General features: G+C 47.9%; 5 protein-coding genes and 1 pseudogene across 7 annotated transcripts; 4 read left to right on the forward strand and 2 right to left on the reverse strand.

Moving 5' to 3' along the window:
* The first annotated feature begins 940 nt into the window (after positions 1-940).
* Positions 941-50,293, forward strand: SUSD5 (sushi domain containing 5). Its single transcript, XM_047098907.1, has 5 exons — positions 941-1,034; positions 10,850-11,027; positions 15,520-15,638; positions 29,341-29,529; positions 49,002-50,293. The coding sequence occupies exons 1-5, from the start codon at positions 941-943 to the stop codon at positions 50,291-50,293; spliced, it is 1,872 nt and encodes a 623-aa protein (XP_046954863.1).
* Positions 50,294-57,233: 6,940 nt separating this feature from the next.
* CRTAP (cartilage associated protein) lies at positions 57,234-81,152 on the reverse strand. Of its 2 annotated transcripts, XM_047099470.1 has the most exons (8): positions 80,563-81,152; positions 76,320-76,469; positions 73,206-73,377; positions 69,628-69,756; positions 68,063-68,260; positions 66,928-67,073; positions 65,727-65,810; positions 57,234-58,108 (listed from the first exon to the last, which is right to left on the reverse strand). In XM_047099470.1, the coding sequence occupies exons 1-8, from the start codon at positions 81,031-81,033 to the stop codon at positions 58,055-58,057; spliced, it is 1,404 nt and encodes a 467-aa protein (XP_046955426.1). In that variant the 5' UTR covers positions 81,034-81,152; the 3' UTR covers positions 57,234-58,054. The 2 variants fall into 2 exon arrangements, with proteins under 2 accessions (XP_046955426.1, XP_046955425.1); XM_047099469.1 differs by lacking the exon at positions 68,063-68,260 and having other exon boundaries at positions 80,563-81,145.
* Positions 81,153-94,284: 13,132 nt separating this feature from the next.
* Positions 94,285-180,072, forward strand: GLB1 (galactosidase beta 1). 2 transcript variants are annotated; one of them, XM_047100224.1, is made up of 17 exons: positions 94,285-94,416; positions 117,546-117,715; positions 120,566-120,716; positions 121,254-121,314; positions 122,375-122,469; positions 123,678-123,692; positions 126,107-126,287; positions 128,991-129,049; positions 130,329-130,450; positions 130,536-130,576; positions 135,911-136,023; positions 152,711-152,785; positions 154,955-155,044; positions 158,697-158,810; positions 160,275-160,406; positions 162,064-162,321; positions 179,502-180,072. In XM_047100224.1, the coding sequence occupies exons 1-17, from the start codon at positions 94,339-94,341 to the stop codon at positions 179,769-179,771; spliced, it is 2,025 nt and encodes a 674-aa protein (XP_046956180.1). In that variant the 5' UTR covers positions 94,285-94,338; the 3' UTR covers positions 179,772-180,072. The 2 variants fall into 2 exon arrangements, with proteins under 2 accessions (XP_046956180.1, XP_046956181.1); XM_047100225.1 differs by lacking the exon at positions 123,678-123,692.
* Positions 94,328-97,882, forward strand: TMPPE (transmembrane protein with metallophosphoesterase domain). The gene is made up of 2 exons (XM_047100226.1): positions 94,328-94,416; positions 96,429-97,882. Exon 2 carries the CDS (start codon positions 96,539-96,541, stop codon positions 97,880-97,882), a length of 1,344 nt encoding a protein of 447 aa, XP_046956182.1. The 5' UTR covers positions 94,328-94,416; positions 96,429-96,538.
* An 18,080-nt stretch (positions 180,073-198,152) lies between the features above and the next one.
* Positions 198,153-211,742, forward strand: LOC124526526 (E3 ubiquitin-protein ligase RNF138-like; annotated as a pseudogene).
* On the reverse strand, positions 210,510-215,400 carry CCR4 (C-C motif chemokine receptor 4). Its single transcript, XM_047099838.1, has 2 exons — positions 215,255-215,400; positions 210,510-213,023 (listed from the first exon to the last, which is right to left on the reverse strand). Exon 2 carries the CDS (start codon positions 212,947-212,949, stop codon positions 211,867-211,869), a length of 1,083 nt encoding a protein of 360 aa, XP_046955794.1. The 5' UTR covers positions 212,950-213,023; positions 215,255-215,400; the 3' UTR covers positions 210,510-211,866.
* Positions 215,401-262,796: the final 47,396 nt, after the last annotated feature.

Raw genomic sequence — 262,796 nt, forward strand, 5'->3', positions numbered from 1 at the left:
AAGGGACTGGTAAACCGTCCGGCGCCACGGGGCCCGAGTTACCACACGGATCTTTATCACTGCACGCGTGAAGAACGCAAACCCGCCTTCGCCCACCGCGGGAGGCCGATGCTAGGACACCGGACGGGGGGCGAACCGGGAAGAGGAAGCAACTGAGGGCAGGGACTCCTGCGGCAGAATTCGGCAGGACGCTTCAGCAGGTGAATCCCAGCCCCCGTCCAGGTGGAGGAGCCCTGGCTTGGGAGGCGCGACGAGGGCGACAACCGCCCCAGCGCCTTGGAGAAATGCTGGGCGCACCTGGGGACGTGAGGGAGGCGGCCGAAGATGCCCCCCCCCCGCAGGGCCTTTGCAGCCACGCCGTCGGAGGGGTCTCGCGGCTGCGTGCGCCTGGCTCCTTGGGGCGAGCTGGCTGGAGGCGCGGTTTCACCACCGTGTTCCTCCTCGGGGAGGCGGGGGGCAGAGCGCAGACGTGGGCGTTCGGGCTCGGACCGTCCTCCCGGGGTCAGGCCGCCAGACCGCGTCCCCCTTTGGACGACGCCCCCCCCCCAGGCAGGCGGGGGGGGGGAAGGGGGGGTCCCTGCGGCCGGCGCTCGGCTCTCCCCGCCTCCCCGCGCCCTCACCCTCCGCCCCGGCGGCGCCCCGCGAGCTCGGCGTGCGGCGCAGCCTCCGGCGGTGCCGAGACCTCCAGGTGCCCGGCGCGAAGGCGGAGCCGCGCGTCCAGCCGCCTCCCCGGCGCCTCGGACGACACCCCCCCCAACCCCCCGGGAGCAGGGGGCCCCCGCGCGGCGGCTCCGGGCGCCCGGCCTCCCCGGGGCTCGGCGCGCTCCTCCCCGGGACGCGCGGGGCGCGCACGGCCGAGCAGAGCGCAGCGCGCACGGCCGAGCGGCGCCCACGCGGGGCAGCCCGCGCCCCAGCCCGCGGCGCCCGGACGCCCGCGACCATGGCCGCCGAGGGACGCGGCCCCCGCGCCCCGCTCTGGGCCGCGGCGCTGCTGCTGCTGCTGGGGCTGCCGCGCGTGTGCGTGCGGGCGGACGGTGAGTGTGCGCGGGGCCCGGGGGCCAGGCGGCGCGCGGGGGTGCCCCCCGCGGCCCTCCTTCGACCTCCGGGTCCCCTCTCGCCCCCCCCACCCTGGCTCCCGACCCCTCCCCGAGCACCCGAGAAAGCCTGGCCTTCCGAAGGTCGTCATGAAAGGGCTTTGCGGTGAAGTCACGTCTAGGGCGCCCCGGAGCCGCCTCTGCGGAGACCTGCTTTTCCACGTCCGTTCAAGGGGCTCCCGGCGGCGGCGAGGCTGACAAGGCTACCGGCTAGTTTGTCTTGGTCCAAGAACATCGGAAAGATGAGTATAGGAATCAGCAGGCAAAGGGGAGAGGAGAGTGCCTTGCCCCGGGGGAAGTGGCATGTGCAAAGGCCCTGTGACGGGCAGGGGAGATGGGATTAAAGAGTGGCTGGAGCCGAGCGTGCGAGGTGAGGATGTCGTGCGACGCGAGGCCGCAGAAATAGGCAAGAAACAGGTTCTTGCAGGCTGTGAGAATCGGCCCGCTTTTTTGGTTTTGTTTGTTTCTTTGCTTTTTTTTTTTTTTTTTTAACCTGAATTCAGCTTTCAGCACCTCCCGTAAATTGGCGGGATCAGAGCCTTATCTCGGCTACATTTTGAAAAGCTAATTCAGCTGTATTTTCATTTTGGGACAAAACCCCATTGACTTGGTGCAGGAGGATCTGGGAGGAAAGAAGACAGCAGTTCTCACATCCATGAGCGGTTTCCAGAAAGTCCAAGCTTGGGACAGATTGGATTGATGAGGAAGAAAAACGCTTGGCTGATTCGGGATGCTTTGTGTATTTTTAAACGTCGTTGCTTTTTGAGTAAACAATTCCCGGTGAAAGGAGTGGGCTTGCCAGAAAGAGGCGTGGTCGTTAGGGAAAGGGGGAAAGTGAGAAAAAAAACCTCCGGATACTATCTTAGAGTCTTGGTGCTTTTGTCCGAAGTGCCAGCTTGCAGAACCCTTTGCTCCTAATTAAGGATGAATGTCTTATTCATAGCCTCAGAGTGTTAGAAAAGAAAACATTTTTAACTTTGAAGGTTCCTCCTGAAGACTGTTGGGTTTTTTTCCATTGAGATGTAGTCCGTGTAAAATTTACCATTTAAACATTTATAATCAGTGGAGCTCGTACGTTGATTGCATTGTCCCAGCATCACCACTGACTCCTGAACATTTCTATCCGCTGAACCGGAATCCCATACCTATTAGCAGCCAACCCACTGTTAGTTTTTTACTAGAGTATTTTTTGCCTGATGAATGCAAGTGGAATAAATAGGAGTTAGTATCGACTTTTGAAGAACGTATAGTATTGTACCAACTTTAATTCGTTTTAAAGAAGTACTTCTGAATCCACGACGCTTTAGAGGTTCACCCTATTATAACTGCTTAAGTGGAAGGCTAAGTGCATACGGATCAGCTTTTTTGTGCCTATCTGGCTTAGTGTGGGTCCTAGAAACTCGAAGGCAGAAATATCATTGGACAAGGAGAGAGAAACAGAAACACCACAGCTCTTTTTCTGGTTATCCCTTGCCAGAAATGCCTCTGTTTCTCCCTTCTCCTTTCTTTCCTCTCCCTGCTTCCCTAAGTACACTTACTTTCAAGAAACTCCATTTACTGAGTTCCAACTTTTATAACAGAGCCATTGAAGAATTATAATCTATATTATGAAAGGATTCTTTTCCCTACGAAATATATGTTTAACGACCTTCGCTTTCCACATTTCGTTATTTGTGTTCTACGGTGGTGGAAGGAAGAAGAAACATTCAGCTAGACTTGATGTGTCACAGACATCTGGAGAGAGACTTGGAGTTATTAAAACCTCCATGGACTCATTAAAAAATGTCAATGAGATAAATTCAAATGAAAAACATTTAGTTTGCATTTGGCTAATGAGATATGCATCTCCTATATTAGAGAGATCTGCCCCTGTATTTTTTCCCCCTTTTTTCTACTGTGCTTTTAAAATATTTTTGAAACTGAGAACTTTTCACATTGACTGAATGGAAATTAATTGTGTTTGGGTAATGATTATAGGAAAAGATTCATTAATGCAACAGATAATTGATTGAGCATCTATCATATGCTAGGTACAATCCTTGCTGTTGGGGATAGAATGGTGAGGGGAAATAGGTCCTTGCTATCAGGGAGTTTAACATCCAATGGGTTAGTCAGTAAGCAAATCATTATGTGAATAAAATGTGAACTTGTGATTTTGATAAGTGATTAAATTAAAGGACAGAGGTACTATGAGAGCCTGTACCAGGAGATTCTGGTTTGGTGCATTAGGATCTGAGAGAGGAATAAGAATTGACTAGGCAAAGAGGGGGAAGAACAGGTGTCTGGGTAAAGAATAGCACACACACACACACACACACACACACAAAATCTGTGAGCAGGGAAAATGGGCCGTGTGATAAGAGACAGAGTGGCTGGAGTCACGAGTCCGAGCTGGAAATGGTTTGAAATGATGCTAGGAAAATTGGAGTGGGTGTAATGAGGTGGGGCGTCATAGACAAAGTTTCTTTTTAATCCAAAAAAGGGAAGGAAGTCATTGGATGATTTCCAGTGGTGGAATGGCTAATAAGATTTGCATTTTGAAAAGATTGCCCTGATGGTGATGTAGGAAGAATGGATGGGACCAGGGCAAGACTGGATATAGAGAGAGAGCATATAGGATGCCATTTGAGTTGTGCAGGCGAGAGAGGGTGGAGGTGTGTAGAGGTGGCTGGGGTCAGTGGGAAGGGTCTGGACTAAAGAGAAAAATGTGAGTCATCTGTGTAAGGTATGAAGCCATGTGTGTGGATAGAATCCCAGAGAAACATTTCGTAGTGAAAAGAGATGACCTAGAACTGAGCCTGGAGTAAGAAACAGATTTACGGTTACTGACTCTACATTCATGAGATATATTGGCCTGTAATTTTCATTTCTTGTAATATTCTTGTCAAGTGTTGACGTCAGTATTATGGTGATTTCTAAAATAAGTGGGGAAGTTGTTCCCTCCACTGTTGTCTAAAAAGGTGGCTGCAAGGTGAGCTGTTTTGTTTTGTTTTGTTTAGTGTTTGGTAGTGAGGTCATATGTGTTTGAAGTTTTTCTCATGGGAAGATTTTTAAATGATGAATTTAATTTATTTTTTTTAAGTTTATTTATTTATACTCTCCACACCCAGTATGGGGCTCAAACTCAAGACCCTGAGATCGAGTCACATGCTCCACCATTGAGCCAGCCAGGTGCCCCTTAACTTCTTCAGTAGGTAAAGACATATTCAGATTTCTTATTCATTTTGGGTCAGTTTTGCTAAGTTTGTTTTATGAAATTTGTCCATTTCATCTAAATTGTCAGATGTACTGGCATATATAACATAATAATCGCTTACTATCTTTTCAGTGTCCATGGGATCTGTAGTAATGTCCCCTTTCATTCTTGATATTGGTAATTTGCATTTTCTCTTTTTGTCTTGATCAGTTTTGCTAAGGATTTATCAATTTTATCATTCTTTAGAAAGAAACAATTTTTGGCTTTATTTCCTCTATTGTACATCTGCTTTCCATTTCATTGATTTCTGTCCTATCTTTGTTATTTCCCTGCTTCTACTTCTTTAGAAGCTTTAATTTTATGTTCTATGTTTTTAAGATAAGAAACTAAATCATTGGTTATCAACAACTCTTCTTTTGTAATATGATCATTTGAGGCTACAAATGTCCCTTAAATACTACTTTAGTTTCCCCACAAGTTTTTGTCACTTCCATAAAAATGTTTTGTTTGAATTGTGGTTTTCTTTGAACCCATCGTTCATTTAGAAGTATATTTTGTAATTTCCATCCACAAGGGGATTTTCCTAGTTATTACTTTGCTATTGAGAGGCAATATATATAATACAGTGGTTAGGAACTTTGAGATACAGCCAAAATGCCTGGTTTTGTATCCCAGCTGTGTGATCTTGGACAAATAATTCATACCAAATCTTAACTGTAAATAAGGACAATAATAACACCTGCATCACAGAGTTGTTATAAGGATTAATTTAATATTTATAAAGCAATTTATAAAGGAATATTTATAAAGCAACATTTATAAAGCAATATTTATAAAGCAATTTATAAAGTGCTTACCCATAGTAAACACTGTATAAGTGTTTGATAAATAAAACAAGTCATTTTAGGTTGTTTGTATTGTCGTTTAAAAATATGCTTTGTATAGGGGCGCCTGGGTGGCTCAGTAGGTTGAACGTCCAGCTTCGGCTCAGGTCATGATCTCACAGTTTGTGGGTTCGAGCCCCACGTTGGGCTGTGTGCAGACAGCTCAGAGCCTGGAGCCTGCTTCGGATTCTGTGTCTCCCTCTCTCTCTGCTCCTCCCCTGCTCATGCTCTGCTCATGTCTCTCCTTCAAAAATAAATAAAAACATTTAAAAAAATTTTTTTAATATACTTTGTATGATTCAAGTCTTGAAATGTTTTTTGATTTGTCTTGAAGCTCAGTATTTGGTCAGTTTTATAAATGTCCTTTGTGTGTCTATACTGAATGTGCATTCTATACCTTGCCATATTGTGCATCAGTCCTTACATCAAGTGTGTTAATTTTGTTGCTTAAATCTTATATGTTCTTTCCAGTTTTTTTCCTGTTTCATCGATTCCTGAGGAGGCCAGTGGTTAAAATTTTCATAAGCACTGTGGATTTTTTCCAATTCTCCCTGTAGTTTTATTAATATTGCCTTTTTCTAGTCTAGAATTGTTATTTATTTGTTCAAAATTATTTTACATTACTCATGAAATAACTGTCATAACAGAACCTGTTCCTCTCTAGCAATGGCTTTTTTAATAACAGCTTTATTGAAATATGATTCATATACTGTACAATTTGCCCTTTTAAAGCGTGTGATTCACTGGTCTTTAGCATGCTCACCAAGTTATGAATCACTGTGCACAATTTTAGAACATTTTTTTTGCCCCCAGATAAACCCTATTCCCATTGGCATTTATTTACTTGTTTCTCCTCAGCCCCCCAACCCCTAGGCAACTACTTCCCGTGTCTGTGAATTTGCCTGTTTTGGACATTTCGTGTAAATGGACTCATACAATGTGTGAACTTCTGTGACTGGCTGCTTTCCCTTCGCATAATGTTTGTATCCATTTGTAGCATGTGTCAAGACTTCATTTCATTTCACTGCCAAATAACATTCTTTCGTGTGGCTATTCAGACCATACTTTGTTGATCCAGTTATCAGTTGATGGTCATTGGGTGGACTCTACCTTTTGGCTATTATACACACAGTTTTATAATTGTGGACTTAATTTATTATTTATTATAAATAATGCTGCTAGGAACATTCATACGGAAGTTTCTTTTTTTTTATTCACTTACTTAAATTCAGGTTAGTTAATGTACAGTGTAGTGTTGGTTTCTAGAGGAGAACCCAATGATTCGTCACTTACATATAACACCCAGTGCATATACAGAAGCTTTTATATAAACATGTGTTTTCAGTTCTCTTGGGTATTCACCTAAGAGTATGACTGCTGGGTCACGTGGTAACTCTAGGAGAAACTGCTGTCAACTTTTGAGATGCTAGACGGTTTTCCAAGCAGCTACATCCTTCTCTGTTCCCACCAGCAGCGTTTGAGGGTTCCACTCTACCCACTTCCTCACCATCACTTATGTCAAAAAATGTCTTTTTGATGATAGCCATCCCACTGGATAGGAAGTAACGTCTCCTTGTGGTTTTGATTTGCATTTTGCTGTCGGCCAATAACGTTGAGCATCTTTTCGTATGCTTATTGGCCGTTTCTTTAAAGATGCCTATTCAGGTCCTTTGCCCATTTTAGCCATTTTTAAGTGTGCAATTCTGTGGCATTTGAGTACATTCACATGGGTGTACACCTGTCACCACCATCCGTTTTCAGGGCTTTTTCATCTTTCCTACCCGAAACTCCATTCCCATTAAGCATTAATTCTCTACCGTCCCCACCCCAGCCCCTGGTAACCCCCATTCTATTTTTTCTCTCTATGAATTTGACTAACTTACTTCACTTAATATAATGTCTTCAAGACTTATCCATGTTGTAGCATCTGTCAAATTTTCCTTCTCTTTAAGGATAATTAATATTCCTTTGTATTTTATACCACATTTTGTTTACCCGTTCATCTGTTGATGGACGCTTTGGTTGCTTCCGCAAATGGTTGTTGTGAATCATACTTCACAATGCCACCAGCAATGCATAGACGTTCGATACTTTTTCCCTACCTATCTGCCAACCCTGTTATTTTCTGTCGTTTCTTTTTTATTAGTAGCCACCTTAGTGAGCATGACGTGGTATTTATTTTTTTTTTTAATTTTTTTAACGTTTATTCATTTTTGAGACAGAGAGAGACAGAGCATGAATGGGGGAGGGGCAGAGAGAGAGGGAGACACAGAATCGGAAGCAGGCTCCAGGCTCTCAGTTGTCAGCACAGAGCCCGACGCGGGGCTCGAACTCACGGACCGCGAGATCATGACCTGAGCCGAAGTCGGACGCCCAACCGACTGAGCCACCCAGGCGCCCCTGAAGTGGTATTTAATTGTAGTTTTGATTTCACTTCCCCGATGGTTAGCAACGTCGGCAATGTCCTGTTGGCCATTTGTATGGCTTCTTTGGAGAAAGATCTTTTCAAGTCCTTGGCCCATTTGTACTCAGGTTGCTTGGTCTCTTTAATTGTTGTTGGGTTGTGGGAGTTCCTTACCCACTGTATATACGAGTTTCTTACTAGATGTGTATTTGCAGAAATGTTCTTTCATTCTGTGGGTTGTCTTTTCGCTTTATTGATTTTGTTCTCTGAAGCAAAACGTTTTTAATTTGATGAAGTTCAGTTTGTATATTTTCTCCTCGGTTGTTTGTGCTCTTGGTGTTCTATGTAGGAAACCATGGCATCATCCAAGATCGCAAAGATTTCCTATGTTTTCTCTTCAGTGTTACGGTGTTAGCTCTTCCATTTAGGCCTTTGATTCACTTTGAGTGAATTATTGTGTAAAGGGTGAGGCGGGAGTCGAGCTTCACTCTTTTGCACGTGCCTGTTGAGTTGTTCCAGCACCGTTTCTTGAAAAGACTCTTCTTTTCCCATTGGGTGGTCTCGATCACCCTAGTTGAAAATCAGTTGACTGTCAACGTGGAGATTTATTTCTGGAATCTCATTCTTTCCTTTATGTCTTTTTATTAACTTATTATTTTCCATCTTTTTTGTCTCTCTACTACCTTTTGAATGATTTCTTCTGACTTCTGTTTCAAGGATAAGTTCTTTTTTAAAATTTTTTATTTAAAAAAATTTTTTTTTTCAACGTTTATTTATTTTTGGGACAGAGAGAGACAGAGCATGAACGGGGGAGGGGCAGAGAGAGAGGGAGACACAGAATCGGAAACAGGCTCCAGGCTCCGAGCCATCAGCCCAGAGCCCGACGCGGGGCTCGAACTCACGGACCGCGAGATCGTGACCTGGCTGAAGTCGGACGCTTAACCGACTGCGCCACCCAGGCGCCCCAAACTTTTTTAATGTTTTTATTTTATTTTTGAGAGAGAGAGACAGAGTGTGAGCGGGGGTGGGGCAGAGAGAGAGGGAGATACAGAATCCGAGCTGTCCGCAGAGAGCCCGACGTGGGGCTCGAACTCATGACCTGTGAGATCATGACCTGAGTCGAAGTCAAACACCGAGCCACCCGGGCACCCCAAGGATAAGTTCTTTGTTCGATAAAGCATCCACTGCATTTTTGATTTATCACTGTGACTTTATTTCTAGAAGTCCTGCCTGGTTCTTCTGCAGTTCAGCTAAGCCCCTTTTTGTCGTTTTCTCTTCTTTGCGGATATTTTCAGACTTGTCTTTTCTTCCTTTAGATGTGGTAATTATCATTGTTTTATGATCTGTGCCTATTAATAACACTATCAGATGTGCCTTTAGGTCAGTTTCTGCTGGACACTGTGTATGTTGTTTCTCACTCGTGGTGCCTCGTCTCCTGAACACTTAGCCGTGTTTTAGTGTTGTGGTCATTGCCTTTGAAAGAATATTTGCATGGGATTTCCCGAAGCCTACGATGAAGATATTTTTTGCCCTCCAGACAAGATTTCCCTGTGTTCCTACCGGGTGTCGATAAATGTCGGCCTCAAGCCACTTTAAGCTAAATTCACGGCTTAAAGTATCTTAGACGTCAGTTTTTGTCAGGGTGACATTTCCCACTGAGTATTAGCGCTTGGGTATCTGGCACTCAGACAACTCTTCCCACGGTCCCTTGAGAATGAGGGGAGGGAGTACTGTTTATCCTCGGTCACTCTTATCCTGAGAGCTAAACCCCTCAGGGTCCCAGCTTTGTGTATTTACGTGCGGGTGTGATGGTGGTGGAGAGGAGAGGAGAGGCCTGTCGCCTTCTCTGCCTCATGTGCGCCCTGGGCTTTCCCTTTTGTCCCCCCCGTTCAAGGGCTTGACTATCAGCGCATCAGTTAAATTTCCTAATATTTTTTCCCACTGAGGCAAATGCCATTGACACACAGGTGTCTTGGGGCACGTGCTTCTCCAGGCAGGGCCATCGAGTACAGTTGTTCAGACCGTGTACTGCACACTGGCACCAAGTCTAAGGGAGGACGAGTCACCTACAGATACGTTTCGTGTGAAACATTTTTTAATTTTCCTCACGGCTATGATCCCAAAGCTGAGGGCTTATCGTATTTATTATAATTATCTCAGAACCGATCACAGCTGAAGTGTCTCATTCCAATAAAATCAACACAGCGCGATAATTTTGCCGAAGGTGGGAAGCGAAGTGTCTCATTCCAACCGGGATTTTTCCTCCCCCCTACCTTAAACCTGACAGTCTTTTCCCAGGCACTGCTTCACCTCTGCAGGAGGCTCCCGGAGACCACAGTGCTCCCTCCGTCCTCCGCCATGAGTTTCTTGCCGAAAGCTCTCTTTTGCCTTCAGACTCAGCTCCCTCCTCTGCCTGCTTTCCTGTTCCCATGGCGCTCACCTGTCCCACGTTTTTGAGGCTCGCTGCAGGCCCGTTTACCGAGGTGCTACGGGAAGCCGCGGTGCCTCGGACGTGGCCTCCGCTGTCCCGTCCGGCCCGGGCCAAGTGGCAGCCCGCACAAGTGCGGGACGGGCCCGATGATGTTCTGAGACAAGGAGAGGGGAAGCGGCCTGCCGTGTACGGGGTCCCCCCGGGGCCAGGGCAGGCAGAAGAAGGCAGACCCGAGTCCGACGTCCGTCCCCTGGACACCGACTGCCCAGCTGCCCGGGACAACTAGGACGCTGGGCCTTATGACACGGTGTTTGTAAAATAGCTTTGAGAAAGGAAGGTTTGTAGGGTGTGTCCAGAGAAGCATGCAAAGCAGATGGTTACTTTTGTTTTAAAGGAGACAGGAGCAGGGCACCTGGGTGGCTCCGTCAGTGAAGCCTCCGGCTCCTGGTTTCAGCTCAGGTCATGATCTCGTGGTTCGGGAGTTTGAGCCCCGGATCAAGGCTCTGTTCTCGCAGCGCAGAACCTGCTTGGGATTCTCTCCCCCTCTCTCTCTCTCTGCCCCTCCCCTCCTTGCGCCGTCTCGGTCTCTCTCTAAGAAAATAAACGTAAAACCAAAAAGAAGTCATTAAAGGCGACAGGAGCGTAAGACAGGCAAAGGCACCAAAGTAAGCGTCGTCACCTCGTCCCGGGACGAGTACAGTGGGGGGGTCGCTCCTCGCTGGGGACTCGCGGCCAGCAGGAAACCACAGCTGCGACCCGCGTCTGCCAGAGGCTGAGTGTGCTGAGGTTCAACCCCGTGGATCCGGGGGTAAGCCCGTGTTCGTGCCTGTCCCCACACAGGGAAGCTGTTTGTGCTGGAATCTGAGAACGGCTCGCGCGGCCTGGAGCTGGAGGCGGCCCGGCTTTCCTGCAGGAGCAGGGGTGCGCACCTGGTGTCTGCGGACGAGCTGCGGAGGGTGGTCCAGGACTGTGCCTTTGCGGTGTGCACCACGGGCTGGTTGGCGGATGGCACCCTGGGGTGAGTCAGGCACGCTGGGGAGAGCTCTCCTTCCCTCGCACCCCCGCTCCCCCACCAGGTCTCCTGTGGGGGCTCGTCACCGTTTTGAGGTGCCAGGATGGGCCAAGGCCAGCGGGCAGTGGCTTCGGGCACATTCTTGTTTTCAGTTCTCAAATAAAAACACGTTTCTGGAGTTCTGTCACCGTATTCCCCCCGACTTTGTTGTGCCGAGTTTCTTTCTAAGTCACGAAACTAGTACGTGCTTGTGAAAAGTTCCAGTAACACAGACATGTGTAAAGTTCAAAGTGAGTTTCTCTCTTCTTCCCCACCTCAGAGGTAATGGCTGTTAACTGTTCCGTATATACCCTTGATCTCTTCTTTCCCTGTGGGGGTTCGTCTACATACCTGCGAATGGGAGGATGGGAACGAGTTCTTTCGTGTTACTCCCATGGAGAGCCGGGTCTGTGTCCTCTCCCTTTAAATCAGGCACAGCATAGAATGGCCTGGACCAATAGAATACAGCAAGAGTGCTACCATGTGACTCCTGAGGTTAGGTCGGAAAAATCCATGCCCAGATTCCTGGGACACTCACTTTTGACGTGTCATGTGAGACGTCTGCCTATCCTGAGAGGGCCATGCTGTGAGGAAGTCCAGGCCCCAGGGAGATGCCCCACAGAGGTGCCCTCCCCGATAGCCCCAACCGGGGTCCCGGTCCATAGCCAGCATCGACCGCCAGAGACGCCAGTGAAGGTGTCTCTCCGTGATTCTTGTCCCCCAGCTGTTGGGTTCTTGCCAGCTTCTGGGTCTTCCCAGCTCAGGCCCTAGACATCACAGATCGGAGGCAAGCCATTCCCCTCGGGCCCTCAGTTCCTGACCAAAGGAATCCTTGCGGAGAAATGATTCTTGTGGCCAGCCGGGAGAAAACTTCCCATTAGTTCTGGTCACTGCTTCTTTAGTCATACTCAGAAAAGGCAGGGGCCATTCCTGTCTCCTCCATGCCACAGGAATGTGAACGAGCGGAGCGGGCTCCAGCAACTACTTTGGTTGATAATAACCTTGAGGACGGGCTGGCAGATGGCCATAGACAACACACACAACCGGGCTGACTTACATTTGCAATTGGGCCACACGTGAAGCAGCAGTTGAACAAAGAAGACCGCTAAGGCTACCCCCAAAGCTTTTCAGTGAATCTGGAACCGTGGCTCTCTCTGCCTTATGTTTTACATCCGGGTTCTGGACAGACAAAGTAGGTCCTGTGCATGCATATTTCCACAGTGTAGTTAAGTGTGGATATTTTTCATAACGTTGTTGCTGTCATTACATCAGATAACCAGGATGTTTAGGAATTCCGAAGAGCCAGTTTGAAGCCAGGCTTGGGTCTCCCAGGCTTTACAGATCAGGAGTGGGTCTTTGGAAAGGTCTGTCCTCTCTGGGTTTGCGGTATGGTGTTAGGACATATTAGTAGATCTCTACATTGCTTAGATGATATTTCTTTGTAGCAAACATACTTCCTTGATAGATTTACAACACGACGTATTAAAAATAAAACTATTTTGATGTTCCTGGAACCAAGGAGTATCTGATCATCAATACATACATTTCAGCCACCCGCCCTCCACCCTGAAGGCCAGTTATTAAAGGTATGGCGCGTCTTACAATTGATGGCATAATAAACGTACAGTTCATGTGATCTGTGTCTCCATGGATTTCAGTTGACTATACACATAAACCCAGAGGGAGATGGAGCCCTAAAGTGGTGAATCCAAAATTGGGGGCCACTCGCCTCCTGGAAGCCTTTGCGCGTTGCATAAAGGCTGACTGAACAAAACCGAGCGGCAATTTACGTAGCTTCATAGGACTAGGACGGAGATTGGAGTTCCGGTTTTGTGTAGGCAGGTCCTGTGGAGTTGTTTGCTTTGGGCTGGGACATTCCAGGGCTGTACCCCAGGAGTAAGAGCAAACTGGAAGAAGTATGCAGGCCCTCACGGGAACTGCAGCGTGGCTTAAAATCTTCTGGAGCCATGAGTGTGGCTTGAGATGATACTGGAGCTCCAGTGTCCCATATAGCTAGTGGAACTGATTTTAAACATCCTCTCTAGAAGGATGACATTATCCCAGGCAATGTATTTCCACAAACAATTTTAGGAAAAATACGATTTGCCACACAATATAACATTAAAAAAAAAAATTTGAGACAGAGAGAGACACAGATGTGAGCGGAGGAGGGGCAGAGAGAGAGGGAGACACAGAATCCGAAGCGGGCTCCAGGCTCCGAGCTGTCAGCACAGAGCCCGACACGGGGCTCGAACTCGTAAACCGTGAGATGGTTATCTGAGCCGAAGTCAGACACTTAACTGACTAAGCCACCCGGGCACCGTGCCACATAATATAACCTAACCAGTTACATAAGGAGACAAGGCAACCAGAAAAAAGATAGCGAATAGAAGCTCTAGATATTAGCATTGGTAGATGCAGACTTTAAAATAACTTTTCAAATGTTCAAAGATACAGAAGACACGAGGAGAATTATGACAAAAGACTAAAACTATGACAGTAACCAAGTGGAAGCTCCAGAAGAGAAACATACAGTAACTAAAATTAAGAGCATAGTGGGTAGACCTAATAGCTGATTTAAAAAAAAAAAAAAAAAAACCCAAAGAGAAAATTAGTGAACCGGAAGATATTTCAGGAAGTATCCAGAATAAAAAAAAAAGAAAAAAAAAACAGAAGAAAAAAGGATGAAAAATACGGAAGAAAGGGTAAGAGGCAAAGAAATATGTAATTGGAATTTTGAAAGAAGGAACAAAAGCAATTATCTAAAACTTAAGAAAAGACTTCTCTACAACTGAGGAAAAACATCCAGGCACAGATTCAAGAAACCCTTCAAAACATGAGTGGGACAAATAAATTCACAACTTGACACATCATGGTGAAACTGATAAGAATCTAATAATATGAAGGAAAAATATTAAAAGTAGTAATAAGAAGGGGTACCTTCCAAGGAGCGACAATAAACGGACAATGAAAGCCCCAAAACAGTTGAATGATACTTTCAAAGTGCTGAAAGAAAATTGTTGCCAACCTAGAATTTTATACCCAGTGAACATATCTTCCAGGAATAAAAGTAAAATAAAGACATTTTCAGACAGACAAAAAGTGAAAAAATTCATTATGTCAGACCCGCACTAAAAGAAACCCTAGAGGCTAATATTCAGGCAAGAGGACAGTAGTTACGGGTGGAAGCCTGGAGATTCAAAAAAGGAATAGAAAGAGTAAACATAGGGGTAAATTGAAATTGTGTAATTATATAAAGCAAGAATAATAGTACTAAACACTAAGTGGCATATAAGTCAGGAAGTGTTTTAAGTATGTTAATATATAGTATTTTAATTTTCTATGTTTATTTTTAAGAGAGAGAGAGAGAAACAACATGAGCAGTGGAGGGGCAGAGAGAGAGGGAGGCACAGAATCCGAAGCAGGCTCCAGGCTCTGAGCTGTCAGCACAGAGGTGGACGTGGGGCTCAAATTCATGAACTGCGAGATCACGACCTGAGCCAACGTCAGACGTTTAACTAACTGAGCCACCCAGGTGCCCCAATACATAGTATTTTAAGTATTTTTAAGTTGTATTGTTGGAGAAGAGGGTGAAAGTAATATTAAAAAGTCAAGGAGGAATACATAATCTCCAGTGTAACCACTAAGAGGATAGTAAAAGGACATATAACTTACAGACCCATACAGAAAAAGGGAATGCCAAAAAAAAAAAAAAAAGAATTCAAACAACCAAAATAGGAGAAAGAAAAGAGAGGAAGAAAGAATGTGCAGAACGAATAGAAAGATGGCAGGTTTCAATTCACAAATCGCAGAGATCACAGTGATTAAATTAGATTAAAATAGATGGGGCGCTTCATTTAGAAAACAAAGATTAAAAAAAAATTCTACTACTTGCTGTTTACCAAAGATACCCCTAAATATATCATGGGGCAAAGATAAATTATGGTTTGTTAAGTTGCATGTATGTAGAACTGAATGATATTAAAATGATAACATACTCGAACTTGTAAGATGCTACTAAAGCTGTACCCAGAGGAACATGTAAAGCATTTAAATGCTTGTGTTAGAGAAGAGGAAAGGCTAAAGGTTTATAAACTAAGTTACGATCCGTCTTAAGAAATCTGAAAAGGAACAGAAAAACCCCCTCCCAAAGAAAGGAACTAATAAAAAAAAAAAAGCAGCATTTTGTGAAATAAACAAAACAAAACAAAACCATACACTAGAAAAGATCAATGAGGTCCTTCCTCTGAAACTTGAATTGGTAACTTCGGCCTCACTGAAGCATCACCTGTGTCTTCCTGACTGTAGACATGTGTTTGGGGAGAGTATTTCCCTACGGATGCTTTCAGCCAAAGATCCTAAATCAGAAAAATGTCTGCTGATTCCGAACCGACAGCAGAAAAGAATTGTTCTTTCCCGTTCTTAGTCCCCCTGACACAGTCTTCTTTGTGTGTTTCAGGACAACCGTGTGCAGCAAGGGGAGGGGTGAGCAGCAAATCATGAGAGCCGTGGACGTGAGAATTGAAAGCAGCCCGGTTCCTGGTGGCAGGTCCAATGCCCTCTGTATGAAGGATGAAGGTCAGTGCCAGAACCCTTGTAAAGGTTCTGGAGGGTGTGCATGGTGGTTGCCATCCGAGGCTGCATTCTCCGGAAGCAGACCTTGCGACGAGAAAGGCTTCCAAAGAAAAGCCGGTGGGGTAGTGGGCAGAGAAAGGAAGTGGACCAAGCAGGGGTGCCACACTCAGCAAAGTCCACAGTGGCGGTGAGGTGACGGGTAACTTTGGCTCGGTCCTACAGGAGGTCTCAGGAGACAGTGAAGGTCACCAGTTTCCCCGATCAGAGGTGCAGTGGTTGGATGTCAGTCATTGGATAAGGGCTGCTTCAGGGAGATGTCAATCCCCAGGCTCTTCTGGTTTACGATGTGTGCTGGCAAAGGGTTCCAGTAGCCTGAGTGCCACCCTCCGGCAAAGATGCAAAAGTGCCCACCAGGAACCACCGTGGAAATGATCAAGGCATCTAGGTGATGCGGGGCAGACCCCTGCAGCATCTGCTACAGTTGCTGATACAGCTCGTCCCTCGGTCTGTCTTCGCTGTGGACAGCACACTAAAGAGAAAAAAAAAATCATTTTTTTCCCCAAAAGGAAATTTACAGGATTTAAGAAACTGCTCCTAGGATGGATAATTCTGCTTCCCTCTGGTAAATCGGCTGAGCAGTGAGAAAACCACAGTGGAGTCTCCAGGATAGCATCTCATGTGCACTGAAATCAGTACACCTTCATTATCAGAAACACGTGCTGTTGAGAGGGGGGTGTACGTGCAAACGGGGCAAAAGACAGCTGCTTACTCGTCAGTGCTGGAAATCAGCATACGTGCTGCTTGGCTGCACATTGGCCTCATCTGGGAGGTTTTAAGAGGTACTGATTCCTGGGTACCAGCCCTAGACATTCAGATATAAATGTTCTGGGCATTCGGGTTCTTTAAAGCTCTTCAGTGATTTTAACACATCGTCCAGCTTGAGAGCTGCTTTCCTTTTTTTTTTTTTTTTTATTTTTTTATTTTTTTTTTAATCTTTATTTTTGAGAGAGAGAGAGAGAGAGAGAGAGTGAGAGCAGGGGAGGAACAGAGAGAGAGGGAGATGCAGAATCCAAAGCAGGCTCCGGGCTGAGCTGTCAGAACAGAGCCTGATGCGGGGCTCGGACCCACAAACCGTGAGAACCTGAGCCAAAGTCGGACACTTAACCAACTGAGCCACCCAGGCGCCCCGAGAGCTGCTTTCCTAATGCAGAGTGTCCCAAACCGCTCTGATGATGAGAAATACCAAATGGACCTGTTAGAAATACAAACCCTCAGGCTGCATTCTAGAGGCACCAATCCTAATCTCGGAGGAAGGGGTCAGAGGAGTTGGGAAGCCAGAGAGCCAGGGGAACCCCAAGGCCCTGGCTGGTGCCCGTTAGATGCTTATCAGTGACAGGTTTCTCTGCTCCTACGGGCTCTTCCTCCAGAAGGGTTTCTTCATTTGCTAATTGCTATGGAAGGGTGTGTTGGGAGAGTCTCCTAGTATCTGCCCAGTCGAGCTAGTGAATGATGTGGCCTTGCTCTGCAGGGCTTGGGGAGAACAATACGCATGGTTTTTCAAAATCACCTAAGTAAATTAGAATGATCCTTTGAATCCCAAATGCAGGCAACAGCTCAGATCCCTGAGAGAGACAGAACAGAGCCAGAAGAAAGAGAGCATGACTTTCTTCCTTCGGTGAATATGTGGGGCTTCTGAGTCTTTTCTTTCCCTGATAACAAGGGGTGTCAGTTAGCTTTCGCTACGTAACATAACACCCCACAATGTGGTGGCGTTAAACAACTATTTATTGAGTTCACCGCCTTTTTTGGACCAGCGGTTTGTGTTTTGCTGCTGGGCTCAGCTGGGCTCATTTAGGAGTCTACAGTCAGTGGCTGGTTAGGTGGCCTTGCTTCTGGGAGTTGGTGGCTGTTGGCTAGGGCACCAGGGGCCACTGAACCATTGTTCATTATCATCCAACAGGGTAGCCTGGGCTTCCCGCCTCACAGGCCTTCAGACAGGTTGCGCCTATGCAAGTGTAGTGCGTGAAGCCAGAGTTTGGAAACATCGATTCACATCCCGTAGGGCACCAAGCTCAAAGCCGTGATAGCAACTCCAGAATTACTGAGTTTTTGCCAAACCAACGCAATGTGCCTTCTGATATACCGCACTCAGAGGAGCACAACTTCAATTCAGGGGTATTCCTGCCAAAAAGGCATAGTTTGACTCTAATCATGAAGAAACATTAGCCAAACTCAAACTGAGAAACAGTCTACAAAATGCCTTTAAAAATGTCTCAGAGGAGCAAGGCAAAGCAACTGTTCTAGATTAAAATAGGCTAAAAAGACTTGACGACAAAATGCAAAATATAATTTGTGAGCCTGGGCCGTATCCTGGACCAGAAGGAAATAGCTATAATTGATAACATCTGAATATGGATTAGGAATTAGATAATCGTTTAGTAACTCTACTGCAGTTGTGTAAGAGAATATCCCTGTTCTTGAAATGTGTACCAAGGTTTGAGGGATGAAGAGACATCATATCTACAACATACTCTCAAGTGGTTCAGGAAAGAATTACAGATACAGATATACATACATATATAGATATATATACACAAACATACATATGTTTGTCTCTGTATAAATAGATATCTATATTTATCATGTATCTATTTATCTATCTAGAGAGGGGGAAATGATAAAGCAAATGGATGAAATGAAAACACCTTGGTAAATCCAGATAAATGGGTTTTTCGGGTTTTGTTTTTTTAAATGTTTATTTCGAGAGAGAGCAAGTGAGACCAGGGGAGGGACAGAGACAGAGAGAGGAAGAGAGAATCCCAAGCAGGCTCTGTGCTTTCAGCACCGAGCACAACATGGGTCTCGATCTCACCAGCCGTAAGATCATGACCTGAGCCCAAGTGAAGAGTCGCACGTGGATGCTTAACCGACTGAGCCATCTGTGCCGTGCCCCCGTGGATAAACAGCTTTGTGGAAATCCTGATTCTTAAAATTTTTCTGGAACGTTAAACTATGTAAAAATAAAAAATTTCCGACAACAAAAAAATGGTCTACGAAGTTCTCCAAAAAACAACAGCAATAACAACAACAGGAAAAACAAAAAACACTCTGAATCATGGGAACCAACATGGGAAGCCAGTTCGTGATGGCTGTCAGCCTATGTGAAGGGTGGTGTCATTTTAGTAGAGGGAGAACTGTGTGTGGCTCTTTAGTGCTCCAGAGTCCTGCCTCCCAGAACACTTTGCCTGAGCCTGGCCTGGCCTCCCCTCACCTCCAGGTCGAGAGGGATAGCCTCATGTGGGGGAGACTGGAGTCTTGGTCCTACAGGCCTGATTTATGAGGAGGCTTCGGGTGGGCCATGAAGGGGACTGAGGAACGCATGCTGAGGGGGTGTTAGGGATGGAGGGCTGCTCTCTCTTGAATATTCTAGAAAAGGAGGATGGATTCTGCCAGAGTCACTCAGAGAGAGCGCCGTCCCTGTTCAGAGCCTCCTTTCATCCTTTTGAGCCTTGAAACCGCTCCCATGCAGCCCTCGCCCTACTCAGTGGAGCCGTTACTTTTCCTCAGTGGAGCCTTTGTTGACGGCGCGGTCAACAAGGGAAACCTGTGTACTGAAGGTGTAACGCCTTAGCAGAAGCCGAGGGGAGCGGGCGTCCTTGCGGCTCCCGTGGCGGTGGAGGTGAGGTGTGGTTCAGCATAGGCACCAGGGCAGCATCCCCTCCTGAGGTTGCCTTTTCCCTGACGATGCTTCACGGCACTTAACTCTGTGCTCCCACTTCTCTTTGGCAAGATGGGAACAACGAAGCGTGTTCACTCCGAAAATGGCAGACGTGGGCCTCATAAAGAGCTCAGAAGGAAAACAGAGCCTGTGGAATATCCTGGCAGCTTCCTTCCTGGGTTTCTTTTTTGAAATAAAGCTCATCATGAATGTAGACTTTTCTTATTTTCCTTCCAGTATTTTTGTTTCACTGACAGTGAGTTTCCAGCCCTCTGCTGATCTCACTTAAACTAATAAGTGAAGTTATTTTTAACCGGCTGGATGCCGATGGCGTAAGCGGCCTCCGCGCGGGTTCTCTGGCTTTGCTTCTCTTGGCGGCTCGTCTGTGGGGTCGAGGGCCTGACGTCTGCAGGCGTCACGTCTCTTCTCGCCCCCTCCCTGGTGCACCCCCAAGGCTCCATGAAAGCTGTGCCTCTGTCTCCCCCCTGGCCGGGCTGCTCCTTCCTTCCAGCCGCCCTACCTGCTCAGCACCGCACACTGCTTCTTCTGCATCCTGGACAGTTGCCTGTGTTTGCCCTGAAAACAGAGAAGGGGTTCTTCCCTTCCTTCATGTCATCGAGGAGGGGGCTGGGTGCTCACCTCTGTAAGAGCAGTAAGGAATTAAGGGGCGCCTGGGTGGCGCAGTCGGTTAAGCATCCGACTTCAGCCAGGTCACGATCTCGCGGTGCGTGAGTTCGAGCCCCGCGTCGGGCTCTGGGCTGATGGCTCGGAGCCTGGAGCCTGTTTCCGATGCTGTGTCTCCCTCTCTCTCTGCCCCTCCCCCATTCATGCTCTGTCTCTCTCTGTCCCAAAAATAAATAAACGCTGAAAAAAAAAAAATTAAAAAAAAAAAAAGAGCAGTAAGGAATTTTTGAGAGTAGACGGTTCTCTCTTTCTGTTAACATGATTTATTGTCAAATTGGCTTCCATACAACACCCGGTGCTCATCCCAACGGGTGCCCTCCTCAGTGCCCATCACCCACTTTCCCCTCTCCCCCCACCCCCTGCAGCCATCAGATTGTTCCCCGTATTCAAGAGTCTCTTGTGGTTCGCCTCCCTCCCTGTCTGTAACTATTTTTTCCCCTTGCCCTCCCCCATGGTCTTCCGTTAAGTTTCTCAAGATCCACATATGAGTGCAGACATATGATATCTGTCCTTCTCTGACTGACTTCACTCAGCATAATACCCTCCAGTTCCACCCACGTTGCTGCAAATGGCCAGATTTCATTCTTTCTCTTTGCCAAGTAGTATTCTATTGTATATATAAACCACATCGTCTTTATCCATTCGTCAACTGATGGACATTTAGGCTCTTTCCATAATTTGGCTATTGTTGAAAGTGCTGCTATAAACATTGGCATGCAGTTGCCCCTATGCATCAGCACTCCTGTACCCCCTGGGTAAATTCCTAGCAGTGCTATTGCTGGGTCCTAGGGTAGTTTGTGGGTTCGAGCCCCACATCGGGCTCTGTGCTGACAGCTCAGAGCCTAGATCCTGCTTTGAGTTCTGTGTCTCCCTCTCTCTCTGCCCCTCTCCTGCTCACACTCTGTCTCTGTCTCAAAAATAAACTTTGAAAAAATTAAAAAAAGAAAATGAAAATCATTCACGACAAGTCTGCCTTGAGAGAAGTACTTCATCGTCAGACAGATCTTTTTACCCTGCATTTTTTATTTAGTTCACCAATTTGGGATTCTATGGACCGTATATAGGTTTGCATTCTGTCTTTTTCACTCCGTAATGTACATCTTCCCATGACAGTGAATATGCTCCAAAGGATGATTTTTTAACGGCTATTACAACAGCCTATTGTGAATGTACCCTAAATTAGACATTCTCCTGTTCTCAGACATTTTGGTAGTTGTGTGGTTTTCGTTGTAATAAATAATACCATGATTGAGCATCCTCATACGTATATCCCTCTGCCTATCTTTAATTATTCCAGGCTCCTTTTATAACCACGATTTCTCGGGAACTGTGTCAGAAATTGCACTAAGACCTTGTCTACTGCGTGCTGCAGTAGACAGGGTCAGCCTCCTGGCAGAGACAATCCCCACCCCCCCACCCCCAACCAGGAGCCTGTTGTTAGTATTTACCAGCACACCACTGGTCAGTTGGAATCAGCAAGCAAACAGAGAGGAATTATGATACAAGTGAAAGGTGTCAACATTTCAAAAGAGAGGGCATTACTTTAAGGAGTCAGAGCAAATGAAACTGTTTAGAAAATAATTCATACACTCATTGAACAGCTCTCTTTAGCTGCCATCCTCTCTCTCTCCTCCCCTTCATGGCCCTAAAATTCCTCTATATTCACCATCTCTATGATCTCACCTCCCATCGTTTCTTCATCCCTCTGTCCACTGCTTTCTGGCTTCTGTCCTATCACGTGAGTGCAAGTGCTCTCACCAAGGCTACTGGAGGCTTCCCTGTGGACGACTGTGGTGCATTTTGCTTGCTATCTGCAGCCTTAAGTACTGGGTCATGGCTTCGTCCTTGAAACACGTTTTCCTTTGACTTCCTTTGGGTTTCCTGTGTATCTGCCTGGCTGCAGCGGTGTGACCTGTATGAACTCTTCATTCTCTGCTCACCTCCTGGGACTCTCACCTGGGCCCTCATCTCCCCTCACTCCGCAGTGGCTTCAGTTTTCATCCAAATACTCATTTGGGGTCTCCCTAAGCCTAGGGGTCTCCACTAAGCCTCAGATTCCACACACGCAGCTACTTACAGATGCTTCTTTTAGCACCTCGAACGCCAGCAGTCCTGCACTGTGCTCACGTCCTTTAACCTCCTTGCCCTCTCCCTTGCCCCATCCTCTCCTTTACTCCCACAACTTTTCTGTTATGAGTTCTCCAAAACCTCCCTTCTCAGTATCTCCCGGATTCACCTGGCTCTTGCCATCTGCACGTCACATCGGCCCCTGTCCTGCTCCCCTGGACATCTCAAATGGCCTCCTCACTGCGCCTTTCAGTTTTCAGATTGTTTCCTCAATCCGTTCTCTACCCTGCAACTGTGCTCCTTCTAAAGTGCCACGGGGATTGTGTTCTTTCCTGCTCTAAACTCTTTAACTGTCCCCCTTTCCCCACTGGACAAATTCCAGACTTCCTACCCGGCTTACAACGGCCTGCCCTAAACTCACACCTGCCTCCGTTGTATTTTAGCCTTCCGTCTCACTCACGTATTTCCATTCCTCAAATAATGAGAAAGGCTCAGATATCAAAATACATTTTAAAGCTACAGTAAGCAAAATCATTTGGCACTGTAGAGAGGCACAGTAGATAAATCCTCGAAAGCAGAAGGCTGGAAGTACCCAGACAGACCCAATGTGCTTAAGTGTTAGTATATAGTGGGAGTATATTAGTACATAGTGGATGGTGAGACTTCAGATCAGTGGGAGAAGGATGGGTGGAGCATTTGATAGTTAGTGCTAAGTGACTGGTTAAGAATTTGGGAAGGTGAGACAATGCATTGTTGTACTGATGTAAGGAAATCTCTTATAGGTTGATAAGGTAAAGACCGAAATACAGAAATACTTTTAAGAAATACAGTTGGTCAATACATATTCAACTCTTTTTACCAATTTAAACATATGCATGTTTGTATAAGAAATCACTTTTTTGGTTCATGAAATTGTCCAAGTTTATGAAAATGATATTCCCCAGGGTGCTGAGGACAAACAGGCAAGATTATACACCACTGAGGGGTGTAGATTCTTAAAACACTCATATTCAACTTGACATAACCTGTCAGAAGCTTTAAACATATGTATGCCCTTTCAAAAAATTCATATACCATTTCATCCATCAATTCTGCTTTGAACATTTTATTCTAAGGAATGAGCTTGGATACGTACAAAAGTATGTTACAAAGATATTAATTACTTAGTAGGGAAAATTGGAAACAAAGTTAATGTTTAACAGTGGGGGAGTCCACTCTGATAAATCCATTACAAATGGATTAATATATAGTGATTTACAAGTAAAGTCCAATGATTCAATTATCTGTTGATAGGGAAAATACCACAATATAATGTTAAATTAATAAGCTACAGAACAAAACAGTTATATCATAGTGTGGCAAGATACTGTGTGTGTGCAAAACTCAAAACAAAACCCATGTTAACAATGGTTATCATTGGTGAAATTCGAAGAGAATTTTAATTTTTCCTGTGGCATTTTTTCCCTGTGATTTTTTTCAGGTTTTCTGGCTTGTATAAGAAATACCCATATGGATAATTTTTAAATTTTTTATCATGAAAACTTTCAAACAAGCAAAAACAGGAAGAATAGTATCACCAATCCCATGTGCCCATCACCCAGCTTCAGTAGGCAATATTTTGCCAACTTGATTTCATCTATTTTCTCCAGTGTTTTTCTCCCATTGAGATATTTTAAATTTTTTTTAAATTTTTTTTAATGTTTTTATTTATCTTTGAGACAGAGAGAGACAGAGCATGAGCAGGGGAAGGGCAGAGATAGAGGGAGACACAGAATCTGAAGCAGGCTCCAGGCTCCAAGCTGTCAGCACAGAGCCCGACGCAGGGCTCAAATTCATGGACTGTGACATCATGACCTGAGCCGAAGTCGGACGCTCAACCGACTGAGCCACCCAGGCACCCCCCATTGAGATATTTTAAAACAAATGCCAGACATGATACCATTTCATTCTAGAAACTTTGAAAATTATTTTTAGGAGGGGAAACTCTGGAACTGGTTTCTTGTAGATTCCATGTGACAGTAATTGATTTAAATTTATTGATTGACACAGGATTTAACTGTGTATGAGCTTTCCCACACCTTGCAAATACTGTAATACTTCTAGGGTAGAAAGTCTACAAATTGGAAACCACTCCCCTAAAAGGCACAGATCCTTGTCAAATGCGGTTTCCCTTGGGAGAGGTTGTGAGTAATTTTCACCCATTTATACCTCATGCTGAATAAATGACAGACTTTCTGGAGGGGAGGTATTCTTTAAATTGACTTATTTCATGGAGGTATGATTTATATCAGCAAAATGCACAGATCTTAAGTTTGATGAGTTTTGACAAATGTATACACCTGTGTAACCAACACCCAGTTGTGATACAGAACATTTCCTTTACCCCAGAAAGTTCCCTGGAGCCCTTTCCGAAAACTCCTCTGCCTGTCCTCATCCCAGCAGAGCCAAGAATCTCTGTTCTGATTCCCATCACCATATATTAGTTTAGCCCGTTTTGGGGGGTAGGTTTTTATCTAGAGCAGTAGTCCTCCAAGAACGGTCCCTGGACCAAATAACATCACCTGGGAACCTGTTACAAATGCAAATTCTTGGGCCCTAACCATGACCTTCTGCCGAGTTAGAAACTCAGAGTAGTGTGTGTATGTGTGTGTGTGTGTGCATGTGAGAGAGAGAGAGAGAGAGAGAGAGTGTGTGTGTGTGTGTGTGTGCATGTGAGAAAGAGAGAGAGAGAGTGTGTGTGTGTGTGTGTGTGCATGTGAGAAAGAGAGAGAGAGTGTGTGTGTGTGTGTGTGTGTGTGTGCACTACCAGCCTTCAGGTGATTCTGGTCATGTTCAAGTTTGAAGAGCTTGGGGACTAAGAACAAAATTGGACAGAATGGGGAGGGCAGCGCTGGTTGTGTATGGGGTGAGTAGGGTGGGACGGAACGGGGTAGGTTAGCCCAGAAGACAGCTGCCTCACGTAGCTTAGAAACACCAAAAGGAAGGAGGAAAGGCTGAGCATTTATATCAGAATTTCTACATTTTGGTTTTGCAAAGTAATAATGAGGGTCTGTAGGCTTCAAGTTTCGCAAAAGAGAAGCATCAAGTTTTATATGAGTTCTAAACCTGTGGAAACTGGTTTTCACAAGCTGTGATTGGCAAATGAGTCGTTTATTTTATAATACGATTTTATAGACAAGATCTTCTATAAAATCTCTTTTCTTGGAAGGGAAACTAATAGAAATTGCCCTTTATGTTGCAATTGCTGAAATCCAGCTTGAGGGTCTGAGACATCCACCAACCGCAGTCCCTACCTGCGGAATAATGGGGAAGTAGAAATAAAGGCTGCCCAAATGGAAGTTTCCCTGAAGAGAAGAGGACCCGGGTATATAGCCAGCTGCTTCCCCGAGCTCCCTCGGGAGGTTCAAGATGGGAAGGCTAATGAAAAGAAATGATTCGAGTTGTGCCTGGACGTGGGTGGTGCTTTTGACATGTGCTTGGTTGTGTTATCACACGGAACTGTTGTCTTGGAGTTTCTGAAATTACACCACCAAGAAGCCGTGTGTTTCCTTGTCTTGAGCATTTGCGGGAAATTCAGAAATACACGGTGTGTGTATGCAGACCCTCAGCAGCACAATTGCGGTTTTCCCGAGACAGATTCCAGCCTGTGCCATTCTGCAAATTAACTCTGAGGGAGAAGATCCCACGAATCTGGCAGGCTGCGAATTTGGCCTGAAGCGCCCCTTTGTCGACTCTCGGAACAGTGACTCTGCCCCTGGATTTTCCTTCCAAGGAGTTGGTGTCGTGTCCCACAGATAGCACCGTGTGAGACCGATGGGATTTACCGGTCCTTTGATAGTGAGTGTTGGACCAAGAGCCTCCGGTTTCCAGGACTAGATCCTGGGAAGAGGAGAGAAAGTTGGCACGTCCAGCACGAGTCCTGGCCGGCCGAGGATAGTGGAGAGAGCGAGGGAGGCTATAGCCCCTGAGGTGCTAGCTGGAATTCGGGCCCGCCTGCTTGACTGAGGCTTGGTCCGTTCTTCCCAGGATGCCCTGCTCAGACCCAGTGAACCCAGGGATGACGCTTCTCTGCTCGGCTGGGGGGACCCCTGGGTTTGTGGCAAGTTTCAGATGGCCTACTTGCCCCACCCATGAAGCAAACACTTGAGCTCCTGGGCTTCACAGTCAAGGCAATTTGGGTTAAAATGCAGTACTCTGCGCCAGCTTCCTGAAGTACAACCACCCCATTTTTCATTCAAAACCTCCTGTGTGAAAGAACATGCAGGGCAACGACTCTCTTTGAGAAAGTGCTACCAAAATTCCAAGCTGACAGGCTAATCAGGGTGGCTTCAGGCACAAGTCCTATTTTCTGTTTTCATCTTTTTTTTTTTTTTTTTTTTTTTTTTAGCATGTCTTCTTTTAAGCAATATGCTTCTTAGGTAGTTTGACTGAAAGGCTTTCCTTTCCAACATAAAACTAGAAGAGGAAATTCAAATTAAAAGTTATTTCCCTTCTTTGAACGCAAAAAACAAGCATCACCACATCCCTTTGACACAGCAATTCCGCTTCTAGAAGTTTATCCTAATAAAACATGTGCCGAAATGAGCTGGTCATTTTGTAGCATTGTTTTTGAAAACGTGAGGGGCGCCTGGGTGGCTCAGTAGGTGAAGTGTCCAACTCTTGGTTTCGGCTCAAGTCATGATCTCATGGTTTGTGGGTTTGAGCCCCAGGTTGGGCTCCACACTGACAGTGCAGAGCCTGCTTGGGATTCTCTCTCTTCCTCTCTCTCTTTCCCTGCCTTGCTTCTCTAAATAAACAAACAAACAAACAAACAAATAAATAAATAAACTTAAAATTTTTTTGAAAACACTGAAAAGTTGGAATCAAAATGTCTGCAATGATTAAATAATTTGCTATGGTATAGCCTTTCAAAAGATTGGGGTAATTTAAAATGCTAATGTGGAAGGAGCTCTAAAACGTTAGGGAAAAAATAGGCTTCTAGTTTACAGCCCTGCACGTAAGGAAAGAAGTTGAACCGATAATTAATAACCTCACCAAACAGAGAGCACCAGACCCAAATGAGTTCGCAGAAGATTCTACCAAACACTTAAGGAAGAAATAATACCAATTACTAAGACAACCTCTTCCAGAAGTTAGAAGCAGAGCGAATGCTTCCTAACAGATTCTATGAGATCAGCATTACCCTATTACCAAAATGAGACAGAGTCATGACAAGAAGGTAAATCCACAGACCAATAGCTAATGAACATAAATGCAAAAATCCTCCACAAAACGTAGGCAATTTGAATCTAACAACCTATAAGAAAGAATTATACACCATAACCAAGTGGGATTCATTCCAGGTACGCAAGACTGGTGCAACATTCAAAAATCAATTAATATAACCCATGACATCAACGAGCTAAAGAAGAAAACGCACGTGATCGTATTGATTGATGCAGAAAAGCATTTGACAAAATCAATACCCTTTCAAGATACGATTTAGCAAACTAGGAACAGAGGAGAACTTCTTCAACTGTATAAAGAACATCTATGAAAACCCTACAGATAACCTCATACTTAATGGTGGGAAATTTGAAGTGGAAAGCTTAGTGGGAACACGAAGTTATTTTGTATACTTTGAAGGGAATTTATTGTGTCTGTCCCTACGTGAGAGGACTGGGTAGGTGAGGGGCTTCGGATCACAGCAGGAGTGGCCCTGCCCACCTCGGGGGTGGAGTCTGACCCGTGTCTCAAGCCCCAGCTCTGTAACCATTAACCTCTTCCTTCAGCTACGAGTGTCATTCCACACAGTCAGACTCCGTGTTGGGATCTGTCCCACAGACCTCTGAACCCAAGGGTCTCACATGAGCCGGACCCCAGGGCTCCCACTGATGTGGAGGCAGGAAAGCTCAGATCCTCCTCTTCTCACCTTCAGGCCTCCGTTGCTGGCTGAAGTCTTGGGTTTTTCATAAGCAATTTGCAAGTTTTAATACAAACCAGCCTACATTCATGGCTAACAGGCTCATTTCCAGTAAAAAAAAAAAAAAAAAATATGCACCAGTAAAAACATTCTCAGAGGACATTTAGAACAAGAGTTTAAAAGGAAACCTGGGCCTCATTCCCCAAAAGTGACTCTCGGGACCAGCCTGAGAGCAAAGCCCTGGAAGAGGTTCCAGGGAATGGGGGAGGGGGGGCTTTTCTTCATCTTTAGAGCGAAGCGTGGGGCTCCCCCACAGAGGGACCCAAATGTAAACTGTGGACTTCCAGTGAAAGTGGCATGACAGTGTGGGTTCAGAGTTTGTAACAAGTGTGCCCCCCGTGGTGTCGGATGTGGATAATAGGGGACGCTGTGCCTGTACGGGCTCGGGGGACACATAGGAACCCTCTGTACTTTCCACTGTACTTTGCTGTAAACCTAAAACTGCTCCAAAAAAACAGCTATCGGTAATACATATGCTAGAAACAGGTTAAAACCACACACAAAACTATACCTATCTGTGTCTACAGACACGTGTACGTATGTTGGTATGTATCCATACCTATATCTGTGCTTCTTTGCATACACCAAGCTGGTGACGGGGTCGCCATCAGAGGCTGGGGGAAGGGAGGGGCACCTTCGGCTGTACCGTGTGGTCTGTAGCCTTTTAGCTTTTGGACCAAGAGTATCTATCTGTTCGCTTTCGTTAGCAAGGCGGAAAGGAGCTTTGCTGCTAGACCTTCGCTTCTGGGTCTTCCCTGCGAGGAGACATTAGTGGGTCATGTTGCCTGGCAATTTCAAGATACAAAGTTGTAGCACTTTGTAGCACATTTATTCACTCAACAAGTTTTTTTAAGTTTATTTAATTTTGAGAGAGAAAGCACACGCGCTCATGTGAGAGAGCGTGAGCGCACATGCGAACGCAAGAGTTGGGGGAGCCAGAGAGGGGCAGAGAGAGAGAGAGGGAGAGAGAGAACCCCAAGCTGGCTCCACACTGTCCGCACAGGGCCCCACGTGGGGCTCGAACCCCTGAACTGTGAGCTCGTGACCTGGGCTGAAGCCTAGAGCCAGCCGCTTACCCGACCGAGCCACCCAGGCGCCCCATTGGTGCCAGGCATCCGGCCAGGCTCTGGGGGCGCCAGGGTGAAGGCGAAGTGGGCCCTGTGACCCCGGTTCAGGGTGCAGGCAGCACCCGGGAGGGGGAGAGCTGTTTGTTCGTTCAGGTTTGTTTTCTCCCGGTAGTTGGGGAAGGCTGACTGCCGCCTCCTTTTCTTCAGACAAGCCGTGTGGAGACCCGCCCTCGTTCCCACACACCGTCCTGCAGGGCCGCACGGGCTTGGAGACCGGGGATGAGCTGCTGTACGTGTGCGCCCCGGGCCCCGCCACCGGCCGCCGCGGATCGGCCTTCACCTTGCTGTGTAACAGCTGCGGGGAGTGGTACGGCCTGGTGCAGGCCTGCGGGAAAGGTAAGCCCCCCCCTCCCCCCGGGCTGGGCCCCCTCCGGGCGCCCACACGCCGTGAGCAGGGCCTCGCCCCTTCTGCTGGCAGCTTGGGGTGGCCTCTTCTCCACAAAGGTACCTTTGAAAGAGGCTTTCAGACCTCCCCACCTCCCCGCCGAGTTCTGGACCTGCCCACGTCTGCACTTGACCTTAGGTTAACTTTCTAACTTATTTCCCTGGAAATCTGATCAAGATGCCGAACCAAGTAACGGTGCTTGTGGTAAAGAGGAGCCCTGATTGTAACCCGGGCCGGAGGGCGGTCATGAACGCAGGATGCAAGCTGGGCTTCCCCGAGTGTGGGGGGTCTCGCGACTGGGCTTAACCTTTGTGGGGACCTTGAGGGCTTGGCTAAGGGTTGTGACAGGAGCTCGTGACTCTTGTGGGGCCCGGGGCTCATCCACCGGGGCGGGTCCACAGCCTCACATGCAAGCCCTGCTTCTTTGCCCCTGAGCCGTCCTGGGGCTGTCGTGGGGGTGGAGGGTGACGCCGGGAGGATATTCCAAGACAGCTGTGTGGTCCGGCCCCACCGACGACAGCTGCCCGCCTCTGTCCTGCCACCTCGTTCTGTTGCCGGGGCTGCAGCCTGAGGCAGATATTTAGCTGAGACTAACGATTCCAGGTGGACATCAGACACCAGAAACCTGATCTGATTCCCCCAGGTGTCCCCACTCCATTATTGTTGTTTGTAAACCTGAGGGTCTCAGGCTTCTGCACCCACCCCCCACCACCCTGGGGGATTCTCCCTGTAGCAGAAATCACTGTCCCCAGCCACAGCCTGGCCTCCCTCCTCGTGACCTGGGCGTATGGCTTCTTGCCGGACTGTGAATTGTTCCCTGACCTCAGGAGGCTCCTCTCACCCCAAGGCTCCTTTGGGGGCCACTTCCTGACCACCCCTCCTCCCCCCCCCGTGACATGTGGGTACCAAGCGGAGGTTGGCTCCACAGAGGGGAATGAGTCCAGAAGCACAATGGTAACGCATTTACTGGGCAGTCTGTCCCTAGAACGTCCCACAACGTCCCACAGATCCCACGGGGGAACCACGAGGAGACTAGGGTGATGTCCTGTCTGTGAGATGCATCCGTGCTGTGGCCCGAGCTGTGGTCCGTTGTCGGTGCTGCTGTCTGCGAAGGGTGGACACAGCAGCACTGTCCCTGCGGTCTGCCGGCGGACCTCTGGCCTGTTGTCATTTGCAAGCTGTACCGCCACGATTGTTCTCATCCGGGTCGGCTGGGTCACACGCGAGCGTCTCCCTGCTGGTTCCTGGGAGTGGAGTTGCCTTCCGGGGGTTAGCGTGTGTTCGGTGTCAGTGGATGCTGCTGCAGAATTTTCTAGAGTATTCTGACCAGTTCACTCTCTGGACTAGCTATGTCTAGGAGTCCTCATTGTTCAGCCTCCTCACCAACCTTCAGGACTGTGACATTTTTACCTTTGCCAACCTAGGGACTGCTCTGCGGTCACTTGCTTGTAGTGGTTATTTCTCTGGTTGAGCACTTACCGCATGTTCAGCAGGCATTAGCATTTCCTCTGTAAAATGCCTATCCAAGCCTTTCTGCCCATTTTTCTAATTGATTCAAATTATTTACGTCATGTAGGATTTCTCTCTTACATAAACCTGTCTTGTAAGTTTTTTTTTTAATGTTTATTTATTCTTGAGAGAGAGAGTATGAGTGGGGAAGGGTCAGAGAGAGAGGGGGACACAGAATGGGAAGCAGGCTCCAGGCCCCGAGCTGTCATCACAGAGCCCGACGCGGGGCTCGAACCCACGAATGGCGAGATCGTGACCCGAGCTGAAGTCGGACGCTCAACTGACGGACTGAGCCACCCAGGTGCCCCACATAAAGCTTTCTTCAGTGTGTTGGAAACATTTTCTCTCATCCCGTGGCTTATCTTTTTCCTTTTGGAGTATCTTGTAACGAATGGGATCGTTTAAAATTCCCTATTTCACTGCTTCTCAAACTCTCTGTGCACCATTGAAAATTCTTTTCTAGTATTGGCAGACTGATGCTTTAGCACAAAGTATAGTGAAAGCCAATTAATATAAAGCTAACCTAAAGCCCCAAATACAATACTGGTTTGTTTTTTTATAAATAGACATAAAATCCCCCTGCCAAATTGTTATGAAAGCTTCTAAAAACGTGCTCTCCAGGTATCTACTCGCCTTGTTGCAGACTAGTAACAAAAAGCACTGTAGGGGCGATCTTTCAGCACCTGACTCATCGCGGCGACTTTGCTGTTGTTCGGTGGCAGGCGGGAGCCTCCCTGCCGGTTCTGATCATTCACCTGCTGGAGGAAACCAGGCCTGAGGCCCCGGCTTCCTGTCTGTCGACTGCGGCACCCCAGAGTAGAGCCCACCCCCCCCCCCCCCAGACTGTTCCCAGAGCCGAGCGGGCTTCATTTCTGGTGAGGCTCCGGCCTTGGAGCCTGCCCGGCTCGGCTCGGGAGCCATGCCCACCCGCCCCCGGGGCTGGGCTGTTTACCGGGCTCCAGGGGAGTGAGAACTAAATGCAGGTTTTGTGTGTCTGCTGCCGTGTTTATTTTCGCACAGCAAGGCAGACTTGTTAGAGCTTTCAGCTGTGGGGCGGGAATTCTGGTTTCTATCCCTGGCTGAGTAGACAGACTCTTACAGTTTTCGTTGCCCTGTAGATTTAACGTTCAAACTAGCCGTGTCATTATAAGGGGCGTGTGTGTGTGTGTGTGTGTGTGTGTGTGTGTGTGTGTTACGAGAATATCCTCACCAGGGATTCCACTCCCTTTGGCACATGGAGGTTTATAGTGAACGTCCATCTTTTGGCGAGAGAACTGCTTCAAGTTGGGGAAAAGTGGTCTTGGGAGAGGGGCCGCTCGGGGGCTGGACCCCGGCGGGTTTGGAAAACGGCTCTGCCTGCTCTGGGCTGAGGGGCCGCTTCACATCCCTTCGTCTGGCCCGGCCCAGGTGCTCTGTGTGTGCACTTGAGCAAGCCTGTCCCAGCACTGAAGGAAACTCTACGAACCTGGTGCCTCAAGGGAGTCCCAAGCAGCAGATGGAAGGGGAAGCTGGAAACCGGGTGAAATTTTGGAGGCCGTGTCTGTTTCCAGACGGCAGAAGCGCTCAGCAATGCGAGAGGCTGCAGAGAGCAAGCAAATGAAAGCTGAAGCGGGTGCCTTAGCGTCGCAGCACAAGGAGGCTCGGGTGCCCTCGTGTTCTCAGTGTGAACGTGGGCAGCGCGACGCTCCTGGGCCATGTTGCCGCGAGCACAGGAGTGAGGCGGGGTGAGGAAGAGGTGGGGGCAGACGAGTCATCCTAAAAGCTCTGCTGCTGCCACTGCTCACGACCAGAACGAGGCAGAGACACAGGGCAGGGCCGGGGGAGGATCGGGGGACCAGAGAGACTGTGAGAGTTTATTTTGTTTGCGTGCTCACTTTGTCATTTTAAGGCGGGAGAAACTTCAGTCTGTGTAAATGACGCTGGAAAAGCTCGGAAGAGGAGGGGAGACTGAACTGTTTTCTTGACTTCCCCGAGTCTTAATTCGCTCATAGGAAAACACGGACACCCGCATGGGGTTCCTGCCGCTGCACCACTTAGAGCAGGACCTGGGAGATGAATGGAATCTCACGGAATGTTCTTTCCCCCTTCACCTTCATGCTGATCCAAGAGAGCACTCAGGCCCCCTCACTTACGGGTTCTGAGGGGCTTTGCGCATGACTCTGGCTCCCTGCCTGCTTCCTTGTATGTTACTGACTCTAGCCCCTATTCCACCGAGTAACCAAAGGTATCCTGGGACTTACAACTGTCTGTTCCTTGTGAGAAGTTAGTCTTTGCCGGCAGGTGTCTCGGGTTCTGGAGAGCGGAGGTCGCACTTAAAACACTTTTGCTCTGTGGGGGGCACTGAGGCCGGTTCTCGTTCCACCGAGGGCAGTTGTCCAGAGAAGGGCCTGTCTGTGAACCATTAGCTGCCAGCGCTCACAGCAGCCGGGGGATGGGTGCACCGGCCTGGGAAAGGGGACGTGGTTGGGGACATCAACAGCCCCCACGACTGCAGTGGAGAACGTAGCTGTTTATTAAGCCATCAGTGGTTTTGGTTTTGCTTGAAATCCGTTAACAGGGTGGGGACTGACTGGAAAAGCTTGTGTCACGATGAGCAAGGATGAACCCACAGGGGCATGTACACCTGGGCGGGGGTGCAGGACGTGCCTCGCTCGCCTGCTGCCCGGGGTTGTGCGTTCACTGCAGGTAAGGTCGAGCCTCAGTGGCGACAGTGAGGTCTCTCGCTTAAGCACCGTGACTTTGTCCTTGACCGTGAACTTACGTGGGCGAGGGCTGACTTAACTGCCGCCTTGCCTTCTGTGAGCCGGTGTCTCTCCAGCTTCGGTTCCTAGAGGCCAGGTCTGGATCTGGCCATTCAGCTTCCCGTTCTCCTGTCCAAAGCCACACATCTTCTTGGTCCCCGTTCCCAGCTGGGCAGCAGGAAATACCTGTCATACCTCTCTGACGTCCTCAGTGTCTAACCGGTCGTGGCCCTAATTACCGAGAAATCCTGAGGCTTTGGCCCCTGAGTGTGTATGCAGCAGGCTTCCACGCTGGGGTTGCTTTTCGTTGGGCGTCTTCTGATGCCAAGTCCACAGTCACCTTCAAGGCTGTGTTTTGTCTCTGGTCGTCTGTATTCTGAAAACCATCGGGCCTCCCAGCCCCCCAAGAGGCCACCCCCGGCCACACGAGCCCAGTGATGGTGCCCACACAGTCTCACTTGTGTCTTTCCCTTGGCATGCTGCCCCTCCCCTACTCGCTGTCCTGGCCTCACATTGCCTTCCACACCTCCGTTCTCTCCTGACTTTAGCACTCAGGGGTCCTGTGGCCTCCGCCCTGGGCTCCAGGCCGGGCCGTTTATCCCGTCTTTGTGGTCGGGGTGGGAGAGGACAGCTACTGCAAAGTAGCATAGGGCAGATGACCCGGAAGTGAAAGACTCGGAGACTCTCCCTCTGTCAGTTGCCCCTTGTTGGCCCTTTCAAACTTGCCCGGACAAAAGGCATCACCAAGTGTTAAGACAGGCTCAGAAAATCCTTTAAGACTCCCCACTCTTAGGGGCGCCTGGGTGGCTCAGTCGGTTGAGCGTCCGACTTCAGTTCAGGTCATGATCTCACGGTCTGTGGGTTCAAGCCCCGCATCAGGCTCTGTGCTGACAGCTCAGAGCCTGGAGCCTGCTTCGGATTCTATGTCTCCCTCTCTCTCTGCTCCTTCCCTGTTCATGCTCTGTCTCTCCCTCTCTCTCAAAAATAAATAAACATTAAAAAAATTAAAAAAAAAAAAAAAAAAGACTTTCCACCCCAAGCTCCTTGGGATATGTTTACGCTTTGTGGTCTGGAATATCAGGAAAGTGAGTGACACCCATTTTGACCTCACCCCGCCCGCCCCACCTCCTCTGAGTCCAACAACAAATAGCTTCTCTCCTTCCCTTCCCTGGCCGGCCACAGCTGTGGAAACAAGACGTTCCCCACGTAGCACTCATAAAACCCAACGCTCGCTCTGGGCCGTCTCTGTCTGTTTTGTCTTTTTTGTTTTTGCTCCTTTTTTCCCAGCAACTCGGTTGAGGTCCAACTGGCATCCAATAAACTGTGCCCACCCGAGCTACGAAAGCCTCTGACTTGCCGCAGGTTTCCGCACCCGTGGCACCACGACCACCCACGACAGCGAACGTTTCCGTGAGGGGAGTCTTACACATCTTACGTCACTGAATCCGCAGAAATCTGAGGGTAGAAGCGGTTAGCGCCAATGAACAGATGGGAAAACTGAGGCACGCACAAGGTCAGCGACTCCTCTGTGTCACGCAGCCAGAAAGCAGCAGAGCCAGGATGTGAAGGCGGGCAGGTCTCCTTCCAACACCTGTCTGGTCTTTGGGCTTCCTCCACAGGCCTCTGAAGCTCAGGGGGCGAGAGAAACAGGGGGCGCCGGGCCCTGCGCGCTGGCTTTCTCCCGCCGTGTTCCTTGGCTCTTTTATCGCCTTTCGAAAGCCTTCCTTTTGTTTTCGTAAACTAACTCGTTTCTGTTTGTCTCCGTTTTTTGGATTTCACTTCCTTCCTAGAATGAAGCCGGAGTCTGCAACTGAATTTAGAATTTCCTTGTCAATATTGCCATATTTGTTCAGAAGTTCATTGAACCAGTGGTTATTTCTGGCTTGTCTGGTTGTCTTTTTCGGAATTACTATTTTTAAGGACCGTGTAGCCAAGACGAGAGAAAAAAAGAAGGAATGTGTGGGCTTCTGGAAATGCAACGACTTGAAAAGAGGTGGAGCGCAGCAGGCCCGGGGGGGAGCCTCCGGGTTCTGGGCTGTGACCCCGTGCACTTCAGGGTAGATGCAGGCAGGACGCAAGCAAGCCTTCTCCTTCCACTCCTGGTTCTCTGGATCTTCCAGTTTCCTAAAGCAACAGTGAAATGTAAACACCCGGGGAATGATCTGGCTTTTTCCGGTGAAGGTTACGTTTTCCGGACTTTCTGGTCCACTCAGGGGACCCCAGGTTGTATTAGCACAGGTTTGAGGGGGAGTGTGGGAGAGGGGAGAGGGCAAGGAGGATGGCTGCATCCTTGATGATTGAGGAGAGTGTAGACACAGGAAAGCAGAGGGGACGTGAGCGAACGAGCCGCTCAACAGGCACGGCACTGGACTTTCCCAGCTTAAAGGCAGAACCTAATTTTTGGTTGAAATGCAATGAGTAACAAACTTTACTCTTACTCATGAGGAGAAAAGCAGGCTTGGGATACTTTCCCAGGGGTAGCCTCTTGGTAAACGGTCAGTGCCCTTGTCTTCACTTGAGGTTCGGGAGAACTGTGACGTGGTGAAAACCTGTTTCTGAGCCGGGACCTTGACCTGAGAACCTAGGGAGACAGGGAGCACTTGGTTCAAGGCCCCAGGCTGCTGCCCAGGGATGCTCTAGGCTCAGGGGCTCTGGAAGTGGACCCTTCACACACACACACTGCTCACACTGACCATAAGGGCCCAGGCCAGGGGAGGCCCGCTCACGGCCACAGTGGACTGGCCTTTCCCAAACCCTCAGCTCTACCATTATACATTAGGCCACTGTTGCCTGCAGGACGAGGGGTGGGGGAAGAAACACGACTCATGTACTGCCCACACTCCGGGTGCCTTTTGGCTTCATGGCATATTTAAGCTCGTGGGGTGGGTTATACGGGAGAGGGAATTTAGCAGCCGTCGATCATGCCCAGTACTGGAACTAAGAGGTCCTTTACTATTCTTTGCTGCCATCACGAATCACATAATGCCATTCGATGGACTTCTGGGCTGAATCGAGCTTCATCAAAAGGGTTTCTACCACTCACGAATTCACCTCTTAACCCACTCATTTGTTTATTCAACAAATGTTTATGGAGTGCCATGCACCACGCTGTGTGCAGGGTACGCAAAGGCAAAGTTCCTTGTTCTCAGAGGCCCCAGGCCGGGAGGGGCCAGCCAGACCTACCGTGCAGTGAGACCAGGGAGGTGTGCCCAGCGCACAGATCGAGACTGCTCCCATAGTTTCCATGCGTAACCGTGATTCCCAAATGAGACCGTTTGGGGTTTAAGTCTCAAGCACCAGCAAGGTATGCATTGGAGCTACCCAGCGTCCATAAGGATGAGAAGGGTCTCCAAGATATCCTTAGCCAGTCCCCATTCATAAATACCTCTCACTTTGCCAACGAGAGCCCATTTCTAGTACGTATCGTGGTCGTTACCAGGCCACTAATTTTACCAGTGGTCATTTCAGATATTCAGGACACTAATTAGCATTGCCGTGGCTTTGAGCAAGGCACAGGTAATAGAAGTGCTTGTCGTAGGCACACATCTAGAGGGCGAGTGTCCCGATGAGAATGCTAATTGTCCGCCCCTGGACTGTGAATTCTTTTTCTTTTCTTTTTTTTTAATGTTCCTATTTATTTTTGAGACAGAGAGAGACAGAGCATGAGCAGGGGAGGGGCAGAGAGAGGGGGAGACACAGAATCCGAAGCGGGCTCCAGGCTCTGAGCCATCAGCCCAGAGCCCGACGCGGGGCTCGAACTCACGGACCGTGAGATCGTGACCTGAGCTGAAGTCGGACGCTCAACTGACTGAGCCCCCCAGGTGGCCCTGGACTGTGACTTCTTAATTGGAATGTCAGCAGCAGCTGGTTTACAGCTTAATGTAAGTGACACATGCATAAGGTCACACAGTATTTTCTTGAAATCTTTTCAAAGTATAAACATCCTAAGAAGAATGAATGCCTACTGTAGTTGTCCATTAACGATGTGTAACATTGTTGAGTTGCTCCCGACGTCACCTTCCAGTCATTGCCTTCCTAAGACTTCCATGACCAGGAACTATGTTTTCCCTGTTTAAACTTTATTTCTGTGGAAGCATAAAGGATGCCCTCTTGTGTATGGCTTCTTTTGTCCAACATGTGTCTGGGAGGCACATCTGTGTTGTTCGATGAAGCTACAGTTCGTTCTTTTTCTTTGTTGTGGAATATTCCATTCTACCGTCGATGAACATTTTTGTTGTCTCAGGTGTGAGAACTCCGGGAGCCCCAGATCCTCACCAATAGTTGGTATTGTCCGTCTTCTTAATTGTTAGCATTCCGATGTGTAGGTCGTACTGTCACTTAATTTTAATTCCCCCTATTATTAATGGTGTTGAGCGCCTTATCATATGTTTATTGGCCATTTGAATATCTCATTTCTGAAGTGCCTATCCATTTCTGTCACTCATTTTTCTACTGGGTTGTCCATTTGTTTCATATTGATGTGTAGGAGTTCTCTATAGGATTCTAGATACCTGAACTTCCGAAGTATATTATATATGTTGCAAAAGTCTTCTACTAGGTAAGTTGCCTTTTCACTTTCTTCATAGTATCTTTGATGAATAGAATTTTAATGTAGGGTATATTATTAATCCTTTCCTTTAAAAAAAAAACTGTGGTGGAGGGACGCCTGGGTGGCTCAGTTAGTTAAGTATCTGACTTTGGCTCAGGTTATGATCTCACAGTTTATGAGTTCGAGCCCCGTGTCAGGCTCCGTGTTGACACCTCAGAACCTGGAGGCTGCTTCGGATTCTGTGTCTCCCTCTCTCTCTGCCCCGGCCCTGCTTGTGCTCGCTCTCTCTCTCTCTCTCTCTCTCTCTCTCTCTCAAAAATAAATAAACATTTAAAAAAATAAAAAAAATAGAAAAATTAAGGTGGGAAACACAGAACACAAAATTCACCATCTCAGCCATAAATATGTTCACATTGTCGTCAAACAGATCTCCGGAACATTTTTCTCTTGCAAAACCATTAAATAACAACTACCATCTCCCACCTCCCCCCAGCCCCTGGCAATCACCATTCTACTTTCTATTTCTGTGAATTTGACTACTCTAGGTACCTCATATAAGTGGAATTGGATAGTATTTGTCTTTTTGTGACAGGCTTATTTCAATGTCCTCAAAGTTCATCTGTGTTTTAGCATGTGATAGTAATCTTTTCCTTTTTTCCTCAGTTTTTATATATTTTAAAAATCGGGTTAAGGAAGGTTCCTTACATTCCTAAATCCTAGGGGTTTTTATCCTGTTGACTTCCGTCAGTTGCTTTCCTGAAACTCCTTTTTTCAAATAAATCAATCATGAATTCCTGGGATTAAATGTAACGTGGTGTGATGTGCTATCCTTTTAATATAACGCCTACAGGTTTCCATTTGTCAAGATTGTGTTTATGATTTTTGCATCTATGTTTAGTGAGAATGGTCTGCAATACTACTTTCTCGTCATGTCCTTGCCAGGTTTTGTTCCCAAGGTTACACCAGATGTATAAAATAAGTCGGGAAGTATTTCCTCTTTTCCTGTCCTCTGGAAGAGTTTGTGTAAGATTGGAATTATCCTCCTTTATAAATATTTGATAGAATTCATTGACAAAGCCGGCTGTGCCAAGTTTTCTGTGTGTAGTGAGATTCAATTGCATTAATAGTTAATGGCATATAAAATCTTTCTCCCTCTTCTCGTGGCACTTTTGGTGAGCTTCTTCCAGGATTTTGTCTATTTCATCAGGATTTTTGTTTTGGGAGAGCCTGGCTGGCTCAGTTGGAGGAACATGCAACTCTTGATCTTGGAGTCATGAGTTAGAGCCCCATGTTAGGTGTAGAGATTACAAGAAAGAGGGACGCCTGGGTGGCTTGGTCGGTTAAGTGTCCGACTTCAGCTCAGGTCACGATCTCGCGGTCCATGAGTTCGAGCCCCGCGTCGGGCTCTGTGCTGACGGCTCAGAGCCTGGAGCCTGTTTCAGATTCTGTGTCTCCCTCTCTCTCTGCCCCTCCCCTGTTCATGCTCTGTCTCTCTCTGTCTCAAAAATAAATACATTAAAAAAAAGAGAGAGAGAGATTACAAGAAAGAAAGAGAGAAAGAAAGAAGGAAAGAAAAAAGGAGGGAGGAAGGAAGGAAAAAGTTTTTAAAAAGTTAAAATTTTTTTAAAAATATTTTTTTATTTTGGGGGGCATAAATTTATCATAATCTTGTTACTGTCTTTTCTAATATCTGAAAGATCTATGGTGATGCTTTTTTTATTCCTGATATTAAAAAAATTTTTTAATGTTTATGTATTTTTGAGAGAGAAAGAGAATGGGAGTGGGAGAGGGAGACACAGAATCCGAAGCAGGCTCCAGGCTCTGAGCTGTCAGCACAGAGCCTGACATGGGGCTCGAACCCATGAACCGAGAGATCATGACCTGAGCCGAAATCGGACGCTCAACTGACTGAGCCACTCAGGTGCCCCTATTCCTGATGCTTTAATTTGTGCTCTTTCTAAGAGTTTCTTAAGTACTCTTGCTAGGGACTTCAGTGTTTTGAGCTATCAGTAGTTTTTTTCCAAGAACTAACTTTTGGCTACATTGACGCTTTATTATATGTTTGGTTTTTATTTTATTAATTTCTGCTTTTTTAAAAATCTCCTTCCTTGGGGCGCCTGGGTGGCGCAGTCGGTTAAGCGTCCAACTTCAGCCAGGTCACGATCTCGCGGTCCGTGAGTTCGAGCCCCGCGTCGGGCTCTGGGCTGATGGCTCAGAGCCTGGAGCCTGTTTCCAATTCTGTGTCTCCCTCTCTCTCTGCCCCTCCCCCATTCATGCTCTGTCTCTCTCTGTCCCAAAAATAAAAAAATAAACGTTGAAAAAAAAATTAAAAAAAAAAATCTCCTTCCTTTATTTTCTTTGTGTTTAACTTCTCTTCCTTTCCTAGGCTTCTGAGATCAATGTGATTTTCAGCCTTTCTTCTTTTCTAAAATAGGTATTTAAAGCTATCACTTCTCCAGTTAGCCCAGTGTTTGCTGCTTCCTACAAGATTTGACATGTCATTTTTCATTATTCAGTTAGAATATTTTCTGATATCTATTGTAATTTATCCTTTGACCCATGATTTATTTGGAAATATTTTGCTTAATTTCCATACATATGGGAATTTCCTAGTAATCTTTTGTCTAATTTCACTATGGCTAGAGAACATATATATGACTTAATCCTTTCAAGTCAGTTGACATTTCATTTATGATCAATTTTGTAAAAGTATTCTGTGTGTATCTGAAAAGAATGTGTATTCTACAGTTTTTTTTAATTGTATCTTTTATTTTTTTTATTTTTTTTAATGTTTATTTATTTTTGAGACAGAGAGAGACAGAGCATGAATGGGGGAGGGTCAGAACGAGAGGGAGACACAGAATCTGAAGCAGGCTCCAGGCTCTGGGCTGTCAGCACAGAGCCCGACGCGGGGCTCGAACTCACGGACTGCGAGATCATGACCTGAGCCGAAGTCGGACACTTAACCGACTGAGCCACCCAGGCGCCCCTACAGTTTTTAGATATGATCTGTATATGTCAAATAGGCCAAATTTATTAGATAAGCATGCTTTTCAAATATGTATTCTTAGCTTTTTGTCTGATTACTCTAATTGTTACTGATAGAGATATTTAAAACCTCTCTCTATGATCATGGATTATGGATTTCTTTTTTTAGTTCACATATTTTTAAGTGCATTTATTTATTTTGAGAGAGAGAGAGAGAGTACTCGAGCAGGAGAGGGGCAGAGAGAGAGAGAGAGAGAATCCCAAGTGAGCTCTGCACTGTCAGTACGGAGCCTGGCACAGGGCTGGAACTTACGAACCGTGAGAACTGGCCCTGAGCCAAAATCAAGAGTCAGATGCTTAACCGACTAACCCGCCCAAGCTCACCTTGTTCACTTATTTCAGATTCATATACTTTGAGTTTCCGTTAAGTACACACAGATTTAAAAATTAATGTCTTCCTGGTAAATTGAAACATTTATCTTTACGAAATGAGCCTCCTTCTCTCTAGTATTGTTTTTTGGCTTAAAGTCTTCTTTGCCAGTTAGTCTTTCTATGTGTATTTTTTTTTCATTCTTTTTTTTACTTTCAACTTTCCTGCACAGTTATATTTATTTTTAAATTTTTTTCCCGTAAAGTTATAGTTAAAGTATGTCTCTTATAAGCATCAGACAACCAATTGGAGCATTAATCCGTTTACATTTAATCATCAATGATTTGGGTTTAAAATTACTGTCTCTGTTTTCTCTGTGTTCTAGCTGTTTTTTGTTCTTTATCCTCTGCTTTCCTGTGTTCTTTTGGAGGGATTAAGCATTTTAAAAATTATTATGTTCACTCTATCTATTACATTCTAACACATTCTCTCTTTTTTTTTTTTTTATTTAATTTTTTAAGTAATCTCTACCCCCAGCATGGGGCTTGAACTCACAACCCTGAGATCAGAGTTGCATGCTCTACAGAGTGAGCCAGCCAGGCGCTCCTCTAACACATTTACTCTTCTTTTGGTGGTTACTCACAAATCCTTGACTTATCAAAGGGTGATACCATTTCCTGAACAATTTAAATACCTTCAAATATTTTGACTCCAATTACCTCCTCCCAATTCCTATGCTGTTGCCACACGTTTCAAATAATAATAGTGTGTGTGTGTGTGTGTGTGTGTGTGTGTGTGTGTGTACTCGTTTTATGCAGTCAGTATTCACTTAGATTCGTCCCCCACCTCATATTCACCTGCTTCAGTGTTCTTTCCTGCCTACATCATGGGGCTTTCAGTGCAGAGGCTTTCCGCGAGGATATTTTCACAAAGAAGTCCTGGTTGGCAGTTCTAACTTTCTTCTGACACTTTAAAGGTATCGCAGGGTCGGGGCACCTGGGTGGCTCAGTCGGTTGAGCGTGCGACTCTTGGTTTCCGCTCAGGTCGTGATCTCACGGTCCATGAGTTTGAGCCCCGCGTTGGGCTCTGCACTGGCAGCAAGAGCCTGCTTGGATTCTCTCTCTCTCCCCCTCTCTCTCTGCCCCTCCCCTGCACACGCTTTCTCTCTCAAAATAAATAAATAAATAAAAATTTTTTGAGGTATCACAGTGTCTTCTGGCTTTCACTTTTTTTTTTTGGAAAAGTCGCTCTCAGTCATATGGTTGCTCTTTTGAAGGTTATGTGTCTCCTTTCACTTGTTGCTGTTAAATTATTTTCACCTCGGTTTTTAGCAGTTTTAATTGGTGTGCTTGCCCGTAATGGTCTATGCGTTTTTTCTGCCTGTGGTTTGCATTGACTCTTGAATACGTGTCTTCCTGTTATTTTTCTCAGCTTTGTAAGATTCTCAGGGTATTCTGTTCCTTGAAGTTTCTGTTTTTTCGTTCTGTGTTACATTGGTCCTCAATTTGATTCCTGAAGTTTAAAATCACTCTTTTCATATAACATCCTGTTATCACCTCCCCTTGGAACTTTCGTTTAATTGCACCCACTTTCTTCTTCCTTTTTTTTTTTTTTTTTGAGCTTATTTGTTTATTTTTGAGAGAGACAGAGACAGTGTGAGCAGGGGAGGGGCAGAGAGAGAGGGAGAGAGAAGGAATCCCAAGCAGGCTCTGTGCTGTCTGCACAGAGCCTGACTCGGGGCTCGAACTCACAAAACCGCTCTGATCATGACCAGAGCCAAAAAAACCAAGAGCTTAACCGACGGAGCCACCCAGGTGCTCCCGTGCCTGCTTTCTTCTTAAGTTCTGTAGTGTGAGGCTGTTGCTAGGAATTCGTTCTATTCTGTGAATTCTTTCTTCTAAGTTAGGTTTTTTGCCTTTTACGTGCATCTTCCTTTCATCTGAAGAGGGAATGGTAGCTAGAAGGGGGTGTAATTTTACTTTATCTGTTTGCTTTAAAGTATCTGGGCTCTGCTTTCTTTCCAGAAAGGTTACGTGTCCCATGTGAAGCTCTGCTTCACCTGCACAAGGCAGGTGCTGGCGTTTTGGATTCCAGAACCACCCGCCCTGCAGGTTACTGGTCTGTTTCCACCCACTTTGCTTCTGTCTGGGATTTGTTGACTCCTCGGTACGGTTGTGAAGGGTGAGGGTGGCTTGGGAGTGGAATCATGCTCCCTTCTTGACTCTTCTCCAGAATTTTCCGTTTCTCCTCTGGTAACTGGTTTTTGAAGTTTGCTGCAGAATATAATGTCCCTTTCCGTGCATGGTGGTTGTTTGTAAGAACTTTTTCCTGGTGTTTCGTGTTTTTTCCTCATTAAAAAAAATTCATATTCAGCAAGCCTAGTTTGTGTGTGTGTGTGTGTGTGTGTGTCCTCATGTTGAAGGTGTAGGGTAGAGAAAATGCGTGATGTGGGTTCAGTTGGACCACTTGGATGTTGTAAAGTGTGGCATGTAATCCACTCTAAGGATAAGGAAATGTTTGCTTATGCCCCGGCGACATATTTAGCCGTCTGGAGTGTGAGGGGTGAGGTAGAAGGAAGAGAAGGTTGAACAGAGGGAGAGCCGTCAGAAGGGGCGAGGACAAACAAGTACCCCAGACTGCAGCTGAGGGCAATGGAATCGGGGTTGGGAGAGAAGAGAAGGGAGGAAGCCAGAGCAGAGGTTACGGGGACTCGTCAAGGCCACAGATACTCTGAAGTTCTGGAAGGTTCTGAGTCTCCCTCACTCACACTTCTTTTTAGCTGTCGCCTATTTGGGCCGAGTTCAGTTTGCCCAAGGCCACATGAGTCTGGGCGTCCTCTGGGTTGTAGGGCGATGGCCGTCTGGACCACGAGAGAGACCCTGTGCTGCTGCCCGCCCTCACGCTGGCCCCCGGCCAGCTTCCACTGTGACACCGCTCTGCAAACGTGGGTCCCGTTGGCCAACTTGCACCCAACGGTCAGTGAGCTCTGGTTGATGAGCTGAGAGAAAACACAGGGTCAGAATTTAACCAGCAACGACAGGAGTTCCACGGAAGGAAACAGGACCACGTGTGGGCTCTCTGCGGGTTGGCATCTCGGGGCTGCAGTGAGGCAACAAAGAAATGCTCCTTGGTAAAATAACGTGTGGTGAGAGGCCTTCCACTTAAGATTGCGCGTGAGGTAATAGTCTGCGATTTCAAGTGGGGCAAAGCTTCTGGAGGAAAAATGGTCTTGGAGAGAACTGCTTCCTGCCTTTCCCCATCGTGAAAGGGGGCTGTGTTCTCAGAACACAGCCATATTTATCCTCAACGGCAGCACCTCTGGGAGACAACTGGCATATGGGTATTGTTTTGCAAACATGCTAATTTTGTCTGCAATGCCATAAAATACATCCTATTTTTTTTTAAATAAAAAACAAGTTGGATACAGCCGATTTGAGGCAGAAATGACCTGTCAGATGTGTGAAATGCCAAGTTTCTTTGCGCGAGGACTAAATTTTGTGGAGAGGGGTTACCTCCCTGTGTCAACGTGAGTCTACCGGCAGCGGGGAGGGAGTTCTGTTAGGGTGCCCTTTTACATTATAGGGCGGGGGCACCAAGGAAAAGCTGGGAAGAGAAGAGATGTTCTCATGGGCCTGGCTGTGGGCTGATTTGCTCACCTGCGTGTGAAAAGTGTGTGTGTGTGTGTGTGTGTGTGTGTGTGTGTTGCCCTCCCATGTGGATGTCAGTATATTCAAGTAGTACTCCAATGATGGCACCTTTCAGAGCTGGTAGAAGAAACCATGGTTATGTGTAATGCATTCCTCGTAAATTGGAAATGAGCCCACAGTCCCCTTGGGTTTCAGTACTGTGTTCTTGGAACTAGATCTCCGCTCTGAGCAGTTACGAGGCAAAGATCAGGAGAATCTTGGGATCCGAGTAGATTTTCCTTCCTGTTTCTCCCAGTGCCATGGGTCCCCTCGTTCAAGAATACCCATAAGAATACCTCTAATGGGTGGGGCGCTGTTCTGCTCTGCTGACACAGTGCCTGGGACCCTGCCCTCGAGCAGCTCACGGCCAGTGTGTCAGTTTTTTCTGCATAATGAACCACCCCCCAAAACGTAATGGCTTAGTCAACACTCATTTACCTGGTGGTGATTTCCTGTGTAAACAGTTTGGGCTGGGCTTAGCTGGCTCGTTCTTCTGGTCTTGGCTGGGCTCACTCGGGGGGATGTGGCCAGCCCCCGGGGTTGACTGCTGTAGGATGGCCTCAGCTGGTGCCGGTCGCCTCTCCCCCACATGGCCTCTCATCCCTCAGTAGGCTCCCTGGGCTCGTTCACATGGCAGCTGGCAGACTTCAGAGAAAGAGACAGAGAAGGGAAGAGAAAGAGAGTGAGCATGCAAGGCTTTCACTGTTTTCTGTGGGTCAAAGCAAGTGACAGGCCAGTCCCAGTTCGAGAGCTGGAAAGAGAGTCACCGCTTCTGGAAGGAGGAGCTCCACAATCACACTGCAAAAGGACTCGGGGCAGGAAAGAGTGGTGTGGCCATTTTCGTGATCTCCCTCCCTCAGCCAGTCGGTGCACACACGTTCACACGATATAACTGCATTATCTTAAGGTCAAAGATTTCAGTCATGGGCTTCTTAAATGTCCAGCTGGTTTGGGTAGATTTTAGAGAAACGTTTTGTCACAGTAGCTTTTTTTTCGTTTTGTTCTGTTTTTAAGGCAAAAATGGTACTTCAGTGCAAAACCTAGTGTTTATTTGGCAGGACGGATGAGAATTTGTGCGTACAAAAGGTTTGCAACTCAACTCGGCAGGTCTCAAGACCATGGAATTCTGACACCAGCTGGGTGTCATATGATTTAATTCAGTGCTGACGTTAGCTACTCAGTAGTGAAGGGCTCAGTCCCGCAAGGCTGCCTCCACTTGAGACGCCAAGCCTAAGTCCTGGGCCTCTTGTACTTCTGACCAGCCGGCTGTAAATTGGGGATTCTCACAACTGTCTCCTCAAGCTCAGTAATTTGCTAGAAAGGCTCACAGAACTCAGGGAAGCACTTTACTTGCATTTACCGATTTATTATAAGAGGATATTATAAAGAATACAGATGAACAACCAGATGTAGAGGTATACAGGGCAAGGTCTGGGAGGATCCCAGGCACAGGAGCTCCTGTCCCCGTGAAGTCAGGGGGAGCTACCCTCCCAGCACATTGGATGCAGTCAGCAACCTAGAAGCTCTTTGAACCCGGTAGTTCAGGGGTTTTATGGAGGGTTCATTACTTAGGCATCATTGATTCAATCATGGCCGTTAGTGATTAACTCCGTCTTTTAGTCCCCTTCCCCCTCCTCAGAGGTCAGAGGCCGGGGCCGAGAGTGCCAACCCTCTAATCACTTGGTTGGTTCCTCTGGCAACCAGCCGCGTCCGGAAGCCATCTAGGGGTCACCTCATTAGCATAAATTCAGGTATGGCCAAGAGGAGTGTGTTATGAATAACAAAAATGTTCCTCTCACTCCTATTGCTTGGAAATCCCAAGGCTTTTAGGAGCTCATGCTAGGAACTAAACATCTATGTCTTACTATATCCCAACGTCATAGGGAGCCGTGAAGTATGACTTCCAGTAGGACTTGACTTTCAAAAACCATTGTGAATGGGGAAAGCCCCATGGGCTGCTCTCTTCTGAGGACACGGCTTCTTGCGCCTTCTTGACCTGCTGTCCCTACATTCTGCTCTCCTAACTGTGGGGCCCTTTGTTCATTCTTACTCAGCTCATTTAGAATATTTCACAGCGTAATCTCAAGAAGTCTTACAAAGAGTAAGTCCGCGTTTTAAAAGATACATTTTTATGTAAACATAACATACATACAAATCCTAAGGGAACAGATCAATTAATTTTCAGAAAATAAAGAAACTAGCTATCACACAGGTCAAGAAGTGGGCTGCCCGTATCCGCAAAGCCCTGCTTGTCCCCAGACTCAGTAATCACTGCTTCTGTCTACCAACCTGACTTTTAACACCATAGATTAGCTTTGCTTATTTTTGACCTTTATGCAATTAGAATCACACAAAGTGTATTCTTTTGTGTCTGGCTTCTTTTGCGCAACATGCTGGCTGTGAGATTCATCTGTGTCCTTGTCAGAAGCAATGGCTTGTTCATTTCATTGATGTACAGATTTTCCTCGTACAGATACGCCGTGATTTACATCAGTTCTGCCGTGAATGGACATTTGGATTATTTCCAGGTTTTGGTTATTATGAGCATTCATGTGCATGTCTGTTGGGGCCCAAACACTGGATATCATCAGTTAACACTAGATACTGTCCATCTGCTTAATTTTAGCCATTCTGGTGCTATGTAATGGCATATTTTTATGGCTGTAATTAGCATTTCTCTGTTACTAATGAGGTTGACCATCTTTACACATGCTTAATGACTACTTAGATAGATGTCTTTTTTGTGCTATACCAACTCAAGTCTCTTGCCAACTTCTCTATGGTTTGTCTGCCTACCTAGTATTGATTTGTAGGCGTTCTTTATCAATTCTGGACGTGAATCTTTTGGAGATGATATGTGTTGCAAATATCTTCAAGTCTGTGGCTTTCTTTTTAACTGTCTTCATGGTAGCTTTTGATAAACAGAAGTCCCTAAAGTTAATATAACCCAATTATCTATCCTTGTGCCAATACCAGAGTCTTACAAAGTATTTCAGTCTGATAGTAAATCTTGAAATTTTGCACATTTCAAGGAATCTTCTTGGTTCTCTGCATTTCCAGAAATTTCAGCATCAGCTTGTCCGAGTCTGAGATTTTCATTAGGGTTGTATCAAATCTATGTCGCTCAATTTGGACAGAGTTGACAGCTTATCAGTTTTGAGCCTTCTGTTTCATGATCATGGTATATCCATTTATTCAGGTCTTCTTTAATGTTGCTCAGTGGTATTTTGTACCGTTCCTTGTACAAACCTCGCACATCTTTTGTTAGCCTTATTCCTAGGTGTTGGATTCTTTTTAATGCTATGGCAAAAGGTGTCTTTTAAAATGTTTGTTTCTGTACATTGCTGGTATATAGAAATACAGTTGATATTTTCCACTGACTATGGACCTTGTGTCCTTGATAACCCGTATATTAATTGTAACAGTTTGCATGTAGATTCTTTGGGTTTGTCATCTGGGAAGGCTTAGCATCTGTGGAGGACAGTGTTATTCCATCTGTCCCAGTCCTTATACTTTCTAGTCCTTGGGTTCTACACCACCGGCTCCAGGACCTGATGGAGTTTTTCCTTCTCCTTTCCAGATGATGCTGAGGCACATATTGACTATGAAGATAATTTCCCTGATGACAGATCTGTGTCACTCAGAGAGCTCATGGAGGACTCCCGGACGGAGGCAGAGGAGGACAGAGGTCCAGGAGAGGCCTCTGAGGGGGCTCCACGGCAGGACCGTCTGGTCTCCGTTTCTGTGGGGAGAGACAACATAGCCCAGGATACGGCCTTTGTGCCAACTACAGGCTTGTCCGTCGTTGGGAGCAGCGTCCCCACAGACCTGCCAGGATCCCGACTGAGCCGCAAGTACTTGTTCTGGCTTCCCGCGGAGCCCTTCCACAAGCCTGAGGGGGAAAAGGGGACGGATGATGACACCAAAAAGCAGTTTCTGGCTAGAGGGAAGCATGGTAGCATCACACCGGCTCCGGGCGAACCTGACGCCAAGATGGCCTATAGCAGCACAGATGGGCACTCAGGGACGTTTGTGGGCAGGACCGACGGCAAGACAGGGGACCCGATGGTGAGCAGCAGTGATGAGTCCTGGTTAGATGGCTACCCTGTGACCGACGGGGCTTGGAGGAAGACGGGGACAGAAGAGGAGGACGGGGACAAGGGAGGTGGGTCAGTAGGGCCGGAAGAGAGGGTTCTAGTTGCCCCCAACCAGCCCACTCCTGTCGAAGTTAAGAAGCCTGGAGGTACCACGCTCACACCACGTGAGGACGTGACCCGCGGTTCAGTTCTTCTGTCTCAAACGCTAGATGTGGAAGCTTTGGCTCTCGGACCGATAAATGTGTCTGAAACGGAGAGTCCCAGCGAGGGAGATGGTGACTTGCCCGGGTACCAGTCAACTGTTCCTCAGAAGTTTGCCACAGAGAAGTCTCCTGTGGCCACCCTCCCCTATGAACTCACCAGCTCTGCCCTGGAGACGGTAACAACTGCTGCCCGGCAGATGCCAGATCCCAGTCCCTCGACTGTCATGGCGGCCACCCAGACTCCAGGGGAAACCATCGCTCCTGAGGTCCGGGACAGCTTCCCCTACCTGCTGTCCGAGGACTTCTTGGGACAGGGAAGCCCCGGCCCACGTGCAAGTGACGAGCTTCTCCCAACCGTGGAACCGTGTGTAGGGGATGGGTGTCCCGGCCTCGGCAGGGGCCCTGTCATTGCCACCATCGTCACCGTCCTGTGTCTGCTGCTGCTCCTGGCAGGCGTGGGGGCGGTGTGGGGTCACCGTAAGTGCCAGCACAAGAGCTCTGTGTACAAGCTGAACGTGGGCCAGAGGCAGGCTCAGCACTACCACCAGCAGATTGAGATGGAGAAGGTCTAGCCTCCTTCAGTGCGGGCTCCCCCGAAGCCACTTGGGAGGAAAATGAACCGGGCCACGTCTCGCCGATAAACACGCATGATTCACTAGACCATGAAACAGGTGGGGCCGGGCCCATCCTTCTTGTGCTCAGGTCTTTGTTCTACAGGCCAAGAAGTGTCTCTGGGGGCACCTGGTAGGACAAGAAGGCCTTGGTGGCATCATCACACACATCAACATCTCCCTAACCAACTGCCCCGGAATGTGCTGCGCTAGTCCCAGACCTGTGCTCGGGCCCTGATTCCCATGTGAGGTCAAAAGTCATCTCCCACTCCATCATGCTATTGCCTTCTTTCCCTTTTTTAAGAGAAAAAAAAAAATGACTCCACAACATGAAATTTTTAGAAAAAGCGTGATAACCTGACATTTGAGAACAGTGTTATTTAGGAGATAGATATTTAATTGTTGGGAGTGGGATATAGAAAAATAATAGGCTACTTCCTTTTAACGTTGTGACGTTGTGGGGGCAAATGAGCCAGGAACTGGGGCGTAGTCTAGAAGCTTTGAGGTTTCTTTTTAGCTGTTTGTTGAATTTGGAGAGAATTCAGGACTGCTGTTTTGTTGGGGGTGAGGGGAGTTGAAAAGTAATGAGACACGCCATCCACTTCTGTCCCCTCTGTTCTGTAGGACAGACCATTGTTTTTTTGAAAAGAAGGTCATCTTTGTACCGGTAAGCACGATTTCCTCTCGGATGCAGTGGCCTAGTTGTTCTTGACCAGTCTGTGCCTAAGAATACCATAGAATTTTTTGTTGAACTAACAAAGCTCAGTTCTCGGTTTCCTCTCTTAGAATTCGCCATTTTTCCGAACTCCAGCAAGAGGGAATGACACGGGAGGAAAGTAATCTTTTAAGAGGGCCGAGGGCTTAGGATATCAAAGTAGAGGGATGCAGAGGAATTAAAAAGGATATGAAATTCCCCGTGCTGACGTCTTCTGTTCTCTGTCGTGGCAGTTGGGAGCTCCATGGAAACAGCATGAGTCCGGAATGGACTCCTCCTGGCTACGGAGCACCCCATCTCATGGTATCTAGATCCCCTTAGGACGGTTCGGCAGGTACCGTGTCCAACAGAGGCTCTCAGAGCGTGGTCCTCGGACAGGCAGTATCAGCTCCCAAGCAGAAACCCTGGGGGCGGGGCTCAGCTCGCTGTGTGTTAAGGAGCCCCCCAGCTGATCCTAAAGCACAGTCACGTTGGACAACCATTGCTTTAGACTATAAATTGCGAGCTTGAGCCAGCTGAAGGCCCAGAGGCCCAGAAGATGAGTAGTGCCCGTGGCTTGCCTTGCGCGGAAGCCGGGCATCGCCACGCGCACCTGTGGCAGCATTTGAAGCCGCTGCTACGCCGTCACCAATGGTCTCCGATATATTGGCCCAGAGACGAAACACATTATGCTTTTATAATATGAGTCACCTTCTTAGGAATAGTTTTCAGTGGTAAAAAAAAAAAAAAAGCGACGAAGGCCTTACGTTGATTTTAAGACACTAATTGAGGGGTTTTACGTGCAATGAAATCCTGATCTCCTTTACAATGGAAGAATTGGTGGTGGTGTTTTGCACACGCACGTGTGGAAAATTCGCACGCCATGTTTTCCACCCCGCCACCTGTTTGCTTTGGAAAAATGCACCTGGGTGCATGCTTTGGAAAAATAAGGATCTATAGAGGCAGTGTGGCAAAGTCAAAGACCCTAGTCACCATCACTGGGTAAAGTGAAGGCCTGAAGGTACCGAATGGAACACCTACACGTCAGGTAGAATCTAGAATAGGACCGAAATACTTTCTGCATGTGTAGCCAAAGCAAAACGCCACAGAATAAAAGCCAGAGACTGTATGTATTTATAAATTAGATTCTCTTCTGATCTATTACAAGATAACGTTTCTATTTTTAACTATATAAAATAACCTCCATCTCAACATTGGGATCGTGTTATTCAACTATCATTATGTCATAACCCAAGAACACTGACTGAATACCAACCCAGAAATGGGGAATGTTAATATGAATGTATTAATAAATTTATTACAGATACATTAATACATGTAAATGTATTATTCTGTAGACGTGAACTACATGAAAACAAACCCAACGCATGAGTTTTTACGTTTTTAGTGACTTACTGTCATCTAAATTAATGTCATAGGATCTAAAAATGCATGTAGAAAGGGAATGATTAAAACATTGTGTACCTAAATTTTATGTCATGATTCATGTTTGGGACTGGTAAACATTTAATGTTCATGAAAACTGAGGTTGGGTGGTTTATTAACACAAAGCTTCCGGGATCTTTAAAATAAATACTTTCCCCAAACAGTTGCTAAATGTATTTTATATCTGAGTTACATCATGATGGTTTAAAAAAAAAAAAACACAAAAGATTCTCTAGGGGCCTCTGGGTTCAGGAACCGACTCTTGATTTCAGCTCAGGTCATGATCTCACAGTTGGTGAGATTGAGCCCCATGTTGGGCTCTGTGTAGACAGTGAGGAACCTGCTTGGGATTCCAGAGGAATCCTAGAATTCTCTCTCTTTCTCTCTCTCTCTCTCTCGCTCTCTCTCCTCTCAAAAGAAATAAACTTTTTTTAAAGAAAAAGATTTAAAAAAAATTTTTAATAAAAAAAACTGGGGGGGGGGCGCCTGGGGGGCTCACTCAGTTAAGCATCTGACTCTTGATTTTGGTTCATGATCTCACAGTCTGTGGGTTCGAGCCCCGCATCAATCTAATAGCGCACAGCCTGCTTCGATCCACTGTCTCCTTCTCTCTGCCCCTCCCCTGCACTCGCTCTCTCACTCTCTAAAAAAACCCAAACATTAAAAAAAAAATCTTTGTTTTCAAAGACTTTCCAAGTTCTAATTTCCTGTAAGTGCAAGTGAGATGGCACACACCCCCCTGGCCGAGGGAGGGGAAGGGAGAAACAGTATTTCTCGTTTGGCCTGCTGAGTGTCCCCTTAAAGGAAGGTTGAAACTGATTGTATTTGTATTTGTTGGCCAAATTGCTTGCTTGCTTCCTTCTTATCCTTGTCTTATAAAATGGGCATCAGTATCTTACCCTGTCAGCTCAAGAGAGTCGCGAGCCAACTCATTCATTCAACAAGCCACCAAAGCCAGATATCTGGGGGGGGCGGGGGGGAGGCGTCTGGGGGCAGCCGGAGGGGCTGGGGGAGCCTGCCCCAGGGGAGAGGCGCCCTACTGTGGCACAAACCACAGCCAGTCCTGACTCTTTTCGGGGACAGGAGCCGGTCAGTGGTCAGTCGAGGCGATGCTGAACTCTCACGGTGTCGTCCCTCTCGGGGAGCCGCTATGAGGACAAGGACAGGGATGGGGTGGGGAACCGCCTTGCCCCTGACTGCGGGCACAGGAAGTCCTCTGCACAAAACCTTTGGCTGAGGCTTATTTGAGGCTCCTTTCCCTTTCTCCCCCGCCCTTGTATACAGCCTAAAGTCTCCACACTAGGTCATTCAAGCCTGGAGTCACCAGAAAAAAGAAGTCGCTGTTCGGGGCGATGGCAGATGATCAAGAGGGCAGACAGCTGTGATGAAGGATTAGTTGTGGGTTTTCCTCGGGGCCTCGCTACAAACTGCGTCGCAGTCCCATGTGCAAACACTATTAAATGAGAATGTTTTCTCTGGCACCAGCCCACCTTTCCCCCCCCCAGTTTCAGTATTGAATTAAAAAAAAAAAAAGAAAAAAGACCCAAAACACCCAAACTAAAGTAGCTTAGGTTTACAGCTCACATTTAAAACTTAAAAACATTATTTCCATAAATGTTGGCAGAAACCGGCCTCCGTTGACTCCACCGGCAGTCGTAATAAAAAAAAAACCCTTTCCCACTGACAACCTAACAGATCATTTTCTGTTTGCCACGGAGTTGGGCTCAATAAAATGCTTGTGCTCTTAAAACTCCCTTGGTGAGAACTCCGAACAGCAACATTTCCTGAGGCGGCCTTCGTGGCCAACGTACCTGATCCCAGGGGTGAGCCCAGCAGGCCTGTGGCAGCCGTTGGAAAGGCTCAAAACTCAGAGGCACCAACAACTTGGCATGTTGGTGCGTGAGAGGCTGCAATTAGGCGCCTTTAAACCCGGGTCCGCACAAGCCTCCCCTCGGCCCTCCGCTGCTCGTGTGGAGTCTGAACGTTCACGGGGGCCTGGGTGGGTGGCCTCCAGACCCTTCCCGGCGGGGGCCCCCTCCCTGGGGTGGACCGGCCAGAGGAGACTCCCCAGAACAACCGCTGGGCCCCGTGCAGGTGGGTCAGAGGACAAGCAAGGCCGGGCCTGGAAACTCCCACAAACTTCCAGATGTGTTTGTTCTTTCAAAAGACAGGCCCAACTCACGCTGAACCCCTCAAGTCTCAATCCAGGAGTCTTCTAGGCTCTTCCAAGAAACGCTGTCAGGGAGGTGCTGGGTTGAGGTCGCTGAGTAGAGCGTGCCTACTGGGTTTCCCGGTAGGTGTGGAGGAACAGCCCACCTCCTCCTGGTTTTTTGTCTGTTTGCTTTAAGGTTGGTTTGGTTTCCTTTGAAACGAAAACGTGAGTTGCTCAGCCCCACCGCCTGCATCCATCCATCCGTCCGATCCGTCGGTCGATGGAGCAACGTGCCTGCCGACAGTGTGGACCAGACCGCTCCCGGGGCTTCTTCCCCCGGGGGCTTGCGAGGATGGGGGAGCACGGGGGCTTTTCGGTCCCCCCTATAAGGAGGGGCGGAGTTCAGGGAGCGAGCGCGGACCCCTCCCACCGCCACCACTCAACCCTGTGCGCAACACCATCCTCCACCAAGAGCTCGCCCGGCTCAGAGGGGCAGGACCAGATGCAAGCTGTGCCGGGCGCGCAGAGGTGAGGGGGATCCCACCGCCGGGCCCCGGCCTGTCCTGCGCCGCTGTCCTTGGCTGCTCTCGCCCGGCTGGGAGGGACAGCTGCGGCCAGGCCCGCTGGGGAGTTCAGCGGCCACCAGGTGTGCCCCCACCGCCGGCCCAGGCCTCCCGGGGCGGGGCGTCCACTGCCTGGATCCCTCGCCGGAGTCCTGCCCCGGGACTGTCCTCTCCACCGGCTTCCACGGGAAGGAAGTCTGTCCGGTTGGGGTGGGGGGCGGCGAGGCGAGGCGAGGCGGACGACCCGCGGAGGACCGGACCCGTGGCTGGGGGCCCTGGTGGGGGCTGCTGGGGACCCGCGTGCCGCCAATCACCCTGACTCCTTGGCCCCACGGTCCCCGGGAGCGCAGGCTCTGCAGGCCAAGTCCGGCCAGAGAGAGCCGCCGCCCACGCTCTCGAGTGCCCTGGGAGGGGACCTCACGGGAGGACTCTGGTGCAGGCAAGAGCGCAAGTGCCCCCTTTTCCCCGCAGTTTCACTATTGAATTAAAGTAAAAAAACAAAAAACCTGAAGTAGCTTAGGTTTGCAGCTCACGTTTCAAACGTGAAAACACGATTTCCATAAGTGTGGTGCTCCCCAGGGAGGAAGCAGACTAGCTCAGGAGGAGGAACAGGAGGAACACCCGCGCCCATCTGTGTTCCCTGAGCTTCGGATAGTGAGACGGGGGAAGGGGGGGATAGAGAGATGGGGGGAGGGGGAGGGGACCGGAAAGCCAAAGATACCTGCGTTTTCCACCTCCCAATGTTCCCCACTACGTTAAAGACCCCCAACTCTCTCTCCCTCCTTCCCTTCCCATGCCACTGTGAGAAAATTCCCGTCTCCCCAAGGCCACACCAGTCTCATCCACCCTGCATCCCCAGAGGGTCCCGACTAGACTAAGCAGCTCATTGAAAGAGGGAATGAGACTGAGAACACCACTCTCCAGCCTCAAAGGTGGCTGCTTCTCGGTCTCTTCGGTGGGTTCTCACTTCGCAGAGAGCCCCGGGGCTCCTCCCTGGCCCTTTTCTCTGGCTTCTCAACACACACGTTCAGTCTAGGTGACCCCCTCCAGCCTCACACTCGCCCGTGATTCAGCGGGGGGCGTGGCGCTCCTCCCAGAGCCCCTTCACGAGAGTCAGGACCCGCACCCCTGCCCCCCGGCCCCCTCGCTGTGCCTCTCCACAGCGGTCCTGCCAGGGGTCCACAGGCCTTTTTCCAGAGAGCTGCCCTTGGCTGACCAGGCCACTTGCCTGCGAAGGTCCACTCCACCCCACTAAGGGGCAGTCAATGACTCAGTGATGGAGACCTTACAGGTGCCTGCTGAACGTACCCCCACAATTAACCACAGGCATTTGGGTCCCTGCTTCACGCTCTGTTGAAGACCGATCTGAGAAGCTTCTCAAGTTTTGGTCACAGCCGGAGGCTCCCATCCCAGCCTCAGCTGCTCTGCACCAGACTCCTTACGGAGCCCACGCCCCGAACTTCCCCATGTTCGGCCAACGGCAACGCCATCCTTGCCGGTGCTCTGGCCAAAGGCCTGGAGGCCACCGTTAGCCCCTCTTTCTCATGCTCCACATCCAACGGGTCACTTCTTACGTCCCCATCGCGACCGCCCGGGTCCGAGCCAGCACTCCCGTCCGCCCGGCCCATGCTCAGGTTTTTCACAACGCGGTAGCTGGAGGGATCCAGTCAGTCAGGGCGCTCTCCCAGCGGCTCCCACCTCAGCCGGAGTAGAAGCCTCATGCTGGCCTAGGCCGTCTGTGCTCGTCCCACCTCATGTACTAACACCTGTCAGACTTACCTCCTTCCGTTCTCCCCCTGCCCACTCCTCTCCTTGGCCTCCGTGGCCACAGGGAGCGTGTTCTCCCTGTAAAGCATTGCACATGCTGTTCCCTCTGCCTGGCATGCTCTTCCCTGAGACCCGCTTCCCCAAAGTCTGGCCGTGATGTCGCCTTCTCAGCGAGGCCTTCCCTGCCCATCCGATTTAAGACTCCAGGCCTCATCTCCAGGCCCCCTTGCCCGCGCTCCTGCTTAATTTTTTCCCCATAGCAATTAACACTCTCGATAGTTTATATACATGTGTTCTTATTTATTTGTTGTCTGTCTCCCTTAGAGGACGTAGGCTCCGGAGGGCAGGGATTTTTTCCCCCGTCATTCTGCACAGCGTTTCTACTGCCCCCGTCAACGTCTGGCATGTAGTAGGTGCTCAATAAATATTTATTGAAAAAATGAATGAGACCAGACCCCCTCTGCTTTCTTCCATTTCCAACTCTGAGACTTGCAACTGACTATGGTGCCCAGGGATCGACCAACCATTGTAAGACTTTGGAGATGCAGAAGTGTGGGGCAAAAGCCACATTTCTGGAGCCTGCACTATCTACGCAGCTTCTCTTTCAGTGGGTGCCAGAAATGGTGCGGGTCAGACCACTTGTACGCTGTCACGGGGCCGGCGGGGGGGGGGGGGGGGGGTGTGTGGAGAAGTTTGGCCCGTGTCTTCCACTGTCTTCCTGAACCAGGGCATGGGGATAATGGAGTCTAAAACCTGAAAGAGCGGAAAGCCCAAAATAGGTTTTCACAATTATCTAATTTGAGGAGTATTTTTCTTATTAAAAAAAAAAATTGTGATTTTCTGGGGGGAAAACATGGAGGACTGTGCTTCCAACCAAAATAGTGAGAAAGGCCCGTGTGAAGGTGGGAGGCGCGTGGGGAGGCAGGTGTGGTCACGGGGAAGGCAGGCTCGCCCCTTATCATACGTAGTGAGAGACGAGGCTTCCCTTTCACGTCGCAGAGTGAAGAGGAGGCTTTGAGGTATCAGCGACGTGGGCTACTGGGGGAAGGCAGACAGAATCTGTGTCCCCTGGACATCCAGGGGCTTCTCTTTGCTGGGGACTAGCCGGTCTCCTCCAGCTCCAAGAGGTCATCCACGTATTCCAGAACCTCTCCCTGTAAGAGACGACACGACACGTCTGTTAAGTGGGTTACCTGACTTTAGAAGTACTGCTGAGCCAAGACTGTTTCTAAGAGGCCCAGCCCCCAGACTGTGGGCTGGACGCTGCCAGCTGCCCGTGTGGGCTGGAGCAGCCCCTCCCCCTTGCCCTTGGGCCCAGACGACCTGCCTTCTACCTGGGAGGGGACCTGGCTTCCACTCCTTGGGAACTTGGAGTCAAGGGCTCTGCAACCCCCACAGATGGCCTGTGTGAGGGAGGGGGGCAGTCCAGCCACCCTCTGAAAGACCCGTTTAGAGCCCCCCTTTCTGGGCCTCCCCCTTCTTGGTAGTTACTCCACAGGAGCACTCTCCGTCTGCTCCCTTTCTACATTGACCAGCAGATCATGAGCTTTTCAAGGACCAGGACCAGGACCCGGGTGACTTTCCTTCCCTAGAGCCTGGAATGGACGTAGTCGGAAACCTGCTACAGGAAGAGGGTATGTGTGCGTATCCCTGGTGTGGCTGAAGCAGTCACTCCGTTCACAGGACGGTCTCTTGGGTGTCGTGGGACCCGCCTGCCCACGGTTAGTACCAGGAGCGCGCCCGCTCCCCCCTTCTGCAATCAGCCTGAAGCCTCAATCTGATAGCCCAGCACACTTTCTCGTTTCCTCCCTGCATTGAATCCTCTCCCACGACACACCTGGGCCACCAGCTGAGGACACCCATTTTCTTCAGCGCCAAGAATGAGCGAATCACCAAGCAGGCCGAGTCTTACTCCCACGAGAGCCAGCCCCCCTGTGAGGGCCAGCTTGGCCTCCCTCCCAGAGGTCACCATCCCAGGCCAAGAGCCTCTTTGCTCCGTTTGATACTTTACCACACTTCCTGGTATAACCTCTCAGCATCAGAGAATAGTTGGGAAACCTCCCGAGCACGCGAGACACAAAAGGGGGTCTTAGTATTTTCATCGAATATTTCTACCGTATCATGCCTGAGATTAGAAACTAAAGTGACAGAAGTGGAAGGCGACTGATTGAACAAACGATGTTTGCTTCCGTTGCTTTCTGGGCCCCAAAAGGAAAACACAGTAGAGGGATTATATGTATGGCCATGACAGCTGTTCCCAGAGTTCCCGTTTCTCGCGGTGTGGCTGCTGCGACATAGGGGTGTGGTATCATTTGCTCTTAGCTCACTAATAAGTACCCAAGGCAATACAGACGAAAGAAACACTACCCCCTCTGTGGCCTGTTATAGCGGAGGCCTTGCTCAGATCTTTCGGGTGCACCCGTCCCCCAGCTGCTGGGAGTGTTAGTTGCTGATGGCTTACAGCTGCCCCTTCTCTGGACAATTGACCTTGGCCAAAGGGAGCAGCCCTACCGGGGAGTTTGCACCCCAAGCCCTCCAGGCTGCCAACCACCAGGGAGAGGATGATAAGGTGCGCACAAAATGCAGGAAGAGCTCTGTGGTACAGTTCGTGCCCCGGGGCTCCCACGGGACCAGGCTGAGCTTGACTCTGGCGGAGACCTCATAGTTCCATGGCTCCTTCCCCTGCCCCTCACTTCTTCCCTCCTGAGAGCACTCCCTCTCAGTAAATCACCCCTGCAAACGGTAATCCGTTTCTTGTGGACCTTCCCGAAACAAATAACCATCAGATCCTGAAACTTGATGCATCCATTTCAGCCTGCTTTATAAGGTTTCTGAAACTATAATTAGCGTCTGCAAAATTCTTAACGAGTGTGCAAAACTTTCAGGAGCTCTTACAACACATTTCAGGATAATAAAGGAGAAATCCCCTAATATCAATAGCTGAATCGTACTGACGTTTTGTCTCAATGTAGTATTTTGGCCTTTGGAATCTTAAAGATTAAATTAATGATTTTATTGTATTGATTATACTTATTTCTTTGATACATAGAAATAACCCAATATGATTTGAAAATAAGCTGAAATATAATTTGATATATAGAAAGAAAGTCGCTTGCTCACGGTTCTAAAGCTTCGATTAAGAAGCTAAATGCTTCTAGGACCTTCGACAGACTTCTTTCTTTATCATGGCAGTGTCAGGTCCAAGAATCCTAGGAATTTTGAAGCCTAGAATAATTCTGGTGAGCAATGGATGATTACTAACCAGCTGTGTGACTTTGAGCAAGTTACTCAACCTTTCTGAATTTATTTCCTCATCTGTGAGGTGAGAGAGCTTGAGTGAATATCGTAAAAGTTCTCCTGTTGTTCTAACACCTATGATTTTTCTAAATATATTGTTTCTGTACATCAAAAGCCCTCATTCATAGCCTTAGACCCAGGAATCCCACCCATGGGAATTTATCCTAAGGAAATGACCAGGAAAAAGGTAACCAATGTAGTCACAGCTGTGTTATTTGTGAAAGCAAAAAGTTGGAAGCAACCTAAAATGCTTATAAAAACAAAAAGCTCAACTTTAAAAATCCATACCACGGACTGTTAGTCACTAAAAAGTCATGTTTAAAATAAACATTAACTAACAAGGTTAACGAAAACCACACGATCATCTCAACGGATACAGAAGAAAGCAACCGACAAAATTCAACACCACTTCATGATAAAAACATTTGACAAACTAGGAGTAGAAGGGGGAACTTTCTCAACCTGACAAAGGGCACCTACCAAAAGACCCACAGTTAACAGCATTCTTAATGCTAACACCAAACGTTTTCCTTCTAAAATTGGGAACAAAACAAGGATGTCCAATCTCTCTATTTCTATTTGACATTTTACTGGAGGTTTTAGTCAGGGCTATTAGCAAAGCAAAATAAATAAAAGTCATCCAGATTGGAAGAAAAGAAATAAAACCACTTCTATTCATAGATAACATGATCTTGTATATAGAACCTCCTAAGCAAAACCACACATACACACAACTATTACAATAAACAACTTCAACAAATTTGCAGAATTATAATATCAATATACAAAAATCAACTGTATCTCTATCTACTAACAATGAACAACTGAAAACAAAAATAAGAAAAAATTCCATTAGCAAAATTTCATTTCTTAATGAAATGTAAGAAAGCATTATTGAAGGAAATTAAAGGGGACCAAAGAAGTGGAAAGACATCCCATGTTAATGGATCAGAAAACTTAATACTGTCAAGACGTCAGTACTATCCACAATCCCTATCAAAATAACCAGCATTCTTTACAGAGCTAAAACAAACAATCCTAAAATTTGTACGGAACCAGAAAAGACCCTGAATAGCCAAAGAAACCTGAAGAAGAAAACCAAAGCTGGAGGCATCACGATTCTGGACTTCAAGCTGTATTACAAAGCTGTAATCATCAAGACAGGATGGTACTGGCACAAAGATCAATGGAACAGAAAAGAGAACCCAGAATTGGACCCACAAACGTATGGCCAACTAATCTTTGACAAAGCAGGAAAGAATATCCAATGGAATAAAGACAGTCTCTTCAAATGGTGCTGGGAAAACTGGGCAGTGACATGCAGAAGAATGAACCTGGACCACTTTGTTACAGCATACACAAAAATAAACTCAAAATGGATGAAAGACCTCAATGTAAGACAGGAAGCCATCAAAATCCTAGAGGAGAAAACAGGCAACAACCTCTTTGATCTCAGCCGCAGCAACTTCTTACTTGCCATATCTCAGGAGGCAAGGGAAACAAGCAAAAGTGAACTATTAGGACCTCATCAAGATAAAAAGCTTCTGCACAGTGAAGGAAACAATCAGCAAAAATAAAAGGCAACCGACAGAATGGGAGAAGATATTTGCAAACGACATATCAGATAAAGGGTTAGTATCCAAAATCCATAAAGAAGTTATCAAGCTCAACACCCAAAAAACAAATAATCCAGTGAAGAAATGGGCAAAAGACATGAATAGACACTTCTCCAAAGAAGACATCCAGATGGCAAACAGACACAGGAAAGAATGCTCAACATCACTCATCATCAGGGAAATACAAATCAAAACCACAATGAAATATCACCTCACACCTGTCAGAATGGCTAACATTCACAACTCAGGCAACAACAGATGTTGCTGAGGATGCGGAGAAAGAGTGTCTCCTTTGCACTGCTGGTGGGAATGCAAATTGGTGCAGCCACTCTGGAAAACAGTCTGGAGGTTCCTCAAAAAATTAAACATAGAGCTATCCTACGACCCAGCAATTGCACTACTAGGTATTTATCCAAGGGATACAGGCATGCTGTTTCGAAGGGGCACATGCACTCCCATGTTTATAGCAACGCTATCGACAGTAGCCAAAGTATGGAAAGAGCCCAAATGTCCATCGACGGATGAACAGATAAAGAAGATGTGGTATATACATTTTCAATGGAATATTACTTGGCAATCAAAAAGAATGAAATCTTGCCATTTGCAACAATGTGGATGGAACTAGAGTGTATTATGCTAAGCAAAATAAGTCAGAGAAAGACACCTATCATATGACTTCACTCATATGGGGAATTTAAGATATAAACAGATTAACTTAAGGGAGGGGAAGCAAAAATAATATAAAAACAGGGAGAGAGATAAACCATAAAAGATTCTTAAATACAGAGAACAAATTGAGGGTTGCTGGAGGGGTTTTGGGTGAGGGATGGGCTAAATGGGTGATGGGTATTAAAGAGGGCACTTGTTGGGATGGAGCACTGGGTGTTCTATGTAGAGGATGAATCACTAAATTCTACTCCTGAAATCAGTATTACACGATATGTAACCAACTTGGATTTAAATTTTAAAATAATAATAATTTTTTAAAAAAGATGTCAATACTAGCCAAAGGATCTTCAGATTTAGCCCAATTCCTATAAAAAATCCCAGCTGCCTTTTAGAGAAATTGGCAAGCTGATCCTATAATTCATATGGAAATGCAAGGGACCTAAGAATAGCCAAAACAATCTAGAAGAATGAGATCAGAAGACTCACATTTTCAGTTTCACGACGTACTACAAAGCTACAGTATTCAAGACAGTGTGGTACTGGCATAAGGACAGAAATCTGGATCAATGGATTAGAATTGAGAGCCCAGATATAAACCCTCAGATTTATGGTCAGTTGATTGCCAACAAGGGTACCAAGACAAATCAATGGGAAAGAAAGTCTTTTCAACAAATGGTGCTGGGACAACTGGTTATCCGTATGTAAAAGAATGGAATTGTACCCCTACCTCACACCATATGTAAAATTAACTCAAAATAGATTGTAGACCTAAAGTCTTAAAATTATAGAAATCTTAAAAAAAAATAGGAGTAAAATTTCATGATCTTGGATAAGTGATAGTTTCTTAGAGATTGATACCAAAAACACAAGCAAAAAAGAAAAAACAGATACATGGGATCCCATCAAAATTTAAAACTTTTATGCCTTAAGATACCATTAAGAACACGAAAAGAAAACCCACAGAGAATATTGCAAGAGAATATTTGCAATTCATGTGTCTGACAGAGGACTTATAACCAGAATAGATAAAGAACTCTTATAATGCAACAATAAAAAGAAAAGTAACCCAATTAAAAAAATGGGCAAAGAGTGTGAATAGACTGCACATCTCCCCAAAGAAGATACACAAATAGCCAGTAAGCATATGAAAGAATGCTCAACATCATTAGTCATTAGGGAAATGAACATCAAAACCTCAATGAGATGCTATTTCTTACCTGCTAGGATGGCTAATATAGAAAAGACAAACACGAGAAGGGCTGACAAATATGTAGCCAGTTGGAAATTTTATACATTGCTGCTGGGAATGTAAAACGGTGCAGCCCCTTTGGAAAACAGTCTGGGGGTTTCTCAACCAGGTAACCATAGAGTTACCATATTACCCAGCAATTCCCCTTCCACATACGTACTTTTGGTACAAGGGAATTAACAACCTTTGTCCAAACGAAAATATGCCCACAAATGCTCATGGTGTCATTATTCAAAATAGCCCCAAAGTGGAAACAACCCAGTATGAATGTCCATCAACAGAGGAACAGGTAACCAAACAGTGGTATATCCACACAGTGGAATACTAGTCAGCAATAAACATGGAAATTCACATGTAACGTAATACATATTACAACATGGTTGAACCTTGAAAACATTATGCTCAGTGAGAGAAGCTGGTCACAACAGACTACATACCCTATGATTCCATTTATATGAACGTCCAGAACAGGCACATCCATAGACACAGAAAGTAAATTAGTGGTTGCCAGAGGCCGGGGGCAGAGATGGGGGGGGGCAGCGGGCAGAGGAGAAAGAATGGGGAAGGAGGCCACTAACAGGTTTGGGATTTCTTTTGGGGGTGATGAAAATGCTCTAAAACTTGATAGCAGTGATGGATGCACAACTTTGTGAGTATACAAAAACACACTGTATTTGTACTTTGAAAAGGATAATTTATGGTGTGCGAATAATATTTCAACAAAGCTGTTCTAGAAAAGCATAACAAGGGAAGCTTCTCATATTACAGCGTTAAATGGAAAAGCCATGATATCTATTACAATTGGGTTTGTAATGAATATATATTGGGAAATGGATAGAAAAAAGTGGAGGTATACATCTCAAAATGTCAGTAGTGGCTTCCATTAGGAACTCAACTCTCCCTTTTTTTCAATATGGTTTTCTCCACGTTCCAAACAACAGCAGCCAACCCTGTTTGTATCAAGCCAGCACCCCTGCCTTTGCAGCGTCCTCGTGACCTTATCTCAGGCTCTGCTTCTCAGACACATGCCACAACGATCACCTCCTGGTCTATAAATCACTTCCACATGCAGCATGGTATTTCATTTCCCCAGCCCTGTGAGGTCCCCATTATTCGTCCCATTTTATAAATGAAACAATGAAGCTCTGGGAAATCCAATGAATACCAGTGACAGGTCCCCCCCCGTGCAAATTTGTGCACCGAAAACAAATCCCATGGTATCCTACTTAGAGGTGCTCCACCAAAAAGCAGGCAGTGGAAACAGAAGATCCGGAGGGCCCAGGCCCCTGGGTGCAGCCTAGCAGCTCAGAGGTGAGGGGTCAGGCCAGGATATGCTCCAACAGCCGGCAAGCCCCTAGGCTTAGGCCTTAGGAAGCATGTTCTGGTTTGTTTCAAATGCATCTCTCTAAATACCGCCCCTAAGGACTTTTCTGTGACTAGGCTGCCCCACCCCAAAATGCTCCGAGAGCAGGAGAGCGGAGTCTTTCTCAAAAAGGAGTCAGCTGAAATCGGGAATTTCAAGCTGTCCCCGAGAACGATAAAATGCCACTCAGCAAGGACCTAATTAACAAAAAGAGAAAGAAAAAAAAGAGATAATAATAATATCACAGAGAAATCGGGATGAGTGTTTCCAAGGTTGTTCGGAGCACTGAGTAATTGAGAATCCACTGTGTTTTTATAAAGTTAAAACATGATGTCTGGATGACGTCTAGGATGGGTCCCTCCACACTCACCGTCAGGAAATGTGGGGCTGCAGCCTGGGTTTCCTAGAAAGCCGTCTTCCCCCTCCCCAGAGCTCTGACTTCCACTAAAACGCCCAAAGAGACTGTATTCCTCCGGGTCCCCTTCTGTTTCAGGGACGTCTAGGGCTTCTAGTGACTTCAGCAAAGATGTGAGTAATATTTTCTCCGAGCCAGACGTGTGCTAACCGTGCAAACTTACCTCATCATCATCCATTATATTTTCCTTAGCAAAGTCATACAGCTCTTTCTGGAGCGTAGTTACATTGAAGAACTGAACTGCTTCCTGTTCAACACAAACACAGAACAGTTTTTACGACCAACCTTTGCATGTCAGAACCGGGAGGAGGGAGAAACAGGTATGGACTTCTTTCGGGGGCAATAAAAATGTTTAAAATTGGAGAGTGGTCATGGTCGTGCCACTCCGTGAATGTGCTAGAAACCACTCAACTGTACATTTTAAAAGCATGAATTTTATTGCATATGAATCATATCTCAATTAAGAAAGAGTGGCCAGCCCCAAGTGAGTAAGAGAGGGGGAGAGAGAAAGAGAGAGAAAGCGTGCGGGTGTGTTGGCTGGGGAGCGAGGTACGAAGGAAAACGTATGGATGGCAGACAGGAGAGCACAGAAAAATCCCAATGAAGATACAAGTTAAGGGCAGAGGCCAATTTAAAAAGCTTTTTTACAAGTAATATAGGAGCACCTGGGTGGCTCAGTCGGTTAGACGTCTGACTTCGGCTCAGGTTGTGATCTCACAGTTTGTGAGTTTGAGCCACCCAGTCAGTGCAGGGCCTGCTTTGGATGCTCTGTCCTCCTCTCTCTGCCCCTCCCCTGCTCGCACACACGCACTCTCGCTCCCTCTTTCTCTCTCTCAAAAAAAAAAGAAGAGTAGGATACAATCCTGGAGTTCCTGGCAACACACGCCAAGCTGGGCCTGTCCATCAGGGGAATTAAATGATGCCTTGGAGGTGCAAAAAAATAAGCAGGCGTAGGAATGTGACACGAAAAACGTTCACAAGAAAGACGAAGCAACGTGCACAACAGCAGGTAACGTGTGACCCTGTTTCCATAAAATCAAAGACACACGCGCTGTGTACATGAGACGTATGTAGCGGTAAGGCAGGGCGTAGGGAAAAGGCATGGGACTTTGAAAGAACTTCACTTTCCGAGTAAAACATTTCCATAATGTTTGAAACTGGTAGTTTTTACTGATTTAGGAATCAGAATAGAGCGGTAAAATGTTCAAGGACAAAACAACAACGACAACTAGAAAAACAACAGAAGAAAAGGAGTTCCCCTTCGTTTCTGCAATAACTCTTCGTCTTAAGATGCGGAACAGTATCCTGAAAGTGAGAATGAAGAGGAGGCCAGGAAACGTGACGCCTGGCGCCCTGATACCTACTGGTCTGGGCTGGAAATGCTCGTCCGAGAGGCCCCACTTGTCCCTGTGGTACTGGTAATACACCAGGTTCTGCTGCATGACCTTGTCACTGTGGTCAAAGAGCAGGTAGCTGACCGCACAGGGGGCCGCGTTCTTCAGGTCGTTCACTGAGGCCGGGGAGAAAAGAGGAACAGGAAATCAGCAAACCCTGCCCTGAAATTCCCCTCACCAGCACAGCCGCCTAAAGGAAACGGCCATGAGCCAGCCCCTTGTGCACATCCCCTCCTTGGGAAAGCCTGTGACGGACCAGAATCACCCCTGGGCGGGCAGGTCACAGACCGGGTCTCCAGAGCAGCCTGGGGAGTGGTTTTCAAACACGGAGGTTCCTCGTGAGGCAGACGCCTCTGCAGAAGTGTCTATTAGACTGCACTTCGGGATCCACTGACCTGGGCTGGGAAGGCTGGGTTCCCAAGGCCTGGACTGTCCTCCCGGGCTGAGGGAGGTAGGGAGCACGTGCCTGGGTCCCCTCCAGATGGCACCACCATCACCAGATCCAGGCAGCCCTCCTACAGCTAAACCAAAGCTAGGAAACCCAAAAGGCGGTGGGCCCTCTGGGCCGGAAAAGATGTGAAGTCACCTGGTATTGACATGTCCTGGAAACTGGGGTTCCCACCTCTAGCATCCCTCATTAGAGTTGCCCCACCTCCGATGGCACCTTCAGCATAGAGGATCTGCAGGGGCTGGGGTTTGTTTTGGGGGTGGGGGTGGGGGCAAAGGGAAAGAGGTGATAAGCCACAAGCCCGAGGGCATTTATCCTGACACACTGCACTCCAATTTACAACCCAGAACACTACCCTTGCTAAAAGCTCAGCTTGGCCAGAGTAACCAAAACTCGGGTATGAATAAATTGTGCCACCTAGTGGCTGGTTCCTGTGACAACAACCTTAAAACCTGCACTTAAGGGCACAGGCCATTCACCAGGTCTAGAAGGCTGGGAAAGGCACTTAGGTCAAGGCCTTTCAGGGCCGGGGTTCAAGTATAAATGACACCTGCCCTCAAAAATTTTAGTGTGGCAGATAGTGTAGAAAGAGTTCACAACAGGGCCGGCTTTCAAGAAGCCAATTTCAAGAAGCAAACGTTAACTCATACTCTTTACCTATAAACCCAGAAAGCAAAGATTTTCTTTCGAAGCAGCAAGCAGATGTAAAGGTTTTGGTCTGCCAGTGTTCATAAGTCATTGCCACAGTTTCCAAGATGCGGGGTGATTTCCTGAGCACGTGAGAATTTCGAGGACCCATGAGCCGCCAGAGCCTGGATGTATCTGGAACACTCCTAAACTCCCAGTGTTCTGGCCCTGTGCACACAGCACCAAGCCGGGCTCAGAGGGCTCGGAGACCTGATCGATTCTTCCCTGGGTTTCAAAGTCCAACAGGGAGGTACCAACAGAGATTTTTGTGAAAATGAAATAAATACTAGCTTATTAAAACGACAACAACATCAGGGCGCCTGGGTGGCTCAGTCGGTTAAGCGTCCGACTTCAGCTCAGGTCACGATCTCGCGGTCCGTGAGTTCGAGCCCCGCGTAGGGCTCTGGGCTGATGGCTCAGAGCCTGGAGCCTGCTTCTGATTCTGTGTCTCCCTCTGTCTCTGCCCCTCCCCAGCTTATACTCTGTCTTTCTCTCTGTCTCAAAAATAAATAAACATTAAAAATAAATAAATAAATGGGGTGCCTGGGTGGCTCAGTCGGTTGAGTGTCCGACTTCAGTTCAGGTCATGATCTCACAGCGTGTGGGTTCGAGCCCCACGTCCAGCTCTGTGCTGATAGCTCGGAGCCTGGAGCCTGCTTCAGATTCTGTGTCTCCCTCTCTCTGCCCCTCCCACTCTCATGCTCTGTCTCTCTCTCAAAAATAAATAAACATTAAAAAAATTTTTTAAACACAAAACTTCATCCCTGCCCTCTGTGCAAGGGGAAGGACACCTGATGAAGCCACACCTCACCCTCCTCTTGACCTGCGATGTCCCAAGCAAGGGACATTTCAGGACACTTCACTGCATCCTTAGGTGAGGTTCAGGCCGTCGTAATGGCAGGGTCGCTGCCGGAAGGGGCCATTTCCCTTCCTCACAGAGCTCTGGTGCAAATGACTGCTACACAGCCTTCCCAGGGACAATCCCGATTACCAAAATTAAAAATGTAAATATATATATGTATACACTCACATATGCACACATAGAAGAAAAATCTTTTTTTTTTTTTTTTTGGTCCCTTTTTTAACCTTCAGCAGGCAAATCTTTCAGAGTACCCTCAAGAGGACAGGAGGTGGGGTAAAACGGCAGGTGGCCGTGGCAGGACAGCCACTCAACAAAGCACGTTGATAGAGGTTTGTCACACGCCCGTGTACGAATACCCCAAGCATTCCACACCTGTCAACCCATTGGCCCCTCATGGCAACCTCAGGGGGTTAATACGATGATCTCTGATTTACAGATGAGGACCCGAGGCACAGAGAAATTAGTAAGTGGGGTAGCTGACATGCGCCCTGAATCACCAGGCCTTGCCACCTTTTTGCGCGAGGCCCAGCACTGGGGCTGTCGACGTGACCTTGACAACTCCTCTCAACAATCACAGGTAAGGGTTCTTAACCCTATTTTTTACAGATGGGGAAGCTGAGTCTTAGGAGGACTGAGCACCTTGCCGAAGCTCTCATGGAAGATAATTACTTACATTTATAATAAGCAAACTGCAAATAATGATACATGGTGGCCACAAACTTCTCCACGGGATAGCCTCCTACAACGGGGGTGAGGTTCTTTTCACACTGCATTTTGCATTCCAGGACTTCTACATAATGATCTGAAAGAATACACACAGATTTTCAGAGCAGTACGTTCATTCGTTCCTTTTTCTTTTCTTTTTTTTTTCACTTTTTTAGTTTTTAAGTAATCTCTATACCCAGCGTGGGACTCGAACTCGCCACCCTGAGATCAAGAGTCACAAGACCAACAGAGCCAACCAGGCATCCCTGCATTCATTAGTTTCTTAAAACTACTAGGGGCGCCTGGGTGGCACAGTCGGTTAAGCGTCCAACTTCAGCCAGGTCACGATCTCGCGGTCCGGGAGTTCGAGCCCCGCGTCAGGCTCTGGGCTGATGGCTCAGAGCCTGGAGCCTGTTTCCGATTCTGTGTCTCCCTCTCTCTCTGCCCCTCGCCCGTTCATGCTCTGTCTCTCTCTGTCCCAAAAATAAATAAACGTTGAAAAAAAAAAATTAAAAAAAAAAAACTACTTCTGCCCCCCTCTCCTCGTAATCCCGGTGAAAGGTAAAGATAATCAAGGTAAAATAATTCAACAACAGTTATGATAAATGGGCTGAAATCCTTAATATACAAAGTTCCTCAAAGTCAGTAAGAAAAAGACAAACACCCAATATAAAAATGGCCAAAGGAGGCTCACAGAAAAGAAATTGTAAAAATGGCTAATAAACATTGTGAAAATATGTTATACTTCATTTGTAATTAAGAAACACAATCCAGGGGCGCCTGGGTGGCTCAGCCGGTTAAGCGTCCGACTTCGGCTCAGGTCATGATCTCACGGTCGGTGAGTTCAAGCCCCGCATCGGGCTCTGGGCTGATGGCTCAGAGCCTGGAGCCTGTTTCCGATTCTGTGTCTGCCTCTCTCTCTGCCCCTCCCCCGTTCATGCTCTGTCTCTCTCTGTCTCAAAAATAAATAAACGTTAAAAAAAATTTTTTTTTAAAAAAGAAACACAATCCAGGGGCACCTGGGTGGCTCAGTCGGTTAAGCTTCTGACTCTTGATTTTTGGCTTGGGCCAAAAATCTCACGGTTTGGTAGGACTGAGCCCGGAGTCAGGCTCTGTGCTGAGCAGGGAGCCTGCTTGGGATTCTCTCTCCCTCCCTCTCTCTCTGCCCCTTCCCCACCCACACACAATCCCATCTAAAATATCTTAAAGCGTTAAACTGGCAAATAAAAATTTGCTTAACTGAAGTATGGTGGACACACATATTACATCAGTTTCACGTGTACCACACGGTCACTCCACACGTCTGCAAGTTAAATTGGCAACATTTTAAAAATTTGATAACACTCAGCATTAGAGGGAAAATGGTGAAACTTACAGTCTCATATTCCCTTGATAGAAGCAAAACAGAAACACACTTTTTGGAGACAAATTCGGCAAAACGTATCAAAGTTAAAATACACAAATTCTCGACCCAGCAGTCTACCTCTAGGAAATTTTCCTTAGACACAGGCACACCCAGGCACTGTTTGTAACAGCAAACAGACTTAGAAATAACCTAAATGCCAATCTACAGGCTAGTGACTACTCAACTCTGATACATACAAACAATGGAATCTACACAGCCTTTAAAAGAGAAGAGGTAGATCTAAATATAACAACAGAGCGAGATGTCAAAGACTACATTTCCCAGCCTCCCTTGCAGTTAGGGTGGGGCCCTGTGGGTAATTGGGCCAATGAAATGTGGATAGCAACAACTAATGCGTGCCACTTCTGGGACTTGTCCCTAAAGTCTCCCACATGATCCTTGGTCCTCTCCCTTTTCTCCCTTCACACAGTTAGAAGCAGAAGACTCCAGGATGACGGTACATGTTTTGTATTCCTTTGGTAGGAATACAAAAATGGTACCTTAACATACTAAATAATTTACAGAGACATTTACTCTTTGAACTGTCTATCCCACTTGTGTTGACTTTGAAAACATACCCCTACACTTAGCAAAAACAAACAAACAAACAAACAAACAAACCCTAAAGTTCCCCCTTTGCAATATTTCATGTAATAGCAAAAGATTGGGCCAAACCAAATGTCCATCAGGTAACTGAATAAACTGGGGCATATTATTCCCACCACCCCTCGATGGAGTACTCAGCAACAATAAAAAGAATGACTATCTCCACGTGCTAGGTAAGGTATATTGCTAAGTAGAAAAAATCAAGAGCAGAACAGTGTATAAAGTATGGTACCTATTCGGTATGAGAGAAGTAAACATAAAAATACAGAAAAAAAATATATATGTCTATTTTCCTTTATAGAGAAAAAAGAATCAGGCAAGAGTCTTCAATACATGCTAAATCAGTATACGTGTGGTAGTGGGGGGAGGGGTGGAGACAGAATTTAACGGACAACAAATTGTCCGAGTCTTGAAGTATCTCTTCGCAAATTACTTATTAGTATCAAAAGGAAAAACAGTATCGTAGAGAGACTGGAAACTGGAAAGTACCTTAACCAGTGCTTCAAAATTAACGTCACCAGTAAGGGGCAAAAAGATACCACGTACATTTGGATGTGATACCCTGAGAAGCATACTTCCGTAACATTCCAGCCCAAAGTGCGCAACCTGAATGTAATTGTGAGGACACACAACAGAAACTCAAACTGAGGAATAGTCTATAAAGTGAGTGGCTTATAGTCCTAAAAAATATCAATAGCATAGGGGTGCCCGGGTGGCTCAGTGGGTTAAGCTTCCGACTTCGGCTCAGGTCACGATCTTGTGGTTTGTGGGTTCAAGTCCCGCATCGGGCTCTGTGCTGAGAGCTCAGAGCCTGGAGCCTGTTTCAGATTCTGTGTCTCCCTCTCTCTCTGGCCCTCCCTATTCACGCTCTCTTTCTCCTTCTCTCTCTCTCAAAAATAAATAAATAAACGTTAAATAAATAAACCTAAAAGATGACCAATTTGTTGCAATATTTTTGGAACTTGAGTATGTTATGCTAAGTAAAATAAGCCAGTCCCAAAAGGACAAATACGAATTCTACTCATCCGAGGTACCTAGAGTAGCCAAATTCGTGGAGACAGAAAGTAGAACGGTGGTGCCAGGGGCCGTGGTGGGAAGAGGGCGGAGCTGGGTTCACTGGGCACAGAACTTCCGTTTGAGAAGATGAAACGGCGGGAGGTGGCGGTGGCTGTACGACAAGGGACTGCACGCTCAGAGACCGCGAACACGGCAATGTTTTATATCACGTGGGTCGTGAGTTGCTCTCGGGCCCGGTTTTATTTTTCCGAAAGCCTGTGGGGAATCTGTGACGGGGCAGGGCTGATCTGGCCGACCCCCTTTCCAGGCCTGTGCTTGGACACTGTACTCAGTTATTTTTCCAGAAGCCCCTGGAAAGGCAAAGGCTGGTCTGCGTGGGTTACATATTACCTCCCCGGCTACCCAGTCAGAGGGACGCTCAAACGTCCCCCAGAGGCCACTGCAGGCACCAGGAAGGCACACAGATGCCACACGAGGCTGTCCCGTTGATCCCTGGTCCAAACCAAAACGCCACCAACCTGCTATGGAAAGATAGAAGTCCTTGAAGTCCTTGATCTCCCTGGAGCCCTCGCAGGCCGCCAGACACTCGTAAAAGGCTTTGAAGAAATCGGGAAGGGCCAGCTCCATGTCTGTGACGGACGTCCTCCAGTTCTCGCCATTGTAGGCCCGCACGGCTCGGACGAACAGGCTCTGGAAGGCACGGTGGGGGGGCGGGGAGCTTGCAGGCCTGGAGGAGGCAGACGGGCACGGAGTTCTGCTCTCCTCAGTGCCCAGAAAACCACGCCGACCCTTAATCACACATAAGCCAACCGGGAACTGACTTCTATCTGGCTTTTTCTGTCCTGTGTACAATGGTACCTTCTCATCTAATTCAAAAAGTAGGAGGGGTCGGGGCGCCTGGGTGGCGCAGTCGGTTGAGCGTCCGACTTCAGCCAGGTCACGATCTCGCAGTCCGTGAGTTCGAGCCCCGCGTCGGGCTCTGAGCTGATGGCTCAGAGCCTGGAGCCTGTTTCCGATTCTGTGTCTCCCTCTCTCTCTGCCCCTCGCCCGTTCATGCTCTGTCTCTCTCTGTCCCAAAAATAAATAAACGTTGGAAAAAAAAAATAATAAAAAAAAAGTAGGAGGGGCTGGATAATACAACCAAATTCAGATCAAGAAGAAAGGAAAAACTTACAGTGACAGAAATCAGAGCAGTGCCCCACCCAGCTCCCCCCCCCCCCACGATCAGGGGTTGGGACAAAGGCTTGACTGGAAAGGGGCCTGAGGGAGCATTTTAGAGGAGATGAAACTATTCTATAGTGTGATTATGGTGGTGCTTACACAATTGCACACCTTCCCCCCAAATCATTGAATTATACACTTAAAATCGGTGAATACGTTTCAAGCAAGCTATCCCTCAGTAAAGCTGATTTTTAAAACTGAACCGAAGAAAACACATAAGCTCGGCAGCAGGTGGCAGGCCCCCTCCCCCAACGGCCACGTATAAAATAGGAAAACCACTACACTAGCTGCTGGGGACGGTGGCCACCTGCCTGGCAGCGGAAAAGTCAAGGGATTTCTGCTCATCGTCGGCTGGACCAGACAAAGAGAAATAACGGGGGCCGAGGAAGCTGCCTGGTCTCAGAAGAAATGAGCAGAGATCTGGGATGCATACACGACCCTGCCAGTGTGGATGGTGCAGGACGGGCCGGGACGTAAGCAGGGAATGCTCCCCTCGGGGTCCTCTTCCAGCTGCTCCAGAACGGGGGTATCCAAGGGCCACCCCTCAGACCTGAGCTCCTCGCCAAGCTTCAGGTGTCAGCTCGCGCGGCAAGACCTCCCTAAACCTCCCGGGCAGGCAGCATCCCCTGCAAACGAGGCCGGCAGAGAACTGAAGGCGCCTTGCCCGGGGACGCGAGCAGCAACCCCAGGCAGCCGGCTCTGCAGGGGCAGCAGGGCAGGGGCGACAAGAAGAAAGCCACATGTGGAGAGGGGCCCCTGGGCACACAGGAGGGCAGCCCCACCACAGCCGGCAGGACTCGGAAGAGGGAAAGAAGGGTCTAGCCAAGCTGCAGTTACGCGCGGTGCACCGACCACGTGCGCTCCGCTTTGCTCCCCGAGCCTCACGACAGCCACCGCGGCGAAGAGGATTAAAAGGCATAAACCCTTTGCACAGGAGAATGAAAAAGGAGCGAGCGGCAGATAAGACACTCCGGCGACTTTTGGAAGGACAGAAAGCCAAATTATCGCAGAGGAGGGTCTCGGGGGGAAGTGACCCCCACACACCACACACTCCACTACGCCGCACACCTGTCGGGTTTGCGGGCGCTGGCGAGCACGGAGACTGGCACCAGGCGCGGAGCAGAAAGCAGGACTGAAAGTCTGAACGGGGCTTTTGGAGCCCTAGGTTTCCTCTCACACCCACCTACGTGCCCAAGAGATCCCACCTCCCAAAGCTGCTCCTTACCAGAGACCAGTGATTCCTTTTGTAGAGACCCCATCCATAAAGGCTGGAGGGTCAGGGACCAGGCATAGGAGGGCGGGGGTGGACGCATGGGGTGGAGAGCCAGGAAGCGGGTGAGGTCTCCGACCCAGCCGCGGCCACCCCATCCCTCTCCCCAGACCGGCTCTCGGACACCAGCAGACGAGCATGAGCCGCCACCAGTCCTGCAAAAGGCTGGGGATTCTTCCCTGGAAAACTGAAGGGCCCCCAGAATAGCGACTTGGAGGGTCCCCACCAGTGAAAAAGTGAGCTTGCAGTCTGGTCACACTACAGGAAACCCTGGGCCTTGGTTGGAACCTACCAGCTGCCCGTGGACACCTTCAACACATCCCTCTGTTTTCAACCCGGCCCTGCCCTCCCTTAGGACCCATGCACCCTGCGCCCACATTCGACAGGTCCAGACAACAGCAAGTGCTCACAGGGGTTAGGTTCTTCCCCATTCCCTCTCATCAGACTCCCCCCTGCAGAGGCAGAGATTCCAGTAGTCTCTAATCTGTCAAGTCAGTCCCCCACGCTCCCCGATTCCCTCTCCACCTCAGTACACATGGTGTGTGTGTGTGTGTGTGTGTGTGTGTGTGTGTGTGAAAAGATATGTCTTCTAGTCTCATCAGAAACTGTGTGCTTATTCCTCTATCTTAAAAACCAAACGATCGGGGCGCCTGGGTGGCGCAGTCGGTTAAGCGTCCGGCTTCAGCCAGGTCACGATCTCGCGGTCCGTGAGTTCGAGCCCCGCGTCAGGCTCTGGGCTGACGGCTCAGAGCCTGGAGCCTGTTTCCGATTCTGTGTCTCCCTCTCTCTCTGCCCCTCCCCCGTTCATGCTCTGTCTCTCTCTGTCCCAAAAATAAATAAACGTTGAAAAAAAAAAAAATTAAAAAAAAAAAAAAAAAAAAACAAACCAAACGATCAAATGACCTTATTTCTAAAATACAGCATTTAAAGGAAAGATGGCTTCAGGTGCCTCACAGAATGTAAAACCTCACTCTTAAGTGGGTCACCGTTGTGCGAAACAGTCCATCGTTCTTGTTGCCCTAATATTCATCAGTGTCATCAAAAATCCTAGAGGCCCTTAGACGTCAACAGCTGTTCATCCAGACCTCCTCCTTCAGCCACTCACGCTGCCACTGTCGGCTGTGTGAAAACCCACTTATACCTCATATGACTTGGTTTCCAAGTCCTTAATGTAGTCCTCGGCATCAGGCAAGCTCTTGTAATACGCCATGTTTCTCTTCATCATTTCGTCATCGGGATGCTTCAGTAGAAAGGTGTGAGCGGCGGCAATGGCCTTTGGGAGATTATTTGCCTAAGTACAACGAAGAGACGTGACATCTACTCAATGGAAGATGAACAGTGATTTTTGCAAAACAAGAACGTTCAGTCCTGCAAGTAACTCTGTGTTTCAACACAGGGCTTCCAACCGGGGGTTCATTGACTTCCATGGCCCATGAAACCTGCACTCTCTTGCTCTCCTGCTTCCAATGGGGGTCACCAGTGAGGAGCCCCAGTGGGAGCCCGAAGGAAGGCAAAAGGGTGAGGTTGGATTATTTAGCCTCCTGGCTCCCTCCCTTCTGTCACCTTGGGCTGCTAGTGCCCCTTAACTGAAGGCCACAGCTCCTCTCAAGGCGGCCCTCTCCAGACAGTCTCCCTCCTTCCTGGGTCCTGGAACTGTCCTCACCCTCGCCCTTTTTGGCCAAGGGGTGCTCACACTTACCATCACTAGCCTTTGTAAATAACCACCCTCAAACGTTCCTCCAACTACCCAGTATGACTACGCCACGCCTTCTGGAAAAATACATTAGTATTTTCCAAGATACGTATATGTTCCTAAATATATTAATATTTTCCCACATGTCTTACAGAACCTCCTGCTCACCATTCTCGATGACCCCCATCACCGTTCCCTTATCCATTCACTGGGCAAACATTCGCTGAGAGCCTCCTGCCTGCCAGCCGCTGCTCTAGGAAGTGGGTCTGTAACAACGAGCAAAACAGGAAAAGAAAACCCCTGCCGCCATGTACCGCACCCTCAAGTATGCTTCCCGGTCTCCTGGCAACATCCATTAAGGTGTGTGGCCCGGGAGCTTCAGGCAGGGCACCCTCGTGGACACTGACCAGGAAGGCAGAAGTCCTCGGGGAGGAAGCGTGTGTTGGGGTGTGGGCTCCAGCAGGCGGGAGGGCAAGGATGCGGACGCCCCCCTGGGCGGACACGCGACCCGCAAGCAGAGGGTCCCCACGCTGACGTGTTGTCCCTGGCCGTCCCCGGGAATCATGGCGCAACCTCGCTGTGGGGAAGCAGAGGCACCCATACATGTGCACGGAGCCTCCTTCGGCCAATCCAGAGGGCCGCTCAGAGGTGGGAGTGAGGTTTGCAGACAGAAAACAAAGGGACACTTGGCACATCCTGGAATTCTGCGCATCAAAGGGTAGCGTATATCCGTACGAAAGTGCCCCAGGATTGGCACCAAGTCATTTGGAGACGAGGCGGCAGCTAGGCCGGAGAAGTAACGAGGGCAGACTCCCGGACGTCAGCGCTGGCATTTCGGAAATGCCCGTGAGTGGCCCGTGAGTGTGGGAATGCCCTTGCAAGAGCTCTACAGAAGGCCTTACGCTCCGGTCCGGAAACAGGCCGGCCCGCAGGAAGGGAGGAGGTATGAATGCAGCCCTTTACAGCATTTGCCAATGAAATGAGACTCTCGAATTCTCAGAAGGGCACTTAGAAAAAAGGGCACAGAATGGGATCTTCAAGGCCGCTCACTTAGGATCTGAGTTTTATGGAAGCCCTTCCTGGAGAGGAAAGGGTGGTGTATTCACTTCAGGTCGGGCTCTGCCCGCTGAAACGTGGAGCCGCATCTTGGCAGCTGAACCTCGCACAGAAACCCAGGCAGGTTCTGGAGAAGGGGGAAGGAGCACTACCCTCGCGTGAGCTCCTGAGAAACAGCCACCTGCACGGGAGGACCCCAGCTACCTCCCTACGAGCCACTCCTCAATGTGGTGACAGGGGGTGGGGGCGTGGGGAGAGAGTCCTGGTCCCGGCAAAGGGTGGGCTAGGAGTGCCTGGGACGGGGCCCGCTCTACCTGCTCAGACCTCAACAGTCATTCGGGATCCGATCAAGTGCGGGGGCCCACTTTTGCTCAGCCTGTGGGGACGGTGAGCATTTCGTGGAAATGCGGCCATGGAGAGAACCCACGGCTGGGGACGTGGACCTGAGATAGGCGATGACCTAAAACCTGAGTGGGCTTGCGGGCCATACCAGGAGCCCCTTCCTACAAAAGCACACATCCATACCTCTTTGCCTCACTCTGACAGGCCAGCCCCACCATCCCCATCTGTGTGTTCAACTCAGGCATTTGTCCTTAATCACTGAAACAGAGGCCTGCAAATCAGAGTGGCACGATAACACCAGCTCAAGTCCTCCCACAGCAGGCGGCACTCAGAACCAGCCTCGGGTTTCAGGTGCCAGGCCGGATGTATGGGCCTGGCACACCCTCATTTGGTCCCCACCCATTTGGTCTGAAAATAGAAACATCGCTAAGGAAAAAAATAAAGCATGCAGTAACACCACCTAAAATCACTTCTTCAGTGATTTTCAGTCGAAGCAACTAAGTGAAGATTCTGGCTTACTCACAAAACTCTGAACCTTTTCCTGTCCCATAAGAGATCTCAAAATACCAGCACAGATGCTATTTTACTGACTTTTAAGTAAAGGGTTTTGAAGAGTAGCTGTGACCATCCCGACCTTTGAAGATGCCATGCTGAAGGAGAAAACCTTTGCCTTCTGGTCACATTAAGGAAAATCCTCTTTCCCTCCTCCCTATGTATACCTTTTGTTTCAAATTCATCTGTATAGAAAAGAAATCAGCTTCTACTGTTCTCCAGTTTTAAAAATAAAACATTTCCCCCTTGATTATATGACTCAAATTCGGTTCAGACAGTAATCTGGCAAAAGCTATACAAAAAAGAGAAAATTAAATGAGTCACTTTTAGCTTAAAAATAGGGATGGTGTGAGCCAGCCATCATTTTTCTACGTCCTGGAACTTTATCCCCTGGTTTTATTTTAAAGCTTATTTTTTTTTATTGCCAGAACAAACATTCACAAAATCGAGACCTCGTACAAAAATGTAAGCATAGAAATAACTCAGGTGTTCACCTATTTAGGGTTTCACGCTATTTTGTTACTCTTATGAGCACAGCGTAACATGGATTTGTTTCAGAAATACAAAAAACAGACCCTGCAGTGCAAAGACTCAAAGCAAAGACAAAAGCAAACAACTTCTACCTCCAGAGTCTGGAAAATGCCATGAATCTAGTTTGGTAGTCGTTAAAACAAATGCATAAACGCAATATATTCCTTTGAAAAGCGTTTCCAATTAGGTAAAGCAGAAGCTGGGCTTTAGGAGGGCTTCCTTGGCAAAATCTGGTAAAGACCTGCCAAGTTAAAGTCACTTTGTCCAGTAACAGGCAATTGAGCCCATCCTTAGGACTTGTGGGTCCCCTGAGAAAGGCTTCAGAGGGTCAAGAATTGCAATTTGTGGCTATTTTTAGCCAACAATCACAGGATTTAAGCAGCCGCAAAGGAGGAAGTCAACCGCGTTAAATTCTAGACGAAAAAGAGCGGAGAGGACCAACCCGGATGAACCACAGTGCCCCGTTCTGCTACTCCAGGCAGGCGTGCGTGCTCCCAAGGAGACTCTGCCCCGGCCTGGCCTCAGTTTCCTTCTCTTTTAGAGAGAGACTAGGCGGCAGCTCAGGTCCTCTTCCCCTCAATTACTGAAAGCCGCCACTGGAGACAAAAAGGGGTTTTCATGGAACACACAGAAAAGGAGAGTCTGTCAAATACCCGGTAACATTCATCAGGCACTGGGGCGTGGCAGACACTGCGCTAGACGCTCTGTGTACGAATTCTCTGCCTCAGAACAACGCTTCCAGAAAAGCATCTGCACCTCTATTTAAGACGAAGAAGGGGAACAGAAGTTGGAGGTTTCCTTTCGCAGGGCTGGGTGGGAGCAGGCCGGGTCAAGGAAAGGCGGGGCCGCCCAGACGGAGGGTCTGGGCCTGGGGATGGGGCGGGGCCCGGGCCTGGGGGCGGGGCCCGGACCTGGAGATGGGGCGGGGCCCGGGCCCGGGGATGGGGCGGGACCTGGGCCCGGGGATGGGGCGGGGCCCGGGCCTGATGACGGGGCCCGGGCCTGGGGATGGGGCGGGGCCCGGGCCTGGGGATGGGGCGGGGCCCGGGCCTGGGGGCGGGGCCCAGACCCGGAGATGGGGCGGGGCCCGAGCCCGGGGATGGGGCGGGGGCGGGGCCCGAGCCCGGGGATGGGGCGGGGCCCGGGCCCGGGGATGGGGCGGGGCCCGGGCCTGGGGGCGGGGCTCGGGAGGCGGGGCGGGCCGACTTGCCTTGAAGTAGGCGAACTGCAGGAACTTGTAGGGCTCCCGGCGCTGGAAGTCGGCCAGCACTTCGCGGCTGGGCTGCGACTGGCGGAAGGCTGGCAGGCCCTGCTTGCAGCGCTTGAGGCAGTGCGCGCGGCGCAGCAGGCCCCCGAAGAGGCGCAGCTCGGGGTAGCGGGCGAGGCCGGCGGCCGGCTCGGGCTGGGGCACGGCGCTGCAGTTGCGGTGGCAGAAGGCCTCGCTGTCGCGCAGCAGGCGGTGCAGCCGCAGGCTGATCTCCAGGTAGCCCACGCTCTCCGCCCAGTGCTCGCCGCTGTACTGGTCCAGCGCGTGCCGGTAGGCCGACTCGAGCGGCATCAGCTCGTCCCGCGGGAAGCTGCGGAAGCTGTAGCGCTCGTACTGGGCGCGCCCGCAGCGCAGCGCACAGACTGCGCACAGCAGCGCCAGCAGCGCCGCGGCCGCCCCGCGTCCCGGCTGCATCGCGCCCGGCGGAAGGAAGGAAGGAAGGAAGGGGACGAGAAGGCAAGGAAGGCGGAGGACTGCGCAACGCGGCGAGCCCAAGGCTTGGGAGGCGGGGACACCAGCCTCCGGCCCGCCCCGTCCTGCGCCCTCCCCCACCCAGCCACCGGGCCGGGGGGTCCAGGAGAAGCTGCCCGCGCCGGGGAGGGTGCTCTGGGGATGGCGCGCTGCCCTCCGGTTCTGCACCGGGCTCTGGGGGCTCCTTTGTTCATTTGTTTGGAGCTGGCGGTCTGCAAGCCGGACGCGGCCCTAGCGGATCGCAGCGCCGCTTAAAACCTTTTGATCGCTTAGAGCGCTTGTGAAAACGCAGATTCCTAGGCGGTGCCCCAGAGTTTCCGACTCAGAAGGTCTGGGGTGAGGATCTGGGCATTTGCATTTCTAGCCAGCATCCTGGTGAGGCTGGTGCCGCGGGTCCAAGGCCTATACACCTTGGTGGCACTGCCAACGACCTTACCTCTCAGTGAGAGGAAGACGATGGATGAACAGAATTAATGCGGATGTCAGTGACCCTTTGTAAACTATTCAGCTGATCAAGTTGAAGATGCACACACCTTCAGTCTGCGATTCCACTCTTCAAGAATATGCTGGAGAAACTTGTATGTGTGCATCCAGAGATAGGGGTGGGATGTTAAAGGCAGACCTGTTATTTTTCTAATGCTTTAAACTTTTTATTTTTAAGTAATTTGCAGAACAGTTGCACGGATAGTACAAACAACTCCTATGTATCCATGATCCATATTCATAAATTGCTAATATTACACCACATTTCCTCTATTTTATTTATAGGGTTTTTTTTCCCTGAATCATTTGAGAGTAGGTCGCATACATCAAGCCCACTTGGCCCTTAATCTGTCAGTTTGTAGGTTCTAAAAGCAAATCTACAGACAAAGATCCAGTCCAGGAAATTTCACATTGATACATTATTCCAGTTTTGTCAACTGTTCTAATAATGTCTTTCGTGCACATTTTTTCCCCGGAGACAGGCTGCAGTCCAGAATCCGTTTTGTCTCCTCTATTTAGTGGTCTCTAATCTTTTAGCTTTTCTTTTCTTCAGCTTTTCTCATTATGCCGTTGACATTATTCAAGAATCTAGGCCAAAACGACAATGCGAGCCACTACACAACTATCAGAATGGCCAAAATCCAAAATACTGACAACACCAAGTGCTGATAAGGATGCAGAGCAGCAGGAACTCTTCATTCGTTGCTGGTGGGAACGCAAAACGGTCATGTGACTTTGGAAGACAGTCTGGAGGCTTCTTTCCAAACTAAATGCACTCTTGTCACACCATCCAGCAATTGATCACACTTGTTAGTATTTACCCAAATGAGGGGAAAATTAATGCCCACACAAAAACCTGCACACGAGGGCACCTGGGTGGCTCAGTGGGTTAAGCGTCTGGCTCTTGGTTTAGGCTCAGGTCATTATCGCAGGGTTCATGAGTTCGAGCCCCATGTCGGTCTCCACCCTGAGAACTCGGAACCTGCTTGGGATTCTGTCTCCCCTCTCCGCCCCTTCCCTACTCAAGCTCATGCTCGCTCGCTCTCAAAATAAATAAATAAGGTTAAAAATTGTTATATAAAAAAACCTGCACACAAATGTTTACAGGAGCTTTATTCATAACTGTCAAGACTGGGAAGCAGACAAGATGTCCTTCAATAGGTGAATTGGATAAAGAAGCTGTATAATTTATCCAGACAATGGAACATTATTCAGCATTAACAAGAAATGAGCTATCATGCCGCGAACAGACATGGAGGAAACATAAATTCACTTTACTAAGTGAAAGAAGCCAATCTGAAAAGGCTACATACTGTGTTTCCAACTCTATGACCTTCTGGAAAAGGCAAAACTATGAAGGCAGAAAAGGATGAGAGATTGCCAGGCACTTGGGGGGGGTGGGCAGGGATGAGTGGGCACAGCACAGATGATTTCTAGGGCAGTGAAACTATAATGGTGGATAGGTGTCATCATACTTTTGTCAAAACCCATGGAATGTACGAGACCAAGAGTGAACCCTAATGTAAGCTGCGGACTTTGGGTCACGATGTGTTAATGTAGCTTCACTGATTGTAACAGATGTACCACTCTGATGCAGATTTTGGATGGTGGGGAAGGCTGTGCACATGTGGTGGCAGGGGTGTTGGGGGAGGGCATCCAAAAGACGTGACTGCTATCAACCTGTGAGTTGGACCCAGGAGGCTCCTCATCCACTTCCCTGTCTTAGAACGTGGGTCCCACTTGCCTTTTCTGCTCCCAGAAGCCGCTCCAACGATACCCCCTCGAGATAGCAATGTGGTGTTGAGAACACCTGCACAGTGCACTTGACTAAACCCAGGTGAAGCCTCTTTGTATGTGGTGGGCATGGGCAGGGATCCACTCATCTTGCTGCCTTGTATTAATCCCTTTGCTGATTAAAATTGCCACCTACCAGCCTGGAGTGGCCTGCCTCTTTCCTTCTCTCTCCCTGCCTTCTGCAGTCAGAGGCTGGTTTCGTATTTCACCCGGGAAGCTCCCCAGAGGGTTGTGAACCGAGGAGGGGTGGGCAGTCCTGTATATGGAAAAATCTCTGTACCTTCCATTCAATCTTGCTGAGAATCTAAAATGGCTCTAAAAAATAAAGTCTGTTTTTAAAAAGAATACAGGCCAGTTATTTTATAAAAGGTCTTTCACTTCCCTGATGTTTTCCACGATTAGATACATATTAAGTGCTTGACTAGAACACCACAGAAGCAATACTGCATTCTTCTCAGGTGTCACATGGGCAGAACACAACGTCTGCCCTTAGCAGCAACATTAATTTGGATTACTTGGTTAAAGTCATGTCCATTTTATCCACTTCATTTTTTTTTTTTTTTTTTTTTTTTTTAGTAATAAGTGTTTTTGGTAAGATACAGCAACACTGTTATAAATAGCGGAAAGCGGAAATAACCTGCCCTATAAGCAGAAGAGTGGATTTTTTTTTAAGTATGTGTGCATAGAAGAATATTTTATAGCAGGGGAAAATGAAAGAATCCCGGCTACACATAACAACTTTTCAATCTAAACAACCTCAAACAAACATGGAGTGATTCCATTCGTCTAGAGTTTAAAAATATACTGAAGTACACAAAATATCCTTTAGGATTGCAAACAGTACAGTCTGGCTCATACGAAACACAGAGTGAAACCATAATGAAATAAAAAACCATAGGAGCGCCTGAGTGGCTCAGTCGGTTAAGTGCCCAACTTCGGCTCAGGTCATGACCTCACAGTTCGTGAGTTTGACCCCACGCCGGTCGGGCTCTGTGCTGACAGCTCAGAGCCTGGAGCCTGCTTCGGATTCTGTGTCTCCCTCTCTCCCTGCCCCTCCCCTGCTCGTGCTCTGTCTCTGTCTCTCTCTCTCTCTCTCTCTCAAAATTAAATAAACATTAAAAAAAAAAACCTGTAAATCAAAACCTTGGAAAGTGGTTTCCTGTAAGGTGGAAGGAAGGAGCAAGAATTGGGAGAGGGTGGCATGGGGGTGAGGGGATAGGAGTGAGTATGAGGATACCCACCACATCATTTTTTATGCCATAGATGTATAAACATAAAAATTATATATATATGTTATATATATATTTTTAAGAAATTATTTTATAGTTACTTGTTCTTTGAAAAAAAAATGTTTTTAACTGTCCCTTCCTAATGGAGGGAAGGAGGCTCTGGAGAGAGCAGAGCTAGGGAGGGCAGTTTGCCTGGTCCCCCGGGTCCTGCCACTCCCACTAAGTCCAACGGACACTGTGGCCTCTGCTGACACGTCGTGTGGTCCCGGTTGGTCACCACTGAGGAGTCACCCCCATCACCCTTGGCCCAGCCCCTCCGGGTCCATCAGCTCTAGGCCACTTCCAGGCCACTCTGCTTTGACAGTGAAATCTTTGGGAGCTGCTTGGATCCCAGCCTACCTTCACATATTGCAAGCCAACCCGCCAGCCCCACAGAAGATAACTGTAGGGAGGAGACGGGAAAGTGTGAGGGACTCAACCGAGGCCTCGAGGGCTTGAGTATGAAGAGTGGGGGAAGGGAGAGGGGAACAGCAACGGTTCTGTGCATTGCCTTTGAGGAGCAAGGAGGTGGGTGGGCAGGCGGAAGTCAGGGGAACAGTGCTTTCCATCGCAATTCAACACAATTTGTAGAAGGAAGTGAAACCAGCCCCCGCCTAGTGTGGCTGACCCCTCCTTCAGGGGCTCTTCGGCCTCAACAGAGCTATGTCTAACAGTGGCGCCCCCCCTTGAGGAGCCAGTGTTCTCCCATGTGACATTAATGACAAATTCTCTTTTCTATCATGAATTTATTCATGCGTTTGATACACTGCTCAGCATCTACCTTATAGCAAATCCTGCCTTGGAATGCTAAGGTGAATCAGACATACATCCTTGACCAAGAGGAACTTCAAGTTGAACAGAGGTAAGACATCTATTGCTTTTTACTTCTACATAAACCTATAGTGTATTGCTGGGTGCCAGGTACCTATCAGAGAAACAACAGCAAACTTTTCCTCAGGGAGCTCACAGCCTGGAGAAGACGGATAAGTAAATCATCAATGACCCTACCATTAGAGCTGGAATGGAGACACGGGCAGAGTACTCTGTGGGCCCCAAAGAGGGTTGGGTAACTGTCTTAGACTGTGCAGGCTGCTGTAACAAAAATGCCGCGGGACGGGTGGCTAAACACGGAAATTTATGTCTCACAGTTCTGGGGGCTGAGGAGTCCAAGATTAAGTTGTTAGCAGATTCAGTTGTGGTGAGAGCCCACTTCCTGGTTTCACGGATAGCTGTCTTCTCACTGTGTCCTCACATGGTACGAGGGGCCAGGGAGCTCTCTGGAGTCTCCCCTCCTCCTCCTCCTCTTCCTCCTCCTCCTCCCCCTTCCTCTTAAGTTATTTATTTATTTATTTATTTATTTAGAGACAGAGAGAGTGCAAGCAGGGGAGGGGCAGAGAGAGAAAGAGAATCTCAAGCAGGCTCTGCTGTTGGCACAGAGCCTGACTCAGGGCTTGAACCCACAAACTGTGAGATCATGACCTGAGCTCAAGTCAAGAGTTGGAAGCTTAACCAACTGAGCCACCCACGTGCCCGTCTGGAGTCTCTTCTATAAGGGCACTGATCCCATTCATGAGAGCTCTGTCCTCATGACCCAATCACGTAAAAGACCCCACAGACCCCACCTTCGAATACCATCACATGAGGAATTAGGCTCCAACACATGACTTTGGAGGGTGGGGACAGAAACCGTCAGTTTATAGCAGTCATCTAGTCTAGAGCAGCAGCCTAGGGCTCAGAAGACAGGTGACTAGTGAATCTGTCGCATAGATCTGTTTGATGTGGCAATTCCACAGATTGTGGTCACATTACTACTGATCCTCTCTGATCTAGGAGTTACAAAGTGAACTATCTCATAGAGCCTACAAGGTATGTCAACAGTGAAGTGGACCAGATGGACGGAGACTGTTGCCTACGAGAGGGGCCAGCCGTGCCTAAAATATGTCCCGATGCATATCTCCCGTCTACTGTTACCCCCCAAGGGCCCGAGGGCCTGGTGTCATGAGATCTTCGGGTCTTTGAAGAGAAACTGGAAACCCAGATTATGGAAATTCCTCTCATCAGATGGTGACAGCTCCAGAAATTGGATAAAATGTCGGACCCCGATGGACCAACGTGGTTGTCAGAATGAATAGCCCTTCTGGCCACAGCTAGTTGCAACCTTCTATCGAGCCGGCAAACAACCGTGATCTTTGAGGGAAGTGAGCCCCAGCTGCGGAGGTGGCTGTAAAGACAGAGAGGGTGGGCTACCTCTCAGGGCCCTGGTGAAGAAGAAACCACAGGCCGAGACCAAAGACATGACAGGGAAAGGAGCTGAGACCTCCTGGAGAAGGAAATGCTCTTAACAGTCAGGTGACAGAAAGAACAGAGGAGAAAAGGAGTGTTTAAAGCAAAGTCATCAATTCTTTTTCCCGAAGTCACGTCTCACTTGGGGCATTTTTACGTGTCTAGACATCTCAAACTCCTGAAAGGAAGTTCGAGGACACGGGGACAAGGACATCCTCACACTCATGACTGCCACATGGTGCGATCCAACTCCTGATGCACAGCGCTGACTTTTATTGGGACTTTGGATGAACTGCTGGCCAATTATTTCACAATTTGATCTTTTTATTGTTTCATAACCATACCCATCAGTTGCTTGCACAACTTAACCCCGGGACGCAAGCCTCAGGACTTTCTGGGTCAGAAAACGTAAAGACATGTGAGAAAGATAAGGAATTGCTACAGAGCAGAACTGTCTACCTCTGTAGGCTGGAGGATGTATTGCTTTATTTTTAAATAGCTTTTTATTTTGACAGAAGAATTCCTGGATGGCCTTATACCTAATTCATCAATAGTTAACATTTTGCCTTATTTGCGCCATAATTGCTGCCTCATCATATACATGTAATATAAATATAGATATTATACAGTTATTCTTACCATTTGAGGTAAGTTATACCCCGTTGCCCCTCAATATTTCAGTCTATTTCCAAAGAGCATAGCCACGGGGTCATTATCAAAATCAGGAATTTTAATATTGATAGAATATTATTTTTTTAATGCATAGTCTATATTCAACTTTCGTTAATTGCCCCAATAATGTTTTTTGTATCTATTGTCCCCCCTGGTTCAAGATCCAATCTGAGATCATGCATTGCACGTAGGTGTCATTCATACCTTTTTTTTTTCTTTTTTAAACATTGTTTTAATCAAGTAATGCAGTTGTTTAAAACAGGAAATTTTGGGGCGCCTGGGTGGCGCAGTCGGTTAAGCGTCCGACTTCAGCCAGGTCACGATCTCGCGGTCCGGGAGTTCGAGCCCCGCGTCAGGCTCTGGGCTGATGGCTCAGAGCCTGGAGCCTGTTTCCGATTCTGTGTCTCCCTCTCTCTCTGCCCCTCCCCCATTCATGCTCTGTCTCTCTCTGTCCCAAAAATAAATAAAAACGTTGAAAAAAAAATTAAAAAAAAAAAAACAGGAAATTTTAAGACCATTGAATAGATCAAAGTGAAGGATTAATTTATTAAGATAACCTCTATGGATAAAGTTTTAATATGTGGATTTGAATTCCACTGGAAGTTTGGCACCAGACTGAGACACTGGTCTAAGCCAAAATTATCTCTTTAGTGTTTAGAAGCCCCACACAGGTTTTGGGGGCCCCCCGGGTGGCTCAGTCAGTTGAGCATCTGACTTTGGCTCAGGTCACAATCTCACAGTGTGCGAGATGGAACCCTGGGTCGGGCTCTGCACTGACAGCACGGAGCCTGCTTGGGATTCTCTCTCTCTCAAAAATAAATAAACATTAAAAAAAAAGGGGGGGGGAAGAAGCCCCAAACAGGTTTTCCTTCAGGTTAAGAGAAGGTGGGGGGGGGAAGCTGTATAACAAGGTATCATGTCTTTTTAGTGGAGGCTTTGTTTTTTTCCTTGCTTTTAACATACATTGTTTAATACTTCTAAAACCTATTATAAATTACAATTAATAGAATTTTCTAAATATTAGAAAAGTAAAGTTAGTTCAATGTTTATGCTGAAATACAGATCCGAACTGCCATTAAGACTTGAAATTTGCTGAATAAGAAATCTTTGTTAGGACTGTAAGGGAAACCAGATTGGCCAAAGGGGTTGAGATTGAGTCTTGTGTGCAAAAAAGCCCCGTTGGGATAGAAAAACAGGGTTTTCATCTGTGTTACTGGGCCACGCCTCTCTCTCCCCTTCATTGTTCTTAGCACATGAGGCCCCTGTGCTTCTTAAAACTTCATCTTTGGTGAAGGATCAGTTTTGTTTCTGTGGTTATCAGTGCTTCTCCCCATGGTTCAAGGGCTGATCCTGCTGTAAAATAAAATATAAATAAAATAAAATAAATAAAAATAACTAGTAGAAGGAAATAAAAATAGACACAGAAAATTCACATCTTCTGTTTTCGTTATTTGATTCACCTGACAAACTTTCTCAACTTGCCACAGGTTTCTAAAGACCCATACTGAATTCCGGAACATATTTCATGCCTCTGGTACTCAGACCACACTCTGAGTAGCACTGGTCTACATGAGAGCATGCACTGTGTGTGTGCAGGTAAATGTCTCACCGGAGATGAGTCCCCACAGGGCAACCACCTGCTCCTGGTCATTTCATGTCCCCCACAACCTGGGGCAGCAAACTCTACACGCGCACTTGGGCAGGCACTAAAAAATAAAGTATCAATAGAAGCACAGCCTTGGAAGAATAACTCCTGCTAAATTCAGGCAATAGGACTTCAGAACTTCGTTACTACCGAGCCTGTGGTGAGTCAATTAACTCCTCTGTGCCTCAGGTTTCTCATCTGTGAAATGCGGGCAATAATAGCAATTTGGATTATGAGGCAGACGTGACACACTGCTGGTAAAGCATCGGCTCAAGTACAATACAAAGTCAAGTACTAAAATCTCGGAAACAAACTGCGATCTACACTCCCTGGGCAAGCTTTCACTGTAAAGCGCCAGATAAAAAATATTTTAGGCCTCGTGGGCCTCAAGGTCGCTGTTGCAATAGAGCAGTTACACATACAATGTCGAGGATGGGGAGTGGCTGTGTTCTAATACAACTTCATTTGTGGACACAGACATCGGAATCGCATATCGTTTTCAAATGTCACAAAATGTTATTCTTCTTTTGATTGTTTCCCAGCCACTTAAAAATATAGACATAATTCTTAACAGACGGGCCATACAAACACAGGCAGCAGGCCAGAGTTAGGCTGCTGGCCTTTGTCAATCCCTGTGCCTCGATTCAGTTACGAATGCCTGCTGTATGTTATCACCGTGGGTCTTTATTACAAACTGGGAAAGAAGGTGGGAAAAGTTGAAATCTGCCACGTGCTAAGGATTAAAAGATTTTTTTAAAGTTTCATTTTGCAATAACTCAGATTTGGAAAAAAGTTAAAAAGAAAAACGGTACATGGGGCACCTTGGCAGCTCAGTCGGTTAAGCATCTGACTCTTGATTTTGGCTCAGGTCATGATCTCATGATTTGTGAGTTCGAGCTCCGTGTTGGGCTCTGTGCTGACAGTGTGGAGCCTGCGTGGGATTCTGTCTCTCTCTCTCTCTCTCTCTCTCTCTGCTCCTCCCCAACTCATGCTCTCTAAATTAATTAATTAGTTAGTTAATTAATTAACAAACTTAAAAAAAGAAAAAGAAGAGGGGCACCTGGGTGGCTCAGACAGTTAAGCATCTGACCTCTGCTGAGGTCATGATCTCACAGCTTGTGAGTTCAAGCCCTGTGTCGGGCTCTGTGCTGACGTCTCAGAGCCTGGAGCCTGCTTCGCATTGTGTGTCTCCCTCTCTCTCTCTGCCCCTCCTGGCTTGTGTTCTCTCTCTTCCGAAAATAAATAAACTTTAAAAAGAAATAAAAAGAAAAAACAGTACAAAGAATTCTTGGTTGATTCCTAAAATGTCAACATTTTACCATATTTGCTTTATTGTTCTGCGTGTGTGTATATACACATTTTTTTCCTGAACTGTTTAAGACTTGCAAAGGTGATGCCCTTTTATTATCTAAAACCAAAGACATTCTTTTATATAACCATGGTGCGAGTATCAAAATCAATAAATACAAAACTATTGTTTAATCTTTAGACTTTGTACTATCAAACTCAGGAAATTAACCTACAGGCCTGATTCTGACATCATCAGCTGTCCTACTAACATTCTGTATGTGCTAATGTCTTCTATCCATCACCTCCGCTAACTTCCCCAACTACCCAGTGAGTTTGATATTATTATCCCTGTGTTACCAGTGAAGGAGCTGAAGCTCAGGGAAGTTAAGTAACTTGCCCACAGTCACCCAGAAGGCACAGCTGGGATTTTCACTCAAGTGTACCAACTTCCAAAGCCCTTGCTGTTCGGTATTGGACCAGGATCGCAGAGTTTGGAAAGGACTTCCCAGTACAAGGAGAAGGAGCTGGTGTTCCAGGGATGAGAAGGATCCGAGCAGGGAAAGCCATGACTGGTTCTCTGTTTCTCAAGGAAATGTCCGGTGGGGAAAGAGAAGGGAGGCAACAAACGGAATTTTAGTTATTGTTACATAATAAGAAAAGGTTTTTTTGAAACACTTTCTAAAAGTAAAATATAACTTTTTAACTTATTTTAAAAACAGATACAGAACCTGACACAAAACAAATAAGTTAATGAATTCTTTAATGGAGAAAACCCTTGTAACCACCACCCTCCAGTTCAAGAAACAAAACCCTCCCGAACCCCAGAAGCCACTGCATGGGTGGGGTCCCAATCTCAGCTCCCCCATCCCCATAAGTAACCACTATTCTTGACTTGTAGAGTTATTTCTCCCAGCGTTTAAAAACCAAATTAATGCCTGGGGGTGCCCGGGTGGCTCAGTCGGTTAAGCGTCCAACTTCTGATTTCGGCTCAGGTCGTGATCTCACGGTTCGTGAGAGCGTCGGTCTCTGTGCTGACAGTGCAGAGCCTACTTGGGATTCTCTCTCTCCCTCTCTCTCTCTGTCCCTTCTCTGCTCGCCTGTGTGTGCACTCTCTCTCTCTCTCTCCCTCAAAAACAAATAAACATTTTTAAAAAACTAAATTCAGATTTTTAAATGATCCACAAGTTGTACAAAATAATGCTAAAGAAAAAATTATTCTGATACTTGTTAAAAGGGTAAGGAAGACTTCCTTCAAGATGTTGCAGTAAGGGAGAGAGAGAAGTTTGAAGTCAAAGTAGAGCAAAGACAGCTGGGGATTTATAGCTGACCGGCAGAGTGAGGGGGCTGGGGGTGGAAAATTACAAGAGGGGATATCAAGACATTCTTGCTAAGGGCAAGTCAAGGACTTAGAAGTCAAAGGTAGGGGACGAGGAACTTGATCGAGTGTCAAGAGTGGGGGGATTTTTCCTAAACTGACTTGGTCAGATTCTTTGCTTAACCAGGCAATGCAGGCCAGGCAAAGACAGGAGGAGCCTAACTAAAGTCTAGTCCGGGAGAGAAACAGAATCTATTAACAGAAAGAGCTTAATTTAACCTTACCTTTTATTTTCCAAAATAAGGAGTTAGCAAAATAAAATATTTAAAACAAATGAATTTTGTGCTATGTCAACTATAATTAATAAAGCTGGAAATTTTAAAAATATGTATGTATTTAAAAGCAATATTTGTTTATTTATTTATTTTTCGAGAGAGAGAGCATGAGTGGTGGAGGCACAGAAAGAGAGGGAGAGAGATTCCAAGCAGGCTCCACTCTGTCAGAGCAGAGCCCAACGTGGGGCTCAAACCCATGAACCTTGAGATCAGGACCTGAGCTGAACTCCAGAGTCGGACACTCATCCACCCGAGCCACCCAGGTGCCCCCAAAGCAACATATATTTAAAAGCAAAATAGAACTACCTTATGATCCAGCAATTGCAATACCCTATGGGGTATTTCCCCAAGAACACAAGAACATTAATTCAAAGGGTTACTTGCACCCCTATGTTTATGGCAGCATTGTTTATAATAGCCAAGATATGGATATAGCCCAGGTGTCCACTGATTGTTGAATTGATAAAGAAGATGTGGTTGGGGCCTCTGGGTGGCTCAGTTGGCTAAGATTTCAGCTCAGGTCATGATCTCACGGTTCATGGGTTTGAGCCCCACATTGGGCTCTGCGCTGGCAGTGTGGAGCCTGCTTGGGATTCTCTCTCTCTCTCTCTCTGTCTCTCCCCTGATATATCTCTCAAAATAAATAAATAAATGTAAAACAATTTTAAAATCTCTTTAAAAAAAAACATGTGGCATATATATACAACGGAATATTATTCAGCCACAAAGAGAAAGGAAATCTCGCCATTTGCAATGACATGGATGGAGCTAGAGAATATAATGCTAACTAAGCAAAATCAGTCAGAGAAAGACAAATACCATATGATTTCACTCATATGTGGAATTTAAGAAGCAAAACAGACAAGCAAAGGGGAAAAAATAAGAGAGAAAGCGTGCTCTTAATTCTAGAGAACTAGTGTGGTTACCAGAGGGGAGGTGAACTAGGTGACGGCGAGTAAGGAGTGCACTTGTCTTAATGAGCATGGGGTGAGGTCTGGGAGTGCTGAATTACTAAACTCTACACCTGAAACTAATATAACATTCCGTTAACTGGAATTAAGATTAAAACGCTAAATAAACAAATACGCTGAGAAACAATAAAAGTGATTTCCCTCTGAAACTTAGTTTCCATTAAAGCTAAGACTTTCCAAGTGACAGTGAAGAGGACGTGGGATTTTCCGAGCTCAGGGGGAACGGGCCAGGACAGGATTTTAACTGAGGCTACAGGGACTGTTCTCCCCCAAGAGTCAAAGATACAGTATCATTTCACATCCAACTGTCAGATTCCCTGCGGTGCAAGGCTGTTGAGGGACTCAAGTGCCAAACTGAAAGGCGGGGGTGCTGCTGCTTCTCCTATCTCGCAAATCCCAACCGTGCAGAAGTAGAAATGCCGCAAAGCCGGGTGCTTTGGAGGGTTGGCATTTGGAATTGATTTTGTCGCAGTTGAACCATAATCTCTAAAACTATCAGCGACCTAGCACGGTGGTTCTCAAATTTCTGCATGCGCTGGAGTAACGTGGAACACTTGCAAAAATGCAGATTTCTGGACCCCACTCCTAGAGCTTCTGACTGAGAGCTTCTGGGACGATGGCCTGGAATTTGCCTTTATGACAAGTACCAGGTGGGTGCAGGCACCACCCGTCGCGAACCGCCGCGTACGTCGTCCCCTTAGGTGTGTCGGCTCTCAGCTTCCCCCTTCGGTCCTCTCCAGGCAGCCAGGGAGCAGGGAGACCCTGGTTGAAGTCCAACCCCGGGACGCCTTATCAAGCTGCTGACAGTCGGGCCTCCCGATTGCCCGTCCAAAGGGACCCTCCCACCCGCAGCCACTAGAAAAATCCAGATAGAGCCACCTGGGGTCACGCGCCCGCCCGCGCCTCCCGGGCTCCTCCGCGCCCCTCCCTGCCGCGGGCCACGGCTCCCTGGTCGCGGGGCGGAGCCGGCGCGGGGCTGGCTGCAGGGCCGACGAGGGGCGGAGCAGGGGCGGAGCGGGGGCGGAGCCGGCGCGCGGCTGGCTGCAGGGCCGGAGAGGGGCGGGGCGTGGGCGGGGCCGGCACGGGGCGGGGCCGCAGGGCCGACGAGGGGCGGCGCCAGGCCGCGGGTCCTCGGCAGAGCGACGCGGGGCGGCTGGCCGGCGCGCTGACTGCGGAGCGGAGAGGCCGGAGGATGGACTTGCCCGGGGCTGCTCGCCTTCTCTCTCTGCTGCTGGTGCCGCTGCTGCTGGGCCCTGCGCGCGGCCTGCGCGTAAGTCCGCAGGAGAGGGGGCAGGCTGGCGGGGTCCGGGCTGCGGCGGCGGCCAGCGGGGGTCCTGCGGGCCGTGGGCCCGGGGCTCCCGAGTGCGCCCCGGCAGGCAGGCAGGCAGGCAGGCAGGCCGGCAGGCAGCCGACGGGGCGCAGGCAGTGGGCCGGCCCTCCCGTCGGGGGCGGGCCGGGCGGGGCGCGCGTCCTTCCCGGTAGCCCTGCGGCTCGCGTGCTCTGCCCGCGTTTCCCCTTTCGTTTGGACCCACTTCCCCGTCGGTGCAAGGACGAGGCGAGACGAGGTGCGCCCAGACCCTTCCAGCCTTGCAGGTTTCCGGAGCGCGCAGTATTGGAGGCGCCGTGGGCTCTGGCGTGAGGCGCCCTCCCTTGCCCATTTCGGGAGCTGCTGAGCGCTCCGGAAGGAGAAAAATGGGGTCAGGAGAGGCCCGCGCGATGGAAGCGTTGGATTGATTTCCTTCGAAGTGTTGTCTTTTCGAACATCTCGTCCCCTTCTCGGCACTCCCTGCTGCCTGCTTTTGGCTTGGGTTTCCCGGATCTTCAGGGTCTGGCGGTGCAGGCCAAGGGTGGGCCAGAGGTAGGCTGCAGGTGGTGGCCCGCGTTGCTGGAGGGGGGTCTGGCGGAGCAAGTAGGTGAGTTGGTGGGGCGGGCGAGATTGGCGGGGGAGATGGACAGCCCCAGTTCACTTGTCAGAGCTAAAGCGGGGGCCTAGGGGCCTCCAGACCGCCGCCTGGGGAGGCCAGCATCACAGCCGCGGAAAGGTTGGCGGGTGGGGGGCGGGCAGGCAATCGAAATGGGCACCTGTCCCCCTGCACGTTCAGCGAACCGGCTGTGGTTCCTCCGAAAGTTTGGATGGGCCGAGGCTGGGGCGTGTTTTCAGTAGAAGGTGGTGGAATTTGGGCCCATTGACTTGTAAATTGCACCGCTGGCTAAAAGGCTTTCAGTAACTTGCCTAGGCAGAGAGAGGTCATACTTTAAAACCAAGGGTGAAAATTTTAAGTAGTTGAAAAACACCTGCTGAAAACAGTGGAACATGGGGTTCTTGGGGAAAGATCACTAAAATCGAGTTCTTGCTAACTTCCATCTCTGGTCTGTGGTTTCCACGCTCCGTTTTTGTTTTTGTTTTTGTTGTCTTAAAGGCCTGAAGGAGCCCTTGAGTGAGAGCTACGCAGCTTCGAGAACCACTGGCCAGGGGGCACTGGGGAGCAGTTCCCCGGAACATTGGCAGAGAGAGAGGAGGAGGGCGGATTTTAACCCGTACCTGGGAGGGTTGGGGGAAGGGAGAGATGGGCATTTATGGATGAGCTTGTGGACAGGGCAGCTCCCTGGGCTAACTTTACCTTAGAAATTAAAACAGAAAGTTTAAAACTATTTATTAACTTATTTCAGAAATAATCGTTATAGGTTCACAAACTATATTTATATATATAACTATATATTAACTGTATATATATACACACACATGTATTTTGAAAAATAACAATATTTCTCCCCAGAGCTTAGGAGGAAGAGTGGCACTGTTTTACATTTTTGCAAATCTCTTTCACGTCTGTCAAGTCCTTGCCAGGTCACATGTCACAGAGCCTCACGAGGGGTCCACTATGCACTCGTGAGAGAATGAGAATGGAAAAGGCGGGTACAGCCTAGGGTTATCGTGGAAATCGTTTTGACCACATGATCCTCCCGCGAGGCTCGCCCCGGACCACACTTTGCAAACTGCAAATTTAGGATAATGTTTTTCTTACTATAAAAACAAAAAAGTTCCTGTGCTTTGTGGAAACACTTTTACCTATTTTCAGAACACTGTAAGTAAGAAAATGAGAACTGCCTATCACGTTACAATCCGCCGTGTCTGTATTTTAATAATCAAGTGTAGCAACCGCCAGATTTGAGTGGCTTGGATTCCAGGTGGGTTGGGTAGATGTGAGTGGCCTTCAGGTTTTGAATGGGGACAAGGAAGCTCTAATATCCCACAAAGCTGACGCGGGTTCCTGGTTGCAGGCGGAGCTGACCTGGAATCCTCTCCTTGGCCACTGTCCTTTCTAAGGAGCTCACCTTCCAGAGCCCGCCCGCCCAGAACTGGCAGGGGACCCTCTTAGGAGCAGAGAAAAATGGCGATCTTCAGGCCGCTGTCCCTGCGTGCAAAGGCTGCCCTGGCCGCCGGCACTGTCTTCGTGTCCATGATGGTGTCCCGCTCCTGTCTGGCGGGGAGCCTTGAGCTCCGGGCCTGGCGTTGGCTGTTCCGCCTGCAGCTCGCCCTGTTTGCCAACTCGCTCATGCTCATTGGCTCCCTCTACATCTGGCGGAGCACAGTCAGCAACCTCAGCCACTGCCCGGGCGCCGAGTCCGCCTGTTTCCAGCTCTGGAAGATGGCGGTTGTGGCGTTTCTGGCCCTGGCCCATTCCAGCTTCTTCACCATGCTCTTTTTAGTGGCCGAGGAGCCCTATCTCTTCTCCTTGGCAGCCTACTCCTGCCTCGGGGCGTACATCATCATGGTCTTCTTCCTCTGCACCCTCAGTGGCATGGAGCAGGCCTACCAGCTCGTGGCCTGGCGCAGCGGCAGGGTCGTGGGCGGCCTCGACAAGACAAGGAAGGTGGCGGTCAGGCCGGCCCTGGCGGTGGCAGTGACCGCTGTGCTCAGTGTGGCCGGGCTTCTGAACGCCGCCCAGCCCCCGGCCGTGAAGACCGTGCAGGTGCCCGTCCGTCAGCTGCCTCCCTCGATGGACGGCCTCAAGATCGCGCTCCTCTCCGACATCCACTTGGGCCCCACCGTGGGCAGGACCAAGATGGAGATGTTCGTGAGGATGGTGAACGTGCTGCAGCCAGACGTCACGGTGATCGTGGGGGACCTCTGTGACGCGGAAGCCTCCAGCCTGCGGACGGCGGTCGCTCCTCTGGACCAGCTTCGCTCGCGCCTCGGCGCCTACTTCGTCACGGGGAATCACGAGTACTACACGTCGGACGTCAGCAACTGGTTCGCGCTGCTGGAATCCCTGAACGTCAGGCCCCTTCACAACGAGAACGTGAGGATTTCCGCCACGGGGGCCCAACCCGGGGGCGACGAGGACGACGACTGGATCTGCTTGGCTGGGGTGGATGACATCGAGGCGGACATCCTGCACTACTACGGCCACGGCATGGACCTGGTCAAGGCCCTGGGGGGCTGCCGCCCGGACCGCCCCACCATCTTGCTGGCTCACCAGCCCCTGGCTGCCAAGAGAGCCCTGCAGGCTCGGCCGGATATCAGCCTCATTCTTTCTGGGCACACGCATGCCGGGCAGATCTTCCCCTTGAACGTGGCAGCCTATCTCCTCAACCCCTTCTTCGCCGGCCTCTACCAGGTGGCCCAGACCACGTTTGTGTACGTCAGCCCGGGCACCGCCTACTATGGGATCCCCATGAGACTGGGCACCAGGGCAGAGATTACCGAGCTCATCCTGCGGCGGGCTCCTTGAACCTGGCCCTGCCCTGTGCGCCCCTTCGGAGTCCTCGCCCTTCACCCTCCGTCCCTCTTCAGAGCGGGTGGCCTGCTTTACCCCCTGCAGCCTCTGCTGCCCAGCCCTGCCCACGCACGCTCGGCCACAAGCCTGGCTTGAGCAGTAACTTGCGCCGGGGCCGCCTAGCGAGCATGGGCTGGTTTCCTCCGCAGATGGCCAGTTGCTTATTTATGTGCGTCTGCGAGGCCACTGACGTCCCATATGTCAGAACAAGCGTCCCTTTTCCAGGTGATGTGGAGTGAGCCCTCCTTGTCCGCAGAGCTCACAGGGCCGCACCGAAACGGGGTTGCCTGAAAGGGACGCCTCTAAAAGCAGAACAGAGAGGAACACTGGCGGTCTGAAACCCTCTTTAGGACCTGGGCAGTTTCCAGCATCACTGGAAGGAGCTTCTGGGGAAGGGGCGGGGTGGCCAGGTAAGCCAGAACAGGCAAGAGGGAGGCCCCTCTGGCCACTGGAGAAGAATGGTTTCTTTTCCCCGCTGGCTCTGGCAGAGTCACCTTTACTGAGGGCATCAGCCAAACCCGCGGGGACACAGGGCTCGTGCTGTCCCGGGCCTTGAGTGATACTTTTACTGCCTGTGCTCCTGGGCCTTTGGGATCGGGGGTGGGCTGGAAAGACACAGGAGCACGGTGGTAGGCGATGGGATGCTAAGGGTTCCGCTGCTGAGGAACTCAGAGGGGGCTTCCCTCCCTTGGCTCCCTTTATGCACCGCTTGGGGGAGGTGATGAAGGACAGGCTACTTTTCCCTGTTTGAAGGTGAGGAGACTGAGGCCGAGGGAAGTAGGGCATTGGCAGAATGACAGGGTATGTAGGAGATTCTTGGCTGGAAGCCGGGTCCCCTGCCTCCTTTTCCGCTGTCCCGTGGGTAAGTAGTTGTATCTGTTACGAGCGAGTGCAGGATTCAGACACCTCTGACTGTGCAAAGAGAACGCACAGGGCTTAGAGCCTGCTGGTCTTTCAGAGTGGTTTGCTTGAGGCTGGTTTCCATTTGTCCACGATTACTCGGGCCAGAGCCCGGAAGGAGGTTGGCCGGTTTCAGTGTAGGGTGTCTGTTACCCTGGAAGAAGAGTGGGGAGGCTGCGTGCCCCTCCCCGGCGCCCACCCCCACCCCTCATCCCGGGTTCGGGTCTGCGTCTTGTGAGGCACTGAGGTTTGCTCTCCACGGGGGAAGTTGGGAGCTGTGCGGGGAGCGGCAGGGCTTCGTGCTCTGTCGGGGCCTCCAGGCCTTCCCTTCCCCTGGGCCCCAGCTGTGGGTGGCTGGGACTGTCTTCCCTGCTGGGTGGCCTCTGCTCCCACACCCAGCCCTCCATCCCCCACCCCGTCAGCGTTATCCTGGGGCTCTGGCCATAGGACCGTGGTGCCATGCGGCCGGGCTCTGGACCCTCTGGAGTGACCCCACCCTGCCGGCCAAGCCTCTTGGGCCAGAGGCCAGATACCCTTTGACCCTGAGGCCGAGGTCAGTAAGCTCTCCTCTTAGAAAAGGTTGCACTGGGAAGCTTGGCGACCTCGGCTCAGCGGTGGCCCTTTTGTGATTGAGAGTCTTTCTCCACCGCCCTGCCTGGAGAGGCTCACCCACTGCTCCTGGGTCAGGTAGCGGCCCTCACGGGACTTGACCTCACTGAGCCGCGGGTCCCTCATCTGAAAATGAGGATAACTTAGCTACCTCAGGATGGTTTCGCGGGGAGAGTATTGAGGCGTGGCGTCAGGTACGCGGGGCACAGTCACTCAGGAGGCACTGGGTGGTGTCAGTATTTAAACATCACGTGGGCGTGCCAACCGCGTCAGGCACGGGCGCCCGGAGGCACCTGTTCTGGAGCAGTCAAGCGGGGAGTGTGAGTGGGTAACCCGCTGCCAGGGGCCAGCGATCAGGGTCAAGGCGGCAACTGCTAGGGCTTGCTTTCCTTGCCTGTGCTGCTGGGTCCGGTGCGCATTCTGCCTCGGGGTTTCTTCAGCCTCCTCCTTGCCTTCCCGTGTACGACACACAGAGTCCCCGGGGATCCTGGGGGCCACCTCTCCTGTCGCAGGCAGCGAAGATGCTGACGGCGACCCCGCCAGGCAAGTTTCCCATGTGTCTTCGAGTCGAGATTTCAGTGGGTTCCTCGTTTTGTATCCCCTTGTGTTTCGTCGTCCTTGTGGCCGGGAGCAATTTTGGAGAGCACGACCCTGGCCTTTCTTTTCATACAGTTGATAGACGGCGGGATCACAGGAGAGGTGGCCTTGCGCGGGGTGGCAGGCCGGCTCCCAGGTTCTGACCCCCTTCTCCACGGTGCCACGCCTAGCTCGCCACCCCGTCCTGGCCTCGGGATGACTGTACTTCCAAACCCTCCCTCTGCCTCGGGACCTGACCCTGTTTAGTGGGTCATTCTAGTTGCCTTTCCGGTTCTGTTTTGTGTGGGTTTCACCAGACCACGCTGCCTGATGCCGTTTTTCCGGCACCTTCCGGCACACCTGGTGGTGGTCGACTTGCCTACCTGCTTATTTTGCCGCTTTCTTCAGTGTGGCTCTTTCTCACCCCGTGTCCTGAGCTTTGCGATGTCAGCTTCCTTATGTTTTGTCTTGCACTTTGTGTCTTTTTTCTCTTGGATGCCATCAGGCAGGGCCATCCTGTGTGCCTTGGGAGTACTCCGCACTTTCTCACGCCTGCTTTGTATTCCACGACGTGGAATTGTTCCCGGCAGAAACTGGCGGGCCACTCCCCGCGGCACCCTTTGCACCTCTGTTCCCCGTTCCTCCTCGTTTTCTTGCCTTCTTTGTTTTGTTGGGTTTTGGCTGGGGGAGGCGGTGAGGAACATTTACTTGAAGCTTGAAAATTCTTTCAATTTTCTTTTAGTTTCCTTTTTTTTTTAATTTGTTAAACACAAGTTGAGATGTAATGCTTTATTTATTTTTTAACGTTTATTTATTTATTTTATTTAAAAAAAATTTTTTTTAACGTTTATTTATTTTTGAGACAGAGAGAGACAGAGCATGAATGGGGGAGGGGCAGAGAGAGAGGGAGACAGAATCAGAAGCAGGCTCCAGGCTCTGAGCCATCAGCCCAGAGCCCGACGCGGGGCTCGAACTCCCGGACCGCGAGATCGTGACCTGAGCTGAAGTTGGACGCTCAACCGACTGAGCCACCCAGGCGCCCCTAATGTTTATTTATTTTTGAGAGGGACAGAGACAGAATGCGAGTGGGTTAGGGGCAGAGGGAGAGGGAGACACAGAATCTGAAGCACTGAGCTGTCAGCCCAGAGCCCGACGCGGGGTTTGAACTCACGAGCTGTGAGATCATGACCTGAGCCGAAGTCAGATGTTCAACCAACTGAGCCGCCCAGGCGCCCCAAAATGTAATGCTTTTTTTTTTTTTAATTTTTTTTTTTGACTTTTTAAAAATTTTTTTTGAGACAGAGAGACACAGAGCATGAACGGGGGAGGGGCAGAGAGAGAGGGAGACACAGCATCGGAAACAGGCTCCAGGCTCTGAGCTATCAGCCCAGAGCCCGACGCGGGGCTCGAACTCACGGACCGCGAGATCGTGACCTGAGCCGAAGTCGGACGCTCAACCGACTGAGCCACCCAGGCGCCCCTGTAATGCTTTTTAAAAATGAACAATAGCGTGTGATAAATTCATGCTATTCCATCCTTTCCAAACATCCAAGCACCCTTTTCTCCCTTTATTTTGTTTTAAACTTTCTTATCGTGAAATATAAAAACATTCACAAAGTAGAGAGGATAGCATCGCGAATCCCCAGGTACTTACTCATCACGCAGCTTCAACAGTTAAGACGATCCTGCTGTTCTTTCCCAGGTACTGGTGCCTCATACTCTTTCTTTTTTGGCTGGAATATGTTGAAGCAAGTCTTAGCATAACTTCACCCAAAAATACTTTACAAAAAGCGTATCCATAATGCCATTGTATCCAATAAAAGTAATAGTAATTCTTGGTTTCTAAGTAATCTCTACACCCAACGTGGGGCTCGAATTCATAATCCCCCAATCAAGAGTCGCATGTTCTAGTGACTGAGACAGCCAGGTGCCCTGGTAATAGAGATTCTTTAAAATCATTTAATACCTAGGTAGGAGATCTGGGGCTGGAAGCCAGGCCTTCTACCTCTCAATGAAGGTGCTTTCGTCTCCCACCGTTTCAGGGTTAAGTAGTTGTATCTGTGACAGGTGAGCCCAGGAGTAAATGCAATTAACTGTGTAGAGAATTTGTGTTCAGTTTTTCCTGATTATCTCAGTTGTCTTTTTTTCATCGTGATTAAAAACACCTAGTGTCAAATTGATCATCTTAATGATTTTTAGGTGTGCCATTCAGTCGTGTTAAGCGTATTTCCGTTGTTGAAGACTCCATTCCTTTTTAAGGCTGCATAATATTCCCTTGTAGGTACATACTACGTTTTGTTTATCCGTTCACCCATCAGTGGACCTCTGGGTCGTTTCCACCTCTCGTCTGTTGTGAATGGCGCTGCGACGAACACGGGTGTGCAAACGTGTCTTCGAGGCCCCGCTTTCTGTTCTTTTGGATGCACACCCAGGAGTGGGACTGTCGGATCATATGTTAGTTCTGTTTTTCATTTTTTTGCGGAAGGTCACTACTGTTTTCTGTAGCAGTTCCACGATTTGACATTCCCACCACGATGTACAAGGGCTCCGGTTTGTCTACGTCTCTACGTCCCCGCTTGCTCCTTTTTTTGATAATGGAGTGAGGTGATACTGTGGTTTGGATTTGCATTTCTCTGATGATTAGTGATGTTGAGCATCTTTCTCTGTGCATTTTAGCTACTAGTCCATCATCTTTGGAGAAACGTCCACTCAAGCCGTTCGCCTCTTTTTCAAATCAGGTTATTCGATTTTTGTTTTTATTAAATTGTAGGAGGTCTTTATATATTCTCGATATTGACCCCTTATCAGATAAATGATTTGCAAATATTTTCTCTCATTCCAAAGACTGACTTTTCACTCTATTGGTTGTGCCCCTTGACAGGCAGAAGTTTTTAAGTTTGATGTCCTATTTGTCTGTCTTTGTTTTTGTGCCTGTGCTTTGGTGTCCTATTCCCAAAATAATTAACCGAATCCAGTGTTGAAGATTTTCCCCTTTGATTCCTTCTAGGAGTTTTATGGTTTTGGGTCTAATATTTAGGTCTTTGGGCCATTTTGAGTTAATTTTTGTATATGGTATAAGGTAAAGGTCCAATTTCATTTTTTTGTATGTGGATATCCAGTTTTCCCAACACCACGTCTTTTTTTTTTTTTTTTTTTTAGTTTACTTTTGAAAGAGAGAGAGAGAGAGAACAAGCAGGGGAGGGGCAGAGAGAGAGAGAGAGAGAGAATATCCAAAGCAGGCTCCAGGCTCAGCTGTCAGAAGTGCCCAATGTGGGGCTCAAACTCCTGGACCGTGAGATTATGACCTGAGCTGAAGTGGGATGCTTAATTGACTGAGCCACCCGGGTGCCTCTCCCAACACCGTTTTTTGAGGAGACTGTCCATTCCCTGTCAAGTGATCTGAGAGTCCTTGTGAAGACCGTCTGAGCATATATGTGAGGGTTTATTCCTGGCCTCTCTAGCCTATTGCATTGGTCTGTTTGTGTTTTTATGCTGGTATCATACTGTTGATTACTGTAGCTTTGTAATATCTTTTGGTATCCGGAAGTGTGAGTCTTCCTCCTTTTTCAAAATTGTTTTTGGCTACTTGGGGTTCCTTGAAATTCCATATGAAATTTAGGATGAATTTCTGCAGAAAATGGGGTGGGATTTTGATAGAGATTGTGTTGAATCTGTGTATCACATTGGGTAGAATGGACATCTTAATGTTTGTTCCTCTAATCCTTTCCTTCATTTCTTTAAGCAATGTTTTGTAGTTTTCAGTGTATGAGTCTCACTCACCTCCTTGTTTAAGTTTATTAAGTATTTTTTTAAATGCTGTTGTAAATGAAGTTGTTTTCTTAATTTCCTTTTCGGATTGTTCATTGTCAGTGTATAGCAATGCAACTGATTTTTATATGTTGATTTTGTATTCTGCTATTTTGCCGAAAATTTTTCATTAGTTGTAACAGTTTTTCTCTCTCTCTCTCTCTTTGGTATATGAAACTTTTCATTTGTTTTTCTTGCCTTGTTTCTCTGGCTAGGACTTCCAGTACTCTGTTGAATAGAAGTGGTGAGAGCAGGCATATTCTTGCCTTGTTCCTGATCATAGAGGAAAAGTTGCAGTTTTCGCCACTGAGTATGGTGTTGGCTGTGGGCTTTCATATGCGGCCTTTAATATGTTGAGGTGATTTTCTCCTATTCCACGTTTGTTGAGTGTTCTGTCATTAAAATGGTGTTGAAGCTTGTCAAAACTATTTCTGCCTCAAAATGATCATGTGGTTTTTGTACTTTATTCTGTTAACGTGGCGATTGATTTTCATATGTTGAATCATCTTTGCATTACAGGAATAAATCTTGGTCATAGTATATAATGCCAAGTTGTTGAATTCACTTTGCTGGTATTTTATTAAGGATATTTGTATCAATATTCATCAGAAATATTCATCTGTAGGGGCACCTGGGTGGCTCAGTCGGTTAAGCGTCCGACTTCGTCCCAGGTCATGATCTCATGGTTCATGAGTTCGAGCCCCACATCGGACTCTGTGCTGACCGCTCGGAGCCTGGAGCCTGTGTCTCCCTCTCTCTCTCTCTCTGCCCCTCCCCAGCTCACGCTCGCTCGCTCTCTCTCTCTCTCTCTGTCAAGAATAAATAAAAACTTAAAAAAAAATCATTAAAAAAAAGAAATATTCGTCTGTAGTTTTCTTGTTATGTCTTGTCTGGCTTAGGTATTAGAATAATGTTGGCCTTATAGAATCAGCTTTAGAAATATTTTCTCCACTTTGATTTTTTGCAAGAGTTTCAAGAAAATTGGTGTTGATTCTTCTTTAAATGTTTGGTAGAATTCTCTGGTGAAGCCATCTGGTCCTGGATTTTTCTTTGAGATTTTCAGTTAGCGACTCAATTTTCTTTCTAATTATTGGCCTCCTCAGATTTTCTATTTCTTTGTGATTCGGTCTTGGTAGGTTGTATATTTCTAGGAGTTTTTTCATTTGTTCCAGATTACCCAGTTTGTTGGCATATTATCACTCATAGTAGCATCTTACGATCTTTTTTTATTTCTGTGGCATCAGTTGTAACATCTCCTCTTTTATTTCTGATTTAGTTATTTGAGTCTTCTCTCTTTCTTAGTTAATCTAGCTAAAGGTTTGTAAATTTTGTTGATTTAAAAAAAAAACTCCGTTTCATTGATTTTTTTTTTTCCTGTTGTTTTTCTATTCTCTCATTTATCTCTGCTCTGATTTTTATTATTTCCTTTCTGTTAGCTTTTGGTTTAGTTTATTTGGCTTCTTCAGGAATTACGTCTTTTTACAGTTCTTTTGTTAGAATCATAATCTAGAAACAAGGTCCAGGGGCACCTGGGTGGCTCAGTTGGTTGGGCGTCCGACTCTTGATTTTGGCTCTGGTCGTGATCTCACAGTTTGTGGGATTGAGCTCCACAGAGCCCACTTGGGATTCTCCCCCTCTCCCCCACTCTCCGTCTCTCTCGAAAATAAATAAACCTAAAAAATAAAAAATAAAAACAAGGTCCATATACCGTATGTGATATATTTCTTAAATCTAAGTCTATAAAACATCCTCCCTTCTTTGTGTCGTTTCCTTGGTCAAGTTATCTGGATATTATTTCTTCGTATTTCCTACATTTTGGATTTGTGGTAATGTTTACTGTGTTGTACCATCCCTCATTTTCTGTGAACTGGTAGAGCTAGAGATCTATAAAAGTTACAGCTAGAGGCTGGATAGAATCACGTTCAACTTTTTTCTTTTTTGGCAGGAAGACTTCACTGCTTTCAGTGATGCTAAGACTGACCCAGGTGTTGCCAGCTTGACCCCTCCACTAGAAAGTTCCTCATCATCTTCTCCTCTATGACTGTTTCAGCAGTCATTGATGGTTATTACCTAAAGTCACTGTTCCACTAGGGATTTCAAAATGATGTTTTTTTTTAAGTTTGGTATATTTAATACAGAATTTAGTAGGCCAGAGTACTGAATAGGCTTCCCAGGACTAGTTGGTTACTTAGCTTTTCTATATTCAAGAGACAATGGAAACTTCTTTTACCTCTGCTCTGGATTCTGAAGGATTTTTTGGAGCACTCAGAAAATCTGATCATGCCATCAGCCCCCAAAGTGGTGATTTTTCATTTCATCATTTCTTCTGTATTTACTAACTGTGGTTCTTCTACAAAGAATTCTCTTCATCAACTGATTGCTCTGAAAAAGTCTATAACGAAGGCAAGATAGATGCTAGACTCTTTCCCTCTATTCGTTGGTTTCCAGAATGAAGAGTTGATTCCCCAGCAAACTGCAAAGATGAACCCATAAGCTTTTCTTTGCGCTGGGAGGGAGTATCACGAATTTGACTCTTTTCATATATCTGATGTGTTTCAGTCCGTTGAAGTGATAAATCTTTTGATGCTCACAATCTCCTGTCCTTGGCCAGTTGGAGCCAGATTATTTCTGTGGCATTTTGTTGTGACCCTAATAGTTGTTGACAGTTTTGGGCTTATTTTGTACGTGTTTTGCCCCGGATTTGGACTAAGTAATTTCTGGAAGGAGTTCCGGATTCCTTTTAGTGGGAAATATTTAGAGGCTGTGGTTTAAGTGTTATAGGAGTTAAGTGCTGCTCGCTAGTGTCATTTCTAAGCTGTTTCAGTGGCTATTGCTAGGAAATAAATATTTTTTTTAGGAAGAGAAAAAAATAAGTTATATTAGTATTTCCAATTCAAATGACAGATTATGGGCTTTTTTTTTTTTTAAATAGACTTTATTTTTTAGAGCAGTTTTATGTTCACAGCAAAATTGAGTGGAAGGTATAGAGATTTCCCACATAGCCCTGATTACAGGGTTTTTACCTCACTTTCTCTGATTTTATTTCTGAAAATGTTGGTTGCTGATGACCAGTGTCATTTCTTATTTACTATATCCCACTTCTGTATATTATGGATTCAAAATAGCAATAAAATATTACTAGGGTGAAATCTGCGGGATGCAGTTTTGTTTGTTCGTTTGTTTTACCTGAAATGCAGCGTAAGATGTGTTTTTGTCCTTAGGCTAAATGCCGTCAAAATATTATTTCAAATTCACTTGAAATTGTCCTTTCCTGTGTGGAAAGTTAGGTCTGTTTTCAACTTTTAAGAATTGTTTTATAATTTTAAGACTCGTTTTTTGGTCTTTTTAGACTGTGTGCTTCACCTCTTCTGTGAGATGAGGGGGCAAAATTAAATCTGTAACTGCCTGCGAGTCCTGGAGGATTAGGAACTGGCCCCACACTGTGTTTCTGCCATTTTCTCCTCCGTTCTGCCATTTTCCTGCCTCTTCCACTGTCATTCACGCTCTCCATCCGCCATCTTTAGGAATGCTGGATGGAAATCTTTCTGGAACAAGAGAGGCATAAATAAATGAACAAACTTGATGAAAATAGAATGCATAAGCCATAGCAGTTCATCCACAAATTCTTCCACATCCATATTGATTGTCCCCATTCCCTGTGGCTCTTTTGCTTCAGACGTGTGGCTGATGTCCTGGTGCTTCCATAACACTGGATGTTTGAAAGGCTCTTAGCTCTGGCCCAAAGTTTGTTGTGGAGTCATCTGAAATAGTCCTTCTCCGTCTCTTTGTTCTGTGAGCTGAGGGATCTGGGAAGCCCATGTGTACCAACTCTCTTCCATTCCGATCTTCTCCGCTGCCCTTAACTTGTCCCTCAACCCTAAGGCGCTAGTGGCCTTAGGAGGGTTGGGTCTCTGCCACTCTGGAGCTGAGCAGCTCACATCAGGAATTCTCCAGGCTTTTGGGCCTGGAGTGAAAGGGTATGTAGCGTGCTGGGGATGCAAATCCATTGAATGGGTGCTTTATCAGAGTTATACTGAAGGGCTTGAAGACATATTGTCTTCCCGTGGTCAACATACCTCCCAACCTGTGGGTCACCGAGCTTTTATTTCTTTAATCCTGTGGAGGTATGTGCACAAGTAATGCAAATATGATTATTTTTAGTCCTGAGCATTAGGAAACCTGGGGAATGTTCACATTACCTGGTCATGTAAATTTTGGTATTATGTTTAACATTTTTAAGAAACGCCTATTTACCACTGAAATAATCTGAATGGAGTCAATAACTTTTAAAAATGTTATATTGGACAGTATGAGTCCCTGATGTGTAATTGGTTCAAGGATATTTTGTTTGTACTGCTGTCTTTTTTCTCCAGTGTTACTATATGCATTATGTACACGGGGGTCTTGGGAAGGTGTGTGCTTTGCCTTGCTTGGAATTGCTTTTTCTAAGTGTTTTGTGACCTCATGCATTGGAAACACTGACGCTCCCAGCCCTGCACATGTGAAATAAAACCATGCTCTTCGGTATTCTGTTCCCGTGCCAGTTAATGTAGAAGGGGTGAAATCTGCACACAGGTCAAATTTTATGGTATTTGTATGTGGGGGGGTCAGCTCTGAAGGCAGATTCCCTCTTTCCTTCTCCCCCTACATTTCTCGGTGGCCTTACTTCTGTCAGAGGTACCACAGCTCCGAGATATTAAGGAGGCTGGCTCTTTTAGGCTGGATCCTCTCAGGTCCTTAGATGTTGAGGGGAGTCACTTTGGAGCCACGAAGCAGATTTTCCCTATTTACCTTGACCATGACCGTCACCATTTAGAAGCTGTCCCTCAGGGGTGACTCAGTCGGTTAAGTCTGACTTTGGCTCAGGTCATGATCTCACGGTTCGTGAGTTCAAGCCCCACGTCGGGCTCTGGGCTGATAGTGCGGAGCCTAGTTGGGATTCTCTCTCTCCTCTCTCTCTGTCCCCTCCTCCCCTCCACTCGTGCTTTCTCTCTCAAAATAGATAAATTTAAAAAAGAAGAAGAAGAAGAAGCTGTCCCTTAGGTGATGCTGCTTCTGTAGCTGTCCCTGTCACCCTGCTGCTTTTCCAAGCTTCAGAGACCTGTCACTGCTCCCTAGGTCCAAATAACATGATGTTGTTTATATATCAGACAGCGTGACAGCCCAGGGGATGTGCTGATGACCAGGGTCTCTCATGGGAGAGAGTGGGGCAGTTAAGGGGACCTGGGACCAGAGAGAATGTGTACTGCTATCCTGCCCACTTACAAATGGCTTTTGATCCTTTTTACTGATAGTTTTGAAAAGAACAGAACATTAGCCACAGACCCAATGCCAGAGGCTGCACTGACTGCTCCAGTGACAACACTACACCCACACAGCAGGTGCCACTCGGGCTGCTGCGTGGTTCAGTTAGCAGTCCGCTGTCATCCACCATGATCCGTCTGCTCTGCGGGGGCTCACATGTGATGTGAATGGGGATCTGAAGAGAACGTTCTGTGATCTCTGCGGAGGGGGCACTAGGACCTGCCATTCCAGGAGGAATTGTAGTCTTACTTCAGATTGGTCTTGGGTTGAGTTGGGGGAGTGGGCACTTGCACGATTTCCACCTGGCTCTTCCGTCCACGATGCCTCTGACTTACGGTAAGGGTTCTGGGGCTGTTAAGGAAAACCATCCCAATATGCACTCAGGACCGGGGAAATCGCCGGAGAACAGGCCCTCTGACTTGTTGGATCCACTGTAGAAGGACCCTGGCCATGGCACCCCTTTCTGCCTGATTTCCTAAAGAGTGATAAGGGGGAGTGATGGCATGTCAGATACCCTGGTATGTCAGCTCAAGTGTATCCAGCCATCCCCACAAGGTCTGGAGGACCATTTTCCTGAGGACACAGGTACCCGAGTCCTACTGGGGAAGGATTAGGAGAATATTCATTGGGCGTCCTGGAGTGGCATCACAGAGTTCTTCCTCAAGGGATCCATCCAACCCTCCGTTCGGTCAGTTGGCTGTTTGTTGGAGAGCTGGCCCAGAGCCAGGAACTGGAGGAAGGAATCACAATTGTCCATTGCGGTGGCTGACATCGGCCTTTTGCTCACGAGGTCTTGATTACCTTTTTCTTGTTAGACGGGTCAGGCAGCATCCTTGCTGGTTACCCAATCATCCCACCCTCTGGAAAGGCTGTGGTTGATGAGCCATTGCCTGAGATTGCCACTGGTCAGCACACCCTGGCCTCGCCGGTCGTTGTGGTAATTATGTTGTCCCTCGCTGGGGCATTCCGGAGAGTGTCGTCATCCTGAGTGCCACAGCAGCGTTTTCTGCTCCAGCCTCGAGGGCTCGACAGCCTCGCTGGGCTTCTCGAGGATGCCTGGGCCCTGCTCAGTGGAGCATTCCTTCCTGAAGGCAGTGTTCTCTGTCCTGTCTTGGGGGATGCAGTCCGATGGTGGCCTGTTTGGTCACCGTTTTTGCATTCCCATCTCCCTGAGACGTCTCCCACGTTCCTCAGGATGCCAAGCCCATCCTGGCGTCTCTGCCTCGTTTCCTATAGGCCAGTATCCTGTCCAGGTTCGGGGAGCTGGCTTCCAAAAGCATAGCAACTGGTTAAGGTACTTCCATCAAGATGGTAACTCAGAGGTCATGGGAGAGGGCACCGTGTCGGTAAACTCCCCTCTATCCAGCCTCACATTCTGCGCCTCGGGATCCCGTCCCATGTGCCCGCGTGGTTAAGTCCTGAGCCTTACATCTCCGGCCGGAGACGTCAGTCTTTAAATATTGCCGCGGAAGCTGTTGGCATCACAGAATGGCTGACTTGAGCCCCTCAAGCGGTCTTTCTTCAAAGCCTCCAAATCTGGTAACAAAAAATCAGCCAACTTCAATAATCCTTGCAATTACCGGCACCTACCATCCCCCTGCCCCATTCCAAGGGTAGGGCTACGGCAGATGCCGGCTGTCCTTCGGCCCATACCTCCTCCCAGTCCTGCACAGGCGAGGAGCTCAGAATTTGTATTTACACGCCCACTTAGCACCAGCTGTAGGGTTCCTGTTGCCGTTCGATAGATATGAGAAATCCAGGTACAGGCTCACATCCTGAGGATCTGCTGTTTAGGCTAACCCTGGCACCCGCTGTCTCAGAGTGGGTCCCTCTAGAAGTAACACACGAAATAAAGGCTTGAGTGCAGGTGACCTGAGAAGTGAGCCGAGAGTGCAGGGAGGAGGGGCAGGTGAAAAGAAGCAGAAGTCTGTTTAAGGACGCATCATGGTTCTCGCTCTGGGCAGTAGGGCCGGGATCCTGCCAGCCATAGAAGGTCTCCAGAATTGTCTGCCCGAAAGAGGAGAATGCAGTGATCCACCCCCATTGGTTGAGGGTTTTCCAGAGGGGCATGGGAACCCCCTGGATCCCTGGGAGAGCAGGTTCCCATGTGTGGCAGGAAGGCACAGAGTCCCAAGGTGTGGGTCTGGGCTGAGACACTGTCAGCATAGAGTGTACTGAGCTCACACAGGACCGTCCACGAGGGCTGCAGCTGACATGGGTATGCTTTAAAAACCACTCTCAACCTTCTCTTTTAACTCTTTACGTATCAAAGCTGTTCCTGCAAGGTCAAGAGCATGCCCTCCGTCTCAGGGGCTGCCTAATACTTAATTGTGGGGGGGGGGGATACATACACTCATGCACAATGCCCTTAGCCTAGAAGCCGTAACTCAGTTCATCAGTCCACTTTTTAATTTTATTTATTTATATTTATTTTTCCAGTTTTACTGACAAACGCCCATCACTGTACAAGTTTAAGGCATACAGCATGATGGTTTGATTTACGTATATCGTGAAATGATCACCACAGTATGCTCAGCTGACATCAGTCTTCCCATATAGATACAACGGAAAGGAAGGGAAGAAAGGAAGGGAAAACAGTTTTCTCCATGCCGTAAGAACTCGTAGGAGTTTCTCTCTTCCCAGCTTCCCCGTGTATCACACGGCAGTGTGAACTACAGCCATCATGCGGTGCATCACATCTTTAGTGTTTCTTTATCTTTTAACCGGAAGTTTGGACCTTTTGACCACCTTTCTCCAATTCCCGCCCCCCCCCCTCCCCCGGCTGGCTTTTTTATTTGTGTCAATGTTTTACCAGGACAAATTTTCACACACAGAGTTGAAAGGATTTTATGCCCACCATCCAGATCCTACCATCAACGTGTGGTGGCCATCCATGCACTCATCAGTCCGCCCCATCTTTTGCATGTAAGCTGCAGGCACTCATGTAGTCCCCACTCTGAGTACTTTAGCGGGTCCTGTATCATTGACTAGGGATCAGTATTTGTTTATCGCTCTTTCTTCCCCCTTTTAAGGTGAACTTTACATACAGTGACGTATACAAACCTTAAGGGTACCATTCGGTGAGCATGACAAATGCACAACCCCGTATAGTCCAGATCCCTCATTCAGCTAGATTACAGTTACCCCGGGACGTTCGCTCGTGTTCCTTCCCGCGCAATGCCTGCGTCCCTCTCCCAAAGGCAGCGACTCCTCTGATTTTTTTCCCACCATAGATTAGATTTGCCTGTTCTAGAGCTTCACATGAATGGGCTCCTCCGGTGGGAACCTTTTGCGTAGGGCTTCTTTCGCTCAGCATGACATTTTTGAGATGTATCCGTGTTCCCGGAAGCCCCAATAGCTCTGTTGATGGATATTCGCTTCCTTCCAGTGTTGGACAATGATGGATAAATCTGCTGTGAACATTTGTTACAAGTCTTTTCATGAACCATGCTTTTGTTTTTCTTATAACCGAGAAAAAGCCTTTATTTTGAAGTGCGTTTTTTTTAAAATTTGTTTATTTTGAGAGACAGATTGTAAGCAGGGAGGGGCAGAGAGGGAGAGAGACAGAATCCCAAGCAGGCTCTGCATTGTCAGCGCAGAGCCCGACGTGGGGCTCGAACCCATGAACCTTGAGATCATGACCTGAACCGAAACCAAGAGTCAGACGCTTAACCAGATGAGCCACCCCGGAGCCTCTAAGCTGCATTTGGTTTAAACAGTGTTGCAATTAAAAACAGACACACAAAGGGACAAAGAGAATACCCATGTATCCATACCTAGCTTCCGTGATGATCAGCTTTGCTCTATGTGCCCTCTCTTTTTTTGTTTGCTCTTTTTCTTTTCCATCTGTAGTGACCTCAGAGGTTGTCATTCCACCCAGAAATACTTCTGGATGTATCTAGGGGGTGCCTGGGTAGCTCAGGCGGTTAGGCGTCGACTTTGGCTCAGGTCATGATCTCACAGTCTGAGTTCCAGCCCCACATCAGGCTCTGTGCTGACAGCTTGGAGCCTGGAGCCTGCTTCGAATCCTGTGTCTCCCTGTCTCTCTCTGCACCTCCCCTGCTTGTGCTCTCTCTCAAAAAATAAATAAACATGCAAAAAGATTTTTTTTTAAATATTTCTGGATGTATCTCTGATGAGAACTTTTTTTTTTTTTTTTTGTGAGGTCACCATGCCATCATTATAGCCAACAGAATGAACAGTTTTAATTCCACCCAGTGCCTGATCTGTATTCAGTTTTCCCCGTCATAATATTGGGGTTTTTTTTTGGCAGTTCATTAGAATCAGGATCCCATGTTGCATTAGGTTATTGTGGCTCTTAAGTTCTCTTTTGTTTTCTAACAATATCTTGTTTGATTTTTTAAAAAAAATTTTTAAATGTTTATTTATCTTTGAGAGAGACACAGAGCATGAACGGGGGAGGGGCAGAGAGAGAGGGAGACACAGAATCGGTAGCAGGCTCCAGGCTCTGAGCCGTCAGCACAGAGCCCGACACGGGGCTCGAACTCACGAACCGCGAGATCATGACCTGAGCCGAAGTGGGACGCTTACTGACTGAGCCCCCCAGGTGCCCCTATCTTGTTTGATGTTAATACCATCAATCTGCTAGAGCAGCTCTATCATCGGGCTTCTAGAATGTCCCTCGTTTTGCCTTTGGCGCATTTTGCGTCCTTGTGTTATCATTAGATTACGGTTCATCTGAGATTCAAGTTCAGTAATGAGGACTGCTTTAGGTGGGGCTGTGTACCTCCTGTTGAGTGACAACATGAGGGACATAATGTCTGCTTGTTCCCTTTTTAAGAGGCTGAGGTTGGGGCGCCTGGGTGGCTCAGTCGGTTAAGCATCCGACTTCAGCTCAGGTCACGATCTCGCGGTCCGTGAGTTCGAGCCCCGCGTCGGGCTCTGGGCTGACGGCTCAGAGCCTGGAGCCTGTTTCTGATTCTGTGTCTCCTTCTCTCTCTGCCCCTCCCCTGTTCATGCTGTGTCTCTCTCTGTCCCAAAAATAAATAAACGTTAAAAAAAAATTAAAAAAAAAGAGGCTGAGGTTGAGCAATCATGTAGGTATAACCCACAGGTGTTAATATCTATGCAGTCTTTATTTCCCCCCGATGATATGTCTTTTAAGTCTCTCTTCTTTTAAATGCCCGCGGTGTTTCCACCTGAGGCCAGTGGGAGCCTCTTCAGGTTAACCCCTGTGTCCTGCCTCCAACCACCCACCCCGGTCCTGCCACTTACACCTCCTGTCCACTGCCACGCGCTGCCGTCACCGTGGTCCCTGACTCTGCTTCCTTTTTGCTGCCAGAGTGCCAAACATGTGAAAACCGTGTTTTCAGGCACTCTTCTGTGTAAGTCGCTGTCCGTGGCCCTTGGCCTGAAGCCCAGGCCCATGAGTGGATGTTGGGGCACATTTGGTCTGGTCCTGCCCATCTTCAGCTCCTGACTGCACCGTCCCGAGGTCCCAGGCCTCCCTCTCTGCGTCCCCCACACCGTGTCCTCTGCCCGTGTCCTTCCCCTTGCCTCATTCCACCTCATCCTGGGGCTCAGCTCAGGCCAGTAGTTCGCAGCCCTGGCCGTGCAGTAGTACATCGTCGTCTGGGCAGTTTTAGGAAACACCAGTGCCCGGGCACCACCCAAGATCAATTAAGCTCTGAATGTCTGGGGGTGAGGCCTGACTTGGCGGGTTTTAAAAGTTGGCGCAGGTGATTCTGATGTGTGGCCCAAGTTGAGAGCCAGGGCTCCTTCCTCTGGGAAGCTTGTCCTTGTGTCCCACACCTGCGTTACATGCCATTTATTACCTCCGCAGCATTCCGCTCTAATCCTGACCCCGGCTTTGTCGAGACACAGTCGACGGCTAACACTGTGGGTTAAGCTGTGCGACGTGAAGGTTTTATCCTTGCTCTACCCACCTGGGCCTCACCGCGTTGACCCCTGGGTCTGTCCCGGGCCATAGGGAAGCTCCGTGCAGGCTGTGGCCACATCTGTGTGGCTCCCTCTGTTACTCCTCAGCACATAGTAGGGGGCTGGCCATATTTATGAAATGGATGGGAGGGAGATATTGGGGCTGGATTCGGGGGTTATTTCAATGCAGGGACGTTGCTGCACCGAGTGGGACAGAGACCTGAGTCCCTTTCTGCTGGACATTTCTCACCCACCACATCTTCTGTTCCTCCGAGCCCCTTGCCCTAGACAAGAGGGCTTCAAACAGCCTGTCCTTCTCCCGGTCGCTTATCCTTTGCTACCCGTCCCCAGAATTTCCCCACCTCACGCGCCGCTTCTGAACTCACGGAATGTGTGGGAAACCCTTGTTTGCCACCTGGTCACATACATGCCGTGAAAATGTCTTCAAGTGTCATCCGTTGGGCACCTGGTAAAAGAAGTAGCTTTTATATTTTTTGTGAGTTTCTTTAGGAGTTTCTTGCCTTTGAAAGGCAGCTAAAGCCTTGTTTACTAGAGGAACAAAGTAATATTAAACTGACACTCCGGCCTTTAAAAAAAAAAAAAGATTCTTGGGGAGCCTCGGTCGCTAATCGTCCGACTCAGGATTTTGGCTCGGGTCGTGATCTCACGGTTTCATGAGTTCGGGCTCCGTGTCAGGCTCTACGCTGGGAGCTTAGAGCCTGTTTGGGATTCTCTCTCCCTTGTTCTCTGCCCTTCCCCCAATTGCGCTCTCTCTAAATAAACAAAAAAACCTTAAAAATAAAATTAAAATAAAAAATGATTCTTAAATAATTTATTTGTTTAAAAAAATTTTTTTTTAATGTTTATTTATTTTTGAGACAGAGACAGAGCATGAATGGGGGAGGGTCAGAGAGAGAGGGAGACGCAGAATCTGAAACAGGCTCCAGGCTCCGAGCGGTCAGCACAGAGCCCGACGCGGGGCTCGAACTCACGGACCGCGAGATCGTGACCTGGCTGAAGTCGGACGCTTAACCGACTGAGCCACCCAGGCGCCCCATGATTTATTTGTTTATTTTTGGTTACGTCTATTGAGGTGAACTCACCTACAGTAAAGCTGTCCATTCGCCCCTAAACGATCTACTCTGAGTTGTTTAACTTTTCATCACGGTGCTTTAACTCCCTAAGTTGGATTTCAGGCCAGGTGTGATCTAGGACTCATGCTGTCACAGTTACTTCAAGGGAGACCTCCAAAACTGTCATGGACTGTGGTGCTGCTATGGAAAAAAAAAAAAAGGTTTTTAAAAAAAGCCTAGGGGCACCTGGGTGTCCCAGTCGGTAAAGCGTCTGACTTTGGTTCAGGTCATGCTCTTGTGGCTCACGAGTTCAAGCCCCACATCGGGTTCTGTGCTGACAGCTCAGAGCCCAGAGCCTGCTTCGGATTCTGTGTCTCCCTGTCTCTCTGCCCCTCCCCCACTTGTACTCTCTCTCTCTCTCTCTCTCTCAAAATAAATAAAACATTAAAAAAAAAATTCCTAAAGCTGCGCAGGAAATCTTACCAAGAGTGGGGGACAGCACTTAATTGGTTTCTTATGGCTCTGGTCCTGTTGGCACCCATGACCCATCACTGCCTTCTTCCATCCACCAGAGGGCAGTGTTCTCTTCTGCCTCCCCTTTGACATCTTCCCCTTCAAATTCTAGCATTTCAGCTTCTGAAGTGATCTCCAGTGTTTCTCGAAATTTCATTTGCCTAGGTTTTTTGATTTTGCTAGAAACACGCCTTCCGTTGCAAACCCGTACAGACTTACATCTGATGCAACTCTGCATATGTATACATAACAACCGTTTCATAAACTAATACTTAACCATGTGTAGTATGCTGATATTTTATTACTAAAAAAGTGTCAATCAAAAAAAAAATTTTTTAAGTGCCAGTCATCGCCCAAACTGGGTTCATGATTCACCAGTGGGATTGCGGCCCCTAATTGGAAACAGATTGGCTTGAAGTTCATCTCGTCAGACATCCTGCATGTTTATGGAAGTGGAGATGTGGGGTTCGAGAGAGTTCACCTGGTCACTGCCAGACTTAGAGCACCAGCCAGGACTCTAGACCTCTCATGTCTTGCCTGCACCCGGGTGACATTACTGTCGAGGTGCATCCAGTGCTCCAGTGAGTGACCGCCACAGGGAGGGAGGGTGTGATTGTGTCTTCCATTCCCAGCACATTGGGCTTTGCTCGATCAAGGAAAGAGTCAGCTCCGGCAAGGTCTTTACCAGATCAGTGCTGGCCTCTGGAAAAGTAAGCCCCTGGGAATCCTGCACAGGGGTCCTTCCCGGTGATTTCTGTTGCCTGAGTGCATTAGCCACTGTCTGGGCAGCGGTTTGCTTTTGGGCCCAGAAGCCACGCACTGACTCGATCAGCAGATTCCACAAATGAAACAGGCAGGAGGCCGTCTGCCACTGAGAGTTTCTGCTTCCCAGATGGGGAAGGTGGAAGTTCTCACGTGGCCCCATCCCTGCCCCCTAGAATGCTTCCCAGAGGACGTTCAAGATCGACTACAGCCACAACCGCTTCCTCAAGGATGGCCAGCCGTTCCGCTACATCTCGGGGAGCATTCACTACTTTCGGGTGCCCCGCTTCTACTGGAAGGACCGGCTCCTGAAAATGAAGATGGCCGGGCTGAACGCCATCCAGACGTAAGTAGGAGGGCACTGGGCTCTCACCTGGGCCTAGACACCCGCGCCTGGAGACGGGCTGCCGCCAGCTGCGTTTCTCCGCGCGCCTAGCGGTTTCATTGCTCAGAACGGGAAATAGCATAACCTGGTGTTCTGGGAGGGGCTTGTCCTCAGCTCGACTGGCCCATCTTCAGATAATTAACCACTTCTTCCGATCTTGAACCTTGTCAATGGAAATCGTGAAGTGAATATCAGCTTTGAAAGGAAAGGGAAGTAACCGTGATTGAGTGCTTGCCGTGCGCAGGGCCCTTTACATAAAGGATTCCATCCCTTCACTCCCCTTTATGGCTGGTGAGACTGAAATTTGCCCAAGTGCCTATTTTTGGCCAGAGGTCTCCCTAGAACTTGAAGGTAGCAATGTTTATAGGCGGCCACAGCTTCTCTCAGTTCTTGGGGGAGTGTGCCAGGCTAGGTAGGTTCCTGAATCCCAGTTTTTCTTTGTGGTTCTGCTGGGGTACTTCTCTAACTCCAGATAGAGAATTACCCCAATAAGTATCTCTCCTCGTCTCTCCTGCTGTTGCAAGGTGACTAATTGGGAGAAAAGCTGGGTTGGCTGGCCACTCTGGTTTTTGTACCACTGATGAGGATTGCTGATAGCCTCTTCAAGATAAAGGGTGAGAAAATGCAGAGGCAGAGGCCTGGGGCATCCATTTCCTCCCTGTAGTTTAACACTTAGGCTCTGGGGGACGGGGCTGTCTGTCCCATGGAGCCCTAAAGCCATGGGATTGTGGAAAAAGGCCATAAGCCAGGGGTCATGCGAGAGACCTCTGCGATGGCAGTGGGTGGCTCCGTATTCCAGTTTGTGTCCCATGTTTTTGTCACTTGCTGTGTGCTGCTCCTGACAAAATCTCTTGTAGGAGGACACAAGGGTTGGAGGGGTTTTTTGTTATTGTAATAATTTATTTGTCTTTTAATTTACATCCAAGTTAGCATATGGTGCAACAATGATTTCCGGAGTAGATTCCTTAATGCCCTTGCCCATGTAGCCCATCCCCCCTCCCACCACCCTTCCAGCAACCATCTGTTCTCTATATTTAAGAGTCTCTTATGTTTTGTCCCCTCCCTGTTTTTATATTATTTTTGCTTTCCTTCCCTTCCATTCATCTGTTTGTATCTTTTTTTTGTTTTTTAATGTTTATTTTTGAGAGAGAGAGACAGAGCACGACCCAGAGGAGGGGCAGAGAGAGGGGGAGACACAGAATCCAAAGCAGGCTCCAGTCTCCGAGCTGTCAGCCGAGCCCAACACGGGACTCGAACTCACAAACCGTGAGATCCTGACCTGAGCCCAAGTCGGACGCTCAACCGACTGAGCCACTCAGGCGCCCCTTTCTGTTTTGTATCTTAAAGTATTCATATGAATGAAGTCATATGATATTTGTCTTTCTGTGACTAATTTCACTTAGCGTAATACCCTCTACTTCCATCCACGTAGTTGCAAATGGCAAGATTTCATTCTTTTTGGTTGCCGAGTAATACTCCATTGTGTATATATACCACATCTTCTTTATCCGTTCATCCATTGATAGACATTTGGGCTCTTTCCATACTTTGGCTATTGTGGATAGTGCTGCTATAAACATGGGGGTGCATGTGCCCCTTCGAAACAGCACACCTGTATCCTGTGGATAAAAGCCTACTAGTGCAATTGCTGGGTCATAGGGTAGTTCTGTTTTTAGTTTTTGAGGAACCTCCATACTGTTTTGCAGAGTGGCTGCACCAGCTTGCATTGCCAGCAGCAGTGCAAAAGACATCCTCTGTCTCCGCATCCTCGCCAACATCTGTTGTCTCCTGTGTCGTTAATGTTAGCCATTCTGACAGGTGTGAGGTGGTATCTCATTGTGGTTTTGCTTTGCATTTCCCTGATGATGAGTGATGCTGAGCATTTTTTCATGTGTCGGTTGGTCACCTGGATGTCTTCTTTGGAGAAGTGTCTATTCATGTCTTTTGCCCATTTCTTCACTGGATTATTTGTTTTTGGGATGTTGAGTTTGGTGAGCTCTTTATAGATTTTGGATACTAGCCCTTTGTCTGATAATGTCATTTACAAATATCTTTCCCATTCCGTTGGTTGCCTTTTAGTTTTGCTGATTGTTTCCTTTGCTGTGCAGAAGCTTTTTATCTTGATGAGGTCCCAATAGTTCATTTTTGCTTTGGTTTCCCTTGCCTTGGAGGGGTTTTCTTAATTTTTATTTTTATTAAAAAGCATTTTCAAAAAATAAATATCTCTTATTACCTTAGCATAGGTATTTTCATTTTCCCTAAGCCTTCCACAGGTATATATAATTTCTACATAGTAGTAATTAATGTTTATGTAATTCTGTGGTTTTTTTAAGTTGTTAAATAGGAATGGGCATTCTTTGTGGGTCATAAACTTAAATGTGTCCCCCCACCAAGTTTGGTTCACTTGGGTAACTGCTCTGAAAACTCAAGACAAGGCCTCTTTCCCAAGAGGCTGCCGAGGGGAGCTATGTGAGTGTCCTGAGGGTTTACAGTTCTGCTGACGGTTTAGAAATTCACATGAGGGGGGCGCCCGGGTGGCTTAGTCGGTTGAGGTCATGATTTCGTGCTTCTTGAGTTCAAGCCCCACATCGGGCTCTCTGCTGTAAGTGCGGAGCCTGCTTCAGATCCTCTGCCCCCTTCTCTCTGCCCTTCCCCAGCTCATGCTCTCTCTCAAAAATATATAAACATTTAAAAAAAGGAAGGAAGGAAGGAAGGAAGGAAGGAAGGAAGGAAGGAAGGAAGGAAGGAAGTCACATAGGACAACTGGATTTTTGAGCTATTTCCAAGAAGGGGCTGTGTGTTTCTTGGCAGGTACGTGCCCTGGAACTTTCACGAGCCCCAGCCAGGACAGTACCAGTTTTCTGGGGAACACGATGTGGAATATTTTCTCAAGCTGGCCCATGAGCTGGGACTGCTGGTTATCCTGAGGCCCGGACCCTACATCTGTGCAGAGTGGGACATGGTGAGTGTGCCCAGACCTGGCTCTGCCCGGCTGGTGCGTGTGACAGGGGCGGGCTGACTGGCAGGGATCTGGGGCAAAGTGAGTTAAAGCAGTTTAAACAGTTTCCCATTCCAGATGACAGTGAGTCTGTGACTACAGCCGGCATAGGGATCTTTTACCTCAGGAGGTGTCTAGGCAGAGAGGAACAGGGAAGGGTCCGAAGGCATGCGTCCTCCCCTTGGTGCTCACATAACTCAGTTTCCCCATCGGTTAACGGTACGGGCTCCGTCTACCTCACAGGGTTGTTGTACAATTAAGTGGGATGAGCCATATAAAAGCTTTGATTATTCTCCAAACACTCCATTCATGTGATGTCATCTTACTAGTAAAAGGAAGTTATGATTGCTACCGTCCCTGAAAGTTCTACACCACAAAGCCCGCCTCGACTACCCCTTCTTGCCTGAAAGTCTTCTTTTCCCTCACCGCTAAGAGTAATTTCTCTCTGCCTTGAGACCTCATAATGGCTTCTCCCTCCTTTTGCCCCACCCCCCATCCTAGGGAGGATTGCCGGCTTGGCTGTTATTAAAAGAGTCGATTATTCTCCGTTCTTCTGATCCAGGTAAGTTGTTACACGTGTCCTGAGAGAATGATGATGTCTTTCGCGACATTTTATACCAAAAGCAGCAGGTATTTTGAAGGCTGGGGTTCTTCTGCACAGACACTTTGGAAGGCTTAGTGGAAATGTGTTAGTCAGTGTCCACTGCAGACTTTGAATGTGTAGGAAATAAGGCTGTCTTGAACTGTTTGACCAGATCTTGCTGATAAACTGGTGACTCTGAACTGGCACTGGGCCCTGTTTGCGGTTGACCGACTGACTTTAATGCTTTCTCTTCCTACTTTCTCAATAATTACATGCCCAGTGATAGCATCTGGCTAATCAAAATGACAGTTCGTTTGTTGACCTTTACAGGGCGATCTGTAAAATGATAGTCTTTTTCTGGCCTTTTTCGACAACCAGAAATTATTTTCGCTGCAAACCCCGATGAGGCAGAAGGTCCCAGTAGCTGCATTTCTGCCTCTTGAAGATGCTGGTCTCGGGACGGTCAGAAGAGCAGCTAACATTGATTGAATTTGCTGTGCGAAAGGCTGGTGTCCTATGCTCTACGTGTACATCCTTCTTAGTGCATTACCCTCCCGGTTTGCAGTCCCAGCACATTATTCATGTTTTTACCCGTATTACCTCCTTTCGTCCTCACGGCCTCTTTACAAAGGGTGCGCTCTGTTATCTCCATTTGCCAGTGTCAGTATTTAATTTATTAAAGCTTCATTTTAAAAAATAAAAAAACACCCATCCTACTGTGACAGAGAGAAAGACACTCCCTTCAGGCACTCTTTTCTTCCTTCAACAAACATGGGCTGGACCAGCCTCCTGCGCTCCAGGCCTGGTGTCCCCGTGGTGGGGCAGAGACCATGCATGTGCTCCTTTCCACTGGGAACCCGCTGAGCAGATGGCTCCTTGTGGGACAGCTTTTATCACATCAGTGCGTGCAGCTACCCCATCTCAGTCTCGCTGAGTCCGGCACATCCCGATCTCGGCTGCGAGCCCCAGGGTGACAGGGCGTCAGTGTGTGTGTGCACCAAAAGCTGTGGAACGGTGCTAAACCTGTCCTCTTTTCCAGATTACCTTGCAGCCGTGGACAAGTGGCTGGGAGTCCTTCTGCCCAAGATGAAGCCTCTCCTCTATCAGAACGGAGGGCCCATTATAACCGTGCAGGTAACCTCAGAGATGAGCACGGGCAGGTGGGGGGCGGGGAAGGCTTTCATCCGGCCGCATCGTACCCGGGAGCGATGCAGAGGTGGGCCTCACAAGCCTGTTTCTCTGCAAGGCAGTGCCACAGCTGGTGATTTTATATAAGCCACACTTTGGGGAGGCATTGTCGTTCGTGGCTGCTGTATACCGGACCCTGAGCTGACTGCCCTCCAGACGCCATGCAATTATTCCGACCGATGTCTCTTTGAAAAGAACTCCAAAGGGGTGAAGTGACTTGGCCCAGGTCGCCCAGTGGGCAGGTGGCAGAGTCAGGATTGCATCCTAGGCCCACTGATCGCGTGGCCTGCCTCTTTCTCTGCTGCCACGTGGCCCGTGGCTGAGGGGGTGCAACGCGGATTAAAATGACTTGGTGTCTGCCCTGCTTAGGCAGTCAGTTCATGCTGGTTTGAAAGAGGATGTGGTGAACTGGGGCCATTCTTCTGCTTTCTCTCCTGCTTCCTGCCCCCACTCCCCTCCTTCCATGTGTTCTTTGCTCTGCAAGGACCGGTATATTGTGGCTACATCCTGTGCCAAGTATTTTCCACGTGAGAAATTGGGGCACTTGACCTGCAACCATTTGTGATGTTTGCAAAGTTACTTAGGTGAAACGCACAACCGGGGCGCCTGGGTGGCCCAGTCAGTTAAGCGTCCAACTTTTGCTTTCGGCTCCGGTCACTATCTCATAGTTTGTGAGTCTCGAGCCCCGCATCGGGCTCCGTGCTGTCAAATTCTCTCAGCCCTTTCTCTCTGCCCCTGCCCTGCTCATGTTCTCTCTCTCTCTCAATAAATAAACTTAAAAACAACAACAATAACACATAAAACCGTGTTCATTAGTCATTCGCCAAGGAACAAATGTAAAAGGGGCTGCATCCTGAAACGGCAAGGGGGTGCAGTGCAACTCCCTAGAGAAGTGTGGGCAGGATTTCCTTCTTAGGAACAATACTATGGGCCGTTGTAGGAACGGTCCCTGTGGGAAGGGAGCGTGGCCACCCTCTTGCCCTTCAGGTGTAGGTCGAATGAGGCGATGAGAAGGCCGACCTGGCCACAGTGGCCATTCTGACCCTGCATGGGGGAGAGAGGCCAGCTCGCTGCTCCCGGAGCGCTGAACGCCCCTCCACCCGTCTTGAGTCTGTACTGGTGAAGCTTATAGGAGCCCGTTTTCCCACGTGAAGATGTCAAGGCTGCAGGTGAGTGTGGCTTCGCACGAATGGGTCTTCTTCCTTTGTGTTCACCTCGGGTTTTCTCTAGTTTCCCTCGTTTTTAAATCTCTGCTTCTTCCCAAGTCACTTTCAAGCTTCGCTCACAACTTTTCTGTACCTTTTGGTCGTCGACATGCCGCGAGGAGTGTAATCGGATATGAATTCCGCAGAGGAGAGCAAAATTGGCTGCGTGAGGGGCATTTCTTGTGTGCATCCCTTGGACGACCTGAACTTGACTGTGGGTCCTGCCAGGGCCCTGCCAGCCGCCGCCTCCTCTGCCTCTGCCCTTCGCACCTCCCCCGGCTTGAATTCCATAATCCTTTTGCCCCTTGATTACTAAATAAGTAAGTGTGGGGAAGCATGGAAGAATGTAAGAAAACAGAGAAACCATAATTTGCTTCTGGAGTCAGAAGCAAAGCTCTTTACGTTCTGGGGAGATTTCCTTGATTTTTTTTCCATGCCTTTAAAACATTTCTTTTTACAGAGTCAGTGTAAACCGACCAGTTTCTTACCTGAGTCTTCTTGCTTGAGCCTACGGTCATAAGCATTTTTTCACATCATTAACAATTCTTCGCACTGGCCACCAAATTCATGGTGGCCTCTTGTCCACGTAGGCCCTCCTCTGCCTGGAGGCCTTCCCAGTTGGCTTGTTGGCGTCCATGTGACTCTCAGAACCCCTGTTAGTGCCTCCGTTTGCGAGGCCCTCCTGGCACTTTGTCCACTTTCCTCCCTGACCAGTTGTGTCTCCGTTCTCTTCTCCCCACGTGTCTGAGGTCACACCACACGTGGGTACACCTCACATGCTCTCCCCCCCGCCCCCAGTGGTTCTGGAATGGAACCGAAGCCCAGGGGTTAGAAAAGAAGGAAGTTGGCATTGGTTGACAGAACTTGGGCGCGCAAAAGTTTCTGTAACAGCTGTCTGTATTTCTCAGTGGGGTGTGCCTTTCACTCAGTGTCATACCTCTAAGATTCTTTGATATATTGGGTGGAGCTGAAGGTCATTCATTTTATGGCCTTAGAGCAATGTTTCTTAACTTCTTTTTTGTTATTGCCCCTAAAAAGCCTTTTTAGACATCTTTTTAATTAAAAATTTTTTAACATTTATTTATTTATTTATTTATTTTTGAGAGAGAGAGACAGCACGGGCAGGGGAAGGGCAGAGAGAGAGACACACACAGAATCCTGAGCAGGCTCCAGGCTCTGAGCTGTCGGCGCAGAGCCCGACGTGGGGCTCGAACCCACGAACCGTGAGATCATGACCCGAGCCTAAGTCAGACACTTAACCAACTGAGCCACCCCGGCGCCCCTGCAGACATTTTTTTCTAATTTCTTGCCCACGAAATTTTAATACCTCTGATCTACTGTAGACGTGTGTGTGTGTATATATCTGTACTTTACATATAAAAAAGAGTAAGGTGTTCTTTTCTCCCATAAGAATCCATTTTTACCTTCTGGGGCATGCCCTGTCAATGGGTGCGTCCCCGTGGGGAATGGGGGAACGCGTGCCCCAGGGCAGCATTTCCCACCCTGGCACAATTGCCACTCACGGCACCTGAAAATCCTTTGTTGTGGAGGCTCGCAAAGCAGCGGGCCTGGTAGCATCCCTTGGCCTCCACCCACCGGCTGCCAGCCGCACGCTCTCCCCCTCCAGATGTGACAACCCAAAGCATCTGCAGACCTTGTGAAATGTTCCCTGGGGGGCAAGATAACTCCTGGTTGAAAACCACTGATGCTGTTGAACGCAGACTGAGCCAATTGGTTACTAAGAACAAAGACAAGAAACGCCCTGAAAGTTTGGCGGTAGGTGGAGTAAACGGCGGTACCGGTACGTCCTTATCTGGCACTTGCCCTTGTCGCCTCCGTGGACATTTCGCATAGTGTGTTGAAGGTGGGAAGCCAGTGTTGTGACTGGTGCATGTATTATGATACCAGTTTTAAGAACAGAACAGTCTCTGTGCTTTATTCCGTGTATCTAGGGTGTGCGTGTGTGTGAATCTGGAAGGCTGAGCCAGAACGCCCATAGCAGTTATCTCTGAGTAATGGGATTAACACACGGTTTTTCTAGTTTCTTTGCATTTCCCCACATTGTCTAATATTTCTACCGTGGGAAGGTGTTGTTTATGTCAAGTTTAAAGGAGCTATTTACCCAGTATAGGGTAGAGCGTCACTACTATCCAAAATCTGACACGGTGGTTTTGTCTTTCTTATTTGGGTGGAGTGGGAGGTGGGGCGGTAAGTTTTCGTGCTGAGTTGCCCTTTGGAAGATGCGTTTTGAGGACTGAGCTAGGAGATATTTGGGGCAACGGTCGAGCTTTGGCAGTGGTTGGGCAGGGCCTCAAGCCTGCCTGCAAGGCCTCGGTCGGGATCTCCTGACCCCACCCCGCCCCTTTGTTAACTTGCAGGTTGAAAACGAATACGGCAGCTACTTCACCTGTGACTACGACTACCTGCGCTTCCTGCAGCGGCGCTTCCGCGACCACCTGGGCGGGGACGTGCTTCTGTTCACCACCGACGGGGCGCACGAGAAGTTCCTGCAGTGCGGGGCGCTGCAGGGGATCTACGCCACCGTGGACTTCGGCCCAGGTCGGTGTTCGCCGTCGCAGAGAACCGCGCCCAGGCCGCGCAGGCTCGGGGGTGGGCGGTGGGCGGTGGGCGGTGGGCGCCGGCCGGCACCCCGGGCCGCGCGTTTGCTGTGGGTACCTCGAGCGAGATTTCCCAAATGCTCCCCGACGGATCAAACGGAGTCGGTAGTGCAGCGCCCCCTGTGGCTCGCGTTAGTTATTTGAGTGAGGCCGCTGGGCCCTTAGGGCGGGAGCCGCGTGGTTAGAGCTCTGCTCGCCGAGGGCGGCTGCTAGGAGCTCCCCCTGGCGGCGGTGGCCGTGGGCTCCTCCTCCAGGTCGGCTGCCGGGTGGGTGGTGTGGCCCCGGCCTGGAATGCGTGGTCTTTCCGTGGAACTCAACATCGTGACCCTTGCGGGCCGCGGGCGGTCGGGGAGATGCTGCAAAAAGGCCTTGCCTCACCGGTTAGGGCCGTGTCAGCTGCAGGAGGCCCAGCGAGTGCAATTCCGGGGCGGCCGGCGCGGCCCGCAGGCTCCCGGCTGTGACGAGCGTTAAGGGAGCAGCTGTCATGAAGGACAGGACACCCACAGGCAGTGTATGCTCCTGAAGAGGACCCCGGACCGGATGTGCCCGCTTTCCGTCTATCTGTGCTAAGAAGGCCATTCCCGGACAATTGCATTTTTGGAATCAAATCTGTAGATTAGATAACAGGAGTGTTTGCATGTTAACCTCCCCCGTTTTTTAAATAATCGTGTTGTGTCTATTTGAAGAATGCTCATGCTCTTCGGGGAATGTACCCTGAAGTATTTAGGGGTAAAGGGCCATCATGCCTGCAACTTATTCACAAATGGTTCAGAAAAAAGTAACTGTACTGAGAGAGAGAGAGAGAGAGAGAGACAAACTGATAAAACAAATGTGGGAAAATGTTAACGACTGAGGAATCTCGGTCCTTTGGGAATTCGGGTTCTTTGTTCTCTTCTCACAACTCTTGTGTAAGGTTGAAATTATTTCAAAATAAATGTCAACCTCCCCCCTCCCCACAAAAGACCTGCCCTTCAAGCAGCATGAAGGCCCCGCTGCCTTCCTGACAGTGTAAGAGGCTCCACCCCCATGGCACGACCAGCACTGACTTTCTCTTGAGAAGGATGTGTGGAAGGCTGAAGTTGCCTTTTTTATGTATTATTTTTTAAATAATTTTTAAAGTTTATTTTACACATTTTGAGAGAGCGAGCGCGAGCCGGGGTAGGGGCAGAGAGAGAATCCCAAGCAGGTTCCGTGCTGTCAGCGCAGAGCCCGACGCAGGGCTCGATCCCACAAACCGTGAGACCGTGACCTGAGCCGAAATCGAGAGTCGAACGCCCGGCGACTGAGCCCCCCGGGCGCCCCTGAAGTTGCATTTTTAAAGAGCTTCTTCTACATTGGCAGAAAAGAAAAGAGCTGGTTTTAAGTGAATGAAGTGTTTCTAGAAACATGAGGCGTTGCTCAGAGTGTTTGGTGATGCAATAACTCGTCTACAAAGGGCTGCACAGGAAGCGGCGCTCTGGTTTCCTCCTGCTTTGGCACACTTCCCATCACAGTGATGAAAAGCACGGTATCCTTGTGTCGGGAGAAACAGTTTGAAGGTGATTCTGACTTTGCTGTAAGGCTGATGTGCATGTGGGGGGAGAGCACAGTGGCTCCGGCTGTGGGTCGAAGACAGACCAACGTGAGGCCAGTGTATGTGGGGCAGGTGGGGCTCGTGGCCGCTTCATTCACGTGTGTGGGACGGGGCAGCGCCAGGGTGAGGTCACAGGACGAGGCTCATGAGAACAGAACTGAAAGATCTGAATGCCACCCGGTGCTTAATGCTGAGACATTTACAGCCATACAGTAAATGAGATTCCACTCTTGACCAGCACGTCCTCTCCTGAAGCCTGGCCTTACAGGGGGCAAGGGGTTATTTCGAGGTCTTGGCCGGTGTCATTTCCACGCCGGGTACCTGCTGTGGGAAGTGGGTCGTGAAGTTCAGGGCCAGCGCACCCTCTGCTCTGGTTAGAGAAATACTATTCGTGCTTGTTCGTTCGCTGCAGGAAGGCAGCCCACGGCCTCCGTGGGGAGAGGTTAGTCCCGTTCAGAGGGGGAAAGGAGACAGAGGGAGCAAGCCCACACACAGGCGTCTTAATGGAGTATTTTGGAAGGAGAACTTAAGAGCAAGTGGCCTGGAATGGCTGACGATGTACAGATTCAAAATCAGAGTGTGCGCCGTGACTCGGGCATAAAAAGACAATGAGACCACATCTCTCCCTTTGATTTGTTAATGGCCTGGCACGTAGCTGTGGCATTAGGATGTGTGTGGGGGGTGCCGTGGAGGCTGAAAGGAAGTGTCTTCAAAGCAAGCCCCAGCCCGTAGGGAGCATCTCGGTCAACCAGATGGACCTCTCTGTGAAGAGAGAAGGACGCAAAACGTGCGGGGAAACCCAGGTGGAGAAGACAAGCTTGTGACGTGATCTCCTGAGACAAGGCGGTCAGGAAAGACCATAGGGACCCGCTCTGAGAAGAAGTAACGTTCCGTGATCCCCACACATCCTTCGGATGGATGGTGTGGGTCCAGCCTAAAGCTGACTGGGGGATGTTCCAGGCCCCCTGGGGGCCAAGGGCAGGGCCTCAGGCTAAAGGTCTGTGCAGGACTCTTTTTACTTGACTTGTCATTCCCACGACTGACCTTTCTTCTCCGTCTCGTAACTTCCAGATGCCAACATCACCGCTGCTTTCCAGATCCAGAGAAAGAGTGAGCCCAGAGGACCGTTGGTAAGAACTGGGGGTGAGCTGTGGGTCGAGGCGAGGTTGCTTGCAGTAACTAAGGGGGTAGGTCCTTGCCTTTTCCGGCTGTGGAGTCTGCAGCTGAGTGGGACCAGGGGCACGTGGCCCTCTGGGCGCAGTGACAGCACTGGCGTGGAACACAGTGGGGACAGATGTGCCTGCCCTGCCATGACTCGGGCTCCGCGCTCTTTCATGCTCCCTCCTGCTCGGCACTGATGGGGGTGTCGGCACTGCTCGGCACTGCTCTCACAGGGGGTGTCGTTTTCTCCATTGTCGCCAAGCCTCAGAAAACACGTCACTTAGCCGGGGCCGTACGGCTGGCGAGGGCCAGGGCCAGCGTCTGAGTTCAGGTCTGTGTTTCTTGAGAGCTCTTTGCGACAGAGCTTCTCCGTCTTAATGTGCGTGTGAATCGCGGAGGAATCTGGGTAAGACACGCGGCCCGCGTGGGGCCCGAGCGTTGGCATTTCCGACAGGCATCCTGGGGAGCACAGGCTGAGTTCGGGGGCTTTCTGGCATGCCGCAGAGGCAGCCAGGAGGAGGAGGCGACAGGAACGTCCGGGCAGGTCTGCACAGCCCTTCAGCTTCTCCCTTGTCCGTAGTCGTCACCCTTGTTTCTCGGCACAGTTTGAGGGCTGGGGTCCTGTGCCTTCTGTGCAGCCGGCCAGGCTGCCCCCGACCCGTGCACACAGCCTTTCCTGAACACGGTCTCTGAGCTGTGCAGAACCTGTGTTCACAGACTGGATGGAGCTGTTTCCCAAACCCTGACACAGGCAGCCCCAGAACACGTCCAGGTTTCTTCCTCCTTCTCCAGACGAAGGGCGTGGCAGGGGCGTGCTCTAGAGAGCCGTGAAGTGCCTGGGGTTTGCTTCGCAGAATACTCGGGCAGGTCCGCCTCAGCTTACGTCAACCCGTGATCTGAAAATCCGGATGGACACAACGGGTGAACTTAGATCTGACAGTTTGGTGAAAATATTTTGCCATCGGATTCTTTTGCCCACCAACATTTCCTGCCTTGTTCAAACTGGGGGCTGGCTAACAAAATTTTGTTGCGGGTACAACTTTCCAGGAATACCTGTATTGTTGGCACCTAAAAACTGAGTTTGGGCAGTGACCCTCATTGGTCCCCCGGCTCTGGGTTAAGCAGTACACGTACACGGCCCGCTCTACCCATCGCTCGGTGGGGTAGATAGGGTGATGGTTCTAGAGAAGTGCCAACGTCTGAAGGTCACGAGTCTGTCCTGAGCTCCCTGTCCTTTCCTCTTTTTAGGTGAACTCTGAATTCTATACTGGCTGGTTAGACCACTGGGGCCAACCTCACTCAAGAGTGAGGACTGAAGTGGTAGCTGCCTCCCTCCATGACGTACTTGCCCATGGGGCGAATGTGAACTTGTGAGTGGTAATTTCTGGAAGGGAGGGCACCCTCCATAGCTATGGGCTCGTAGTTAAGTATGTCTGTTCTCTTGTTTCCTTGCAGGTACATGTTTATAGGTGGGACCAATTTCGCTTATTGGAATGGTAAGAGCAGTTTAACGTGTTCATGGAAGCTTATGCTAGAATGTTTCTGGGGCTTGACCTGGGGGTAGGGAGTGCCTACAGACAACTTTTATTTTCTAATATGTAGAAATTTCCTAATACGTAAGAACTGCCTACATAATTTTTAAAATCACGATAATTTTTTCTTAAGGAACAGAACCTGTCCACTTAGAAAGCCTATTGTTTATTTATTTATTTTCAAGTTTACTTATTTTTTTTTTAGTAATGGGGCTCCAACTCACAACCCCAAGATCAAGAGACGCGTGCTCTTCCGACCAAGCCAGACAGATGCCCCAGAAATCTTGTTGTTTAAAAAAAAAAATTTTTTTTAATGTTTATTTATTTTTGAGAGAGACAGAGAACAAGCAGGGAAGGGGCAGAGACACAGAATCTGAAGTGGGCTCCAGGCTCCAAGCTGACAGCACAGAGCCTGATGCGGGGCTTGAACTCACAAACTGCGAGATCATGACCTAAGCCAAATCGGATGCCGAACCGACTGCGCCCCCAGGTGCCCCCCAGAAACCTTATTGTTTTAAACAAGGTAGCTGGGTAGGTCCCATAGTCTCTGGCTATAGCTTACTTGTTCATGTATTCTGCTGTGATCTCTTTTCTTTTCTTTTCTTTTCTTTTCTTTTCTTTTCTTTTCTTTTCTTAAACATTTTGTTTTGTCGAGATATAATTCACATACCATAAAACTCACAATTTTATGAGTCACAGTTTAGTGGTGCTTCGCATATCACAAAGTTGCATACCCATTACCACCACCTAGTTCCAAAACATTTTCACTACCCCGAAAAGAAACCCCTTACCAGAGAAACTCCCCACTCTCTCTCCTCCCGGCCCTTAGCAACCATGAGTCTGTACTCTCTGTCGTTGTGAATTTGCCTATTCTGGGCGTTGCTTATAAATAGAATCATACGATATGTGGTCGGCTTTGTGTTTCACTTCTGCCCCTTAGGCAGGTTGAAAAGATGGGTCTTTTCAAGGTCCGTCCATGTTGTGGGATCCGTACTTTAGTTTTTTTACTGATAAATAATATTCTGTTGCCCGGATATACAACATTTTGTTCATCCAGATGTCAAATTGATGGGTATTGGAGTTGTTACCACATTCTGGCCATTATAAATAATGTTGCTATGAACGTTAACATGTAAGTGTTCATTTGAATCCCCGTTTCAGTCTTTTGGGCGTGTACCTAAGAGGGCGTTTGCTGGATAATAGGGTAACTAACTTTTAAGATCAGAGTTTGAGGAGCTGCTATACTGTTTTCAAGGTGGCTGTACCGTTTCCCATTCCTGTATGGTCTCTCCCTTTTTATCAGGAAAAATTACGAAAAATTCTCTTCACTGCCATTGAGTTTTGCAGGCAAGTCATGCTATATTAGCCTTTTTCTCAGGCTCTTTCCTCACCCCTCTCCACAGCTGCCCTTTCTCTCTGAATCACTGAGGATGCCCCCCAGTGCTGAGTTTTGGAAGCTTAATTTGGCCTGAACCTCCCAGGATCTGACCCTAATGAACAGCTCTCTTCTGTGCGAGGTGGGATGGGCTGGAAGACCTTGCCTACAAGTGTTACTGTTATTAGTAACTAACATCATTAGTGTTACTAATATCATCACTGTTACTAGAGGCAAGAAGGGAGATACTGCAAAACTCAGATGTCACTTCTTAAAAGATCACAGTATGCCAACTGAAGTTTTAGATCATGTCTGGGTGCCCATCTTCTCATTAGAAACAGTTAAGATTTTGTGGCGCCTTTTTCATTCAGTAGATAAGGATTCCACCTGCTTTCCATTCGTGGAATGGTACCAAGCATCCATTCCAGGAATGAAGACTGATATTTGGGGGGAACTTTGTAGCTCACGATACAATTTTTTTTATCTTGTACTATTTTACGTAAAATGATGCATTCTTCTTTTTTGAAAATTTAGATCTATAAAAACGACCCCTCAGAAAATGGAAGTTGTCTTCAATCCTTTGCCTTGCTCCTGACCCTGTTATAAATAACAAGTCTCTCTTCTGCCTCTGTTTTCTCAGTTAGTTCTCATAGCAGTCTCATCTAGGCCAGAGATTATGGACCCATTTTACAGATCAGAAAAGCAGGGTGCAAAAAAAAGTCCACAGGTTTCCCATTCAGCTGGCAGGGGATAGGACTCGAACTTGGGCCTTGGAAAGCTGGTCACTGCCCTTTGGACCACCTCTTGCATCCCAAAGCCCTTGCACCAGCTCCCAAACCAGCCCCTCCCGTGTTTGTGGGCCTCTCTGACCTGCCCTAGTGCTTGGTCTTCCTGGCGGACGTGGGGGAGGGCCAGTGTGTGCTTCTCTGTGGCCGCTCCTCAGGCCAGATCCCAGAGGAGCGCCGTGAGAGGGAAGGCCCCTGGCAGGGAGCTCACTGCCCGTCCTGCCCAGGGGGGATGCACCTGTCCATGCACGTGTGTGCACCCCACTCTGCCTGCGTGCATCCCCATCTGGAGGCCTCCTGCGGGACCCAGGCCATCCTGGACTTCTCACACGACGTGCAGAGTTGCGGAGCGGTGAGCCTTGCCGTTTTGTGTGCCTTCCCACCTTGCACTCCCTACCACGGGCAGAGGACGCTTGAGTTAGCGCGCTTTCTCTCCGACACTGCCCTGGGGTGGCCTGAGGGCATCCAGAGAAAGATTCTGTGGGTGAAACCAGAGCAAAGACTTTGTTTTTCAGTCCATCCTTTGGCCACTGGCCAGCTTCCGTGCCTGGCTTCCCTTGGCCTGTGATTTTGTCTCTGGCAGTGACATTTGTTCAGTTCAACTTGGTGGCCACTGATTGAGCTCAGCTGTGGGAGTGAGCTCTGAAGCGTAAGCTCTAGGGGCAGGCACCTGGTGTGGTGCCACTCATATAAATAGGAAGGTGGGCAAGGTGACTGCCACATTAGAGCTAGGAGAGGGGCCACAAAGGAGATGAGCTCCTTGCAACAAGGGATGTGGTTTCATGTTTCTTTGCATCTCACAGCAAAGGATGTGCTTTAATGTACGTATCCGCACAGGCGCTGCCTCCAGTCAGGAAAAAGCGAGGCAAAGGAAGGCCTGGGTCAGTTCAGTTGCTCAAGTGGTCCCAGTCCCTCAGACATGTAGATTTTGTGCAGAGAGAACTAATGAAACGGGGTGTTGGGGGGCTGACCTGATCCTCGGCCGCGCTCATCTGTCAGCTCCACCACCAGTAGGATCCCCCCAGGTCCAGTAGGATCCCCCAAGGTCCAGTAGGATCCCCCCAGGTCCAGTAGGATCCCCCCAGGTCCAGTAGGATCCCCCAAGGTCCAGTAGGATCCCCCCAGGTCCAGTAGGATCCCCCCAGGTCCAGTAGGATCCCCCAAGGTCCAGTAGGATCCCCCCAGGTCCAGTAGGATCCCCCCAGGTCCAGTAGGATCCCCCAAGGTCCAGTAGGATCCCCCCAGGTCCAGTAGGATCCCCCAAGGTCCAGTAGGATCCCCCAAGGTGGCGCCATCATTCACGGGCTGTGGGATCAGACCAAGGAGTTCTTACTAAGTCACAGGTGAGATGTCAGACTTTGTGCCTCCTTTGCTTAACGGTTAGATATGGTATGAGATGATCCTAAAGCAGCTTTATTCTCACACCCTTGTGTTGCAAAATGCTCTTAGGAGTAGAAGAGAAAGGCCTGGCACAGAGCCTTACTAGTCCACAGGCGCCAGCATCAGCATCACCTGGGAGCCTGTTAGAGACCCCGGCTTAGTCGGTTGAGCGTCTGACTTCGTCTCACAGTTCGTGAGTTTGAGCCCTGCACTGGGCTCTGTGCTGATGGCTCGGAGCCTGGAGCCTGCTTCCGATTCTGTGTGTCCGCTCTCTCTGCCCCTCCCCCACTTGTGCTCTGTCTCTCTCTCTCTCTCTCTCTCTCTCAAAAATAAATAAACATTGGGGCGCCTGGGTGGCTCAGTTGGTTAAGCGTCCGACTTCAGCTCAGGTCACAATCTCACGGTCCGTGAGTTCGAGCCCTGCATCGGGCTCTGTGCTGACCGCTCAGAGCCTGGAGCCTGCTTCCGATTCTGTGTCTCCCTCTCTCTCTGCCCCTCCCCTGCTCATGCTCTGTCTCTCTCTGTCTCAAAAATCAATAAAAAAACGTTAAAAAAATTTTTTTTAAATAAAAAAATAAAAATAAATAAACATTAAAAAAAAAAACTTTTAAAGGAAGGCAGAGTCTCAGGTCCCACCCAAGACCTGCTGACTCAGAATCTCTGGTGCGGTGGGGCTTAGGAATCTGAACAGGCTCTCCATGTTGCACGGGTAAGTTTTCTATGTATAGCACAGGCTCGCTACCCACTAATGCACCCAGTCTCCTGCCTGTGAACATCATCTGTGACAAGGCTGGGGCCCACTGGTCCAGACCTTGCCCCTGGAACGATAATTGCAAGGCCCTTTACCTTTCTAGTCTTTGAGTACACAGTATGATCAGTGTTATTGGTCTCTGTGGCGGGTTTCATTCCCTGGGAAACGGACCGTGATTCCCCAGCGGGAGGTTCTTGGGGCACGTTCCAGGAGCAGCACCTTCAGAGAGTGTGGGTGGTGGCCCTGGGCACCGGGAGGGGGTTGAGGCCGGAGGGAGTTCTGGAGTGGCTCGGCTGGTTCTAGAGAGAGCTCTGGAGCTGGGACACCAGGGGCTGGGTTTCTGAGCCCTCGTGGTCACTTGTTGCACATGCGCTGTCCCCCGAGGGCCATAACCTTGGCAGGGTGGCCCAGCAGAGGCCCGAGAGCAGAGGGCGCATCTGAGAGCTGTCAGCAGCCAGCCGTCCCGGGAGCTGGGGGAGTGAGGGCGTGACTTGCTCCTGAATGGGCCGGGAGAAGACACCGCAGGTCCTCTGACCGCACAGGTGCTAGAGACCTCATGGTTACGCTTGACTCCGTGGGGTAACGTGTGTCTGCAGTCCTCTCCCGTGTTGTGTCCGAGGGCATGGGAACGATCGCAGACGTGGGTCATGCCAGAAGCCTGCCATGACTCCTTTGAGACACTGACCTCATTTTGTGGGAGCTTCAGCTCCCTGCTGGTTCAGTGGTGGTGACATCTGCTGGGGTCCCCGCTGAGGGCTCTTGCTGGGCGAATGGGCGGGGACGGCGCCTTATAGGCTCTAAGGTGCTTGTGAGGGGCCACCTGCTGGAAGAAACGTGTTTCTCTAAACCTTGCCTCCTCAGGGCCACCTCTGTGTCATTTGACAGTGGGTTCTAATGTGCCCTTTATGTTCTCCCCCGACAACAACCCTGAGCCCAGAAGTCCCAAAGAACTTGTCCCGGGGGGGAGGGCCCTCAGTAGTTACCCGTGGCATGTTTTTGTCTTCCAGGGGCCAACATCCCCTACCAACCACAGCCCACCAGCTACGACTATGACGCCCCACTGAGCGAGGCAGGGGACCTCACTGACAAGTATTTTGCTCTGCGGGACGTTATCCGGAAGGTGGGTGCCTGGTCCGGGCCGCAGGGAGTGGGGCTTGGATATAGCCTGCTTTGGATGTGTTGTGCTCTGTAGATGAGTCCCTGGAGCACTTGTGCTTAAAAGGGCGTATGGAGGGGAGGCCTCAGGTGGATTTGGTTGGCCTTGGGTCTTGACCCTCACCTGATTAAGAGCAAGCCTGTGAGCACGTTACTTCACTCGTCTATTCTTTGTGAAGCTGGGACAGTAGCACCTCATTGCATCATAAGGACCGAAAAGGACATCTGTGGGGCCCCTGGGCGGCTCAGTCTGTCTAGTGGCCGACTCCAGCTCAGGTCACGTTCTTGAGGTTCGTGAGTTCGAGCCTGCTGCTGTCAGCGCGGAGCCTGCTTGGAATCCTCTGTCCCCCCGCCTCTCTCTCTTCTCCTCCCCTGCTTGCGCTCTCTCTCAAAAATAAATAAACAGTAAAAAACAAAAAAGGCCATCCATAAGGCATCCGGTATAGGCCTGGCACATGTGTTGTCCGACGACTGGTGGCCGTTCCAACTGTTTGTACTGAAGGTAAGAAGATGTGTGTCCACGTGAGTAGCTGAAGCACGTAGGAGAGAAAATCCGCAGGCTTTGTGAAGCATGGTGCAAAGGTGAGCTATCAACAGCACCTCCGTTCTTCATCTGGGGCAAGTAAGTGCCGCTTCCGTTCGGCCTGCCAGCCGAACGCTCAGTCCTGCTAACAGTTGTGACCTTTTGAGGCATCTAAAGCACCCAGGTGGGGTTTCCTGTCTCTGCTGTGGGTGTGAAAAAAAAAAAAAACCAAACCACAATTTTTCTGCTCAGTCACCTGAGTTTTGAAGTTAAAAAACAAAAGGTTTTCTGCCTATAAATGGTATGGACCTTTTTTTGGTTTAAGGATGCCTTAGTCTCAATTTAAGCCTACGTGTACAAATTCATCTTATGAAATACTTTAAGCGTATTGAAAAATGTGATCAATACTTAACTCCTCTAAGAATTTGCCCACTTCGCCTGAATTTTCAGATTTATGGTTGAAATGTTGCGCTCGCTACTTTTTACTATGAGTTTCGTCTTCGCAGAGTTCATAGCGATGACTCCCCAGTTCTCTCTTGTATGTTCGTTCTGTTTCAAAGCTCCTTGTGCCTCTCTTTGGCATTTCCTTCCTTTATTTGAAACTTAGCTTGTAATTCAGCCTTTCTTCTTTCCTAATATAAATATCAAGGTTATGTATTTCCTTCAGGTTCCTCTATAGCTCCTTCTTCTAAGTGTTGATATGCAACATGCTTACTATAGTTTGCTTCTAATAATGCCTGTTTGGATTTCTCTTGGCCCTAGAAATGTTCAGAAGTCGTTCAGAAGTAGCAATTATTAACATGATTATTTTTATAATTTGTTGGTTTATAACATATTTGCATTCTGGGTAGAGAGCATGGTCTATTTGATGTGAATCCCTTGAAATATGTCAAACCGAGTCCTGGAGCCTGGCATGTGTCAATATGAGTCAATGTTCCATGTGTTCTTGAAAAGACTGTATGTTTAGGGGGCGCCTGGCTGGCTCAGTCGTTCGAGCAACTCTTGATTTCTGCTCAGGTCATGATCCCAGGGTCGTGGGATTGAGGGCCATGTTGGGCTCCACACTGAGCATGGAACCTGCTTAGGATTCTCTCTGTCTCTCCCTCTGTCCCTCTCCCCTGCTCGCATGCTCTCTTTCTAAAATAAAAGAATAGAATTTTTTTTTAAAAAAAGACTATGTTTTAAAAAATTTTTTAATGTTTATATTTAAGAGAGAGAGAGAGACAGAATGTGAGCAGGAGAGGGGCAGAGAGAGGGGGAGACACAGAATCTGAAGCGGGCTCCAGGCTCTGAGCTGTCAGCACAGGGCCTGACTCAGGGCTTGAACTCATGGACCGTGAGATCATGACCTGAGCCGAAGTCAGACGCTTAACCGACTGTGCCACCCAGGCGCCTCAAGACTATATGTTTTATGATTGTTGGATATCATCTATATACGTGTTCCTTAGCTTAAGCTTCTTAATGGTGCTGCTGATATCTTTGATATCCTTCCTGGCTTTTTATCCATGTATTCTATTATTTGTTAAAGGATTGTGTTTCTCTTTGTAATTGTGTATTAGAATTAGGAATGCAAATTGAGAATGAAATCTTTCAGTATCATTTATTTAGTATCATCATGTATGTAGCTCTGTATCTCTAATAATGCTTTTTACCTTCAAGGTTTTTTTTGTCTGATACTAATGCATTTTTTCGGTTAATGTTTACTGCTACATCTTTCACAATACTTTAATTTCAACCTTTGAATATCTTTTTTTTTCACATGTCCCTCGTTAACAAGATATAACTGGATTTTTGAAAAATCTAGTTTAAACATTTTTTCTAATTGGTACATTCATTTATGCTCATTCATTATGATTCTTGATATACATTGATTATTTTCAACTGTCTTACTTTACAAGAATCTATTTGTTCACCTTTTTTTTTTTTTTAAAGAATTTTTGACGTTTATTTTTGAGAATAGAGGGAGACAGAGCGCAAGCAAGAGAGGCGCAGAGAGTGAGGAAGACAGAATCCGAAGCAGGCTCCAGGCTCTGAGCTGTCGGCACAGAGCCTGACGTGGGGCTCAAATTCACACACCACGAGATCATGACCTGAGCCAAAGTCAGTCCTGAGCCACCCGGCACTGTATCTCATATTAAGCCCACTTAACATCCCTTGTGACTTATATGTTTTATTAAGGCCATGTATTTTAGTTCCCTTAGGTTTAGAGTTCATGTATTTTAACCCTTTCTTTTAAAAAATCCCATGAGGCATTATAGTTGTATTAGACACTATTTGACTTGACCCACATTGTTTGTTTATTCACAAGTAATTCCACAAATGTTTGGCAAGTTCCCTCTGTATGCCAGGTATGATTTTAGCTGTTTGGTATATATAAGGCTTCCTTGAGAAGGTAAAGCTGGAGTGAAGACTTCAAGGTGATAGGACAGCCATGTGGGACATCCGGGGTGAGAGCATGCAAACGGAATGTCAGCAGTGAAGAGGTGGCCATGTGCATGGCATTTCATGTACAAGTTGTCCACCTGTGTTTCTTCTGTGTACTACCTGTGCGGGTTCCTTCCCCGTTTCTCTGCCTATTTGTTTTCTGTGTAATTTGCAAGAGTTCTATTGTGGCATTTTTACCAGTTTGGGGGGTTTCTTCAGTGTTTTTTTCCTGCAAAAAACAGTCCTGAGTTATTATATAGTCAAATGTTTCACTTCTCTCTCTCTCTCTTTTTTTAAATTTTTCTTTAATGTTTATTTTTGAAGGAGAGAGAGTGTGTGAGTGCTGAGTGGGGGAGGGGCAAAGAGAGGGGAGGGGGAGGGAGAGGGAGACACAGAATCCAAAGCAGGCTCCAGGCTCTGAGCTGTCAGCACAGAGCCCGACGCGGGGCTCGAACCCACAAACTGAGATCATGACCTGAGCTGAAATTGGACACTCAACCGACTGAGCCACCCAGGCGCCCCTCATGGCTGCTTCCCTAGCCTAGTAGTAGAAATAAATTCCTGTGGGGTGCTTACAGGTTTTATGACTTCACGTTTTATGGTCAAATATCGATGTACGTGGAATTGCTAGTTTTGCTGTTGGGAGTGAGGTTGGGATTCAGCTTTATTCATCTCTTAAGTTACCAGCCGGTTAAAGTATTTGGGTCTGTTTTCAGATTCTTTTATGTTACTGAATTTTTTTCTCCTTTCCCAACACCAAACTGTTTTAATTGTTATTTTTACTATGTTTTATTATCACCTGGGAGGACTTGTCTTCCGTGTTTAGTCTTTCAGAATTTCCCTGGCTACTCTGTAAGTTCATCTTCCACATACGCTTTGGTATTATTTTATCAACTTCAAAAAACAAAACAAAAACCCAGGAAACCTATTGATGTTTTGACTCATTTTGTATTAAATTTGTGTATCAAATTAGGGGTGAAACGGGGCGCCTGGGTGGCGCAGTCGGTTAAGCGTCCGACTTCAGCCAGGTCACGTCTCGCGGTCCGGGAGTTCGAGCCCCGCGTCAGGCTCTGGGCTGATGGCTCGGAGCCTGGAACCTGTTTCCAATTCTGTGTCTCCCTCTCTCTCTGCCCCTCCTCCATTCATGCTCTGTCTCTCTCTGTCCCAAAAAAAAAAAAAAAAAAAAAAAAAAAAAAGTTGAAAAAAAAAAATTAGGGGTGAAATTTATGACATGGAGTCTTAGCCAAGAAAAGTTGCTTCTCCTTCTCTTCAAGTCTTTTCTGATGTCCGTCTTGTTTTAAATTTTCTTAAGATAATCCTTGTCCATTCCTTAATATGCTTATTCCCAAATATCCTGTTTTTTAAGATACTCGTAAAGTGAGTCTTTCATTTCTTAATACAGTTATTAGATATATTTGTCTTTAAAATATGAAATACTCCCAACAATTTTAAGTGTATAAAATAATGTTGCAAACACCCATGTGCCCAGTACCTAGATTTAACCCTGGTTATCTCTCTGCCCCTCCCCCGCATTCATTCATTCTCTCTCTCTCTCTCTCTCTTTCTCTGTCAAAATAAATACACTTAAAAAAGTAAATACATAAAGTCCCCAATTCAGTGGTTTTTTGGCATCTTACATTATTAACTTTTTAAAATTATGATAAAGTATATAGAACATAAAGTTTGCCATTTTAACCATTTTTAAGTGTATGATCGATCCAGTGGCTTTAATTACATTCATAATGTTGTGTAACCATCACCACTGTCTATTTCCAAAATCTTTTCATCACCCCAAACAGAAACTCTGTAACTATTAAGAAATAAGAGGGGCGCCTGGGTGGCTCGGTTGGGCATCCAGCCTCGGCTCCGGTCATGATCTCCCAGCTTGCGAGTTCAAGCCCCGCGTCGGGCTCTGTGCTCACAGTCTGGAGCCTGCCTCAGATGAGCTCTCTCTGCCCCTCCCCCACTCACGCTCTGTCTCTCAAAAATAAATAAACATTAAAAAATTAAAAAAAAAAAAAAGGAAGAATTGCCAGTGTCCTCTCCTCGCAGCTGCTGTAACCTCTACTTTCAGCCTCTGTAAGGTTGCCTGTCCTCGATATTTCATAGAAATGGAACCATACAATATTTTCCTTTTGTGTCTGACTTATCTCACTTACCATAATTTTTTCACGGTTCCTCCATGTTGTAACATGTATCAGAACTTCGCTCCTTTTTCCGGCTAAGTAATATTCCATGTATGGATAGACCACATGTTGTTTAACTGTTCATCTCTTGCTGGACACGTGGGTTGTTTTCCATCTTTTGGCTAGTTATTTATTTATTTATTTATTTATTTATTTATTTATTTATTTTTGAGAGAGAGAGACAGACAGACAGACAGAGACAGAGTGTGAGCAGGGGAGGGGCAGAGAGAGAGGGAGACACAGAATCCAAAGCAGCCTCCAGGCTCTGAGCTGATAGCACAGAGCCTGATGTGGACTCAAACTCACCGCAAGATCATGACCTGAGCCAAAGTCAGACGCCCAACTGACTGAGCCACCCAGGCGCCTCCCCCCCCCCCTTTTTTGGCTGTTTTTTTTGTTTGTTTGTTTTGTTTTTTTTAATTTTTTTTCCAACGTTTATTTATTTTTAAGACAGAGACAGAGCATGAACAGGGGAGGGGCAGAGAGAGAGGGAGACACAGAATCGGAAACAGGCTCCAGGCTCTGAGCCATCAGCCCAGAGCCCGACGCGGGGCTCGAACTCACGGACCGCGAGATCGTGACCTGGCTGAAGTCGGACGCTTAACCGACTGCGCCACCCAGGCGCCCCTGGCTGTTGTTTTTTTTTAAAGTTTATTTATTTTGAGAGAGAAGGCGAGAGAGTGCGCGTGCGCATGCGTGGGCACGAGTAGGGGAGGGGCGCTGAGGAGAGAGAGACTCCCAAGCAAGCTCCACTGTCAGTGCAGAGCCCGATGCAGGGCTCGAACTCAGGAACTGTGAGATATCATGACCTGAGCTGAAACCGAGAGTCGGATGCGTAATCGACTGAGCCACCCAGGCGCCCCGTCTTTTGGCTGTTTTGAATAATACTACCTGGGGCATCAGGGCACTGGTATCTGCTCAAGTCTGCTTCCCGTTCCTTCGGTTATTTACCCAGCAGTGGCGTTGCTGGCGGGTTTACTTTTAGAATAGTTTTCTCTCCGAAATAGTGAGCTCTTGATGCCTTATCATCGAATATTAAAACATATTTACTGTGCTTTTTTATGTAAAACATCACCTTATATTTGATCTCACATTTTTATTCTCCTATATTTCTAGCTCCCTCTTTCTGCCCCTCCCTCCACCCCGGCAACGCTCCGCCCACACTTTTCCTGACTCTCCCTGGCTCTTCTGACTGATGGTTGCTAGAGCCGTTCACCATCACCCGCCAGTCCCCTCTCTGCTGCAGTTCAAGGGCCCCTGCTCTACAGACCACCCGGCCAGGACGGCTAGGAGCATTCTGACTGTCATACTCTGGCACTTTGCAAACATGCACCGTGCATTTCAGTGGCCTGGTTGGAAGGGGGACCTGTATTCCAGTCAACTGGACTTGTAACAGTCTCCAGTTCCCTTTTGGCTCCCTGATCTCTCTCCATTGTAAGCTTTCACTACTACAGTCTCTCCTTAATGGACAGGTGATATTATCACCAAGAACATGAATGCTATTGCCTATGCCCTCTTAAGGAATGTGAAGAAAGCAATATAGTCAGATACGAATGTCACAGAGGGTATTGGATAAGGCAACAAAAATGAATGTGTATTTTTTTAAATGTATTATTTTTTAGTGATCTCTACACCTGACATGGGGCTCAAACTCGCAACCCCAAGATCAAGAGTCACATGCTCCCCCAACCGAGCCAGCCAGGTGCCCCAAAAGTGTATTTAAATGAGTAAAAAAAAAAAAAAAAGTCATGACAAATTTAAAAATTTTAAGGATTAAAATAATCGCAAACATCACAAAATTCCAAAGCATACTTTGAATTTATTAACTGAAACACATCTGCTATCCTTCTGGTTTTTGTCTCTGTTTTGTTTGTACTCTTTTTCTCTAGAGAGAGAATGGAAATCTTTCCCTTTAGCGTGGCTTATTGAAATTTGTTTTTTAGAACGTACTGAGCGTTTTTTTTTAATCTTATTTTTTTATTTTTTAAAATTTACATCCAAGTTAGTTAGCATATAGTACAACAATGATTTTAGGAGTAGATTCCTTAATGCCTCTTAACCCATTGAGCCCATCCCTCCTCCCACAACCTCTCCAGTAACCCTCAGTTTGTTCTCCATATTTGAGTCTCTTCTGTTTTGTCCCCCTCCCTGTGTTTATATTATTTTTTTCTCTTCCCTTATGTTTATCTGTTTTGTCTCTTAAAGTCCTCATATGAATGAAGTCATTTGATTTTTGTCTTTCTCTGACTAATTTCACTTAGGATAATACCCTCCAATTCCATCCACGTAGTTGCAAATGGCAAGATTTCATTCTTTCTGATTGCCGAGTAATACTCCACTGTATATATATACCACATCTTCTGTATCCATTCATCCATCGATGGACATCTGGGCTCTTGCCATACATTGGCTATTGTTGATAGTGCTGCTATCAACATGGGGGTGCATGTGTCCCTTCGAAACAGCACACCTGTATCCCTTGGATAAATGCCTAGTAGTGCAATTGCTGGGTCGTAGGGTAGTTCTATTTTTAGTTTTTTGAGGAACCTCCATACCGTTTTCCAGAGTGGCTGCACCAGTTTGCATTCCCACATACTGAGAGTTTAGAAAACAAAAAGTTTCACATTTTGTTTCTGATAATGTTATATACATATTTAAGATTATTATCAAAATTGAGGCAATCTCTCTCCAGTTCTTTCATATATGAGCTTGAGAATTTGGAGACATTTCTACAGACAGGTCCTGGCCCCAGACATTTGAAACCCTGTGTCTCTTGCACAACCCCGTACTTCTGAGGCTGGATGCCCCAGGGCACCGTCAAGTGATGTGCACGTGAGTCAGCCTGTTGGGTGTGGGGAATGATCTGTTGGTGATAGCGTATCCAGCCACCGAAGTGACAACGAACTATGTAGATGTAGCCAACACCCAAATTAAATAAACCCCACCTCAGCTCTCCCTGGGGTGCATCCCAGAGATGCCTGCGGCGAACTCCAAAGCCTCCTGACTTGGGACACAAGGCAGCTGGCGCAGAAAGAGACAAGGGTCTTAGCCTGTGGCGGTTAAATGAGATGACTTCTGCAAATTTTACAAAAACCCGTGACCATGTGAACGCACTGCTGGGACCCTCCCTGGGGACCTTTCCGGATGCAGGAGATGAGCCAGGAGGCTGCTGACGTAACCTAGAAATGAGACGGTGGTGGGGGCGGCGGGACATGGAGAGGAAGCAATAGATTTGGAAAATGTTTCGGGGGTAAAATCGGTCGGATTCGGTGACTGCCCGCGTGCAGGTGTGAGGAAGCGTGAGGAGGCACTGATTTGTCTCGGTTTACAGCTTTCGGTCGGATAACCGGATGGGTGTTGTGGTCAGCAACAACCATGGAGGACTGCAGGGAAGGCACGGGCCAGGAAGGGGAAGGGGGAAGAAAGCTCTGCGCTGGGTTTGTTCAGCTCCAGATGCCTTTGGGGACATCCGAGTGGAGGTGTCTATCCGGCAAGTGCCTCACTTAAGAGGGAGAAGCTCCAAGAAGCAGTCATTAGGACAGGTCATCGGTGGAAGGGGAGGCTAAAGTCCAGGGGAGGCTGAGATTGCCGATGGAGAGCTGAGCGAGAAGGGCAGTGGGCCAAGCGGGGACGAACCCAGGGGGTCCCAGCGTTTCACCAGAGGGCACAGTAAGATGAACCCGTGAAGGAGACAGTCTCCAGAAATTAGTATAATTCAATAGCTTATGATAGATCGTAGCTTACCACGTGGTCCTTTTTTCCGTCTTCTTCTTTTCGGTATTTCAGGTTTGGAAAAGAGAAAAGAACCGCTTTAAAAGTGGGATCTGTCTTACGAGACTTTGTAGACTTTCAGTCAGCTGGTCTGCTTGCACTGAGGAAAAGAATGGGATCATAAAAACCCCCACTAGAGCTGCCTCTTCCTTCACCAAAGACGTAAAAGGCGGAATGGGTCTCTTCTTTAATCCATTTCAAGAGTAAGCTGGGTGTCGACGGACAATATCTTTCACTGATGTGGATGCCCAGGGTGGATAATTTCCCGTCAGGCTGCAGAAGCCTGTGCTCGGTGATGAAGGCTCCAGGTGGCCTTTGGCATGTGACTCTTCAAGGTATGACAAAGCTCATGACATTTGCATTTTCTAAAATACTCTCTTTGCTGTGGGTAAAGCTCAACCAGACATGGTTAACACTTTGACCTCGAGTATGAACCATGAGACTGTAGGGCAGCGCCCTCCTCCTCCCTACCGATTCCCGAGAGGGGCAGTGGTGAGTTTATTTTTGTACGCTTTTGAATGAATTTAAGACCCGTTTTCTAGTCTTGTTACAGCTCTTCCTAAGGATTCTATCAAAGATAAAAGTCCAGCTGGCTTTTTGGTGATGGGCCATTATTACAGAAATTAATCAAGTTGTACATTGAAGACCTTGATAACTGGAGCAAATATTAGGATTCCCTGAGGTGGACGCTGGGGCTGGGTGGGGACCGGGGATGTGAAAATGGCCAAGGTGACTTTTACTATTTCAGAGCTTAATGAAGTCTGAAACTTGACCGAGGACCCGTCTACACCGGCTGATTGATTGTTCTTCTTGGTTTATGGATGGAATGACATTAGCTCAGTGGGTAGACACAAGCTGTCTCTTGTGGATCCACGGTGCTGGTGGAAACACAGTGTTTTATGTCTGATAATTAGGGCTAACGAAGTGACTATTTCATAACAAATGTGAGACTTCTAAAGCATTGCCTGCACTCTTGTGGTTCTAGTGTTTTCCTTTCCTGCAGAGTTGGCTTTTCTGGTTTGTCTTTCAGAGTGATTTCTCTAAAACGCCGATCTGGTCAAGATGCCTTCCATGACTTGGCCTCCTATTTTCCTCAAGCCTCATTTTGCAATTCTCCCCTTCTTGTACATGACTCTCCGGCCTGAAAATGAAGGTGCATAAGATTCCGTGAATAGGACAGTACTGTTGATACCTCCCAGCCTCTGCACATAATGTTCCCTCGCCTTCACCCATCTGGAAAATGAGAACACACTTCAGTTACCTTCTCTGGGACGTTGTCTTTGACCTGGCTCTGCAGTTAGTCGCGTTTTAACTTCTTCTACCGCCTTGCAGTGTGGACATCTTGAACGTGCTACTTCCCATAGTGCATTGGTGCCATTTGTTTACGCACATTTTTCACAGTCTGGATTAGGCTGTTTATATCCCCAGTGCCAAGCGTAGGACCTGACACAAAGTCCTTTCTTAATAAGAATTTGTTAGAAGAACGAATGAAAACGTTAGAGATCTTGGGGAAAGAGAGGTTGGTCGCCATTGAATCTATTGGATTTGACTGGGACAAGAGCAGCTTCTGATGTTAAATTTGTCCAGCTAAATAGGCAGGATAAGAAGCAACATTTATGACCAGTATGAAAACTCTGATTAAAGCACAGATTATGACAGAAAAATAAATTAAGGTTCTGAAATAGTGTTTTGGAATATTTATCCTTTTCTGAAACATTAAATTCGTTTGATACAAGATTAGGATTTTACTATAAGATAATCAGTGAAAAATCACTAAGCTTGTTGAAAAGAAAAGACGGAAGATTGGGGCAAATGGGATAGACAGATGGAGACTTAATATCAACATTATGATGAGCTCTTACCACTGATTTAAAAAAACCAACATCCAGGTCGACAATTGGGTGGAAGATGTAAACACGTATAGACATTTGGTGAAAACTTTGGCATACGCTCTATTAAGACTCATATAAAATGCTTATATCATTTGACCTAGTAACTCTTCACTTGGTGCTTTATTGAAAATATTTTTTTTTTAACCAAGATGATGCTATAGACATAAAGTTCATTGTAACACTATCTGTAATATCAAGAATTGGAAATTATCTAAATCCTAATACTGAAAGGATGGTCGTATCCATTTGGATGTAATATGCAGTAGGGGCATCCGGGTGGCTCCGTCGGTTAAGTGTCCGACTCGGGCTCAGGTCATGATCTCGTGGTTTGTGAGTTCGAGCCCCGCTTCGGGCTCAGTGCTGACAGCTCAGAGCCTGGAGCCTGCTTCCGATTCTGTGTCTCCCTCTCTCTCTGCCCCTCCCCCACTCACACTCTGTCTCTGTCTCTGTCTCTCTCTCTCTCTCTCTCTCTCTCTGTCTCTGAAAAATAAACATTGAATATATTATGCAATAAATAAAATTATTGTCAGTATTTAGACATGCCAAAAGTACTTTGGGTAAGTAGCAGTAGCAAATTACAAAACCGTCTCTAATCTTTCATGGCATATGTGCATAAGGAGAGGGTCCAAGAGGAAAACTGGAAGAGAAAAGGTATCGTGGGGTGTTTTTGTCTCTGGAATTATGTTTAATAGGAGACACTGTCTCTTGTACTGTTGTACAATAAAGGAGGTGAGGTGGAGCGATAGAAACAACACTCGACTTGGGGTCAAGATCCCAGCTCATTCCTTTGCCCTGTGATTCTCTTGAGCAAGTTCACCAGTCTCACCTCTAAAAAGGAAATACAATGACGGACTGTAAGGGCCTTTGTGCATAGCAAGGGAGACGACCAAACTAGTACAGAAGCATTCCATCCCTGTGAGCTCAGTGTAGGTTAAGGAAAGCTGCCTGTGCCGCGATTTTTTCTTCCAGTGTGTTAGAGGAGATTGCAGCCCTGCTCACACTGGACGCTGGACTCCACCTTGACTTTCGGAGTTAGATACGACATGGTTGCTACTATGTGCAGGTGAATAGGGGACCTCAGCAAACAAATTAGACGACTCTCAGTTCCCCTCTGTGGATTTGTGTTTGCTGCTTCTATTGGCCGGAGTGTGGGCTGGAGGACGAGGCAGGGAGACTGCCACAGGAGAATGAGTGTGGCTTAGGACTGTCAGGGAGGCTGGGAAGAGAGATTTCCCATCTTGTCTGTCTGAGATCCACAGATACAACTACTTGGCCTCACATTCATTTTAATGTGAATCATGAAGATCGTTTTAATGTGCCTATTTTATTTTATTTTATTTTATTTTATTTTATTTTATTTTATTTTATTTTATTTTATTTTATTTTATTTTATTTTATTTTATTTTATTTTAAGAGAGAGAGAGAGGGCGCAAGTGAGCGAGGGGCAGAGAGAAAAGGGAGTGAGGGAAGCGGAGCTCACCCGAAGCAGGTCTCAGGCTCACTGATGTGGGACTCAGATTCATTGAAGTCAGATACTTAACTGACTGAGCCACCCAGGTGCCCCTCATTGTATTTATTTGAGAGAGAGAGAGAGAGAGAACCAGCTGGGAAGAGGGGCAGGGGGAGGGAGAGAGAGAATCTTAAGCAGCCTCCGTGCTCAGCACAGAGCCTTGATGCGGGGCTTGATGCCGTGACCCTGGGATCATGTCCTGAGGTGAAATCAAGAGTCGGATGCTCAACCGACTGAGCCACCCAGGCACCCCTTTAATGTGCTCTTTTAAAAATGTCACAGAGGGGTGCCTGGGTGGCCCAGTCAGTCGAGCGTCTGACTTTGGCTCAGGCCATGATCTCACGGTTCGTGAGTTTGAGCCCCACGTCAGGCTCACTGCTGTCAGCACAGAGCCCGCTTCGCATCCTCTGTCCCCCTCTCTCTCTTCCCCTTCCCTGCTCACACTCTCTCTCTCTTTCAAAAATAAATAAACATTAAGAAAAATTGTTTAATCTTTAAAAATGTTACAGAACTATCAATTCATTGAATACTAGAAATACAGTTCAAGATGGATGGCTGACCACATACTTATCTCTTCTGCCTTTCAAAATGTTATTAAATGATTAAAAATGGTATTTTTTTTAAATGAAGCCATCAAGAGGGGCACTATCCATGCATAAGAGATTTCAAAAAATTTCTGGGTAACAAAAATAGATGTAGGTGACTAAGGAAGTAGCATGAGGAAGTCTAGGTCCCCAGTGAGTGTGAAAGGGGATTATTGAAACAGGTTAACAGGGGCGCCTGGGTGGCTCTGTCGGTTAAGCATCCGAGTCCGGCTCAGGTCACGATCTCGCGGTTCGTGAGTTCGAGCCCCGCGTCGGGCTCTGTGCTGATGGCTCGGAGCCTGGAGCCTGCTTCGCATTCTGTGTCTCCCTCTCTGTCTGCCCCTCCTCCACTCATGCTCTGTCTCTCTCTCAAAAATAAATAAACATTAAAAAAAAATTTTTTTTAAAGAAACAGGTTAACAGGGAGTAGATTACTCTTAAAGAACCCTAGAGAACCAGGGTCCTGGAAACGCAGATGTGACAAAAGACAGAATGAAACAGCTGAAAATGGGAAGGCTAATGGAACTGCATATTTCCCATCAGGTCCTCCACTTTGCCACCCCTCTTTCAAATGGACTGTCCGTCAGGGAAGCATCTTTTTAATAGTCAGAAAATTAGAATTAAAAAAAAAAAGTGTGCAGCCTGAGAGCAAAAACCTTACATATCATGTCTGACTCCCTCCCAAATCACCCTAAAACAGTTCCCCACTGAACAAACCTTGCCCTTGTACACAGAGCAGGATTGGCTTAGAGAAGATGGTTATGCGAATGCTGGTGCATTCATTTGCATTATCATTAAATAAGAATGGATGGCCAAGGGTGGCCGGATGTTTGAAGACATCCATAAAACCTGTACAGGAAAAGAGAAAGACCAAAATGAAGTAAACAGAAAAATAACCTCAAGGCAACAGATAATTCAGGACAGAAATGAGAGATCTTAAGCAAAGCCGAGCAGACCCTCTCAAATTTATATCTTTTAGAGACATTTGGAAAGATGTTGCTTTCACACTATAAGAATGGGATACTTTGAAAAAGGAGCAATTAAAGAACAAAGAAGGCTTCCCCAAAATAAAAAGATAATCTCCTAGAAATTAGAACCAGAAGACAGATTGAAGTAGAGAAAAGATGAGAGATACAGAGGAACAATCTAGGACGTCTAACTTACTTTTAAGGGGAAAAGATGAAGAAAAGAAAATATTAAAAAAATACAGAATTTTCTTCTAAAACCAAAAAGGATATTTGAGTTGCCCAGAATAATAAATGTAAAAAACACACAAACCCAAACACATCCTTGGAAAAAAATGAAAACATAGAGAATAAAGCACTTACAAGCTTCTAGAGAGAAAAAGCCAGTCACCTTTGAAAGAACAAGAATCATCCGGTGACTCACACCGGATGATATGGGGGGGGGGGGGGGCAAATCTTGCCTTCTAAGGGAAGATGATTTTCAGTATAGAATTCTATACTCATCCAAATTATCGATTTAATATGCCATTTTCAGACATTCAAAAATTCAAAAAATTTCCCTTCCTAACCTAAAGGCAGACAGGAAAAGAGAGAGTAATATTTATATAATTATAATCATGTGAACACTGTTGATTGATTTTGAATTTAGAGTCAATATACAGGTGGTGGGAAGGTGTATGGGTACAGGACAGACTTTTTAACCTTGACAGTATAAAAGTATAACTGATAATTTGGGGGTGGGAGTAGGGAAGAGAGCTCAGGAAAGGGTGCAAATAGACTTACCTTAAAAAGTATGGACACAGGGGCGCCTGGGTGGCTCAGTCGGTTAAGCGTCCGACTTCAGCTCAGGTCACGATCTCGCGGTCCGTGAGTTCGAGCCCCGCGTCGGGCTCTGGGCTGATGGCTCTGAGCCTGGAGCCTGTTTCCGATTCTGTGTCTCCCTCTCTCTCCGCCCCTACCCCGTTCATGCTCTGTCTCTCTCTGTCCCAAAAATAAATAAACGTTAAAAAAAAAAATTTAAAAAAAAAGTATGGGGGCGCCTGGGTGGCGCAGTCGGTTAAGCGTCCGACTTCAGCCAGGTCACGATCTCACGGTCCGTGAGTTTGAGCCCCGCGTCAGGCTCTGGGCTGATGGCTCGGAACCTGGAGCCTGTTTCCGATTCTGTGTCTCCCTCTCTCTCTGCCCCTCCCCCGTTCATGCTCTGTCTCTCTCTGTCCCAAAAATAAATAAACGTTGAAAAAAAATTAAAAAAAAAAAAGTATGGACACAAAAGATCATCTTAATTGATGGAACTAAGAAATAGAGGTATAGTATTTCAAGCTACAAAGGTAACCAGTAGAGAAATGCTGATATAACCATGTTGGCAAGAAAGAGAGATAGCCAGAACCGTACACGTGGGCTAAATTCTCATGTATTAAAGAAATCAATAATGTGTTCAAGGGATGAAATAAGAAATAGCAGATAAGTATAAACATAGAAACTAAAAGATGCAAAAATGGAAAAATTAAATGGATTTAAAATGGTTTCCTCTGAAGAATAGCACAAAGAGAATAGTCAGGAAACTATTGCTTTTCATTACAGCAGTCTGTCGTCTTCCTTTTTAAGTACTTTAAAAAATGGAAACCGAGGAGCGCCTGGGTGGCTCAGTTAAGCGTCTGACTTCGGCTCGGGTCATGATCTCGCGGTTCGTGGGTTCGAGCCCGACGTCGGGCTCTGTGCTGACAGGTCGGAGCCTGGAGCCCGCTTCGGATTCTGTGTCTCCCTCTCTCTCTCTGTGCCCCTCCCCCACTTGCACTCTGTCTCTCTCTCAAAAATAAACCTCAAAAATTAAAAAACATAATAATAAAAATAATTTTAAAAGATGGAAACCGAAGGAAAGGAAGGGAGGAAGAGAAGAATGGAGGAGGAAAGAAATGTGGGTAGCCTGCGAGATCATAATGCAATCTGCTTGGAGGTGGACACAGACTTCTAAGACTTGGCACTTATATCTTCTAACTCTAATTTAAGTGTGTGTGTGTGTGTGTGTGTGTGTTTAGTGTATAGTAAGGTTCTATTTTTATTTTAGTTTTTGGCTTTTATTTAAGAAAAATTTCAAACTTACAGAGAAGTCTCGAGAATAAAAGTAGTACATCGAGCGCTCGAGTATTCCACGCCCAGATTTACCCAGGTCAACATTTCACTCTCTATGCTTCATCATTTTCCCCTCACTGCCCCCTTGGGTTTTCTCAACCACTGGAGGGTTACATGCGGTAACCTTTAAATACTTTACCTTTACCCCTAAATACTTCAGTGTGTGTTTCATAAGAAGAGGTAGGAATATGCTCTTACATAACCACAGGAAATTTAACACTGATATCAAACTTTAATCTATCAGTAAGATTCAACCTGCGAGTAATACTTTTCCTTACTTACAGCTACCTCCCTTCAAGATTCTGTTTGGCCCTGGGCCTTTTTCCTTTTCTCCCCCCAACTCCAACCTTCTGCCATCACCTCATTCTCTCTCCTTGTTTTTGCTCTCTGCTTTGAAGTCTTTTCTTCTATAATTATTTGAATGATTCCTGGAGTTTACAGTGCAGACATACACAGACACGCACACACACACGGAAGTAAAAGCTTTACCAAACCCTGTCTGGCGGGGGAAACCTTTTGTTCCTTTGCCTTTCCAAAAATCACCCGCACTATTGTTCGAGTCTTTGAGCCTCCTTTTGAAAACTGAATTGTATAGCTACGTTTCTGAGGGTTTAACAGCTTTTCTTTTTTCTTTTTTTTTTTTTTCTTTCTCCACTCTGGTTTCTAGTTTGAAAAAGTACCAGAAGGTTTTATCCCTCCATCTACACCCAAGTTTGCATATGGAAAAGTTGCTCTGCAAAAGGTAAGAAAGAAAATAACAGAATGTTGGGAGTGAGGGGGTGGAATTTAGCAGTTGTGAGTGAAAGTGTCACGCTGGGGAATTGGTTCTATCTTTCTGTGAATTGGTTTTCTTTGAGACTGATGGGGTAGGTGATGTTTCTGGGAAAATGGGGACGTGCATGTGTCACATTGACGGGGTGAGCACATAGGGCATGAGCAGGAGTGGGTGGACGTTTGTACATCATTCAGGTCATTTTGGTTCAATTACCAGTCATCCAAAGCAGCTTCAGGACCTTTGTGGGAATAACATGCCACCTTGTTATGCTTGGTGAGGTTCTTTTTCCATAATTTGCGTTTTTTTAGGGAGTTCTCCAAAGCCACAGGCATTGTCACAGATCTTTGCACATGTAGTGTGCTTCCCTCCATCTCAAAATCATGTACTGATTTTTGGGCTCTGGTTTATTTGGTAAATGGGACAGCAAGGGGGAAATGGCTAGAAATTAATCACAAAAAGGAGTTGAAGACATTTTATTCTAGGAAAGAGAAAAAGAAGGGAGATTTCATTTCATTGTCGGGAGTGACGTAAGCCAAAATCAATTTGTTTTGACCATCTGTGTCTTCAGGATTTCCCCTTTTATAATCCCTAACTCCTACATCTGTTAACTCACAAGAGAAAAAAAAAAAACCACAAGCAGTTACACATTTCTTAAGAATCTTGACATTCTAAAATAGTGTAAGTTTTTATCTTTAACCAAAATGCCAAACACGATTGTATAATTTTTCCGTTCGTGAAGCCCTTTGATACTGTGATTGGTTGAGCTCCTGTGACATTTTCCACCTAGCGTCGGATATGTGTGTTACATTCTACAAAGAATGTGGTCTCTTTGCGTGATAGGAATCTTTCTTTAGTTTTGATCAGACTTGAATCACCCTTGTAAACGGAGTATCTTCTATTTTTCTCCTTGCTGCTGGCTACTTGAGGAGGTTGATTTGTTTTGGAGCTGCGAGAAATGTATTTTTCTGCAACAGAAAATAGGTACAAATATTTAATACAGCAACATTGCTAAAACAAAACAAAACAGAACTAGCATAGTACCAAAAATACATTCTATTTGCCATGAAGGAGAATTGTGTGAGTAGAAATAGCTTTTCCTTATGAACTAAATGTTTACAGTTTAAGACAGCAAATTAGCACGCAACTGAATTCAGTTGATGTGGGACATGGTTTATGGAATAAACTGTTTACCGTGAGTGGAATTTCTTTAGTTGTCCACATAGAAAAGCGTCCATGTGAGTAGCTGAACTGATGGAATTGTACTTAAGGTTTTGTTTTCCCTTATGTTACACATCAGCAAGGTATCCCTGCAAAAGTGTCCATAAAATTTCTAACCAGTGTCAGTCGCAGGAAGTCCTAGGTTCAGAGCCAAACCTAACTGCAGACCTTGGCTCTGCCGTTGCTCCTGTGAGGCTCTCTGAGAACCTGTTTCCTCATCCCTGACCTGGGGACGGTGATGGCTGCCCCACCCGGCGGTTGTAAGGATTCACTGGGGTGTGCATGCAAGGTGCGCTCACCTGGGCTTCGGCAGGCACTCAGCGATCGGTAGCTGCCATCATCCTGTTGCTACCTCGGAATAAGCCTCCTGGGTTGTGAGAGTACACGATCGTCTGGACCAAATGTAGTAAGCATTTATTGAGTGTCTACTATGTGCTGGGTATCGGGTGAGCACCACACAGACTCTGCCCTTAAGGAGCTGACACAACGGCGAGGACGGCAAAGGTAAGCGGCCGGTACGTGAAGCAGGCGTGGAAAATAGGCCACAGTCAAGTTCAGAGGAAGGTGCAGTCCTGGTTACTTCCCTCCGGGATGCTGGGGAAGGCTTTAGAGAGGAGGCAGCCTCCGAGCCTTGGTTTTCATTCATTTGAAGGGCCTTTTGTATAGAGGTTGTATTTGCGAATCGATGTGCTTGACACGCTTTACGACCACCGTGAGTTATTTTTCGTCGAGAGTCAGGGGATGGATAGCGGTGATTGAAGGCAACTGGGGGTCAGCACTGAGCGGAATTTTAACAGTTTAGGTCTGTTTAGGGATTTGGTCCAATCCAGTAATGTCTTTGATAATTTGCAAATGGCATTAGCCTCCACTCTGATGACCAGGTGACAGTGAGTGAATGCTGGTCTTGTTTCTTTTCAGTTAAAGACGGTGGAGGACGCTCTGAACGTTCTGTGTCCTGCTGGGCCCATAAAAAGCCTTTATCCGTTGACGTTTATCCAGGTGAAACAGGTAGGCCTTCAGAGGTAATGCTTCACCCTTCTTCTACTGACAAAAGGGTGCTTTCTGCACTGCCCTGCAGGGGCTAAAGTGGTAAGCAGATAAATCAGGTCCCGTGTAAATTCGCCACCAATTTCCAGGCTCTCTGTAACTTCCTAGATTCCCCCCACCCCTTTCTTCTCATGCCTTGAATAGGCATAGCTCAACCTGATTCAACATAACTCTGACTGTATTTCTGATCTAATTAGTCTTGATTACTAGAGGAAAACCACCATCTTAATGCGCAAAAAGACCATTTAATTATTTGTCCTCAGTTAGCTCAAAGGTGTAGGGACCGTGTTCTCAATAGGTTAGGTCCTTAGAGATTTTTCCTGCTTGTGAAGGGAGCAGAACACCTGTCAGTGCATACGTGCATGCCCGCGTGTATGTGGTTAACCCAGGCACCGCCTCGTATGAATTTTATTTATTATTTATTTATTTTAAGTGGGCTCCACGCCTGACATGGGGCTCGAACTCATGACCCTGAGACCAAGAGTTGCACACTTGGCCGACTGAGCCAGCCAGGTGCCTGCCCCTCATATTTATTTAAAATTTTTTCCCAGCTTTTTATTTTGGAAATCTTCAAATCTAAGAATGTTGCAAGGAAAGTGTAATTTACACCCATGTAGCTTTCACCTGGATTCACTGAATGTTGACAGTTGGGTCTGTGTGTGTATACGCAGTCAACTGCCCTTTTTTAACCATTTGAGTTTGTGGTCAGTATCCTGACACGTCACCCCTAAATATTACAGCATATATCTTTTAAGAAAAAGGACATCTTCCTATATGAACACAATATGATGATCACACTTAAGAAATTTAACGTTGATATAATCTTATTTAATATGCACTCTATAGTCAAGTATCCAATAATGTCCTATATAGCTTAACTTTTTTTTTTTAATGTTTATTTATTTTTGAGGGAGAGGAGTGGGGGAGGGGCAGAGAGAGAGGGACACAGAGGATCAGAAGCAGGCTCCACGCTGACAGCAGCAAGCCCGATGCGGGATTTGAACTCACAAACCATGAAGTCATGCCCCGAGCCCGAGTCAGATGTGTAACCGACTGAGCCACCCAGCCACCCCTTAACTTTTTTTCAATCCAGTTTCCGATCCATGATCACACATCGCATTTAGTTCTAATGTCCCTTTTTTCTTCTTTCCTCTGTCACTATTCCTAAGTCTAGTTTTCCCTCTCTCTCTTTCTTGTGACGTGGACATTTCTGAGTTCGGGCCAGTTGTCTTGTAGACTTCCCCTCACTGACGAGATTCAGGAAAACACTTTTGGCATGGACGTGACAAAGGGGCTGTGTCCTTCTCAGAGTGCCATGTCAAGATGTCCATGAGGTCACTTTGTCCCCTTGTTGTGATGTTAAGTTTGAACACCTGGTTAGGATCTCAGCCCCATTTTTTGAAATGGACACTTACCTGGATCCCCCCGATGACTCTCTGTGGAGATCCCCTTCTGGAAGGTGTCTGAACCGTAAGGTAATAAGACAGTGGCGTATCTAACCTTAGTGTATTTTGCCTCTGGTTACTCTTTTTACACTTGTGATTTTGTTCTAACAACTCTGTTGGATCGATACAATGAGTAATTAAGCCCTCCTTTCATGAACACTGGATAGAATCCTTGCTCCCGTTCCAGCCAACACCTGCTGCGTCCGCGTCTTCCTCGAGAAAATACAACCCGCCTTTTTCACCAAGCAGGGGAGCGTCTCGGACAAGACACGGTCAGGTCACTAGAGCAGCTGGAAGCTGGGAAGTGAATTCCAGGTTGATGCATAGACATCTGCACTCACTGTTCTTTGCCAGACCCTTCTGCTCTGTGACCTCTGGCCAAGGCAGTGCTCTAGGACTGGGGGCACTCCCTGGGCCCTGGCTGTTTCAGGTCTGGGGCCAGCCCACTGAGTGTTTATTTCCAGCGAAACCCTGGAGAGCGCAGGTGCAGGGAGTGGGATGCAGCCCTGCTCCTCTGCCCCCACCCCATCCTCACCCCCACCCCCACCCCCACCCCCACACCCCGGCGGCCGCAGCCAGCTTTGCAGGGAGCACTATGACTTCTGCTCCGTCCTGGGAGCCCTTCCCCAGTGTTCCTCAGCCTCTGAGCTAGGACTTACCACTTCAGTTACTTTGAATAGAAAAAAACCAAACAAACAAGAAAAAGGTGGAGATTTGGGGTCTGGGAGGGAGGGCACCCTTGTGCATGAAGCCTTGGGTGGTGGCCCCAGTGACATTTCTTGAGTTCAGCCCTTTCCTGCAACACAAGAACATGGGTTAACGTGTTTATTTTTTCACCTCCTCTAAATCCCCTTCATGTCTGCTGACATACACTCCCTTGCTTTCTGGGCTCTAGACGTGAGGAACTTTTTCTCTGTCCCACACTGGATGTCTGTGGGATCCCCCTGGATGACAAGGTTTGGTTCCACTCACCCTGCCTAACATCCAGGGCAGGAAAGTCACCAGCTGAGGCCAAGGGCGCTGTTTGTTGCTGCGGCTGATAGTCTGGGGCCCTCATTTCGGACCAGGGGTACCAGCATCTCTGGCTTCTGACTTAGCAACCGGTTACACCCTCATCTCTCACCGTCTCTGTTCCCGCCACCCCCGTCCCTCCACTTTAAACAGTTTCTGATTGACTCTTGTTTTGTATGTTAGAGCACATTTAGCCCAAGAACCTGGAAAATGTTTCACCAACATTGTTGGCTTCGTTGTCTTTTTTTTTTTTTTTCAAGATTTTTTTTTTAATGTTTATTTATTTTTGAGAGAAAGACAGCACAAACAGGGGAGGGGCGGAGAGAGGGGGAGACACAAAATCCAAAGCAGGCTCCAGGCTCCAAGTTGTCAGCACAGGAGCCCGATGCGGGGCTCGAACCCACAAACTGTGAGATCATGACCTGAGCAGAAGTCGGACACTTAACCAACTGAGCCACCCAGGCACCCCTAAGATTTTATTTCAAAATAATCTCTACACCCAATGTGGGGCTTGAACTCATGACCCGGAGATCAAGAGTCACATGCTCTACCGAGGGGCGCCTGGACAGCTCAGTCGGTTAAGTGTCCAACTTCTGCTCAGGTCATTATCTTGCGGTTCGTGGGTTCGAGCCCCGCATCGGGCTCTGTGCTGACAGGTCGGAGCCTGGAGCCTGCTTCGGATTCTGTGTCTCTCTCTCTTTCTGTCGCTCTTCCACTCACACCCTGTCTCTCTCTCTTTCAAAAATAAACAAATATTAAAAACATTTTTAAAATTTTTAAAAAGTCACATGCTCTACCAATTGAGCCAGTCAGGCCCCCTGTTTGCCTTTTTTTGCTGTGTTATGTTGTGTTTTTGAGGTAATGTAAATAACCTCTTGATATGTATGACAGGATCCCCCTGAGTGACTCTGGGCAAATTTCCTTGTGTGGGCAAGGGATGTCTGATAAAATGCTTTTCTGGATTCCTTGCTGCGACTGCTATGAGAGTGTACCATCTAAAAATTTAAGCCAGATCTTTCAGACTGAATTTTTGCTGGAGGCTAGAGAAACACTTTATTCCTTACGATTCTAGAAACAGCACTTTCACACAGATCGAGGTGGCCAGGCTATCTTTTTTGAAAGAGTGATGTATTTTTCTTCCTTCTTTTTGTCACCAGTATTTTGGTTTCGTGCTATACCGAACAACGCTTCCTCAAGACTGCAGCAACCCCACACCCCTGTCATCACCCCTCAATGGAGTCCGTGACCGCGCCTATGTCGCCGTGGACGGGGTAAGAATTGTCTCTGAGCTGTGTGTGTGTGCCCCAACAGGGGGATGTGCGGTCTGTGCTTGGAAATGGGGCATTCAAGGCCTTTCGCACCTTTCTACCCTCCGGCTCTGCCCCTCCTCTCGATGTCCCTTAGCTGTGGCCCTTGCTTGCTGATGTGGCCTCACCTCTGCTCCCTCTGCCTGCACCTGGAAGGGTGTGCTCAAGCCAGCCCCCTCCGTGGAAACCTTCCTGGTCTCCCCAGCCCAGGCCGTCCTCTCTGACCAACCACAGGATGTCACCCATGTCTCCTTTGCTCCTGGAGGACAGGCCCCATTTTGAACACGCGGGAGCCGCGATTCGTTTAACTCTGTGCCTTCATCCTGCATGAGAAATTCTATGCAGTAGGATTGTTCATGGTAATCATAGCCACAATACACAAAGAACTTTGTTTCACAGCGCAGGGAAGAAACATTAGAGGATTTCCATTCCTTCCACTGGAATAATCATGTGAAAAAGCACATGAAGAGATTTTTCTAACCGAGGAAATTTGTTCAGAAATTTTTAAATTGAAATGTTTCCATTCTGCTGTGATCAAAGGCTTTCATTTCAGCGGGAGCACGTTTCTAGGACACCATGGGTATGTTGCCCGCGTATATACTGACAGCCGTTGTGTGTTGAATTCCAGTTTAGGGGTGGGTTGTCTTCGTGAATTCTAGTCAGTATAACTTCAGTTGTTTGTTCTCATTCTATTATATAATTTTCGTGGTTAATGCATCCTATCAGGTATTTTGAGGTGAGACTACTCCGCCTAACTCTCTGATTTTTATCTCATTTATCTGATTTTTTGTCTCCTCTCTCCGCGTTGTTTAGAAGCCACTTTTTATGACTGCCTTTGTGCTGTGAGAACACGGAGGGGCTCCCGTAGTAGGAATCCCCCCCTGGAGTTGTCGGGTCCATTCCCTTTCTATTAAAAGTAGACGTGCAGTAGGGACGCCTGGGTGGCTCGGTCGGTTGAGCGTCCGACGTCGGCTCAGGTTGTGATCTCACAGTTTGTGGGTTCGAGCCCCGCATCGGGCTCTGTGCTGACCGCTTGCTCGGAGCCTGGAGCCTGCTTCGGATTCTGTGTCTCCTTCTCTCTCTGCCCCTCCCCCGCTCATGCTTTGTCTCACTCTGTTTCTCAAAAATAAATAAAGGTAATAAAAAAAAAATTAAAAGAAAAAAGACATGCAGCAAACATCCCAGAGCAAAGGAAGCCAGCCTAGACCTTCCCTTGCTCTGAGCTGTGCCTGGTGGGTTGCCTGTTTTGGAAGCAGTGTTTGGAGGAACCTGGCCCCCTGGCCGGTGGCTTGGCAAAGGGGCCAGCAGAGCACTGTCTCCCGAGTCTGGTGACACCTCAAGGCAGGAAAATGAGTGTGACGGCTGAGCCAGCCGAGCTCTGTTGCCCTTCTCACCTCAGTTAATTCCCACCGGACTCCGACCCCACAGGTGCCCCAGGGAGTCCTGGAGCGAAGTTACGTGATCACTCTGAACATAACAGGGCAAGCCGGAGCCACTCTGGACCTTCTGGTGGAGAACATGGGGCGTGTGAACTATGGCAGATACATCAATGATTTCAAGGTAGGACCAGCCTCGCTGTCGAGGTCGATAGGACTGTGTGTGTGCCACCCGAGGAAGTCTTTGTAAAGCCATTTAAAAACTCTCGCACATACATTCTTCTCCAGCCCTGTTCACGTAGAAGCGGTTTTTAAAAACACACACACTTTGCCAAGTTTGGTGATTGAACCTGCCGTGATTTGTTTTGCAACTTCAAAGCTCGAGTATTTTGAGGACCTGCCCTCCTCTGCAGGATGAGAAAGTTGAGCTTTGCAAAGAGAACCCTTCCCTCGTGTTCGGGTTCGGTCATCCTGTGGAAAGAAGGAGGAAGCCTCTCCACCAAGCTTTTCCTTTGCTTAAAAAAGCCCACCTAGCTCTCGAAAGGGGCTTCGTGGCCAACCAAGCCAGCTTAGCATTTGGTCCGTCTCAGCATTGGGTGTGGACCGTCCGTGACGAAGCCTTGAGGCGTAGGAATGCTTTTCCCTTGGTGCGTGGCCTCTCACCCCTGCTGGTTCCTCTGTGTCCGGGTGGCTAGCCCCGGCCCAAACGTTTTTCTTTGGAAAACATTTTCAGAGCATGATTCGGCAAACATTTGTTAGGCTCATGCTCTGCACGAGGCTCCGCGAGCTGCAAGGATGTTGAGATACAGGCTTCCCCGCAGATAGTTCCTCATCTGCTAGAGGACAGCAGGCACCCATGGAAAGATTTATGGCATCACTCGGCCTAGGCCAGAACAGGTGTGTGGGACTGTTTTCCTGACCCCGTTGATGCGGCTCAGAGGCAGGGCAATTACACTCCTAGGGAATGACCGTGCAGGGGCCACCTTTGTCTCCAGTAGAGATGTCCCGGTTAAAGTCCTTGTGCTCAGGCTGTGGCTAGTGGCCTTCCTGCTTGGCTGTCACAGGCCACGTTGGCCCGTGCAGTGACAGGCATTCTTGTGTAGTCTCTGGCTGTAGTGCCCAGCAAAGGGCCTGGCACATGGCTGCCTGGCCAATGTTTATTGGATTTACTAAGTGGGCAGTGGAGGCTGGGTATCGAGAGGTGGCCTGGGAGAAATTTGGGACCTGACTGGGAATGGAGAAGTTCGCCACATAAAAGGCAGGGAAGAGGAAGCTAGGCAAGCCGTGAGCATAGGCCTCGATGGGGCCAGGGACGCCCCAGCCCGCTAACCCGTGGACAAATAGAGCAACTCCAGCATGCAGGTCCAAGGGTCACCACTGTCGTCCCTTCGTGTGTGGCCTTTCCCAGATATCAAAGTATTCTCGTTTACGCCGCCTCACTGAGTCCCCCAGCCGGTGAACGGACTCGGTGCGGTCATCCCCGAGTGCTGCTGAGAGGCTCAATGCCAAGACTTGCTCCTGGTTGTGTGAAGGGGCGCGTCTGCCCCCCTCCCCCACTACACCTTCTGCATTCCTGACTGCACGCATTCTCCCATTCCATAGATTCCATCATCCCTTCCACTCAGCGATGACTTTGAACCAAGCACTCAACATGGCGGGCACGGGGTCGAAAGCTCTGGCCTCGGGCAAGATGCCACTTTGGTGTGCACCTCATTCGAGTCTCATTTGCTGTTGGTGTTTCATATCCCAGTTTGCTTTCCCTAAGAATTCAGGGTAGGGACACAGAGACACTTGACGCCTTTTTCTTCCCACCCCAGCTCATTACTGTTTCTCCTTTACAGGGTCTTATTTCTAACCTGACCCTCGGTTCCAGTGTCCTCACGGACTGGATGATCTTCCCGCTGGACACCGAGGATGCGGTGCGCAGCCATCTGGGAGGCTGGCATGGCCGTAACCATGGCCGTCAGGATAATAAAGCCTTTGCCCACCACTCGTCCAACTACACACTCCCGGCCTTTTACGCGGGGAACTTCTCTATTCCCAGCGGGATCCCAGACTTGCCCCAGGACACCTTTATCCAGTTTTCTGGATGGACCAAGGTACGTGTCTTCATGGAAAGTATTTTAGTTCGAGCCTCAAAGATCTGCTTTTCGGCTTCTGATAAAGAACCAAAAAGAGCTGCTGATGAGACGCTGTGCGACAGTTTGGGAGCAGAGAGCTTTCTGTGTTCGTTTACCCAGTCCTCTGTAGTGGCACCTTGGCAGACCTTCGGGGACTCGATGGCCAGCCGGAATGCGTACCGTGTGCCCCATTGTCACTGACTGACAACTTCCTTTAGCAAGTGATGGCTTTCTGGCTTCCCCTAAGAAAAACCGTAGCCCTTTGGATACTGATTGTGAGGGACACGTTCTGTTTCTCTTGAAGAAGATTTGGCCCAGGCAGGGGGTGGGTCTCTGGGAGAACTTGTTTTCTGTCCATGTCCAATGCCTACTTCTGTACCCCCACAACACTCCACTTTCATACAGCCTTGCACCCTGGGGGCGCCCACCGTTGTCTCTGTGATCTTCACCTCTTCCTTGGCCATTTTCCTGACTGGTCACCCCCCACCTTTATTCTCTGAAGCCATCCACGTATCTTCCTTTGCCGTTGTCTTCTTCATTTCAGTCCCATTTTCACCCTGGATGACCTTACCATGACTCAGTTATGCATTCAACAAGTATTTTTCAGTGGCTACTATGTGCCCAAGCTTCGTGCCGGGCACTAAGGGTGCAACAATGAACAAAACCAACTGTGGGACTTGCCCTCATGGGACTTACACTCTAACTGGGGAGACAGACCCAAATCATACAGTCACCCAAATGAGATGGCAAGATGGCAGCTGCAGTGGGTGCTAAAAAGAAACATGGGAGTTGGTAATAACTGGAGTGTTTGACCTTGTCAGGGAGGTCAGGGAAGCGTTCCCTGTAGGAGTGATGCATGACAGAGATATGGAGGATAAGTGGGAATTGCCATGGCAAAAGGGGGAGGGAACCATGTTGCAGGCAGAAGAGATAGCATGTGCAAAGGCCATGTGGTTGGTTAGGGGGGAAATGAGGGGCGCAAGGAACCAGTAAAGGTCCCAAATACATGGTTTGGGGGTGGAGTGTGGTTCAGAGAAGAGACTAGAAAGTGGGTAGAGATGAAATTGGAATAGGCCAGTTACACCACATTAATGTCTCGTCGTTATGGTGAGAGCCTTTGAAGCAGGAGAGTGCCATGACGTGATTGTGATGCGACGAGCCTCTCTGACCCCAGGTTGAGTGAGGGTGCCTGTGGATTTGGGGGAAGCTATCTAGGTGGCTGGACCGTAGTCCCGGGGAGAGACAGGGATGGTGTTAGCTAAGATGGAGAGGATATCAACTATCTGAGAGATATGTGAAAGTAAATCAATGAGATGTAATGATGGATTGGATATACCCTGGATGCCTCTTAGGTTCCAGGCTGGTGGCTGGGCAGATGGTACCATTTATTGAAAGAAAAGATTTCCAAAGAAAACTTGGGCTGGGAGAGGGAGATCATGAGTTTGGATTTGGACAGATTGAGTTGCAGAGGCCTTTGAGAACAGCTGAGCGAAGGTGCAGGTGGAGGACTGTGGGCCCTGTGGGTGAAGTCAGAGGAGGGACCTGGGCTGGGAATATATGCATGAGATCATCTGCGTGTGGATGGCCATTGAAGACGTGGGATGGAGGAGGTCCTCTAAGGAGAAGGGGTGGAGAAGGAAGCAGAGAGGCACAAACATGGCGGGCAGAGAGTGAGGAGGAGAGCTGGCATTTGCGTTGCCGAGGGGACACGTAAGAGGAAGACAGAAGCTCTTCTTCTACTGGATTGAGCCACGAGGAGCTCAGTGGGACCCCCAGGAAGTATATGCCAGTGGAGCAAAGCCTCCACAGGCTGCATCGCATGCTACTGAGGAGCGTAAGGCAAAGAAACGAACACCTGAACGTAAATTTGGATACTTGAATATAACCGTTCTTGCTGAGAGTTTTGACTCTGGAGAAGAAAAGTATGTAAATAGCTGAAAGAGAAGAGGGCAAATGATACGCGCAACATTTAAGAAATGCCCTCTTATATTTTTTGCTTTTTAAATGTTTATGGAAATACATCATTCTGTTTAAAATATTTTCTAATTTACCTAATTGTCTCTTCTTGGACTGGTAGATTATTTAGAAATGTGTTATTTAATTCCCGTATGTTTTGTTTGTGGGTTTTTTTTTTTAGTATGTCTTATTTTTATGGATTTCTAATTTAATTCCTCTATACAATTTCTAGAAGATGGAGAAAAGTCTTTATGACCTTGGATTAGGCAAAGACTTTTTAGATTTGACACCTAAAGCGTGATCCTTAAAGGGGGAAACTGATAAATTGGATTTCATCAAAATTAAAAATGTTTGCTCTTCAAAAGATATCATTAAGGAAATGAAAATCCAAGCTACAGACTAGGAGAAAATATTTTCAAATCATATATCTAGCAAAGGACTCGTATCTAGAACACATCAAGACTTCTTACAACTCAGTAATAAGAAGATACACAACCCAGTCACAAACTGAAAATTTCGCCAAAGGAGCTATACAAATGGCTGATAAGTACATGAAAAGATGCATAATGCTCAACACCATTAAGCATGAGAAAAGTACAAATCAGGGGCACCTGGATGGTTCAGTGGGTGAAGCATCTGACTCTTGATATTGGCTCAGGTCACGATCTCACGGTTGTGAGACTGAGCCCCATGTCGGGCCCTATGCTAACAGCGCGGAGCCTTCTTGGGATTCTCTCTCCCTGCCCCTTCCCTGCTCGTGGGGGTACATGTGCACATGTGCTCTCTCTCTCAAAATAATAAACTTAAAAGAAAAAAGTACAAATCAAAATCCAGTGAAAAATTACTTGACACCCACTAGATTGGCTATAATAATAACAGATGGAGAGTAACAAATGTTGGCAATGATGTGGAGAAATGAGAACCCTCCTACGTGACTTGTGGGAATGTAAAATGATACAAACACTTTGGAACATGGTTTGGAAATTTCTTCAAAGGTTCAATGCAGAATTACCATAGGACTGAGGAGTTCCACTTCTAGGTATATGCCCAAGAGAAATGAAAGCCTATGTCTACCCAACGACTTATATGAAAATATTCAGAGCAGCATAATTCGTAATAAGCCCAAACTGGAAATTCAAGTGTCCATCAACTGGTGAATGGATAAATGAAACGTGGTATATCCATTCAAAGGAATAGTGCTCGACAGTAGAAAAGAACAGACTACTGATACAAGCTACAGTGTGGGTGGATCTGAAAAACATTATGCTAAGTAAAAGAAGCCCGATATAAAAGACCATCTATTGTAGGAGTCAGTTTAGAAAAGGCACATCTATAGAGACAAAAAGTAGGTTGCTAGTTGCCTGCAGGGAATGGTGGTGGGAATGGAGAGTGACTGCAAGTAGATACGGGGTTTCTTTTTGGGGTGATGGAAATGTTCCCAAGTTGAATTGTAGTGAGGGTTTCACAGTCTTCTTAAGTTCATTGAGACTTGTTTCATGACCCGGCATATGGTATATCGTGGTGAACACACTCCAGAATTTTAAGCTTTGATATCCTCTCTCTTGCTACATGTTTCCATCCTCCAAACTCTCAAGCCTGCTCTTGGGTCTTCTTGATGACCTGAAACTCTCCACCATTAAGGCCACAGTTCTTCCCTATCCAGCCTAGATATCACCACTATCCTTTTTTCTAAAGCCATCAATCACTGGCCCCCTTGACCTTCCACTCCATCTCCTTGTTCATCCTCCACTCTGAGTGGGTCCGCCATTGACCTTTGCTCGTTCACCAGTGACTGAGCCCTGCTGGGGGTTCTCTCCAGCACGTTCATCAGGGCCCCGGATCCCCACATTCTCTCCAGCCTCCGGAGGCCCCCCGTTGCCCAGCAGTCTTTGGTCTCTCTTCCCCCTTCCACAGCTGGTCTTTCTAACCTTCACTTCTCCCCTAAGCCACCTTCCTCCTCCCCCACCCACTCACCCTCCTCGTCTGTTATCAGGTGTAACTCCTTTGTTCCCTCAGCTTCCTGTCAGACTTATCTCTCTGCCTCTACCCTCACTTCCTGCCCGGTGGCCCTAGGAGGAAGTCTAAGCTCTGAATCCCCTCCCTACCTTCTTCCTCCAGACCAGGATCCTGTTCTCATACCTCCTCATACTGCATTTTGTCAGCCTTTCGGTCTCTCTGTCACCTTCCAGGTTGTGGCCAAGAAGTGACACCTGGAGGCTCTAGGACCCAAACACAAAGTAAAACCCTCCCTGGATCGTCCTACTTTAGCCAGTAGGCTTGTTCGTCCTCCCTTGCTCCCTCCTTCCTTGTCTCCTTCTCCCGCTCAGTGTCCTGATGTGTCATATATCTCCTTTGTTCAGGCTTTTTCAGTCCCTCGCACGGCCCACCCTGCCATCACATATTCATCTGTCAAGACTGGCATTAACCCCTCTGAGAAAGCTTCTTAGACCCTTAGTCCGGGAAAGGACCAGCCCCGCCCTCCTCTGAGCCCCCTGGTGCCCCACCCAGACTCGTCACACTGAGGCTGGCACCTCGGTTTCACCCACAGGGTCACAAGCTTCAGGAGGGGCGTTTTGTAAAAGGTGCTCAGCTCATTCACCATCCTGCCCACCTCCCGGGGCCTGCTTGCTCTGTAAGTGCCCTCAGGTGAAAGGGTACACAGGTGCCCGTGTTGCTGAGCCCCTGGGAAGAGAGCAGACGGGAACAGTGTAGGCCCTCAGGCAGCCATGTTGGCGATGGGGGGCTTGGCGGGGCGCCGTGGGTACTGGGCCAAGGCAGATGAGAAGCACACCATTGCTCACCAGGTTAGTGCTTTAAGAGAAAGAACTTCCGGGAGGTGCTTAGCAGAAAGAGAACGTGTCCGTTTACAGGAATGTTCAGAAGGGCTGGGTGGCTCGGGTGGAGGCCGATCGGACAGATGGATGGCACGTCGCCAGAGCCAGGGGGAGTTCTGTCGGGGTGGCGGAGGGGGAGATTTCAAGCGGGAGCGTGGTAGATGCAAAGGCGAAGAAATGGAAAAGCATGAGACCGTTTCGGCGGGCAGAGGGGGTTCACTTTGGCCAGGTCACGAAGGTGTCACAGCCAAGAGTGCCTGACCCAGGCGCTGAGCTCAACATTTTAGAGGCACTGCCTGTGTAATCGTCAAGAGCAGGTGTAGGGGCGCCTGGGGGGCTCAGTCGGTCAGGCGTCCGGCTTCGGCTCAGGTCACGATCTCACGGTTCGTGAGTTCGAGCCCCACACTGGGCTCTCTGCTGTCAGCACAGCGCCTGCTTCAGAGCCTCTGTCCCGCTCGCTCTCTGCCCCTCCCCCACTCACGCCCTCTCTCTCTCTCTCTTTCTCAAAAAAATTAAAAACGTTAAAAAAAGAAAAAGAGTAGGTGTAGTGGGATGTCCTGTCACTACCTCTAACTGTAGAGCAGGTCAGGAGCGCTAAGGATCTTGCTCAGGAGCTCAAGTAGGCGACAGAACAGCTCCCTGAGCCCCAGGTCTGACTCGCAGGCCCGCACGGAAAGGCAGGCGGCGTTGTACAGGATCTGGAAGGGCTGCGAGGAGCTTGTGCTGAGCATGTGCACGTGGGCTGTTCACGTGTGGACGTTCTACACCTTCGTGTTTGGAAGGTGTATATACAGACAGTATTTACAAATGCGTCAGAAGGTTTGGAACCCCACAAGCCCGTCTAATGCACACGTCCTCTCAAAAACGAGTGCACAGCTGTTCACAGCAGCACCCTCCAGAATTATCCAGAATCGACCAGAAGGTGGAAAAGCCCAGATGTCCATCCACTGATGAACGAATAGACGAGATGTTTGTTACATATGGAACAATGGAAGATTATTTGGCAGGAGAAAGAAATGAAGCAGTCATGTATGTTACAGCGCGGACGGACCCTGAAGGCGTGTTAAATGGAAGAAGCCAATCGCAAACCATGCATATGGCAGATTCCATTTATGTGACATGTCCAGAATAGGCAGGTGTACAGACAGAGAATCAGTGGTTGCCTAGAGGAGGGAGAGGGAGAGGCGGGGGCGGGGATGGGGGGAGAGATGGGGAGTGATGCTAGAGAGTACGGGGTTTCCTTTTGGAGGGATGAAAATACTCTAACGTTGACTGTGGGGATGGTCGCACAGCCGCCAAACTGTGCAGTTGACGTGAGTGGATTGTGTGTGAGGGACACCTCGGTAAAGCAGGCAAGAAGGTCCATCCGCAGGATTTGGGGACCTGGGTTGTGTGGGTCCGACGGTCAGAGGACATGCCCATAAAACAGAGCATGCTGCTTTCTGATACTTCCCGGCGTGCGCAGTGGCCCCTGTTACTGAGGACGCTCCCAGGCCAGCCCCTGAGGTTCTGCGCCATCCGCGATGCGGAACAAACGGGGCCCACCTCCCCATGGGGCACTGAGGTCTGACTTGGGGGAGGATGGGCAGATGTGAGGGTGGGGGAGGGGAGCCGGATGACACCTGGAGCCCGAGCCACTCCTAAGCCCCTGCCTCTGGATACACTAGCCCTCCTCGACCCTCCCCGACTGGAGAGGCCCTGTTCCGGCCTCTGGGCCTGTGCTCTTCGGTTGCTGTAAAGAAACTGCCTTGATTTAGTGAACGAAGTCACTGATAAGGCTGATTCACGAGATTCAGAAACTCACTTCTGATTTGGATGTGGCTTTCTGGTTAAGTGCCCAAGCATCAGACTGGGATTTCAGTGGGAAGCAGTCAGGCGTGTTTTGCTGCGCCCGAGAGACTCAGGCCCGTGTTTTGTCTGCACAGACCTCTTACCTGACCACAGGCTTCCTCCGATGGGCAGTGCTCTTCAGCGCCTCGGCCGTGTCACCGTGTGCCATCCCAGTGCCATGTTCTGCCAGCGCACTGGATCCGGGCAGTCGGTCCCCCCTTGCTATGGTGTGCACGAGTCTCCTACCGACACCCGCTGCAGCCTTCCTGCGCGGTTCAGCCACTCGCGGGAGGTCGGGGTGCATAACAGCACGATGAGGAGAAGGGTGGGGATAATGTCCCGCTTTCCTCAACCAGAACTACGCTTTGAAAGCTAAGAATCCAAGTAGAATACTGACTAAAAGTAACTTTTTTATTTTTTGGAGGCCAATGTACCCTTTCTCAAGACGTAAAAAAAAAAAAAAAAAAAAAAAAAAATCACAAAGTCCAAGAATTTCTAGCAGAGGGCTGACAAAAATCCCTTCGTGGGTTTAAATTATTTCTGCATCTTGCTTTTGAAATTTCCAGCACCCTCATCATTTGGTCTTTCTGGTACCGGTGGGGCGTAGCCGCCAGGAAGACCAAATGATTCAAGGACTGGAACTTTGAGTTCCACACCCCAACCTCTGACTTCTGGGGTGGGGGTTGGGAGCTGGAGCTCTGTAAAAACTCTAGAACTTCTGGGTTGGTGGACCCATTCAGGTGCTAGAAGGTGCGCCTGGAGAGGGCAGACGTGAGGAAAATGCTTTCCTGAGTTCTGTGCACCAACTCTGGCAAATTCTTGAACCTGAGGAGGAGGAGGTCATGGGGACCCCCAATTTGGAGCCGGTAGTTCAGAAGTAGGGGTGACCCCAGACTTGGAACTGGTATCTGAAGTGAAGGCAGTCTTGTGGGTCTGAGCCCTTTGAACTTGTGGGATCCGACCCAGCTCTAGGTAGACGGTGTCCTAATTGAGTTGTTGCACAAGCATCTGGCGTCCAGAGAACTGGAGAACTGGTTGGTGGCGTCGAAACCACCCCAGAAGGAGCCGGGAAGGCGGTGGTCAGAAGCCCACTTGGAAAGGTGGTTTCATGGCCTCGTGTGTCAAGGAATTTGGGTATCACCTTGAGACCTTTGTAGAAATAGGGGCAATTAAGAAATGAATGCCATCGTTTCAGATAGTGGTAACAATTGGGAAGAGAATAAACATGATGATGTGACGGAAAGTAAGGCATGGGAGTAAAGACGTTGCTATCTTATATGGCGTAAGGGTTACCTATTGCCATGTAACAAATTCTACCCTAACACTGAGTGGCTTAAACAGTGGTCCGCGTGTATTATTCTCCCAGTTTCTGTGGGTCAGGAATTTGGGACTGGCTCAGCCTGGTGGTTTTGGATCAGGGTCTCTGACGAAGTTACGGTCGAGCTGTCAGCCGGGGCCGCGTCACCTGAAGGCGTCACTGGCTGAGAAGGACCCTTCCACGGTGGCTGGCTTGCACGGCTGCCAGGTTGCTGTTGGCCGTTGGCAGGGGGCCTTAGTTCTTCCCCACACAGGCCTCTCTGTAGGTTGCTGGAGTGTCCTTATGACGTGGCACTGGCTTTCCCCAGAGGGAGAGAGCCAGGCAGAAACTACCCTTTTTATAACCTAGCCTTGGAAGTCACATAGCATTGCCTTCATCACATTCCATTGGTGAAAAGAGAGTCATTGGGTCCAGTCCCTGATTGGAGGGTAGGAATTAGATTCTGCCTTTTGAGGGGAGAAGTGTTAAGAATGTTTGGACACGGGCACCTGGGTGGCTTAGTTAAGCAACCAACTCTTGCTTTCGGCTCAGGTCACCGTCTCGCAGTTTGTGAGTTCAAGCCCTGGTCGGGTTCCATGCTGAGGGTGTGGAGCCTGCTAGGGATTCTCTCTCACTCCCTCTCTCTGCTCCTCCCCCACTTGCACTCCCTCTGTCTGTCTCTCTCTCTCTCTCAAAAAAAAAAAGAAAAAAATATATATATATATGGACATATATTTAAACCACCACGTAAGGAGTGGTGAAAGGTGCCTCTAGGAGGAGGTGGCCGTTGGGTGAGACCTGAAGGCTGAGACCGAGTTATCCATGTGAAGAGCCAGAGGAGGAATGTTCCAGAGCTAGGGAGCAGCGAGTGCAAAGGCCCAGAGGAAAAGATCCTGTGAGCCAGGGGAGAGTGTGGGGGAAGAGTGTGGCCCCAAGTCGGGGGGTGGTGAATTTGGCTTCTCCTCATTCCAGTGGTGGCTGTTAAGCAGAGAGTGAAAGAATGGACCTGGTTTATAAGCTCATGTCTCTGTGAGACTGGATTATAGGAGGGCAAAGCTCATGCAGAAATTCCCGATGGGAAGCTAAGCTATTATTGCAGTCCTGCGAGTAACCGTGAGCTTGGGTGGTGGGGCAGAGGAGTGCAAGATTTGTACCGAAAAGAAAAGGCAAGGTTTGCTGAAGGATCGGGCATGGTGTTCCAGAGAAAGGAGTCAAGGAGGATGCCAGACTCAGGCCTGCGCAGTGGGAGGGGTGGGCGTGGTTAATTTCTGACAGTTAGAGGGGACGCTGTGGGGTGGGGAGGCTGGAGCAGGGCGGCGTGGATGCGGGCGGGGATCAGAGGCTCTGTTTTGGACATATTCAGCCTCTAGTAGTTCTTACCCGTCTCCTCATCCCAAGAGGAAGTGGCCCATCAAGTCTGGAACATAGTAAAAATAAGTAAGTAAGTAAGTACGCAAGTACATAAAGCAACCAAGCAGCCAACTAAGCTATATTCAGTGCGAGTACTGGTCTCCATGTTTCTAGACCTAATGGCCATCCTATAGAGGGCCTGTCGGTCTTGAGTCTATACGCAGAAATCTGTGCAAATCCGGAAGTGGGATGCAATGCAAGTTAAAGGTATGTATTCAGTGCCTGTAGTGGGGAGTGCAGAGGTGGGGTACCTGTCCCAGGTTTGGAGCTGTGGGGAAAAGGACCCGGTCGGTAGAACTCACTCCGGAGTGGAGCCCCACGGGGAGGAACCACCTTCTGCCCCCACAGTCCTCCGTAGCTGTCCTTGCCAACACCAGCAGCACCCCCACGTTGCAATGTCCCCCCGATGCTTCTCAGGACCTGTCTTACCGTCCTGGCCGGTGACGTCTGACATGAGGAACCACTCCCTCCCTGGAAACCCTTCCCCTGACTTCTGCGCCGAAAGCCCTCCGCCGTTTCCTTCCCCCGTCCGTTCTTCCCGGGGCTTCTCTTTCAGCTTCTAGGCTGCAGTCCTCGGGACCTGATCCCGGGTCCCCTTCGGACACTGCCAGGGGCGCCGTCCTCACACGTGTGCCGGCGACACCCAGGTTCCCGGGTCCCACTCAGCATTTGCGGGGACCCGGAGAGCCACGTCCGGACGCCAGTGTGGCCTGCGCTGGGGCCGCGTGAGGCAAAACAGGCCTCTTCCTCCTCAGCAGCCCTGATGTCTGCTCTTCTGCCGGAGAAGGAGAAGTGGTCCAGGCAGAAAGAACGAGGCTCGGGTGTTTGGGCAGCAGCCCGTTCCTCCAGCTCACCCTTTGGAGCGCGGGCAGGCTGGGCGGTTCTGCTCGCGGCTGCACGCCCTTCCGGTCAGCGAGGAGGCCGTGCTCCTGGACGTTGGCGGCCTGTCCACTGAGGTGACAGAGGAGATCGGGCCACGTCCCTCTCATCGTCCGGCAAGCTATTCCAGGCTTGTTCATACAGTGACCGGCACGGTTCCCAGAAAGAACGCCGGTGTGCAAGCCTTCTTCTTCTTTTTTTTTTTTTTGCCATTTAATTTAATTTATTTTTTTAATTTTCATCCAAGTTGGCTAGCATAGAGTGCAACAGTGATTTCAGGAGTAGATTCCTTAGTGCCCCTGACCCATTCAGCCCATCCCCCCCCCACAACCCCTCAGTAACCCTCTGTTTGTTCTCCATATTTAAGAGTCTCTTCTGTTTTGTCCCCCTCCTTGTTTTTATATTATTTTTGCTTTCCTTCCCTTAGCCCTCGTATGAGTGAAGTCATATGATATTTGTCTTTGTGTGACTAATTTCACTTAGCGTAATACCCTCCAGTTCCATCCACGTAGTTGCAAATGGCAAGATTTCATTGTTTTTGATTGCCGAGTAGTACTCCATTGTATATATATATACCCCATCTTCTTTATCCATCCATCCATCGATGGACATTTGGGCTCTTTCCAGACTTTGGCTGTTGTCGATCGTGCGGCTATCAACATGGGGGTGCACGTGTCCCTTCGAAACAGCACCCCTGGATCCTTTGGATAAATGCCTAGCAGTGCAATTGCTGGGTCGCAGGGTAGTTTTTAGTTTTTTGAGGAAGCTGCAGACTGTTTTCCAGAGTGACTGCCCCGGTTTGCATTCCCGCCAGCAGTGCAAAAGAGATCCTCTTTCTCTGCATCCTCGCCAACATCTGTTGTTGTCTGAGTTGTTAACGTTAGTCATTCTGACAGGTGTGAGGTGGTATCTCATTGTGGTTTTGATGTGTGTTTCCCTGATGATGAGTGATGTTGAGCATTTTTTCATGTGTCGGTTGGCCATCTGGATGTCTTCCTTGCAAAAGTGTCTATTCTTGTCTTTTGCCCATTTCTTCACTGGATTATTTTTTGGGTGTTGAGTTTGATAAGTTCTTTGTAGATTTTGGATACTAACCCTTTATCTGACTTGTCGTTTGCAAATATCTTCTCCCATTCCGTCAGTTGCTTTTTAGTTTTGCTGATTGTTTCCTTCGCTGTGCAGAAGCTTTTTGTTTTGATGAGGTCCCAGTAGTTCATTTTTGCTTTGGTTTCCCTTGCCTCCGGAGACGTGTTGAGTAAGAAGTTGCTGCGGCCAAGATCAGAGAGGTTTTTGCCTCCTTTCTCCTCGAGGATTTTGATGGCTTCCTTTCTTACGTTGAGGTCTTTCATCATTTTGAGTTTATTTTTCTGTATGATGTAAGAAAGTGGTCCAGGTTCATTTTCCTGCATGTCGCTGTCCAGTTTTCCCAGCACCACTTGCTGAAGAGACTGTCTTTATTCCATTGGATATTCTTTCCTGCTTTGTCAAAGATTCGTTGGCCATACGTTTGTGGGTCCATTTCTGGGTTCTCTATTCTGTTCCATTGATCTGAGTGTCTGTTCTTGTGCCAGTACCATACTGTCTTGATGGTTAGAGCTTTGTGATACAGCTTGAAGTCCAGGATTGTGACACCAAGATTGCTTTGGCTATTCGGGGTCTTTTCTGGTTCCAGTGTGCAAAGCTTCCTAAGGCCCAGGTCAGAATTCACAAGTCACTTCTTCCATGTTCTTTGGCCAGGGCGTTCACTAGACCAGCTGGATTCGAGGAATGAAGGAACAGATTCTGGCTCTCGACAGGGGGAGCTGCACAGAACTGTGGCCATTTCTGCAACCTGCCACAGGTCTCAGCACTCTTGACCCTCCTTTCGTTCTGAATCCGATAAGCTTTTTAACTCTTGGCCTGATTTTCAGTTGTTTTTACCCCCTACAAAGTACTGTTTCCACCTAATTCATTGCTTCCCAGTCACAAGTCCTGTGAGCTTGGAAACAAGATAATCTTTCCACATATATATATATATATAAATTTAGCAACAAAACGAGACACCCGGCTGGCTTATGAGTCCATAGAGCACATGCAACTCTTGGTCTTGGGGTCATGAGTTCAAGCCCCATGTTGGACCTAGAGCTTACTTTATTTTATTTTTACTTTTTTTTTTTTTTTTTACTGTTTATTTATTTTTGAGAGAGAGGGATACAGAATCCAAAGCAGGCTCCAGGCAGTGAACTGTCAGCACAGAGCCCGATGTGGGGTTCGAATGCATGAACCGTGAGATCATGACCTGAGCCAGAGTCGGACGCTTAACCAACTGAGTCACCCAGGCGCCCCAGGCATAGAGCTTACTTTAAAATATAAATAAATAAAATTTTAAAATGTCTTAAAATGTAGTGACAAACTTGTGAGAATTACGTGTACACAGCAGTAAATACGCTCTGACTTGAAGGGGGTCTCCTGCAGTTTGCCGTGCATGGGATGGCTGCCAGGAGGCAGTTTTTGCACACCGGTTCTTATTTCTGGTCCAGGTATGCGACAGAGCACGGTGCCCACTGTCGGGTAAGGTCCTAAAAAGGTCAAGCGATGGTAGAACTTCAGGGGCTGAGAAGGAAAGGAATTCATGTCTGGGGCTGGATAAAAGGAGGAAGTGATTCATCTTTTATGCTAATTTATATTTCCATGGCTTTAGTTCTAGTTGGATCTGTCATAAAATACAGAGACCGTAGAGGTATTTATTACCCCAAGACCGCGGAGGAAGTGAGGGGGTGTGATTTGCATCAGCTCTGACCCCTTTGGCTCTGAAGGAAACGGAGCATTAATTTTCCCTCGTGAAGTGCGGTGCGAGGTCTCTTTCCCATCTTATCTAAGCAAACCCCTCACTCTTTTACCGTTTTTTTAAAAATTCTCTTTCTTTTCTACCGTGTTGGCATCACAACCGCTCGTTAATTGTGTGTCATGACAGCCCTCTAAGCTTGAGAAACTTCTCTCAGAGTCGGACAAAGTCAGCGTCCAACCAGAGCTTGCTGATTTCAAAGGAACTCCCAAGCAAGTTCGAAAAATGTGAAACTGTGACTTAAAACAGCATTGACATTTTGCTTGAAGTTCTTAGGAGAGGATGGTGTCTGTCTAGAGGATTTAAAACAGACACACATCTGTCTGACTAACAGAGAAGCAGGTCACACATTTCCGGAAACCTAACATTTATGGGAACGATTATCACCTTGGTGACAATAGCAGAGGGGGCAGCCCACCAGAGGTCAAGCCATGGTCAGAGAAAGACTTTGTCATGGAACTCTTTTAGCTGGGACAGCCCCAGAAAGCCCCAGAAGCCACTGGGGTTCGCTCTGCAAATGCTGGGCCCTGATGGGGCTCGCCGTATTAAGAATGAGTCTACTTTTGGGGCACCTGGTGGCTCAGTCGCTTAGGCAACCATCTTTGGCTCAGGTCACGAGCTCACGGTTCATGAGTTTGAGCCGCGCGTCGGGCTCTGTGCTGACAGCTCAGCACAGATTCTGTGTCTCCCTCTGTCTCTGCCCCTGCCCTGCTCACGCTCTGTCTCTGTTTAAAATAAACAAACATTTAAAAAAAAAAAAGAATGAGCCTACTGTTACCATCACATTTACCAACATGTGCATACTCTCCCCCCGCCCCTAATAATTTCAGCATAACTTTTTAAAGAAAAACAGTAATCAGAGTGCGTGTGGTTTTTCATAGAATTTTTAAAAATTTGATGCTTTTAGAGTAATTTTTGAGTAACAAATCACAGTGCTGATCGAGGAGAAACAAATGCAAATATTTTCTCTCTCTTCCAGTGACCAAGAGTCTCTAAAACTCTTGAGCTGGGAGCAGAGGGGCATGGAATATCCTTTCAGTAGGACTCCGTGTCACCTCGTTGTTGAATCTGGTCTCAGGCAGAATTATCAGCCAGTCTCCCCTAATGAGTGCTGCTAGGTATATACTGAGTATCACCGCTGAGTGCTGACAGTCTCGCTTTGAACAAGACGAACGAAGTTTCTTCCCTTCGTAGAACGTATGCTGGAAATAGCTGATAAGCCAATAATCAGACAAATGGTACCCATGTCAAATAATGACAATGACTAGAATAAAAAGAAGAGACCGAGGGGGCAGTAGGTGACCCGGACTGGAAGGCCCGGTATCATGGGTGGCCACGGCTCTTCTCCCTGAGCAGGTGACGATGGGGTTGAGATCTCCGTGGTCCGAAAGTTGGGGGCCTGGGGGAACAGCTGTCAGGCAGCGACAACAGTGGCCGCAGTGGGGGTACCGGCTTGGCGTGTCCGAGTGGTGGAGAAGAGTCCCGTGCGGGTGTGAGTGGCACAGACGGGGCGGGGAGGAAGCAGGCAGGAGACTGTCTGGGGGCCGTGGGTCAAGGTCAGAGGCAAGAACACGCAAAAAGCGTCTGATTTCTGGCTTTCGCTCTGCTATGGTGCAGAGCAAGGGTTCTAGAGTTAATAAAGGGAATCGGGGGCCCCGTGAGGAGCCTACGGGAATCCGAGACCGCATGGGTTGTGACTTTGTCCAGAAGACGGCTAGCCACACGTGGCCGTGACGTTTACGTTTAAATTAACGAAAAGTGACGAAAACTCGGTCCCTCCTTCACATTACCCCATTTCAAGCGCTCAACAGCCGTGGCCGAGTGCACGTAGCTGCTGGGTTGGGCAGCACAGAACAGTGTAACGTTGCAGAAAGTCCTGTTGAACAGCGGTCCCTCCGGGCGGCGGGACCGTGGCCCTCCGAGCGGTGGGACCGTGGCCCTCCGGGCGGCGGGACGGTGGCCCGTTCTTTGCCAATTGTCTGTCTGTTCTTTCCAAGGTCTTGATTCCTCTCCAGGAAGGGCGACCAAACCACCTTAAACTTCATTTAATGCCTATTCTCTTAGGAGCTAAGAGTGGGGGGAAATTTTGTACTGGAGAAATTCATAGCTTTTGAGAATTAACCAAGGCCACGAAAGGTGTAAAGGAAAGTCGGACGGGAGGTGCAGGGCACAGTCCCCAGAAAGCAGAGGGTCGTCTGGGTGAGGCAGGAGGCAGAGCTCATAGGGGCGCGGAAGGCCCCGCAACGGGCCACAGGTAGGCATTTGGGGGAGGAGAGAAAAGCCGGACCAGACTGTGCTGTGTCCAGAATTGAGGAAGCAGCAAAGTCATGTCCACTTTGATGAGCACCTGGGAGCGACAGTTGGGATTGTGTCTGTGTGTCACAGTGTGGTCTGTGGGGCCACTGTTTCCTAGGAGGGGAGGGGCCGGGGAGTCACGGGCAGACACACTGAGCGGCCCTGCCCCCTGGTCAGGCTGGCGCCTCCAGGCTCTCGGGAGCAAGTCTTGCTGCCCGAGTGGTGCCGTGAGGAGCTCCCAAGCAGGTCTTAGGGACTGTTGCCCGGTGAGGCCACTGCACTATTGGTCTGCGGGGCAGCACTTGGGAAGACGAGCTGGGCACGGGACAGGCTCACCCGCAGGCGCCCCTGGTTCCGTCAGTCCGGTGTCTCTGTGACATCACACCCCAGGAGCAGTCCCTTCCACGTGCCCAGCCTCAGCCTTAGCCCAGAACCCGCTGGCAAAGGGCACCCAGGGAAACCCTTCCCGGCTTTCAGGCAGACACACCCGTCCGGCACCAGAGACGTGAGGGGCGGTCCCTTGGATTCTCAGGAAAGGAAACCGTGGGTGGGAGAATGGACCGGACCTGCAGTCGTCCACCTCGTCACTGAGCCGGGAGCTGGCGTGGCCTCTGCCCGGACACATTGTGACGCCCGTGTGCTCTCACCGCCCTCCCACCGCTCTGCCCTTGAACCCGTCTCCTCCTCGGCCTCGAAAGTAAAGTGCTGCTCTTCTCTACTACTGCAAAAACAAGGCACCGGCAGATCTTACCCTGATAAAAACCCGATAAAGCTGTCGTTGCGTATGCCCTGTAGGAAGGATCGAGATAGCGCGTCCTGCGGTGAAAACAAGAGTAAAATATTCTGAGAACTGTAAAACTGTCATCCTTTCTCTAAATGACTTAACCCAACAGACGGGTGGTTTTCAATCACTGGCCTCCTTTTGCGGGCATGTGAAAGCCAAGATCTTTCTACGGTAGCGGGAGGAGCGCCGTCCCTCCCTGGGCTCGGCCCCGGCGCCAGCCGCCGTGCTGACCGCCAGACAGCGCCTGCTGCCTCCCACTGTCCCCGGTCACCAGTGTGAGCGGCACCTGCCCGAGCTCGGGCAGCCAGGAAGGAGCAGGACTGAGATTTGAACCCGGGTAGGAAATTCAGACAGAGTGAGGACAAAGGGGACGCCTGGAGGCTGAAAGTTCCCCAAAGTGACGCCACGGCCGCACCTCCTCCAAGGCGGCTCCTTCATCTCCCATACATGCATTCTCCCTCTCCCTCCCTCTCTTGCTCTCCCCTCTTTCCCTCTCTCTCTTCCTCTGTGATAGAATGTTCCATTTATTCGGCCAACTGTTAAGTCCTACTCTATGAGCAGACCCTAGCCCATGCAGGGGGTCTCTGTAGACACACCCAAATGCCCCTCTTCTTTTTTTTTTTTTTTTAATAATTTTTTTAAGTTGATTTATTTGAGTGCGAACAGGGGAGGGGCACAGAGGGAAAGAATCCCCAGCAGGTTCTGCAGGGTCAACACAGAGCCCAATATGGGGCTCGAACTCATGAAACCGTGAGATCGTGACCCGAGCCAAAATCAAGAGTCAGACGCTTATTACAAAACTGTAACCATCTAGACAGTATGGGACTGGCACAAGAACAGACAATCAGACCAATGGAACAGGATAGAGAACCCAGAAATGGACCCACAAACGTACGGCCAACTAATCTTTGACAAAGCAGGAAAGAATATCCAATGGAATAAAGACAGTCTCTTCAGCAAACGGTGCTGGGAAAACTGGACGGCGACATGCAGAAGAATGAACCTGGACCACTTTCTTATACCACTTTTCTTATATTTCTGTCTCTGCAGGGTCAGGTGTGGATTAATGGCTTTAACCTTGGTCGATATTGGCCAGGGCGGGGCCCCCAGGTGACTTTGTTTGTGCCACGGCACATCCTGGTAACATCAGCCCCAAACACCATCGTGGTGCTGGAACTGGAGCGCGCGCCCTGTGATGACAATGGCCCGGAACTGTGCACCGTGGAGTTTGTGGACAGGCCGCTCATCAGCGCTACTCCGACCTCCAGTCATCCCCTGCCAGACCTGTCTGATCGAGGCTCGGGATTGGACCGTGCCTGATGGCTAAACACTGTGACCCTTTGGAGTTTCAGCCTTGCACATACCTCACGTATCCCTCGCGTAATGCCAACATTCCCTGGAAAGTCCTATTGGAAAATAGATTTAGCACGGGTGTTTTCTCCTGGGGTTTTCCGGGCAGCCTCGCGGTGGCTGGCAGGGGCCACAGGGGACGCGTGACGAGGGTGGCCACACGGTCACGCACAATGAGTCCGCACAGTCGAAATGGAAGCTTCAAAGGTGTTCCTGATTTTTATTTTGAAAGAATCATGTTGTCTTTCTGTTAAATAAAATTTTATTCAAACGACGTTAACTGTTTTTAATGTTGAGCAGGTATTAAATTATAGGTTCTGATTTAAATCATAACTAGACTTGAGTGGGTCGAATAAGCCACTTCACTAACTTGCGGTTCAAAGGAATGGAAAATAGTCTTGGTTTGATCTACTGGACTGCTGCTTCTCTGATCCTCATTTGACTTCCTTTTGTGTTTCTGTGATGTCAACGAGGTAGCCCATCAATGCAGCTCAGAACCATTGTGCGAACGACCTGAAGCCTCGGCAGCGGGAGAGGGTACATAGTAGGGCACCCCTGCGCAGTAGGATATCACGTAGCCACGAAAATGGGACGTAGGTCCGTACGTGAAAACGCTCTCGTGGTGTGGTGGGCGAAGAAAGCAGATTACCTTAAGTTTGGTCCCATTCTGTGTGTTTAGACAAAACAACTGCACATACGCACACGACACAGGCCTGCCCGCACGTCACAGACACACATACGCATGAGCGTGCGTGCTGTGCACGTACACAGATCACGGCCTTCCAGAACAGGCGTGTCCTGCCGTGGGGCAGTAGCTCTCATGGGTTGAGCCCTTGACCTATTCCATGTCTGGTTCTGAGCATACTTCATGCGCTCGCCCCTCACAAGGACCAAGGAATGTGCCATCACCTTCCCCGGTTTGCCCAGCCACACAGCTGTAAACGGTGGTAGAGACCGGATCTGAAGCCGCGTAGCCTGGTGCCAGCTTCTAGGCACCCTCTGCACACGCCCCACACCAACGCATGCTCGTGTTCCCCGGGAAAGAATCGGAACAACATAAACCAAAATGTTCATCGATCATACCGGGGTGGTAAGCGCTTGAGAAAGAGTTCGCTTTTTCCTTTTGCCAACCCGAGTTTTAAGTCCTTTACAGAAAAGATGCGCCATCTGTCAAGGGAGGAAGAAAGGAAAGACTTCCGATGCTCATCTGCAACACGTCTCCGTGATCGTGTCCTTTACCCTTCTCACGGACACCAGTGAGGAATGTGGGATTCACCAGGGAGAATCACGGCTCCGGCTGAGTCAGCTGGCGGGAGGCGTCTCTGGGTTGAGACTAACAGAACCTAGAACTTTCTTTAGGATTGTTTTCTGCAGCATCTTTGTGTAGATGTCCTGCATTTGATGGTTGAGGGACACCGTGGGGCGAAGGAGGTGCTACGTACACTTAGGTCATCATTTCTTTATCTTTCACTGCTAGTTACCGACAACTCAGGAAATGAGACTCCAGAACTGTGCCCACTTACGAGCTTCGGGAAGAAATGTGAGACGGTTCCTTGTGAAGCATTATGGATGTTGGTAAGTCGCACCTCCGCTGTTGCAGGTACTACCTGTCGAGGCTCCAGAAGGCTCAGGCAGTGGAGTGGGATCTCCTCGCGGGAGTGTGTGCTTCCATTCTGTTCGCCCGTCTTCTGAACCACGCTCAGGTAGGCAGCAGTAAGCCCGCCTGACACATGAAAACGTTGGAGGCTTAAGCAGGAGGCGGAGTCAGATTCCCATCTCGTCTGTCTCTGTCCAAAGCCAGTGTTCTTTCTGTCTTGTCAGTGTGAGAGAATCTCTCCCACAGCACTGTGACATCCCTTGTCCAGGATGTCATGTTCCGGAAAACCAGAATTCGACACATAAATTGTACCACCCATGACTCTGCACGTCCCATCCAGCTCTCCACACTACCTTGGGGAGGTATTCATTTCACCTTCTGTGATGCCATTTTTTTCTAATGTTCATTTATTTTTGAGAAAGAGGGAGACAGAGCATGAGTGGGGGAGGGGCACAGAGAAAGGGAGACACAGAATCCGAAGCAGGCTCCAGGCTCTGAGCTGTCAGCACAGAGCCCGACGTGGGGCTCGAACTCACAGACCGTGAGATCATGACCTGAATTGAAGTCCGACGCTCAACCAACTGAGCCACCCAGATGCCCCTATGATGCCATTTTTAAAATACGTACCTCCTGGCACTCCTGATTTCTTAACTCTGTGTGGCTGCTGCCTCTGAAAATAATAAGAGCAGTGCCTTTATTACCTGCCATGTAAACCTTTTACATTAAATTTCTCTTTAAGCTGATTTTAATATTCTGGGACTTTCTGAGCAGGCCTGTGCTAACCCAACCCTAACATCAATGGTCTTGGAATATTTCCATATTCTCAGTCCTTGTGATGAACATTGTGGCCTTTTCCTTTGTACCCTTGGTTTAGATGTACCCCAGGTTTGTACACCGTACAGAACATCTTGTTTTAAATTTTTTTTAATGTTTGTTTATTTTTGAGAGAGAGAGAGAGCGAGAGCGCGCACAGGCAGGGGAGGGGCAGAGAGAGAGGGAGACACAGAATCCGAAGCAGGTTCCAGGCTCCGAGCTGTCGGCACAGAGCCCGACGCGGGACTTGAACCCACGCACCGTGACATCGTGACCTGAGCAGAAGTCGGAGGCTTAACTGACTGAGCCACCCAGGCGTTCCAGTGGTTGAGCATTTAAAATGTTTCTGGTTTGGGGCTATCAGGAATACTGATGTTGTAAACATCCGTGTACGATTCTTTGCGTGGTCATAGGTTTTCACTTCCCCCGAGTAGAATTGTTTAGTCACATGGTAACGTGTTTAACTTCTACATGTTTAGTCACATGTTTAACTTTTTAAGAAACCCCAGACAACTTCAGACGTCTTTGAGGCGAGCAAAAAAGGAGGAAGCAGAAGAGTGCTGTCCCTTCTGGAGTTGGCACCCCTTCCTCTGTCCCCCCTCTTCATCTGGCCCCACCCCTCTTCAGCGTCTCTCTTTTTGTCTCTGTCAGTCTGTATTTCTCAGCAAATCCAGTTTATTGAGGATGAAATTGTTTGGCGCTCATCTGAGTTTGGGTTTTTTCCCTTGTTTCCCCAGCAAGCCGTGTGTCTTCTGTCAGATGGCACAGCTAGGAAATGATCTTGTGTGGTCTTTGTTTCTTGCCTGAGGAGGAAAAGGAAAAAAAAAAGTTCTTTTCTTTCTTTTTTTTTTTTAAGTTTATTTATTTGTTTAAGTCATCTCTGCCCCCAAAGTGGGGCTCGAACTCACGACCCCAAGATCAAGAGTTGCATGCTCTTCTGACCGAGCCAGCCAGGGGCCCCGAAAGTCATTTTCTGAAACCACTTTTTTAGTCAACGTGAGGGATTCTGTCTGGTCTGTGGTAGAACAAATGGCTGGTGGGAACCAGTAACTCGTGGGCTGCGAGGAAAGTCCAGTCAACGTCCCGACAACAGGAGGGAGGCGGCTCCGGGTTTGAGCCCCGGCCCTGCTCTCGGTCTGACTGAGCAGCGCTTTCTGGGCTGTCCCTCGGCCTCCAGCCTCCCGGCAGTGATGTTGGTCCTTGTAAATGCCCCAGGAAGAGTCAGAACAGATCTCCCTCCAGACAGCGGCTCTGCTTTCGTCTGGAGGGGCTTTCCCACACGCGAGGAGGCCCCCCACCAGCCTCAGTCTCCTGAACTCCCAAACCAGAGGCGCTGCGTCCCCGGGTGAGACCGACAGGCGCCGCGACAGAAACGCAGGGTCCTGCTCCCGCTCTGTCACTTAGCACTGGCATGAGCTCACGTGACTCACTTAGAAGCTTCAAAGCGTGTGGGGTTTCAAATCCTCGTGGGGTTCAAATCCAATCCAGTAACCTAAAAGCTCCTCGGGCGGTACTTGCCATGTAGTAAGTGGGTCGGATTCCGACGCTGGTTGGATTCTTCCCTGTGACGTTCCCCCGCAGGAACTGGTAAGCCGTCGTCTGGAGACCTGAGGGACGAGGGGAGAAGAAATGCCACCTGGGACATACCATCCGTTCCCTGTGTCCCCTTGAGTTCGGTTCAACGGCCTGGTTCTCCTGACCAACCACTGTGCTGGGCTGAAGGGCGCCAAGGGGAGGAGACAGTCTAGCCTAAGACGTGGACACAGATTCGAGGGGCAAGAGAAGGTTCCACAGAAAGCGTGAAGGGGCATCATCTGTCAAGACCCTCCAGCATTTTTTTAATACTTTTTTTTCATTTTTTTTAGTGTTGATTTGAGAGAGAGAGCAAGCAGGAAAGGGGCAGAGAGAGGGGGACAGGGAATCTGAAGCAGGGTCTTTGCCGACAGCAGAGGGCCCGATGTGGGGCTCGAACTCACGAACCATGAGATCATGACCTGAGTCAAAGTCAGATGCTTAACCCACTGGGCCACCCAGGCGCCCCAAGACCCTCCAGCGTTAACGTGACCCTGGGGGGGGGGGGTGGAGAGAGGGGCGGTGCCTGGAAAGCCACACCAGCCTATGGAAAAGACCCTTGTTCCCAAAACCCGAGTAGGGCCCCTTCCGCCACAGCAGCCATCGCAGAGCAGCGGCCGCAGCTCCGCGCTACCCGGTGGCCGCGGGGCGTAACGAGGGCCACAAGGTGACCGGGAACGCGAGCAAGCGACACACAGCTGCCCACGGCACCTCACCGAGCACACCAGGTTCACGCGGGGTGTGATTCAGGGGCGTGCACCTCTGTCCTGCATGAGCAGCTCTGGGTCTCCCAGGACAAGTGGACCCTCAGCTCTTCACGGAAAGGGTGAGACTCACCTCCACACCAGGAGGAAGTGAGAAAAGCTGAGCAGGGCCCCAGCCACCAGTGGGAAAGCTTCCAAGGCCGCCAAGGAACACTGGACCCGTCCTCCAGCCCTGTGCGCGGTAAAGCCTTTACAGAGGAAGGACACCGCGTCCCTGGCCCGAAGGGCGTGTCTCATCGTGGGCTGTTTTCGTTGTCGTCTGTAGTTGTGTATGAGGCATGTCAGTGAGTTTGTGTAAATGGCACAGAGCGGCCGGTTCGTCTTGGACGTGATTCCACAGGTCAGAAGTCCGGACGGGCACGGGAGGATGGCCTGTCTTTGTTCTGTGATACGTGGGGCCTCTGCCGGGTACGGAACCATCGGGACTTTCCTGCCCTCGTGTCCGGCTGGGATGACTTGGAGTCTGAGCTCAGGCGGGACTGTCCCTGCAGCACCTGCGTGTGGCCGCTCTGGCTCCTTCGGCGTGGCGGCAGGTTCTGAGAGCGTAAGCTTTCTAGCAGAACCCGGTGCCAGCTGCCTGGCCCTTGAAGGCCCAGACTCAGGAGGCACACCCAGATTCAAGGGGAGGGACCTTAGATCCTACCACCTGATGGGAGGAATGGCAAAGGATTTGTGGCCCTTAAGTAAAAACGCAACTCCCATGTACACGTCGTGCTGGGTTGTAGCCCGGTGAGTTGTGCGCGTTTCCGTCAGCCCACCGAACGCCCGAGGGCCCCCGGAGCGTGAACTGAGGCCTATCCGGCCCCGGCCCCAGCCCCTCCTGGGCAAAGCGGAGCGCTTGCTTGGCCCACAGTAGGCAGGTTCAGTCTGCGTTGAAAGAATGGACTTCCGCCGTCTCTTTAGCAGGTAACCTGGCCCCCGGTGGTCCTGCCGAGTATTAACTCAAGGGGAATCATGACGCTGAACACGGACTAGAAACGCCCGCTGTGAGCCAGCCGGCAGCCACAGTGCATGGTGGCACGAGGCGACGGGCACGGGCCTTGAAGCCCAGGCTGGGTCCCTCCTGTGTTGTCTTGGCTGACATGTTTCGATTGAGATTTCTGAGCAAGAGTTGTCCAGTTGACCTCAGCTTTGCCTTAACTTCCACCAAGCAGTGGGATCTTCTCCCCACACGCGCGGGCTGCTCCACACCCCTGTCCTCTTTTCCGCGGCCTTAGAAATCACGACGTGTCCCGAGACGTGCCAGCGAGGGGTCCCTGGGGTTTCGGGTCCACTTTCAGTGTGGTGAGCGTGCTTCTCAGCTGTAACTCTCAGACCGGGCTTTTTTCTTTCTTTCTGCCTTTTTCCATTTACTTAGTGTTTATTTGGTCCTTAGTCCAAACCCCCTGCTACTGAGTAAGACATGTTCCTGCCTCTCAGGGAGCACAGAGAAGTGTAAACGGACAACGCGACGTTGTGCTGGGAACACGGGGCCCCGGGCGAGACCAAGGGTGCTGTGACACGGGGATCTATTTGCAGGCTTGGTGTGGAGTCGGGGTCGCTCGGGGCTAGCTTCCCAGAGCTGAGCCAGATGGGAGTAAGAGGAAGGAGAAGGGGCAGCAGGGAAGGCAACAGACGATGCTGCAGGGAGGGAAGCAGTGCCTGCAGAGGTCCAGGGTCTGGAGGGAGGGTGGAGAATTCCAGAAGCTGATGCCGGGCAGCTCAGTCTGACCAGAGTTTGGAGTGCAGAGAGATGCGGGGATTGGAGCTCTCTCCACCCGGATGGTAGTGTCCTGAATTTAGTGTCCACACGTCTGTTAACCTCTGAAGTTTCTAGGTTCCTGTCCTAGACTCTGATGGCGTTTTAGCAATGGTCATAAAACAATGATAATAATAACAAATCCGTGTAAAGTCCTTTGAATGTTTTATGTTGCATGCAGTGACTCTTTGAATCTTTATTAGAACGTTTTGAAGGAATAAGTCAAGGGATACACAGCCCAGTTTGTAGTTTAGGAAAACCGAGAAGTAGGAGACGTTGTGATTTACCCCACTTGTGGGGGCCGAAGCTGAAACTCCAGTCTCTTGCCTACAAATCCCACACTCTTTCCCCATAGACAGGTTGCGTTGGCTGATTAGGCTGCAAGGAGACAGTTTTGTGTTCCCTTGCAGAAAACGCAAAACACAAAACACTGTTTCAGCCATGCTGCCTGGCTGCCATCAGGCCAGGTGTGGCCTGTGGCCCCAGGTTTTGGCGAATGCCCCTTGGTCGTGCGCGTGCACGGGGAGAGCAGAATGGCCTGCGCAGGTGGGACCCCGGTGGACGCAGGTCAGAAAGTGAGGGATCGTCCACACCAGGCCTCCGTCCCCGACAAAACCCACCGTTGCAGAGTCTGGCCCTTCATTGGCCCTTTGACCCTCAGCAAACTCCCCCAGGAGCGGAGCTGAAAGGCGGTGTTCGCTAGAACACATTGGCCTTCCAGGCCCTGTCCCGAGGTTTGCAGGTTCACGTTCGTCTTGTTACAGACTCTACAGAAACCAACCTGGTTGTGGACGGGATTCTGACTGTTCAGGAGGACGGAGGTGGAGGGCGGAGAAAGGAGCCTGAGATGATCATCTGATTTTTTTCCCCACTCTGAACACCAGCATTTCGCCTCTTTCCAGCTAGGAAGGAGTCTCCCATCACAGGCACTCAAACAGAGCGATGCTTTCGGGAATAACCACCTCCTCAGCCTGCGTGTGCGGCAACATATAACACGTGTAAAATGTGCGCACCGGGCCACGGGAGCACCCGGCCCGGAGCCCCTCCTCACTGAGTAGGACCGTTCAACGTCGCCTCGGTCCCACATGCTCCTCTTTCTGTTCGTAGCAGAATTCAGCCATTTTCTGCTCCCGTGTTTTTCTACACTGGATCTAGCCTTTCTTCGGCGGAGAAATTCTATCGCTGAAGTCCTTGGTCTTTGAACCCGAAAAGTCCCCAAGATCCATTCTCTATGGAAATGTCGTTCATCTCCAATGTGCTCACAGAAGTGCTTACAGCCTGCATCTCTCTGCTTAATCTCGGACAGCCATTCCTTCGTTCATTCATTCCCTCGTTCATTCAACTATCAGTGAGTACCTAATGCGTGCCGGGCATTGAAGATAAAATGGTAACCACTTTACCACCCCTCTCTCCATCTTTTTTTTAAGAGCATAGAGCTACTGTCAATAGCAGTAATAATAAAAACAAGGCCTGTGCCTTCAAGAAGTTTGTAGTTAGCAGGAGAGGTAAGTAACCAGACAGACTCGAGGCATGGTCGCTGAATGAATGAAACCACGTCTGGGACAGTAGAGGGGCAGTGCAGGACGGGTTTCCGGCCCAGGAACAGGCAGTCGGGGACCCTGTCGTCCTGCAGGACCTAAGACAAGGGCTTTGGCACATGCGGTTTATAGAGGGCATGCCCTGAGGAGAGAGGGAGTAGGGAAGAACAGGGGGCAGGGGAATAAGGATAAGCAGGGAGACTAACTTCAGCTGAAAACAACAGCTGTTTCCTAAGCTCACGGTTCTGCCGGGCCGTTCCAGTCTGGACCAGACTCTGCTGATGTCGGCGGGGCGCACTCATGTCTGAGGTCGGTCGGTCAGTCAGCTGAGGCTGCCGGTTCCAGAGAAACACACATACTCTTTGTACCACAGAGTTGGCCTCGCCTTGAGTCGGGGGGGGGGGGGGCGGGCTTACTACCCAACCCCACGGAGGCCAGCCGTTGGCCGCAGGTTGCCATAGGAGGAGAGGAACTGGCTATGCTCACGGCGGGTAGCCAAAGTCAAGAGATGAGGGCATCTGTGAGGCTGGACCAGTCCTCACAGAAGCTGGACACTGGGGACACTAGTCCGTAACAGAGATTTGGGCAAAGCGTCCTTTGCATCTGCCCTGGGTCACTAGAGAGACCTCTTAAACGAGACCTGAAGGATGAGCTTTTGGGGCGCCTGGCGGCCCGGTCAGTTAGACGTCCGACTCTTGATTCTGGCTCAGGTCATGACCTCGCGGTCATGAGATCGAGCCTGCGTCAGGCCCTGCGCTGAGTGTGGCGTCTGCTTGGGATTCTTTCTCTCCCTCTCGGTCTGCCCTTACCAGCTTGCTCGCTCTCTCAAAATAGATAAACATTAAAAAAAAAAGAAAAAAAAAAAGACAAGCTTTAGCCGCGTGAAGGGTGGGGGAAGTGTTCTGGGTGAAGTTAACCGCATATGAGAGCAAGGCCACGAGAGAGCAAGGTCAGTCCCTGACAGGTGAGTGATGGGGACGGGCAGTGTTGAGAACATACGGGGTGCAGAGGTGACAGGGGACCCGATGTCAAGTGTCTCATAGGATTGTCTAACGAAGATAACATTTTCGAGGCATTAGCCCAATATTTCTGTATCAGTCGGTACAGGCTGAGTTATGTTACATAACAAATAACACCCAAATCTTAGTAGTTTAAAACAAGATTATTTCTCTTGCTACACATCCTTTGCCAGTCACTTAGGGGTCTCAGTTCCCAGTTGTTTTCACACTAGGACCCAGGCTGACAGAACAGCTGCCACCTGGAACGTTCCTCCCACAGCTCACCGAAGTGTGAAACAGGGACTGTGGAAAATGACTCCTTGGCTCTTAAAGCTCACGCTCGGAAGTGATAGCCCCGCCAAACAACAACGGCAAAAAGCAGACTTTAATTTTGAAAATATCTCTAGGAATAGAAAGCCACGCCCAAAATGATGAAACTGCTATTCGTCAAGAAGATATATCAATTCTAAACACGTATGCATAACACACATGAAGAGGGGCACCCGGCTGGCTCAGTCAGAGGAACATGCGACTCTAGGTCTTGGGGTTGCAAGTTCAAGCCCCATGTTGGGTGTAGAAATTACTTAAAAAAATAAAATCTTTAAATTTTTTTAATGTTTATTCATTTTTGAGAGAGAGACAGACAGAGCGTGAGTCAGACAGGCGGAGAGAGAGGGAGACACAGAGTCTGAAGCAGGCCCCAGGCTCCAAGCTGTCAGCACAGAGCTCGATGCAGGGCTCAGACTCACAAACCGTGAGCTCACGACCTGAGCCAAAGTCGGACGCTCAACCAACTAGCCACCCAGGCAGACCCCAAAATAAAATCTTAAAAAATATATACATATTTAAATATATTTTATATATTATATAAAATATATATGAATATGTTTTAAATATATTTTGTATATTTATATTTTATATAAATTTATATATATATATTTATATTTTTTATATTTATATAAATATTTATATATAGTGAGAGAGAGAGAGAGAGAAATTGTAAAACTCTAAGGAGCAACGAACAATCCTTTATCACAGAGCCCTGAAAAGCTGACGGGATAATAAGAAAGCGATAGATCATTCAGTGACATTTTTGCATCTGGTGATCCAGAGTAAACTGACGGAGAGGCTGGGAACTGTCTTGGGGTGGCTTCCCGAGGGACGGGCTCAGGGGTGTTCCAGGTCGGGAAGTCTAATAGGAGCCAGCCCCACGTCCCCCCGGGCGGCTGCAATCCTTAGGGTAGGAGTGGGGCAAATGGAAACCTCCTTTCCCTCGCTGAATCCCAGGGGTTTAGGGACAAGTGCTTGATGTGCGGCAAGACAGGAGTCACTGCTCTGAGCCCTTCCTGAGGCTGTGAGCACAGGCCAGCCCTTGCGTGGACTTGGGGTCTAAACTTGCCTCACTGAGGCGGTCCGATAAACGTCGGGCTGTGAGCTGAAGTATCGTCCAAACCCGATAGTGCCCCTTTGTGTCTGACAGAAGCAAACTCAAAATCACCTTTGGAATAAGGGCAGCTTCACCCCACATCTTGGGAAATCCCCCCAAAGAATCTTCAGGGTCGATGAGCAGTCACAGTCAAATATGACCAGACACGCACGCAGAAACAAAGCGGTATATACTAAAACCAGCAGAAGCAGACCCGTGCGGGCTTTAGATATTGAAAGCGTGAGACATATTTTAAAATAAATACAAGATTTACAAACCAATAAACAACGTAGAAAAGATCTGCAGGGGATAGGAAACTATGATGACACATCACGGATTTGGAAAAGAACTAAGTAGAACTTCGGGAACTACAAAATAATCAAATTTTAGTCTGTATCCTGAAGGCAGAGAACTTTGAGTCCCAAGAAGGGAAACAGAGACTCAAAGTCACAGCCAGTCAGCAGCACGGAGAAGACCAGGGCTCAGGCTGAGTCTCCCCCGCCCTCCCCTCCCCCCGCTCCCCTCCCTTCCCAAGTTACCCCAGTGGGCCAGGCAAGGCCTCCACCTCGCAGCTCTGCGTCTTTCTCTGGGTTACCCCAAAGACTATTTTGCCTTGGGTTTGTTCATCCATTAAAAGAAAGGAAAGCTTGGACTTCGTGCAGGGATTTTTGTTACAAATTTCCTATTGCGTCAGAATCCCGTGCGTTCCTCTGTTGGAAGACCTACAGGCAGTGCAGGAGCTGATTTCCGTCCTCAGCTCTTGAGACTTACGGAATGTGTTTTATTTTGATGGCTGCGCGTATGGAAAATGGAGGAGAATTGCCTTTAACACCCACTTGAGAAAGAGCGACCTGCCCCCGAAAAGCCAATGTGCCGTGAGTCTCTCCCAGTCTCTTTGGGACAAAGGTCCCTCTCCAGAAAGAGTCTGTTGTTCTCCGGGCTGACTCTGGACACTAAGGCAGTTATCTCACCCAGAGGTGTTTGACACGATGGGCACCTTCCTGGTTTGACGACACTTGTTCTCAATGCTTTCCCTGCGCTCTCCCACAAGCTTAGCTGTGGTGTCAGGGAGCGGTCCTCCTGGAGCATCTGCGGTGTGGCCCTGTGCTCAGAAAGCAGTAGTTCATGACGATCACAGAAACCAACAGAGAGAAACTTCCCACTTTTAATTAGGCAAAGGACACATACATAAATATCCAGCGCCCTGTGACAGAAATGCAGACTCGTGGGTTAGGACCACGTTGGCAAACCGTTCTGGGAGCGTCGGGGGGCAGAAGAGGCAATGCGTGGGGCACAAAGGAAGCCCCCACATGTTCTCCAAGAGCTGAGTTCCCCTGCAGTTCGTTGGTGCAGGGGCTGTTCATCCCTTCTCTGGTTACATCCCTCTCTACGGCCCGTAGCTCATCTCATTGTGCGTGTTTGTTTACCACGGACGGAGAGAGCCTTCGTGACAAGTTCCATGTGATTTTCCTTCTTGTATCCTTGGTACCCAGCATGTCCAGCCCCTCGAAGGTTCTCCGTCAGTGCCTCATGGGTGAGTGAGTTCTTCTGTGACTGTGTCCACAGATTAAGAGGGGGCCCACGTGTCTCCAACATCCCTCCGACGTGTCTAATGCACATGTGAGGCCAGGGGTCCTTCTCTTTAAGGATCTAGATAAGATCTGTCTTCAGCACCTTCCCGTGTTTCTGTGAACCCCTGGAGGGCTTACTTTCTCATCATTTCCTCTGGCTAGACGTTCTACCTCTGCTTCCACTGAATCAGTTCAGTTCGTGAACGATCATCCCACACACTCGTTTGCAGTACCTTGACTCAAATGTGGAGCCGAGTCCCTTGAGTTTCACAAAAACCTCACCCACATCAGGCCGTTTTATCTTTAGAACTCTACAGAGGCTTTAAAGAGATTGGGGGCGAGGGGCGGTCTGTATTTCAACAGCACAAGTTTAGGAGTTTTGAATATTGGATATTCCGGGTTTTTTAAAACGATTTTAAGTAATCTCTACACCCAACGTGGGGCTCAAACTCACAAACCTGAGATCAGGGGTCGCGTGCTCTTCTGACTGAGCCAGCAGGCGCCCCTAGATACTCCAGTTTTCAGAAGACATTCTCCCATCCTCCATATTGTGCGCCCATCCTTTCATCTTCACTTCCCTCCTCTTCTTTGTCTACTCGCACATCTGAATTTATCATAATTTTTAAATTAAACACGTCCCATCTGTGTTCCTGAAGTGACACATCCTCACCTTTGCCCTCCAAGGCCAACTTCTTTGGAAGGGGCCCTAGAGGCAAGCGGCCTCGATGGGCCGAGAGAGAGTAGTAGGAGAGGAGTCAGAAGGAAAACAAAACAGGCAGACGGTAGTGAGCGTCCCTGAGTCCCTGAGAAGAGTCCTTGCCCTGCCACCTCTCATGGCCAAGCCCTTGGGGTTGGGCTGCGTTGATACAATCCCCGCCGGGGTTCTGATACCTGAGCAAATGGGGATTTATGAGCCGTCGTCCCCAAGACCAAGCGTGGGGAGGAAGCGAGATCCCCGAGATCCCCGTCACGGGGCAGGTGTGGAGACAGCACAGCATATGGGCGTCTACACACGGACCGACACAGCCTTCAAGGGTTCCCATGAGCCAGACACGGAGCGGAGGGCAGGAGGAAGGTCTCCGGGGCCGGCTAGAGCAGCATGAAGTAGCAGAGGCCCCAGACAGCCTCACTAGGCCTCCCGAGGCCACAGAGTGAAACAGGAAAACATGGAGCGTGTCCTGTGTCACCAGAGGATCTGATAAGTAGCCTGGGGAAGTCCTGGATGCGAGGGCGGGTCAGCTCAGCAGGTCACCTCATGGATTGATGTTTGAGGCCCAGACAGGATGAGGTGCTGCTCAGCAGGTAGTGACGTCAACAGATGACAAAGACCAGGGTCCCTTTCCCAAAATGGTAACACCACATGGTGCTGAGGAAGAGGGGAGCAGGGAAGACACTGAATTGACTGAGATTGGGTCTTTCCCTCCGGTAGGACTGGGACCTCAAAATAGAAATTAAGTTCAGTTCTAGAAGGAAGTTTACTTTTGACACCCACATGTGTGTCTTTTAACACCTCTGGTAGGATCAGCCCATCCTGGTGTCGGTAAATGTAGAACCTTTGTCATTTTACTGGGCATTATGACTTCCTCAAGACAGATCAGCATGTTTATTTGAAAGTATTTCCTGCACTATTCTGTTACACTGAGTTCATCTCAAGTGAGCTCCTGTTTTGGTTATTGATCTTGTTCATTGTTCTAGAAGTATAGTTTTTCCTTGGACTGTGGGATTTGGGTTTGCATGCTCATTTTCACTGGAGATTTTCTGTTAGTTTGCTTATAAAGATTTGTTTCTGTCTGTGTGTCTGTCTGTCTGTGCTCCTCATCCCTATATAGGAATCTCGAGGTTGCTTCTGTACAGGATGTTGTGGGTGCCCTACCCAGAAGCCTCTGCCTGCTGGCACACCCCTCCTCTGTCTGCTGTGAGCGTTGGTCGCTCCCTTCCCCAGAGAACTACTCTTGGCTTAACTTGTCAGGGATGCCTCACTGACATGGGGACACAAGAGACCAGACCCTGTGCCTCAAAGTGGGATTAATTCTGTGGTACAATTCACGTCTGGGAGGCCCTGTGGGATCAGGCCAATGCAGGGAACTTGGGCCGGTTAATTTTAACGTGTCAACTTGACTAGGCCACGGAGTATCCAGACATTTGGTCAGCCGTTGTTCTGGGTGAAGGGTTCTGGTTGAGATTAACATTTGAATCGCTAGGTTGAGAAAAGCAGATTGTCCTCCCTAGCGTGGGTGAGCCACACCCAATCAGGTGGAGACCTGAATATCACAAAGAGGCCGACCCTCCCACAAGTAAAAGAGGCGAATTCCTTCTGCCTGAGTGATTTCAAGGTAGGACATTGGTTTTGGCCCTGCCTTCCGACTCAAACTGAAACACTGGCTCTCCCTGGGGTTCAAGCCCTCCGACTGGAACTATACCATTAGTTCTTCCGGCTCTCCAGTTTGCAGACGCACCCTGCAGACCTTGGGCCTTGTCAGCCTCCATAACCACGTGAACCAGTTCTTTAGAAAAGTCTCTAGATAGATGACAGATGGGTGGGTGGGTGGGTGGGTGGATGGATGGATGGATGGATAGGTAGATAGATAGATAGATAATCTCCTATTGGTTCTGTTTCTCTGGAGAACCCTAATACAGAGCGCACCCTCACTTACCTTCTTCCCCTTCCCTATCCTACATCGCTTCCTCCCTTCCCCACAGAGCAGCCCCCGGTACACCACTTGCACTGGACCCCCCGTCTCAGACTCTGCTTCTAGAGACTTCAGCTTAACACTCCTTCCAGTCAGTAGGTTAGAGTTACACTCTGCAGCCAGGCCTTATGTCAGTGGTTCGGATCTCAGGCCCTGTAGTTCTGGGGGTTCCGCAGATCGGGTCACGGAGCCCCGTGCCTGGGGCTTAGTTCAGTTCTTAGTTGTGAGTTGGTGTTCATCCTCTGGCTTACGAGGCCTGCAGCTGCCAACAAGCAATTCTTTCGTCTTCTTTCAGGGGTGAGGTCGCCCTGGCCCGATGTAGCCTCTGGCTTCAAGCCCCCCATATCAAAAGAGCAGAGTTGGCCCACGGGATCAGAACTGCTGGCAGAGCCTGCCAGCTTCAGGTTCCGGGATCTGACATACCTGAGGTCTCAACGTTTGCTCACCGCTTTGCTTTCATTTCCCACTTCTGGTCCCCCGAGATGCTTGAGCCTATAATTTTTCTGCAGCATATTTTTTTTAAATTGTATTATTCTTTTAAGTAACCTCCACACCCAACATGGGACTCGAATTCACGGCCCTGAGATCAAGGGTTGCACGTTCCACTGACGGAGCCAGCCAGGCATGGCGGCAGTATTTTTTTATTGATGTACAATTTGCATGCCATAAAACATGCATATTTTTAAGGGTACAGTACAGTAAATTTTGACAAATGTATCTACCCAGGTCGCCCACACCCAGTAAGATCTAGGAAATCTCCATCACGCAGTTTATTCCTCTGTCCTCTTTTGCAGCAGATGCTACACCCCCAAAGGCAGCTGTTATCATTTTTTTTCCTCCACAGATTAGGGTTTTTTAAACTTACTTATTCTGAAGAGACAGAGAGAGGCGGGGAGGGGCAGAGAGAGAGGGAGAGAGAGAATCCTAAGCAGGCTCCGAGCTGTCAGCACAGAGCCCAACACAGGGCTCAAACACACAAACTGTGAGATCGTGACCTGGGCCGAAAGGAAGAGGTGAGCCACCCAGGCGTCCCTCTCCATAGATTAATTTTGCCTGTTCTAAAACTTCATCTGTATAGAATCATACGATACGTGCCTTTTGCGTCTGGGTTCTTTTGCTCAACATAATGTGTCCGAGGCATATCGATGTTGTTGCATACATGAAGATTCCTTCACTTACATTACTAAGTGGTGTACTATTTCATGAATATACCAAACTTGTTTATCCATTCTGTTGCTAGTGAACAATTGGATTATTTCCAGTGTTTGGCTATTATGAATTTTTTTTTTTTTTACTGTTTGTTTATTTTTGAGAGAGAGAGACAGAGTGCGAGCCAGGGAGGGGCAGAGAGGGAGACACAGAATCTGAAGCGGGCTCCAGGCTCTGAGCCGTCAGCACAGAGGCTGACGTGGGGCTTGAACTCACCAACCGCAAGATCATGACCTGAGCTGAAGTCAGATACTTAACTGACTGAGCCCCTTGGCTATTATGAATAAAGCTATTATACACATTCTTTTATTAAATATTTTCATTGAGATATAATTCATATAATATAAATTTACCCGTTGAAAATGCACCATTGAGGGCACCTGGGTGGCTTAGTCGGTTGAGCATCTAGCTCTGATTTCGGCTCCGGTCATAATCCCTGGATCGTGGGATTGAGCCCCGTATCAGGCCCTGCATGAGCGTGGAGCCTGCTTGGGATTCTCTCTCTCCCCCCACCTCTGCCCTGCTCATGTGCACTCTCTGTCTTTCTTGAAATATAAATAAAAACAAAAAACAAAATACACAATTCAATGATGTTTAGTATATTCACAGAGTTGTGCAACTGTCACTACAATCTACGTTTCAAAGCTTTTCATCACCTCAAAAAGAGACCCATGTCCCTCTTCTCCCAGCCCTAGGCAACCACTCCTCGGCTTTTTGTCTCTATAAATTTGCCTAACTGAAGGTCATAAAGATTTATAACTGTTTTCTTCTAAGAACTTTACGGTTTTAGCTCTTACATTTAGATCTGGGATCTATTTTAATTTGTTGTGTGTATGGAGTGGGGTAGTGGTCCAGCTTCGTTCTTTTGCATGTGAGTGTCTAGTTGTTCGAACACTAGTTGTTGAAAGAAACCACTCTTTCCCCCCACTGGATCGTCTTGACACCCGTGTTAAACAATCAGTGAGCCATAGGCATGAGGGTTTATTTCTGCACGCTCAAGCCTAATCCCTTGATCTTCATGTCTGTCCTTATGCTGTGCCACGTTGTCTTAATCATAGTAGCGTTGTGGTAGATTTTGAAATTGGAAAGTCGGGGTGCCCCAACTTCATTTTCATTAAAAGTTGTTTTAGCTCTTCTGGATCCCCTTCATTGCTCTACAGAATCAGCTTGTCAGTTTCCACACACACACACACACACACACACACAAACGTTTTAAGCCAGCTGGGGGTGTGATGGGGATTTTAGTGAAACTAGAAATCAATTTAGAAAGTACTGACCTTTTGGGGCCCCTGGGTGGCTCAGTCGGTTGAGTGTCTGACTTCGGCTCAGGTCATGATCTCACAGTTCGTGGGATCGAGCCCCCTGTCAGGCTGTGCGCTGACAGTACGGAGCCTGCTTGGGATTCTTTCTCTCCCTCTCTCTCTGTCCCCTCATCCGCTTTCTCTCTCTCTCTCTCTCTCTCTCTCTCTCTCTCTCTCTCGCAAAATAAATAAATAAACTTTAAAAAGAGAAAGTATTGACATTTTAAAAATATCTTTAAGCTACCAAATCTTCCAGTCGATCAGCACGGAATGTCCTTCCATTGACTTAGTGCACCTCTTATTTACTTCCGTGATGTTTTCTAGCTTTCAGTGCACATATCTTGCACTTTTTTGTTAAATTTATCTATGTCCTTGTACATGGAATTGCTTTCTCATTTCGTGTTTGGATTGCTCGTCGCCAGTAGATAGAAACGTAATTGATTTTTGCATATTGCCACTGTATCCTATAGTCTGCTGAATTTATTTGTTCGCTCTAATGCTTTCTTACAGATTCCTCAGATTATGTCACTTTATAGGCAGAGTTTTACTTCTTCCTTTGCAATCTGAGTGCATTTTGTTTCTTTTTCTTGCCTTTGTTTCCCTGCCAAGCACCTCAGGTACAACATGAATGGAAGTGGCAACAGCAGACATACTTGTCTTGTTCCTGATCTTCTGAAGGAGAAGGCATTCAGTCCTTCACCATGAAGTATGATGGTATGAACATTCTAGAATAGAGCTTTTTATAGACTGAGATCTACTGAGATCTTCCTTTCACTTGAGGAAATACCTAGGTGTAGACTCCCTGGATTGCACGGTAGGTATACGTTCAACTTTCAAATAAGTGTCAGTTTGTTTTCCCAAAGTAGCTCTTGTATGGAACCATCTTTTTTTTTTTTAATTTTTTTAATGTTTGTTTATTTTTGAGAGAAAGAGAGAACACAAGCTGGGGAGGAGCAGAGAGAGAAGGAGACACAGAATCCGAAGCAGGCTCCAGACTCCGCGCTGTCAGCACAGAGCCCGACACGGGGCTCGAACCCACGAACCGTGAGATCGTGACCTGAGCCGAAGTCAGACACTCAACCGACTGAGCCACCCAGGCGCCTCCAAAACCAACTTTTGAATCTCTCTTGTTGCATGTTATCTGTCATCTCGGTAAGTTTTGGAAAACAGGAGGACCCCCAAACTGTGGATTTTTGCTGCACCTTAATTAGAAGGCTTCCAGTGAACCGCTCAGCAGTTCTGTGACCCCAAGAACGCACAGTTCAAACGCATTCCCTCGTAAGTTCCCTCCTTGTCCACTGCGTGAGCCCCGTCTGACTCCTCCTCAGTTATCCCCCCGAGAAGAGCCCAGCTGGACCACAGAGCGCATCACCTGAACCACTGTTCGCTTTATTCGCATGTGATGTTTTCATGGTGAGGTCATCGAAATCAGGAAGAATCCCTCCCTCCAACCAAGGCAACCACGGAGAGGAGGCTGCACAGTGCACTTCCGATGGAGATCGTTCTCCTGCCTCGCTGGGCTCCAATTAGAGTCTCGTTTATCTCCTGTGTGATCAAAAAAAACGTTCTGCAGGCTTCGAACGCCAACTTGCACACACCGCACACTGTGAACCCTAATGCCCACTCCCAGCACTGACGTCAGCATCTTCGGCAAAGCACCGAGGCCTCTGTAGGCGGGCGTCACGTCAGGCTGAGCGGCCCCCTGCTCACCTCACCCGTGAGCCCTCTTTTTTAGAATCTCTCTCTGCGGCTCCCTGGCTTCCCATGACCACAAAGATGTCCTTTTATTTTCTAAAATGGAAACATGTCTACTGTTCTGGCAAATCACGAAAGTGATGCGTGTTTGTTTAAAGAAATAAAGAAGCCTAGAAAGCATAAAGTGTAATTCTTCCTTCTATGAAATGACTAACATCAATAATAGCTCGATAAATCTGGGGAGAACTTTTCGTAATGGCTAACGATGTGGGGGCTAAGTTCGAGGTTTATCCTTCCAGGTTTTAAACATGCTGTTAATAGTTCGTGTGGAGAGTCGGGGACTGCCACTGCCTTGGCCCCCCATCCCCCTCCGTGGCTGAGGAGCTCTCGGCGGCCACGTCCTACACTGAGGATGATTTCCACCGCCCTGTTGGTCAGCAGGTGCACAAAACACCCGCAAGGACCCGGCCGGTCAGCAAGTTTTCTGTAGAAAATGTTTCCTGACTGCAGTGAGAGAAAGCGGAACACATCGTCCCCTCTGTCGTGGAAGTGTGACTGGGAGAGAGAGAGAGAGAGACTGCTTGTCCTGAATGGGCCATAGACCTTCAAATTGTCGCGAGGAAGTTTTCCGGTAGCTGCAGATACTGTGCAAACCAGATTAAATTCTGAGACATGAGACATCGTTACATATCTGGTAAGAAATACCGAGATGAATATGGTGTTTCCTCTATCATTCCAAGCTTTCAGAGCTCTCAAGATTCAGTAGGGAACAGTAATAGGAGTGAAACGTCTACATCTGATAACACAGAAACTTATCAAGAGAGTACAAGCTCCTCTGGGCCTCCCACCTTTAAGTGTCCCTTGTGTCAAGAATCAGATTTTACCGGACGGCGTTTACGGGATCATTGTACCAGTAATCCCCTATTTCAGATAGTTCCTGTGATGTGTCCTATTTGTGTGTCTCTTCCCTGGGGAGATCCCAGCCAGGTTACTAGAAATTTCGTTAGTCATCTAAATCAAAGACATGTTTGATTATGGAGAATTTGTGAATCTTCAGCCAGATAAGGAAGCCCAGTCTTTTCTGGGCGCCTGGGTGGCTCAGTCAGTTGAGCGTCTGACTCTTGATCTCGGCTCAGGTCATGATCCCAGGGTCATGGGATCAAGCCCTGCGTGGGGCTCCAACCTGAGTGTGGGGCCTGGTTGGGATACTCTCTTCCTCTGCCTCTGCCCCCTCCTCCCGCTCCCCCTGGGGAAAAAAAAAAGAATCTTTTCAAATAAACAGCTGAAAGCTCTAGACATCTCTGCGTCTTTGTACCCGCGGGTGCCATCTTTAAGGAAAAAACTACATCTACATGGAGTCACCATTTCAATAACTTGATGTGTATATATATATATATATATTATATATATATATATTATATATATATATATGTAATTCAGTCTAAAAAATACATAAAATAAAAAGCTATTAATATATCATGGACATTTCTGCATGATAATAGGTATGTAGCTGAAAAGCGTTCTTTTTTTTTAACTTTATTTTTTTTTATTTTTTAAAATTTACATCCAAATTAGCATATGATGTAACAATGATTTCAGAGGTAGATTCCTTAGTGCCCCTGACCCATTTAACCCATCCCGCCTCCCACAACCCCTCCAGTAACCCTCAGTTTGTTCTCCATATTTACGAGTCTCTTCTGTTTTGTCCCCTTCCCTGTTTTTAGATTATTTTTGTTTCCCTTCCCTTATGTTCATCTGTTTTGTCTCTGAAAGTCCTCATATAAGTGAAGTCATATGATTTTTGTCTTTCTCTGACTGACTGATTTCACTTAGCATAAGACCCTACAGTTCCATCCACGTAGTTGCAAATGGTGAGATTTCATTCTTTTTGGTTGCCGAGTAACACTCCATTGCATATATATACCACATCTTCTTTATCCATTCATTCATCGATGGACATTTGGGCTCTTTCCATACTTTGGCTGTTGTGGATAGTGCTTCTATAAACATGGGGGTGCACATGTCCCTTTGAAACAGCACACCTGTATTCTTTGGATAAATGCCTAGTAGTGCAATTGCTGGGTTGTAGGGTAGTTCTATTTTTAGTTTTTTGAGGAACCTCCATACTGTTTTCCAGAGTGGCTGCACCAGCTTGCATTTCCACCAACAATGCAAAAGAGATCCTCTTTCTCCGCATCCTCGCCAGCATCTGTTGTTTCCTGAGTTGTTCATGTTAGCCATTCTGACAGGTGTGAGGTGGTATCTCATTGTGGTTTTGATGTGTATTTCCCTGATGATGAGTGATGTTGAGCATTTTTTCATGTGTCAGTTGGCCATCTGGATGTCTTCTTTGGAGAAGTGTCTATTCATGTCTTTTGCCCATTTCTTCACTGGATTATTTGTTTTTTGGGTGTTGAGTTTGATAAGTTCTTTGTAGATTTTGGATACTAACCCTTTATCTGACTTGTCGTTTGCAAATACCTTCTCCCATTCTGTCGGTTGCCTTTTAGTTCTGCTGATTGTTCCCTTTGCTGTGCAGAAGCTTTTTGTTTTGATGAGGTCCCAGTAGTTCATTTTTGCTTTGGTTTCCCTTGCCTCTGGAGACGTGTTGAGTAAGAAGTTGCTGCGGCCAAGATCAAAGAGGTTTTTGCCTGCTTTCTCCTTGAGGATTTTGATGGCTTCCTTTCTTACGTTGAGGTCTTTCATCCATTTTGAGTTTATTTTTGTGTATGCTGTAACAAAGAGGTCCAGGTTCATTCTTTTGCATGTCGCTGTCCAGTTTTCCCAGAACCACTTGCTGGAGAGACTGTCTTTATTCCATTGGATATTCTTTCCTGCTTTGTCAAAGATTAGTTGGCCATACGTTTGTGGGTCCATTTCTGGGTTCTCTATTCTGTTCCATTGATCTGAGTGTCTGTTCTTGTGCCAGTACCATACTGTCTTGATGATTACAGCTTTGTAGTATAGCTTGAAGTCTGGGATTGTGATGCCTCCTGCTTTGGTTTTCTTTTTCAAGATTGCTTTGGCTATTCGGGGTCTTTTCTGGTTCCATACAAATTTTAGGGTTATTTGTTCTGGCTCTGTGAAAAATGCTGGTGTTACTTTGATAGGGATTGCGTTGAATATGTAGATTGCTTTGGGTAGGGTCGACATTTAACAATATTTGTTCTTCCTATCCAGGAGCATGGAATCTTTTCCCATTTCCTTGTGTCTTCTTCAATTTCTTTCATCAGCTTTCTATAGTTTTCAGTGTATAGATTTTTCACCTCTTTGGTTAGATTTATTCCTAGGTATTTTATGGTTTTTGGTGCAACTGTAAATGGGATCGATTCTTTGATTTCTCTTTCTGTCACTTCATTGTTGGTGTATAGGAATGCAACCAATTTCTGTGTGTTGATTTTATATCCTGCAACTTTGCTGAATTCATGAATCAGTTCTAGCAGTTTTTTGGTGGAATCTTTTGGGTTTTCCATATAGAGTATCATGTCATCTGCGAAGAGTGAAAGTTCAACCGCCTCCTGGCCGATTTGGATGCCTTTTATTTCTTTGTGTTGTCTGATTGCAGAGGCTAAGACTTCCGATACTGTGTTGAATAACAGTGGTGAGAGTGGACATCCCTGTCTTGTTCCTGACCTGAGGGGGAAAGCGCTCAGATTTTCCCCATTGAGGATGATATTAGTGTTGGGTCATTCATATATGGCTTTTATGATCTCGAGGTATGCTCCTTCTATCCCTACTTTCTTGAGGGTTTTTATCAAGAAAGTTGCTGTATTTTGTCAAATGCTTTCTCTGCATCTATTGAGAGGATCATATGGTTCTTGTCCTTTCTTTTATTGATGTGATGCATCACGTTAATTGTTTTTGCAGATATTGAACCAGCCCTGTGGATGCTTGGTCGTTGTGAATAATTTTTTTAATGTATTGTTGGATCCAGTTGGCTAATATCTTGTTGAGGATTTTTGCATCCATGTTCATCAGGATGCAATTGGTCTATAGTTCTCCTTTTTAGTGGGGTCTCTGTCTGGTTTTGGAATCAAGGTAATCCTGGCTTTATAGAAAGAGTTTGGAAGTTTTCCTTCCATTTCTATTTTTTGGAACAGTTTCAAGAGAATAACTGTTAACTCTTCCTTAAATGTTTGGTAGAATTCCCCTGGAAAGCCATCTGGCCCTGGACTCTTGTTTTTTGGGAGATTTTTGATTACTAATTCAATTTCCTTACTGGTTATGGGTCTGTTCAAATTTTCTATTTCTTCCTGTTTCAGTTTTGGTAGTATATATGTTTCTAGGAATTTGTCCATTTCTTCCAGATTGCCCATTTTATTGACATATAATTGCTCATAATATTCTCTTATTATTGTTTTTATTTCTGTTGTGTTGGTTGTGATCTCTCCTCCTTCATTCTTGATTTTGCTTATTTGGGTCCTTTCCTTTTTCTTCTCGATCAAACTGGCTAGTGGTTTATCAATTTTGTTAATTCTTTCAAAGAACCAGCTTCTGTTTTCATTGATCTGTTCTACTTTTTTTTTTTTTTTTGGTTTTGATAACATTGATTTCTGCTCTAATCTTTATTATTTCCTGTCTGCTGCTGTTTTTGGGTTTTATTTGGTGTTCTTTTTCCAGCTCTTTAAGGCGTAAGGTTAGGTTGTGTATCTGAGATCTTTCTTCCTTGTTTAGGAAGGCCTGGATTGCTATATACTTTCCTCCTATGGCCACCTTTGCTGCGTCCCAGAGGTTTTGGGTTTTGGTGTTATCATTTTCATTGACTTCCATCTACTTTTTAATTTCCTCTTTAGCTGCTTGGTTAGCCCATTCATTCTTTAGTAGGATGTTCTTCAGTCTCCAAGTATTTGTTACCTTTCCAAATTTTTTCTTGTGGTTGATTTCGAGTTTCATAGCATTGTAGTCTGAAAATATGCACAGTATGATCTCGATCTTTTTGTACTTACTTAGGGCTGATTTGTGTCCCAGTATATGGTCTATTCTGGAGAACGTTCCATGTGCACTGGAGAAGAATGTATATTCTGCTTTAGGATGAAATGTTCTGAATATATCTGTTAAGTCCATCTGGTCCAGTGTGTCATTCAAAGCCATTGTTTCCTTGTTGATTTTTTGATTAGATGATCTGTTCATTGCTGTGAGTGTGGTGTTGAAGTCTCCTATTATTCCGGTATTACTATCAATGAGTTTCTTGATGTTTGTGATTAATTGATTTATATATTTGGGTGCTATCACATTTGGTGCATAAATGTTTACAATTGTTAGGTCTTCTTGGTCTATAGACCCCTTGATTATGATATAATGCCCTTCTGCATCTCTTGATACAGTCTTTATTTTAAAGTCTAGATTGTCTGATACAAGTATGGCTACTCTGGCTTTCTTTTGTTGACCATTAGCATGATAGATGGTTCTCCATCCCCTTACTTTCAATCTGCAGGTGTCTTTAGGTCTAAAGTGGGTCTCTTGTAAACAGCATGTGGATGGATCTTGTTTTCTTGTGCATTCTGTTACCCTATGTCTTTTGACCGGAGCATCGAGTCCATTGATGTTTAGAGTGAGTACTGAAAGATATGAATTTCCCTGAATGGCTCAGGTGGGTGGGGCTGGTAGGGGCACTGATCGCCCCATCGTACTTTGGGATAGATTTATTTGTATTGCCACCTATTTCTTCAGGGTGGAGACCTAGAAGCAGACTTGCCGAGTTCTCCTATGGGCTCACCTGCTTACCTGCCAGTGTGGCGATGTCCAGCATGGCTGCTCCGCCCACCCCCAGCACTAGCCGGGCATTGGAGATCACAAAATCAATGGCCGTGCCCATGCCATTGTCCTCCTTCTTGCCTTTGTGCTCACCAGAGCCTGCCATCTCTCACCCGCGGACTGCACGTGCTACCACTCCGCCCGATTCGCCTCTCGCCTGGTACCTTTCCCGGGGTCACCCACCAACATGGCCCCTTCACTTCCAGGACACCAAAAGCGTTCTCTTTAATAGCATCACATTCCATAGTATGAATATCCATTAATTAATTAACTTTCCATTATTAAATATTTCCACCATAGAGAAAAGTATTGAGAATCCATGTGCCACTTTAGTTATTAGAGAACGAGTTCAACTGCATATAAATATTTTCGCCTATTTGTTGTCTGTCTTCTGATTTTTCTTTTGGTGATGTTTGTGTCGTGCACATTTTTATATTCACAAAGTTGAATTAATTAATCTGTTTAGGTCTTCTGAATTTTCAGAAAGGCATTGCCAATGTCAAATTATGAAGAAATTCTCCTGTGTTTCCTATTAGAACTTCTGTGGTTCCAATTTTTACATTTAAATACTTTACCTTTTTTTTTTAAACTTTTGCCCATTTTAAAAAATGTTTATTTTTGAGAGACAGAGAGACAGAGAGAGAGACAGAGAGAGAAGAAGAGAGCAGACCAAGCAGACTTTGCACTCTCAGCCTAGAGCCCAACGTGGGACTTGTATACCACGAACCAGAAGATCATGACCTAAGCCAAAATCAACCTCAACCAACTGAGCCACCCAAGCGCTCCTAAATATAGGAATCTATATTCCTATCTTTTAGAATCTATATTCCAATCTTTTGGAAGTTTAACCACGTATGATGTGACATAAGAATCAAAGCTTAATTTTTCTCCCCCAGAGGGCAGTCCATTTGGTTGACTCCTTAAATAAGAAATTTAAGGGGCGCCTGGGTGGCGCAGTCGGTTAAGCGTCCGACTTCAGCCAGGTCACGATCTCGCGGTCCGTGAGTTCGAGCCCCGCGTCGGGCTCTGGGCTGATGGCTCGGAGCCTGGAGCCTGTTTCCGATTCTGTGTCTCCCTCTCTCTCTGCCCCTCCCCCGTTCATGCTCTGTCTCTCTCTGTCCCAAAAATAAATAAATGTTCAAAAAAAAAAAGAAAAAAAAAGAAATTTAATGTATCCCTCATTTGATTTAAAAAGCCATCTTTAATATAGGCTAAATTCCCTCCCCCCCTTTTTTTTTGAGAGAGAAGGATAGAGCCCCAAGCAGGAGCTTGCTTGGGATTCTCTCTCTCCTCCCTCTCTCTCCCCTTCTCCCCCTCTTGTGCTCGATCTCAAAATAAATAAACATTTTTTTAAGTGGGGTTTTTCCAGATAAACATAGAGGAAGGGAGGGGAAAATATAAAAAGAGAGGGAGGCAAACCATAAAAGACTCTTAAATACAGAGAACAAACTGAGGGTTGCTGGAGTAATTTTGAGTGGGCTAAATGGGTCATAGGCATTAAGGGGGGCACTTGTTGGGATGAGCACTGGATGTTATATGTAAGTGATGAATCACTAAATCCTATATATTTCAGATATATAATATGTATCTTAATTAGGAGTTTTCCATGCTCTTTCAAAATGCGGGTCTGTTTTTCCCTCACATCTTCTAACTAATGGTTATTTCCAAACATAAGTGTAATTGAGTTTTATGTATTAGTGCTTTCACCTATTAACTCAATTATCTTGTGACTCACAATATTTTTTCTGGTGATTCCCTTAAGTTTTCCAGTTATTCAATACTATCATTACAACTAGAGATACTTTGTCTTTTCCTTTCCAATTTAAAAAATAAACTTTATATTTCACAACATTACTAGGTTTATAAAAAATCATGTAGAAAGTACAGAGGGATCCCATATACCCTACTTGCAATTTCCCTTATTATGAATATCTTACAGTAGCATGGTATATTATGTTTAATGAACCAATATCGATAAATTATTTTTAACTAATGCTTATACTTTATTCAGATTTCCTTAGTTTTTAGCTGATGTTCTTTTCCATTCCAGAACTAGTTACATCTAGTTGTCTTATCTCTTTAGGCTCCTCTTGGCTGTGACAATTTCTTAGACTTTCCTTGTTTTTGATGATGCTCAGCTTTGAAGGGTACTGGTCAGGTGTTTTGGAGAATTTTCCTCTTTTCCAATTTTTAGACCACTAATTTCTTTCTCTTATAGCATGGAGCTAGTGCATCCAGTGCGATGTTTCGTAGAAGGGACAGCCGGCTTCCTTCTCTTTGGTTTCCAGCTGGAATACCTCTGGACTGCCCCAGTACGCATTTTGAGCGGAGGTAGATATATTTGATGATGGTAATAGAATATTATATTCCTACACTTGTATAGTCTTCCTATCCTGATTATAGTCAGTATTATTTTTCTCAGTGTCTACCTTGGAATCGTTAAGCATGTTTTGTGTGTATGTGTGTGTGCATGGGGCGGGGGGAAGGTGGCGGGGAGGGTGTGGTATTTTGCAGGCTGGCTGTTTTCACAACCCAGTGACTCCCTTCTTGTTTCCGCCCCTGACCTTTGGAAATGTGGCAGTTCTAATTCCTCTGCTTCTCGGAACCAAACTGGCACCAGGAGGGTTTCTGCCTCGAGTCCTGTCCATATCCACAGCTCCTACTCACGCCGTGTCCCGCCCTCGGGACTCGCATGTCTGCAGGCCATCTGAGGTCTGTCCCGCTGCCCCTCTGACTGCCCTCCTCTTTACTTGCTCCCACGTAATTCTTGCCCGACGGTGGCCGCGTTCAGTAGCCCTCAGTGTGAAACGTGAAAAGTCTGCCTCTAAGTTTGGTTGAAAATGGAGTTTGCTTTTGAATTCATTCTTCTTGCTGTTGTTTTATGGCTTCCTAGAGACGACGAGAATGCAGACTTCTGCAACCACGCTCATAGCAAAAGTCTTAACGAAGTAATTTTTGGCCCAAAGAACACCCACTGATTTCTGGAACCAGGAGACAATTCAATCAGTCTTTGAACTCTGTCACACGCAGTTTTATTAGAAACATAGGGGGGATTTTGGAGAGAGGACAGCCGAACTTTGTGTAGTGAAATAGAAACTTGAATTGCCAATATAGAGAGCTTAATTAAGAGATAAGGAAATTCACTCATTCATTAGAAAATAATGGAACGACTGCTTTGTGTGAAGCATCGTGCTAGGCAGTTAGGTGGGGGTTACTGTTGCTGGAGTTAGTCTGATTCATGATTAGAATATTGTGTTCCCTTAACCTCAGTTTCTTGGGGTAATAAAACCCAACCTTATCTACTTTGCGAAGACGCTGAATTGAGTTTCGATATATGAAAGCACCTGGTGGATTTCGGCTTTTCTGCCAGGGGAATTTGGAGCCGTTATAAACGTTTAAGGAGTAAAGTGTTGTGAACACAAAAATGGGTGGAGCTTGTGTCTGCTTCACCTGAGCCCAGGAAGTCACTGACCGGTACAGAATAGAGGATGTCAGGTGGCTGTAGCACAGCCAAAGATAAAGATGGTCCGTGACCTTGACAGAGAGTAGTGTACGGGGAGATGCCTCGGGGACTGAGGCAGCAGACGAAAAGCGGGAGCAAAGGTGCAACTGACAAACGGAAGCGTAGGGACCAAGAGTCAGGCGGGGCCTGTGGCCGGAGGCTGATGAACGAAGGACGTCCCTGAGGCAAAGATTAGGCCTTCTCATTTCCCCACACCCGGGGGCGATTTTCATTCGTATTAGGGGCCCATTTGCCCCCATTTGATGCCAAAGTCCTGCTCTGAGACACGGGTTCCTGAAAACAGACTCAGATTCGCATACAGGGGCTTTCGTGGGGAGTCGTCTTGGGAACAACACCTATGAGGGCATGAAGGAAGCAAGACTGGACAGCAGGACAAACTGAACTGCAACGTGGTTGCATCAGAGGCCCCGGCCGGCCTTGCGGGGGGCTCTGGAATGGGAGAGGCCGCTCAGAGTCCTCCCACGTTAAAGCAGGAGAGCGAGCATTTGCTTCTGCGCGTTATCCAGTAGGAGGAGGGTAGGAGCTGCTCCAGGGAGGACGGTCCCGAGAGGAGACTGGCTCAGGGCCGCCGGCTGTCAATGCTCCTGGCAGCTGGTGTGGCGAGTGCGTCAGTCCCGGACGGGGCTGTGTGGACGGGGCTGTGTAGACGGCACACCACGGCACCCGCTAGGCCCCTCAAGCCCAGGGGGAGGCAGCTCAAGACTGCTGCCCCTCAGGGCCCTACTTTCCCTCCGGTATCCTCTTCCCTTCTCTGCTGCTGTCCCCCACACCCCCCTACGTGGTCTCTACAAAAACTCCACAAACCTCTCAGCACTTCCTGATCATGGAGTGCCCGTAACCCCACCTACCTTTCATCGGCCTAGAATGTCCTTCCTCACGTCTTTTTTTTTTTTTTTTAATTTTTTAATGTTTATTTTCAAGAGAGAGATTCAGAGCATGCGTGGGGGAGGGGCTGAGAGAGAGGGAGACACAGAGACCGAAGCGGGCTCCAGGCTCCGAGCCGTCAGCACGGAGCCCGACGCGGGGCTCGAACTCACAGACTGTGAGATCGTGACCTGAGCCGCAGTCGGACGCTTAACTGACGAAGCCACCCAGGTGCCCTTCCTTCCTCCCTTCTGTTTGTCGAAATCATGCTCCTTCTACAGGCCCACTTCAACGGCTCGTTGTGTTGTGAACTTTGAAATTGAATCCATTTCTCCTTCCCCTAAGGTCCCAAAACGTTCTGTTGTGTGTGTCCGGCCTGCGTTACGGTTGATCTGACGTCTGTCCCTTTATCAGATTAGAAACCCCACGAGCGCAGGACTTCCTCCTTTATCCTAGTCCCCTCCCCATAACCTAGCATCCTGCCTGGCGCAAAACAGACATCCGCCACGTCGGAATTAATGGCGTCAGATGCTCCAAATTGTTATGAGGGTTTCTCGAGGAGAACCTCCCCAAAGGTCTGAAGAGCCTTTGCCAACGCCCTGTGTTTCCCCTTCTTATTGGAAGCAGGTGAAATGTATTTGTTCAGTAGGATCCGAGTGCCTGCTCTAGGTCACATGTGACAGGGCAGTTGCCTGTTGTCCTTGCTGTTGGGGTAAAATTCACACAGTATAAAGCTAATCTTTCAAAAGCACGCGGTTCAGCGGCCGTCGGTACGGCCCCGGGGCTGTGCTGCCACCACGTCTGTGGTGTGACGTCCCAAAACGTCACGCTGTTTCTATTGTCCCCACGCAAACGGCACCGAGTCCGCTCCCCGGAAGCTGGGCGTGTTGCAACGAGGAAGGGACGGGCTCCGGTGGGGAGAACGTGTAGCTGGACTCCCCTTTGTGTTCCTGCCTTTGCGCAGCAATCGTGCTGGCTTGTTTTTCGTGTTTCTGTCCCCGGAATGGGAAGAAACTTTCTTTGCGGTGTTCCGAGAGGGGCACGTGTGAGTTCGAGTGTCACCAGAGGTTCCAAATCCCCCATCCCGAGGGGATACTCCCCAGCCTTGGGCCCAGGGAAGGAAGGCCTGACGGACTCGGGCCCACGGGTGACCCCAAGCTCAGGAGGAGGGATGGCAGCGGGGGGTCGACTGCACCCCACCCTGTCTGCCCCCGTGTGCGTGGAGGAGTCGAGGGGCAGCGAAACCCCTGTGACCGGTCCGTCCTTCGGTGCCCTAAAATTTCCGTCTCACTGTGATGAAACGAGTACCGTCACAAGCTGTACCAGGAAATACTCCTCCTCTTTCTTTCTGGAATGTATTCGCTTCACAGAGGAAAGGAGACTGAGGCCGAGAGGAAAGGAATGTGTTCAGGCTCACAGGGGAACGCAGGGCCAGATTTGCAGGCCGCCGTCACCAGGCGGAGGGAGGTCTCCTGGGGACGCTGCCCAGGACGTGGGCCGCCTCTCGCTGCTGTCCACCCCCGCATCCCAGTGCCACCTTCCTCACCCCGCGTGTGCACATGTAATGGCTCCACAGGGAGCCCTCCACACCCACGGCAGCATGGGTCCCCACCCCCATCAGGAAACCCAACACAAACCGGCTCCGGAGAAGAGGCTCTGGCCGACTATGTACAACTTTATTTTATCTTTGTCTATAAAGGCAACATCGACTTACCCCCTTTAAAATCCCTGTTTTAAAAACACACTTTTTGGAAATGCACCCTTTATACAGGTAGAGCATGTAACAAGGTGTGAACTTACAGAAGCATTTGCAACCGGCGACTCGGTGAATAGTTTGCAAGACAGGTTTTTGTTTTGCGAGGGACTGTAGGTCTCTCCCAACTTGATTAAAGTCTTAATTCTGATTAACTAAGTCTGTAAGAACAGAGATTGAACTTAACGGTGTCAAACGATTAACTACATGATTAAAATGACTTGTGAGAAATGACTCAGTGAAATTTTGAGCCGTCCAAAAGTTAAGGAGGCCGGTATTTTAAAAGAGAGGGTGACGTTTTTCACAACTTCGTAGATGCTTGACACTCCTCTTTATGCCACATCAGTAACAGCTTTTAGTTGCTTATTCTTGCCTCCCTTGACTGCAGGCACTTCACTGTCATACTTTATTAGCCCTTGTTATTTTTAGTTTTGAAGGCTCTGTTTGTAAACAAGTTAAAAGCCCCCAACTGCCTGTATCTGCACCTATGTATTATGTGAAATGCGGATATCATCCGTCACCACAAACACAAAACGTGCCCATAAGCGTACGAAAGTATGTCTGAATTTCCACAACTATGTTTGGATTTTTTAACGCCTTGTATTTCACGTTTGGACATCAGACCTTGCTAATGCCTTCGCACCACATCCTCACACTTGGAATCAGCATCGAAAGTTTGGCTTCCATTCACAGATAATCCTTTAAGATAAAAGAATCAAGGCAGAGGTTCATTACTTCACTGTCTGTTTCTGCGCACACCCGGCGCCAGGGGATCCACCATCCTTCAGCTATATTGTTAGAAAAACCCCAGGACAGCGTGTCAAAGTTTTCTATATCGTTCCACAAAAGCTAGAAAGTAATGAAAGGGCCCATTTTTCGTAGCAAGAAGGAGCGATAGACTCCACCATTCAGTTCTGCGCGGGTCCCCCTAGAGAGCTCCATCAGTGCAGGTTAGAGGGGAATGAATGGTCCTTCCCGCACAGTGTTCTGTGTAACCTCGTTGAGATGCGGGTCAGAATCCTCCTTGTGCTTACTCAGCCCTGCAGGCAAGCTTGGGGGGGGGATGCGGGGGCCCGGGTGTGCTCTCGCCCCCCACACTCGCAGATGGCAAGAGGAGGAGCTGACCGTGGGGTGAGAGGCCCACGCTCGGCAGTGGATGGAAGTCCTCCCGCCACTGGCTCAGGAACTCTTACTATAGTACAAGTTTAAGTAAGCTCTTCCTTTGGGAGGCTTCGCTCCGACTTGCGCCTCTTCGTCGCTCACAGAGCATCGTGGAGATCGTGGTCCCCGGTGGACTGCGTGTAGGACGAGCTGGGAGTGTCGGGGGGGTAGAGCTGGAGGACCCTGCAGTATTGACAGGGCACGGAGGGGCCCCGGCAGGATTTGAAGAGCTGTACGAGGTACTTGCGGAATTTCTCCCCGAGGAAGAAGTAGATGACCGGGTTGAGGCAGCAGTGGACGAAAGCCAGGGTCTCCGTGGCCTGAATGGCATAGTCCAGGTGCCTCTCAAAGGTGCAGTCCTGAAGGACCTCCAGCTCCACCAGGGTCTCCAGGAAGAGCACCACGTTGTAAGGCGCCCAGAAACCCAGGAAGAGGGCCACCACGGCAAAGACCATCCTCACCGCCTTGCTTTTCTTCTCGTTTTTGCAGTGCTGCAGGGTCCTGATGATCATGGAGTAGCAGAACAGCATGGTGCCCAAGGGGATCACCAACCCCAGAATGTTGATCTCCAGGGAGCTCAGCACCTTCCACCTCGTGGAGTTGAGAGAGTACTTGGTTTTGCAGTAGGTGTGGTTGCGCTCCGTGTAACAGGTGCTGAGTAAGAAGCCTGGAAGAGAGGCCAGCACGGCCACGGACCACGTGGCCAAGCTGGTGACGACCCCGTAAGTCAAGGTCCTCGCTCTCAAGGAGAACACCGCGTGCACTATCGCCAGGTATCTGTCGATGCTCATGAGCATGACGAAGAAGATGCCACTGTAAAAGCCCACCAAGTACATCCAGGAAATAATCTTGCAGAGACCCAGCCCAAAAACCCACTGGTCTGCAGCATAGTAGCCCCAGAAAGGGAGGGAGAACACGAAGAGCAGGTCTGAGATGGCGAGGTTGAGCAGGTACACGTCAGTCATGGACTTGAGCCTCTTGTACTTGAACAAGACCAAAACTACCACAGAATTGCCCAGGAGACCGAACAGAAAGACCAAGGAGTAGAGAGGGGGCAGGAAGAGCCCCCCGAACGCCTTGACGCCTTCTTTGGTGCAAGGCTTGGGGATGTTTTCATAGAGATAGTAATTGTGATAGATGCTTTCATCCATGGTGGTGTCTGCTGTGTCCGTGGGGTTCATTTTCAAATCTCCAGGCTCCTCGACGCAGGTCTGAGCCCAACCAGAAGCTAATGAGGGAAGAGCAGACGCGATCTCTGTAGGAACAAAAGCAAATCGAAAAGGTGCTGACTACGGAGCACAGTGCTGAGTATTGTGCCCCGGCTCATGACACCCCCTTCCCCCCAGCCTTCCCAAGTTGAAGGGCTCTGTTTCTCGCAGGGCAGTGCAGCCAAATAAAACAGTCCTGCTGTTTGGAGTTAGCAGATTCCAAGTCCTAGCTCTGTCACTCCCCTCCTGCTCTGGGGGGGGGGGGGGGACTTGAATCCCCACGCTTGTACATGGGGACAGTAAAACCTTCTCAAGGAGGCGTTTTCAAGGATGCATTTCGAAACGATAGTCTGGGGTTACTGAATCATCTGCAGGACAGTTGAGATTCCCAACAGCCCCACACCCATGGCCGTCTTAGTGACTTAAAAGCAAAACAAAAACTAAACAGAAAGATTGAAAATCTGTGCATGTTTCCCCTTCACATTAGAACTCCAAAAATTCAGTAATTGCTTAGGTAATCATTGGGCTAGAAAGGTGGCTCGGATTTTATATAAAAATTCCAATTCCTCCTGCAAGCTTGACATACATTTCGAAGCGTGCTCCCTGGTATTTGTGCATTTAATCCCACTCCCCTGCTCCTGCCCGCCCCCCACCGCACTCCCAACAAAGTCGGGTGCTCTAAGCCAAGCAAGCGTACTGAGCCACGGTGCAGGTGCCTCACGAAAGCTTCAGAGAGGTTAAGCGACTTCTGAAGGCCACACAGCTGCATGCAGAGCTCGTTCTTTGGTCCCCAGATCCCAGTGACGTGCTGGCACACCATGTCCGGGCAGGTCAGGAGGGGGCTCTGACTCTGGTGCTTGCTGGCGTCTCTCGTGCACTTGCCCCAGGGCGAAACCCCAGCCACCAACGGCCTCGCGAAATTCCCGAATCTCTAACAGCCTTTACCGGCCCCTGGGAGTCGGTGCAAGTCGGCTCTGGTACGCGCTCCCAAGTCCCACGCCATCCTAGAACACCATCTTCGATGGGAACGCGCCTGGCCTCCCGGGCCTGGTGGCGAGCTGCTCCCGGGCCAGTCGGACGCTAGCGCAGCAGATGCGTGTAGAAGGCCCCGCGAATGCGGGAGCACTCAGGTAATTGCGCTGTACTCAGACGGCAATGCGAGGCGGTCTTTTCGTCAACGCTGCACACAAAAAATCAGTCCCGCGCACTGAATCCTAGCACAGTGGGAATCAGCCTGACAGATCTCGAGAAGGCACATCATGGCCAGAAATGAAATCTCTCTGCTTCCCCAAACACCCTCCTTTCCTATGCGAATTGGCAGGTGAAGAGGTTGAGACCTTCTTAAAGTTACATGCATGCTCACATGCGGATCAGAGCAATTTAGGGATGACGGGCTTTCTGACTCAAGGCTACTCCTCTTCCTTTTTTTTTTTTTTGTAAAGATTTTATTTTTTTTTTAAGTCATCACTACACCCAATGTGGGGCTCGGAACTCCCAACCCTGAGATCAAGAGTCACACGCTCTACGGACTGAGCGAGCCAGGCACCCCCTCTTGCCTCCTTAATGGCCCCCAATATTCCTGATCACAGCCCTTTCACATTGTTCAGTAACTCACATCTACTCCCTACCTTTTTCACCCCTTACCACCACACACCCAGACACTCCCAGCCATATTTGGTTTCTCAAGAGAGGGATTTGAGTTTACTTCTGCAAACAGATGCAGAGGCATCTGAAGGATCTTGGAGAAAGTGTTGTACAATGACTATCAATCCTAGTTCAATAAATGACAATCCCGGTCTCTCTCCACCATTTTACCAGTGAAAACGGAAGGAATAGAAGAGGCTGAGGAGTTGGGAAATTGCCAGGAGAACAAGACAAGTAAACACAGCTGGTAGATGTTGGGGATTATTCCGTCAGCCGCATTTGATTTGTTGGTGTTTCTTGACCTGGGAGTCCTGATAGAAGCAAGCAGCAGAAAAAACTGTGTGTTTGATAAAAATTATCTGTGTCTTCTGAGCGTGTGGATTCGGGCCAGAGGTGTGCAGGGAGAGAGCCCCGCATATGTAAGTGCCCATCAGGCGAGGGCTTGGGGGGTGTAAGTAGATGGGATGTGAGCTCTGAGCTGAGAGCCAGCAGCGAGCCCCAGGATGCCCGGGAAGCCCGAGTTGGAGGCACTGGGTGAGCGGCTGGCCCGCTCTCAGCACTTCCAAAGTCCACACAGCCTTCTAGAAAGCAGTGCGCGGCCTGAGGCCCCAGGAACGGCCCCGTCCCCACTTACCTTGCTTGTCCGACAGTGGTTCTGGGCAAGGTCCGTGAGTCAGTGCCAGGCTTGTGCGAGAAGCTGAGCGCTAAGAAGGATGCCTTTGAAGGCGCGTGGCTTCCTGTGAGTGTCACCTCTGTCCCTCACCCATCTACGCCGAGTTCAAGTGGGTTTGTTTTTTTTTTTCTGATAGAAGTGAGAAGCAGAAAGTGAGTGACTCGTAGTCACTTCCCCAAACTGAAAGCTAGGAAGGCTTGCTGTCTGCTAGATCAAAGAGGAAAATGAAGTCAGTTTTCTTTTAAAAGAGAAACGTTGTTACGTTTTTAAAAGTGTAGTCGTTGGATTTTTAATGTAAAGAATTTCCTTGCGTACAAATGATCTTTATGTTCTGGATCGGTGAGCTGTTTGTTATTTGCCCGTGGTGGGTGTGCGATGGCAAAGCGGCCGTGATGTGCCGATCCTCAAACAGGTGGGATCTGAGGGGGTCGTGGGGGGAGGCCAGATCCATGCAAGAAGGGTCATCAGAGAAACATGTACCCAGATGCGTGTGTCTCAGAGGGCTTTAGTCAACCCCGCTCAATAACTTGTGTAGAGTGAGGGCCAACATAGCTTCAAGCCCCCTTTGCAGAAGGAGGACCCCTCCCCAGGCCCCTCCACCTAGAAATCGAGGAGCTTCCACAGACAGTGATCTCGGCAGAGTCCCTCTGGGTTTGTGTAGCAGTCACAGCTGAGGGGCTGACATCAGTCCTAAGTCTTTTGAGTATCATATCCTCAACTTCTGCCAGCTTCCAGTGCTTTCCCTCTGTATGTCTACAGTTGCTTAACCCTTAGGTCTGGCTTAAAAGAGCCACAATGTCAGGGCCCCTGGGTGGCTCAGTCCATTAAGTGACGGACCTCGACCTCGGCTCAGGTCATGATCTCACAATTCGTGGGGTCGAGCCCCGCGTCGGGCTCTGTGCTGACAGCTCAGAATCTGGAGCCTGGATTCTGTGTCTCCCTCTCTCTCTCTCTCTACCCCTCCCCCACTCATGCTCTGGGTGGCTCAGTCGGTTAAGCATCCGACTTTGGCTCAGGTCATGATCTCACCGTTTCCAAGTTCGAGCCTCATGTCTGGCTCTGTGCTGACAGAGCCTGGAGCCTGCTTTCAGATTCTGTGTCTCCCTCTCTCTCTGCCTTTCCCCCACTTGTGCTCTGTCTCTCTCTCTCTCTCAAAAATCAATAAACATTAAAAAAATTTTTTAATTAAAAAAAAGCCACAATGTCATTTTTCCTAAAGAATTTGCATGAATAGGAACTAAAATATTGAGCCACAACAGTGTTTTATTGCCCTTTCATTATTACCCCTCCTAAAGAGTCTTTTCAGATATTTTTTTCCTAATCATCTCCCCATGAAATTTTAATACCACAGCCCAACTATATGTCGTTATGTAGTATGTGTACATCAATGCTTTATATATAAAAAGAGTAAGCTTATTTTCATCCCCAAGAACCAATTTTTGCATCCTTGAGGGCAATACTGCCTTTACTAAGAATGCATGAGATAGCCAGTGGTTTCCCAGGGGTTCTTTGCCCCCAGGGCACCTGGCCAGTATCTGGAGACATCTTCTCTGGGGATCGGAGTTTTTCCTGGCTCCTAACAAGAAGAGGCCAGGAACCCTGCTGAAATCCCACACGGCGTAGGACAGCCCTCCACAGCGAAGCTCTCCTGCCCACAATGCCAACAGTGCCGAGGCTGAGAGAGCGGAGCGAGGGCAGCATCCCCGGACCCTGAGAGAGAGCACCGATCGGTGGCCGAATTGGGGAACTCTGGGCTTGAATTCAGGTGAAACACGGTTCCTTACTGGCGCACTTTTTGGGGGCTTCCCAAGGCCAATCTTGTGAACTCTGGAAGCAGATAGAGAAAAAAAAAAAAAAACAGTCCCTAACCTATTTGATGGGTGAGTCTATGCCCGTTATACAGGGTAACTTGTAGAATAAACACAGTTTTGGCTCCCGTCACCCTCTTTCTCTTCAGCGGTTTGCTGGTGGACGCCTTGTGGCAGAGATTACGGGTCTTTGCGAAGACCCTAGTGGGCAAGACCGTCACCCTCAAGGCCGGGCCCAGCGACACCACTGAGAATCAAAAACCGAAGTCCGAGACAAGGAGGGCATCCCGCCTGAGCAGCAGCTTCGGGTTTTTGCGAGCAGATGGCTAGAGGATGGCCTCACCCTCTCAGCCTACAGTAGCCAGGAGGGGGCCACCTTGCACTTGGTGCTTCACCTGTGCGGTGGCATCCCTGCACCTCCCCTCCGCCGGCTGGCCCTGGCCCGGAAATACAACTGGGGCAAGGTGACCCGCCACAGAGGTTCTGTTCACCTGCACCCCCGCGCTCTCACCTGCCGCAACACCAACAACCTGCACCCCGCGAAGGTCAAAGGAGGGCCCTCCACCGGTCCTTCCTCTGCCGGCAGGGCGGCCTCCTGCCCAGGCCCCAAGGCTCTGGGGCCTCAGGAAAGTTTCCCTTTCATTGACATGAGCAGCAAAAGCAAAACAAAACCCATAATTTTAGAAATGCGGGGCCAGAGGAAGCTTCTATCACGGAATCACAGGCCCGGAGGGACAAGTCAGAGAGCCCGGGGCGCAGTGTGTGAATTGCGACAGCCCTGGATGAGCCCATCTGAGCATCCTGCCTCCAGGGTCTGGCCCGGGGGAGGAGCGTTGGGGCGTCAGGGTCCTAGAACGCGTGATGTCTGGAGGTACACGTGGTCGTATGCGGTCACGGGCATCATGGGTCTGCAGAGGCTCCCTTGAAAGCCAGCTGATGCTCCCCGACTGCACCTGCGTGGTAAGCATGCCAGCCCCGAGTGAGGAACGGCAGCTCCCTGTTGGGCTTGGATCCCAGGGCCGCTACTCGACAGCTATGTGAAGCTCAACCTTCTCATCTGTAAAAAGGGCTGTTACTGCGTGAGGATCGCGAGAGGATTCACGAGCCAATGTTTGTGAAGCACTTCGCACGGCTCCTACTACAGACAGGAACCAGTGGTGAAAATGAGGATAAAAGGCACAGTAACAGCTTTCTCTCATGAGCTGGCTGAGGTTGGCACATTGCCCGTAGCCACACCTAGGAATCCAGGAAATATTTGGGTCTCGCCTCAGTGGGCCACATTCGGTGTCTGCGTGAGGGTTCGGGCGAAAAGCGGGTTTCAGGTGTGCACGTTGCAGAGGCTGTTGCCCTGGGGGAAGTCAGTCTTCAGGTTTGCAAAGTAATACCATTACTGTCCTGGAGAAGCACGAAGTAGGTTTCCCCTCCAGAAACGGTTTCAGAACTAAACAGTACCCCCACCCCCAAAAGGATCACGTTCTCAGGAAAGCCTGTCTCATAGATGGGGAAGCAGGAACCCAGAGAGGGCGTGCGGGACGCTCAGGGCAGCGCGGCCAGGGACAGCGTCAGGGCTGACACCTATACTCCTGACATTTTCGCGGACACCATCTCCCGCCGGGCTGAATTTCTGAAACCTGACCAGAGAGGCGCAGACCAACAGCACGCACGCAGGGCAAACCCTCCCGCAGGGCAGGATGGGGTGCAGGCATCCAACGAGAAGGAATCGGTGACACGAGACGACGGCGCCCTCTGGTGTACCAAACCTGACTTCAACCCCAGACACAGGAAAGTATACTCCCCAGGCCAGGCACACCATGCCGACCCACAGGAACCAGCTTATCTGACACTGGACTCGGCTCCCGAAGGCCTTGGGAGGAGCTCCGTGGGACTCAGCTGCAGAGCAGTGGCAGTAAAGCATCGAAGATTCGACGTCAGACCTGCTGCACACTTTTAAAACGAGAGAAGGCTACCAGGCAGGGCCACACGGGGCGCTGGACCCAGGGATGGTAACAGCAAGCTGGGGCTCTGGGGGGGCAGCTTATGTTTGACAAGCAGGGTGAGTTAGTTTTCATGGGTCCTCTGTTGATTGGGTAACTTGGATAATTTGGAATCTTGGGCTGTCCCTAGTTGTCTGGTACCCGGTCCCCCGGTGATGAGGGCGTTCAGTGAACAGTGGCCCCAGAGCAGAGGTGCTGAAAAGGGGGTGCCTGCTTAGACAGGGGGACTGGTTGGCCTCTAGCCAGGGCCTCAAAACCAGATCAAGACAGCACTTAAACAAACAAGCTGTTTCACAGGGGAGGTCTGGATACACAGACGAAACTTTGGTAAGGAAAGAGAAAATTGCAAACAATTAAATTACAAAGTGATTTTTAAAAAATTTTTATCCTTATTTTTGAGAGGGACCGAGAGAGAGAGAGACAGAGCATAAGCAGGGGAGGGATAGAGAGAGAGGGAGACACAGAATCCGAAGCAGGCTCCAGACTCTGAGCTGTCAGCACAGAACCTGACACGGGGCTTGAACTCACAAACCATGAGATCACAACCTGAGCTGAAATCAGATGCTTAACCGACTGAGCCACTCAGGCGCCCCAACTACAAAGTGATTTTTAACGAGATAACTAAAAATCCCTGCACATTTGGAAATTAGAAAACACATTTTCATGGGGCGCCTGGGTGGCGCAGTCGGTTAAGCGTCCGACTTCAGCCAGGTCACGATCTCGCGGTCCGTGAGTTCGAGCCCCGCGTCAGGCTCTGGGCTGATGGCTCAGAGCCTGGAGCCTGTTTCCGATTCTGTGTCTCCCTCTCTCTCTGCCCCTCGCCCGTTCATGCTCTGTCTCTCTCTGTCCCAAAAATAAATAAACGTTGAAAAAAAAAAAATTTAAAAAAAAAAAAAAAAAAAAAGAAAACACATTTTCATGTAACCTGGAATATATCATAATGGAAAATAGAAAACACTTGTAATTGAACAATAATAAAATATCACTTATCCAAAATTGTGGTAGGCAGCTGAAGCCGTCCCGAGAGGGAAATTTAGTCTTTCAATATTTACACCAGAAGAGAAGAAAGGATGAAAATAATTGAGAACTGTTCAACTGGAAAAAGAAATAGTAGAAAAAGGAATTGTAGAATAAATTCAAAAATGGTATAAGGAAATAAACAATAAATGTAAGAACAGAAATTAAACAAAATTTGAAAGTAAAATAAAACTCATTACAGTGTTTGAAAACACCAACAAAACTGACAAACCTCTAGGAAGATAGGTAAAGAAAAAAAAGGAAACAATCTTAGAATATAAAGGGAGATATACTGAGATTAGAAGGATAAGAAACATTATGAATGATATTACCACAATGGATTTGAAAACTTAGATAAGATGCATAAATTCCTAGAAAACGTATTTACCAAAATTGGCTCAAAAATAAATGCAAAATCTGACATCTTTTTAAAAATTGAATCAGCACTTTAAATGCTTTAGCACAAAAAAGTAAAAAAAATATTCAAGACAGATGATTTTACAGGCAAATTCTAGCAAACATGTAAGGTACATATAATTCTACTCTTATGTGTCTCCCCTCGTCCCCCGGAATTACAAAAATAAGACTACTCCTTATTTTATGAAGTTAGCATAACCAAACTGTATGAAAAAATAAAATTACTCAGTTTCACTCATGAATATACTGATGCAAATATCCCATATAAAATACTGACAAACCAAATACACTAAAGTTGAAAAAGTACATAATGGCCAATTTAGTTCATTTCAGAAATGCAAAGTTGGTTTGATATTATAGAATCTATTAATGTAACTCACCACATTAACAGAATAAAAGAGAAAAGCGCTGACACAGAGCATTGAACGAGAATAATATTCATGATTTGAAACACACACACACAAGCACTAGGACATTAAGAACAAAAGGGAACTTCTTTAAATTGATAAAGGTAGTAATTTATAAATTGTAAATAGCAAAAGCCATTCCTTTTAAATTTTTTTTAAGTTTTTAAACTTATTTTGAGAGAGAGAGAGAGCATAAGCAGGGAAGGGGCAGAGAGAGAGAGGGGAGAGAAGAATCCCAAACAAGCTCCCAGCTGTCAGCACAGAGCCCGATGCGGGGCTCAATCCCACGAACTGCGAGATCATGACCTGAGCCAAAACCAACAGTCAGATGTTCAACTGACTAAGCCACCCACGCGTCCCAAAGCCATTCCTTTTAAAATCAGGACCATGACTAGAGTGCCCACCAGCACCAGTTCTATCAGAGCTGGTAGAAAAGGACAAGATTTTAAAATAAAAGATAGAATGATGGGGCGCCTGGGGGGCTCAGTCGGTTGAATGACAGACTCTTGGTCTGGGCTCAGGTCATGATCTCGCAGTTCGTGGGTCCGAGCCCCGTGTCGGACTCTGTGCTGACGGCTCAGTCTGAAGCCTGCTTCGGATTCTGTGTCTCCTTTTCTCTCTGTTCCTCCCCTGCTCACGCTCTCTCTCTCTCAAAAATAAGTAAAGATTAAAAAATTTTTTTTAATAAATAAAAGAATGAATTCAACAAACTTGCAGGATACAAAATCAATATACAAAAAACCAGTTGCACTTCTATACACTAACAATGAACAATCTGAAAAAACGTTAAGAAAACAATTCCATTTACAATAATATTAAAAAGAATAAAATACCTGGAATAAACTTAATCAAGGAGGTGAAAGACTTGTACACTGAAAACTGTAAAGCACTGCTGAAAGAAATTAAAGATGACACAGGTAAACGGAAACTCACCCCATGTTCATGGATTAGAAGACTTAATAATAAGATGTCAAACTACCCAAATCAACCTACAAGGTTAAGGCTATCCCTATCAAAACCCCAAAAGTGTTTTTTGCAGAAAGAGAAAAATCCATCCTAAAATTCATATGGAATCTGAAGGGACCCTGAAACGGTCAAACAACCTTGAAAAAGAAGAACGAAGTTGGAGTTCTCACACTTCCTGATTTAAAAACTTACTATAGGGGCGCCTGGGTGGCTCAGTCGGTTAAGTGTCCAACTTCAGCTCAGGTCACGATCTCGCGGTCCGTGAGTTCGAGCCCCGCGTCGGGCTCTGGGCTGATGGCTCAGAGCCTGGAGCCTGCTTCCGATTCTGTGTCTCCCTCTCTCTCGGCCCCTCCCCCGTTCACGCTCTGTCTCTGTCTCAAAAATAAACATTAAAAAAAAAAAAACTTACTATAAAGCTACAGTAATTGGGGCACCTGGGTGGCTTAGCTGGTTGAATGACAGACTCTTGGTCTGGGCTCAGGTCATTATCTCATGGTTTCTGGGTTTGAGCCCCCCACCCCGTCGAGATCCACCCTGACAGTGTAGAACCTGCTTGGGATTCTCTCTCTCCCTCCATCTCTGCTCCTCTCCCTGATCCCTGATCGTGCTGTCTCTCTCAAAATAAATAAACACTTTCTAAACAGATGCAAATAATGTCATACTCCCCAGAAACCCTATGTGTGAAACCCCATGTGTGACATCAGCCACCCTCACCTGCAAAACCCTAACATAACAATGTAACTAGAGAAACTACTAACGGGTTAAAGCCCAGAGGAGAGCTGTCTTCTTCAAATGCCTGAAGAGCTACTCCATCATCCAAGGTTACAACTCTTCAGGGCACATTCTCTGCATCACCTTCTACCCCACCCACCCAACACATACACAAACCACCAAATCCTGTCTCTGGAATAACCAATTATCTTCTTTCTACCTTTTTTTTAAGTTGATTTATTTATTTTTGAAAGAGGGTGAGTGAGTGCACATGAGGCGGGGAAGGACACAGAGACAGGGAGAGAGAGAAAATCACAAGTAGGCTCCACACTATCAGCACAGAGCCCAACACAAGGCTTGAACTCATGAACCTCGAGATCATGACCTGAGTCGAAGTTGGATACTCAGCCGAGCCACCCAGGTGCCCCTTTCTACCTTTCGGTCAGTCCTGGCTGACCTTCTTCCTCCCGAGCTCAATGTTCTATCCCTTCTTTGCTACACACAATTGAGGACACACAATTGAGAAGTATAAACAATGTTAATGTCCCAATTTTATACACGAGGGGGATGATAAGTGAAAGAGAGTAACAGACACACAGTTACTACAGCCTTGGAGAGGCTGACATGAAGAGTCACCTTGAGGAGGGAATGAGAAAAAAAACATCCTATTCCTGCTGTCCCGACAATCCTCGGGTGGGACCCGGGAATCAGGAGGTGGCCGTGGAGACTAGGAAACAGGTTGCCGAGGGCACCGTGCTCTGTTGCTGCCATCTTTTTTGGTCCAGGGGAAAAAGGAGAAAACTTGTCAGAAAATAATGGCATCACGACGACCCCGATAGTGGGGCTTGAACTGCAAAACCCAGGCCTTTCAACAGGGAAAAATGAGACTGTTCAGAAGCAGTGGGAGAAACCCGGGGCCATATTCCTTCAGGGTCCCTCCCTCCTCACTGTTCCCGGATGTCAAACACCGTCTCCCCCATCCCTCAGGAACAATAACCCTTTCCTCACTCTCACCCAGCGTCCTCCAGCACTGCCATTTCCCTGACACTCCCGCACCAACACGCAGTCCCAGAATCTGCTTAACTATGAGCACCGCGGGGCTACGGTAACGGTTGGGATGTATTACGCCTCCCTGAGTGCCAGAGTCAATGTGGAGAATGAACAATGTGGGATGAAACACCAATGGCTGAGCATTCACCTCATATCCATGTTGCCACCGCGGTTCTCTTGTGCCAGGAGATCTGAGAACATTCTGAGACAAAGAAGTGAAACCTAACATAAAACAAAGTGCATTTTTAATCAAAAAGCATTTTTCAGGGGCGCCTGAGTGGCTCGGTCGGTTAAGCTTCTGACTCCTGACTTCAGCTCAGGTTCATCTCACGGTTCATGAGTTCGAGCCCTGAGTCGGGCTCTGCTGACAGTGCCAAGCCTACTTGGGACTCTCTGTCTCTCCCTCTCTCTCTGGCCCTCCCCTGCCTCTCTCTCTCAAAATAAATAAATTCCTTAAAAAAATACATTTAAAACCCATTTTTCATACATTATTAATGGTACTTCAAAACATTATGTAGAGGCATGCCTGGATGGCAGTCAGTAGACTCTTGATCTGGGGTTTTGTGAGTTCGATCTACATTGGATGTAGAGATCACTTAAAAAAAATTAAAATATTTGAAAAAAAGTTATGTAGAAAATAGTAACTTTTGCTTTTTTCTGAAAATATTTAAATTTTAATAACACAAAATGATAGTGAAGTTACTGTCAAGCAAAGATGCATGTTTGTGTGTGTGTGCATGTGTGTTAGCTTATATGTGTGTGTGCGTGACTGAATACATATACTTTTGGGCACAAAAATGATTACACAATGGCCTGAACTAATAATAAGCAAATACAATGAGAGCTATCCATGGTACAACAGTATGTCTTGATCACGAAAGCTCTGCTCCTTCATACCTTTTTGAAACTGGGCTCATTTTGGGGCGCCTGGGTGGCGCAGTCGGTTAAGCGTCCGACTTCAGCCAGGTCACAATCTCGCGGTCCGTGAGTTCGAGCCCCGCGTCGGGCTCTGGGCTGATGGCTCAGAGCCTGGAGCCTGTTTCCGATTCTGTGTCTCCCTCTCTCTCGGCCCCTCCCCCGTTCATGCTCTGTCTCTCTCTGTCCCAAAAAATAAATAAACGTTGAAAAAAAAAAAGAAACTGGGCTCATTTCACTTTATGAGACAAGCACACATCATTAGCAGTTTTTTTTTTTAATATGAAATTTATTGTCAAATTGGTTTCCATACAACACCCAGTGCTCATCCCAACAGGTGCCCTCTTCAATGCCCATCACCCATCCTCCCCTCCCTCCCACCCCCCATCAACCCTCAGTTTATTCTGTTTTTAAGAGTCTCTTATGGTTTGGCTCTCTCCCTCTCTCTTTTTTTTTTTTTTCCTTTTCTTTCCCCTCCCCCATGGTCTTCTGTTAAGTTTCTCAGGATCCACAGAAGAGTGAAAACATGGTATCTGTCTTTTTCCGTATGGCTTATTTCACTTAGCATCACACTCTCCAGTTCCATCCACGTTGCTACAAAAGGCCATAGTTCATTCTTTCTCATTGCCACGTAGTATTCCATTGTGTATATAAACCACAATTTCTTTATCGATTCATCGTGGATGGACATTTAGGCTCTTTCCATAATTTGGCGTTTGTTGAAAGTGCTGCTATAAACATTGGGGTACAAGTGCCCCTATGCATCAGCACTCCTGTCTCCCTTGGGTAAATTCCTAGCAGTACCACCATTAGCAGTTCTAAGATGTATTTGAATATCTTGGTTTATTTAAGGAGAAAATGAAAAGGTTCTGTAATCAATAACTGAGTGCTGGAAAAGAATCACTCCTGCATATAATCGAGAAGTAGAACTGGTTGCTCAAGCTACATTAAACAGTCAAGTTTATCAGTGTCAGTCAAGCTACATTAAACATATTTTAACACACAAAACTGATTTTAGAATCATGAAACAAAGAAATGGATTTTCCACTTTGAGTATAACATCATTTGTTCATGAGCAAAATCTGCTCAACAACTAATTTTGCAAGTAAAGGAATAACCATATTAGAGTTATACTATTAAAACTCGCCTATCTAATATGCTTGTTTTAAAATGCTTCTTTCCTTTAAGAGTTTCTGTTTGATGCTTCTATTGCCTCTAGAGATGACTGTCGCTCCAAACTGTCACATCTTCATTTGCATACTAGGGCCTCTTATGGGTCATGCGCTATGAAGTAATGTAACCAGTTTTCAGTTCAATCTTATTTTCTACCTAACATTTAGATTCAGAAGTTCAAAATGAGTTTGGACGATCCAAAGGATATTACCATTCTTAGACATGTGGGAAATTTACATATGAAAATATATTCCTTCTCAGGAAATTGAGAGTTAAGTTTCAAAATTCTTACATATGAGAGTGCTCAAGATAATCACCAACAATATCATGCCCACACAGCTTATGGTTTAGCAGTGATGGTCTATTATGACAGAGCTTGGAATATTTGGGGAGGAAATCTTACTGTAAGCTAAAACCTAGAAAAATTCACATAATTAGTTTTATGATAAAGGTATTACCCCAGTTGTCACATCATATGGCAGATCTTTATAACCGTTATTGCCCCCAAGCTAAAATGTAATGCTTCATTTCGGCAGTTATTTTAAGGGCCACAGCCTGATTGATTATATGCATATATAGCCTTGTCATCACTGAGTTCAGAATTAAAAAGGTAAAACCAGATATAGTATACTCATCCAAAATAAATTGGGGGCACTTGGGTGGCTCAGTCGGCTGAGCACCAGACTTTGGCTCAGGTCATGACCTCATGGTTCCCGAGTTCAAACCCCACATCATGCTCTCTGCTGCCAGTGCAGAGCCTGTATGGGATCCTCTGTCCCCCACCACCACCCCCGCCTCTCTGCCTCTCCCCTGCTCACGCTCTCTCTTTCAAAAATAAACATTTAGAAAACAAAACTAAAAAAATAAATAAACTGAAGGGCACCTGGGTAGCTCAACTGGTTAAGTGTCTGACTCTTGATTTTGGCTCAGGTCATCATCTCACAGTTGTGAGATTAAGCCCCACGTTGGGCTCTGCGCTGAGTGCTGAGCACAGAGCCTGCTCGGGATTCTCTCTCTGTCCCTTCCCCCTTGTGATCTCTCTTTCTCTCTCTCAAAATAAATAAATAAACATTAAAAAAAAATAAACTGAAAGTCATATATGAAAACTAAATAAAATATTGATATTGGGTTGGGCCAATATCTAAGATTCTTTCAAGGAATCCAGTATTTTTGTAATACTACTAAGTTAAATAATTTTAACTATTCTCTATCCAAAAAGTGTACATTGAGGGGGTGCCTGGATGGCTCAGTCAGTTAAGTTTCCAGCTCTTGATATTGGCTCAGGTCATGATCTCACTGTCATGAGATTGAGCCCTGCATTAGGCTCTGTGTGCTGGGCATGGAGTCTGCCTGGGATTCTCTCTCTCCCTCTCTCTCTCTGCCCCTCCCCTGCTTATTCTCTCTCTCTCTCTCAAAATAAACATTTAAAAATAAAAAAATTAAAAAGTGTACAGTGAGGGGCACCTGGCTGGCTCAGTCAGTGCAGCATGTGACTCAGTGTCAGGGTTGTGAGTTCGAGTCCCATGCTGGGTGTAGAGATTACTTTAAAATAAAATATTTAAAAATAATTTTTTTAATGTTTATTTTTGAGAGAAAGAGAACGTGTGCAGGGGAGAGGCAGAGAGAGCGAGGCGGGCGGGGGAGGGGGGCAGTGGTGGACAGAGGATCCAAAGCAGGCTCTGCACTGACAGCTGAGAGCCTGATGTGGGGCTTGAACTCATGAACCGCGAGACCATGACCTGAGCTGAAGTTGAATGTGTCACTGACTGAGCCATGCAGGTGTCCCTAAAAACATTTTTTTTAATTTGTTTTAATGGTTACTTAGTTTTGAGAGAGAGAGAGGGCAAGAGAGAGTGGGGGAGGGGCAGAGAGAGAGAGAGGGAGACACAGAATCTGAAGGAGGTTCCAGGGTCCGCGCTGTCAGCACAGAGCCCAACTCGGGGCTTGAGCTCACGAACTGTGAGATCATGACCTGAGCTGAAGTCAGAGGCTTAACTGACTAAGCCACCCAGGCGTCCCTAAAACAAAATTTTTTTTAATGTGTACAGTGAACTATCACAGATGTGATGACGATGCCAGTGGTTTTCCTTGCCAATGCTTTTTTATACCACTAGTGCAAATGTCAACAGAGTAAAAAAGACAAATAACGCTTTTATATTATTGCAAAAATAGTTTTGGACTTCCAAGCATACTAAACACATCTCTGGTTCCCCCAGATTTCCACATTGCACACTTTGAAAACTGTAGTATTAGGGTAATGAATTGTGTCAAAAGGTAATATAGGGTATAGTGCGGCATCTTCAAATTAATCCTGGCCACGATTTACAACACTGTAAGTAATCACATGTAATTCTGGGTTAGGCGAAGGCTTCTCAGATCTATCACAAAAGCACAAGCAAGAAAAAATAGGTAAATTGGATTTCATAAAAATTAAAACTTTTGTGCTTCAAAGGATACCATCATGAAAGTAAAGAAAGCCCACAGAATGGAAAAAAAATTGCAATTCATATATTTGATATGGGACTTGTATCCAGAATACAGAAATGCTTATGACTCACTAAGAAGACAAGTAACCAAATTTGAAATGAAGAAAGGAGCTAATGCACATTTCTCCAAATAAGAGATGCAAATAACTAATAAGCACATGAAAAGATGTTCAACATCATTAGCCATTAGAGAATGTAAATCAAAACTGCAATGATTTACAACTTCACATCCACTGGGTTAGTTATAAACAAAAAGACAAATAGTAAGAAGTGTTGGCAAAGATGTGAAGAAATTGGAACCTTCAATATATTGCTAGTGGAAAGGTACAATGGTGCAGCCACTTTGGAAAACAGTTTGGCAACTCCCCAAACAAAAAGAGTTACCATACAATCCAGCAATTCCACTCCTAGGTATACAGCCAAGAAAAAGAAAATCATATCCACACAAAAACGTGTACGTGAAAGTTCACAGAAGCATTATTCATGGGCGCCTGGCTGATTCAGTCGGTAGAGCATCTGACACTTGACCTCAGGGTTTTGAGTTCAAGCCCCACACTGGGTGTGAAGCCAGGGAAGGAGGGAAGCCAGGGAGGGAGGGAGGGAGGGAGGGAGGGAGGAAGGAAGATCATTCATCATAGCCAAAAAGGTGTAAACAATCTAAAAGTCCATGAAATGATGACTAGATTAAAATGTAGTATATCTACACAATGGAATATTATTCAGCTAATAGGAATAAAATACTAGTACAAATTATGTCATGGATGAGCTTTTAAAACATTATGGTAAGAGAAAAAAGCCAGTCACAAAAGACCAGACATTCCATTTATAGGAGATGTCTACGACAAAACCTATAAAGGCAGAAAGATTAATGGTTGTATATAGGCTTGAGGCAGAAAAGAATGAGAATGGTGAGCAACTGCTAATGGATATGGGGTTTCTTTTGGGGGTGATGAGAATGTTCTAGAATTGTGATGATGGTTACACAACTCCGAATATTCAAGAAACCACAGAACTGTACACTTTAAAAAGGTGAATTTTATAGTATGTGAATTGTAACTAAATGAAACTTAAATATAGGGGCGCCCTGGGTGGCTCAGTCGGTTGAGTGTCCGACTTTGGCTCAGGTCATGATCTGGCCGTCAGTGAGTTCAAGCCCCACATCGGGCTCTGTGCTGACAGCTCAGAGCCTGGAGCCTGCTTTGGACCCTGTGTCTCCCTCTCTCTTTGCCCCTCCCTTTTTCACGCTCTGTTCTGTCTCTCAAAATGAATAAACGCTAAAAAAAATTTTTTTAATAAATGAAACTTAAATATATACAAAAGTCAGCACCCTTATTATGACTTTAAGACACAACACGATCTACCCTTAATATTCCAGCCTCATTTCCTACTATCTCCCCCTTTCTCTCTCCAAACTAGCCTTCGCCTCAAAGATGCCAAGCATGTTCCTATCTCAGGTCTTTTGCATTTGGTGTTTCCTGCTTCAAATATTCTTCTTTCATATTTGTATAATAAAATGTTCATTCCCTTCAAGTTTTTATCAAAAAATTACTTTCCCGATGAGACCTTCCATTGTTAAATTTCAACCCCCTCTTATATAAGATTCTATCAGTCTCCGCTCTGATTTTTTCTCCTTGACATTTCTTAATATTTCAAATACTAAATATTCTATTTTCCTACTTATTTTGCATCTCATACTTTTAAAAAAAACTTTTTAGGGGCGCCTGGGTGGCGCAGTCGGTTAAGCGTCCGACTTCAGCCAGGTCACGATCTCGCGGTCCGTGAGTTCGAGCCCCGCATCGGGCTCTGGGCTGATGGCTCAGAGCCTGGAGCCTGTTTCCGATTCTGTGTCTCCCTCTCTCTCTGCCCCTCCCCCGTTCATGCTCTGTCTCTCTCTGTCCCAAAAATAAATAAACATTGAAAAAAAAAAATTTAAAAAAAACTTTTTATGTTTATTTATTTTTGAGAGAGAGATAGTGTGAATGGGGGAGAGACACAGAGAAAGGGAGACACAGAATCCCAAGCAGGCTTCACACTGCCAGCATGGAGCCCCATGAGGGGTTCGAACTTATGGACCATGAGATCATGACCTGAGCTGAAATCAAGAATCAGGCGCTTAACCGACTGAGCCACCCAGGCATCCTGTCTCACACTCTTGAATATAAGCTAAATGAGCACAAAAATTTTTGCCTGATTGTTAAATACCATACATCGAGCACATAGAATAGCATCATACACACAGAACCTCAAACTTGTATGTTGAGTGCACATCTTTACCATATAAATGGTTTATATATAAAGGTATTAGGAAAACACTAAGACTTCAATATTGGGCAAAGTGAAAAAAAAGATAACTCACAGAAAAGGAAATGCAATTAGTAATAAATGATTAGTAATAAATCACGATAGAATAATTTCAATATTATATCCAGTGGACAAAGTAAAAAGTGGCGGTCTATCATTTTAGCTTACCATATTCGCTATATTTTAAATGATAATAAAATCATGCTAATACTATGTATCAAATGTCCTAAAATGATCCAGTAATCCCATTTCCAGGTATCTTTTCTTAGAAAACAATCCAAAGAGAAACAATTTTATGTGTTTACATGCTCACTGTAGTTTGACGTGGAATGCTAGAACAGTGAAATTCTAACAGTAGTGAAACACTTAAACTGAGGAACAACTGTATTCAGTGATTAAAATTATGTTTCTGGGGCACCTGGCTGGTTCAGTGGTAGAGCACACATCTCCGTCTTGGGGTTGTAAGTTCGAGCCCCGTGTTGAGTGCAAAGATGAGTCAAAACTAAAAAATCTTTTACAAAATTATGTTTCTGAAGATTATGTGGTAGTAAATGAAAACGTTCACGTACGTAATGAAACAAAGCACACCATGAAGCTGTACTTGGTGATCACACTATATAATTAAACGCTAGCGACCTGATGGAATATCACAGAGCCACAAAGAAGTCGTGATATTGCTACAGGGCAATTTGCTAATTTAAAACGTGCCTATGCTTTCAAATATAAATTTCTTCCCAGAAATCCAAGGGGTGACCAATTCTCCTACCTGAAGACTTCATTTTCATTCACTGATTCAACACCTTATACTGAGCATCTTCTATGTGATTGGCAGCGTGCTGGGCAATGGGATTTAAAGAGGACTATCATCTCAGGATGAGAGTTCAGACGTTAGTGGGGGCGATAAAGAGACGGTGAAATAATACGGTATTCGAAACAGAGGCAGATAGAATCTTGTTCTACAAGAGGAGCTGTTTGTTGGAAGGAACAAAGGCTTCTGAGACCAGCTGCTGTCTGCTGGCTATATGTGCCCGATGAAGAGTGCATAAATAAAGACTTTCGCAAGGAAAAGACAACGGTGAGGCCAGAGGCAAGGAGTGGAGGGAGGCCAGACATCGTCGGGAGACGGTAAAGAGCTTCACGCGGCGGCAGGTACCCACGGCGACCGAGAGGCTGAAGTCATCACTGGCCATCAGTATCCTTTTCGGAAATGGAAAGTCCTAATCCAGCCAGGAGATGAAGACCACGGACAAAACCAGAATTCTGGCGGATGAACTACCGAATGCTTGCTTGGCGGCAAACGCCCTACTGGGCGCGCATCTGCTGCCTGCTCCGATGCTCGCAATGGCTCGGTGAGGTGGGTTGTCTCACCGTCTCCCGGACGTTGGCAGAGACACCGAGATACAAGCATAACGGCAGCCGCGGCAACATCACGAAGCTGGTAAGCGACGGGAGGTGGACGCCCAGGGCCGGAGCTCTGAACTCTCTCTTGCTCACACGGGCTCTGGCCAAGAGGAGTCAGCCCCGCTTAGGGCTCTAGTTGGTGGTCAACTCCCGGCTCCTTGCTGTCCTTTGAGCTCCTGACGGTGTTCTTCTGCCTCCAAGGTCGGTCGGCCTTTTCCTCCAAGAATGCTGCTTCCTGGAGCTGAACCCGAACAACTCTTCCGATCAAGGGAGGGCAGGAGACCCCAGCCAATCGTCTCTTCGCACCCAGGGGGCCATACTTCGGCCAACAGTTTTCCTCACGCTCTGAAGAACTAAACAGGCATTATTTTCTAATTATGAACAAACGCGTCAGTGTTTAGTCAAGAAGAGGCCAACGTGGGGCGCCAGGGTGGCTCAGTCGGCTGAGCCACCGACTTGGGCTCAGGTCGTGATCTCAGGGTTGTGGGGTTCGAGCCCCACGTGGAGCTTTGCGCTGTGAGCACAGAGCCTGCTTTGGATTCTGTCTCCATCTCTCTCTGCGCAACCCTTCCCTCCCGGCCCCCCGCCAGCTCGCTCTCTCTCAAAAATAAACATTTAAAAAACATTTTTTTAAGAAAAAAAAAAAAAAAGACCAAAGTATTCATCGAAGGGCAAATCCAACCACTGCAAAGGGGATCGACGGCTGATTACTGATCTTAGTCCTCCCAGCCCCGTCCATAAACCCCCGGCGCCACATGAAACCTGGGCCCCAACAGCCTCGTCCCCACCCCTCGGCCCGCCCCCAGCTACCGTCAGACACTCACCGGTCGGGGGACGGCTCAGGATCACGGGTCAGGGGATGTCTAGGTCCCGAGGAGGACTGGGGGGCCCGGGGAGAGAGGAGGCCGGGTCGCTCAGCGGCGGGCCCCCAGCAGGGCTGTTCTCCCGCCTTCCAGCGCTCCAAGGCCGGTGAGAGCCGCTGCCCAGGGCCTGCCCCTCCCCGAATCCCGGGGACTCGTCACCCGCCGCTCCCCAGCCCATTTGCCCGTCAGTAACCCAACGAGCCCGAAAGAGAACATGGCGGCGGTGGGCGGTTAACGGCCGCGCGCGCTCTCAGGTCGCAGGGAAGAGCGCGGCTGAGCACGTGCTCAGCAGAGCCAATCAGAGGCAAGGGAGAACTGACGGCCGCGTCTGAGTGGCTGGCCGGGAGGCGCGAGTCTCGCAGCCAATCAGAGCCAAATGAACGCTCAAGCCGCGAGTGGGGCGTGGGCGGCGTCCTCCCACCTGCTGCGGGAGCCGCGTTGGGGGCGGGGGGACCTGTCTAGGGCCGCCGGCCTTGTGGCCGTGAAGGCCAAGAAAAGGAGGCAAGTCTTGAGAGTCGATCCGAGGCCAGAGCCACGGGAACATCTTCAGGCCTCACCCTTGTGCCCTGTCTGAGAACTACGGAAGTGCCTGCCCCGCCTGACCTCGCACTGTTCCTTCCGCCACAAACGCCCTCTTGCTTTCCATCCCGGTTGACCTCAGTTCTTCGTTCGAAGGCCAGCTCGGTGCCACCTTCTCCTCTAAACCTCCACCAGCCTGGGAGCATCTGACCTGTAGTCGTCCTGCATGGAGACTGCCCTGCTTTGGGCCCTCTCCCATCAGACTAGGAGTTTGTGACACAGCCAGGAAGTGGAGGCAGGACTGCGCAGAAACGACTTGCGAGGACTTTGGAGGTCGAGGCCAAGCTTCATTCGCGCTGGGCTTCACGACCACCATGCTGCGTGACCTCAGGGAAGGGAATGGACCTCTCTGTGATCAGTTTCCTCGTCCGCAGAAGGGAGGAAGATGGAAATGCCTCCATTAGAGTTGTTGGACAAATTGAACTGTAAGTAAAGAGGCAGATAAACCTAACACAGGTTCTTATCACTTCCCTAACCTGAAGACTGGGAGAAGTTCAGGGGCTGAGGAGTGGGAGGGGGACTGATGGCACCTTCTGTTACCTACAGGCTCCTTTGGGAACAGGCACTTCCAGGTTTGGGGCAGCTCAGGATGGCCTTGGCAGGACTGCATCCAGCAAATGGAAGCCCCAGGAAGTGTTCCGTAGCATGAAGAAAGTGGCTTGGGTAGGGGTGAGGTCCCGGTACCAGGAGGGTGCCGGCAGGAAGGAGGGCCCTCTGCCAGGTAGAGCTGAACAAGACCCCCGCAGACTTTATCCCAGACTCAGAACCTGCGAGTAAGAAGGGAACAAGTTGGCCCTCTGGGCCCTGAGCCCTCTTGGGTCTGAAATGAGAGAACAGGGCTAGACCTCTCAGGGGGGCAACTGGGTTATGGAGGGCAGCTCAACCTTGGAAGAAAGCCCCACATTCCCACACCCTTCCCCTGCACATCCTTGACCTCATGACCTTTCATCAGGAACACCTCCTCCCACTCCACCCGTCTGTCCCCTACCATTTGTCTCGGTGTTTCCTTCACTTTCCACCTACTAAGTACTAAATACCAAAATCCAGCTGCCCCCTCAGGACATTGACTTTTCTCTTCTCTAGAGTGGCTGTGCTTTTTCAAACACTCCTGGTTCTAAAGGATTTAGAGGAGAAAAAGATGGCCTTCTTTGCTGCTCATTTCCCCTTCCCAGTCACGTCCCTGTCCTCCTCCCTCCAACGTCCATCTCCTCTGAAATGCAGCCCGTCGGACTGTGCCACCCCTACATTGCCGTCCCATCTACCCACAGTCGTTCACGGAGGACTCTTCACCTGGCTTAAGGCTCACTCTTCCCGCGTTACTGTCCGTCAGGCTTTTCAGCCGTGAATGCCGATGTTCCCTCCAGCACCTTGGACCCGGTTCCTCAGCCTCATTTTCAACGATCCTTTCTGCATTTCGCCTGGTCATTGTTAACTTTGCCACCTCCCACACGTCCATTTCAAGCGTCCTGTTCTCCAAAAACCACTTTCTACTTTCCTGCCACGTGTCTTAATAGCTCTTCTGTCCGCCGGTCATTTTTCTCTTTTTTGAAAGAGAACTTTCTATTACTTCTAGGTACAGAAAATTCCACAGCATCCACTCAGCCCAGTTTGGCGGCCAGTTCCTCAGCCTTGGCCTTTTCCAGCTTTCCGGTGGCGATGCAAGCCACCGACTTCGGACCCAGCACGCTGCCTCCCCAGGGACAGGGGATCGCCTCGTGTCTGTCACTGGACTTGGTCCTGATGGGTTCCGCCGGCTCAGCCAGAGCTCCTTTGTCTCCCAGGCTGCCCTGCATGAAGGCAACAGCGGTGCAGGTCTCCCCGTGGACCCGATGTCCCAGCCTGGCCTTCCCCTTGATGATGCCGCAGGGAACCCCCATCTTACAACACAGGGCAGCCAGGAAGCAGCCAGCTGCACGGGACCCACATCAGGTGCGGTCGCCACCAGCTGAGCCTTCCTGTTCTCCACTAAGGCGGTGACAGTATTAAGCCAGCTCAGAGGACAGGCGGCCTCTTAGCAGGGACATCCCCTTTGCTGGTAGCTTTCTTCTCAGCCCTGCCCAAGTCTCTTCTCTTGCTTTGTCTCTGGTCTGTATCTGCGGGTCAGTTTAAGCACCTGAGTAGCTGTTTGGCGGGGCAGGCGGGGTGGTCCTGAGGCCTGGGCGAACTGGTTAGTCGTCAGAGGCACTTTTAGACGTTTATAGAGAACAGCCCTTTGCTGCTGCAACCCGATGTAACGGGGCCATTTGACAAAAGGGTGAGGTCCCTTTTGGGCTGGATGTCCTGTCCAATGCTAAAATTCTTGGTCTTTTTCTTAAGCAGGGGATTGACCACTTTCTTGGCCTCCTGCTTCTTCACAACAGGGCCACCTTCTTTCCTTTTGGGATATGGGACGGCCGGAGACGAGAGTGGTTCCCCACCCTTGCTGCCTGGAACCCTCTTTGTTTCTCTGCCTCCCTTCTACCTAGTTACGATGCTGTGGCCTCATCACTAGAATTCACTTCAGTCATCATCAACTCCTTATCAACTCCTAAATCCTCTTACTTGGGAGAACCCCACCCGTAGTCAATTTAACTCTACTTATCTGTCACCTGAGTCTGCTCAGCTTAATGTGGTGGGAAAAGAAAAGAACAACTAGATCTGTGTAGACTGATCTCACATCCAGTTGCTAACTGCGAATCTTACATAGGCACTTGCCAATGTCTAGCAGTCCCAGTAGGTTTCTCCCATCAGTTTACTCCTCCATTCTCTGAACACCATTTCCTACCTTCTCTTACTTCAGAATTCCGGCCTTCCTCCCGGTTCACCTTTGACCCTTTCTCGATTCACTGAGAAATAGAACAGAGCCACCTTACTTTCCACATCTTCCAACCTGCTTACGCTGCATCCCCATCACGTCCTCGTAAAATGCGTGGCCCTCCTCCTCTCTTACTAAGGTCAACAACTGCTTCGTCTCTCTTCTCTGCTAGATCACTCCCGTGTATAAAAACAACTTTTCCTTGACCCATCCTCCCCTGCCACTACAACCAGTGCCTCTGCTTTCCTTACAGCAAAACTCTTCATGGGGCGCCTGGGTGGCGCAGTCGGTTAAGCGTCCGACTTCAGCCAGGTCACGATCTCGCGGTCTGTGAGTTCGAGCCCCGCGTCAGGCTCTGGGCTGATGGCTCAGAGCCTGGAGCCTGTTTCCGATTCTGTGTCTCCCTCTCTCTCTGCCCCTCACCCGTTCATGCTCTGTCTCTCTCTGTCCCAAAAATAAATAAACGTTGAAAAAAAAAAAATTTATAAAAAAAAAAAAAAAAACTCTTCAGGAGAGCTCTCGGTGTTTGTGGTTCTCCCTTGCCATTCTCTCTTTATCCAGTTCTGGCTTTATCTCTACAACTCGACAGATTCGGTTCGTGGGTAAATCACCAAGGACCACCATTTTCCCCAATACAAAACCGATTTCCAAACAAGTAAAAACATGATCAGCAAAATTGGAAAGTACAATGAAATCTTAGTTTCTGGGAAGTATGAAAGAAAAACTTATGGCAAATGTTCCATCAAACACACTGAAGTAGGGTAACATCTGCCTAACAAATTGGCAAATAGTCTTTTTTTGCGAGAGAGAGAGAGAGAGAGAGAGAGAGGGAGAGAGAGCACAAACAGGGGAAAGGCAGAGAGAAAATCCCACCCAAGCAGTGTATGGGAGTCACACGCAGCATGGAGCCCGACACAGGGCTCGATCTCAAGACCGTGAGATCATGACCTTAGCCGAAATCAAGAGTCAAAATGCTTAACTGACTGAGCCACCCAGGTGCCCCACAAATAGTCTTAAAATATGAAAATTGTCATTGATACAGAAGATACAGGCAAATAGGCACTCATACACTTGTGGGAGGCCTAGGTGAGTCTATTTATAGGGAAATTTGAGGATATGTATTAAAAGCCAGAAAATGTACCATTTGACCCAAGAATTCTACTTCAAAGTAATTTTTCTTTTGGACTGAATCAGAGCTAATCATTAAGATTAATGTAAAGGAAAGTCATGGCAGCATTCTTCTTCTTCTTCTTCTTCTTCTTCTTCTTCTTCTTCTTCTTATTTTAGAGAGACAGAGAGAATGAGAGCAGGGGAGATGGGCAGAGGGAGAGAGAGAATCCCAAGCAGACTCCACACTCAGTGCAGGGCCCGACACGGAGCTCAATCCCATGACCCTGGCTGGGATCATAACCTGAGCCGAAATCAAGAGTCAGACTCTCAACCGACTGAACTACCCAGGCATCCCACAGCATTATTGAAACAGTGAAAAATCAATAATAATCTAAAGGCCAGGCTGAATAATATACGAATGAATCAATTAATTATGGAACAGAACATAGAATGTTACAGTCTCTAAGCTGCTGATTTGGAAGTGCTCTTAAATGAGAACATTCTCCAAAGTAATCAGTACATTCTTATACCGTGTATATAGTATGATTCTAATTTTGTATCCTGTTTATGTATATATAAACTCAGACTCATTTATTTTTTATACATCATACACATTTACCTATACTATATAGAAACTAAATGATAATCTTGTAAATTATAGCTATTTTTCTTCTTTAAAACTTCTTTTTAGATGTTCTCAGGTACTGAAAATATCAGTGATGATATGGAATGTCACTGGAGAACAGTCCCTCTGAGTTCCATGTGTCTACTCTTGTATCTCAGTCCTTCCTTTCATTGCCAAGTTCTTTGAAATAGGGCCATGCTCACTGTACTCACTTGTTCCGTCTCCATTCACTCCTCATGCTGTGGTTATTCCCCCACTTTTGTCCGAATAGTGCTATTAAGAAGAGCCTCGGTCTCCTAATTTTCAAATTAAATTTCCACCTCTAGGTCCTTCCTTGAACCCAAGACATTTTACACTGTTCTCCATCATTTAATTCTCCAAAATCTGTACTCCTTTGCTCTCCGGGGCACTTGACCTCTCCTGGGTTTCCTCCCACCCCGGGGTTTCTTCTCCAACCCTTCCCATTCAAGGGGGTCCATCCGTGCTTGTTTTTCTTCTCATGTTGTGCACAGTATCTGAATTTTTAGTTCCAGTGGAAGATTTACCATGAAGCCTGTAAAGTTCATCCTGTGGCCTCTCACTTGCAACTTGGATGGGCAACTCGGAAGGCCCTGGGAAGGACCTTAGTATTAAAGGATTAAGTATGACTTTCATACAGATATAAAGTAAACGTATCAAAGATTTCATTTTAAGCGTAATGGGGGAACCAGGCAGATGTTATATGTGGTTCAAAGGAAAAAACAACAGACACATTTATAGATCAGAAATACTGAAGTGAAGGTACAAATGGAGACAAAGGGCCCCGCACGGGGCAGGATTGGTTTGCATTTCAACATATAAAAATTATCTTGCCTTGCTATCTGTTGTCTACAATTCAGCCTTGTTAAGTAGCTCCTGTACAATCAGAATCAGCTGATGCAAAAGACGTGTTGTGAGCAATAGTTTTCTATGAAGCACAGATTTTTCTCTCCAGTATAGCAGTCTACACATAACAGTCATATTTAATAAAACAGACGACAGTAAGATACCTAACTACACTTGGTTAAGGCTGCTCTCTTCCCACTTGGAGTTGGCACATCTCATGTCAGAAGCTCAGGGGTGGCCACGGAGGTTTTGGGGGACCCAACTAAGGGAATATTGAGGTAGGGATACACTTAGATTGGATTTAACAGGATATATTTCTGTGGTCCCTCATCACTGTCGTGGTAGACGAACGGCTTCCAGCAATAGTCTTACTTACCTACCCTGAAGCAAAGGTGCAGGGTCCAACCCGGAATTCAGGATATTCCATGGCAACATCAACAACCCATTTGCCACCGACTGTCACCAACTTAAATAATATTTAAGATCCTCAGAATTTACCCCTCAATTGAAAGAAGCGTGATACAGGGGTTTTTGTTTTGTTATTTTTTTCACATTTGACAGCAATTTGACAAATCTCGAGTATTTGCAAGACACATTATAAGGTATAAGCTGTGGTGCTGAAAGAAATTTATTTTTTTCTTTTTTTTAAATCTTTATTTTTGGGAGAGAGACAGAGTGTGAGCTGGGGAGGGGCAGAGAGAGAGGGAGACAGAATTGGAAGCAGGCTCCAGGCTCTGAGCTGTTAGCACAGAACCTGACACGGGGCTCGAACCCACAAGCCGTGAGACCATGACCTGAGCTGAAGTCGGACGCTTTACTGACTGAGCCACCCAGGTGCCCCTGAAAGAAATTTTTCTAAATTATCAGAAATGAAAAAGTTTCGACCAACCATGCTGGAAGGAGGATTGAACTACCTCTCTATTCTCTCTGTAGAAAACATTTTAAACATTGTTAAATGAAGAAGGAATCAGAGTATATGCAGCAAAAACAAAAAACAAGAAAACATAGGGGTTTTTATAAAAACACTGCGAACAATACAAATGATGTATTTTGAGGATTTTGTGACGTTTGTGGCATTTTTCAGCTTTTTCAAATTCATAATTTATTATGATTTCCTGTAACATGCTAAAGAAATATTTCTTTTTTGAGAGAGAAAGAGAGCACAAGGTGGGGAGGAGAGAGGGAAAGAGAGAGAAGAGAATTTCAAGTGGCTTCCAAGCTCAGTGCGGAGCCCGACGTGGGGCTCTATCTCACTGCCATGCGGTCACGACCTGAGCCAAAATCAAGAGTCAGATGCTCAACCGACTGGGCCGCCCGGGCCCCGCAAGAAATATTTCCTTATAACCTAATTTTGTACTTGTAGTTTTGTATTTTTTTCTCTTAAAGAGGGCCCCCCAATTGAACAAACTTCAGACCTACAAACCTACGTCCGACGCTGACCTCCAAATGGAATCATACAGTATGAAGCTTCTCAGACCGGCTTTTTTCACGGCGCGTATGCATTTGAGGTTTATCCGTGTCTATTTGTGGCTTGATAACTCATTTCTTTTTATTGCTGAGTAATAGTCCGCTGTCTGGACGTACCACAGCTTGTTTCTTTATTCACCTCTTGAATGTCATCATGTTTTGACAGTTTTAAAAAAAGAGGGCTACTCAGGGTGCCTGGGTGGCTCAGTCAGTTAAACGTCTGGCTCTTGATTTCGGCTCAGGTCATGATCTCACAGTTAGTGAGTTCGGGCCCCGCACCGGGCTCTGTGCTGACAGGGCCGAGCGTGCTTGAGATTCTCTCCCCCCCACCACCTCTCTTCTCCCATCTAAATAAATTAAAAAGTTTAAATTTTTTTTTAAAAAAGAAGAGAAAGGGGCTGCTATAAACATTTGCATGCAAGTTTTTGTAAGGACATTGGAGTTTGTGCCAGGACCATGTGGCAAGAGTGTGTTCCGTTTTGTAAGAAGCTACCAAGCCGTCTTCCGGGGTGGCCGTACTGTTTTGCGTTCCCGCTAACGATGAATGAGGGTTCCTGTGGCTCCAAGTCCTTGCCAGCATTTGACGTGATCAGTGCTTTGGATTTTAGTCGTTCGAATGGGTGTATGTGATGGTGTCTCACTGTTGTTTTAATCTGCATTTCCCGGGGCGCCTGGGTGGCGCAGTCGGTTAAGCGTCCGACTTCAGCCAGGTCACGATCTCGCGGTCCGTGAGTTCGAGCCCCGCGTCGGGCTCTGGGCTGATGGCTCAGAGCCTGGAGCCTGTTTCCGATTCTGTGTCTCCCTCTCTCTCTGCCCCTCCCCCGTTCATGCTCTGTCTCTCTCTGTCCCAAAAATAAAATAAACGTTGAAAAAAAAAATTTAAAAAAAAATTTTTTTTAATCTGCATTTCCCTAATGACACGTGCCGCTGAGCGTATCTTTATATGCTTATTTTCCATCTGAATATCTTCTTTGGTGACTGGGCGACTGCCGTGTCCCAACTGTCAACTCCAAGCCCATAGGAGTCGGATTATCTTCTCATCTCAAGTGACCAGTGAGTGGGCCCTTGTGAACCGTGATGCAGCCACCAGGGTCGGGGGTGAAATGGGTCCCTAGTCTATCAAACCAACACTGTCCTTAAGAGGCGCCTCCTGAACGTGAGCAAATTACAACCCTCCTACTGGTAAAGTGGCTGTCCCACTGCCAACACCAGGGGGGGACAATACCTATTCCCCATCCGGCGGGGGTTTAGACTCTCAGCAAAGCCCTTTCCATCCATTATTTTACTTATTTCTCACAGTGACCCTGCACAGCAGTGACTACAGCTCCCACTTTGTCGGTGAGGACACAGACTGAGAGGTGAAATAACCCACCCGACGTCTCTAATAAGCTGGCAAGTGGCGATGCCAGGGTTTCGTGGCCAGCGGCTGGCCGGGGCCTCTCCTCCCCCTCCTTACGGATGCGGTTCACTGAGCTGCGGGAAGGACCGGAACACGTGACTGCCAGCGCGTGGCCACCTCAGGCCACTTCCCGCCGCTCGAGCCCCACAGCAGTCCCGTGAGGTAAGGCAGGGCAGCGCTCGGGGCCTTGACTTGCTCGGAAGTGGCAGACCCAGGAGAGACGAGACACAGGACAGGAGACGGTTTTCGGGACATCAGGAAGGTCCGGTGTCCTAGCATGGAGTGGATGAGAAAGGACAGCCCAGGAAGCGACCACTTCACTTAGTGAAGGGGCAGCAAGGCTTGCCACGAGGTAGGGCCTCGGAGAGCTGGGTTTGCTGGGCCTCAGCCCACGGAGGTCCTTCCTGCAGGCCGGATGACAAGATCTGGGAGAGGAGAGAGAAAAGCTTTCCCTGGATTCGCCAGCACCAAAACAGAGACGGGTTTTGAGCGCGGGTTGGATCAGACCTCCCAGGGTTTGGGCTCCTCTCTGACCTCGGGCAAGTTGCTGATCCTCTGAGAGAGAGGCAGAATGTCTCCGCCTCCGATTCCTCCACCAACAAGGCTTCCAGACCCCTACTGGCACGTCTTCCCCTCGGGATGTCTCAGCTCGAGCCTGTCCCACCTACCCCTGTCTCCCCCGGGCCTGTCTCTTGCTTCTCACCCTGGCCTGCTGCCCGTGCCAAAGGAACCAGGCTCCCAACCTTTGGCCACCTCTGCTCCCTTATCACCCACCCACCCAGCCACCAGGGGTTCCTTATGGGCAGGGCTGATGGGCTCTGAGGGAGGGGGAGCGGCCTGGAGCTCAGCTCAGCTTGGCCATGTGTGTGTGTGTGTGTGTGTGTGTGTGTGGCAGGGGGTGATAAGAAAGCATGTTGCCACATCCACCTGGTTCACTGCGGCCTCCCCAGCACGCCGAACAGTGCCCGGCTCATGGGGGCGTTCGAGAAAAATGTGTTCTAGAGCAGGCAATGCATAGAGTGAAGTGACGGCAGAAGAAACCAAATACACAATTAGTTGAAACTTATCTTGCCTCAAAATTCTAAATACCTTACACAGATTTGTTCGTTCACTTTTCAACTATGTGCTGAGTGTTTACTTCATGCTGGACACTTCAGGCACTGGGACTAGGGCAGCGAATGAGCCCAAAGGGGGAGGAGATGAAAACAAAACAAAACAAATCAATCAATCAATAAGCTAACTTAAGCTAATGATAAACGCCAACAAAAGTTGAAAAAGAAAACACAGGAAAATTCGACAAATATTTGGGTATTTGACCATTGAGCGAACCAACGGATGAATACAATGGCGTGGCCAAAGCCCGTGGCCTGAGAGTGTGGCCATGGAAGTCTCCCCGGCAGGCATGGGCGGGAAAGAGAACACGGGTTCAGTTTCACAACGTGTTGAGTTTGCTGGTGACACAGATTCCTGGAGAACTGGTAAATGCAAACGTGAACGTTCAGGTTCATAGCCATATACACAGACGCGTGCATATCTGGCACGATCGAGAATAAAAACGCTTCAAGCAGGGGAGGAAAGAACCCAAAAGAGGCGGGCGTGGCTCTTCAGAGCTGGAGGGTGCTACGCGGCCCACGTCCCCACGGGGCACGCTGGCACACCCTGGGCCCCCCACGGGCCGCTCCTCTGTCTCCAGCACGATTTCCTCCTCCGAGGTCGGCTTCTGCCTACCTCTCGGTCCGCCTCACCTTAGGGAAAATGTCCCGCAGGGAGATCTTTCCGGAGAGTTTACGTTGTGGTTTGTGGAGGGTGTAGCAACACCACGTGGTGCTGGAATCCCGACAGAGCCTGTTTCTCAGGGATTCGGCTGGAATTGGCTGAGAACCTTGACGTGCTGGTGCCTGCTCGGCAACCCCCCCCCCGCCCTTGCACGAAGGGCGTGGGACGGTGTGTTCTGGGTGGATCCCTCACCTTTCTCTCCTCGCTCCCATGACAGACCCGAACACTGTGGGCACATTCCTAAACCGAGCTCCCGAACCTGACGGCACGATCTCAGGCCAGCCGAGAGGCCCCGTCCTCCCCCTGTTCTGACCAAGCGCTCGTCCCCGTGACGGCCCCCGACGGGCAACCGGTGACTCACCCGGCAGAAGGTGGTCCATGCTGCTGTGGAAATCCCTGCCCGGTGGTTCCTCCCTGCCCAGAACACGGCGCGAGAAATCACAAATTTCAGAGTCAGTGGTAGTTAGCACAGGTCAGAGAAAACACCGTGTCTTTAGCCTTCTGGAGCAAGCATAGCGCATTTGACGATAAATGGAACTCTGGATGTATATAGCCATTTGAAAACGTGTTGGGGGGCGCCTGGGTGGCGCAGTCGGTTAAGCGTCCGACTTCAGCCAGGTCACGATCTCGCGGTCCGGGAGTTCGAGCCCCGCGTCGGGCTCTGGGCTGATGGCTCAGAGCCTGGAGCCTGTTTCCGATTCTGTGTCTCCCTCTCTCTCTGCCCCTCCCCCGTTCATGCTCTGTCTCTCTCTGTCCCAAAAATAAATAAACGTTGAAAAAAAAAAAATTAAAAAAAAAAAAAAAAGAAAACGTGTTGGGAACGCCTGCCTGTAAAAGTTGCTGAGATGAGCCTCAATCACTAAAATCAAAGTTGACATCTTCTGAGTGAAACACAAGGAAATTACCCCACCCAAGAAAACCAAGTTGTCAGGTCACCTGTCCTAGCAGGCCCCAAAAGGGCTTGGTTGAACAGAAAGTACATTCACATCACAGAACCCACTGGGCATAAATGTGTGAATACCACCCCCCCCCCCGACCAGCCAAAACGATGTGTCTGTATGACTTTGGACTAAAAAGGTCACGTTCACATTTCTCAACGTGGCTGGAAGTATTTGTTCCCAAACCCAGCTCCAAACTCCATACATCTTCCTCTCCACCAAAGGGCTACCTTCTCAATCTCCTCATTTCTTCCAGAGGTGCCTTCATTCTAGTACTAGGCCAGGCACAGAGGGTCAAGAGTAAATGTAAATCATAACCCTGCCTTAAAGTAGCCAAAACAATCTTCAAAAAGAAAAACAAAGCTGGAGGTACCACAATTCCAGATCTCAAGTTGCACTGCAAAGCTGTAGTATTCAAAACAGTATGATGCTGGCACAAAAATAGACACATAGATCAACAGAACAGAACAGAGTCCAGAAATAAACAGTTCTATGGTCAACTAATCTTCAACAAAGATGGCAAGAACATGCAATGGGAAAAGGATAGTCTCCTCAACAAATGGTGTTGGGAACACCGTAGAGCATTATGCAAAAGAATAAAACTGGACCACTTTCTTATACCATACACAAACATAAACTCAGAATGGATTAAGGACCTAAATATGATACCTCAAAGCATAAAAGTCGTAGGAGGGAGCACAGGCAGTAATGTCTCTGACATCAGCTATAGCAACATCTTTCTAGATATATCTCCTGAGGCAAGGGAAACAAAGGCAATACTAAACTATTGGGACTACACTTCTGCACAGCAAAGGATACAGTCAACAAAACGAAAAGGCAACCTAGTAAATGGGAGAAGACATTTGCAAATCTGATTAAGATATATCTGATTAAGAGTTAGTATCCAGGGGTGCCTGGGTGAATCAGTTGGCTAAGTGTCCAACTTCGGCTCAGGTCAGGATCTCACAGTTCGTGAGTTCGAGCCCCATGTCAGGCTCTGTGCTGACAGCTTGGAGCCTGGAGCCTGCTTGGGATTCTGTCTCCTTCTCCCCCTGCCCCTCCCCTGCCTGCCTGCTTGCTCTCTTTCTCTCTCTTTCAAAATAATAATAATAATAATAATAAACATTAAAAAAAATTTTAAGTTAGTATCCAAAATATATAAAGAACTTATAAAACTCAACATCAAAAAACCTCAAATAATCCAATTTAAAAATGGGCAGAAGACATGAATAGGCATATCTTCAAAGAAGATATCCAGATGGCCAACAGACACATGAGAAAATGCTCAACATCACTCATCAGGAAATGCAGATCAAAACCGCGAGATATCACCTCATCGCTGTCAGAATGGCTAAAATCAAAAACACGAGAAACAAGTGTTGGTAAGAATGTGGAGAAAGAGGAATCCTTGTGCACTGTTGGTGGGACTGCAAACTGGTGCAGCCACTCTGGAAGACAATATGGAGGTTCCTCAAAAAATTAGAAATAGAACTACCATATGTCATCCAGTAATCACACTACTGGGTATTTACACAAAGAATACAAAAACACTAATTTCAAAGAATACACGTATCCCTATGTTTATAGCAACATTATTTACAATAGCCAAGTTTTGGAAGCAGCCCGAGTGTCCATCGAATGATGAATGGATAAAAGAAATGTGATATAGGGGTGCCTGGCTGGCTCAGACAGCGGAGCATGAGACTCTCGATCCTCAGGGTCATGAGTTCAGACTCCATGTTGAGTGTAGAGATTACTTAAACAATAAATAAAAATGTAAAAAAAAAAGAGAGGTGGTATATACATCCGATGGAATATTACTCAGCCATAAAATAGAATGAATCTTGCCTTTTGCAATGACTTGGATAGAGCTAGAGAGTATAATGCTAAGCAAAATACATTAGTCAGAGAAAGACAAATACCATGTGATTTCATTCGTATGTGGAATTAAAGAAACAAAATCAACAGAGGGGAAGAAAAAGACAAACCAAGAAACAGACTCTTAACTATAGAGAACAAATTGATGGTTACCAGAGGGGACTTGGGGGATGGGAGAAATAGGTAATGGGGATTAAAGAGCACACTTATGATGAGCTCTGAGTAAATGTATCGAATTGTCCAATCACTATATTTACACCTGAAACTAGTATAACACTGTATGTTAACTATACCGGAATAATAATAAAAAAAAGGATATAGAAGGTCCATAATGAGAAAATGAAGCCCATAAATTTATATACAAAAAGACAACAGTATATTTTTTTTCTAGGAGGCATAACCATAGAGGAGGAGGTCCCTTTGTGGAAATGGCCCACAGTAAGGCCTCGGGGAGATGGAAATTCAGTGAACACATGACATTAAGCTTGAGGAAAGATAATCTTATTTGATGGCTCTTTACAATCAAGAAAAGAACATACTTTTTTTTGAGAGAGAGTGAGCTGGGGAGGGGCAGAGGGAGGAGGAGAGAGAGAATCTCAAGTATGCTCCACACCCAGGTGGAGCCCAACACAGGGCTCAACCTTGAGATCATGACCTGAGCCAAAATCAAGAGTGGATGCTTAGCCGACTGAGCCAGCCAGTGGCCCTGTCATACTTTTTAAAGGACTGGGATGAGCACTGGGTGTTGTATGGAAACCAATTTGACAATAAATTTTGTCAAAAAAATAAATAAAATCAGTTTTGGCAAAAAGAAAAAAATTACTAATTTCTATAAGAAAGAAGTTGGAGGGGCGCCTGCCTGGCTCAGTTGGTAGAGCATGTGGCTCTTGATCTCACGGCTGTGAGTTCAAGTCCCATGCTTGGGTGTAGAGGTTACTCAAAAATAAAATCTTAAAAAATTTTTGGCTTTTTACAATTCATGATATGGCATTTTGTGCATCTTAGGGGGAGCAGATGGCTGATGTTGAAGAGCGAGGCAATGAGGAGAGACCCCTTTTCTGAGCTGCGCAGGCCAAAGCCAAGGCCGTCCCATCCTACACTATCATTCTCTACTTCAGCCCACCGGGCCCTGGCATCTCACCCCGGGTTGTTCTCGTATTTATTTCAGCCAGTGTGATATAAAGGGAAGAAACTTCGACATTTTTTCCTTCCTTATTTTGTTTGCCAGGTTTTACTGATGTTTGTTTGGTGATCAGTGTGCAAATACCATAAATAATTTGTGTGTGATTCTTAACATAAGCACCAACTGCTGATGTCATGTTAATACAATTTTTCTCTAAAGCATTATTCTAACCACCTTCCAAATTAAAATTTAGAGGCAATTTCCCCCCAAAAATGAAAATCGCAAGTCCTAGTATATTAAAATATTGGTAAGTTTTTAGGTCTTTTATGGAGAATTTCAGAATTTGATGACATAGCCAGTAAGAACGTTAATAGGGAAAACAAGACTGCCCAGTATCGAAGAGAATGTCATGGGTTCACAATTCCTATGGGTAAAGCCAAGACCAAATAGGTTTTTTTTAATTTATTTTTTAACGTTTATTCATTTTTGAGAGACAAAGACAGAGCACGAGTGGGGGAGGGGCAGAGAGAGAGGGAGACACAGAATCCGAAGCAGGCTCCGGGCTCCAAGCTGTCAGCACAGAGACTGATGCGGGGCTCGAACCCACTGAACGGTCATGACCTGATCTGAAGTCACACGCTTAAACAATTGAGCCACCCAGGCACCCCAAGAGTTTTATTTAAGCAAACTTATACTTGGGGCGCCTGGGTGGCTCACCCAGTCAAGCGTCCAACTTTGGGCTCAGGTCATGATCTCACGGTTCGTGGGTTCGATCCCCGCGTCGGGCTCTGTGCTGACAGCTCGGAGCCCGGAGCCTGCTTCAAATTCTGTGTCTCCCTCTCTCTCTGCCCCTCCCCTGCTTGCTCTCTGTCTCCCTCTAAAAAAATAAATATTAATTATAGAAATTATAACAAATAAATTATGGAAAGGAAAAAGTAGTAACTTTATAGACACCATCTTGACCCAACGATCAAAGCTAGTTGATAAATCATGTTGGTAACATGAACCTCCTGTTAGCAACAATAGCAATGACAATGAAAAGAGCATATAACCTCTGAGATCATCTTCCCGAAGAATTCGAAACACCAGTTATTCATGAGGAAACCGAGCAAATCCCGAGTGAGGAATATCTGACCCAATATTCCTCAAAAGTGCGAAAGCCATGAGCAACAAGGAAAAATTGATGAACTGCTACAGATCGGAGCAGATGAGGGAGACAGGATGACTAATACTAGAACTAGTCCCAGGACAGAAAAAGTACGTTAGTGAGCGAATTGATGAAATCCAAAAGAAGTGTGTAGTTTAATGGTATTATACCAATGTTAATTTATCAGCTTGATCAATATGTTAATAGCAGCAGAATTTGGGCGAAGGGTATACAGGAACCATCGGTGCAATCTTTGCCATTTTTCTGTAAATCTAAAATAATTTCTAAATAATTTTTAAAAAAAGGAGAAGGAGGGGCGCCTGGGTGGCTCAGTCGGTTAAGCGGCTGACTTCGGCTCAGGTCGTGATTTCGCGGTCCGTGAGTTCGAGCCCCACGTCGGGCTCTGTGCTGACAGCTCAGAGCCTGGAGCCTGTTTCAGATTCTGTGTCTCCCTCTCTCTGACCCTCCCCTGTTCATGCTCTGTCTCTCTCTGTCTCAAAAATAAATATTAAAAAAAATTTAAAAAAATAAATAAAAAATAAAAAAGGAGAAGGAAAAAGGGGAGAGAAAAGTAAAGGGAAGGAGGAAAACGCTGTTGGTAGGATTGTAAAATGGTACAAGTGTTACAGAAAACAGTATGGCAGGCCCTCAAAAAATTAAGAATAGAATTGCCACATGATCAAGCAATCCCAATTCTGGGTATATATCCAAAGAATTCAAAGTAGGACCTCAAAGAGATATTTGCATGCCTACGTTCCTTTCAGCATTATTTGCAATAGCCAAGAGGTAGCAACCCAAATGTTCATCAGTGGATAAATAAAGAAAGAAAATGTGGTTTAGGGGCACCTGGGTGGCTCAGTCGGTTGAGTGTCTGACTTCAGCTCAGGTCATGATCTCATGGCTCCTGGGTTCGAGCCCCGCCTTGGGCTCCGTGCTGACAGCTCAGAGCCTGGAGCCTGCTTCGGATTCTGCGTCTCCCTCTCTCTCTCTGCCCTTCTCTTGCTCGTGCGCTGTCTCTGTCTCTCAAAAATAAATAAACATTAAAAAATTAAAAAACCAAAAAAGAAAATGTGGTTTATGCATACCGTGAAATATAACACAGCCATAAAAAAGGAAATCCTGTCCCGTGCTAAAGGATATTATGCTAAATGAAATAAGCCAGTGACAAAAAGACAAATACTGTATGATCTCACCCATATGAAATATCTTAAGTAGTCAAAATTGTAGAAACAGAAAATGGAAAAGGGTTACCAAGGGCTGGGGGAGAGGATAGGACGATTAGTGTGTAATGGATATGGAGTTTCAGTTTTACAAGATAAAAAAGTTCTAGGATCAGCTGTACGATAATGTGACTGTAGGGGACTTGGCGGGCTCGGCTGGCATGAGACTCTTATCTCCAGGTTGCGAGTTTGACAAGGTCCACAGTGGGTGTAGAGATTACTTAAAAATAACATCTTAAAAAAAAAATAATGTGAATACACTTAACACTACTGAAGTGGACACTTGACAATGGTGAAGATGAGGGGCACCTGGGTGGCTCAGTCGGTTAAGTGTCCGATTCTTGATTTCGGCTCAGGTCATGACCTCACGGTTCTTGAGAATGAGCCCCCCGACAGCTCTGAGCTGATAGCGAGAAGCCTGCTTCTCTCTCTCTCTCTCAAAGTAAATGAACATTTTAAAACATGGTTAAGAGGGTCATTTAATGTGTTTTTACCACAATAAAAAAAAGATCTAGCAGATTAAAATTTCAACAACTGAAAAATATAAAAACTAAAGATCAAGAACTCAATATATGAGTTTAAGAGCAGTGTAGACACAACTTAGGAGAGATTTTGTGAACTGGATTTTTAAAAAATCCAAAAAGGGACGTCTGGGTGGCTCAGCTGGTTAAAGGTCCAACTTTGGCTCAGGTCACGATCCCACAGTTGGTGAGTTTGAGCCGCACCACGGGCTCTCTGCTGTCAGAGCAGAGCCTGCCTCAGATCCTCTGTCTCCCTGTGCCAGCTCTCTCTCTCTCTCTCTCTCTCTGTCAAAAATACATAAACATTAGGGGCGCCTGGGTGGCTCAGTTGTTTAAGCGTCTGACTTCAGCTCAGGTCATGATCTTGTGGTTTACGGGTTCGAGCCCCTCGTCGGGCTGTGTGCTGACAGCTCAGAGCCTGGAGCCCGCTTCGGATTCTGTGTCTCCCTCTCTCTCTGACCCTCCCCCCTCATGCTCTGTCTCTCTCTCTCCTTCAAAAAGAAATAAACATCAAAAAAATTTTTTAATACATAAACATTGAAAAATAAAAATAAGTAAATAAATAAAAGAAAAAAAAACAAAGCTAAGAAAGACAAAAGACAGAAATATAGAAGCAAAGGTAAGAGATATGAATGATACAGGAGAAGACCTAACACTCATTCAATAAGACCCTAGAGACAGAAGAGGGAATGAGGCAGAATCAATACTTAAAAAGATACTGGCTGGAGCGCCTGACTGGCTCAGTGCAGCAGCCAACTCTTAATCTCAGGGTGGTGAGTTCAAGCCCCACACTGGGCACAGAACTCACTAAAGAAGGAAGAATGGAGGAAGGGACGGAGGAAGGAAGAAAGAAAAAACTGGTAATTTGCCAGAGGCAGTTTGACCACGAAGCTAATGAGGTCTTTCAAAGAGAAAGAGGGGCGCCTGGGTGGTTCCCGTCAGTTAAGCTCCCAACTTCAGCTTGGGTCACGATCTCACGGTAGGTGAGTTTGAGCCCCGTGTCGGGCTCTAGGCTGTCAGCGCAGATCCTCAGAGAGTCTCCCTCTCTCTCTCAAAAATAAATAAACATTAAAAAAAAAGTTTTAGAAAGAGAGAGGGAGGAAGGAAGGAAGGGAGGAAGGAGAAAAGAAAGAAAGGAAAGAAAGAGTGAGGGGGAGGGGGAGAGAGAGAGAGAGAGAGAGAAAGAAAGAAAGAAAGAAAGAAAGAGCTGATAATTTACCAGAGGCAGTTTGACCACGAAGCTAATGAGGTCTATTAGAGAGAAAGGGAGGGAGGGAGGGAGGGAGGGAAGGAAGGAAGGAAGGAAGGAAGGAAGGAAGGAAGGAAGGAAACCAAACAAACAAACAAACAAACAAACAAACTGATAATTTCCCAGGGGCAGTTTCAGCAGTTCCGGCACGAAGCTAATGAGGTCTGTCTTCTGTCTCCTTCGAGAAGCCAGCCTCGGCGTGGTGGTCCTGAAGCTACAGGCAGGCCCAGGTCGGCCAGCGCTGCTGTTTCTATTCAGCCACCAACACCCGCGCCGGGTCTCACTGAGCGAGCACAGCACGCATCTGACCGCAGGATGCGTGGACCGCATCTTCCCCCTCAAAGACCGCCTTTGAGTTATTGACCCTCATCCACGACCAGGTAGGGAGGATGCAGCCTGACAAGGAATCCCAGGAGCAGGGGGACCTAGGCTTGCGTGCCCGTGTTCCCTCGGGGTCTGTCTCTCTCCCCTCAGCACCCCAAACACACTGAACAAGGGACAGGAGGCAGTCACGACAATGAGCGATGAAGCTGAAGGAAATGTCCTTAAATGACCAGTAATCAAAAATAAAATTTCAATCAATCCTTCCAGAGGGTTTTTCTTTTCCCTCTGAATAATATTTATAATCTCATATATGAGATTATAAAATATCGTTGCCCTACGAAGAGGCAGTTAAAGGGTCTGGGGACAAAAATGTATGGGGGGAAGGTATTACAGAGATGTGTTGGCAGTTAATAATAAATGTTTTCATTAAATTTTGTTTTGTTTTGTTTTTTAAATGCTTATTTTCGAGAGAGAGAGAGAGAGAGAGCAAGAGAGAGCGAACGCACGCGCAGGGCAGGGGCAGAGAGAGACGGAGACAGAGGCTCTGAAGCGGGCTCTGCACTGACAGCACAGGGCCTGACGTGGGACTTGAACTCACGAACAGTGAGACCGGGACCTGAGCCGAAGTCAGACGCTCAGCCAATGGAGCCACCCAGGCGCCCCTCCCTTTCATTTTGTGATAACTGTGGTATTCATCCACATTTTAAAAGTTATAATTAGTTGTGACTCCTTTTCCCTTTCTCCATATTCACTTTTACATCCATTGTACTCATAATTTTGGATCCTTGAAAGTTGTACTGGGTTCAGTCTCCACAAGTTTGTCACTAGTGGCCACTACAGGAGTAAGAAAGGGAATGTATAGTTTCAGAGGTAGTGGGACAAAACAGAATAGTTTTCAAAATCTTTAATCAAGCCGAAAGAAGTATGAAAGGAAGGAAAGGCCCAGGAGGACCGAGGAGCTAGAAGAGTAACAAAGCACATAGTAAGGAAGCTTGAAACTCACTCGGCCAGCCTACTTCCAGGAATCTCTTTCAGTTCAACTGAAAGATTCTGACTTCGTGAAACACGACAACAAAAGACAGACAGGAACAATGACAGAACTTTGCTTTTCTAGAAAGAATAGAGTGGTACAAAGTGGGGGTGAATGGCCTCAAGAGATTTCCTTTCCACGAGAGACCTAGAGACTTACCCCTCCTCACCCCTCCTTCACGCCCTTTTCCTTGGACACGTTGAAAAGTTTGGTTTTTGCTTCCCTGTGACAACTCTTTCTCCCCGAACGTATAGTGCTACGCTTTGGCTTGCTTAGCAAGGGATTTGATGTCTCCTAGCTGACAGTGCCACGTACTAGCATTTAATACACCCAAAATGCAACTGTTTTTCGTGCACATTTCTGTGAGTTTTGAGAAAAACTAGCAAAAAATCCAACCTGCAGCCCGCCGAGGTGCTCAATGCTCCCCGACCAAAAATTTGTAACAGATACCTAGCCCTGTTTTGTGCTTTTCTTCAATTACGTAAAAGGTACACTGTCCAGTCGTTCCGGAATTTGCTCTTTTCACTCAATAGTATGATTTTCAGATGCATCGACACGGCTCCCAGTCACCCATTGTGACTTCCACTGAGTAAACAGACGAAATGTACTCTTGTCTCCCACCATTGACAAGACACTTGGGGTGACCTCCTCCGAGCAACGGGGTCACCCTGTATGTCCCGATGTGCTAGAATCTCTCCACAGCGGATTCCTGAAGGTGAGACTGCTGGACCTAAGTGTACCCCCCGATCTCCAGCTTTAGAAGATACTGACAGATTCTGCTGGGAAGGGGCTATACTCCCACCAGCTGTGGGCAGCTCCGATTTCTAACCAACACTTGCTCTAAATGGACTTACGTTTTTATCAAGTTGAAGGGCATAAAATGGTACCTTATTGCTGCTCGAGCCGGTATCTCCCGGACTCCTGGTAGAGTTGAGCGCTGTAAATTATTTAGCCACATCCTTTATCGGCTTGTAAAAAGGAGGTTATGTTGGGGCACCCGCTGGCTCAGTTGAAGAGTGTGCGACTCTGGATTTTGGGGTCTCGTGAGTTTGAGCCCCATGCTGGGTGTAGAGAACGCTTCAATAAAACTTCAAAAAATGGTAAAAAATAGAAACCAGGCTACGTTCCCTTACTGATTTGTAGTTCTTTACGCTGGGTATCAGTTCTTTGGTTTGTCACACCCTCCCCCTGAGGCTCTTCTTTTTCTTTCACTTTTTCGTATTGTTCACTGGGCAGGTTTCTTAAACATTTAAAAAAATGACTGTACAGACTTTGGTCATAAGTACCGGCTGGTTGGCTGGGTGTGCTACCCTGGGTCGGCCTCGCTCCCGGATTCTGGCTGCCTTTCAGCACGGTATTGCCTGTGGCCTCGGGAGAGGGGCCACAGTCCTGCAATGAAATAACTTTAGCCAGCAGGTGGCACCGCGTCTGTGACTGCAGCCCAAAGCCTGCGGGGCAGAAGTACCCACACAGGACCGTCAACACAAGGAGGCCAGGAAAGGCGATCCGAACTTTTCATTTAACGGAGGTTTTTAACGTAGTCACACGTATTGACTTCTCTACCGGTTACCTGTGCCTTTTCATGTGAAGATTCACGGATCATAAAAGTCACCTACTTTGTTAGAAAACTATCATGATTATCTAATTCCGGACCGTTTCCATCACCCCCAAAAGAAACCCCGGGAGGATGTTGATGATGTAGGAAGGCTGTGTACGCGGGGGATATAGGAAGTCTCTGTACCTTGGGCTCATTTAAAAAATGTTTTACGTGGGCATCTGGCTGGCTCATTCAGTAGAGCATGCGACTTTTGATCTCGGGATCGTGGGTTCGAGCCCCACGTTGGGTGCAGAGATTACTTAAAAATAAAAGCTTTAAGGGGAGGCTGGGTGGCTCAGCCCATCTGTGTCTGACGGGCTCACGTCGTTATCTTGCGGTTCATTGTTGCTCGCTATCCGGTGTGGAGGCCGCTTCGGATCCTGTCCACTCCCCTGTCCCTCCCCCACACGGGCTCTCTCAAAAATAAATAAAACCTTAAAAAAAAGACACAAGGTTAAAAATCTTTTTTAATAAGTGTCTTACAAAAACAAACCCACAGCAGTCACTGCCAATTCTCCCCAAACTCCCAGCAACTGGAAACCTGCTTCGTCTCTGTAAGGTGCCTACTTCGGCTGTTTCGTGTAGGGGAAATCCTGTCCAGCTGGCTTCTGTCACATCTCCAAGGCTCACCCACAAAATAACGTGTACCAGTGCTTCATTCTTTTCCACGGCTGAATAAGAGTCCGTTTTAAGAATACACGTTTTGTGGACGCAGTCATTGAGACACATTTGGCTTGTTTCCACTTTCTGGCTACCGTGAACAGCGTGACGATGAACACGCACGGCCTGGTTTTTGTGTGGACGGGTCTTATCTCGGACATACACCCACGAGGGGTCCTGCTCAACACCCAGAACCGCCAGATGTGTCCCAAAGTGTAGCACTTTACCATCTCACCGGCAACGAATGCGGGTTCCGGTCACCTCCTATGTAGTATGGTAACTGGCTGCCAACATTCCAGAAGGGCAGCCTCAGTGACCAGCTGCCTGCAAAGGAGCATAGTCACCCTCAGGTTTGGGTCCCTCCAGCTCACCTCACTCAGTGGAAGAGACTGAAGGCCATGGGGGGAAGGTGGTTTGTTCTAGTGCTTTCCTTCCCGGCGCTCCCCGCAGAAATGGGTCCTGCCTCATTTTATCAGCAACTTTTCCTAGATCCTCCAGAGGATTAAGGGGATTCCTTTCCTTTAAAAAAAAAAAAAAAAGCGCACCCATCCAACTTTTTACATTTGAAGAGCGCCTCCCATTGTGTTCGGCTAGAGGTAAAAGGATAGAAGTGAGGGACCTGGAGAAGGAAATGGAGAAGAGGGGCAGGGACTCAGGCTCCACATTCTATTTCCATCTGGAGTCTTGAGGAAAGCTGCTACTCGGGAGGTGTCAGTTTTGAAGATGGGATCACTGGGGCAAAACCCCCCACTCTTTTATATTTGTAAATGTTTATTTTTGAGACAGAGCAAGAGTGAGTGGGGGAAGGGCAGAGGTCAGGGTAGGGGGAACCGAGGGGCTGAAGTTGGCTCTGAGCCGACAGCAGAGCGTGACGCGGAGCTTGACTCACGAACCGCGATTATCGTGACCAGAGCTGAAGTCGGACGCTCAACCGACTGAGCCACCGGCAAAAAAAACCTTCCAATGGCCACTGCTAACGTGAGGTCAAGTGAAGGGAAGAGCAGAGGTTCCCTATGGCAGGCACTCGAACAGGGGAAGACCCAGCCGCAGCGGGGCCTCTGAACTCTCCCCACGGCGGGAAAGGGACACAGGACAGGAGGAACCCTGAGGAACGCGGCGGATCACAGCGCACTGCTCAACTCCATCCAAAGGCCAAAGCTAGGCTGTTTGAGGAGAGACACTGAGCAGGTGAGTCAAGCTGGGGAGCACTCAGTTCCAAGGGAGCTGTAAACACACTGAGCTCAAGAAGTCTCTGTCCACCTGGGGTCTCTGGTCCTCTGCCGATGACGGGCCGCTCGAGTGAGCGGCTCACTTTTTTCTCAGGGCGAAGCTCAGCCCCCAGAGGTGGTTCCCATCATCCCAGGCAGAGGAGGCCGCCCCCTCCCTCAGGGCAGTGGCATGTGTGGGGACAAGGGGAACCGTGGTCACTGGGAAAAAACCCTTGTCCCTCTATAGGGATGTCTGCTCCTCAGCTCTTGAGAAGGCAGACCTGGGGCTCCCAGACCCCAAATCCCCCAGAACGCAGAAGTCCAGCTGTGAAAACATCTGGGCTACCTCACATTCCCTTTAAAAAAAAAAAAAAAAAAAAAAAGCTAGGATCCACCCTTTGGAAAACCCTGCGTGGACCCAATCTGGCCAGACTGCAACTCTGGGCCCCCCTCCTCACAGCTTTCCTTTCTGTGGAGCACCACACCCCCACACCCCCACACCCCCCGTTTATTCTGGATGCAAAGATCACACAGACACAGATTTCCATGGAAAAACCCTCTTGTTTATTTGATTCAACAAAAATAAAATAAGCTGCATAGGAACAATTTTAAAGTCCAAAGAGACACCAACTTTGTTTTAAGGCTGTAGTAGCTGATACAGCATCTCCTTGCTACCTTCTCCAGCCTTCTCTGTGGACCACAGCGATACATTCAGAAGCCTTGTTAGCTAACACACGAGTTTTCGAACACTTTCCCGTTGGCTCTTTGCCTGCTCATTGCCTGTCATGCCTGCAGCCTGCAGGACAGCATCTAAGATTTAAAAGTAAAAATTCAGAGGGTGGAAAAACCCACCCCAAGCAAAAACCCACTTTAAAGGTTTGGGGGGAAACCTTGGCTTCCCCACGCTTCACTTAATTGACGGGTTCTGCGGCACCCCTGTCACGCCCGTTCAAGAAAGTGTCAAAAGGCAGCACCCCAGACAGGCTTCCAGGATGGTTTCTGGTGGGGAATACTCCTTTCATCAGGTCTGCCTTGGACAAATTAAAAGAAAAAAAAAAAAAAAAATCAAAAGGTTTAACTTAGTCATTCTAACATCTGGCAACACGCCCATATTAATCTCTCCAATTCCGCATTCAACCTTTTTCACAAAAAACAAAACAAAACAAAACCAAAAAAAAAAAGTCACGTGTTCTACACTGAATTATTTTGCTGACTGGGCATGACAGCTAATGGACAGTATTAAGCAAGATTCATTAAAAAAAAAAAAAATACTACCCTCCCACCCACCCAATTACAACTAACATGCTAGTTTAAAAGCAACGTCCCGTACCCACCGCCCACCCTCTCACCTGCATTGATTTTAAGGGAAAAGAATGGGGGGCCGGGGGGAGGAAAGAAACCTTACCACCCTAGAAACAAGAACATCCCAGCAACGTGAAAAATCTTCCTCTGAAGAAAACCAACTACAGACTGCTAGACACATAAAGGACTAAGACAGAGCTGGTTATTTAAAGAAAGTAAACGCTTTGCTACACACGTTAACATTCAGTCAGTGTGCTCCGAGACAGAGCCTTAAGGAAAATACTACCTGAGCTTGGGAGTTAATACAATCATTAAAAGGAGGTCTAAGACCGTGTGGATACACAAAACTTTTAGAACCATTACTGGTTAAGTGATGATGGAAAACATCCCACCAGGCTGGCTTGTGAACCCGTAAGATCGGTTTTAAAAATAGACATCACTGAGGTATTTCTTCACCATGACATTTTTAAACCCAATTCGTAGCAATTACAGTGGTCTTAGGACCCTCTCTTCCAACCGAAACAAAAATGGACTAGGGGAAGGAGAGAGGTGGAGACACAACACAGCATATCATGGTAATGTGCTTCGACTTCATCAAGTATTTAATAAACAAAAAAAAGAACAAAGGAAAGAACAACCCGTCAACATGTTGCCTTTGGTAGGAAAACAAAACAATTAAACACAAAACAAAAGAGCAGCAACGCACACTTCACCCAGTCCCTGTTCAGTGAAGCAGTGGCCGCCGCAAGGTCCTGGTGATGAACATCTCGCTGGGTCCGGAAAAGGTCCACGTACAATCGTGAAGGCTAAAGGGTTCCTGTTCCCTTCGAATATCTGAGGTTTGCAACTAGATCCTTAGAACTGCTCCTAAAAGGGTACATTTGCAGACATGCAAACTAGAGATAAAATATTTTTCTCTTGAAGAGAGAGAGAGACCTAAAGGTCTTCATTTGCAGTTAGGTCCTCACACAGGTCAGGCGGACCAGTAGTTTCGGAATACTGAGCGACCAGGTAATGGCGCGCGTACTTTCTACTGGGGTGGAAAGGCCAGATCGTAAGTAATACTTGGGATTGAGGACTACGCTGGCCTGAGTACGGGAATATCTGGTCTCAAAGCTTCTTTTTCAAGGTCAACCAAACGTTTCTCCTGGGAGAAATCAGTTCTGGATTTAGAAAAACGTTTTCTTCCAGAGGTAGCTTCCCACCGCCCCCCCTCCCCCCACCCTCCCAGGGACTAATACTATGCCTTTCAGAGACCCGTTAGATGCTAACATGAGGTAGATGACTTTCGCCACAAGTGAGGTAGAAACTAAACACGAGCAAATGGTGTGGTGTGGAAGGGGATGGGCGTCCCGTGCCGTTGGCCTGCAGGAAGCCAGAGAGAGCTCGAGTTCCAGGAGGGCCTGGCTGTAGGGCATCCTCACCCGGAGTACAAGCGTTTGACTTTTATACAGCCCCAGACTGTGGGAAAATCAAGGAGAGTGATGTTTTCAATAAATACCCTAAGGACTTTTTGGCACCACTGGATTTTTGTTTTGAAACAGAAAAACAAGCGTAGAACTTTGGCCTATCTTTCGCTATCTACCAGGACACAACAATTGTAGAATCTTCCAAAAGGGAAGACGACACATACACAAACAGTATTCTGCTGCTTCAAGCCTCAAAAGACTTCCCTCCTGAAGTCATTAAGCTTTGGCTTAACTAGAACGAAACCGAGCGAGCCGATCTCAAGCCATTCTCTTAGAACTCCATCAAAGTGCCTCAAATCTGGTGACTCTTTTGGCCCAACACACGATTTAGATTGTTTATGGTGCCCTTGTAGGTGTTTCCCCAAATAAGTTAGACTTAAGGGCATCCGTCAATCAAGGAGCTCGCGTGCACTTGGGGACCACCAGGGACCACGGGCTGCGGCGAAATCACCTGCCACCTGCCGGCCACACGAGAGCACGGGTTTCCCAGACAGCACTGCTTCTCGTGACCAAGTTTACAGAGAGAAGACTTTTTTTTCTTTACTTTTAAAGACTAACACTTCTGAAATGTCAACTCTGTCAACCAAAAGTGGTTTTAATCCACGGTTTATTTAGCCATCTCGATACCCAAACTTACATACCCAAATCCAATTGGGATCTTGTCCAAGCATAAACCGACCTTGCGCCCCATGCCACCCTGCCACCTGACCAGATCAGACAAACATGGGGATTATTGTCTGAACAGCACATTTACTCATTAGAAACAGTTTATACTCCTTCCTCCTTCGCAGCACCCACGACCTTATCTTTTCACCATGTTCAAGTTCAAGACTCCTCTCCTTGACCCAATTCCTACCTACCCTAGCATCACCTCATAAACGGGCAGGAGATATCCAGTTAAAAACCCTTATTTTGAACGGCCTGACTCACACCCCAGAGTTCCAAATGTTGGCTCTTCTCCTCGCTCTTTGATTTGGAGCATTCCACCTTGTACAACAAACACACTCCAAAGTGCTTCGCACCGATCCCTGTGGGTCAGGAGTCAATCATGGGCAGCCACAGATGGCCAGTGTTTTAGAAACAAAAGCTTCCCAAGTGTGACCATGCTTCTCAAATGGCAGCGACGCCCAGTTTTGGGTGCAGGAAGGTAAGGAGGTGTCCCGCCCCGAGGGCAAGAGGCAGCACCTCGTACCTCCACACTGATTCCGGAGGGGGGACCTACTAGCTTTGAGCCTGCAAACTGGTCAGTCTATTAACTAAGACCCGATCATTTCGGTCCCGTGTGGAAACCCTGGCTTTACAACCAAATCCACAGAGAAATGCTAACTCAGCAGTTTCCCGTTACCGCCACTCACCAAGAGAAGTTCTCACTCGGGTCCCGCGAGCCCCCCACTTACGGGGGCCCCGGGAAGGGCAGATCAGAACACAGATGGGAGACTCAAAGGTAGTGACTACCTGAAGTAACTCGTCCCAGGTTTCCGAGAACATTTCTAAGAATTTCCAAGACCCATTTCTTCAAAATAAAGTTTTGTAAGCATTTAAAACCAGTTGTCTTTGGTGTTTAAAGGGTGGTTTGTTGGGTGGTTGGGGGGAGAGGGCGAAGGGAGGAAGGTCAGCACCAAGTTATTCCAAAATAAAAAACAACAAAAATGTTTAATTATACAAACCCTTTACCAAAGGACTTAGAAACTAGGGGCGAATAAGAGGCAACTGAATAGGAACTAGGGAAGGACTCAATACCAAATGCTTCAGTAAAAGGCGGTTTTCCAAAACAGATTTCCTGACGCCTCCTCCCCCTGAAACACAGCAGCCGGGAGGCAGCAGTTGGAAGCTACTTTCCAATTTTTGGATCCTTTATTGCATGCGGTTCTCCTTTACGAGTTTTTCCCCACATTGGTCATTCAGAAACCCTGCTCTAACGCGACGGGGAAGACCTAGGGTCCCCTGAAAGTGGCACATGTCCAGGAGACCACTGATTGGCTCGCTACGCTGCCCCCGGCACCCTTTCTTCCTCCGGGAGGAAGAAAACACATTTCTGCACGTTAGCTCTTCCTGTTCGTTTAAAACTACGTCCATATTGCAAGGGTAATTTTCTCGTACATACGGGGACAGACGCTGACCCGACAGTCCTTCTGTTTCGACAAGAGGTGTCCCCACAAGCCCATCGTCAGAGACCACCTCTTCCTCCCGAGGTGCGCCACTCTGGAATTTGGTTCCTACTCAGTATTTGGGGGAATGCAGGGACCCACGTGGGTCCTCACAAGCAGAACGTCAGCTATACCTACTTCCCACCTGAAAGACAGATAATGCCCAGACGCACAAGGCTCTGTACCCGAGTCCGGCTTACAACAATCCAACCCTGTAAAGTGACGGACGCCATCCCACAGTTCTGCAGCGGGAGCCTGGCTTAAGTGTTCATTCTTTGGTACCGAGAGAGGTTTCACAAAAGGCATTGCATCCTACGTGTTGGGTTGGGGCAATTAATTTGGTTTACAAATCCTTTACATTCAAAGGCCTTTGGGGGGGAAAAAAATCCACGTGAACCACGGGGTCCTACTGCGTGGCTCGGAAGCAGACCGCTCTGCAAAAGCGACCCGGGCAGAGGGTGCGGGGGTGAGCTGTTCCCGTCTGACTTTCAAACATTCTATTTCCCTGAACTTCCAAAGCAGGAAAAAAATTGTGCTTTTAAAGTAAACGGTCGTTTCTTTGCCTACTCTTCTTAGGAAAAGAAACACCTCGCATTAACAGAACGACATTCAAGCCGGGGTCGGGGACTGACCTCCACCCTCCCTCAGAGTGCCGGCCTCAGTAGCCTGTTTCTTTCTCATGCTCTAGGTGGACTACCTCGGCACTCGCCTGCCCGCCCGCACACAAGCCGGCCGGTCAGGCGGGCCGGATACCCTCTTTTCTGAGAATGAGGTTGATTTTCTTCTTCCTTCCACTGAACTTTATAACCAACAGCAAACTAAGAGTACTTAACTTTTGAGAATACTTTTCATCCAAAATCCTAAGCTACATCTAGTTTTTAGAAACCAAAGCGTGAGAAGAAACGTTTCTTCGGGTGGTGGTACATCACCCGCAGCTTTACTGTTCTGGCGTAAGATGCCTCGGACCCACAAACACGCAGGTGTCCCCAACGTCCCTTAAAGGAAACAAGGATCACATATCCTAAAATATGAATAGAACAGTCTGCTTTTCTTGGCTAGCAAGCCACAGACACAGCCACATTTTCTAGGAATAAGAAAAGATGCTGAACAGGATGATAAACACACTGAGGTATAAAAGGAGAACACAGAAAAGTTCTCTGTTGCAGCATTTAAAAAAAAAAACCACAAAAAAAAAAAAATCAAAAAAAGTTTCCCAAAAAGATCAAGATCACACAACACAATCTAATCCCCAAAACACAGTATTCTCCAGAACACAAATACTCTATAATTAAGCATTTTTAAATCTTATTTTTCCACATTTTATAGTTTTTCATTTTTTTTTTACTTAGTTTTTTCATGTTTCCTTGGCTCAATCTACAGAATACACCCCACCCCCACCACACACATCCAGTGCCCCCCACCCAGCCACAGAGACGCCAGGCTTGTGCATATCACGCCCCGCGGAGGGTCAGAGGGAAACGTGAACTCCACTGAGTGAGGGTGGGGAGCAGGGCAGAGGGCCTGCTGGGGAAGGAAATGCAAAGATTCATGAGGTAGATAGAAATTA

The sequence above is a fragment of the Lynx rufus genome, unplaced genomic scaffold, assembly GCF_022079265.1.
Source record: "Lynx rufus isolate CCGP_SWC_20201006 ecotype Redwood Valley unplaced genomic scaffold, mLynRuf1.p SCAF_5, whole genome shotgun sequence".
Lineage (NCBI taxonomy): Eukaryota > Metazoa > Chordata > Mammalia > Carnivora > Felidae > Lynx > Lynx rufus.

Coding starts and splice junctions, on each gene's coding strand:
- SUSD5 (XM_047098907.1), top strand. CDS start 941: ATGGCCGCCGAGGGACGCGGCCCCCGCGCCCCGCTCTGGGCCGCGGCG. Junction 15,639..29,340: donor CCTCTGTATGAAGGATGAAG/GTCAGTGCCAGA, acceptor CCTTTTCTTCAG/ACAAGCCGTGTGGAGACCCG. Junction 29,530..49,001: donor GGTGCAGGCCTGCGGGAAAG/GTAAGCCCCCCC, acceptor TCTCCTTTCCAG/ATGATGCTGAGGCACATATT.
- CRTAP (XM_047099470.1), bottom strand. CDS start 81,033: ATGCAGCCGGGACGCGGGGCGGCCGCGGCGCTGCTGGCGCTGCTGTGC. Junction 76,470..80,562: donor TGCAGTTCGCCTACTTCAAG/GCAAGTCGGCCC, acceptor CGTTGTACTTAG/GCAAATAATCTCCCAAAGGC. Junction 65,811..66,927: donor AGCATTTCCAGCCCAGACCA/GTAGGTATCAGG, acceptor TGTGTTGAACAG/GAAGCAGTTCAGTTCTTCAA.
- GLB1 (XM_047100224.1), top strand. CDS start 94,339: ATGGACTTGCCCGGGGCTGCTCGCCTTCTCTCTCTGCTGCTGGTGCCG. Junction 121,315..122,374: donor TCTCCGTTCTTCTGATCCAG/GTAAGTTGTTAC, acceptor CCTCTTTTCCAG/ATTACCTTGCAGCCGTGGAC. Junction 162,322..179,501: donor AGTTTTCTGGATGGACCAAG/GTACGTGTCTTC, acceptor CTGTCTCTGCAG/GGTCAGGTGTGGATTAATGG.
- TMPPE (XM_047100226.1), top strand. CDS start 96,539: ATGGCGATCTTCAGGCCGCTGTCCCTGCGTGCAAAGGCTGCCCTGGCC.
- CCR4 (XM_047099838.1), bottom strand. CDS start 212,949: ATGAACCCCACGGACACAGCAGACACCACCATGGATGAAAGCATCTAT.